Source organism: Ciconia boyciana, chromosome 11, assembly GCF_034638445.1.
Source record: "Ciconia boyciana chromosome 11, ASM3463844v1, whole genome shotgun sequence".
Classification (NCBI taxonomy): domain Eukaryota; kingdom Metazoa; phylum Chordata; class Aves; order Ciconiiformes; family Ciconiidae; genus Ciconia; species Ciconia boyciana.
The window spans coordinates 6,233,839-6,501,588 of NC_132944.1; the positions used below are offsets into that span (position 1 = coordinate 6,233,839).

The window sequence follows — 267,750 nt, forward strand, 5'->3', positions numbered from 1 at the left end:
AGTCTCGTTTTTAGAATTCTTGGCCTCTGCATACTAGATCTCAACTATTTTCTTCTGTATTTGAACCTTTTCATAGCATCAACTTTTTTTAATCATAAATGCTGGATTCACCCTTACATGGGACTATTTGATGCGGAATATAAAACAAAAGGTTCAGCTATCATCTTAAAGTGGACAGCCATAAGGAGTTCAAGTAACACGATCAAAGAAAGAGGCTGTGAGACAGATGAACTTAAGCTCCCTTGGCAGGAATTAGAGGCAAAATTCACTGCATGCCAACACAAACCAATGGGATGGATTGGTTTTGCCCCTTGTAGTGGAGTTGTGGCACATGCTTGCACATTAGTGGCATGTCTAAAGAAAGAGGTTTTATTTGCTTCCTTTCTTTTATCTCTTTAAAGATGGCAATCATGGCTGAGACTTGTAAAAAGGCCATATTCCCACCCTGGACCCTTTCTGTGCTTTGTGACATGGGGAGAACCTTTCCTCCCAGGCCCTGACTGTGCAGGATCCAGAAATGCTTCTCAGCGCTAATAAATTGTTACTGTATTTCTAAGTATTTCATGTTGCAGTTCTAAAGAAAACTCTTTAAAGTACGATGAAAGCAACACAAGTCAAGCTGATGCTTGCAGCTGGAATCCCTGACATAAGGCCATGAGCACATGCAGCAGTGAGGAGAGCCAAGCTTTCATTCTGCAGTTCCTTCTTTTGGGAGCAGAAGTAGTTGATACCCAGTGGTTTTAATAAAATTAATCTTTGGCTAGGACTCATTTCATCCAGCTTTTGCACCTAGAAATTAAGTGTTGTGTCTTAGCTACATTCAGTAGCCAGCTGAGAGAGACAGGAATCCCTGGAGACCCCTTCGTTCCACCTTGTTAGACACCTGTCATTAAGTGAGCTGAGAGGAGTCCCATTCATCATCATGTTTTCTGAAGAATTAAACTGTTGTTATCACAAGATTTGACTTAGTAAACAGGCTTGTTTGTAGATAACATTTGAGTGAAAACATTTCATTTAACTCAAGAAAAGTAGAAGAAAATAGTTTCTTTGGAAGGACTTAAAACCTGAGCTTTTGTATACCAACTTAATTGAAACACTCATTTTGCTCTGCTCCAAGGAGGTCTCAATTGTTTCTCATATGGCAGGTTCTGCTGAAGCTGGATGCAAAAAATTCCCATCTTCAGAAGCTGATGAAGAAGCTTCTGAATTTCCAAATTAATTGGGCTTGATTGGTTTTGTGCCTTTTTGTTTGTTTCTACAGTCAGTCTAGTGAGAATTATTGACGGGGCAACATGCTGTTGAAAAAGTAGTCAGAGCCCAGGGATCTGAAAGAGATATGTTTTATTCAGTGTCAGGCTTCTGCCTGCTTGGATGCATGTAACATGGGACTCTGAACAGTGCTGTTGACAGTAGTCAACAAAACATTACACTTTGGCCTTAAAATGTAGAGCGCTACTCTTCAGGAAAAGGATCTTGAATTATTTTCATAAGCACATACCAGTTGAGGTTTTGTTTTCCAAAGCTGGTAAAGTGGCTAAATTTGGGTGGATTTTCCTGGAGATGGCAGAAAATGTTCTTGCTCTAGTGCCACTAGTTGCCAAAGCTTTGAGTTGCCTTCTCAATTGCAGGGTGGGGAGAGCCAAACGAGGCAAAGGTTGAAAGCTTTTTATTGTGGGCAAAGCAGCATACCGTTTCTTCATTTTAATTCAGAAACAGCTGTATTGCTTTAGCTGAAATTAAAAAAAAAGATAAAAGAAATTGTTTGAGGCATACACCCAGCATGTAAACTTTCAGCCTAAAGCTTGGCAATGGCATATATAACTGACAAAGGGCCTTATACTGGAAAGTGTTGGGCAACTTGGATAATGACGAGTCTGATCCTTCAGATACATTTAAATGGAAATGTCCAATGTCCATTGTTTTATTAGGTTTCTTGCTTGCAGCTGGCATTCTTTCTTTTATACAGAAAGAAGTACTGAAGCATTTTGTTTGCTGGAAAAAAAAAATTCCTCTATGCTGAGAATTGTGCAACTTGGCAAATGTTGGCCAGAAATGCTAGAGCAACTAACTCTGTCAAGTACCCTTTTAAGTTAACTCTGGTTTCTGTATCTCAAACACAATTTATTTTTTTTTATTTTGAGCCATCACGGACTTTTTTTCCCTTTCCATACAGCTCCCATACCTTCCATATGACAATAGATCATCTGCAGCTACCAGCAGGTGTAGGTAGCTTTAGTGGCTGTCTCAGATTTTGCTTTCACTGGCTGTAGCTGAAACCCAAGTGCTAAAATTGGCCCTTTGATTTCAGTGGCAAAAATGATATGCTACACGTGAGGTCACCAGAGATATTTCCCCAGAGCAGCAAAGGATTCAACCGTTCTTCCCATTGTCATCTAGTCCTGCAGTGCTGAAAAGCTACGACACTGTCAGCCTGTTGGTACCGCTCCGACACAAAGCTATGGTTTCCCGTTTCACCTCTTGCTGCCTTCACACAATCTTCTGCATTGTGTGGTGCTTTGGCGATGCATCAGGCGAGATGTTCAAGCTAATGACCTTTGTCTCCAGTCCAGTGCCTGGTATTAGTCTGAACAGCAGTAATCTGACTGATTGAAGTGGAACTGTTGCCAGTTTTTGTGACAAAGGTGAGATCAGAATTTTAAACAGGTGGACGACTGATCAAAATGGGGCTGTTGGGGACCTTCAGCTCTGAATTGCCCTTTCCTACATTTGACTGTGCTCCAGGTAGCTGTCCCTTCTAATCTGGCTGCTGAGAATCCTTTTTTTTTCCCCATTCTTTAGAAAAAGTGTGAGATTGATAGTATGAAGGAAGGGTTAGCTTTTATATCTGAGAGATGAGGAAAGTAAAGAACAACTTGTACATCATTGGCCTATGCATAATTGGTAATTGTCTTTAACGGACAGCTATTTGCTGATATTTTTAAAAAGTGTTTGTTAAAAAAACTGGCATGCTATTGAAAACTAGAGCTATTTCTAATCATTAAGATTGCATGATCAGGTTTCTCATATTTAGTTGTATGTTCTTGCTTTTTCCTGCTTCATTTACAAAGCGAAGCTGTAGACAGCAAAATGGAAGAGCAAAATACTAATTAAATGTTTGTTTGGATGAGGCAGGGTTAAAAACCCAGCTCGCTGCCTGAACAAAAGCAACTGGGTTTTTGATTTAGCAATGTCTGATGCAGGGGATGTTCTTACTCCAAATTCAGTCACCATGGAAACAAAACTTGTCTTTAAGCATGCTGTATCTTTGAGGGAGCAAGAGGCTTCTTTTTGGCAGACATTTTTCCATCTTCTTTGTGAATGAATACTTCTGGAATGAGCCACTTTCTTCTGTCTCCTCTGAAACGCATTAGGTTTCTACTGTGCAATATACAGTGTTCCCCCTTGAAACAAAGGCACCACTTTTCAATAGGATTCTGAAATCTCAGGAAATTTAGGATGTCTCTTTTCCTCCAAAAACATTCAAAAATCAGAAAGTTAACATGGTGTGTTGGTAAGAATTTCCATAAAAAGGTGCTCTGACTCTCAGAGGTAGCACAAGTATCAAGTGATGTGGAAATTGCTATGGTAACTACTTTTATTGTATTCTTAAGTAAAAAGTCACATAAAACCTGTGCAGACATTAGTGAGTAAGTGAAAACTTGCCTAGGGCAGAGCTCACATAGCCGTTTTCCATGTTGTCTGTCTTATTCCTGGAGTGGGTGCTGTGTGTGCCTGGTGCATGGTGCTGTGCATGTTGGGTGGTGATCCAGCTGCTCTTGAGCAGCTCTTGATGCTCCTGCTGAAAGGGATGGTCATGAACCACAGACTGCATAACTGGCATGAAGAACGCAAATGTGTGATGCTAAGCACTACACAGCTGATAATGTGTGATATTAAATATATCAGACCCTGCCTTTTCCCTCTCCAGAGTTATGAACCACTGCTCTGCATCTGATGTGAAGAGAATGTCTTAATTCTTTTAATCTGAAGAACCACTGATAAATACAACCATGTCCTTCCAGCAGTAGCTGTGATGCCTGTAAGGGTGGCATTGAAATGGGGACAGAGAGTAATCGGACTGTCCACCTATGGAGGGGTTCCCATCACTTGGGGTCAACTTCAAATGGAGAGAAGAGCATCCAAAAAAACCCCAAACCCTTGAGAAGGACAAGTGCCTACCTTAAAGTATTCTTTCATTGTATGAGGCTCACACTGCAGTGGTTTTAGTTCAACTGAGTATCACTGCTCTGTGGAGAGGAATGTCTCTGACGTTCAAGACATCAAAAGACGGGTGTTTTTCTAGGATTTGTTTTACTGTTCCTGAGGTTTGTTAATGGTCACAGGCAGACTCATGAAGACTTTAGAGCTGATTGTAGTAAATCAGTAGTAAAAAGACTGAAGGAAGTCATGGCAGGATTTTAATTGCTTTATGGCGATCGGTAGAATCAGCATTCCTGGACCTCATTATACTAAGTACTATGTGAAAGTTAAAAGGAAAAGAACCAGCTCTTGCTCAAAGCTTTATAAGCCAAACACAGGTTATGCATCCCAGAGTGCATGGGAGGAGGATTGGTGCTGGTTGCTGCAACGTGCATTTGGCTTCTCAGATGGTTTTGTGTTGGTGGTAACACAGGAAACAGAACTGGTAAATTCCAGTGGGTCCTTTATAGCAGGATCTGGATGGACGTGTTAGCTTTGAAGTGTCATTTGTGTTTGAAGAATCCAGTCAGGAATTTTTTGTATATGGTTAGTACACTGTTTAAAAATAGTAAAAGCCTCGTTTTGAACATACTTGTAAGCCACCACATGTTTGCATGTTTTACCTCGTCCAGAAAATTATTCATGCCTGTTACCTGCTTAAAACTTTGTGAACAACCTCTGTTAACAAGCTACAACTACACATTTTTAATGTGTGACATTCTGGCTTTTTGTACCAGATTTTTTCAGATAATTCTGCAAGCTGGAGAGGACTTGATGTTTCATAAAGGATTATAGGTTTTGGTTCACTGACATCATCACCCACTGCGCACATTTGATATCAGCCTTGAGCAAGATGCTTGAGGACTTCAGATTTAGGCTGGAAGGTCAGTGTCTGTTAAGGTTAAGGATAATACCAGTTGTGACAGGGCCTTGCTCTGAACAAAAATCTCCAGGTCTGCCCTAGCAGAGACCGTCAGAAAGAAGCAGATGTGTATCAGTGCTGTTTGGACCGCTGCAGGTATAAATCCTGTTACACAGCAAAAAGGGTATCTCCGTACCTATTTCCAGCACAGTCACATAATACAGTGTTAGGGTAGTTTCAGAAATTTCATTTATAGGGAGCTCTTTTTTTGTGTCTCTAAAGTTATATCACCTAAAGCTTTGACATCTTGCTGCTGTATTATTGATACAAACCATGAACTTATTGTACTTAATGTGTGGTATTGTCCCATGTGTTCCCTGAGGGGGAAACTACTCATTGTCAGCTGAAGTCTTATGCCCGTATTGGAGGTTCTTCCTACTCAGGTTTTGCTCTGTGGAAGAGTTTTGCCTACCAGAAACTTCACAATGCAAAGAAAGTTCAAGGTTGGATGATGTCAGCAAGAGGTCTGTGCCACATTGCTGTTTGGCTTTGCCAAATAATACGTTTGCCAAAGAAAGCTTTCTATGTTACAAAGAATTTGGGGATAATCTGTGACTTTTAGATAAAGAAGTATGTTGCTGTGTTGGGTGGATGGACTAGTTCAGAACAGCCTGTTATTCCTGGAAAATAAAGAGATGTGACAGCCCTGAAGAAAATACTTCAGGGACTGTGAGAACAGTCAGTAGATGAATGGATATAATTGCCAGTCTGGCAGAATTAAGGAAATGGGCTCAAAAGTATCTGGTTTATGAAAAAGACCTTACCTAGAAATAAAGGTGACATAAGCAGAAATGAGCAGCAGTCCTTGGAGATATCACTGGAGAAACTTGAGAAACAGGAGAGGCTTTCAGAAGCTGAAATGTGTCAGGTAAGGAAGAAAAAGGGGCTGTGTAAAAACACAGTAAGTACTCCTTTTGTGAATTTTTTGTATGATTTACTCTTTTCTATAACTAACTAAAAACCTGGTGCTCAGTGAGCTGGTTGGTCTTGTGGAGGGTGGTCTCCAAAGGCTCCCTATCAGAGTGACTGAAAGAAGCTGCAGGTGCTGCAGTGATGCTGGAGGTGTCCGGGAAGGCTGAGCAGGTGGCTGAAATCCCGATGCTTGAGTTTATTCAAAAAAGCTTCATAGGAAAAAAAATAGGAGATAGGTGAAATGCAGCTCACCAATAACTGCTGTGTATATGTAGGTCTGAACCAAGCTTTCCCTGTGTGTTTGATTTCCAGCCTGACGTTCCTGTCGCTGAACACTTCCAGTTACCTTCACAGTGGTGGGACTGACAGTACTAAACACCAGGGAAGCACCCAGTACTCTGCAGGATCCTTACCCTGTAAATGGCTTTAAATTGCACTGGAATTTGTGTGCAATTCTTACATTTCAGTGTGCTACCTTGGCTCAGGATAGCTGCACAGTCCCTTCTGTATGCTCCCTGCAAAATGTTGGTACTTATTTGTCCTGTGTTCCTTTAGGAAACAGATGCTTAAAAGGAGAGACCAAAGAACAGAAATCCTGAATTTTTTCTTTCAGCTCCTTCCATGAGTGGTGTTTGGGTATATTAGCGGTAGTAGTGGGTTTGGAGATTTTTCTCTTTCTAGAACTGAGCAACTTGGACTTACAACATTAAATCCAAAGTATAAACTGTTGTGTTTGCCAGCTTGTAGTAATGATCAGAAACTGAAAAACGTAGAGTAACTGTGAGAGGCGTCAGAGCACATAATGCTGTGACCTTGAAAGGCAGTGGAAAGGCTCATGGCACTAAAAATTCATAGAAAGCATCACCCAGAGACAGAGTCAGGGAGTGCTGCAATGGAAAAAACATGACATTTCTGTATTCAGCCAAGTCGTCTATGAAATGCCATAATGGCGTAGCTTGGTATCGTTGACCCCTGCTTTTACAGAGTGTTTTGATTTAATTATCCCAGGTAGCTAGAGATGTCTTCAAGATGTTTGACTTGATTTGTTTGAAAAATGGGTCTGTCTGAACATCTGTCCCTTGTTACAGTAAATAATCAAATGTGTAAAGATGCTAAAATCAAATTAGAGGCAGACAGACTTCAGCTCAGCCTTCTTGGCTGCAGGCCGGAAGAACAGTGCTATATGCCTTAAATCTGAAAGCCAAAGGGGCTTCCAAGAAAGTTACTGGTAGAATAATGTAAGAAAAAAGGCCTGTGCTCAGCAGCCTAGCTATTTGTGTATTGAAAATCCCATTCAATATTTAACCCAACTTTTCGTTGTTGTATTGGTAAGAAATGCTCATTGGGAAATGTTACAGTCTACAGGACAAAATGTTACAGTCTACAGGACAGTCTACAGTAGTTTTGTACTACAGGACAAAAACAGGCTGTACAGGACAGATGCCAAGGCACTGTGACTTTTCTAAATTACTGTGCAAACATAGCAAATAAAGTGATTTTTTAGTTTGCATGATACCTTACAATCAGTATTCAGTGCATTCACCCCCTGAATTAACCAAGCTGGCTTGCATCCCTGGCCACACGTTGTCCTCTTCAGTGAGAGAGGGGGTGTCATGATGGTCAGCTTGCTCTCGCTGATGTGCCAGAGGGTTATATAGTTTGTATGCAACTATTTACTTGTATTCCTCAGTAGTCTGTGGTTGTCATTTCTTCATATCAGCCGGTTATCAGCCTTATGTTTCGTGGGTGAAGCGTTATACGCGAAATAAAGTGTAAGCATTTTTTCTGATGCACATGGCGGAGAGTTAGTGTTTGCAATATACTTGCACAATACTGTGTTTGGCAATGTGGGGTAACGGGCTGCCACGTGGAATTAATTTCCTGAAACAATGGAAGCACCTACTTTCTCCAGAGTGTTTTTACCACTATTGCAATGTTAAATCACTTTGTACAACAGTTGCTGTTTGCTGTAGCTGGTAATTCTCTAGTCAACAGGCGTGCAGTCAGCATGGGCCTGATACCAAGTGGGTGTGCTCAGATCTGCAGCCACAGGCTTTGGCATCAAAAAAGATAAAGAAACATTCAGGAGCTGCCTGCATCAGTTAGACACTGCTGCCTGATGTATTGTACAGGGCACAGAAAACCAGAAATAAAAAGCAGAGTGAGCCTACAGTCTGGCTTGTGTTGAAGTTAGTGATTTGGGCACGTTCATGAGAGTGGGAGCAAGGAAGGGTGGAAGGAAATGGCATGGTGGGATTTAGGATGCTTGGAAAGTGTTGTGGTTTAACCCGGCAGGCACCTAAACGTTACACAGTCGTTCGCTCACTCCCCCCGCTCCCAGTGGGATGGGGGAGAGAATCGGGGAAAAAAAAGTGAAATTCATTGGTTGAGATAAAGACAGTTTAATAGGACAGAAAAGGAAGGGAAAATAATAATAATGATGATGATGACGATGATAACAGAATATACAAAATCAGTGATGCACAATGGAATTGCTTACCACCCACCAACTGATGCCCAGCCAGTTCCCAAGTAGTGGTCTGCCCCCTGGACAACTTCCCCCAGTTTCTATACTGAGCATGACATCATATGGTATGGAATAGCCCTTTAGCCAGTTTGGGTCAGCTGTCCTGGCTGTGCCTCCTCCCAGCTTGCAGGCTAGCAGGGCATGAGAAGCTGAAAAGTCCTTGACTAGTGTAAGCACTACTTAGCAACAACTAAAACATCAGTGTGTTATCAACATTATTCTCATACTAAATCCAGCTAAAATCCATACTAAAACACAGCACCATACCAGCTACTAGGAAAAAAAAATTAACTTTAACCCAGGCGAAACCAGGACAGTATCGAACCCCTTATTCTATACCATCTACATCATGCCCAGGTCCCACACTTTCCAATACATTCCAGTTAATCACCACCACATTTCCTGTCTTTTGATAGATACACACAGGTATTATCCCCTTAGTCTATGGGCCATCCCTCTTAAACGTTTGCTGAAAATTCATTTAGTCCATGACTTTGGGCTTCATCTGTCATAACAGTCTTTCAGGGCAGGAGAGGTGGCGTGTGGTGTTGGATTGTTGCATGCTGAAGCCAGTTCTGGTTCCATTATCGTTGTGCTTGTCTGGTTCTATCATTGCTGCACTTTGCTCGGTTTCATTGAAGTTCATTCTTCATTCATCTGGGTGATTCTTACTGTAATACCATTGATACGGCATATAGCCACCATAGAAGTGATGATATACAGTATTATATAGCAATTAACATCATACAATTTAATTAATCGGCTATTCTCACCCAAAATCAAATCCCCTTGAGGTACACACCGGACTTCCCCATCCTCCCGCATCACCCACCAAGTACACCCAGGTCCTTGAGCAAAAGCAATCCCACAAATGGCTTTGCCTTTGCCTGAGGCAAGAATAGCCCAGACCGTCTTCCCCAGCATATTGTTTTATGTGCACTACAGGGACTTTATCCCCTTCTACAGTACGTAAAAGTTTTGACTGGGCAGGGCCAGCCTGATTGGCAGATCCCCTAGTGTTGACTAACCAGGTGGCCTTTGCTAAATGCGTATCCCAATGTTTGAACATCCCAGCACCCATTGCTCTCAGTGTAGTCTTTAACAGTCCATTGTATCATTCGATTTTCCCAGAGGCTGGTGCATGACAGGGGATGTGATATACCCACTCAATGCCGTGCTCTTTGGTCCAGGTGTCTATGAGGTTGTTTCGGAAATTAGTCCCGTTGTCTGACTCGGTTCTCTCTGGGGTGCCAAGTTGCCATAAGACTTGCTTTTCAAGGCCCAGGATAGTGTTCCAGGTGGTGGCATGGGGCACAGGATATGTTTCCAGCCATCTAGTGGTTGCTTCTACCATGGTGAGCACATAACGCTTGCCTTGGTGGGTTTGTGGGAATGTGATATAATCGATCTGCCAGGCCCATATTTATATTTCAGCCATCGCCCTCCATACCACAGAGGCTTTAACTGCTTGGCTTGCTTGATTGCAGCATATGTCTCACATTCATGGATAACCTGTGCAATAGTGTCCATGGTCAAGTCCACCCCTCAATCACGAGCCCATCTATATGTTGCATCTCTTCCTTGATGGCTTGAGGTATCATGGGCCCATGGAGCTATAAATAATTCACCCTTATGTTGCCAGTCCCGATCCACCTGAGTCACTTCAATCTTAGCAGCCTGATCCACCTGCTGGTTGTTTTGATGTTCCTCAGTGGCCCAACTCTTGGGTACATGAGCATCTACGTGACGTACTTTTACAACCAGGTTCTCTACCCGGGCAGCAATATCTTGCCACAGTGCGGCAGCCCAGATGGGTTTGCCTCTGCGCTGCCAATTGTTCTGCTTCCATTGCTGTAACCACCCCCACAGGGCATTTGCCACCCTCCATGAGTCAGTATAGAGACAGAGCACTGGCCGCTTTCCTCATTCAGCAATGTCTAAAGCCAGCTGGATGGCTTTCAGCTCTGCAAACTGACTCAATTCACCATCTCCTTCAGCAGTTTCTGTGACTTGTCATATAGGACTCCATACAGCAGCCTTCCACCTCCGATGCTTTCCCACAAGACAACAGGACCCATCAGTGAACAGGGCATATTGCTTCTCATTTTCTGGCAGTTTATTATACAGCAGGGCCTCTTCAGCACGCATCACTTTTTCCTCTGGTGATATTTCAAAATCTTTGCCTTCTGCCAGTCCATGATCACTTCCAAGATTCCTGGGCGATTGGGGTTTCCTATCCAAGCCGGTTGTGTGATCAGTGCAACCCACTTACTCCACGTAGCATCAGTTGCATGATGTGCAGAGGGGACCCTCCCTTTGAACATCCAGCCCAGCACCGGCAGTCGGGGTGCCAGGAGGAGCTGTGCTTCAGTACCAACCATTTCCGAAGCAGCTCGAACCCCTTCATATGCTGCCAGTATCTCTTTCTCAGTTGGAGTACAGTGGGCCTCAAATCCTCTGTATCCCCGACTCCAAAACCCAAGGGGTCGACCTCGAGTCTCCCCTGGTGCTTTCCGCCAGAGGCTCCAGGTAGGGCCGTTCTCCCCGGCTGCGGTGTAGAGTGCATTTTTTACATCTTGTCCTGCCCGGACTGGCCCAAGGGCTACTGCATGAACTATCTCCTGGTTAATTTGTTCAAAGGCTTGTCGTTGCTCAGGGCCCCATTTGAAATCGTTCTTCTTCCGGGTCACTTGATAGAGAGGGCTTATGATCAGACTGTAATTTGGAATATGCATTCTCCAAAACCCCATAACGCCTAAGAAAGCTTGTGTTTCCTTTTTGCTAGTGGGTGGAGACATGGCTGTTACTTTGTTGATCAGATCCATTGGGATCTGATGAGGTCCATCTTGCCATTTTATTCTTAAAAACTGGATCTCCTGTGCAGGTCCCTTGACCTAACTTTGTTTTATGGCAAAGCCGGCTTTCAGGAGGATCTGGACTATTTTCTTCCCTTTCTCAAAAATTTCCTCTGCTGTGTTGCCCCATACGATGAAATCATCGATGTATTGCAGGTGTTCTGTCCTGGCCATGTACCCTCCCAGCTTCTCTCTGGCAGGGCATGAGAAGCTGAAAAGTCCTTGACTAGTGTAAGCACTACTTAGCAACTACTAAAACATCAGTGTGTTATCAACACTATTGTCATACTAAATCCAAAACACAGCACTATACCAGCTACTAGGACAAAAAAAAATTATCTCAGCGGAAACCAGGACAGAACGCTTTGTGTGAATGCCAAAGAGTGAGTCCACACAACAGAATAGAATTCCTTGCTACTGGAAAGGACTAAATCACTTCAGATTGGAGTAAAAATGTGCAAATCTTTTTCTAACTTGAATCATAATATAATATTTTGAGATTAAAAAACATTCATTTGGCTTCTAGGCTCCTGAGGTAAGCTGCAGAGGCTGTGGGTCTCTCCCCTTCTACATTCAAATCCTGAGGTGCAGAGGAATGAGCAGCAAAGCAGATGTGTCTGTTGGTTCAGTAGCTGCTTGCTGTTCTCTTGAGTCAGTACTAAACCAACTCATCAGTGTGGCAGGAAGGAAACCTATGGGCTGAAGTTGCCATCTCTCCTGTAACCTTTTAAACCAAAGCCCCTGCCCTCTCGTGAGCTTTGAGTCCATGGTGAACGTGAGCAGGCTTCAGTGGGCCCTAAAGGGGCTTCCAGATTGAGGAAAAATACCAACTTTTCCCTGATTTCCAGAGGGAATTCAGAGTCTTTGCTGGCCTGAAGCATTGCTAGAGGCTGTTGAACACGTGCTGTTTGTTACTTGAACTTGGACACTGTGATTTATGTGAAAAGGGTACAGCTTATCGCTGGGGTGGTCTGGCTTTCAGAAATGGATGGTGTGGTTGGTCCTGTGATGGTCAGTGTTCAGAACGTGTCTGTTGGTGGTTGCTGAGGTCCTCTCCACCCTCTCTGCAGGAAGAGCAACTCCAGTTCTGTCTGTTTGTCTAGTAAATATGCATGTGGGAGTTCAGTTAATTCAGGCACTGTTTGGAGGCCTTAACTAGTTTGGATGAGGCCACTGCTGAGAAGTAGGGCTGAAATTGTGGTCCATCAGATCCTCCGATTGCAGGTCTGAGTGCGTTAGACTCTTGCTGCTTCTTCTGCTGAAGGCCAGTCTGCCCAAGCAGGGAAGGCCACTTTTCTGGGTAAGTTTGGCCCAAAGTTTTTTTAATGTCTCCAGCTTCTCTCTAATCCCCAAGCCAAGAAACTAACTGAACTTTCAGCCTCTTAATATGAGTGGAGAACATCCTGAAAATAATTGCTGCAAACAAAATTAATCTCACACTGCCTGCAGAACCCCCCTGAAGGATTGCCTTCTAAGTGCCTGGAGTTAGATAAGAAATAAGCTCTCTTTAGTGATGCGTGTGCTTTCTAAATAAACTCCTTTTAAACAGACTTGCTGCTTAAATCTGTTTATTTACTGTGGCACATTGTGCAGATTATGTTTTAAGGAGCTCAGCAACCAACATCAGAGCTTTTACATAAGTGAGATCTGAGGAAAAATGGGAGTGAGATTTCAAATATCCCATTAATCTTTTCACTTGAGGTCTGAGCCAGCTTCAAATTGCACCAAACTGCTGCCAAGTGTGAGAGAGTTTCAGTCCAAATAAAGGAGACTTGGCAGGTCTGAGCCATGAGGCTTTGTTTCAGGAGTGTTTCAAGGAGAGGAGGGATGGCGTTTTGGTTGAGACTCTGCCGAAGTGGTGCAGTGCTTCACGACAGCCGTGTGCCAGCTGGCCCCAGCTGCGCAAGCTGAAGATGCACTTCTGGTTTTTACATTTCTTTGCTTATGTTTTTAATCTGCATGTACAGAGGTAGCTGTTAAAATGTTTGTACATGGGAAGCCTGGAGTTAGATGTGACTTAATCCCATGCACACGTGCAATTCAGCCTGTGGCAATCGCTGTGATTTAAGACTTTACGCTAAGTCTTCAACTCGATGACAGCTGCAGGATTTTGCTCCTTTTGGATCAAGTTCTCCTGCTCCCGTCCACCTACAGTGAACCTGGTTCTTTATACTGGTCTTCTGTAACATGAAGCCAGAGGGGTTAAAAGGGAATAACTAGAAACACGTGCTGTGAGCATGCTGCTGGCAGAGCTGGGGCCATGAGGCATGTTGTGAGAAGCTGAGGAGTGATCTCTGTGTAAGGAGGATGCAGCTGGTCTGCAATCTCACAGCCTACCCGTGATGATAAAAAGGCATTTTTGTTTTTGCCTTTCCCTTCTGGCGCTGTGGATGAAGAGAGCTGTTCCTCTGAGGCTGACTGAGAGTCAAGCCTCCCGCTTTGCAGAGGGGCAAGCAGAGCTGTCTGGAGGGACAAGCTCTCGACTTTCTGCTGAGGGAAAGCGAGCTCCCTCAATCCAATGTGTTACCAGCTTGGGATCTGTGCATGCAATAACCCTGGAAATCCCTCCTGCAGTCTGCCTGCTTTGTGTCCTGCGTGATCAGCTATTTGGGAAGTCTTCCCAAACACCCATTCCTTGAATTTTCCTTGAAATACGGGATGTTATGACCACAGTAGTGAGGAGGCCATGGCTTCTCTTGTCTCGTGCAGGCATAAATCAGGTTATCTGCTGCACAGTGTGAGCATTGGCTAATCTTGCCAGGATTTCAGGTATTAGTCTGGAAGTATTTGGCTGTGATCTGAGTGATGATATCCACCTAAGAGTGCTCGTTTGCTGCAAAGCACTTACTGCTTCTGTGGGGTTCCGGGTGACGTGTGTCCAGATCTCTTGCACAACCCAAGGACGAAACATGGAAACTTTTGGACTTTCACCAGTCCTCATTCTTCCTCCCCTGTGTCATGCCCTTCCCACTCCAGTGAATGTTTTCCCTGTGGATATAGGCACTGTTAGTAAAAAAAGTGATTGAAGAATTATCTAGAAGACACTTGTATTTTTGGCAGACACAATTTTTTGTTAACATTTTGAAGCTTTGTACTGACTGGAAAACAGGTTTTGGTGCCTCAACTTTGCCTTGACTCTATGACTGTAGAGTCTCTGCTGCTCTCAGCTGGGCTGCTAACTTTGCTAAGCTAAAGCACTAAAAAAAGCTAAATAGTTTGGCACCTGCAGGCCTTTTTCTTTCAGTAGCCTCTGCTTGATTTTAAGATGACCCAAACTTCTTCAAAACACAGCAAAATTATGTAGCTGGATAAAACCTTTTCCAGGAAAGTTTTTGTCTATTTCTCCAGCCCAGTGACTTGCGCTTCTTTGTGGGGATGTAGTGCTAGGTTCCTACTGTTTGTACCTCTGTGCCTGGTAATGCTCCTGGATGTCTCTGGACGCCGTTTTCTCCCCTTTTTTCCCCTAAAACTTGAGGGAGAGGAGTTGCTATGTTTGGCTTTTCCTGCATCCTGAGTGTGCAGAGAGTGAATGTGGCAACAGATTGTGGAGACAGAGCGGTACATTCTCCCACCCAGAGCTTTCCCATTTTTTATGGATCTCTGGGGTGCCTAAGGCCTATTTCTGACATTCCTTCTTTTCCCTTTCTGCTGACCTTAGCACTCCTCACACAGACTCAGTTATTCCCTGAAGGCAAGCAAGACAACATCTCTGGTGCCTGTGGTACATATAGAAATCTGAAGTGCACAGCTTTTCCACACCTACAAAATTAGGTGTTAGCCCTTTTGCATCCCTGTGAAGAGCCAACAGTGAAAGGAGGATGGAGACTTTGCCATGTTATCACCTGTCTGGCCACTTAGCTGAAATCCAGTCCAAGTTTTGCCGAGGCAGAAACTTGGCCATTGCAGCAGCAGATGTCATTCTGCTGAATTTCTGAATAAAATGTCATTGTGTTTTGGCACAGCAAAAGGCATGTTGAGTCTTGTAGACCAGCCAGCAAGGACAATATTTCTGGCTGGGTACTGTGCAATTAAAAAGCAAGCCCATGTTTTATGTTCGTGGTACCTGGGTCACTTGTCTGCCTCCTCTCACGCCAATCTGTCCGTCTGGCAGGACTGCCTCTGAGGTTAATCTGCTCTCAGAGAAATTCAGAGCCAAGCAGTGACTTAAATGGACAGCCTATGGAGGGCTTTTTCCACAAGATTGTCTTCCATTGATGCTACACACTAACATCTGCTGAGGCTTGTATTCCTGAGCTGCCACCTCCTCCTTTCCAGTGTTTCTCCATATTTAACATGACAGAAAGGACACTCATTTTCTCATCTGAGGGGGTTTTGTGGGGATCTGTACCTTCTTAGGTGCCAGCACAGACAGGTCCCCCCATGCCAGGTAAGAGGCTCTGCTTCCCAGAGCATCCCTGTTGGGAAGGGGACTCTCCTGTAGAGGAATTTCACCTTGAGTGAAATGCAGAGAAGCTACAGGCATCTCTTCCATCACTCAACTCTCTCTTGCAGTAGAGGTTTTTTCTACTAAATGCTTTTTTGTTCTCAGAGCAACCTTGGATATGGTAGATTTAAAAAAAAAAAAAAAAAAAAAGAAAAATTCTGGATCTTTCCCAAAGTGCAAAGGTTTCTGCCTCACACACCTCGTAATCCCTGGAAATCCAGCTGTCTGTGCTGAGCAACGTTGCAGCAGCAAAACACAGGCGAGTCAGGAGGTCTGGTCTCTTAGCTTTCAATGTTGTATCAGTGCCACTCATAGCACCTGCCCTTCACCTCCCTGGCCATCTCCAGCCCTTCAGGATGGCAATCTGCACCCATGAGTGTGTGTGTTGCTTTATTGCTCATTGCTGTATTAGATCCTGAAAAGAAACCCAAAAGTAGAGTGTAAAGTTGCTGGGGGAAGGAGTGAAAATTGCATCCATTTTCAGGGCAAAAGAATGTCAACAACCCCTTCTTGAGCAGCTAGTGTCCAATGAGGCTGAACTGGTCCTCTCATTCTTTCTTTTTATGTTTTGGATGCTTAAATGTATACTGATAAGCCTTGTTTCTTTTTCCTTGTCAAAAAAACCCAGCCTCTACTGAATGCCTGTTGGGAAGTTGTCCCTTAGCAGTGTCTCTTGGTTCAGACTTGTTTTTTTGGCATTTTCAGATGAATGCATGCAATCCTATCCTCTCTGGCTGCCGCACTTGGTGGAGTCATGATTGCTTCTGGGCCTGCGACAGGTGAGATTCAGCCAAGTGAAAACACGCTGCAGCCAGTGAGAAGCGTTACAAGAAGTCATCTTCCGTATGTTGATTTATTTTTTTTCTCTCACAGTGCAACATGTACGTTTCCTTTCTGCTGCTTCCTAAAGAAAACAGATGCATATTTTTTTCTTTTTTAAAGTTGGAAACTTTATGAAATGTGTTTGTGTTTTGCTTGGAGGTAACTAAAAATTGCTACATTAATTTTAAGTCCATTGTTGAATAATAACTGCCTGGAGGTTTGTTACTTGTGTAGCAGGTTGGTGCCTGATGTGATTTTAAAAATGACCAAGACATAAAACCCTGAGAGCAAGAATTTATAGAAAAGAGATAAGAAAATTTTTATTAAGGAGAGAATGAGCTTGCCTTTCAATTTATTTTTTTTTCTCTTTAATGTTATCTGGGGCCAAAAATGACCCAGCATTTGGATTGTCCTGAACATTGGCGTTCTCTCAACAGCAGTTTCAAGGGCAAATATCTCCCAAAGTGCTGAATAACAGATCTTGTCCCCTTCCTTCAGAGGAAATCCTGTGCAGTGCCATGAAATGCTCTCTTGTTCCACCATCTACTAACCTGGACTATAATTTTCCAAATGAAGTATCATGGAGTCTACAGTCAGGACACAAACCACTACAAAACGTGCATCCCTCATGGTGGGATTTGGACCCTTTTCTTCAAGTTGGGGCTCAGGGGACCTTTCAGGGACATTTGGTTGGCCAGGCATACCTTAGTGCTAGTTAGTATCTTAGGTACTGGGAGTGCCAAAACCAATCTCCTGGCCAAGCCTGTATGAAATTGTGCTGTGTTATGCTTCAATCCACCAGGCTTTGGGGGGTGCCCAAAGAGCCTTTTCCATAGCAACTTTCATGTTTCTGTAATGTTACCTGTTATAAAATGATTTCTCTGGATGACGCATGAGGCTGAAGTTTGGAAAGAAATATATAGGAGTAGCTGCTGGGAAGTTTCAAACTTAGAATAGCATTCCTTTAGATTAAAAAAAGGTTTTTTTTTTTAATTCTAGTTGTTCTAAAGTGGATCTGATCTTATGCGATAAGGGAGAGTTGCTTTTGAAGCAGAAAGGGAAACAAATATGCAAATAACTAATGAATGGAGAAGCACACACTTAAAAAACGCCACAACTCCAGCAGAACGTTCATGAGAACATTGTGCATATTCATATAAACACTGTTAAAACTAATGGTTTGTTTTGGGGGAAAAACACAAGTCAACTGAAGTGCTATGAGACAGGGGCCTCAAGTAGTTGCTATATTTTGAAATCTAGGCCTGTGGCTCTTTTGGTTACCCATCAATGCGTATTCCATACATACTGGGGTTTGAAGGGAAGGCTCTGCTGAGCAAAATGTTCTCTCATGCTTCATCTCTGCAGCCGTTGTTAGCTGGGACTGTGGATCTAGACGGTCTCTGAGGACTCTGACAAACATTCTGCAATTGTTCCCAATTAAGTGGGCTGATACTTACTTAAGTATCTTTGATCCTTTAAGAATATATCAACAGGAATTTAGATGCTTATGGCACATTTGATACACTTAAACTGTTATACTACTTCTATATCATGTCTGGAAATGACATGCACTGTCTTGTAAAGTGCAATTCATGGTATTGGCATTTTGTTTTAACTCTTGTGATAGTCTCTTGCAAGTCTGACAGTAATGAATGGCTCCATGGTATCCTTGCTATTTACAATAAAGTGCTATAAGTGTAACTGAGAGCCACAGCCTTTCCAAATAAAACTTGTGGGAATAATGTGTAATAAGAGCATGAGAAGTAGAAACAAGCACCATATCTTGGGAGTAGCACAGTCTATACTCTCTGTGATTGAAAGGATCCCTGCAGCTGCTGTAGATCTGATGAAATGGGATTTGGCTTTTAAAGATTTGGGGGAGGGAATTTTTGTTTGCTTGTTTGCTGCTGTGGTGCTGCTGTTGGTCCCCAAAGGAGGTGATGGCTGTGCATCGTTCAGGGGGCTGCACAAGGGCATCTGCAAACATGGGAATTTGTTGGGAAGTGACCGGCAGAGGTGACTGCCCTGCACCCTCTGCAGTGCTGCTTGCAGAGCTTTGGCTGCTCAGGCAGTGCTCATGAACCCTTTTGCAGTTGCTTGCAGGAAGCCCTGCTCGAGGGGACGGTTGCCAAGGGCTGTGCAGCTCCAGGGGTGTGACATCTCACCAGGGATTCACTCTCCAAGGCCTTGATAGTGTTTGGATGAGAAAACACCTAAAGAAGTTGGCAGTAAAGGATAGAGATGCAAGGGTGTAGGTGACTTCTGTCCTTCAGCCCAAATGAAAGCAGTGCCTTGGACTACTGCCTTGCCCTGCTGCCAAATGTAACTTGGATAAGAATTAAAATGAGGTTCTTGATGGTTTTTAATCACATAAGATCTCATGACGGTTTCTGAAAGTGTGTAGCTGCTAACCCCAGTGTCCTGGCCACTTTCCAGCTCATATAATTACCGTCTGTCTTTCTTGCCCCTTCCCTCTACACCCCCGTAGTTTCAATTAGATAAGTCATTCTTCACTTCTCTCCAGAATAATGCATGCGCCTGTGTTCTCCCCACAGAGAAAACCTCCAACACCCACTATATGTTTTTTATCTAGACATCATTTGTTTTACATTGTACCTTTGTTATCTAATTAGTATTATCATGTCAGTGTACCTGATGCAACCTGTCTAGTTCTGGGGCCTGAAGATTTGTAGGTAGTGCAGCATACATTTAATTTATTAACTTCCTAAACTCTGGACCCAATCAATTATTTAGACTTGTACCAGACTTCTCAGTAGCAATTTTTGTCAGGAGGATGTTGGTTAACTCATTTGTACATGGTAATACAAACATCAGAAGTTAGAATCCTTAATGACTCATTTCTGGCCACTGTGTGGTTTTTGCGCAGCTTTTTAAAGAGCGCTGTGGGGATGCTGAATCGGCCTTTTCTTAACTTAAGCTAAGGGCAAGTAAAAGTGCGTGGCATTGGCTGAACCAGTTTTTTGAAGGTGGTTTGGGAGATGGCGAATATTTCAGAGTGGCTGTGGCAGTGCCTGGCGCGGTGACATGAGGCTAAAAGAAGCTGACCTTTGCTAGGCTCCAGCTGTGCACGTAGCAGCCTCAGCCCAGGCTCTGGAGCGGGAGATTTTGAAGTCTTTAAATGGCTTTGCTAATTTTTCCTGATATGCTGTGTCAGTGCCCCTGTAAAACAGTCTGAGCTCGGCAGCTCTCTGGGTGTGACTGGCTGGGTGTGATAGCAGAGGCATTTCTAGTGCTTTTTAAACTCAAACGACTTTTTTTCACTTCAGCAGTGAAAGCAAGTCCTTTACCCTTGACTGTGAGCTGGGAGCAGATGGACAATGATTTTTCACAAGTCATTCTGTTGTTGGAGCAGTGATTCTCATTGACAGAGAAGTTAATAAACATTAGGAGGATATTCCACAATTGACATCTCCAGTCCACTGCCTTAATACTGGTTGTAATTCAGCCTAGGACCTTACAAAATCTTGCATTTCCTGACCTGTCATTGGAATGTGTTGGATGGAATTAAATCCAGTCTAGTTCAGATGTGGCAAAATTGATCTTTACTTTCTGTACTTAGCTGGGCTTAGCCTGGGACTGTAAATTTTTGGAAGGATCTTGTGCAGCTACAGTATGCTAACGGTGTGGTACTTAGGTTTGCTGTATGGAATACACAAAAGGGGTGATATAAATAAGAGATAACGACATACAATAATGGAAGAAAATAAACTGAGAAGAATAAATTGTCCTCAGAATCTCTTAAGAATACACTGTTTACTTAAGGAAGAGAGTTTAATTAAACTCTAGGGGTGAAATACATCCCTGGGGAGAGGGACAGCACATGGCGTATGAATCAGAGTTGCACATTAACCTGTTTCTTCTAGTTTGTACGCAGATGTATGGGATGAGTGTTTGCTTCTCTGGTCATTGGCAAACAAATCATGACCCCTTGATGTGGGCAGGGGGAAGATGGTCTTTAGGACTTTGGGTGGTTTTCTCCCCTTCACCCTCTCTGTCTGCCTTTTCAGCACCCAAACCGCAGAAGATCAGTTCATTACCCACTTGCTGTTGATCATCTTTCTCCTTTCAGTTGCTCAGGAGAGCTGGTGAGCTCCACTCCTGCCTTCTGGAAGTTTGTGGGTCGCTAACAGCCCCATGGGGACACTGAGCACTGTGCGGTTGGAAGGAGGAGATGCAAAGGCAACACACAGAAGTCTTTGAGATTCGCAGAGGATTGGAGCAAGCGACCTACCTGCCCCAAGACAGCTGTACAGAGCATGTGTCAGTCTGGGGTTCAGTCTCCACCTCGAAAGAAGGTAGGAGAAAACACAGTATTTACCCTCTAGAGAGCAGCATCTGCTGTGTGTTGCAAAGTAGTCTTTGTTTTGATGAGACCCCATGGAAACACTGGAATAAAACCATTAGGAGGTTGTGTCTGCTTCCTGCCTTGCTTTCTGCACAGTCTGTTGCAGGTGTAATGAAAGCAAATGTGGCCCATTGGGCATCTTTCTGCTCATGGGGGTACTGTGCAGGCTGTGATACCCATTAATTTGATAAAAATTAGTATGGAGCAAGTCTTGATCTATTCCAAAGCCAGCTATGGAAAATGATATATTCTAAGTCAGATCTGCTTCCTGTGGTTTTTCAGAGAAGCGTCTTACCAAACCTGATGAACACAACTATTGTATGTTTAGTGCAGGTGGAAGAACACTACTCTGCTTCAGAAGTGGTTAAATAAGTAAAGTACTTAGGAAAAGTAACTTCTTTATTAGCTCTGAGCAGTCTTGCTGGTAAGACAGACAGTACCAGGGAACTGGTAGACAGTACCAGTAGAACTGTGTTGGCAAAAAATTCACACTTGGAGATCAAAGTAATATCAGTAAGAACTTTATTTGAGCGTGAAGAGAACAGGCATGTGCCAGAGAACAAAATCTTTCTGACTAGCAATTACTTCAGTGTAAAGACCAAAACAAGACCTTGAAATCCTACTGATCAGCAGCAGCATTAGTTACAATAAGCTTCGTGTGGTGTTAAAGTAGCTTGAAAGCACCCTTAAAGTGAATGATAAGGTTTTTGTGGCAACTGAGTGTTTTCCTGACTCCTATTACCCTGGGCTTTTGTAGGAAAAGTGGCTTTTATGTAAGTTCAAATAAACTCTGTGTGTATGTATGCAAGTACAGTGACTGTACACTGCAGATCTGGGAACACCAGACTCACTTATTCCTGTACATCCTGTATGGACAGACTCTGCAGGTGAAGGGAGAGCTCTGGAGCCTGGACAGACAAACCGATCAATAAACCACACGGAGTCCAACATTCTTAAGACAGGTCTGAACAAGTTTATTAAACCTATGCTAGTCTTGAGCTGAAAAATCACTGCATTGTACAAACCCACATTTATTTCTCTCTGAGTAAAACTGCACTGTAAACGTGAGCAAAAATCCATGTGTATTACTTACAGCTGATTTAATTTGTCATACAGAATGTTTCAGTAAAAAGGAAAAAATTGGGTAGGTCATTTTCTATGCGTGGGGGCTTTGCAGTTCAGCATGTGTGTAAACAAGTGCAGACTTTTGCATTTCAGAGAATCAATAAGGCACATTATAGAAACTCGGAGTCAGGAGTGTTTCCCATCCTTTGTGTACTGGTAAGTCTGGGAACAGATCAATGAGTTTATATCAGCATTCAACAATAGCACTAGATCTTTCTGAAGTAATTGGGCAATTCACAGAATGAAAGATGCCGTCCGAGGGTGCTAATGTTCATTTCTGTAAGAGGAACATTTATCTGGTATTGAGGTGTTCTATGGAGGCCAGGCAGTCATCCTTTTTTTTTTCTTTTTTTCTTTTTTTTCTTTTCTTTTTTTTCTTTTTTTTTGAGGTAATTCACTTCCTTTTAAGGTTGCAAGTAAGCAGACTTCAAAATGACAGGAGAAAGGAAAATGTTGTCTTTTCATTGCTTCGTCACTGTTGAATAGAGCAGTCTTAGGTTGGGTCACTTCTTTTTGCCAGAGGACTTTTTCAAAGGAGGCCTGAAGTTTTCATACTCCAGCGCTTGCAATACAGATCGAACAGGGAATGTCTTTATGCTTATTATTCATGTCTTTCAGTGCTTGGAAGGAAGATGAGTTTGGTCACTAGCGACTTGTGGTGATTGTATCATGAGCTCTACACCAGCCTCCTTTTCCCCTGCCTTTGCTGCCGAACTGCAAATAACTACTAATAAGGGGAGGAGGAAGAAGGGGAAGTGTTTGTGCTCAAGGCTTCCCAAAAGGTAACACACAAGCCCCATCTCTGTGCTGTATTGGTCAAAACACTCAGTACTGCACCTCTGAGCATGACGTGGGGAGCAGAGCATCCCTGTGCGAATGAAAGCTGCTGGGTTATGCCAAGGTTGTGATGAGAGGAGGGTCTACATTATTTTCCTGCTCCGTTGGAAGTTATGTGTGATTGGAAAGTGTCAGAGCTGCTTTTGGCTGAGAATTGCCAGTGATGTCTGGAGGGAAGAGTGCGGAATAGCAAACATGAAGAGTCCTGAGACTTGTCACCGTCTCACCTTGGTCAGGGGCCTCAGGGGTTTTGTGGCGTGGCCAACAGAGAATTGAAAAAATTTTGTGCAACATCTCCGTGTTGCTTCAGTCATGGTCAGTATTGTAATAGCACAGGAGTAATCTCAGGATAATTATGGGCATCTCTATAGCATTCAATGACTCTTCATTGCGCTGTCACCCTGTATAAACTGGATGTGAAGTCTGGGCCTGAGGAAAATTATTGTGCCGAAGGCCACATGTTAGAGGTCTGTTTAAAAAAAGGTGTAGTTCTCGGACTGAGTGTGAAGGGTAAGGCTCCAGAAGATTTGTTTCCTTTCTTTTGGAAAATAGTGCCCATGCAAGTCCAAAAGATAGATGTGAGTTTATGAAATGGTGTTGAAAGGGCAGCAAGGCTCGTGCTGTGCTTTAGCACAGTGACCTCTGGTCCTGCTCAGAACAAGAGCATATGGAAACGGCTCTTTCGTCCTGATTTCATGTCTGGGAGATGGATTAAAACATATCACACTGGGAGCAAACTTGAATTCTTAAAAGCAAAACCAAATTTGAAACCCCACAGACCTGAAATGATTAGGCAGGCTTAAGATATGGAAAGTCAGTGTTTAAAAAGCAAAACCAAGTGCAAGCAGTGATGAGCGCATGCAGTGGCATTTGCTAAATGTTGTTTGTCCCCAGAGAAGGGCTACCCAGAGGGTGGATAAAGGGTGTTTGTGGTGCTGTGTGAAAATTAAAATCAGAAACTGAGTTAATCTCTGCAATAAATTCCCATTGTGGAGCTGCCCCAGGAACTGCTCTGGCCTGGTGTGTTTAATCCCTTTGGTGGGTCTAGTGGTCCTTTCCTTCCTCACTGGATGGAAACTGCTGGTTTAGTCCTTTCTTTATTATTTCCACTTGGAAAGGAGCATGTGCCCACCATTGCTCTTTAGTGTGCTCAGGCATCACTTTTAGGAAGTATATGGCACAGAAAGGAGATTACCTTCTCTCTCCTTCCTCCTCCAACCCTTGGACCATCCTTCCTCTCTTATCTTTATCTTGATACATACCCTGTATCAAATGATATTTCCCCCAGTTCAGTGCTTGGATGGGCAAGTCTGGGAAGTACAGTAGCAGCATGGTGACATCTTTGATTCCTCTAAGCTCTTCCCTTATAGCATCCAATGCAAAATGTCTGCAACATGAGTGTGTCGAGCACAGCAATAGCACAATCACTGTCAGTGGAAACACAGATCCAGAAAGAATATTATTCATTGCACCATTGGGGAAATTAAGTCAAATTAAACCCTGCTTCATTTGTTGAGGTAGGAGATTATTCCTCATTGTGCCAGCAAATTCTTTATTTGCCTCAATAAGGAATTCATCCAAAGTCTAAATTCTGAATGGCTCCAAAATAAAATTCATTTAAGCTGTGCCAAATACTTTCTGTCATTTCTTACTTATTCAGAAGTTAATCCCTTTTTTTTTTTTTTCTCATAACTTAGTTACAGCTCTCACAGTTCATAAATTGAGGGGGGTTTGCTGCTTTGTTATAACATGAATTTTACCTTGTATTTAAGGTGTTTGTTTTGACATCTGCTCCAAAAAAGTTGGTCATGAGCTCAGGAGAATGAAGTGTTATTTCTTTCAACCTGATTTAGTCCAAGTGGAAGAAATTGTCTCTCTTGTGCTACATGAAATGTAGAACCAAAGAGCACGCTGGGTCTTGGCTAATTTCGCTGAGGTTGCAAAAGGGTCTTGCTTATAGTGCAGAGCTGATATTTATGGTTCAGCATTTTCCAGAGTGCTTAATACATGGGTACATATTAAAATAGAGATAAAAGAGGATACTGTCTGTGACAGGCAAGATAGATTTGACAGAGAAAATCCCTTATCTTGGCCATAGGCAAAGCAACACTGGTAGAAACGATGCAAACCTGTCTGATGTACATCAGCCCCAGGTGAAGGGAAGGGTGGACGCACCAGGCAGTGTCTACCCATGTTTCATAGGGGTGGCACTGCAGTGGGAAGCTCAAGTTAGACAGTGCTAACAGTGATGCACAGTAGGGAAGGATGCGATGCAGTCTCTCCCAAGATGGCCTGGGCCTTTGTATTTTGGCTCAGGGGTTGTTGATACTTGTATTAACTTTCAGGTAACAGAGGGAGTGATGAAAGCCGGTCTCCCCATGCAACATGGTGATCGGCGTGATGGGGAAGCATTCTGCTCCACTGTTCACTGACCTGCCTAGAGCGTGCAGCACTGCAAGGGCACTGGGACTGCTCCGTGCGGCTGGAAGAATTTATTGGTTTGGGCTCTGGTGTTTGCAGGGGAAGGAAGGAAGTCAGTGGAGGTGAGTGTTCACAGCGGCTGAGCTTGCCTGGCAGCAGAACACACAACCCTGCGTGTGAGACCTCAGCCTGTGATACCAACACACCCTTTCAGTCCTTTAGCACAGCAGTACCTGCACCATGTGGGGGTGCACATATGGCAGCTCAGGCTGGGCTCGTCTCATGGATGCTCCCACTCACACTGCAAGCAATATTCAAGAAAGTATCTTTGAAGTGTCTATGGGCTGGTTTTGTCTAGCGGAGAGCAGCCTGCACACACAGGTGTGGGGCACAAAGGATGGTCAGGTAATCATTTCTGAAGTTACATTCCCTCCAGTGCAGAGCAGAAAAGCTGGGAGAGAAGCATCATGGGGCTGTCGTCCTGCTCCAGCCTTCAGTAGCTTTTCACACCAAAGAAGCAGCAGTGTTACTGGTAAAACCGTATTTTGGTTTGATTTTTCTATCTAATCATTCATCTTCAGGCTCAAGGGCAAAAGAGTAGACCATGGAGAGAAGGCATCATTTAGCAGTCACATTTTTAAAAAATTATTATTATTTTAATTTTATTTTATTTAGCTAAAATTAGCCTTCTGCTTCCTTGCCTCCAGTTCCCCTGCTCCTTGGCTATGGGGCAGTTGTGGGTTGGTTTTTTGTTGGTCTTTTTTTTTTACCTTCCTCACTAACTGGGACATAAATTCTTTGAGCGAGAAGGAATTAGAGTGGGACAGATGGCACCACCTGCTGCTAGTGCTTTGCTTCTTGCAAGGCTTCCTAGCCACTGAGTCTGTTTTGGGCAAGATGAGGAGGAGACAGTCAGGTTTATCGACTTTCCTGAAGTCCACAGAGAGTAACTGTATTATTCTGGTTCTCCTTCCCACTCTCTCCCGTAAGCAGCACCTCATCCCATCCACCACTGGCAGGCAGGATAAGATCCTTTTTTCTTTAAGGCTCCATGGCCTTCAGGTTCTTCTGTCATTTCTGCTTCTGCTTTCTAGCTCATGCTGCCAGCTTTGTGCCTTATTGTCTATCCTTTCCCCCCCTTGTGGGAGTAAGGCTCAGTACTGGACTATACTGGCCAGTTAGGGGAGGATGCCAGCATGGGGAGGAGAAGAGGACGGAAAGAGTGTATTAAAGGAAGGGGTTGGAAATCGCTGTGGCCCCTCAGTCCTGTGAGTGTGACCTATGTCCGGCAGAGCTGCTGGTCCTGGAAAGGAGGTCAGGCTCTTGATGTGATGTTCATGGGGCTCCCTCCCACGGCTTACAGGTATTCCTTAAGAAAAACTATACCCACAAATTAAACGTGAAGAGTAGAGCATACTAAAATTTTTCCAAACCAGCCCATGTATCTAAAGCCTTAGTGAACCTGATTATGATCAAACCACAATAAAAAAACCCAATAGCTCTTCAGAGAAATTAATTCAAATGGAATTGAATGAAAATGGGAAAGTCTTGCATGGGAAGCTCAGGAGAGCCTCAGCAGGTGGCAATTTGCTTAGCTGAGTTGTACTCAGCAGAGTGACTCTGGCTTAAATCTAAGTGAGGATCTAGCTATTGTATCCAGTTACATGCAAAATACTCGACCAATTGTGTGTGCATCTCATCAAGAGCCCTGTCAAAGACCCCAGGCAGACTGGAAGTCTGGAAGCAGCTATGGTTAGTCAGGAAATGAATGGCAATATCTCCCAAATTTACGTGGGAGCAATAAGCAGTCAGAAACAAATGAATTTTTAATAATTACAAGTGGTGGCTGACTTTGTGTGTTTTTTTTTTCTTACTTAAAAATTGCATCTGAAGCTTCTAAAATGTAGAGAGGCATCTGTTGTTGGGGGAAATGTGTTTAAAAATATGGTGTTTTCTTTGCAATGAGCCAGAGTAATGGGTCTTAATGTAGCAGTGCTGAGTCTTTATGTTTCTTGCTTATGGAGCATTGAAGAGAAGAGTAATTTATCAGGATTATTATGTTAAGAGAACAGCAGCAGCACTTTGAAGGGAGGTCTTACTCAAATAAATAACCATGTAAAGAAATATTATTTCTAATGGATTTCCTGTACGTGCCATATGGATGCAGGAATACTCATGAAGTGACTCACCTGATCATCCTTATCCTAAGTGCGTGCAGAAGAAGAACAAGTTATTGGAGAAATGTAACTTTGTTTTTAAACAAAACAAAACAAAACAAAAAACCCCCCGAAGAAACAAAAACATCTGAGGCTATGGTAGGCAATTTAAATATTTTTTTATTTGGCTTAAAAGCATGTACCCATCTTATTCCTGGTGGGCTTTGCTTTAGATGTTTTCCCTAGAACTTTTCCTAATTAGCATAATGACTGCCATTTCCCACTCTTTGAATTGCAGAAATCACCCACCTTGTGATTTCTGTCAATAACTTAGTGGAGAGATGTTCCTGGTAATTCCAGCTTCTTGTCGCTAGAACTACTTCAAAAACATTATATATGTATATTAAAAAAATAAACATATGTGCGTGTGTGTTTGTATATATATCCTGCAGCCTTTATAAGCTAACCCCTCACTTTCTTCTATGCCAGTATCTCTCAGATGGAGAGCAGGGACCTGAAAGGGCAGGCTGATGATGTCTGGAGTTGTATGTTATTGTTGCTAATCTGTCCCCCAGCTACAGGTCCTTTGCTTCAAGTCTGGTGTCATAAAAACATGTAACAATGAAAGCTCTTTTTGTTTTCAATGAGCTCAAGTTTTCACTGTGTTTTGGGTTATAGCTGCAGGCTGATTTACTTTCCCTCGTCACTCATAGACCTGGGACCCTTTTTCTTTCTAGTAAATTAACGGGAGATTTGGAAAAATCCTAAGTGCAAACAAGCTTCTGCTATGTACAGTACCAGTTACCTGTTCAGGATGTGTTATGTCAGTCTTATTAAACTCCTCTGTAAGCTCTTGTTCTGACACAGCATTCACTTAATCTTTGCCCTATTGATTTAATCTAAAAATACATGTAGGTTCCTATCTGTGTAAACCTGTGAAGAAATAGATGCAAAAAGGCCTATTTCTGAAGACTGTGGAAGAAATGCTGTTTAAGTTGAATCCAAAACACAAGGTCCAATTTTAGTGAAACTGTAAATTGAAAAGCTGGGCAGTCCATCTGGAGGAGGCTGCCTGATGCATTCATTTCCCATTTCAACAGCTTTCTCCACCTGCTAATGATGCATTGGACTGTTAGAGGCTGTCCTGCTGATTGCACTGCTCCCAGGAGAGGGCAGTTCAGCTCTTTTTGATTGTGAGCTGCATCATGCTGCCGGCGCAGTAATTGTCAGCAAGTTTCAGGGTAATTATGACCAAGCCAGTAAGCGAATCATGGGTTTGCATCCAGATGGCTGTTCAGAAGTGAGGGGTAGACAGAAAGGGGCTGTTATTTTGGAGGGAAAGAAGGTATGTTCCCAACTGGAGCACAGCATTCATAATTTCTGCCAGGTTGCTAGTTTTGTGATCTTTTGTGCTGTAGCTAAGCTGCATGACTTACGCCTTCCCTCTGTCTTTAAAAAAATTATCTCAGGCTCTGTCCTCTGTAGGTCTTTGTGATGTCTGTCCTGCCAGGACCAAGGAAACCATTCATCACACTAAAGCAGTTACTTAAGGAAGAACATCTGGATGAGTAATGGGTCTCTGGGAGAAGGTGAAGGCCATTGTTGGAGGCAACTGTTGAGGTAGATGTGATTATTGTAGCTGCTGCAGATATCACAGGGAAAAGACGCTACCTGTGATTTTTTCCCCATTCAAAATAATTTTTAAAAAGTGAAAAATGGAGCCTTTGTAACACCAAGGCCCAATCTTTCAGTAGACTATCCAACCTCAATTTTTAGATGACTAGAGGAACGGTAAGTGCCATTAGAAAATGCTGAATGCTAAAATAGCCCAGAACAGACAAAAGTTTGGCAAGATCTTGCTGCAGTTCTTGAAAACTCTTCATCTTCATTTTGCACTTGGTATTTCATTGAGTGCAAGCTGGAGTTTTCTTTAGACTAAAACTGTGATTTAACACATGGTTCTGAGGAAAAGTTACTTTGTCATAGAAAAAATGGGGTTTTTCACTCTGTAAACTGTCAAAAGAGTGATGATAGTATCTTATGAAATGTAGTTTGTGCTTCAACTCGTATTTGACTACGAAAAATTCTTTGAGCACTGACAAATGGTGTTAAGGGCAGCATGATCTACAGTGTCTGACTCATGGTTGTCTTCTGCTGTGGACTTCCGTTTGAGTTAGTGAATGGTGCACCAGTTTCACTCTCTGAGACAAAACACGACTAACACTGAGATGGAAAAGTTGTTTTAAACTGTAAATATTGTTACTATTATTAAAGCATTTTTCTTTTTCTCCTTGTTCTCCATAGTTTCAGGAAGTATGAGTTATTGTTGTGTGAACCTTTTTTATTGCTGGAAAGAAAAAGTCAGTTTTGTCTGAATTTTAACAAATACTTCTTTTCATTAAGATAAAAAACAAAGCAGAAATTAATTTGGATCAAATCCATGACTTATTCTGGAAAAAAGTCGTACCCATTTTTAAACATATCTTTAACATCAGAGGAGCAAAGGAAATGAAGAGCTGGATTTATACAGAGCTGTGAGGGAGAGAGGTGGGAGGTAGTGCAGATATCCCTCTTCCTCAGACACCGTACTTCGGGGTGATGGCCTTTGTTGAAGATGTGACAAACTCCTACCTAAAAGGACCTCAGCAGCCAATGTTCAAGCCACCATGGTAGAGGCTGTAGGGCTGTTCTCAGTCTTTTATTAGTACTCTTCCAGTTTGTCTAAAGAACTTAAATATTTATGAGAGCAGAACTGATACCTTGGTGTCCCGCCTGTTACGTAGATGCTCTAATCAGGCCAGGGAGACTTTCTTTCCATTGCCAGCTCAGCAGCTATTAGTCTCTGTTACAAACTGGATGAGCTCCAGGCAGAGAGGCTGAGCCTTTCGTGCCACCTTGGAAGAGAGGCCCTGCAGCTTTGTTTTCCTGCTTCCCTGGGCTGTGGAGCAGCAGCCCAAAAAAGATTCACTTCTTGGGGCTTTTCTACAGACATTTCATGCTCACCAGGAGGATGTGCTCAGTGGCTTGCACAGCACAGCCTTGGCACACACTCTTGTTCCTTAGAGAAAGCACTTTCCCAAAAAGGGAAGACTTGTTTCAAATCCCTGTTGTGAATCAGGCAGAGAATGAATGTCTGGGTTTTCCATATTCTGTGTAAATGTCCTTATTATATTGGGAAGAAGGTGTTTATTGTCCTCTTCCATTTTGTGAGTCTACCCTGAAAAGAAAATCATTCAGCTGAAAACTATGGGAGAACTTAGGCCATTTACATAACCAACAGCACATAAGCTCCTTCCCTGGGATGGATTTTCTCAACGTTAGGAAGAAACCTCTCTCCCTGGCTTGGCTAGCTGACATTTTGGGTATGAGTTGAGTCATTGTATTCCCAAGCTTCTGTTTCTGCCTTTCCTAATTCTAGATAACCCTCTAAAACCATGTTAGCAGGACTGAACATTTAGCTTTTCTGTGCATAGCCTTCAAACATTGTCAGTATGTGATACTGGGCTAACTTCCTAACTGGTTGTTTTCAGTAATGATATTTGCATCTCTCATCTTATTTTTTTTCCCCAAACATTAATTTAACGGCAAAAAATAGAGCAAGTCCTGGATAATCTTAGATAGCTGAGCTCTTTTAGAAACTGATATAAGCTGGTTTTCATTATGTTGCAGAATGAGAGTAGAGGACCACACATGTTCATCTGACATGCCTGATGTAAGGACCAATAATCTGGATAGCACATGGAGAATTAGCAAAGTTCAAGGCATCTGAGCACAACAGAGATTTTTGCTTCCCATTTGAGATTTGAAAAAGCAATGATATCTTGTTTAAGGTAATGAACTTAGGTATTGCTTCATCAAGTTCTTATCCTGGATTTTATAGTAAAGTGTATTTCAATCAGAAGTTGTAGTTGTAGTAGTTGTATATCGTAGCAAAATAGTAATGGGAGGGGCCAAGGTATGATTAAAATTAGGAAACAAATTCTTGATCATTTGGGTAATAATATCTTCTGATCTGTCCAGACCTTAACTATTGAAGAAGTCAGGTAAAAATCTGGTTGCATGTGTTTCCTAATGCACCTAGAATTATTTGGGAGTAGAAGGAAAGGGGGAGAAATGAGGAAGCTAGGTCTTGGGAAAGGTTTGTAGTGAGGGACTTTTTTTTGTTAAAAATCAAAGGCATTTGGAAAAAAACACTTTAACAAAAATGAATTAATGAAATTAACAGTTGAGATTACCCAAGCTCTCATCTCAGCCTACAGATTTATAGATGCTACTGTTCAGGTCCACTATAGCATGGGTAATTCACCATCTGTGTTGAGTATATCACCTCCATGGGATGAAACAGGACCTCAGGAGCCCTCAGGCAGGTAGGAGGCCTCCACCAGGCTAACGCTTGTGCTGGGGACCGGCAGCACTTTTCTACGGTGACTGCAAAACCCAACATGTTCAGGTGCTGCCATGCACAGGGAGCTCCTTGGAAAGATGTGGGATTGTGAGATATGGGCACAATGAGCTGCTGAGGAGGGATCACTCGGGGGACTATGTTACCACATCAAGGATGCCTCTTTGGTTTATGTGAGTTGTTATGACAGTAACACTCCTGTGAGTTGTTCATCTTTGCATTGCATGTCACTGTCTTCATATGGCTTATTTTTATGGAGGAGAAAGTAAATGTGGCATTCTGAAACATCCATCCTGGTTCTAGGAGCATCTACTTGAGGACTGCTTGCCACTGGCAGCATGATGTGGTCAGAAGTGTTTGCGGCAGACACTTCCCTGCAAAGGCAACTTTGTGCCAGGCTCCTTGGGACTTTGACTGGAGGGGAGTGGGGGCTGCACAGGGCAGGGTCATGCTTGGACCCGGCTCTGAGCTCTGCTTGAGCTGCCTTATCCTGAACATTCTGGAAGCACAAGTCAGTTTTGAAACTTGCTTGTGCTGTTGCTCATGAGCTGCATGTGCAAGTGGGACATGCAGGTGGCAGGAGGCCATCGTAGGAGCTCCTGCTTGTTGAAACAAGTCTTAGATTACAAAGGGAAAGTGAGGAATCTATTCAAATATTTCGGCATACTTCATCTAGCCATCTGAGGACCTGAGTTCTTCATGAACCTTAATGGATGCTGCTGTGCAGCCCCAGCATAAACTCAATTACAGTTACACCCATGAGGATTATAGTGGAGTCCCAGTGCTGTCTCTGTGATCACAAAGATGATCTGTATTAGAGCTGACAACATAACCCTGGCAGCCTGGTGCAGTGTTGTGGTATAGGTATCAAGTGACAGACGAAGTGGGCAATAAACTTTATTAACAAATTTAAATTGTTCCAGTCCCATCCAGGTAAAACCCCAGAAATTTACGATGATAATTTTGTTCTTAAAATAGTAAACCCCATCAAGTGCTGAAACATCTGCAGCAACTAAGACTTCAGACTCTTCCCCAAGGCCATGTAACTCTGTTACTTTACACTTGACTTAAATTACTCCAGTTAATATATCTTTGTCCTCTAACCTTTGCCAGAAAGGTCAAAATCATTTGCTAGCAAATGATAAACTCGTTTCCTACCCAAGGACTCTCAGGAGTATAATGATTTCTTCAACTTACAAATATATTTCTGACCAGCATGGGCAAACCTTGTAAAGGATTTTATTTTCTACCACCTGCTGTGCCCCATGTACTAATCCACTTCTACAGGGACTGCTCACGAGCTGAAGAGAGTAACTTCTGCCACTATTTAAAAATAAATAAGTAAATAAATTCAATACAGTTAGATGCATTTCCATCTCCTTCCCTTTAGATGTGCTACGGGCCCTGTCAAATTACACCATGTGAAAGGCCAAGATAAGCAGGTTTCAGTCCTGCACCAGTGACAGGTTTTCCATGCATAAACCCCACAGCTTTGAAGTCCATTATCTTGCAGTTCTGGGTTAGAAACTTCTTTTCTGTTGGAGAGAGGACTCCCTGCATACCACATCAACTGGGCTTTCACTCAGCCGTAGGAAGTCTAATCGGCACCAAAACCAACATAGTTTTCAGATCATTTGTGAGTGTACAATGTGGTTTGTAAGTTGGACTCACGATCACTAAAGTATTGGATTCATTTATGAAAAATTATGAAGTAGCAATGACAAAACAGAGTAGCACTGCCGGAGCGCTTTGATGCGGTGCTGGTGTGAGCAACAGGTTGAGGTCGTGAGAGGTGGGAATCTCTCCCTGGCACTGGCCCAGTGGACCCTGCAGAACACTGGAAGTTGTTCTCCTTTCAGTCTCTCCTCTTCTAACCCACAGAGCCTGTCTGTCATTTCAGAGGTTGGGGTTAGGATCTTACGCACATGGCTCATCTTTGGGTGTTAGACTTGCAGTTCCCCAGGGCAGGTTTTCTGTGTAAGGAGGAGGTTCAGCACTTGCTGACAATCTGGACTTTGAGATGCCAAGTTTGCTGGTTTCTGTTGGAAATCCTCCTCATTTGTGGAAATATTGCTATGCCCTTAGGTGTGAGAAGCGTATGATTCTAGCTGTAGGACTGCTGTGAACTCATTGCTATAAGCACAACTTTAAGTTGCTTTTCCCTGTGCAGGACACATTTATTTTGTTTTATTTGTTTTTCAGCTTTTGCTGCAGTGACTTTCTGAAGTCAGGCACATTCTCTACACAAAGCAAGGAAGAAAACGTATTTAATTTGTTTTCCTTTAGAAGTTACACCCCTTTGGCATGGCTTTCATTTACAACTGCAGTGATAACTAAGTAATTCATCTTCAGTGCAAATCAATAAGAGAATCTTATTTCATCTCCGTTTCCTTTCATTTTGTTTTTCTTTGCTGTGCCACTTTTCTCCTGACTGTCTAATCCCTCTGTTTGATTGGAGGCTCAACCCTGCCAAGTACTGCCTTTGGGTAATTGAGTCACTCACTCTTCGAGCAGCTTTTTTCTGCAACCTCTGTCCTACTTGAGAAAGGTTGGAGCACTCATCTGTTTTTCATATGTGCTTTAGTTTAGCTGAATGTAGTTGTGTGTATGAACAGTTATGTGAATAACTGTGTCTTTTTATTTCCTAAATTGCATATTCCTCACTGAGCTGGCACATGATGATTATCTTCTGATAGCCTTGTTCTATAATCACTGCTGTTTCCTCCATGGGATCTCTGCTCCTTTGCTGCACGTGTTGGATGAATCAGGGAGCAAATCCTGGTTGGGCAGTGAGTGGAGCTTGTCTCTGCGAGATCTCTGCCTCCACGTTCAGACCCTGGGGCTTTTGCAGCAAATGGGAAACATGTAGGAAGAAATCCTGGATTCGTGGTTAGCGATCACCCTAGTGTGGTAGAGCCCTGGCCACGCTGAAATTTGGCCTTAGGCATTGCCCGTCAGCATAAGCTCTATGTAGTTATGAAGACAAATGAGGAGGATTTTTTTCTATGTTCTAATTTACAGCAGAATGCACAGTAGCTTTTAGGGGTTTTGGGGGTAGGTGGAGGGAGCTGGAGCATCACATTTTGAACGAAGGTACTGTATAAGCAGCACTCTTGTTTGATAGGATATAATATAGACAGTATCACAGGTGGAAAAGAAGTTACAGGCTTGCCTCTCTTTTGCCTGTCCAGAAAAGAGAGGAAATAATAGCTCCTCAAATCAGTGGTTTGCTACATCATGTTAAACATGTAACTTGGTAGATACTGTTGTTTTGAAATCTTGTGGTCAAAAAATGTCCTTTGCTGCATGTTTTTGGTGGTCTTAACTAGCTTCCATGGGATTTCATTAGGGTTTTTTCCCTCTCCTTTTTCTAAGTGAGGTTTTCATCAAAAACTTGAAAACTTTCTATTTGGATATGCTGCCAAAGCAAAAGCAGAGCATCTCTGAGACATCAGTGGGGTTTCTCTCTGCCTTCCGTCTCTTCTCTGAGCAAGTGTCCATGCCCGAATTGTACATCCTCCAGTAAACTGTTATGTGGAGCTCTGTAAATACTCTGCAATGGCCAACAGAGGGGAACTATTACCTGCTTTATTACCTAAAATATATAGCTTGGTCATAAAGGAGAATACTGACATGAAGTAAAGAACTACATTGCCTGTAAAGCACCAGGATGGCATAGTGAGCTAGAAGAGTTGTGAACAAAATTTCAAATGATTTGTCCAAGATGTTCTGCTTTTGCTTAAAATTTTCTTGGGAGTTTAAAGTATTCTTGCCAGTCTTTTCCTAATGGAATCCAGTTGCGGCACCAGCTATAAACAGGGTCTTCTTTGCATTTCCTTGTGTTAATTTTCTCCTGTGCATCATTCAAATGATCTTTTGAGTGGATGAGCAGAACTGCTGCTTCTCCCCTTTTGTGGGGAGCTCTTCTGATGGGCAGCCAAAAGAATAGATTCTCCTTCCAGGTTAAATTAACAGCTGTTTTAATGAAGTAACTGAGCTGTAATTGAACCTGCCACTTATTAGGCCCACGTCATTTCAGTTGCTGCTGACATGAAGCAGAGGTATAAATTTTATTACTGTGAGCTTCTAGCTGGAGAAACTGTCCAGTTCAGAAAACATCTCTACATGTCAATCACATCAGCACTGAGCATTAATTGTTTATTATCTGTATGTAAAGAATTCATTAAAGTTTCCAGAGACAAACTTTTAGACCTAAAATACATCTTAGAGTACTTCACAGCTTTCCAATCAGTGCAGGCAACACTGTAAGTATCTATTGAGCCTTTTGTCCATGGTTTTGGGGTGTACTGTACTAAATACAGAGAAGGGCCACCTGTGTAGTAAAACACTGGCATGCTTTAGTGGTTGGTTTGCAATAAAAGAGAATTTTTTTTTCAGTTTGCTATTTTTAACTCATGGATGTATGTCAAATTGTTAAGGAAACAATAAAAAACCCATGCTGAACCAAAGAGCATAACCAAGAGGGGATAAACAACTTCAAACTTTTGAAGTTACCTGATGCTGTGACTAGCAAAAATCTAAAGGTATTGGGCTGCTTCTGGTAAGAGCTGCTTCAGCTTATCCAGCCTCTAGGTAATTTACAGGGACCTTTTAAGGGGAGTGGAGGGAGTGATTAGAAATCTCCTTAGCTTACTTTATGGACACCTAGGCAAATTTACTCATCTTTAAACACTTCTAAAACAATATCAGTGAGAAAAGGAAGATGACACTGAATGACATGCACAGGTATCTGAAAGTGAGTTCTGTAGTAGGAGAAAATCTGCCTGCCAGTGCCCACCAGCCGAAACGAAGACTGTCTAGCATCGCTCCCTATCCTGCAGTAATTGCTGTAATACCCATACTGCTCCATTTGGTATGGGAGTGCCGTGGTTTGTCTGTCCCAGTTTTGAATTTTCAAAGAACAGACTTTATTTAGCTTCAGAATGGCAGCTTCTTCTTAGCTTTGGATTGCTTTGCAGCCAGACTCTTGGAATAGCAGCATCATGGATAGTCGATGCTGATGCTGTAGGTGACGGATACAGCATGTGAATCTCAGCATTGCTCTTCCGGGTCCTCCCCCCTTTCAGTGCTAACATCAGGCTGAATGCCAAAGCACAGAGCAGGAGAACTGTGCTTGTGAGTGGGGCACGTGGAGGAGTTGAAATCGGCATTCCTCTGCAGCAAGAAGCTGGTGGGGCCCTTTAATCAGCCTTTGGGCGTTGAGCATTGGCAATGCAGTTTTTATTGTGTTACGCTTTAGAGTTTTACACCACAACTCTGAGCCTTAATAAGAGTTTTAAAATACCCTCCTGGTGATTCTTACATAAATGCAGGACCTCTGGAAAAAAATACAGGTGTGAAACTTGAGACAAACGATTGAAAATGGGCACTGCTGTTCTTCGTGAGAATACCTATCACCTGGTGTGGAGGTCTTGCATTGTCACTGTTCCCCATTTGAGGCCAATTATTGATGGGCAGGGAAGAAAGAATATGCAAGAATTCTGTGTAATAATGATTTTTAAGATGCTTTTGTAGCGATTTTTTGTAGCTAGCAGTCTGCTAAAATGTTTACCTCCTAGAGACCGTTTCTGATGAGAAGCCCAAGGCAGTTTTGGCTGTAGCTTTTTGCAGAAGGGTCCCTCAAAAAGACCCTCCTCCTTTCTTGTTGTCACCCCTTTTGTTACCTATTTCTCACTCATTTTTATGGACATAACCTGAATTTTTATTGGAGCAAGTGAGGTCAAATTCAACCTTACTATCTCTGCTGTGATTTGGAAACTGCTTTCATGTTCAGGGAGCCATTGTTCTCCAACCTCAGCTTGGAGAGCTCTCATAAGGATAACGCTATCTCATAAAATTAAAATCCATGCAGTCAATTACTGGGATTTTTTGGTTAGTAATTAACTATTTTGATTGACATTCTGTCTGGGTTTTTGGGGAGGGATTTTGCTCTAAGGAAATCAGTCTACACATTTAATAGCTTGGCACTGAGAAAACCTTGAAATATTAAAAAGATATTTTAATATAGGCTGTAGCATGGCTTGAGGCATCAGAGCTTTTAAAAAAGTTTAGTGTTTGGTTTTGTGGTCAGAAACTCAGAAGTACTCAGCCCATATACATGGAGCTCTTTTAAAATCTGTTCACAATTATGAATACCAGCTCTTTTGCAATCTGACCTTCAGTCCTTTGTTTTAGACTTAAAATGTAATTTTCCTTAGGATGAGAGAGCCATGATAGAAATCTCTTTTGCTGTCAAGCACATCCTTTGCTGGACTCGGTTGCCAGCAACAGCAACGGGAACTCTTGTTCACCCTGTGTCTCTGTACAGGAAGCGTATCCTTGTGAAAAATCCTATAAAACCTGGGATTTTTCTAGCATGCCAAATGCCACATAGTTCAGGCTATTTTGGATTAAAGTAGAGATCAGGCCCAGACTGCAAGACCTCTCAGAGGGCACTCTGCTTGTCTTGCCCACTGTCTGTAAAGAAGTATATCTCCTGGTAGCCTGGCCACAGTGCTCATCTTGGCTTGGTTTTGTGTAAGTGAAAGACAGTAATAGCGGGTTACTGCTATTGGATTTGACTTTTTTGCTGTTTGCCTGGCTGTTGCCATTTCCTCTCTCTTGACAACCTGTAGCTACAGGCATCAAAAGTAATACAGAGCATATCACGTCATTTGGTAACTGCAAACAAGGGGTTATGCAATGCTCACACACTCACATATGCAAAATTCAAACTGTCCAATATAGCTCTCCTTTTCTTAAAAATTCTGAAAGGTTTGTGTCAGGGAAATTGCCCTCTTTTTTTTCTTCTAAGTACTTTTTAAGTGCTAAGTGATTCCAGAACCTCAAAAAACCCCCCAAAAGCCCCAAATCATTAAAAGAAGGTCTTGTACATTCATCCATATTTTCCAAGAAGCAGCCTAAAATTTTGACAGTGGTTTCATCTAGAGATGTTGAAAAGTGCTGTTGTGGGGGCAAGTCATTGTTTAATGCAGGTATGTTTGTAACTCAGCTCTCAATAAGGTGCTCTCCAGATCTAACAGTTACCTTAACCATTGTTTCTAATCATAATTACTGTTTGTTCACCATAACACTGTCCATCACAACTGCATTGTTTTATCTTTCACTATTTTTAAGAGGATGTAGGAGTTATCACTGGGCTGTGATAAGAACCCCTTAAGGAGCAGAGAGTGATCAGAACTTACCTAGAGCACATATTATGAGATTATGAGAAAAAGTTCAATTTACTTATTCCCTTGAGAAAGATTTCTGAATATTATAGAAAGTTTAGAAAATTGAATATAAAGGAATTAACAATCTTAAACTGACTTGATGTTTATCCCCAGAAAATGGCACTTTTTAAGGTGTGTCAAGATGGGCATCAGGAGCAGAAGCACCTGCTCCTTCTTTAAAATGTTGGCTTTTTTTAAAGAATGCATGTGATGTTGGTGCTTTCCCAGCGGTGGATGATTGAACTCAGCAGCCAAGATGAATCTGGTCTTCAGATGTGCATACCCTTTATGTTGTATAAAGAGTCAGGATAGCTTTAACCATTCAGAGAATGACTGGGCTGGGATGACTGGAGTGTAGAAAGAAAGACTATCTCAAAAGCTTTACTTAGATACAAAGCTCAAGGAAGGAACATCAGTCACTAACAGAAAACCCATCATCCAAAAGTCTGGGTGTAATGCTTTAACATATCAGACCAACTTTACAAAGCAGAGAACACAGTCAACCCCAGCAATCAAAATGTCAGTGCTTTATACATTCCCAGTTTTCTGCAGAGAATTGAAACATCAGATCAAACAAATGCACTATGTTCAGTCTATGAATGCTGATTTTCTTTTAAGATGCAATTACCTGCAGGTGATTTGCAATGCCTCCTGGTTTGCCTGCTTGAATCCCAGCAAAAATACATGCTGTCCTGGTTTCAGCTGGGATAGAGTTAATTTTTTCCATAGCAGCTAGTATGGGGCTGTGTTTTGGATTTGTGCTGGAAACAGTGTGGATAACACAGGGATGTTTTTGTTATGGTTGAGCAGTGCTCACACAGAGCCAAGGCCTTTTCTGCTCCTCACCCCACCCCACCAGCGAGTGGGCTGGGGGTGCACAAGGAGTTGGGAGGGGACACGGCTGGGACAGCTGACCCCAACCGACCAAAGGGCTATTCCATACCATATGGCGTCATGCTCAGTGTATAAAGCTGGGGAAGAAGAAGGAAGAGGGGGACGTTCGGAGTGATGGCGTTTGTCTTCCCAGGTAACCGTTACGTGTGGTGGAGCCCTGCTGTCCTGGAGATGGCTGAACACCTGCCTGCCCATGGGGAGTGGTGAATGAATCCCTTGTTTTGCTTTGCTTGCGTGTGCAGCTTTTGCTTTCCCTATGAAACTGTCTTTATCTCAGCTCACGAGTTTTCTCCCTTTTACTCTTCTGATTCTCTCCCCCATCCCACTGAGGGGGAGTGAGCGAGCGGCTGGGTGGGGCTGAGCTGCCTGCTGGGTTAAAGCACAACACGTGCCTTAAGCTTGATGGGTTCTTTAGCTGAGGAAGGAAAGCATGTCTTTCCAGCTAGGTCTGCCAGTGAATTTCAGAGGCATCGAGGATGAAGGTGGGCACTTACGTTACTGGGACTTTGGCAAGCAGTTGAGTACAGATTTCTGATGGGTGCTCAGGGATCCTTAGTGACTGCATGTGCTCACTGAAGATTTTGGCTTTATATATATAAAAGGCACAAAATTCAGTTATATATATATAATGTAAATATATGCAATATATTTGTTTGCAATATACAGTATACATATAAAAGACAGCATGATGTCATTCTCCAAGGGGAAGCAATTACCTTAAACAATGAAGAAATATTTTAGATTATTTTTAAGCTAAAGAAAGAAAGTTTTCCTGAGCAATTTCAGCATGCCAAACCCATAGCAAGCGTACATTTAATGCTAAGGAAGGTGTGTATTGAAAAGACTGAGTGACTGAATGTCAGAATCAAATGGAAAACAGCGGCTGACAGTGAGCGAGTGGGAGATTGGGCTGTCACATCAAGAGGGAAATCAATGCATGGAAACAAAAATGAAGTAACATTTTATCAGCTAGTTGGATAACTTATAATGATGTTCAGCTTTTGGACACAATGCCTTAGGCAGACTGCTGAGGTGTGAGGAGCCCCAGCGTAGATCTGTCAAGGCATACATATTTTTAGGTGTTCACACAGATTTCAGTGGGTGCAGAGAGAAAGAAGAGGTGAAAAAAAAAGAGATTACAGTAAAAAGTGCTAGTGCTCTGACACCGTGATCTCTGGGAAACGATGCCCATTAGAGAGGAATAGGACCCAAGAAATACGGATGGTTGCTTGGCAGGTCAACCGCAATTGCATCTGTACTCAGTCACTGCTCTTATATAAAATGATTGCTGGCAAAAAGTGAGTGGCTTAAAACAAAATCTGAATTTTAGAGATTTTCTTCATCTTTTTAGTTTGCTTCCCAAGGACCCAATTATCTGGCGCATGAAAACAGATGCTTATATATTCACCATGATCAGTTAGTATCTTGCAGGTGCTAAGCCCCCTTCTCTTGGCATGATTTTCACCTGCTGGAAAGGAAAGCAGTTTGTGACCTCTCCAAAGGAGAGCTGTGCCAGCATGTTGCTCTTATTTTCTTTTTGTAACAGTTACATGTGCACCTGCATGAAAGTTGGATCATGACTTCTTAGCAGAACACAGAAGTGGTTTCCTCTACGCCCCAGCACTGCTTCTGTCCAGTCATTCTTTTTAATTGTACAGGAGGACTGAGGAAGGGAGAAGAGGCTGCTTGGAAGGGCAGGGGCAGCCTGAGCAGCACACCTTCACTTACAAGCATTTGAGTTTTATAAGAGAATTCCATGTCTTAGTTTGGGCCTTAACATAGATATAGGTCAGCTGTCAAACAGAGGTCTGTATTTAGGTTTGAATTAATTTCCACAATTTCTTAAGAATTCACATAATTATGGCTGGTCCTTTCTCTTAATCTTGCAGACTTTGGAGGGAGCTGTAAGCCCTGCAGCTCGGTGGCGTTGCTGTTTGCTGCTTTGGTACCTCCCTGCACTTCCAGGTTGGGCGCGAGCCTGCAGCCCCAATTTCCTTCATCCATTCAAATAACACAGTTTCACTGTTGGGCAGGTTCACTGCAAAATTTGTAAATCTTTAAAGGAAACTGGGCCTATTAAAAGTCTTAATTTAAAATACCTTTCTCTGTGCTCCATGTGGGTCCTAAACTGGAAGTAAAGCACCATGTGGGCTTGCTTGCCCTCATCCTCACAAATGTCTGTATGTTTTTCCCAAATTTTAAAAACTGTTGTTGTGTCTAAAAGCCTCATATCTAACGTGTGTTCAGATTTTATAGGCTAACAAGTCACTTTGGTCAATGATGCCTATAGGACTGTGACGTTACTTAAATAAAATATTTTGACGTTCTGACGAAATGATTCAAGTAATAATGTTACCCACCTGAGATCACTTCATTTTTGCTGATTCTTTGTGCTTGAAAGGTATCACTACAGACAGGAAGAAAAGTGCAAACCAGCTGCTTAGGCTGATGTCTTCATACTGTTGTCCTTGGATGTTAGAAATAAATGCATGTGAGCATCAAGCTGTATAAAATGGAGCTATATTTTATCATTTGAGTCCATAGTTCACTTCCAATTAGTTTCCTGTGGGTGCTTATTTTGACTGACCTCTTCTTATTTGCATTAAAAGCTCATGGAGCAATTTCCATTTCTGAGGACCTTTGCTCATATGAGTTTTGCTGTGATCTTGCCAGGGCTAATGCACTAACCAGGCTCAAGGCGGGAGCGGTGCCTCTATCAGGAGCTTCCAAATGAAACAGAGGAACTGCTGATGAAATAATGATGTTACTCAGCAGATAATACTCATTTGCTTCAGTGCTGACTGAAGTGGAAGATGCATTTGGTATTAAAGATTACCATCCTGATGACAGATAAAATAGGGGAGGAATAAGAAGTGTTGTTTCTTCTAATCTTTCCCTTTGAAGTATCTGCATGCATAAAAATGATCGTTTTGGAAAAACACATGTTTGAAAGGCAGAATGTACTGATGTGGTGCTTTTCAAACCAAATGACTCTGTGTGCTTTTACAAAATGTTGATGAAATGGCTCTGACAGGAGAGAGAATGCAATGGCTTTAAAAAAAGAGATCGTTTCCATTTTATCTTCCAGAAATATTCTGGATTGGTTTTCTTTGCTTTTGGCTACTTGTGAAGTAGCAGCTGAGGCTGAGAGAACATTTATTCCTGTGGTGCTGGAGCCTTTGGTCAGTGCAGGTGGGAAATGATTGTTGTCCAAATGAGCTACTTCAGCAACTGGGTATCCTCCTGGGTGTGCCCTCAACTGACAGACATGGCCAGGTCTGTTTAGCTTGTGAAACCTAACTGCTTTCTCTGATTTCAGGTAGCAGGTCTCTGTAGCTCCTAGTATGTTTTATACTCAGACCCATGAAGCAAAAGGCTTTTGTGTCATGTTTAGAAAGTTTGAATCATTTCCACAGAAAACACTTCAAGAGTCTGTGAAGCAAAAATTCTGGGTATGTGTTCTTTGCAGGATGAGATATTGCCTTAATACCACAAAGAGAAATACCTCAAAAGAAGTTCATTTTATGATACATTACGTCCATCCCAAAAGCTGACATGAGGGAGTGGAACCATAACTCCATAAGACCTGCATGGGGATGTTGTAACCCAGATCTTGTCTATAAGTCTCAGCTGGGAGAAAGTACCTGAGAGGCAGTGAAATTTAAGTTCCTTCTAATGAATAGAGTATTCAGTGGAAGGAAAACATACTTTCAGCTGTAGTGATTTCAGTGTATTGTTCATCATTAACTGCATTGTTTCATTTGGGGCGGTTTCCATCATTATTTCTCTTCCTCGTTCCTTGGCTCCCATGTTGTAGGGCCAACAGGCACTCGTCTGTAAGTGAAGGATGATACAGTGAAATGATTTAATTCTTGAACAACACAGACTGCAAAAGGAGTCAAAGACTGATGACTGTCCATCTTCACCTGCTAAACATCTGGGTAGGGAACAAGCAAAGGTGGAGCAACCCCAAGACCTGTTCTGCTATGCTCCATGCACTGTAGGCTGTCCAGAGAGACAGAAGTGACCCATTCAGTCCAAGGGGCTGGATCCACCCAGTCTGCAGTGTGCACCAGGTCTGGGTCTGTCCTCATCTAGAGTGTCACGTCCATCAGTGACCCTGGTTTCTTTACCCTCAGCATCTCAGCTGCCCCAGGAGGATTTCTGACCACCAGTGGGGTTGTAGGACAATGTCACCAGTTTGGTCACAGCATGGGCAGGTGGCGGAGCTAAACTGTGGTGGGAGTTGCTGTGAAACTTCACCAGTTGAGCTGTCTGATAGAGGCTGAACAGTGGCTGACACAGGCGGAAGCCGAAGAAGCCAAGAGAGTTAGGGATCAGCTAACTGACAGTGAGCTTTTGGTTTGGTTAGTCTTGGTCTGCAAAGGGTTTCATTACTTTACTGACTAATTAGTGCAGTTTGTGAAAAGGCTCCTCCTTAACAACCTGAAAAGTGGTGTGGGACAAAATGCAGAACAGAAAGTTTCTTTTTCAGAAAAGATCAAAAAGTGCATTTTTCTTATGAAACTCATTATTTTTTCTTCTGTTTTATTATTTTTATAGGATTTCATGGCCTGCTAATACCAGCAAAGTGGGCTGTTACATGTCAAATCACGCCAGCATTTCCAATCATCTCATATGGTGTAATCCCAATAGTGTATTTCATTTTTATTTACTTTAAATATTGTAGGCAGATGAACATTACATTTTATTTTTGGCTTAGAAAAACTGTTATGTATTACCAAGAAATATTTTTGTACTGTGATTAGAAAGTAATACTGTTACTGGTGTGTCATACAGTCAGGTCAAATAAGAAACATAAACAATTAAATAAAAAACAGTGTTTCAAGTTACCTCAGTATTAATCTGGGGGGAAGAATTTTTTACCATTTTTATTTCAGTGTCTTCTCCTTTACAGGGAATTTTGAAAATGAACTGGCTTGTAATTCCAACTTGCGATGCACAATTGGCTGAAATCACATCTAGGAATAGTGATCTGTCAGGAGAAGCTGAAACCTCACGCTCTGGGTGCGATCATAAAACTTTCTGCTGCAGCTTCTGATCAGGTGAGAACTCCAACTAAAATTGATAGAAACCCTGCCTGTGGAGTTTTGGCCTTGAGAAGAGAGCTGTGAACAACAACAAAAAAATAATCAGGGAATCAATGCCAGAAAAAACAAGATAGTCCAAAGAACTGTTTCTAAAGAAAAAACTGCACTGAAAATATCAATGATGGAGTACAACCGATGTCTCAAAAGAGGTAATACAGTATTGCATGAAAGAAAAACTTAGATAGCATAATTTTACAGAAATACATGAAAGAAAAGAATGTGAGTGTTGAAATTCCGGTAAGTTTAAGGGCATTAAGAAACAGTAACACCATGGCAATTAAGAATCCAACCTGCAAGGACAAGTCTTGTTCAAGGGTAAGTTGCTGAGTTTCAAGGAAGTAGAGGTCTTGCTCTCCACAGGTGGGGACCCCAGTATGAACAAGGGTCATTACCAGATAAAGCTGCTCTGGGCTGACCCTTTCTGTTATTATCCAATCCATGCATTACTGAAAATATGGCAAGTGAAGGCACTTAACGGAGCAATGTCCTTCTAGGAAGACTAGATGTAATCCTTAGCCTTGGTTGCATAGTCAGTGGTTGCCTAAACCACACTGGTGGTGTTCTGTGGTCAACTGTAGCTGTGCAAGTGAAAAGTTCATGCTTCCTACTCTCTCCTCTATAACTATTTCTTCCTTGTCACCTAGCTAGGGTTGTAAGGCTATGAAGCAATCCACACAAAGTTGTATGCAAGTCTGTTGGCATTAGGACACCCCCTTTGGCATTTCTGTGATGCCCAGTCCCTACTTGCCCACAGTATTAGGAATTGTCTCTACTCGCATTACACAGTCCCAGGCTAGCAGAGTTTTTATCTGTGGCTTGGGGTCTGTGCACCACTAAGTCTGCAGAATTAGTGTCCGATCCATGTTATTTTGTATGTTTATGCTATCCTCAGGTGGCAAACTCATTCTCAGTAGAAGCTTAATTTTCCAGTGTCCTTTTAGGAAGGATTTCATGATCAGGTGGAAACGTTTTGGAAACTGATGCTAGCTGAGCTGTATTCCAGTATAAATTACAATTGGCAGTAATTATATGCTTAGGAAATATTATCTAATATTATGTCCTGCAACCTGCTATTCTCTTCTGTGCAAAAAACCACTATTCACCTGATTAAGGAGATCTTTGTCTCTTTTGAATCTTCTGAAGAAAGTTGTAAGTCTCTGGAATGTTTTGAAATGTAATCATCTTATAGAGATGAGCTGCATGTCCAATCACTTGGTTTTAACTACAGCTAAAAAAAAAGGGTTAAAAACCCTTCCCTGCTCTGGGACAGAAATGCTCTTCTAAAGTAGTTAATTCAATCAATTGTCAACAAACAAATGACCTCATAAATCAAAGGAACCTATGGAGAGATCAGCGTGGAAATTGCAAGAAGATATATCAGTGATAAAAGTCTTCTTACTGTGAGGTTCAGTGTTCCCTCTGGCTGTTTGGGAGGAGTTAATGATGTGTGGACTTAAACCCTCTGCTCTTCCCCCCCCCCCCGGGACTAGCAACAAGACCCAGGTTTCTCTCTCAAATGTAGGACTGGCCCAAAACTCCTGCACCGTGAGCTGACTTGAGATAAAAGGAGTCCAATGAACTCTATTTTCAAAGCAACTGAGGGAAATTGGTCAATGCAGTCTGTGTGCTCAATGATTGCTTGTGTAATTGAAGTCTGAATTAAGACAATCATAAGTAAAGGTAAGTTATTAAAACACAAGGAGGATAAAACAAGAGGCAAAATATGCATCCGCAAAAGCTATTCCACTTGTGTGTATAAATCAGGAGACTGTGTGCTCAAGTAGAGAATTAGGCTGAGTTGCCTGCTGTTATGCATTTAAATTAAGCAGGAGCCTAATAGCTTTTTAAAAATCTGGCCCTAAGTGGTTGTTGTTTTTTTTTTTCTCAGGGAAGAGATCATCTAATCAAAATAGTGCTTGAGAAGAAAGAACACTTTAATACCAAACATGAGCGAGGAGCTCTAACAACTGATAAAAACTCCACTGCTCGGGTAAGATTTGTTACTGTTGGTAAAAGGCTAAAGTGGCTCTTTGTAGCCAAGTTGCCGGTGGAGATGGGAGCAGGGAGAAACGATGCCGTAATGTTAACAAAATGAATGGTGTTTCTGTCCTTGGGGTGGGCGCTGATGGAAGGGTTGTTTTAAGTTTACTCACTTTCTTCGCCTTACATTCTGCTGCTGCAGAGCTGTACTGAGGTTTTTAAAAAGGTAAGCCCCTGGATGTCAGCTCAGCAGTATTCAGTCACAAGATTTCTTCCTGTTAATGTTTCATTTCCACATGAGATTGCATAGAGGTTTCTATAGAATTTCTCTCCTTTGATCTTTTGAACTGTGTTCTAAAATAGGCGGCAGAAATTTCCTAGAAAGTTTTGACCTAATTTCTTGTCCTTATGAAAAGATACGGTGGTGTTCAAATCAGCTGCTTTGAGGTGGTGTAAGGAAAGCAACCTTTCCCCAGTCCGTTTAGCAAAGAGGTCGTGCTTCAAGCACAGCACTACGGCGCTGGAGACTTGGCTCTATCGTATCCCTGGGTTTGCAGCAGTTTGTTTCTCTACCTACGACAGATCACTTTGCCTCTTTATCAAAACATCTCCATCTAAACGTGGAATTTCTGTGTGAGCGGAACACAATAGCGCATGTGCAAAGTATTTTTGGTACAAAGCAACTGTGTCTTTCACCTCCTATTGTTGTACTCTACAAATACCTGAAAATTGGAGTGAAATACAAGTACTTTTCCTGCAGAGATCAGTTGCTAGCAGGGACTTTAAAAGTGAGTTCAGCCTAATTGCTGCATTTTGGAACTTTACAGAGTAGCTAATTTCACCTTGACTATCGGGAGGTGAGATTAGGTTTTTTTAGGTCTGCAATTAGAAGACCTGAAGGTGCCTGCACTGTCTCTGGGAAGGACATGGCTAAAAAGCCAGTCCAAAATTCAAACTGCATTCACTTTGCCTGCCCCTTTTTGGGCCTAGCGTTTACTGTCTGTGTCTGCTGCAGCTGGAAATCCCCTGACAGATGGAGAGGCAAAGGATAAAGGAGAAGCAGAGGTGCTGAGCCCCTGCTGCCTGCAGCAAAGGTCCCCCTCTTCTGCTTCTGTGTGCACTTAGGAGAGAAGCAGGAAGCTGGAAGGGACAGCTGTCACTCCTGTCCTTACACACAGGCACTTCTGATGCCAACTGGGAGTGCTGGGCCATGCAGGAAAGAAGATGGTTGCGACACCCAGTGGGTGGGAGGCAGTCCTGGGAGTCAGAACGTGTGCAGGAGGAAGGACTGAGCCTCCCAACAGGCAGACGTGCAGCCAAACCTGGAAGGAGGTTCTGAGCTTGTTCTTGCAGCACACCGGACACGTTTTCATTTTTATTGTTTTACTTTTTGGTTTGTTTTTGTAAAATGCACAAACTGATGCATTTTACAAAATGATGGGAAGTTAAAACTTCCCATGTAAATGTCTATATCTGCTTCAGTGTAGATGGGATTTCTGCTGTGCTGCATGCTTTCCACACGCATTGTCTGGGAGCTCACTGGGAATAGGCAAGAGAGATTGAATCTGCTTGAATTATTACTGGGCTAGCGCTAGCTTTCTGACTCTCCTAGAGGCCATTGGTATTTTACAAAGGGATGCAATGTGTCCAGATATTCCTGGCTTCTTGCTGAATACTTGAAACCAATCAGCCTCCGAACAATAGTTGCTTCTGCGACTTCCACTGCGTTTTATGCCCTAGGCTAAACTAATCTACGGCACAACTGTATTATCTACAGCACAGAACAACACCTGGTAAATCAACCCACTGATTCAACCTTCCCTTTATTCTATTTCCTCTTTTTTCCTGCTGCCCTTTCTTATTTCCCCTGTATGTTTATCTGCTGCTTTGTATTTTCTTAGCATTTTTAAGGCTCTTACCTGCTACCCACCTTCTCTCCTATCATCTGTTAACCTTTGTGATGCTCTCTTCTCTCTTCCCATCCTGTCTTCTCCAGCAATTCTCTTTTGTCTCCTCCAGGACATCCTCTGCTGATACTGTTGGCCTGTTTGATCCGTCAGCAGGCAGAAGGATGACTTCAACAAAAGATAAACCTTTAGAATGGCAGCCCAGCTTGGCGTTCGCACTGATTAAACTGTTTCCATTAATTTAGTTAAAACTAAAGCAAAGGTTTTGTGTAGACAACCACAGAAACATCATGTCTTTTCTTACAAGTAACTTGCAGCTACTTCGGAAAGAAATTAAATGTGCTATTCGTTCTCATTCTTCAATGACTTCAGCACACCTTGCTTCCCTGAAACCTAAATACCCAGCGCTATGATGTGTGGGGGGCAGGCAGGGACTGTTGGGTTTATGTCCTTGTGAAATAGGACATAGAGCTATTTAGGACCCTCCAGTTTCTTCTGCATTAAGGAACTATATCATGCTTACAGCAACAGCTTTACCACTGCTCTCTGCTCATCTTTCCCTGAGCTTACAACATGCTACAAAGAGATGTGTGTGTTTGGGATGGATGACGATAAAACAGAGTAAGGACTCAAAGATCTTTTGTAGCAGTTTAAATTTTAATGACAACTTTATTGAGTTGGGGGTAAGATGTGCAAAGCCCTGCTCTCTGGGAAGAAGATTAACCGCAGCAGATTATTTTTTTTTAGAGGTAGGAGAAATGTTTGGGGTTTATATTTAAGTCCAGATCAGTTTCTGATAATTTTAGTTTGCAACATCTACTCCAGCTTCTTCCTGTAGGAGCTGCTGGAAGGTCAGCAGAGCACTAGGGTGTGGGAATGATGGGGCCAGTGAGTCCTCGGACAGGGAGGTGTCTAAATCTGCATTGTTAGGTTGCAGTAAGAGGATGCTTTCCTGATGTTATTAATTCCTGAGCATCTTTCAGGGTGTTCTGTTGGTGAACTGTGCTGGCTTTTAATAACCAAAATAGGTTTTAGTCTCTAAAGAGTGAAGAAGTCTGTGGCTGGGCTCTGTGAGCTGTGCCCTTGCTGCTCTGCACTGTCAGAGGCAGTGTCACCATGACCCCCAGCCCCGTGGTGCAGCCTTGGCCTTACCGCCGGCCGTGGGGAAGAGTTTTATTCCATCTCCTGGTACGGTGCTCTGTTCCTGGTGCAGAGCTGGGAACCCCTGGCCAGGTAAGGGGAGCCCTCTGCACCCTGCTGCCATGGCACGATGACTCCTGGAGCCTGGATGGGTGCTGCTGCTCCTTGCTCAGTATCTCCAGGCTTTCTTAGCTTCCTGTGTTGCTACACCTATTTATACCGTGTTAGCAGCTTATCCTTTATATGATGAGTTAGAGGCCTGCTAATCTTGCATCATTTGTAGTCCTGTCTAAATTCTGATCTTTACAACCATTGCTCTAGAAGTGAAAGGATTAATCAAATACCAGAAGATTACTAGAGCTTCAAACCAGTCAAAATCTGACTGGGAAAACACATTAATCGCTTCTCACTTAACCTGAGCACAGAACTGCACTTTATATTTCTCCTCCTGCTCTTGTCGCTGGTGTTCTGTGTAGTGTGGAGCTCTGGTTTTGAGAGATGCAGAAGAAATTACAGTGTTTTTTGCCATCTTGTTTGGCAGATATATCTGTGTCGTGGCTCTAGACGTTCTTTAGACATCCTGCTCAAGCCCATATACAGAAAAGGCAAGATCTGGACACCAAAATTTGCGTATAGAAGTATGATTGCAGAGAGTTACAGAATTATTTGTAAGGTTTACTAAGTACTGCAGAAAAGCAGTAAATAAGTCAAAGCAGAAGGATAAGCTACAGTATTCAACAACCCATGTCTTGTATTTTACTAATTTGAACATAAAGCTATTTCAGCAGTAAGCAGAATTTGTTTCAAGTCTTTTAGCATAAATGCATTTACTTTAACAGAACAAAATAAAAATCCTGGATCTTTATTGCCATTTTGAGCATGTGAATAAAAAGAAAAAAAAAAAGAACCACCACTTTCCAAAGACTTTAGCTTTTCATCAGCACCTGGTGAATTAGTCTTGCTGATATAGCTGCTGTGGACAGGATTGCTGCAAAACTTGGAGAAAATCCTCATATACCCTTTTGGCAGCATCACCATACCAGGGAAGAAAATAAAGAAACAGAAGTTGGGTTTTTTTGTTCTTTAGGAATCTGAATATGTCCCACAGCACCACAGACCAGTCCGTGCACACTACCTGACAATTTTATCGGTATCCCAAGGTATATACAGTGTACAGATAGATCCTGTCTTTTGAATGTCCACTACTTAAAGACACAATTGGCAGGAGATAAAAGAAGAAAATATATTAATTTATTTTGCTGTTGTTTCCATCAAGTTAGCTACTGATACCCTCTATGTTGTTTTCTATCTTCTTTGTTTGATTTTAAATTTACAGAATGACTCCATTCCCCAGCACAATTGTTGATTTGTTTTAGAAAGAGAGAAGTTTCCCTCACCCAGCTGGCACACAGCTCAGGTAAGTTTCATGGGCTTAATTTTCTTCCTAATTTTTTGAGTGATTTTTATACTGGGAGATGTTCTCTCCTGTGGTTCTCTAAAACTAGTGATATTTAACATTCGGGGACCAGAGGAGAGTATATGACCATCTGGCTGCAGCTCCTGTGTATTGGTTTGTACTATATGGTGATTAGATCTCGGAAAATCCTTATTTTGGGATGAGAGCATGTCTAACACCTCTGGTCCTGGGCCAGGACGACATCCTAGATACAATGGTACTGCCAAAAACTCTCAAAAAATACTTTGAATAATCATTATTATAAATGCTATCATGGGGATTTATCTGATTGTTATATAAATAACTCCAAGGAGAGGCATTAGTAGGTAAAAGAGAAAAAAGTGACAAACAAAAAAGCCATATAACAAATATAGTTTCTCATGCTGCTTCTGTCTGCTGCAAGAAGGGCATGGCTGTACATGTATAAATCACAGCCTCATAAGTATAAAGGAAGACTGTGAAGAAAGCCTAAGCTCATCCAGACTTTCTCCACATGGAAAAGAGTCTGTAGGATGGGGAAAATATTCATTGACTTACAGGAAACAATAAAATATCCTGGAGAAAATATAGAAGCCAATTGATTTAATGTGTCACCATTTGCAATCTATAAATATCCCTGTGGCAAACTCAAAAGATCTCAGTTTATTTGTGACTGGGAAATGGAGACCAAAAGCAGCCTCATATCTAAATACAATGGATTTCACAGCCTCATGATTTATTGTCTCTCCTTCAGCAATGCGGGTTACACCACTGAAACAATACTGCAGCCATAATAGGAAAACTGTCCTACTTGGGATTTATGAATTTATAAAGGATATAGTCAGTTTTGTTGTGTGATTCAACAGTAAATCACTACTTAGAGATGCCAGAGCATGCATCAGGTGGGAAGGTGCTCACGGAAGGACGCGATGTGTTTTCCAATGCAGCCGTTAGGCACCGACCGGTAATAAAGGAAACAACGGCTGAGCACACGACCTGCCCCAGACCCCGACAAAGTGCTTATTGAAGCACGCCAGTAGCCAGCACTAGAAAGATAAAGCTTCAGAGCAAATATTTGGAGGATTTTTTAATTAGGAAATATATTCTGTAAGGCTTGGGTTTAACTTTCTGATTGCCTCACCCTTTCCTTACCTCTTGGCTTACTTTCTGCCTGTGAGTAGCTTAGGACTAGGCCACAGTTATATGCACATCATGGCTTTTAATTTCCTGCAAATTTAAGTTTCCATTACCTTATCTCTGCATTATATAACATACAGTGTTTGCTAATGTGCTGCAGCATCTATAAAAGGGTTTTTCCTGTTTCATAACTGAAGCTAGTATATTCAAATTTAAAAGGGGAGGGGTGGGAATAGAGGTTTCTGTCCCCAGTCTGATTGTTACAGGGAGGGTTCCTCTTTCATCGTCGCAGAGGATGCGCATGTTGTGAGACATGTTTCCGAACAGCAGGCACATTGCTGTGCATGGAGGCTCAGACTTCAAATGGGGCATAATCAGGCATTTCAGGCCCCTACTTAGGCTCCTGAAGAGTTGGCCTGATTTTCAAAAGTAGCGAGCAATCCACATCTATTGATTTCACTGGGAACTAGTCAGCCCTCAACACATCAGAAAAATCGGGCTGGTTACTTAGAAACTTGCATACGGTTTTCAAATCTACACTCTGGTTTTTTCCATTGCTGGAACTAGCCTCTGTTTCACTCTGCTGCATGTGCTCTTCATATGCTAAGTAGCGCTTTTGCTTATTCTGCAAACAGTGGCTTTTCTGGTGCACTTGGCCCTTGAAATCCTGTAGATTAATACATTTTGTGTTCTCTAGAACTACCTTGGGGAAGAGGAGTTGAGGAGTGTGGTTTTGGTAATCATACAGCCATTCACCCTCTCCTGCGTTTCTCAGAAGTTCTCCAATTACTTTGGCTGAGCTGGAAGTATTTTTTTTAACTCGGCTGACAGACACCCTCTGCCATTGACATGATTTATAATCACTAATGTCTACAGGTGACAATTCCCTTTCCCATTTTGGTACAGTAGGTCCTCTACTTGTTGTCTATCATCCAACAATCAGCCAAATGTCTGCTCTCCGCTGTCATCCCTGAGGACAGACTTTTTAGTAAGGCCTGTTGTGATAGAACAATGGGTAATGGTTTTAAACTAAAAGAGTACCCTCTCTAGGGACTAGCTATAAGGAAGAAATTTTTTACGATGAGCATGATGAAACACTGGCACAGGTTGCCCAGAGAGGTTCTGGATGCCTCATCCCTGGAAACATTCAAGGTCAGGTTGGACAGTGCTCTGAGCAACCTGATCTAGTTGAAAATGTCCCTGCTCATTGCAGAGGGGTTGGACTAGATCACCTTTAGAGGTCCCTTCCAACCCAAACTATTCTATGATGCTATGTTCCCAGGCCAAATAACCTGGGTGCGCACGTTAGCCAGAGCACCCACCAAGGAGAGGAGTGTGTGGGTCACTGCTCTTCTGCCGTGGGGATGCTGATGGGATGTGAATGGGGTATAGGAACCTTGAACTGGGCCATATCTTGGAGCTTGTCCTCACCATTGGCATCCCTTCTCTCATGGTGGAGTGCACCAATGCTGTCCATGGGGTGCTGAGGTTGACTGTCTGGAGAGATAAAAGTGATATATCAGCCCCCAAGCAGAAAATGGAGAAATGCTGCTAGACATAAAAATGACAGAAGACCTGTAGCTCCAGTTGACAAACTAAATATAGACCAACAATGTGGTGCGTTGTGGCATGTCGTCCTGGGATGTGCTGTTGGATGTATCATATCTATGTCACGAAATGTTATTATTTTGTTTCAGTTAAAACTAGTAAGGTCTATGTCTGACTTTGCCTCCAGTTCTGAGCAATGTGGGATGAGAAAGATATGGATGAGTCTGAGATATTCTGAAAGATGGCAGTAAGAAAGAGGAGAGATCAGTAAAAATGATCTGTGAGCAAAAGCAGAGTTTCTGCACAGGAAAGAAAAGTCTCAGCTATGACAGTCGACATCCCATAGGTGAAGGGACTGTTTCCCTGTTGTCTCCTGTGTCTCTCTTCTTAACAGCAAGACAAAACAATGTAAATTTTGCAGCAAAGAAAATGCAAGGTGGATATTAGCAAGTGTTTCTTGACTGTTGGGCATTGAGAGAGTGCAATGTGTCGCATAGGCAGGTTGTGAAGATTTTGGAGAACCAGTTAAACAAACAGGTTTTGGGATCGTGGGGCATTGTTTGAGTCCTTACAGACTGAGGAAAGTGGCTGTCTCCGTCCGGGGAATGGCAGATGCTGGAGATCCACTGAGGGCTGCAGCTCCAGTGGGTGGACATGCGGACGGTCCTGAGTAGAAAACAGCCTGAGGAATGCAGCTCTGGAAGAAGGTCACTAGAGGAAGAAGGGCAAAAGGGGATGACCCTTCCCTTACTGGTGTGACTGGAGTTGTCGGTGGCTGTTACAGCTGGGTGCTGGTTTCCTTCCATCTGACGGCTGGGAACATCCTGCTCTTTTGACTTATGTGTGTGAAATAATTCACAGGCTGGAAGAAAGAGGGAGCATCTGGGGATGCTTGTCTTGCCTCTGCACCGAGGCAGTTCTTAGGTGATCTCGCAAGGCCTTTCCCAGCTCTCCGTTTTTATTTACTCAGCATAGGAGCACTGCTCCTCAAGGCAGTAAAGTGCCACTGAAACTACACTTGGAAAAGACAGCCAGAGCCTTGTAGAAAGCTGTGCAGGTATTCTTTCAAACCAAAGAGCCAAACAGAGCCTTTATTCCCACATTAACTCGGTACATGTTTTTGTAAGCATAACAGTGGAACAAGCTCACAAGCAGCCTTCCTAAGGGCTTGTGGGGGTGTTAGAGGTCCTGTCCCTCTGGCTCCAGTCTTACAGCTTCCCACACCTTTTGTCAGAGACGGGGGGAAAGAGTATCTTTTTGGATAAAGCTCTTTATTCTTTAGCAGCTTCCCATGCGGCCAGGCAGCAGCATGGGGCATGCCCAGGAGCAGAGCAGGAGAGGAAGCATTTCCAGGTCCTGATTTCTCCTGGGCACCTCAGCTGCTTACAATCCTCTATGCAAAGCACTAAGCAAAGGTTTTGTGTAGCCATCATGAGACTAACTTTATGAAAGATGCTACTGATATCGTTCAGACACAGGAAGCATGTAAAGAATTAGAAACAGACTCCCCTGAAAGAAGTAAGGCAATGGGATATATTACAGCATCAAAATGTACTTGACAGGTGGAATGTATATATCACATACTGAAAGAAACTGTTTGGTGAGTGATACATTTCATATTAAAATATATAAATCATCCACTTGGAGAAGAATTGGACTCTCTGGGCAAGTAGCTTAGCTACTACATCTGAAATGCTGCCTGTTAAAACAGATATATTCACTTCTGAACCTGATAATCATTGCCTATTTTTTCTATTTGTTCCAGGGTAAAATTCAGAATTAGATCTATCACTCACAGCATCTGGCAATACTCTGTGTCTGTTACTGGCTTGATTGTGTTATTCCAGTGTTGCAGTGTAGTGAACAGTCCCTAGTTAATCAGTGTATCTATTGATTAATATATATTCCCATTACAGTAAATATATATCATAATAAATTAGATAATATAACCATAATAAACCTGCTATATCCACTATGTAACATACTAAATCAAAATTAGCAATTACTAATTGAAATTATATCCCCTAGTATAGCGTTATATAAATCAAAGGCATTTTCTCTAAAATCCATGCATCATTCAGAAGATTAATCCTCTGGCAACTGTAAATGTTTTTCTACTACATGCATTTGGCTAAGCTGGATAATGGTAATAGCCTTGAGGTTAAATACACAATACAGTATGTTCGAGCTGATATAGTAGTTATTGCCACATGTGTCCTTACTGCTGATCACACTGCACCAGTCACGGAGCCGTGGGGATGGCCACTGCACTGCACCCACTGTGCCCTGTGAGTTGGGCTTCCTTGGCTCTCCGGGTTGAGGGAAGGTTGTCTGTACAACACTCTTGGAAGACTTTTACCCTGTGCGCTCGGACACAAAAAATTGGGACACAAAAAATCCATGCTAATTTGAAAGAAACATTGGTGGCTTGGATGCTCCCAAACCCACTGGTGCTTTTCTCTTCCTTGCTTCCCACTTGAAACTTGGAAGACTTGAGAGGGGTGTTTTGTTTTCACTCTCCAACATCCCAGAGCACAGATGGGAACATCAACGGGAACTGCTCCCATGGGAGAGCAGGACAGCGACTGAACAACGCTGCATTGACCCAACAACCTTGCATGGACGACATCAGGCTGAGTGAGGGGATCCTGCCAGGGGAACTGATGGAATGTATCTTGAGAGAAATGCCTTTTATGAATGATTTTAAAGTGTGTTTCTGTAGGGATCGTCACTGGCCCACCAACAAGGGTCTTGGAGGAGCTCCACTTTGCAGAGTGTGCAATGGGGAGAAATACTGATTGCTCTGGGGTGAGGAGAGGATGAGAAGAAGCAGGTGAGGCAGCCTGAGCTACCTTCACTTGCAGCAGCTTCACAAAATGTCCTAACCATGCACAGAAAACCAATTGGAGGTTATACAAACCTCTCGTGCTTACTTTGCATTTTCAAAGTAGAAGACTGGGCATCAGTCCAAACTCATAATCTGCACGAGGGCATGTCACAACAAATAGGAAAGGGATAATTAGAATTTTATGAAGAGTGGCTCTCTATAATGCTACCTACTGTTTACTTACCAAGAATTTTAAATCTAGCAACTGATGCATTTTAAGTAATACAAATTAAAACAAAATTTCTAAGAAGCTCATATTTGTTCTTAGTTATGTGGGGTTTTTTTAAATAACCCTGTTTCCCCAGTGGGACCAATGTGTGTGCACGTGTGTGTGTCTGCTCGTAAAACAGTACTGAAATGTATGAGAGCATAGGAATGCGGCTTTAGCAGATAATAACTCTTGATTTCATTGTTTCAGGTGTTTTTTTCCCTAAAAGTCAAGGGAAGTCCAGTTCACTCAAGACAATAGCAGTGTGAGAACCATTCCTGTGCTTTCTGGCAGTGTGTGAGAAGACACATGTAAGAGGTAAGTCTAAAAGCAACATAAGATGTAACATTTTCTTCATTGTCTATCATTACAGTTCTGTAACTTAGCTAGCTAGAGTGGCTGTTGGCTTTTTCCCCAGATAGGACTCTATTTCAGTGGTATCTAACACTTCTACGTTGTGTCCAGCGACATAGTAATTTGACATTATATTTTAGAAAAAAAAGGTGCTTTAGCAAGATATTACATTTTACATTATTGATTTGTTGTAACTAATGTAGCTGCATGGATATTCTTATCCATGGGAAAATCTGAGAGTATTAATCTACCCACAGCCTAAATTACACCCACACAAAGATTTATTTTAAAAGTGAACACACAGAATGTAGCTCAGCATTAAGTATTTTTATCATCTTAATAAACCCCCTGAAATCAGCAAAAAAAAAGACCAACATGTACAAGCAAATAGTCATCTGATCATTTTTCTCCATAAAATCAGAAATGCAAGAATTTTCAAATTCTTTATTGTTTAGTTACTTTTAACCCAATTCACATAATTCAAGCATCATCTTTTCTGCATAAGTAGTCAAAACCAACCATACGGCTAATTGCTTTCCCAAGTTGTGGTCCTTTTTGAGCAACTGTATCAGTGGCTGTGTCTCCATCAGCCAGCACTGGGGTGCCATGGATGTGGAGGTAAGACCACAGGTGCTGGGGACCCACATCCACACCATGGGTGTTCCTGTGGGGCGGCATATGAGGGGCACAGTTCACATGCATTTTCAGGTTTAGCTTAACCCCAAGGGGATGCAGCTGTCACGCTCCAAAACTGCTCTGCAGTGAACTGAAGCACGATAAGTGGAGGGTGATGGGAGGTTTGCTCTCTCCTAACAACAACCAAAAGGCTGGCATGGATGCACCCACTGGATACCACCCACTTATGGGCCTGCCCATCGCAGCTTGAAGGATATCCAAGAAACATCACTTTTGATCAATTTTTGGTATCTGATCACCATTGAGGCTGTAAGTGCCTAAACAGAGAACCACAAGGCAGGGGCAGGTCAGGCTGTGCTGGGTCCTGCAAGGAAATCACCCCCCTCCTCCTGCCTTAACACAGCTGGACCTGGGCACTGCTCTTCACTTCTTAGAACACTTGCAGGGCCATGGTTTGAGGGGGAAGACAGGAAAACCCGGTGTCACAGATGACAGGACTGTAAATCATGGGGTAAATTATCCCTGAGCACAACTTGACAGGTATATGAGACAACTCAGCCTCACCCCCTGCCTGATTTAGCTTCAGGTATTTAAATCCAGGTCTCCCACCTATGAGAACACTGCTCTGAAAAATGTTTGCCCTGCTCTCAGAAAGACTTTCTCTGTGCTTTCTCCCCGCTGTGGTAGCATTATGCTGCCCAGCTCTGGATCATCTCTTAGGTGTGCATGCATCTCTTAGGTACCTTGTCGTGCCACTGTTAAGGCTGGGTGGTTTAAGGAGTTGACTTATGCATACAATGCTAATCCCATTAGACATCATCAAGGTTCAGTCTGTGCGTGTGAAAAAATACACGTTGAAATGCTGAGCTACAAGATGCTGCAAAATCTGAAAGGATTGCTTTGTGGTGCTAATGATTAATATTAATATGTGTAATAGGTTTTCATGTTGTGGACAGGGTGAATGGCGAAATGGATTCAGGTCTTTTTATTTTCTTTTCAGCTTGTTATTATCTAGAGAAAAAAACACTAATTACTAGAAGTGAATACCTAGTGTGTTACTTACCCTCTTAATTAGTATCCTAATTATTAAGTGTAGTGATAACCACTAGTTAGAACATATTTGCTTTTTAAGACTTTGTTTATCTGTCTTCCCACTCCCTCTTTTTAATGACACTGACACCAGCAGAGATGCTGAAGAGAGAATAGCAATAATTTCCCCTTGGGAAATGAGTCATTTTGAGCCTCCGGAACACTGTTATGATTTTCATTCTGTGGTAAAATGCTTTTCACCTTTGAACTGTTGGCTTGTGTTAGGTTCTGACATTAAAGAGCTAACATTTGAAACTGGGAGGATGAACTCAGGGGAGCAGAAAAGGTCACCTCAGCGGCACAAGATCTTGCTCAGTGTCTGCCATCTGGGAGGCAGGAAGACGTCTGCACAACACGGTCTTTGGCTGCCCGTCTCTAAAGTCTGAAGCGTTCAGTGAAATAGTCATCATGTCTATCTAAAGTCATGATGTCATTTTGGGATGTACTTCATGTAGCCCCACTGATAACCTCCTGCTCTCCACCCTTTGGAGTAGGAGGCTGTGGTATCTGGGTGCTGGAGGCTGTGGTCCCATGGTCTGCCCTGAGCCCAGGAGTGCAGCACCCACTGCAAGAGGAGGAGGTGTCTGCTCAGAGTTCATCCATGCTGAAGTGCAATGTCAAGCAACTACATGTGGTTTCTTAATAAAATAGCCATTTAAATATAAAATTAAGCATAAATACCTGCCAAAAATCCTGTATTGAGGTGATTGGTATACATGGGCCACTGCCAGAATTTGTAATAATACAGCCTTTTTATGGAGTCTTACTAACTCTTTCCAGGGAGTGGCACGCTGTAAGTGACTGAAGCCAGTGATTTAAGATGCGTGGCAGAGGGGAAGAAAGATCTCTTGATTACAGAGCACAGTGTATGGCCATGCTTGAGTTGGAGACGCTGTAGCACACCAGAAAAAGTACTTTGTTAGCTGTAAAATCTAATGGAAGGAGCAAGACATCCCTGCTCTTTCTGCCCTTGAGTCTTGGCAGTGGATTACAAAATGCTTAAAGGGTGTGGATTAGAAAAGATGTGTTAACGATATGTACAGTTACTGTTTCTATAGCCTTATTAGTATGCACAGTGCCTCACACTGATTTGACATTGTCTCTGCCCTGAGGAGCTTGAAATCTAAAGGCAAAACCCTGTGACCATCTGAAATCTGAACATTTCAAGGAAGGCTCTGAAAAAAGGATTCATGAGACTGTGAACAAATACGTTTTAGTTGACATGTCAAAAGCAGGGAGCAGGCAGGGAGGCAGAGGTAAACAACTGGAGCGGAGGAGAAAAATAGTGAGAGAGTCCTAATTGTTGTCAGCTTGATTCCAGCCTTGTTCACCCAGACAGACTTCGCTGCCTCTCTGTCAATGGAGGTATTTCTGATTTACACTGATCTAAGTGAGAACATCTTCCATGCTTTTATCCAACACAGCTGCTGCTGGAGTGGTTTTAACCCCTTAGTCCTTTGTCCTTGTTCAATATTTATGGGTGTGCAGGGTCCCTGAAGGAGCAGGCAACAGCGCAACCGGAGGTGGGATGGGCAGGCAGCTGGTAGTGCTTCTCCATGCAGGGACCCACGTGGAAGAGCCGCGGGGGGTGATCTGTACTCCTGCACACGAGGCAGCTTCCTGTACTTGAAGCTGGTCCCGGTTTTTCCAGCAAAGTGGTGACCTTCCGTAGGCATTTTCTCCATTGTGCCTTTCTGGTCGCAGTCCTTTTCGTCCATCAGATACAAGCAGCTGCAGCCCCAGTGTGGCCATTTTACAAGAAGGTGCTGCACGCAGTGTCTGTCTCTCCTCTGATCTGTGTAAGTGCTCCAAACGGCTTTTCTGTCCTCCTCCTTATAATTATGCCTTTCCCCAGGGGGAAATGTCAGCACCCCGCTCTCCCCACACCACCACTGGCTTAGTGACCTGCTGCTGTGGGTGCCCATTCGGTTACACACGCTGAATCCTTCCTGTGGTGCAAGTTGCAGAGGCCTCAACAGCAGCGTGCAGGGCATTAAGAGCCAGCACAGGTTTCTTTACATGCATGAGCTGGAGTTGCAAAACAGGGTTTCATAAAACAAGATGCTCACCAGCTTCAGGGTACGTGCACGCAGAAAAAACCCCAGTGTGCTTGCACTATTGCTTTGAGTGTGCCAGCCCATGCAGCAGCTGTGTGCGGACCCGAGCCTCCGCACAAGCTGTAGCATTCTGCAAGCCCCTGTGTGTGTCCCGTCCCCATGCACAGGCCATGTCGCATAGGCTGCTTGGGTGTTTGTGCCGCGCGTCACACGTTCGCATGTTGTGTAGACATACCATCCACTCAGCCAGAGAAAACAGCTACCTCAGGGTAAAGCCAGTGTGCACTGGGGGATAAATAAACCTTTGAGGATGATTATAACGTGCCCGATGCTTTGCTGAGAATAGCAGCGATCACAGAAATTGAGTCCGGGTGAGAAGTAAAGGAAGCTTTTTTGGTCTGTGACCCGGTGGTCTGGAAAACAAAGAAACCCCCCACCTAGCTCGTTAATTAGGCAGAAAATTCTCCAAGGCAGCAAATAAATGCCCAGGCTGGGACGGAGGCACCCCGTCGAGCCGGCACACGCTTCTCCAGCTCTGAGCTCAGCCGCCTGCCCTCTGCAGCGCTGTGTGCCCGGCTGAGCTGGCAGCCCTGTCCCGCTTCCCTGGCACAGCCCATGCTCTGCTGTGCCCCAGCGCAGCTCTGCGCCTGCGGCTGCTGCATGTTTGCAGGGTGTTTCTGAGCTACGAAGAGCACTCAGTTTGGGCCGTGGCAGGAGTGCAGGTTATCTATCCCATGACTGAAAAGCCTTTTCTCTTGTTCCCTTCTGATTAGGCATAAACTTCATTATCGGCAGTAGAAAATGTTTGGTTTCCTTGAAGGACGCTCAGCTCAGAGGGCAGGGGGAGGTGTTTTTCTTTGTGGAAGACCAAATATGATCATTCCTTTCCGATTCCCCCCTCTTGGTAGTACTGCAAGAGACAACATGCTTCAAAAGAAGCTCCCCTTTCTGTGCTGGCTTTATAAATGTCTCTATAGCTACACTAATAGCATAGCTTCCCCCCCCCGCGATCTGTTCTGCCAGAGAGGTGCTGCAGCAAGAGATGGAGAGGAAAGAAAACTCTGGTTGTTGAGGCTTTGGCGCATGCCGTCGAGGCCCCATCCATTAGATGGGGCCCAGCTCCCTGAGCGCTGGTCACTTGAGGCTCACAAGGACTCAGCAGAGTGTTTTTAAGGTCACTGAGTGTCCCACTGCCAGGTAAATGCCACCTTGTCTGGGAGGCTGGGGTATCATGGTGTCTCCCACATCATTTTGATACATCTTCATATTACGTACTCTTACAGGCTTTTCCAGTCCTGCCTACAGCAGTTGAGCTTCGGCTTTAAAGTCTGTCTTTTTGTATCCGTGCAACTGTTTCCGTGCAGTGATCAGAGGACCTTTCAGCCCAATTTATTTATTATCATGCTCTAATACAAGACTTTCTTAAAACATTATGTACATTGGTATGAAAATCTGTGATCACTTAAAATTGAAAAATGCCTGTTGGCGTTAGAGCATTTTAAAGAAGCTAATGATTACTGGGATGGGGGCTAATAGCACAGTGCTTTCTAGCTTTGTGTTAGTTTTATGCTTTCTAGCACAAAAATTGTATGTAATTGCAAGATGTTTGCATGCACAGAAGTCCATGTGCTGAAGCTGCCACCCTATGTTTCCTTGGGGCCTCTGTACTGATTCTTTTAGTCACTGTACTGATAAATGGTATGCATGAACAGTGGGGACAGAGAGTTCTTCCAGGCCTGATCTGCTCTCAGTGGCCTGAAATTTTGTAATTATTCACAATAATGGCCCATGGAAAGGAGAAAGTTTCTTTATGGGAAGTGCCAGGAAACTCATTTCTGAAAGTTGTGCTGCCCTGTGCATGCAGCGTTCCCTGGGAAGGAGCCTGTATTGGTGCGATTTCCGTGCACAGGTCTCTTGTCCTTACTGGTAACTGGCAGAACTGAATTCATAGGTGTTCCCTACGTTGCACTGGGCTTCTTTCCCTCCGAGCCTTAGAAGTGCAAGGAAATAACAACATTGTTACAGCAGCAGGAGTCCAGTTGAATGGGTAATTGTCACACAATGTAAAGGTATTTGAAAAGGTGGAGGAAAAAATAATCTAAATGTCCTCCTTTTACTGGGAAAATGTATTATTATTTATGAATAAATTTCGTTGTTGAAGGAAAGTGTAAGATACAATCAGAGAGACTGTAAAAAATGATATGTGTAAGGAGTTATTTACATTATATTGGAGAAGAGGGAATCACCGGCCAGGGAGAATGTTAGTTTATTTAAATACAAAATCAAGTCATTCAGAATTGCATACTTAGATTGACTTCTGTACAAAAAGTAGTCCATAACTCTTCTTGCAAGAGAAATATGAATTCTGGTGAGCACTGCTAGTGTCCTAGCTTGTATTTGTATCTCCAGACCACCCAGTATCAGATACCAGCGTTGCTGGTATCGGAGCATTAACAGACCGACAGTCTCCTATGACTGATGCCTTGACCAAATTACCAACATGTGTGCTTGGGCTGTGAAGCTGAAAGCGTTGGGTTTAAGAGGTATGTGTATATGTGTACATATAAATACGCACCGTTAATAGGTAGTGAATAATTTTTACTACCTCTTGCCACTAAGGACTGTGAATTCTAATTAGTGAAAGTGTTTATCCTCAGAAAGCCCCTGGCCCTTCTCGGCTGCTAGCCTCACACAGTGCGGCTCTGTTGAAACAACCCTCCCCTTCCTTTCTGCCAGCCCTTTGCAATGCCCCACGGTTTCAAGTCACCAACTTTGTAGCCCAGGACTGCTTTATCAATACAGAAATATGCTCTCACTTCACAAACAAAACACTTTCAGTGCTATGGATGCTGCTATAGAGACGAAGCGGAGCCATGTGCCTTTTTCCTGAAGCCCTCCCCACAGCCGAATAAAGCTGCTTGCATCCACGCTGGCAGAGGAAGGAGCCCCAGAGCCTCACAGTCACTGAATTGCCCTATGCCTTGGGTTGGTCCAGAGGCAGAAGCAGTCACTGTCCTTCTTTCTGTTCTTAAAGAATGACCCATTTTTAACGAGGTTTGCTAGTCATTGTCAACATTCAAAGGTTCATCACTAGATCAAGGTATTAAATTATTCCTGTAGATCCCCTTTGGACTGTCAAGCCTATGTAACTGGGGTTACATTTGGGGTGCTTTCTGCTCTCTTCATCCATTGCTTTCGCTACAGTGCTAGAAACAAGACCTGGAAAATTCTTTCGCCTGTTCCCAGAAGACAAAGTTAGCACAGAAAGGAGAAAAATACAATGTTTACTTAGTTCTTAAGATGCATTTGGAGACTGGTGCTGCTGGAATAGTGTAGTTGTTGCACCTGATTTGTAGAACTGGTGATCAGCAAGGAAAGTTTTTTGCTTTTACTGTTTCAGTCTGCCAGTAATGGAGCGTGAACAGGCATGAAATGTCATAATCTCAGATTTTTACACTCCTATATTTTACCATAAAATTGATTGCTTTCTCAGATTTGAGAAATTGGACTGTGCTGAACAGATAGGGTCTGTTAGTATTGGGCAGCCCTGCACATCCTTTAAACAGATAAGCACTCAAAAGGGGTTTGTACTATTGGAAATTCTACCCAGAAAAAGATGACTATGTCCACGAAGACCATTTTTTCATCTCTTCCTGTTGACAGAAAAACAGCCCAAGTACAAGGGCCCAAGCCCATGTATATGGGCCCAAGCTCAAGTATATACTTGATATGCTACAAGGGTTTGTAGCGTATCAGATCACTGCCAAGGGAAAACCGGTGCTTAAGTTCAGCTTGAACCTGCTCTTTCCACTGGGAAAGGGAGTTCTTACTGAAATGCGAACTTTTGTGGGTGCTTTCTGCTTTTCACGAGAAATGACAGTGCCTGAGAAAAGGAAAAAGCCTTTGACTTGGGGGTTTGGGTTTTAATAAAGACTCAAAGGTTTTGGTGACAGCTGAAGGAAGCTTATGTTCTGACCCAGCAGGGCAGAAGTGCAAGGAGTAAACAAGGACCACGCCTCATGAAATACTGCTTTAGAAACTTCCAAAAGATTTGTTTCCCCTGACAATATGTTCCATTCGCTATCGTGATTAGCTACTTCCTCAGTCACTGCTTTTATGCATTCAAGGGGAAATTCCAACTGCTGCTCTTGGTTACCTGCACCACTCTGCGTGTGTGTAACCATGCTTGGTAAAAGATACTTGGAAAAGAACAAGAAAAGAAAAAGCATTTTTACTGTCCATTTTAAGAAAAATTTATCAGCATTCAGATGAATGCTGAAATAAAGCTCAGCATAACATACAGATGAAAGACAATTTCATGTCACAACCCTCCTGAGCCATATGGCTGGCGGTTCTTGACGCTCGGACCCCCTGGATGCCCGATTGCTACATCTGCACGCGAGGCTGTGTAACGTGCTCCAAATGCCACAGTCCGTGCCCAGCTTAAAGGAAGGTCTGGAAAGATGAGTAATTGCTCAGAATTACCTGCAGGAAGCTCCGCTGCTTCCCTCCAATTGATGCAAACCATTCGGAAGGTGTTTGCTACACAGGGATGCAGCCAGACTGACAGTGGAGTCAGGGCTTGGGGCCAGACTGCAAACACCTGCACTGGTGCAGCGGGATGGTGCTGTCCTGAGCTGAGCTGGCTCAACCTCGGAAAGGAAAGAGCCCGAAACAGGTTGCACCTACAGCAAGGCAGTGAGCATTACAGTACATCTCCCTGCTGCGGGCTGCGGAAAGCCTGTATTTTATTCACACAAGAAACTAGACTCTAAGTGGCCCGTGTGTAAGGCTGTGGATAGATTAAATGTCTGCACGAGGCAAATATGATAGTACAAGCTACTCTTTTTTACCATTACAATACCCTATGCATAATGCATAGCTCATGAATAATGTGCGGAACGATCTATTCCCAAACTTTCGATATTACACAAATTTTTTCACTCTGAAAGTAAACAAAGGGGAAGTGTTATCCGTCAGAAATAAAAGGCAGGCTCAGCAGCTGCTGGCAGCTGCGGGAGCTGGAGAGCTGAAACAGTCCCTCAAGGAAGCAGCTCTCGCGGACACGTGAGCAATGTCCGCTAGTGCTCCGCTAGCAGTCCAGGAAGAAATGAAAGTCTGCCAAATGCTTAAAAATCATTCATTTTATTACAACATTACTCAGTGCCTGTAACTTCGTGAAATATTGTTTGGAAAGCTGATTGTTTAAATGGGTGTGGATATAAAATCAAAGAAAATGCTGCCCTTGGAGGCAAGGCCATAGTCCTTAATTTCAGTCAGAAGCGAATAAATAGTAACTATTACTCTTCAGACATTTGAGTGCTTTTTGTGCTCCTAAATCTGTGAATGACTGTATAGGGGAAGAAGCAGGGAAAAAGCAATCTGCTTAAGATAAAAATAAGTTCTATGCCTTTTCTCTGTTAATTTTGGCCCAAGACTCCTGCTGAGCCTGAAGTAAACACTCTGTGATACTGGAAGAAGCTGAATAGTTTCATTTTACACTCATTATTTTTATTTTTCCTTTTGGCCCTTCTGGATTTTCCTGCGAGCACCTCCTAGTCCCTGCTCTATGACCTGTGAGCTAGAGGATTTCTCTTCCTTTTTTAAAGCTCTTTCTTTCCAGATTTAAAAGATTCTGGTTACTTCAGAGACACAAGTCAGACTTTGCCGTGCATTGTTCATAGAATACAGCTAGAACTCCTTAGGCTCAAAAGTTAAGTTTTACAAAGTCTAAAATTAATAAAATTCTTTGGGTGACCTAAATAAAAATAGGAGTTGGAAAGCTCAGTAGCTGTGGGGTTTCACGGGGGTTAGACAGGCTGTGCTGGTGCAGAAGAAGCAGAAAGTCAGAAGGAACAAATGGTTTGTTAGCCAAGCCGACAAATTCCAGCCAAGCCATCCACATCAAAGGCGTTTGAAAGAAGGAAACTCAGTCATTGTTTTTTTATTTTTAAGTATTATTTCATTTCCATCAACTCAGTTTTCATAGACTAACATCTGCCCTCTTTCAAGGTTAGGCTTTCGCGGAGGTGTAAATGCCATCTACTGACTGCAGCACCGACGGTCTCATCAGCTCCCTTATATTACACGCTTCAGTGGCTCTTAAAGGAAGGAGGAGCCCGTATGGGAATGCCTGTACGCGCACTGCCTCGGGAGAGAAGGACGAGGTTATTCAGCAGACTGTGCCTGTGGTTTACACGGATTTAACTCAGCAGATCCGCAACTGTGTAAAACGAGCCTGAATGGCTGCATTTAGTTTCCCGGCGTTTCGTCTGTCTTTCTCAGAATACCAGTCTTTGGTGAACTGAATTCCCAGTGATACTGGAAAAAAAACAAGGAGGGTGTTGTGGTGCTTCACAAGTTAGTGCTGAGCCTTTTGAATAGCTGTGAAGGTAAGAGTAGCTGACTTGACAGGGGGACAAGATGGTCTGGTTTTGAGGCTACCCCATGGAGTAGACTGGCTCACAAGGTGCCCGTGCATTGCAATGCTCTCTGCAGCCAGCACAGTCCTCTGTCAGGGCCAGAGAGCTCTAACAGGCATTAGTGACCCTTACCAGCATCACCCGAGGTCTCCCCTGCGCTACACTAGAGGAGGGCTGGTCCCAGCCCACCTCAGCCGTGCCCCTGCCTGGCCATTGATCCCTGCTGATCCAGACCTGACTGGTGACCCAGCTCCACCTCAGACCTGCCTTGTCCCCAGGGATCGCTGGGTTGGGTCAGGCTCTGGTCACCATCACTGGACCTGACCCCAAGCTGCAGTTTGACTTCTTGGCTTCACTTTAGACCTTTGTCACCACGAATTTTCCTGCTGGTCTGAACTCTTGGTTGGACCCGCCTGCTGGCCCCCTGCTAGCTTCACTCAGGTGTGCTGAGCCATCCTGACCCTATAAACTGGAAATAATCAGTTATGTTGGTTGGTTTGGTGAACCTACACAAAGTACTTGCTTCTTCCCAAGTGTTACAACTTAACTGAGCAACCACTGCTCGCACAACTCCTCCCTCGTGAGAGAAACAACCCACACAAACTCCTATTAAAATACCCAAATGGATTCAAATTATTTTGGTGCCAACTTCCACATGGCACTTTCATATTTCATATTAACTGTCCTACTTCAATTCAGCCCACTTTTCTTCCTCCCTTTGATGCCATTGTTTTCATGTTTGCTGTAACTTAAGCAAAGTCAGAATGGAACACTATAAACCCTTAGAGGAGGTTGCTGTGATGGTAGGATGCACAGGAATTATGGGAGAAAAGGTCTGACTGATTTGTATGGTTTAAAAAATGGTGTTGGTTTACAACCTTGGACTTATTCCTGAAAAAAATCCTTTGAAAATAAAAACAGAACTCGGGGATTTCAATTTAAATCAACCTGAGAAATCATCAGTTCAGTCATCACTACTGAAATATGACTCGCTTGTTTGCCAAAGCATGCAAAAAGGTCTGTTCTGTGTGAAACCATAAATTAACCAACGTTAGCTTTGAAAAACTGGCAGGTCTCATCAAGCCTTCCAGATAGCACAAGTGGAGATTCATAGTTATAACGAAACCTGAAAGGAGCAAGTTGAGGCTGCTCTCCATTTTTCCCAACAGACCATTGCTTCACTTGCTCTCAAGTATAATACTTTTCAGCATAATCAAACTTTTTCAAGTTTTCATGGTTAACATTCGATCCACTTTTTGAAATTTTTCAAGATGTATTTCAAATTAAATTCATTTTTGGTATTCTGAGCACAGCATGAAGACAGCTCGTATAATAATACTATTTAATATGATTACCAACTTTTTTACTTTGGAGGCTTTTACGAAAATTCCAAATCACTACTTAAAAGTACAAGTATTTACATATATAGATGAAAATCTGGCTGTAATTTTTATTTTGCAGACTACATTTCAGAACCAAGATGTGATGGTAATATCTGTAAGAGACGTATTCCTGGGTTGCAGAGTCAGGTTGGTGTATTTCTTCCTAATAAATTTCTAACTGTGTGCATATTTACTCAGATCTTCAAAAATATCTATTTTTTGGAAGGTTTTGAACATCAGTTGTCAGGCTGTATTTTAGAAATACAGTTCCTGTACTACATTTACCCTCAGCCAAAACAGATGCTGTAATTTGAGCTCACAAAACAGCAAATCTTAATCTTTATGAATTTTTGGGGGCGTATAGTTAATTTATCATTATTCCCATCCAGTTAAGGACAAACTTACATATGAAGAATGGAATCATAGGAAGGTTCCTTTGTCTTTATTTTTCGGTACCAATGGGGTGTGTGTGTATACATATAGTTGAGAAAGCAAATCTGTCTGTCCTCTTCCATTTTATAAAATTTCCACCCATCTGGATGTTTTTATCTTGGAGAAAATGGGAAGAAATATAAACTTTCCCCACTGAGCTTTAAAGACTGCTAGTGAAATAAACAGTCCCGCTCACCGGAAAGTTAGCCTAAGTATATGGGTACATTTGAAAGGTTATGAACTAAAGAAAAAAATGCAAAGTCCTAAATTGGATTGCTGGCAGCAGCTTCTCATGTTTCACTTAAGCCAGTTTAGTTAAAATTATTTTCCTTTTTGTTTGCCAGGAAAAACAAGATGCTTTGTTTAAGTTCATTACCTCTAATATTCTATAAGTAAGTGGGTACCAAGCTATGTTCTGTTTTCTATGTACTGAGCTCTCAGATGAAAGCATCTTTGTCTGAGAAGTTGCCACTTTGGTCCTATTTGGATGCAGAGCATCCACCATTGTGCACAGACTCTCACGGAGATTTCATTTGTACCCTCTCATTAAGCTCTACGCTTGGGTTTGCAGCCTCAGAAGCTGTGTTGCTTAAATATGGGTAAAATGCTTTTTTCTCCCCCTTGCTTTTATTCTTTGCTTCTCAACATTAGGCACAACTGAGATGTTTCTCTCTTAGGTCGTGAATAAGGGCAGACTTAACGCACAAACACGTTGTCTGTGCTTACCGGTCTGGATTCCCTAATGCCTATAGGGATGTAGGAGGTGGCGTTAGGTGTGAGCCACCTTTCCTGTTGGCTATGATGGACAAAATGCCCAGTGTTGCTCACCCGCGTGGACTAATGTGTCCACACAAATATGTCCACAACACATAAATATTCCTCATCAGGCTCTGCCCCATTTGTCTTCTGCCTGAGGCTGGCTGGCTGCTCTGTGCCATGGTGGACAACATACACTTTGGGATGCTCTTTCACGGGGATTTATTTCACACAAGAACAAGGTGCTTTCCTGTAAGCAGGTTGAACTCAGACGTTACTAAAGATCTGTAACTTGTCCCAAATCGTCACTAAGTCATGGCTCTTCTGAGGAATAAAAGCATTTTGAACTCTGCTCCTGGTTTCCTCAGCCACTTCGGATTTAGCATGGGTGCAGCCGCACTGAAGGCTTTGCTGTTGTGGGTCCCTGCAGCACTGTTCCTGGGTAAAACAGTGTCAGGTGCACCTCACCGGGTGTGTGCCAAGGAACGTTTAGGACACAAAGGGGTCTTGCTATTTTGGACTAATCTCATTTTAAAGCAAAAGAATTGAGAAGACAGAATATCATGAGGAATGATGGAGGGTTAAAGAACAACCTCCGCTAAAAGACTATGAATAACTTGAGGAAGGCACTTCAAAGCGCTCTCTTGGGCTAAGAAGCAGTCCAGCCTCATCTAGGGTCTGTAAATAAGATTGCCCCAGGGTTATGCTGCTCATGGAACAGTACAACTAAATTCTTTCTGCAAACCACGGGCTCGGTTTGGATGCTGGTATTATTATAATTTCCAAAAAGTCTTTATAAGTACTGCAAAGTACTATAAGTACTGCAAAGATGGAAACCCAGCAGCTTGGCTTCTTCCTGGCGCCTGCCCCAAGCCCCACACAAACACAGTAATTGCTGCTGCACAGTACTGCGACTGTAGGCCAAAACAGCCATAAGTGCTCCCCAGTTTACATAATGGCCTGTTTCTTTATTTAAAAAAACCCCAAAATTAAATCTGCTGCTTTAAGGGCTCTTTCTTCAGTTTTAGCACCCTCTAAAATACTCAAACGGATTTCTAAAGCAGATGCATGTAGCGCACTGTGGGTTAGGATTAAGCAAGCCCAGATTAATCATACAAGGAGTAATCAAATGTGGCAACACCCTGCCTTTTCCCCTTGGGGGACTTCAAAAGAGTGGCAGTGTTCAGAGCAAGCTTTGTTGTTGGTTAGAGCCACCTCCGAGCTGGTTTCCTAACAGCAGTGCAATAGTTGATGCAATCTTGCCTATTAACCTTTTATTTTATATTCTGTATATTTTTATTACGGAAGGCATTAGGGAGACCAGTGTGCTCAGCTAATCAGGTTTATTTATATCCAGCCACGGTGTTGCCATCATGACTGGAACACACAGAGTAAAGAACTGGGATCTTTTGCTTTTCTAGAGGGAAAATACCAGGCGTTTTAGGCAGGCTGTTAGGGGACACCGTGAGCAAGTTTGATTTTAGAAATGGTCACTCCATGCTGCCTGGAAATTGAAAACATCCCTTCCAAGCATCTGTTTCAGCATTTGGAAACCTGTGGTCACTTTGACCCAAGTTTCACACAGAAGGCAAAATGGGTAACTAAGTGGAGGTGTGAAAAATGAATTGTCTTTTTCTCCCTGGAGAAGAGATCCATTCTGCTGGAGCTGGATAACACTTGGAAGCTCACAAAGCTCCTTTTCATTAGAGAAATGAAAGCCTCGTCATCCCTAGAGCTCTTAATTAAGCACCTTTTGCCATTCACACAAATCTGTGTCTCTGCTGTCAAGTCCTATTTGTTTTAAAAATTGATTCATTCATTTCAGTTCTTTTGTTGGGCAGCAAAAATGGATAGACCAAATGAATCCAAACACTTTATAAATTGTAAGGGTTTTAATATAATCAGTGTGGCCACGCCAAGCTCAGAGAACAAGTGTACGCCAGTGCTTTGGTGCAAAATGCTCACAGAGCAATAACAAAAAAACATGTTCAAAGCAGAGAGGGCTACAGAGGAGAGAAAAAAAGCACATCCGGAGTATTAGCTACCTGCAGACCTATATGGTACTCTTGCATTTATGGTGGATATTAATCTGCAGGCATTACTCATCAGTTAGATAGGAAGGGTCAAAATGAAAGTGCTAGGTTTTAACAATACTTAGGCTGAATGTCTTTTAGTGCAGGTTTTCTGATGAGGAATGGTTTAAATGTTTTATTTAAAGGAGTTGACATTTCTTTTTCACCATTTCCTGAAAAATAACGTCTTTTAGGTATTGAATATAAATTTATAGTGAGATCAACTCTGTTTGTAAGCCTTCCTTTGAACCATTATGATAATATTAAATGTCTGTTTACAAGGAGGTTTTTAATTCATACAGGAAACAACTCCTCTTGTACAAACATATATGTATATATGAATGCAAGCATTTGCATATAAATGTTTTCTCTTAATTATTTTCTTGTTTTAAAAATCTCAACTAATCTTGAAACAGGAACAAAACAATAACCATCACTAGTGGGACCTGCGTGAAGTGTCAGGGATGCACGACTGGAGCTCATCAGTGAAGCCAAGCAAAGATGATGTGAGTCTCACCATCCAGGAAGCTGAGCCTTCCATGTGTGTGGTTGCTGCTTTCCAGGCTGAGAAGAATCTCCAGTTATCTGCATTTTCAGGTTTGGCTGGTCTTTTCAAGAGGTGGCACTAAATATACGGAAGGTCTTTTTGCACAATTTTGTGTAAACACTCTAGGTTTTTGCAAAACTTGTATTTTAGGTTTAAAGCTACTATAAAGTTGTTCTTTACATAGATAGAGGGCTGGATGGCCCATTATTAATCAGCGTGCTGCATTTTGGAAGGCGAGAGGGGATACAGGCAAAGGTAAGTATTTAGCTTACGTGGACACTGAGCGTTCTGGGGAGAAAGGGTTTTAAATAATGGCCTACATGACTAGCGGAAAAGAGTAAAGGTCATTGTTTGGAAGTCTTATAGGAGTCGTTTTCATATTGATTGTCTGATTGTCTTTTCAGTATATGCATCTTTCTCTTTAAAAGTGGTATCAGTTTGGATCGTTGATCAGCGTTTTGTGGCTGCACAGATGAGCTGTGCTGTGAGAAAGCCTGAAAGCCTTTCCTCACATGCACGCAGAGGAATATAGAGCATGCGTTAGATGCATGATGTATCCTTGCAAACTTCCATCAGCCAAATTGTACTAACAGTGGTGTCTCAGCTGTCAGTGTTGAGTTTTATTCATCTTTTTGCTCAGCCTGTTAACGAAGTTGCCAACAAAAGTATCAGTGCATTAGAAATAGCTTAAGAAATTATAAAAATCCCCACCTCTTGTATTTCTCTGCCCGTTTGTTGTTGCTGGTGGTATTACATGAGATCCAACACAAATACCTTTAGTTAGTTGAATACAGTATTATTTGCTTTTGAGTTCCTTATTTTTCAAAGATAAGCAAGTCTTACTCTTATTTTATTGATTGAAAGTTGAAATTTCCATAACCACACTGAGAGTCTTGCTGACAAAGCAGTGTAAGCAAATTGTCTTAGAGGTAGTCACTTCCTAGAGGACTGAATCAAAAAGGATTTATCAAAGGGGTTCACACAAGAAGGAGCTTTGCTCTTTCTTTCTCATGAGTAGACAGTGCTTGCAACGCTCAGCTCAGATTGCTGGTTTCTATATGAGGCAGATCAGATCATGGACATTGCCAGTGAGGCCTCTTCAATGGCGGGTGCTCTTCACTGCAGCATTTCATACACACTTTTTTACCAAGGCTATAAAAGTCCCTGCAGTCTGTATTTTGCTTATAAAGGTGAGAGATGGTTCATGCATATACTCTGCATTTGCATTGGATTAGCTGGAATTTGCAGCACAAGTTCTTTTGAATAATCACAGTGAAAGCGTTAAATATCAAGGCACACTGGAGCTGTGTAAAACCCAGCAGACTCACCTTTAAGACTCTAACTTATTTAGTTTCCACTGTGTAAAAATATCCTTGGGTCTCCACCTGCAAAAATTCAGAGTGAAACTCCACTCAGAAAAGCAGTTTCATCTTGTAGTGTATCAGGGTCAGGCATCTGGTGGTGTCAAAATGAAAATGTGACACATTGTGTTTAGCTAGACCTGAGATGAATTTTGAATATTGCTCAAGCTTGGAAACTTTTACATGGTTTAGGAGGAGGATGAGCTGCTGAAATGCTCAGCTTAGCTATAGCAGCCACTGCAGATCTCACATATGTGTTGAGCAACACAAGATTAACAAATCTCAGGCCTGACAGATAAAAGTCATTAGGGGAGAATATGATGAACCCTGCAAAGCCTAAACTGTTTCTCTCTTGTTTGTATCTGAGCACTGGACTGCTCCAGTAAACCACTGAGTAGCTGGCAAAACAGTATGAAAATCTGCAGCTATTTGCTTTGCCAGCAGGTTTGTTTAACCACTAACAGAATCACTCCGTTAAAGGTGCAGAGTCTGGCCAGGGCTTCAGTTTTGAAACTTTAATCAAATTTTGAGTATTCAGCTCAAAGCTGTGTTTCAGACCTCAGTAAATCACAATTTGGACCTGTGTTTTTACCCCTCCATCTGAAACTAGGACGTTCAGGTTGACCATTCTGGGAACTTCCCTCTCCATGGTGGGAGGACACATGAGAAGAGTCTGAGTTCTGTTTTTCCATTTTCCATTGTTTGACTCTGACTCAAGACATGCCCTCAAAATCCAGAGCTGTATTGTCCTGTTCATCTAAGCTTTTGAAGAACAGCAGAGCACCTTAGCCCCTGAAAGCAGTGCAGCCATACACAACCTCTTTACCCATCATCACCTCCTCCAGCCTCCCAGCAGGTCTGGGACAATGACACTGTGGCCAGCTGCTGTCATCACACACAACAGTGCAGTTTGTCGTGCTCAGCTACCCCATGCCTGCAGCTGCACAGAGGCTCCCGTGCTCCTGATTCCCACCTGTGTGCAGGCCGTTATATAGCTCCGATATTTGCAAACAGCTGTGTTACAGCTGGCGTAACTGTTCCCTTGAGGATCCATCATGCTGGGGAGTCCTCCAAAGCTGTGAAGCTACAGCAGCGTCTCCTCAGTGTGCCAAAGCGTCCTTACAGGCTTTTTTTTTTTAAATGATTGTAGTATCACCATGATTAGAGGTAGAAGGCTGGGGGTCTCGGGCACTGCAGAGGCACTGCAGACACTGCACAGCATAGCTCTGGGAGCAGACCCTGTGAGTCAGCCAGGCATTGAACCGAGTTAAACAGCTAATTCTTGACAGGAGGGTACTGCCGCTCACGTGCCTCTGTGGCACCAATATAGCTACATGTTACTTTGCTGTGACAAATAGAGGAGGCGTTTACAAGCCTCTGTTTACATCTTCCCAGTTCACTCAGCTCCAGTAATTATTGACAGGTCTAATTACCACCAGATGGCTGTATTTTAGCGTGGGACAATATCAAAGACCCCAAAAGCTTCTGTAAATGTGTAGCTTTTACCTGGAACCTTAGCAAGGCAGAGAAGTTGAAGATGTCACTGATAACATCTCACAGAAATAGTGATTTGTGAGAAGAGTCAGAGTTTTGCTGACAGATATCAGCTATTTTGTTGACTTTCTAAAAACAGCCACAAATAAAATTGGTAACATTCAATTAACCAAATTGGAGCAGGAAGGAAAATGTGTTAGGGAAGGGGAAACAAATGCTTCCTTTACATAACAATAAAACTTTATAGAAAAAAAGCAACCTGACAGTATCAAATATCTCTCAATACTGTCTGCTCAGGACAGCATAATAATGCAAGACCAAGTAATCCCAGGAGAATGCTGTTGCACAAACATGCAAACCTCCTACAGCATTTCAGTTAAACTGAAAGTCTGACGTAATTTTCAGTCCAGGCTATGACGTGGGGTCTAGAAATAATACTTCAGGTATATCTGTTCAGTGCCTTCTTCATTAATCATCGATGTGAATTATTTTGTTTTCCAGTAGCACTAACAATCCTATAATAGCTCTGGCAGCCCCTTCATGTTAGTAACAAACTGCACACACTCAAGACACTCCCAGGCTGAAGATGTCAAAAGAAAGAATGGTGGAAAGTGCTGTATGGCCAAGGGAGAATGTACAGACAAACCGTTGCATCCCGTCTGCTTTGCTGTCCTCTGTCGCATGGGCTGAATTGTGTAGGACACCATGGGAATCCCTCCTCTCCTTCAGGCAAGTAAAGGTGAAATGCTAAGAGAAGGAATTTTTCTGCTTCTTTCAATTTGCTATCAGTAAAATAAAAAACCAGCAAATGCGTATCTGGGGTAGCACTTCCAGGGATAGTCCATTCTGTCATGTTTGTGGAGGCTGCAGCTAGCTTGGTATGTAAAGCCAGATGCTGTTGAACAAAGGTGTCAGCAGTGCTCTCAACTCAAGCCCAACATGCGTGAGAAAGGAGCTGACAGCTTGTCCATGGAAAACTCTTCAGCTTAGACCAGAACAAGTTCTGTAACTGCAGGCAGCAATGGACAGGAGTCCTTAGATACTTGGTCTCTTGGCTGATAAGGAACTGTTTTTCTCCTATTTTTCAGTGGCTGCTGCCTTAAGCTTTTGGGAGTCCTAACTGATTAGGCTGAGAGATGTGATGTGGTGGAAGACTCAAAGGATACATTAGTCACCATGTTCTTTGCTAAGTGAGTCAAATAAGAGACTATGTAAGAACCATAGTCAGAGGAAGGAAGTTATTGTCAGTCCTGGGTACTGAAACTGAGTGCATTTACGTTTTTTAAAGTTTCATACATTTCATACATTACAGAAAGATTAATTGATTCAGGGGTCCTAAAACAACAGACAAATAACCCAACATTAGAGGACAGCCTTGGTGAGGGACAGGTACAGTCTGAGATGCTGCAGCTGTGGGAAGGTGGCCACAAGATGTTGATTCTGGGGGGCTCCTGAAATGATTTGGACCCACTACCATCTCCATTACTGCTTTAAAACAGATTATCTGAAAATGCCTGTGTTTGGAAGAAGCAATTCTGTGCTTTAAGAGAGCAGAATTTCCCTGGCAAACCCCATCACTGTTTCTAAGAGAGAAGTTGCTGAACTCGCACGTGTAGGGAAAGACAGTGAATTACAGAGGTTTGCAGCCTCACGTGGAGAGAAAATTGCAGGATTCATAAAGCAATAGCTGGAGGAAGTGTGTACAGATGCTTCAGAGACCTCTTGTGCAAACAGGCAACACCTTAACTCATAGACTTAGAAGCAGAATTAACTTTGTCCTTCAGCACTGGTTCACTTAACTACTTCACTGCCATCACGAATGCTACTGAAACACCCTCTGGGATGACTTTTTTGTAGAACTGGGCCAATGATATCTACTACCTTCCCCCAAATGAATCATCTCTTTCAGCAACTCCCACTGGATTTAGTGGCTGCGCCCTGTGACTGTGTTCACCTTTTAATTTCCAGTATCTGACAATTTATTGTTTTCTTAACATTGCACCCTAGACATATAGGGTAGTACCTAACAGACCTGACCGTATGCACTTGATTTTACCCCTTTGTTTTTCAATTTAGAAACAGCTGACTCTAGATGGGATTTATTACAGCATGAAATACCTGATTCAGCAGGTGTAGCATCACATGCTGCCTTCCTCAATGGCTGATGTTTCCTGAATTCATTTCGAACTTTATAAAAGGTGCTAAGCAAATTAGGAGACATGATCAATCACAGGCTTATCCATCCTAAAGCATCACAGCACTGCTCGGTATCACAATGTGTGTCAGAAGTTGTGATCACCATCACATCAAATATCAATATGGTCAGTTTTACAAACCATGAAGCATTCAGATTCACTCAGGGAGCTTATAACATGTTTGCTTTTCATTTAGTTCATGCAGAATTCATTATATTTCATATGAGAACTTGATTTTATACTAGTTAAATAAATATGACTCCATAGATGATAACTCCCATATCTTTTTTTTTAGAAGTTCCTTTCTGTATTAGCAATGTTCACATATCTACCACAGCGTTGCCAAACTATCACAGTCTTATTTCCCTGTCACCTAGGTGTTGTTGGCTATTAATGTATAAATGGATACTTTCTTTCTTTCTTTCTTTCTTTCTTTCTTTCATTTTTGTAATCATCTGATCATTTTTCCTGGAGGAGAAGGCATGCCTCTGCACTTCCCTTGCAGAAAATGGACTTCATTAAGTATGCACTGTGTATACCTATGGAAGCCGCTGGAACAGACCACCCTTATGAGGCAATCCCTCATCAAGAAAGTGCTGTCAGCAGGATCTCCCGATCAGATTAGAATACCTCTATGGAGTAGGGCATTTAAATAACCAGCTCTGTTGGTCCCTTAGGATGTGCCTGTCTGTGAAAACTTTTGTGGCACAGTCCTTTGAAAGCATTTCTCCGCTCTGCACAGGAAGCTGCTCTAACTAGGACTATGTTATAAAATGTCCTGTGTAAGCTTGGCAGAAGGGGATTTTGAGGAGAATGGTTTCTAAACTGCTGATTTTTGAAGTTTGCTTAGAGGCCTACTCAAGCTGCATTGACTCGTTACTCTCCTGGAGCTATCACACTGCAAATGCAAGGAATGACTGGACAAAGCCCCTGAGGCTGCTGATCACCCCAGATCCATACTCTGCGTGGAAGCTGGGCTTGTTCACAGGGGTTTCTCATGCCATACCTCAGCCATGCAGGATCTTGGGGCTGCCTCCGCTGTGGTTCTTTCCCCAACTCACCCACCGCCTCCTCCAAGTCCCGCATCAGTCTGTCCTCACACAAAGAGCTGCCCTGAGGTAGCTTTTCTGTATGTACAGGGCCTTCTAACGCTCAGCAATGGCAACAGAGTACCAGACTTCTTCCAAGGAGAATGGTGGATGATGAGAGCACACAAAATAGAGGCTGCTACAAGCAAATATCTGAAGAATGGGATGAGGAGGTAGAAGAGATGAGTCAAGTGTGTAGCAGGCTGAGTACGCACTTTGCTTTTCTTGGTAAGAAAACTTGTGGCACTCTGAATGCATCTTCTAACTTTCTGGAGCCAGTGAACATGCTTTTAATTTGTCCAAACTAAATCAAGGAGCTGGGCGAGCTGGGCTAGGTGGTTGTTGTCAGAAGGAAGAAGCAGTCGTGTTCAAGCTCTTCCCCTGACCCGAATTACTGGTCGAAAAGCAAAACAGTTTCTTAGCTGAAAAGTAAATGTCAAAAGATATTAGAATTCAATTATTTCTTATTTCCACCTATCAAAGAGAATTAAGTGAGAGGGATTAAGTGGATAAATGCATCAAGTAAACCAGCAGTGAAAACAATATACTCCCTTTCTACAACTGTAAACAATTACTACTGTGTGATTTGGAAACTGTCAATTAGCCCTAACCACAGTGAATCAGAGCTGCTTTCTGGTGTAATGAAAATAGAGCATCTTACTGTCACATCAGTATAGATTGCATTAACCTTAATGTCTCCTGTAAGGCTAAACCTTGCCTTGGCAGGCAGATTGAATGCTGTGCGTTGTAAGCTTTGCCTTTAACTTATCTTTGTAAAACTTCCATTGATTCTACTCTAATTTAAACTAGAAATACAGAAATTGTCAGGTTTGAACAGACCACTGGTGCAACTAATTTGATTTTTTGTTGCTAACTGTAACCAGTGATGGATGGACTCAGGGAAAAAAAGAGTAATTCATTCCCTGTCCCCTCCCCCTTTCTCTTCCCCCTTGTATCCTTCCCCTAATTTGTTTAATTAAGTGTGATGCAATGCCATGGAGGAACAGATTTCTTTACCCCCAGTTGATGACAAGTTTATGTACTGAAATGGAAATATTAACAGCTCTTGTGTCTTCAAACTCCCTAGTATTACTAGAGATATTATTCTTGCTAGTGTAAATGTCAAATCCCAGTTTGGAAATAATTCTTCTGTATCTCCTGTATTAAATAGATTATTTTAAGAAGTTTCCAAATTCATTGCCAGGAGCCTTCCTTTTTTTATAGTTGAATGCTTCCTTTCAGTGGGAGAAAATGTAAATAGGACCACGTTACTCCATGAGAACCACCATCTGCCACATCTCCTCTTGCATTATTAATCCCTGGCTAAAGTTTATTTGGTGAATTTGATAGGAGTTCCTCTTAGACTTATCCCAGTGTAACAAAAACTAACCTCCTTTCCTTCAGTGGCAGGGAATCTGTCTCTTCATGTTGCACTTAGATAAAATTGCTAACTCTTCATGGGAAGAAAGATATAAGTTGATCTCTCAGCTAGAATAATTTCTTCTTGGTCTAAAGGTTGGTATAGCCTTATTGATTAGCTTCCCCAAAATATTTGTTGAAGTTCCCAACCTATGACATATTAAAGTGATTTTGCTATGGGCAGTTGCTTTGCACTTTAAAATTGAGCCCATTGGGGTTTCAAACTCAGGATTTGAAAATGAAGGTACCAGAAGTTAATTACTTTTTGTATAAAAATATGTTTTCAATTTCTGAGATATATTAGTTTTACTTAGCTCATACCACGTCATGCTTTGTTTTAACTGAATCTCTACCACACTTCAGAACAGTTCAGCTATTAATACAGCAAAGCCACTGTTCTTATCAACCTTATTGCTGCACAAATTTTTTCCAAAGCTCTGTTGCTGGTGTTCAGAGAATATATATTATCAGCTTATTTGTTCCGCCCATGAGCAAAAAAATCTGCTTATGAATTAGGAAAAAAGCTCAGAAATATTTTATTCCTGATGACTACAAATACCACAACCTGCTATAGTGCAGATTAGAAGGTTGCAGCTGTACTTGAATTAAAGAGGGAAAAGAGTCCTTCAAGCTGTGAAGTTAACTGGGAATCTCTGAGTAAAGCATTTTCCTACTCAGGTGTGAAGCTGGAGCATGCTGCTGGCATCTTGCCGCACAGCTTTGCAAACCTAGCTATGTTTGAATAGTAGCTCCACTGCAGGCAATGTACTACAGTATTTTTTTAAATTCAAGTTTAACTACTTTTCCTATCTTTATTCCTTGCATTGGTATGTGCAAAAGCTTCTCATTCAAGTGGGAAACTAAAAGATAAGCGAGTGAGAATGAAGCAGTCAGGAGGTTAACCTGACAATTCCCAGACCAAACAGGGAAAATGTTTAAAAGTTGAGCATCTTTAATATCAGGATAGAAGAGAGAAAAACATCACAAAGACCACATTTGTGGGAACCTGTGCAAGATTTTATGGACTTTCAGAGTGCGCAGTAACTGCAGGGCTGAGTGAATCTGAAAAATAAGCAGATTTAGGGAAAACGGATAAAAGACTAAAGGCCCAAATTGTTGCTAAAGCTTCCCTCACTGAGAACTATTAAAAAATAATTACAGTAAATCAGGAGGTAAGGGCAGAGGTAAGGACAGAAGATTTCACTAACTATAGAACCTTTTATTTGAAACTCAACCTGTACTGACAGCACAGCTGTGTGTGTGCACGTGCACAGGATTGTATGGTCTAGTGTTTCCTAATCTAGTTCTCAAACAGTGTCAGAATGCGTTTTTCTGCAGAAATCTCCTTTGCAGCTCTGTTTGCTGTCAGGACTTGCATGTCCCTAGCCTCCAGATCAAGTGCAGTGAGCACTTCTGAGCTGGTGTCTCATTCACAATGGAGCAGCCGGTCCCATAAACTTGTTTTGCTTAATCACTACAGAGGCCAGGGTTCAGAAACTGGGATGTAGCATTAAATGCACATGGATTATTTTGTACAGTAAAGAAGCTGCTTAGTTTTTGCATATATATGAGGGTGTGGTGAGCAGTGATGTCCTGTGTAGTTTGGACACGAAAACTCCTAGTAGGATCACACAGGAACTCCTAGTAGGTAGGAGATGCTAATGGATACAAAATTTATATTAATCTAATTTATCACAGAGCCACTGCCAGCATTCATACTGCTCAGACACGGTGTTAATGGCAGGGTTTTGCAGTTCTCAAGTTTGAACCATGTATTTGTTTCCAATCTCCCATATTGTTTCAGTCCTGTTCCCCTTCCCTTCATACAGTAAATCAAATAGGACATATCTCAACTTCTAAAGGTTTCCAGATGTTTCTTTTATTAGGTTATTGGGAGGCAATAACTTTCAAAGGGCAGAAGAGTTTTGGCTATCTGGTGAATTTAATCAAAACAGATGCGAGTGAAATTGCGGGGCTTGTACAAGGACAGGCCAACATCAGCTGCACACTGGGAAGCAGGAGAGCAACACATCAGAACTGAATCAAGATTCCCCTTCTGCAGGGACTGTCTTGGGCTCGGACATGTGCACTACCTAAATGAAGCCAAAAAACCGTGACAGAGAAGCTGTGATACACAGCTGACTGAAACATGCTGCCAAGGGATTTTTTGGCAGGCCAAAGAACATGGACCTTGGGAAGAAATAAAGTATGAGTTGAAAGTAAGAAATAAGGAAGTAAGAAATAAGAAATAAAGTATAAGTGGCTTTTTTTTCATGTTACTTCTCTGCAGAGACAGGTTTTCTTCTGAGAGAATGCAAGAAGACCATAACACTTATGCTGTATGTTGCCTCCTTGAAAGTGTTTTAAAGGGAGAGTTCAGAGTCTGTCAGAGCCTGAGATTCTCCTGAGTTTAATAAAAGCAGCAAGGGTTCAACTGGAAGCAGAGGGAGTCCAGGTTTGCTCCGAGGAAGTGCTGCTCAGCTGTTTCGTTGTATGCTCATGGCAGGAGTATTGCTGAGATTACTGAGATCGTCCTACCTAAGCAAGTCCTGCCCAATCCTGATTATAACTTAAAATACGAAGGAAATGCCAAGAAGTCTGCTCGTTGCAGTGCTTTAAAGGACTGGTGACCTTGGTGGGTGCAAACGCTGAATGCCACAAAGATTATGTGACAATAAGGGTGGAAGCTTTAAAGTCAGGGAATGTGGAAGGAAACACAAGGCGAAGTTACAGCGTATCTGGATTACCTCCTGCATGATATGTATCACAAGTGACTGTATCTTTTAATTGTACTTTAAGTCTGTTGCCTTTACATAACTTGAAATTTCTGGAGAAGGGAAGGAAAGCCAAACCAAATGCATTTCTACGTAAAGCAGAAAGAACTTTTGTGCCAGGGGTTTGTGTGGTCTCAGAGCAGCGCAAATAAAGTTGCTGTGATGTTTGTGCCTCCTATGATGTCTGCACCTTGGTTATGTCAGATGCAGACCCTAATAGTCCCCAGCTCAGCTGGATTAGAGAAATAGTGTCATGGGTTTACTTGGTTTCTGTTTATTTATTTCTTTCACAACTTTTTACACTGGCCTCTGTGTTTCAGACTGTGGGACAGGAAGAGTTTACTAGTTCGTTAGCTGTTTTGATAATCATAGGTTAAGCCAGCTAACTGTAGAGTGCGGTTAGTGCAGCCACATCATGTATCTTGTGTGCATCACTGGGATTCCTTCTTGCTTTGCCTTCCTGGTAAGTCGTGTCTCATTGCTCTTACATTTCACTGTTGTCAAAATCAAGTGCACGATGACTAAACTGCCACTTGGACAAGCAAAAAACCCTATTGCTTAAAGAGATTTCTTTTTTTCCTAATGCACCTCCAGACCTGTTTGCATCTTCCATTTACCATTTAGTGAAGGAATCTAAGTAAAGAATTAAAATACAAGCACTTCACACTCTCCCAACTTCATTTCTTTGTCCAAAACTCAATGTCTCTCCTGCTCAAAATCCCATTTTTAAGCTTATAAACAGTCTGCATTAAGTAGCCTTTCCATGTGGCAAATTTCTGAGGCCACTAGAAAGCCAAGGACAGAAACAGCTGCATTCAGTAACTCGAAAACTCTTAATTCTGAATAAATGAGGTGGGGTTTGCAAAGACTGACATTTTTGGTTAGAGAAAAGGTTTCAAAATTAGGAGGCTTAGGTTGAAGAAAAGGTTAGCCAAAACTTACTACAGCTGAAATTAAGCACTGCCTTTACCATGTCAGCCAGGTGAAGTGGATCAGTTTGGATTTGGAGTCTGATGGCACAGGGAATGGCAATAGTCTAAACGTGGTTTCTCTCTGGGCAGTGGAAGTATAGGGTACAACAAAGAAAACACGCCAAGGGTCTAGACCTTACATTCCCATTGTACATAATACCATTTGCAGAATTTGGCTCCAAATGCAGAAATTTCCAGCCTGAGAAACACCACAGTCCTGGTAAAACAGGAGTGACAGCATGGCACGCTGTGGTGCTCATGGCTCCTGGCTGCGTCAGCATCTGTACCCTGCAATAGTGTGCCTTGTCCCCAGAGGGGGACCCTCCTTCCAGAAAATCCAGGAGGGACACTGCAAGCCTTCTGTCTTCAACTGAGATAGCATGTCCAAGAGATGTAACAAGAGCTGTGTCTTAGTCTCTGCAGCAATAAATCACTGCTGAGCTGCTCACCTGAACTTGTACCAGCTCCATGCTTTTCCAAGATGCTGCATGTCCAACCTGCTGGCTACAAGCCCCTGGGATCTCCTAATGCTGCAGCCAGGTACCGCTAATACCGCATGTGCCGTTTTCCTATTTTCATTAGTTAATCTGCTTCTCACTTTTGTAGCCTCACTACAAAAGTACTCGCTGATATCACAAACACCCAATTTGGTCAGCTGCAGTTCATTTGAGCTCATATTTTCTATTTAAAATGCCTAATTGGTTACCTGAAATAACAAAATATTGTTCTCATTTCTGAGAGCTGAGACTACTTAAGCTTGAACTACTGTTGAACACTGTGTAACAGACTTCTGTGAAGAGAGCTTGTCCTGTGTTGTAATTTATTAGTCTCCTGAGGTATGCAAAATCTTTCTGTGACTATTCAGTAGCCATAAAAATATGTGAAGAAATGCAACTACCCCAAATTTCTGAAACTTCTTTTGGGTATAAATGTATTTCCATTTCTGAAATGTTTATGCAGCTCTAGGAGATTTATTTGCAAGATACAGACTGCTTCAGTAGTACCTAGAGTACCTTAACTTTGGCTGGACTTAACTCTAGGCGCTTGTGTAATACAAAAATAAAATCACATTAAGCCCTAACTTAAGTAATTGAATTTTAGTAGACAAAATTTATGAAGGAAACAAATTTCAGTTACACCTGTGTACTTAAAGAAGATGAATTTTCAGTTGTTAAATATAAGTGTCCATAGACAAGCTTGTGCACTCAACCAGGGAGAGAAGAGAATCAATATCACCCCTGAGCAGCAGCTCAAATTTCAAATATTCACAGCTTATAAAGTTGAACTTGTGAAGTTTAATTGCCCAGGAATAATTTGAGGACAGAGTGATCTGTATGTGTTTCATAGGCAGAATGCAACTGAGTTATTCACTGGAAATTATTTATTCTACTGTAGAAATTATGGGACACTTGCAATGGGGCTGTGCATTTGTTAAAATCTTAACTTTAATTTGCTCATGAACACTGCATGATCCTCAACCAGAAAAGGAACAGCAATTAGGAACTTGTTTTCATGTTCCCTCCCAGCATTGCTCTTCCAAGTAGTTCTTAAAATGTCTAACCTGGATATCGATAAGCACATACCTCCTGCTACAGCCACAAAACATTTTAGCTGTAAAGGAGATTAACAAGGGATCCGTGACCCCTCTTGTTTCTGCGACTTTCAAGTTCAGAGCAGAATTAACCTGTGATTCTTGCCTCTGCTTCTCTGCTTAGACCAGTGAACTAAATGCCCATTTTTCTTCCTCAACTGCCAGTGAATATTTACTGTAGTTTTTCCTGTAGAGCCTTGTCCCTTTGGCAGGGCTGAGAGTTTGGCTCATACAATTTCAGCGTCATTTTTTGTAACCTGTGGCAAAGCCTTGCTCCTCTGTGTGGTTGTTTAATATTACACGTCTCTGGAAATGCCAGGCAGGAATCGGGATCTGGTGGGGAAACTCCTTCTGGGGAAATGGGACAATCTTCAACCCCCCAAATATTGTGAGTATTGTACTCGAGGATGTAAAAGCTCAGCTAAATGAGAGTCGAGAGGAAGAAAGGTAGAAGTAAAGTGAACAGAATTTAGAAGATAAGTGACATTTCAGTTCTGCTTATAAACTTAAACCTTGGCTTCATTCTAAAATTGCATATTGTTTATGAATATTTCTGTTGGCGGAAATAAAGTCATTTGGAGGAGTCTGTGGTGACTTAGAGATCCCATATGAAATACTTTGTTGTCATGCATGTAATCTATCCTTCTCTCTTGGTGTCCAGATTTATCACTTCTGTAAACCTGTTAAATTAATCTCCAGTCAGGGTCCCTTCACTAGCCAACACGCCAGGCTACCTCTGGCTAGGTTTGGTAAGGCAGCTGGGTTGGAGAGGCCAGCCAGTCACAGAGCTGTCATGTTTGCAAACTTGGCATCCTAAATTAGACAATGTCTTTACTCTCAAGCTGCAGTTATCAGGCACCTGGTAAGGCATCTGTGAACTAGCTAGTGAGCCCGCAGTACAAAAAAAGCATGAAATGGAACCAATTCTGACAGGTCTTCACCTCATGCCCAGGTATAGGTACAGTTAATATATAAATATATATTGGCTAGAGAACAGATACAGAGTGCAGTGACACTGCTTGAAAAAATGTCACATCCAGACTCCAGGACTTAGATTTCACAGGAGGGCATCTGTGGCAGAAATCTTCCCTTTTAAAAGATAAAAATGAAAACTGAGCATATCGCAGTTTCTTTCTACAGGTCTACCTTAGTGCTAAGTTTTGATCTTTAGGATTTAAGTAGGTAACAACGCTTGTGCCCATTAAAAATGTGAACTCAAGAGTCCCTAATTAGGAGACACAGTTATGATGCATGGGTTCCCCTGCCAAGGACCTGGCATCCCTTACACAGCATTCAGCTCTTACTTCAATCTGATGAATGTTAAGAACCTCTCAATATTAGAAATCTTAATTGTTCCATTTCAGAGAAGGTGCTACAAGGCTGTGGACTGTGGGGCTGGGCGTGCTGAGCACAGCTGTCTGCTCTTGGCCAGTCTGACCCTCGAGCTGGCTCACTGCTGGTGCCTGCTCCCCGCCCTTCTCAAACAGTCCGGTCTCAGCATTTTAGTCTGCATCACCTCTCTGTTAGACATCTTTTTGTGTCAGCTTTCCTATAGGTGCAAGCCAAGTGACTGCTGCAAATTATAAGGAATCTTTTCTGCTTTGCCCTATTTCAAAGCCCCTTTGTCACTTAACTGTACAGAGTCTCTTTCAGTATTTAAGCAATACAGTTTGGGGGATTTTTTGCTTTAGTCCAACTTGTTTGAAGGGTTATCAGTGTTTGTTCCCTGTTGAAATTCTTATCCAGCTTTTACAGCTCAAGTTCCTTGGTGTAAACCATCCTGAGAGGCTAACATCTCCATTTTCAGGTCAGCCGCAAATCCTAAGGGAGGGCATACTTTGGCCAGACTCTGACCTGATTTATACAATTTAAAAATCTTATGCAGCACAGCCTGCTCAAAAAACAACACACCTGATGTGTCTGGGCAGAAGCATAACACTAGCCTGAATAGCAATGGTTAAACAAAAGCTAGTCATCTACAGAGAACTCGTCTGAGGGAAATAATGGGGTTTTTTCAATATTTTGCAGGATGAGCCTCCTAGTTTGCAGTTCTTTACAGCTTTATACTGTACATTGAATGAGAGTCCTTCACCAGCTTCTAGACATTTCTTTCACAAGAAAATTGACTGGCAGGAACACATTTTTTGCCTGTCACTCCAGGTGAGATGACTCCATTGACTTCTGTAGTTCACTGACTGAAAAACCATAAGAAAGCAAACTTTTATGGGCATCAAGATTACTAGCAATGTGAAGGGAAACAAAAATGAGGCAGATTTCTATCTTTTTCGTACAGCTCACTGGGGAACATTTCTTCCCATCCATTCCTTGTTTTTCCTTCTGGAATGGACAAGGTTGTCTTCCTTGACACTGGCCTTGCATCCCAGCAACCATCCTACTCCCTGGTCAGAGCAGAAGAGCTGCTGTGGTCTGATATCTGATTCAGCCCGATCTAGACTTCAGTGGCCACAGCTGAACTGTGATTACACAGATATTCTTCTTTTTGCCCTTGCTGTCGAGAAATGCTGAGTGATGTACTCACAGTGGTGGCAACGGCATTCATACATGTGTTTCATTGTACTCCAGTACCTTAGTTTCCATGGCTACCACAGAAATTGCAGGTTTGCTATACAAATTGGTAGGAGAGATTCAGAACACCAGCCCATATGCTACAGCCTCCTGAACCTCTTTCTCCTCTCCTGGGCTCAAATGTGCTTCTCTCTGTCAGGGGCTATAATGTTGGTCTCCATTGGGTACAGCAGGTCTTTGCCACTGCTGGGCTGCTTTTGGGGAAACTCAGTGCACACAGCAGATAGGCCCCTTGTGCTATTCTCGGTTGTCAAGTTTTTGAGCAGGGAAGATGATCTGCATTTTGATGTGCAGCTGAAGTGCCTGGGGGGATGTTTCCTCTCCAGTGGATGGTTATTCTGCCACTCCCCAGGTGTAAAGCAAGTGAGTAAAGGCATATTTTAGCATGTGATCGTGGAGCTTTATGCAGAAAAGCTGCAGGTAGAACATAAAACCAGCCAGAATAGGTAAAACAAAGCCTATCCAGGCCAGTACCTGTCGTGACTGGAGACTGACAGCAGGGTCTGTTAAAGAAGATTACAGGAATGCAGAAGCATCGGAAATACTCTCCCTGTGCCCAAGTAGCTGCAGCTCTGCTTTCCTGAGTCAAAGATGGTATCTGTGTGTTTATTTGCTTAGTGAATTTTTTTCTATTAATTTGTCTAGTTGTGTTTGAACTCATATCCAATTTAGCCTCTGCAACAGCCCAGCAATAGGCTTCACAGCTTAACTATGCACTGGGTGAAGAAATCCCCTTCAGTCGTATCTTTCTCAGCGTTAGCAGTCCTAGTTCATTTAGTCATTCAATAACCAGAAGCCATTCCATAACTGTGATTATTGCCCATCTTCATGTCCTTTCCACTTCTAGTAAATCTTTTCTGAGAGGGATGGTGACCAGAACAGCTCATGGCTGTCAAGATGCAGACACATTGTGGATGTCCCTATTCCTTTCCTAGTAAATCCCAATATTTGGATTGTTCCTGAGCACTGAGCTGGCACTATCCGTCAGAATACCAAGATTTCATTCTTCACTGGTAGTTACAAAGGCAAAGCATCAAAAACATCACTCTGTGTGCTGACACGGCTGCCTGTTTCAAGGACTCTGCCAAACTCCTTCCTGGGGACCAGCCCATCCCTTGGCATGCCTTGTTCAATGGGGTTAAGAATACGGCTGCTTTTGGAGCTGAGGAGACTTCCTCAGCCATGAGACTGGACCAGCCATTGGACTTGTGAGGCAGAAGTGTTGATTCACACTCAGTTTGAGGTCCCTTTCCACGAAGTGACTTGTATCAACATGATCTTTCTTGAAGGCCTTGTCTTTCACCAACTGTCTAGGGACAGGGCAGGACTCTGGGCTCCTATTGTGTAGCAGTAATGACTTAACTGCCTGTCAAGGTATGTTTCAGGTGGGCATTTCTGCACTGTGGTCTACTTTGGTGGTCCTCCAACTCTGCCATCCCGCAATACTTTGCCTACTTGAGTACTGCATGTCTTCTGCACGGAATCCCAATCCACAAGTGAGGATGGGAGATCCTCAAACCAGAAATGCCATCCTCTACCCTGATTTAAGCCCAGCTTGAATTTTAGGCAATCTGTTGACCATAATTTATTTGAAGCAAAAGATATACTGAACTAGGCAGTTCTGGTGCTCTTATAAAATTGTCCTGTTGTAGCTAGTCATCAAAAATTGCACGAGGTGGTAATTACAGAAGTAGACTTGTCCCGTTACAGCCTCTAATACTGAAGTAATGTGGTCACAAAGCACACAGACACCATACCCTGAAATCACCGAGTTCCTTGCAGTGCGTGCATTATGCCTGGCACATTCAGCCAACCAAGGAGTGTGTTTATCTGGTGATAATCAAATCAATAGAGTGTGTTATTACATTGGAGTGTGTTATTGCAGTTATTAAATAGCTTTCCCAAGGTTTATAAAATAGCTATTTTTCAATAATATTTTGCATCATACCACCATGAAAAAGAGTTCATGAGGATTTTTTAAAGGTCTGTTAGCAACGTACCAATTTAGTTAAGCATTGTAAGTTTGTAAATGAACTCAAAAAATCATGAATAAAACATGAAATAGATTAAGCAAGATGAATGGAGTGTTGAGAGAAGATCCAAAATCTGTTTTGGCTAATGCTCATAGCATTAATTCTCTAGAACTGCCTTCACACACTACTAACTGAAACTGCTTCATCCATTCAAATATCTACACTGCCATGGAAAAGTTTCTTCTACATTTTCATCTTTTACCAACTTGAAGTTGAAAGGGAGTGACCATGTAGGATGGCTTCTAAGGCACATAATTCTAGTATCTAAAGAAATTTAGCTCTGCCCCGTGAAGTCACACAGCATGTGTTTAAGATGGTTGAAGATTTTGTTGCCAGATTAGAATAAATTACATTAGGGATGTGGGAGTTTTAATGTTTTCTTCTTTTCATGGTAGATCTAAGTGTAAGTTTCTTTGCAATATTTAATACTTAAACATTTCTTTTAAGAGAAATTTTAATTCTGACTTGGATCACTTGCAGTATCCTGTCAGTAACATAATTTCAGTTTTAGTTGTCTAGAATATTTTCTTGTGGCTCTTATGATATTGTTCTTTGGGTTTTTACTTAATTTTGTGTATTCTGACTAAATCTGTTGAAATGGAACAATACCATGGACTATTTCTAGCAATTTGACAACATATAACATCGACCTTGCTAAGAAGCAAGGATATCCGTTCTCTGTTTCCCAAGATTAAGAGCATCACCAGATTTACTCACTAGCATTACTGCTCCCTCCCCTAATAATGTATTTTGTGAATTTGTCCTCCAAGTTTAATGGAGGACAGTGCTAGCAATCTGGAAAATTTGGCAACATTACTCATTGTAAAAAGCCTATTTACATATATTAAATATGCCTTGCTAAAGTCTAATAACTAGACATCCCTGAACATCCTGGCAGCACTGAACCTCTCAGGTACCCCCACAGCACTCAGCATGCCTTTGCAGTTTGGCTAGGTTAATTTATGCAGCTGAGTCAGCTAATAGTCACTGCGAAGAAAACAGATCCAGATGTTTACTGTAAAGCACTGAGTTCTTTGGACAGGGACATTTACCATCACTGCAGAAAATAATAAAGCATCGAGTCAGGCAAAAAACCCATCTACTATAATAATCTGTCTCTGGCCTGTAGCAAATGTCAGGTGAACAGCATAAAGACAGGACAAGCATATGGTGATACTACTCAAAATACTCTCCCAGTCTTCAGTCATCTGCAGCATAAATATTTCCTAAACCAGTGATGGTGCCTGTTTTGAACAGCCTTGACTGAGTTTTCTTCCATTAATCTGTCCAGTAAGTTTTGAATTCCTATGCATCCTATGTTCCTTTTGAAACACTTGCATTTACAACCTCCTGTGCCAAGGAGGTCCAATGATGTGGCAAGGATCTTCTTCCAGTTTATCCCAGTTGTCTTCCTGAAGCATTAGTTCTAGGAGAGGGATTACATGGTAGAAGGTGTAGAGCAACTCCTATTGAACTCTTTGAGCTGCTCTCAGAGGCACATAAAGGAGATGTCCACACAGCAAGCGTTGAAAGCAGAAGTAACTCATGTTCAGTGAGCACACTGTTGTTGGGAAGCAAAAAACAAGGGTTTGGATGAGCTCTGGTCTCCTCACTACATTTTCTCTCTTCCGTGTGTTTGCAGCTTAGTCTACTTCAAAAATAAGCGCACTTGTAGTTTGAAACAACTAAGCCTCCTTTAAAAAATGATGTGAATGTTCAGGTAGGGCTGGACAGAGTACAATACATAAGAAAATTCAGAGCAGTTTTAAAATCCAGGTGTGTTTCAATTTGTTACGCTGTGGGACTGACCCACTGCTGCATGCAAAATCCTTTTTGGACACGTAGTTTCTCCAGCAGTTGCCACTCTCCACAGCAACTCCTGCCTGCACTACTCTTGCATGTTGATCCCTGTTATAATTTATCAATGTTACATCTGCCCCATTCTGTACTCTGATTAAATTAGAATCCCATTAACCACAGTTGGCTGTCAGACAAAGGAAATGTCTGATCTTTTTTTCAATATAAGACATGCCCTCTGCTCTGCTGCACGTCAGAAAATTTCCAAGGAGTGATAAAGCTGCAGTTTTGATAGGATTCCCACATTTCTCCGAGGATTTGTTGAAAATGTGGCAGCTTGGCAGTTGAATATTAGATTATTAAATGGCACAGTGCAGTGTTGATGTATTGTCTACGACATACAAAGTACTTCCTGAAGAGCTGTCCACTCCCTTGCGCTCCTTGAGAGCAATCCTTTCCCAGCAGCAGGCAGCAGCCACCCTCCAGTGACGCCACAGCAGCAGGAGGACCTGAAGCAAGCCACCCCTTCGATCCGTTAGAACAATCGCGCCAATGGAAACTGTGTCCTATTTCAGGATAATTGACAAACCAAGTTTGGCAGTCCTTTGAGAAGTACTGACAAAACCTGAATTTAATGCGCTCTGTGGTTTTTTTCTTTTAGTTGAAAGAGCAGGATATCAGTAGAGCATTTGTCTCGAGGACCATATGCTGAATATTCCCTTCGGCATTTCTAGTAAAGCCCACAGGCCTTGCCACAGTGTTCACGCTATTCCTTACGCGTGTCACCCTTACCTATATATCTGGTCATGTTCCTATAGGGATTACAAGTCCTTACTCATCAAATGTTATTTTAAATGCAATGTGATTTGCTGTTTCATGTTGAGGATATTGGGCGAATCATCAAAATCTCTGCTTACTTGCTATTGTGTTAATATTTTCCTTTAAAAGGCAGTCTGTCTTCTGCAATCTTCCCTTGAAATCAGGTTGCTTAACAGCTTAAAGTCTTTAAAACAGTGTGAGCCCATTTTGTTCTCTTGGACCATTTTATGCTTTCTACTAAGCAGTAATAAAACAAAACTGAAATACAAGATATATGTTTTTTTAATTTTCACTCCGTAACTGTGCATCCTTCAGGTTGGGCTCAGCTAACCTCTGGATTTCAGCATCAAATATTATGGTATTTATCTGTAAAACTCGTTTGTACTACACAACACTCTCACTTGAGGAAATCCCCAAACCAAAAACTTTTTGTACTAGGTACATTCATTTTCTGCTGTCAAAGGAAAAAAAATAGCTTCAGACCACTAAGCAGCTGCAACCTTTTCTATAGACCTTATTTATCTGATATTAGCTGAATTGTGTATTGCACTTTATAGAAACAGAAAGAAATCCCTGCTCTGAACCAGGTGTCTGCAATGCCTGTAAATGTCAGTCAGCCCTCTCCAGATAAAAAATTAATTGTGCACCCACCATGAGAAAGTGAGCAGGTTGAAGCACTTCTAATATTGTGCTCTGTCAGGTTATTAGGTTTTCACCTCAGGAAATTCAGCTTCAAATGCCATGTAACCTACCTTAGCTGGTCACTCTGGAGCATGTATGCAATATACACAAAAAGTTAATAAAAATACATCAGGCACCCCCCACTGACAGCTATTTAATTACCAACCATTTGCTGCTCACATCGAGGAACAGCGCATTGTCCTCTTGGGTGCTTCATTAGTACCATCCAATTTTGGCTATGTCAAGCTTTATTTTGTGGTCAGTCCTTTGAAAACAGAAAAATCAAATATAATAAAAATATAACTTGTAGTGTTATAACTGTCAGGGTAGCAAATATTGCTCTACTGAAATCAGACTTTCCAGCCTCATTTTCACATGCTTACAGTTTCTTTTGTTGTTTCAAACTATTTTGAGGATAAGGAGGACATTTCAAAAAAATTTCAGTTTATTTTGTTCTTCAACAGAGAGTAATGCCCAGGGCTTTCACCTGCTCTGTCATGACAGACCTGCAGGGGATTCTAGGCATGCTCAAAGGATTAATCCCTCTCCTTTCATCCACAGCACAGCTCACCAATTTATTTGGTCCCTCAGTCAACCCAAAGGCTAGTGAGCACCAATGAGCATTACAGAAATGCAGTATTTGCAGCTGATTTAAGATGGGAGAGCATCAGCTGTGATGCAGTGCTTCCTCCTCCTCCCTTAATTTAGGGCTCTGTTCTGGCCAGTGGTGCTTAAATAACCAGATCCCATCCTATGTTCAGAAAGAATGAGATTAAAGTGAGGGACCTCTTAAAAAATGTCGCTGGAGCATCTAATAGATTCTTGGGCCTCTTCTGCTGTCACATTTTTTGGTTTTCCTTGCTCAGCATGATAATCACAACAGCTCCTGGATTTATATACTGGAAGGGGATTAACACATGCACAACACTATCCTTCAGAAGGTGCAATTTATGTTTATCTTCCTCCTGCTGCTAGTCCCATCTATTGATTTCCAGCTGCTGCCTTTTTACCTAAGCCTTGCTGCAGAGGGAGATTTAGTCAAGTAAAAGGTCCACACCTTTTCCTTATGAATGACTCAAGATTCTTTAAATCTTTTCCAGAAAACGGACTGTGGCTCTGTGCTGGATCATCTCACCATTCATTCTACCTGGTCAGCCTTGTTTTTCATGTCAAGGTCACTTAATGAGGATGGCAGCCCTGAGCAATTCGGCGCTTTGTCTCTGGGTTGGATCTGTTCTGAGCTGCCTGTTTAGACTAAGTTTTGCTGGGAAGGAATTAGGTGGAGAGTAATGGATTTGTTTTCCAGGACACGTCTGTATGCCACTGCAATATCTGCTAACCACTGTGACCTCCAGCTCCAGGTGTTTTTCTGCTTTTTCTTGAAGAGTTGACCCTTCATTTCTGTTGCATCCAATTGTTTACTAGGTAGAAGCTATGTGCTGTCAGCCAGTCCAGGTTACTAACAGCTTCAGTTCATTTTGCTAACTCTTTTATCTTGCCATATTTCCATCCAAGCCCTGTGAACAGTCATGGCATTCTGTTGTAGTCAAAGCACAGTAAGCTCAGGCTTTGCAACTATATCCAGGGGATTTGCTGTCAGTGACTAATTCTTTTAGGACTTTCTTTCTAGAGGCTCTATGACAAGTTTCAGTGCTCTTCTGAAAGCTGCAGCCATCCGAGCTGGAGAAGGCTCAGGTTGGTATTCCTCTCCACAGCTGTGTCCCCTTCCCAGGCTTGGTGAAGGACTGAGTCCAACACCGATGCTCAAACTGTGAAGGAAAAGCTATCTGCTGAGCTAGCTCCAGCACACAGAAAATGTCCTTTGGAAAATAATCACGTTTGGGATCACTGCTGTTCTGTACGGCTGTTGCTGTGCACTAGCAGTAACTTTTTGTGTCTTGTTGAGCTATTTCACGGTTCAGAAACGCACGGTACAGACAGTGCTGTAGCACTGTTGGTTCCATGCTTTTCTATTGCTTGGTTTTACTCAAGATCGCTTAACAGAAGTGATTCTTTGGCTGGCTTATTCCCTCCTCTAGTTTAGATTCTGGACATACCAAATGCCAAGTATTCACTTTTTTTTCTTTTAATTCTGTTTGGTGAGTTTTCTGGACCCAGTGCTGATATGCATATATAGCAGTAATTAAGTAGGGATCATGAAGTAAATTTATTTGTATAATACAGACAAAAGTTATTAAGAAGCATTTTTATACCCTGTTTTTTCATTAAGAATGTGGACTCATCAAAGCAAAGTGTTTGTGGGAAGGTACAGATTTTTAAGAATAATTTCTTGGATCCAATTCTGATTAAATCTAGAGAGCTGGATCAACCTCCTGAGTAACCAGCTGCTGGTATTTAAGGTAAAAGTCTTGGGTTCAATTTCCTCTTTAAGATCAGTGGACCAGGAACTTGACTCCAGATTCTTTGCACACAAAATATGTTCTAATCATGTTGTGGCTGCTAGGGAGACACCAGCCTTTTATGATCTTATTTTGCACAGACTATTTTAGAAGAATGTGTGCTATTCCTAATGCAGATGGGGGCAAAAATGTTCTCAAATCTCAAATATTTGTACAGAGGGAAGCATTTTCCTGCCCTGCTGTAGTGCAGACTTTACAGTGGATAAATGTACAGATATTGCAATGGTATTTGCAAACTCTAAAATACAAATCCTTATCTTTCCTTAGTTAATACTTTCACAACCCAAACCTCATCTTTCCCACAGCTTTTAAAGAAAAGTTTTGCTTGTTACTGCAGCAGGAACAACTAAATCTTGTAATATGGTCTAAAAATCACCCATACAGAGCTCCAGGAACCAGGTTGAAATGTTAATTGCACCTTCTATGCTCAAATGTAGCATTGTTGATTAGGAACATTTCTTTAAAAGGAGGATTTTTTTCATACTTCCACGCTTTATTGCCCAGATAGTCAGATCTACTTTCAAAAATCAGTGGCTTTGAACTCCACTCATCAGTATGAATTCATTCCCTGAGTTAATCTTGGTTTGTAGCAAATAAGAAAGGTATATCCAGTATTATGTTCCTAGAAATATTTCCAATCTTACTTTGGCAAAACACTGTGTTTTTAGTGGCTTGAAATCTTGTTTTAATCTTGTTGCAATTGAGATGGGAAGAATATGTTCTATAATACTTTTCTTTTGCTGTATCTACTGAAGTGCCAACACTGTACTTTAAAAATATTCCTATACCTGAGGTTTTTACTGGCATCTAAATACTAATGGAATAGAATATGTATAACTTATAGATGTAATTAGTCACCTACCCTTTTTTTTCCATCTTTCATGATGAAAGCAAATTCTTACTTTCTTTTCTGCCTCTTTTCCCAAATTCAACCTGGCAGGCAAAGATTCACCACAGGAAATAATGCCAAGTGCTTTCTCTGGGGATCCCTTTGCCTTGGCTGCTGATTTACAATTTTTTTTTTCTCTAGTTTAAGGTCTGATTGAAAAAAGCCATTCATTTGTAGTTTGCTAAATTTAAGAAGGAGAAAAATGCAAGGTGAGAAGGAAAAGCACTATCCAAATCAAGTCATTAAATTTCACTGATTTAAGAAGTCACAGCATCTTTTTGAGATATTTGCTCTGTTATAGTCCTCGCAGAGGAGACAAACTCTTTAGTTAAGCCAGCTGTCAGGTTTAGTGGAGCTGAGCAGTATATTACCCTCCCTGCCCAGCGGCACGCTAGTAACTTCAGAGCTCTGCCGCAGATCATGTATAAATGGTACCTTGTTAAAGTATTACCTTCACATCTAGAGATATTAGCATCTCTCAGTGCCTGGCATATTTCCTAAAAGTTTACAACAGCCAGTTCAACTACTAGAATAAAAATTAGCACAAGGATGTTGGCACAGCCGCTAATATAGTCAGTTTGAAACTCTAGGAAACAGTGAGATGTAGTTACACTCTGCGTCCTAGTTACTCTTCTTCCTTCCCATGAACTAGTCTAACTATAGAGACAAAAATCTTCATCTGAGCTTTTTAATCAGGGAGGTCATGAAAGCAGCCACAATGACGTAATCTTGACTGTGAAGGGGAACAAACACCTGTGCTTTCCAGACATCCATGTATTTGGTGACTGTGACAGAGCCTCCAAAGACGGACAGCATCATGTTCACCACAGCCTTTTGCCACAAGAAATACACCATCCCTTGAAGGACCTTTCCTAAGCAAGCACAGGCCAGTGAACTCTGTAGCACCATTCAAAATTGCCACCTTTAGGACAGTCATTAATATTAAATCACACTCTAAAATGATTATATGGAATTTGCCCCGCCTTGCTAAGTAAATGAGCTTTTCCTCTGTATTCAGTCTCTTTGGGTGAAATAGATTAGTAGCAGTGTTTTGGTTTTGTTAGTACCGAAGAGTCAACACAGGTCAGTGAGCAAACTGAATTGTCATTTGCCTGCGTGAAACAGAATTGCTGGCTACGTCTTAATCGGCAGCGAGCCTGGGGAGTCAGAAAAACCCTTCTCAGCCCAGCCCGTCTTCTCTGCTGCCAGGGCAAAGGGACTTTCTGGGCACTGGTATGAAGCATGCTCACAGCAAACGGCTCCTCAGGAATAGCCGCTGCTCCTTGGCTTGTCCAACCCTTGTAGAACCACTTTGCACAGTGAAAGGAAATAATTTTTTTTTCATTTTTATGTTCTCTAACAGACATCAAAAGTGATTTCTTGAGATTAGTGCAGTATAAAATTTTAACTTGCTTTGTATAGCTTCCCTCTTTTTAGACAGGAATTTTTTTCCTCCTCTATAGTATGATGTGCTTTGGCAAAAGCAATTTTATTCTTTTATCAGCGGCAGCTTGGGATGGGCATAATATTTACAAATGATGCCATGAACAAGTTACGCAAATCACCCAAATGAGAACCAGTAAGCTTTTATATCCTGCCAAACAATCGTGTATTGTAGAAATGCCACATTTTACAGTCAATTTGAGAAATGTTTTAGAGACTTTAAAACATTAGTGCCCTATTTTTCATATTGCTCAACATATACAACAGGATTCGTTAGTACCATGAGGCCAACAATACAACCCTTGGAATACAGAGGAAAAAATAACCGTAATAGATTTTAGAAACCTAAGTGACTTTGAAAAGCTTCTTGGAACTTCATAATACTGTCAACTTTTTAAAGATCTTGTCTAAAATTGAAAACCTGTATGACTGCAAAGAGGCAATCTGTGCCTTTCTACTAGTATAAAAATACCATTTCTTAGTACATGTAAATGAGCCATTATAAAATAAATCAGCAAAAAGTAATGGATTCTCTTAACGTATTAAGCTCTCCAAAGGGCTCATCTACACTGCAGAATTTACTAGTGCCTGAACTGAGCTAAGGATCAGTGACTGCATGGCCACATTAACCGTGATTTTTAGTGTTGTTCCATGTTCCCTTTGGCGGTGCCCTGAAGAGCATCGGTTTTAGGAGGTTCTGGCTACCCAAAGTAGGGTTTCTGGGACCTAGCCAAGGGAGATTTGCGAGCCGCCCCCTTTCCTAATTCACTGTGGGGCTATTAGTGAAAGACCAGCAGAGCCAACTCAGCTTGTCAGCTTCTACACTATCACTAGCTCATTTTTGAGTGGCTTACCTAAATTTGAAGACACTATTGAATTATTTGTAAGCTTTTCTTTTTCCAGCTCACAAGGGGCATGTGGATTCTCGGATTAAAGAATAGCGCAAGTTTTCCCTTGGAAAGAAAATTGCTAATCACAGTAGTAATCCACAAAACTGTCCTCTCCAAGTCAAAGGAAGAAACAAAGGAACACCTTGGGGGAAAAATAAGCAGCAGCAAATATTTAATTGATAGGTAATGGAGAGTTTGTGGGAACTAGAAAATAATAACTTTTAAAAATATATTTACATGTTTTTTTCCAAGCAAAAATGTTTTCATGCCATAGTACATCTGAAATCCTTACAACAGCTTTCCACCTTCCCTGTAAAGAGCTAGTAGAAAGGGCTTATTTTTTGAAGCTCTTCTAAGACTCCATCTTCCAGCCAGACTTTACTTAAAAGGTTACTGAGTGATGATACTTCTTTTCTGGTGTTTCACTCAAGTTTGTGTACTGAGCCCAATGCCCTTGCTTTGCATAAGGCTGGCGGGGTGCGTCTTTTTTTTAGCAGTGTGTCCTGGTTTCAGCTGAGATAGAGTCAATTTTCTTTATAGTAGCTGGTATGGGGCTATGTTTTGGATTTGTGCTGAAAACAGTGTTGATAATACAGAGATGTTTTAGTTGTTGCTGCACTGGTCAAGGACTTTTCAGCTTCCCATGCTCTGCCAGGTGCCCAAGAAGCTGGGAGGGGACACAGCCAGGACAGTTGATCCAAACTGACCAAAGGGCTATTCCATACCACATGATGTCATGCTCAGTATATAAAGCTGGGGAAGAAGAAGGAAGGGGGGGACATTTGGAGTGATGGTGTTTGTCTTCCCAAGTAACCACTACGCGTGATGGAGCCCTGCTTTCCTGGAGATGGCTGAACACCTGCCTGCCCATGGGAAGTAGTGAAGGAATTCCTTGCTTTGCTTTGCTTGCGTGCGCGGCTTTTGCTTTCCCTATTAAACTGTCTTTATCTCAACCCTCGAGTTTTCTTACTTTTGCTCTTCCGATTCTCTCCCCCATCCCACCGGGGGGAGTGAGCGAGCGGCTGCGTGGTGCTTAGTTGCCAGCTGGGGCTAAACCACGACACAGTGAAGTATGTACTACTGGAGGAGGGCAGAGTTGGTGATTTTCTAACCTTGGTTTTCCAGTAAGTTTTTTTTGTTAAGGCACACAGTTTTGATTAAAACCGTGACAGAAGCACCTGTGCTGAGTTTCCGGGCTGGACGAAGCTGCGTGCAGTTTCTGGCCGTGCCAACAACAGGGATGAGGGGAGGGCAAGGGGGGACATTTGAGAGGTAAGAAGAAATGCATAGGGTTAAGTATGCGGTAGAGAAGGGGGGGGGAGGGACGCCCATCCACGTGGTAAAACCAGTATGAAGAAAAACATGGCGGGGGGGGATCGGCACAGTTAGCAGGTGAGGTGACAGAGGCGGCCATCTTGGCTGTGGAGGCCTGCAGTGCACCTGCCGCTGCCTGCTGGAAGCAGAGCCCGTCCCCTTCCAGAACCTTCTCCTCAGCACGGCCTCCGGCGGGGCGGTGCAGGCTGCGGCTCCTCCGCACTGCCTGCCTGTCTCTGGCGGCCTCCTCTGCTCGGCAGAGCTGCGGGGGGTAACTGGGTCCAGCGAGAGGCTGCCAGGCACCCAGAGGAGACATCAGCAGGGAGAAGCCACTGCTGGGGCCACACAGTTGGGGCGAACTTCACATTTCGGTCCAAGCGCTTCCCTTCAGCTTGGGGCACCAACGGGATTAGTGAGGCTTGGAAAGGTGAGATGGTGCCGGTGTTTCAGTTCTCTCAATTTAATTGAGATGTAAAAGTTACTGAGTTGTGCTCCCCTGAGGGCAGTACAGCCCTGAGTACTGCTGGCTACAGGCCGAGGGCATCATACTGCCTGTACAGCAAGCAATTACAGGTCATTTTTGTGATAACATGCCTTTGGAATGATTACTTTCTACACAAATTGAGTTCAGTATCATGTGCTACCACACAAAGATATTAAAAATTGTACCTCCTTGTACCCTGAGGGACTGCGGGGCCTCTCTAGCGGCATCATCTTCCCTGCACTTTTCCCCGTACAGAAAACGTCCTCCCCTCTTACTGCACAGGGGAGTGGGGCATTCCCGGTCCAGCCTGAAGCTCATCACACCACCTCCTGTCCTAACTGCCAGCAGCAGCGACGTATTTGCAATGACTTAATTTGTTAGGCCTAAGCGTTGGGACTGAATGAAAACGTTACCACTTCTGTGAAGCACCCTACAAGTTTTTGGCATTGAGAAAGTAACTATTATACTTAGTTCTGCTGGCAATGTTATATTATAAGCTATTTCACCAGTGCTGTGGCATGTGCAATATATATTTCACGTGTTCCAGAGACAAGAAGGGATGATGAATGAGTAATATGTGGCCTGCTTTCTGCTTCTGTTGATAAGTGACTGATAAAGCTGACAAATAGCTAGATTAAGTAAACAGAGCCTACATAACTCATTCAAAGTGAATAACTGTTTACAAATTATCAATTGTTATCTGCAAAATTTTCAATTAGGAATGATGGATCCCATTCCTGTGTAGAAATAATGGGCCAGCGATTACGTGTATCAGGTATGTGAACAGTAAAATTGGCCATCTGACAATGCTCATCCTCAGGATAGGAACCGGCAAGAAATAGAAGAGAAACAAATGCTCTTTGGACCAAGGGCAGCGATTCTGACTCCAGCAAAGAACAAGAATCTGAATACAATGGAGGCTTCAGGATTTGGCTCCTAAATACAATCAGAATAATTTGTAGGCTCTTTTAGAAGCTATTGTAACTATTCACTACTCGAGGACCAAATTCCATCTCATTCCCATGAGTAGTGTTTGCAGAAAATGTAGAATGTGTATCTTTTTATTAGAACAGGAAGAAATGCCTGCTAATATAATACCGCTTCATTTCATAATTCACTGTAGGATGAGAATGGGATTTCAGAGCTGCTGATGTTTTAATCTCATGTTTCTTTGTCCAAAGTAAAAAGCTGCATGCAAACGATGTTAAGTTAAACAGATTTAGTTCATCATCGGCTGTGTCGTATTTGTACCACATGTTAAAAGTGGGGGAGGGTTTATGCTCGGCTCGGTATGATCAAGTGCTTGCTTTTAATTTAGTGAGTCGTCTCTGCAACATCCTGATAACAAAACACGGCTTCAGATTCCTGAGATAACATTGAGTGCCAATTGCACATCAGAGAGAAAATAACTTGGCTTGCAATAGCCTAGATTGATCCACAAAGTAAGAGGTTATAAACTGTAATGGAAGTGCTGACACAACCAAATGAGATAATACACTCCAGTACAGCTATCAGCAGATGGAACATGCGGCTCTGAAGTGTCTCGATGTGGCCTGACCACTCCTGCTGGAGTAGAGCTATCAACGCGGGGGAATTAAGGTGATGCATGAGAGCGCAGTGGGCCTGGGTGCTCTCCCTCTTGGGGGTTTGGCACCCTCTGCTGTCCAGTTTCTGAACCAAAACACAGAAATCTGTCTATATAGGGGACATAAAAGAGCAAAGAAAACTCTTAAATCGGCAGTTTTGGTAGTCAAACCCCCACACTCTTTCTTGCTGCTGCAAACTGTGAATGTTTAAAAAAAAAGCATTTTCCTTGCTTCACAGTAGTAATTGCACTGACCCTGTTTCTCATAAATAACGTGACCAAGTCTTGGCTTCTAGTCCCACCATAAGGCTTCCTGCCCATTCATGTTGGATGCAAACAAAGCACAAAGGCTCTGGTCCTGGAAGGGTCTCAGATACGCTGGGACATAGGGAGGCTTTTACTGCCTCAGCAAGGTCTCCGCACAATTGTCACAGAGTTAAAACAACCCTACCGCAGTGGAAATGCAGTGGAAACAAGCGGGTTCATACCTAACATCTGGCATGACTGTTCTCGCTACGCGAGCATCTTGTGCTGCAGCTGATAGCACTGAAAATTGTGTAGGGCACCTTATGCATGTTTTAGCTATTTAGCTAAATGTTTATTCACTCTAGGTTTTTTTGGAAACAATTAACAAATGCTCTCCTTGACAGTGAGACGCAGAGCTTCACTTCTGTAACAGGAACACGAAGGGGCACCTGGCTCCGCAGTAAGGGGAATTTAAACCTGAGAACTCTGGAAAACAGGATGCCTTTTTCTATTGTGTAACTACCTCCATTGAATACCTCCTATATTTGATTGACAAGGTGAAAAATATTCCATAGAGTAGGCATAGCAGCCTGTAGGAAACAGCCTTTTGTGTCTTCCTTATGTACTTCGCTTTTTGGATATGCACTTGCACACTGTATTCAAGATAAAAACAGAAATTTATCAACCAGATCTACAACACACACACAGTGCCAGTCTTCCCTTAATAGGATACCAGGAAACCAAGGCTGCGCTTCCCAGGAGATGTCCTTCAATGGCTTCAATTACTAAATGGTTTCAGTTATGGCTTTAGCAGTTTTGAGTTATCAGTGGCTTCAAGTATGAAATCAATGTTGGCTTGACAGGAGTAGGACAAAGCACCCTCCTTCTGAGGGCACAGAGATAGCTAGATCCTGACAGACATTGCTTCATTCCTTCTCGGGTTAGCTCAAGTTCCGAGTAATGTTCCTCTGGTAGTTAGTCCAGAAGATACACGTAACCCAAGGCAATATATACATATGTCTGTGTAAGGCATGTTGCACGGTTTTCGTACATGGTGGGGAATGCCTCCCCCCATACAAGCCGGGGGGCAGCAATAACTTGCCCTGCGTGTCCTGGAGCTGTGTGGTTCTCAGGGCACCAAGTTCAACTAGAGGCTGTTGGCTGCAGCAGCTGGCTGACTGTGCCTGTGCCTGCTCATGTCCACCGTGTTCCTAGGGAAAAATAATTTGGAGAATGCAGCTATATAAATTGCCACTTGTTTCTCTTATGTTTCACTTCACTCCAGCGGTCTCCACTCTGCTTCCTTAACAGAGCATAAATAAATGGATTTACTAATCAACTGCTTTTCTTTCCGTACCCATTCTGCTTCTCCTCGCATCTTCTCAGAGCTGGGAGGATAACTAAAGACTCAGAATGCTCATATTTGTTTCTATTATAAGCAGAAGAAAATACATTCATTCTAAGAAATTTCACTTTTGGAAATAGCTTTGGTTTTCTGCTGCAACAACGATGATCTTCTAAATAGACTGCAGCTCTTCACATTCAGTCTCAATAGAAAATGGAGGAAGTGCAGAAGGCAGCACTGGCACGATTTGCATACAGTCTTTGAAAACAAACATCGGATAGTGGCAACTGAAAACCAGCTTTATATTAGGCTCTTGCTGCAAATGTTGTGTTCAAGTCAAAGAAAGAAAACATGACCTTGTGGAAAAATAACCCTCACTCTAGCGTATATCTGAAAACAAAAAAGATAAGAAACTGTTATTTTAAAAAGGACACAGAATTAGATGGAAACCTGAGTGGTGGGAAAACGCTAATTAAAAAACAGACTCCTTATTTGAGATCTCCAGTGAGTGGAAGCCATGGTACCTAGTGCTGTCTGCACACGGGGCAGTCTGTTGCAGAGCTATATATTCAACCACAGATTGGTTTCCCCAAGCATCAACCAAGACATTGTTTTCATTGATTTATTTTGCTATCTTCCCACTGCAGTGATAGGATGACAAAAGAACCACCTGTGGGTATCCTAATATATCTAATGCCAGCAGATTTTCAGGTTGAATAAAAACAATAAATCTTTCTAGCCACAAAGGGGAAACCATGAAGTAAGTTAATTTGGGAAACTAAAGAGCATGATTTAGGAATATTGGGTTTGTTAGAACGGATCAGACTGGTCCTCCTGGTTTACTATCCTCTCTCCAGACATAGTTCCTAATGGATGACATGCAAGAAGACAAAATAAGCCCCAAAATAGTTAACTGTTCAGTGACACTTCAAGGGAAGTGTCTTTCTGACAGTGTAGCAATAATTGTGTTACACCAGTAAGCATGAGGTCTGATTCTCACTGTATTATGCACATTATGCACAAATTCTCCAAAAATTAGGTGGCATTTCTTAAAGAACTCAGATATAATGCAGATGCTCGTGGCTGTGCTGATCACTGCATCTACTGTGGGACGCAGCCTGTATTTTTCCCTATGGCAGTACAGTTAGATTTGTTGTACAACTTCCTGTAAAATTAAGGGAGAAAATTAATAAACATGTAAACCTGTTCAATTGCTTAATATATTCACAAATCAATTCACAAAGAAGGTGTAGAGTCTAGCACATTAGAAAACAAAGTTCTCTTTCTCTGCGGTTCTTCCAATGGGTTTTCCTGTCTCCTCACTTCCATGAACAGGCTGAACTTGTCTTGTGAGGTGCTCCTAAAAATGCATACTAAGCCATCATGCTAACATAAGGCTCCTCAGTTCTAATCTACTTCAAACCAGTAATTTTACACTCTTTTGAGCTTCCTGCTAGTAAAAGCTTCCGGAGTAACACACCTTTGAGACTGTATTGCTCTGCTTTCCCCTGAACAGGTACAGAATGGGCTGCAATGGATGTAGCTCCATTCAACCACTGCTTTGCTAATGTATCTCAGCCCTGACCCATCCTTGGAGGTGCATCTGGAAAGGTTAGTTTTTGCTTTATAGGAATTTCAACTCCTGGTTTCCACATCATATTTCTGTGTCTAAATTTTGATTCTGACCTCAGGAATCCAGGCATTTTTCTTAATCCTGATCTTAGATTTTTGATAATTTGGCTACAAGATGATATATATATGAGCACTGCTATTTATGTAGCTCAAGAATGCAGTTTTGCATGATCTTGCAAATTGTCTAATATACTTAAGCTTCTTTAGATTGCTTAAAGGAACATGAATAAAAGCTCAGTATATCTGCTTTAATCTATGCCCCTGAAATCCCAAATAATACTGGTACTGGTTGCCTCTGTAGAGTCAAGGCAGTAATACACACCTGCCAACTTCAGACGGGCATCCTTCTCAGAAACAGGAAAAAAAATCAAATGGAAGTGAAGATATAAGAGCTCAGGAGATATTTCAAAGGAAGCCAATACAAGAGAAAAACTAGAAACTGACACCAATAACAGGATTCTTAAAGCCTCAAATTCGATAAACCCACAAACCAAAAGAAATTAAGCAGGCTTTGCCGCTTCAGGACGGCATGCTATGGGATTTTAACAAGATTCATAGGTATTAAAAAGTAATGGCATAAATTGGTTATTTAAAGTCAATATTGATTTGTTGCCAGATTCTGCATATCAACAATTGCACTTGAGTGTCCATTTACTTTGCTCAGAAATAAATATTCCTGCCCAGCTGCATGTGTTAGTTGGAAGAGAATCAGTTTTCACTACTGGCAAAGGGACAGGTTGTTATCTCAAGCCACATGGTTCATTGATTTATCAGTGGTGGTGTAAATACAGAAACTTATAGGGATGCTGTCAAGATAATTTATTTAAAAGCTTTTTTTGGAAGAAGGATGATAGCATGTTCCCAGGTAAGAATGTGAGAGGCTTTCTGAGTATTTGGACTTATTAGTTGGTTGAGGTAAATTATCTCCATTTGATGTTTCTGGCTGGCAGAGTTAATTTATTTGTACAAAAGTATTTAATGATGCAGGGAGGTTGTTATTGGTGGTTTAATTATTGTTTTGATCAGAGCTTCTGTATGGGTGGTAGTATTCTTAATAAGATAATCATACTTTTTCATCTGTTAATGAGTCTTTGGAGTATTCCCAACACAGTTTTAAGTCTTAGTTGTTTTCCCGCTCTTAGTTTAATTTCTGTGTTTCATTTGGCTTGCATAATGAAACGAGATGGGCTGCTTTACTGCTGTTTATAATCTGTCTTCCTAATCTTGTTTTCTGTGCTTGGGCTGATCAGGATTTTCAAAAACTACATAAATATTTCTAATCTGGGGGGAAAAATCACTTTGCCCATACATTGAAACAAATAAATTGGGTATTTGTTCTTAGGTAAATTGCAGTATTGTTTTTGTACAATCTCATTGTGGTATCTAAACTCTATCATTAAAAAGTATGTTGTGGGCCTCTCTTTTCCATCTGTATCTCTTAAAAAAACCCAAAACATTCCCTGTATCTCTTCCTGCCAATACTTGCTAATCAGTATTGGCAAGATCACAGTCAAATACAGCAAAATACTGACAGTACGGGAAGCGTTTGGAAGTTAATCTTAGCAAGGGTATGCCCTTACTGAAGTCAAGGGTACTTCAATATTGGGTGTTGATGGTCACTATCTTGTACAGATGTTAAGTTGAATTCTGTGAGAAGCTGGAAAGTGGATAGAAATGTTAAGAGGAGAACCACAAAAGAGCAAAGTTAATATCATATAAATAGAGGGGCTTTGCTCTTCTATAGAGATGAATATTCTAGTTCTTATAGTATCTTCTATATAGAGTATTTATATACTCAGCTTTTCAGTTTTGTGACCGTACTTGCTTTCCCTCTATTTCATTTTTTATTCTGAGTTTATTGGGCCTGGATCTTACTTGCTTTGAAGTCAATATTGGTTCTGTTACAGCAGTGTGTGCATATAGAGATGGCCCACGCTGCAGAAATATAAGAGCCATGGGGGACCTGAAGAAGCAAGTGGTGTCTGAATGTTCATGTGTGCTCCCTGCCACAAGCACAAATAGTATTTCAGTCCTCTACTATATTCATACAGGTGCCTACTACAAAAATTGTACTGGGAGAAGGCGACAGTTAGGAAATTCGTCCTTCTCCTCTGGAATGTTCTCATCCTCTTGATGCCATGGAAAAAGAAATGTAAACACCGACACATATACTAGAATATGATCCTTCCCCTTCATTTGCCTGTTGTGCTAACATCACTTGTTGACTGAACATCTCCCAGAAACTGGAGGAATTATAAACCCTGCAGAAGTCCAAAGTGAACACCACTCAGTGAAATCCGACCCTGTTTAATCAGTCTGTAATTAAAAATAAATCAAGAAAGCAAACTCAAGGAGTTAATGAGAAGTGCAATCTGATTGTAATACTGGAATCCAAATCTATCCAGCCACTTCAGGAAGCCTGACCTTATGGTGAAATGAAACAAATCTTTTCTATAACGTACTATTCTTACAGCAAAAAACAATTTAATATTTTCTTCATTAACTAATGAACTTTAGTTTCATGTGAGTAGGTTTCTTCTAACGTGAGAGCAACACAGCCTTAAACATACCTTGTGAATGGCTACCAGAGGGGTTGAATAAATCTTCTTGATACCAATGGCTATTCTTGGGCAGTTTTTAATGTTTCGGATTAGCTTACTCTACAGCACAGCCACCAACCCTACTCTGCACATGGAGTTTGTGCTGTGGTGACCAAGAGCATCTTTATATGTCTTACTGCAGTCAGTAAGCATTTTGTAGCAGTTCACACATGCATTAGATAACTAGCAGCACTCTCATAGCTGTTAAACACAGGCGATACTTGTGCAGTACTTGGGTGATGTGACCATCTTCTTACCTGCACGACTTCAAAAGCATCAGCAGGAATTGCTGAAGAATATTTTGCCTTTGACCAGAAACAAATCCTACTGCATGTCAGCATGCAGTCAATGTATGAAGCAAACAACTTCCGGTTGTGCTGTAATGTGCTGAAAACATTACATGGGCTTGGAGTTTAGAACAACCTGTGCTAGCAGAGTACTTAAGTACTAAAGGAAGTGCTCCCAATCCAGCTTTACCTTCAGAGCTGGGCGATGGCTTTTCATTAGGTCATTGTTAAGATCTCTTCGGGACTGCTTCACTGTTTCTTATGTGATTAAGTGTTTCACTTGCGCCATCTCAGAGAGCTTCCAGAGGCAGCAGGAAACAGAAGGAGGCCCGGTAACATTCTGGAGATTAGTTACCAAAAAAAACCAAAAAAAAGAGAAAAAGAAAAAGAAAAAGAAAAAGAAAAAGAAAAAGAAAAAGAAAAAGAAAAAGAAAAAGAAAAAGAAAAAGAAAAAGAAAAAGAAAAAGAAAAAGAAAAAGAAAAAGAAAAAGAAAAAGAAAAAGAAAGAAAGGACTGGAAGGAACTAGAGTGGAGGAACAGGGCTTGCTGTATCTTCTTGTATTTTATCAGGTATCACAGATCTGCAGAGTTAGCAATAATTTTCTATTTGGTACACACAGTGAACTGGGGAAAGGGCATCCACCACATATGCCTATAAGTAACTTGGGAAAACTGCAAGGTTACTTACAGTTTCTTCCCCCAGCTCTCCCAGGCTTTAGCCTGAGAAGTTTTTCCCTCTCTGTTGTGACCTGTATAATGTGCCTTACATGTGCAAAGTCTTCAACTGTTTAACTATGAAAAAACTATGAAAAGCTGGCAAGTATCCTAACATCCAGTCACAGGAAGGATGAGGAGAGACCATGCCCTGGGGAAGGTGTAGGATGGCATGGCACTGCTTTCTGTGGCCAGTATCTCTGAATAGGGGCAACATTATAATAAAACTTCCGAAAAGAGCTTCAAAGTGCCCTCTTCTGCTGGTAGCCTGGGAGGAGAAAATATTTATACATGCCCCTTTGCAGAATAGCATTTGAGCCATGTGAAAGATTGTGTGCTTTGATCTCCACCTGTGTGCAGGGGGACTTAGAATAAGGAGCAGGATTCCAGATCTGAAATAGCGGACTCTTGCAAGGCTCAGCTTGAGGCTTGTATCACTTCATCAGTGACTCGTTTCCTTTATGGGTGAAGGGTTCAACTTTCTGCCATTATTCAAGAAAAGTTGTGAAGGAGTCTACTTTGTGTCAGTTATCTCCATTAATTATTACTGTATGAAGCTGGGGAACCCAGCTAACGCTGGACCTCATATATGGGGAGCTGTTGCACAAGTGCAGATTAAAGCAAAACCTCTCTGAAAAGCTGTCTAAATAGACTAAACAAAGGGCAGGGGAAAACTACACATATGTAAAGTGAACAGCATCATGACTGGTAAATGCCAGGTTTCTTTCATGAACTTGTTTTTCTTACAATGTTGGGAATTAATCTGTAGTGTAAAATAAACCAAACAACCCAAGTGAGGTACAATAGATATTAATAAGAAATAATAAAAATTGGGTGTACATTAGTCAGGTGAAATGAGAAAGAAGCAAAAATGCAGGTGGAAAAGCAGTCAAGCATAAAAGAGCATGCCTAGAAGCTGAACTGGAGAGAAGGTGGAAGGTGGGTGTCCCATGCTGTGGGAACCAGTCTACAGATGCTTTCTTCTGCTGCTGCCAGCTGAGCATCTAACTAAAGGCCCTGTAGCCTTTTTTCATCACTTACTTAAAATGACTGATAAGGCAGCTATGTGGGCCCTGAAGCCTTCTTGTGCCAAGTCTGGAGTCTCGAAACCAGAAAGCAGGGAAGTGGGGAAGGGACGGTATGGAGCAAGCCACCTGGATCTCAGTTTCTTCCTTCCATCCTATGATCAAGTATATCTGCATGCCAATGAAATGCCTTTTAAAGAGCGCTGTCTTGAATATTTGAAACAAAGGAGAGTATTGCCTCAATAACTATTAACATCCCCAATGTCTACACCATAAGCTACCGGCACATCTGGCACCTGCTGCTAACAGCGGGAGCATCTTTAACAAGGCCGCTGAAGGAGATGGATGATCTGAATTGCACTTACCTTGTGTGCCACCAGCATGCCTCTGCAACAGTGAAGGGAGGAATCCGAGTGGCTCTTCCCTTGTGTCTGTATTATGGTTCCTTTGGGGGTGAACAGTTTGTCTTTCACCGGGCTGTCAGCTGAGCCTTTCACCAACTGTAAAACCGACATAATTTTCAGACTAAATGAAGTCTGAAAACAGGAAGAGCAAAGCAGAAGTCCAGGGATGTCACTCAGTCACTCACAGGAGGTCATGTTCTGGGTTAGAGTTAGTCTGATTCATTGACCACAGAAATGGCAACTGCAAATACTTCAACATATGTCTCTGGTTATTATCCCAAAAGTACGAGTGTACATTGATGCCCATGGGAACAGTGGAGAGCACTGAATGTTAAAAAGTCTTTGGCAATTTTTGTTCTTTAGCACTGTAGTAAAATACTGTATATTTTGGAGTAAGACATGCAGTTCTAAGCTAACAGCTACAGCATTTCTAAGCTAAACATCAACAGCATTTGCTGAGAAAGTCCCTATAGGTAGGGAAAACTTAATGAGTTCAAACAACTGTGTCGAGTTCCCTGTGGAGTAGAGAGACTAACTCGGCTTGGTCTCAGCTCCCCTTTGGGCATCCTGGGCCATGTTGGTTTGCCCTGCAGCTCTTCTAACATCCCTGTTTCCTTCACAAACACCAACGTTTGCCTCATTAAGGGGTCGGGTTGCAGATAAGGGTTGCATGGGGCCCCAGGACTTCAGAAGCACTCTTGGATTCCCCACGTAAGATACAAATAGTAATTTTCCAGTAAGACCAGTATATGGTACTCACGTGTATACATTATGTCCAATCTCACAATCTTTACTCAAGCAAATCTTCTACTCTAGAAGTACGGACAAAAAGTTTTAACCAGTTTGTATCTAATTTGAATGAATATATCTGTAACTTAAAGCAATCGCCTCTGCGTTTTGCTCCCGCAGACACTTGCGATGTTCCTGTAACTGAATTATGCCCACTTCACTGAAAGGCAATGCTCTGCTCCATGAGTTACATCCAAGTACAAGCACAGGATTGCAAACCCACACCAGTCCCGCTCTCAGCACAAGGATGTATGCTTGAGCCTGCTGTCTGTGCACGCAAAAGTTCAGTGCAGTCAGAGGGACTTCTTGGCACTTGCAGTCTATAGGAGTGTGGTCCTAATTAACGTAGCAAAACAAAGCCAAGCTGAATGTTTCACTGAAAGGAGCAGAAAATCCTGCTTAGGGAACAACTGGCTGACACTTACGCCTGGGTACTGATTATCTAATGCTGTTCACACAGCTTGAAAACTTAGCTTCAAAAAAGGTTTTCCTTAATATGAACGACAGAAGGAAAAGGCGGTATGATGCTAACAATATATATGACTTACTGATTCCAGTACTGAGGATTTAGAGAAATTTTAGAATCTGTCTTTAATCACTTAACATAAACAAGAAAAATAAGTTTTTAATGATTATGAGGCTGATGATCCTAAAAGACACATGGCTTATTTTGCATGAAGCATTCAGGTTTAATTTTGTAGAAGAAATGGCCTACCACCGTCTGCATCAAAACAAAAACAAGTGCCAAAACATAGTAAGAGGTTGTAGGGAAACAGGTGAACCATTGTGGTTCTTGGAGATTAGCATGTTGCCAACAGTAGCTTTGGTTGAAGAAATGGAGCATACTGAGAAATTTGTGGGTAGCCTCATGCCGGGAAGTTTCACAGAGGCTGAGGAGCAGACTGCTTTACAGGAACAGCGTGTTTGCCACCTTTTTGACATGGCCAAGGGTGTGGACAGGTTGCACACAGAATGAGCTGCCATGGAAGAGGGGAAACTTCTGAGCAGGCTGGATGGTAAATAATCTTAAAAATAGGACAAGACACATTTTTTAAGGCATAGTATCTTCTTAAACTGCACTAGCACAATTGCTGAAGATGATCTATTGCCCAGAGTACCAGAAATGGGATGGAATATAATAGCAAGAAGTCACGCACTTAGAGATTAATTAGAATAACTGTGAGTAAGCTTGAAGGTTCATCAAATGTGAGATTATGAGGAGAGGAATCCAGGTATGTTATTGGTTGTAGGATAACTACGATGCCACTGTAATGTGGTCTTAAAAATGCTAATGTATTCTGGGATGCATCGAGTGAGGTATTTTCAGTAGATGGCAAGGTATTAATATCATTGTACAAGGCAGTTGTTAAGACCTTGTTTAGAACAGCGCACACAGGGTAGAAGGTATAGAGGATGCTGGAAGAATGGAAAACCTATTTAGAGAGAAGATTAAAACACAGCAGAAAGACTGAGAGATGATGATCTAATCGCTATTTATAGCGACATTTTAGGTAAATATCAGAGAGGCAAAATTATTTAATTTGAAGGGTAATAATGGTAAAGAACAAATGGCTATAAATTGGTAGTGAATATATTTAGATTGGAAATGAGAAAGTTTCTAGTTTCAGAAAAGTGGATGCTAGAAAAGCCTTGAAGATAGAAGCAAGGCACCTAGGCTGTCTGAAGGCAGGGTGCCCATATGGCAGCGTAGTTACCCTGCTCATCCTCCCAACCAGATAATAAAATGGTGTCCTGTGTATTAGCATTCCCACAAAAGGGATATAAAGAGGTTTAATCCCCGTACGATGAAATGTGTATGTGCGGTGTGTTAGCCCCGTGTTTCAGGAGGTTTGCTAACACACTAGAAGGGCCAGAAAGGAAGATTCCGCTTCCTTTTGGTGCCTTTCTAACCTCCTCCAAATCACCTCAGATGACACAAAGCTAACGTGTCATGAAGCTGGCCAGCTGAAGATTTTGTAAACAGCTACCCTTCTGTGACTGACAATTAATAGGACATGGAAGTCAGTGTGCAGTGGCAAATCAGGCCTTTTAGGTGTTTCACGGATCAGACTGGTGCGGATCATGTTTCTTTTTCTACGCTGTTTGTCTTCCCCTGTTGTGCGCACCGCGGGCTCACGTCCAGGATCATCTGAGCCTTTCGAAGGGGCACGCTTCTTGCTCTTGCCTGTCTGAGAACTTTGCGATACTTCGGACACTTGCGGTTTTCTTCCTGTAGTTTGGGCTCTTGCAGGAAAAGCCCTCAGTTTCTTAGAGGCTGTGCTTCGGGAAGGGGGCGGCTTCTGTGACTCGCGGTGGATGCGGAGACGTTCTTCGGTACCCACGGAAGCTGGCCGGGGTGGCCCGGCGCTGCCAGGAGCTGCACCCGATTACCCAGCTGCTGCCTGCCGGGACTCGATTCGGCGGTGCCGAAGCAGTTCAATTGCAATAGTTAATTCCACCTCGCCACTCCGACGCCGGGGCTCAGCCCGAGCAGCGCCGGCCGGGGCTCAGCCCGAGGCGCGGCGGGCCGGCAGCGGCGGGGCCGGCGGGGCTCCCCGGATCGGCATGGCGAGACCCCCCTCTAGCGGATGGCCCGGGCCTCGCCGCGCCCCTCGGCGGGAAGGGGAGCGGGCGGGCCGCCGCGGGCCTTGCTCGCCTTACCGGGAAACGGAACCGCGGGGAAGAAGCCCTGCGGCGCCGAGGGGACCTTCCTCGGGCAGCGCCGCGGCGGCTGCCGAGCCCCGGGGCGGCTCCCTGCCCGGGCCTGGGCCCCGCCGTCCCGGGCGGCGCGGGGCGGCCGAGCGCGCCGCGCTCCCTCCCGAGTGCGAGGGGAAACGTCTCCGCTTTTTGACTTTAAGCCAGTGGGAAGCGGAGGTTTCTTATCTGCGTGGAGAGCAAAATCTCTCCCGTGAGGGTGCGTGGCTGCGTGCATCCCGCTTGGTATCGGGCTGCATCGCTCGGGACTAATTCGGGCTCGGCGTGTCTCCCCGATGCCACCGGCTACAGACCAGTCTCTGTAATTTGCCCGCTGGATGCGTAATTAGCAAGTTCACGGTTACATTTGCTCTTCCTGCCTGCTGTTCCGGCACTGTTAGGTCTATTTATTTCTCGGCACTTCTCCACTTCAGAGACAAACGATTACAGCGTATTCTATTCCGCCCGCTCTTTCCCTCTAAACACTTATTTCTAGTTGCTAGCAACTAGTGTCCACCACAACGCGAGGGGCACGTACGCACGAGTAATCCCCGCCGTAGACGTTCAGACAACGGCAAGGCGGGTGCCTGCCCCGCTGCGAGCGGGCTGGGCGAGCCGGCCGAGCGCCCGCGGCCCGGCAGCGCGTCCCTCCCGGCGGCGAGCGGAGCGCGGCCGCAGCGCTCCCGCCGCCGTCTCGGCCCGCCGCAGCCGCAGCGGGCGGGTGGATGCGCTCCCGGGGAGCGCAAGAGCTTTTCGCGCTTAGCTCCCGCTGTGCCCCGCCGCCGTTCGCCACGGCCGACCGGCGGGCTCGTTGCCGGCCACCGCCTCGATCGGAACCGGCTGCGCGGATCGGGGCGGGGGGACGGCTCCCTTTCCACCCCTCCGTCTCCGTCGCACGGGCAGGAGGAGCGCGGTGTTGCACAACCCGCTTCCTTTTTCTTTCGCTTCGCTGCGCCGCGGGCAGCGGCGGCGAGTGCGCGGGGCGCCGGTCTCCACCCTGGGGGGGGACGGGACCAGTGCCGCCCGCCCGCTCTCGGCAAACTGCGGCGGCGGCGTGGCCCGCTGGCTGCGCGGCCCCGCGGGGAGGGTCGCGGTCGCGGCCGCGCGCGGGGGGCACCGCCAGGCCCCGCGCCCCGACCGACGGGGCCGACTTAGTCTCCGAGGGGAAAGGGGGCTGAATCCTCGCCGGGGCACGGGGGGGCACGGAGACGGGACCGCGCATCCCGCGGGAGGCACCGGCCGCCGGCCGGGCTGTGTCCCTGCCCGCGGCGGCGGAGCGAAGGCGGCCGGGCAGGGCGGGGACGCCCGCCCCGCCCCGCCCCGCCTCGCCTCGGTCCGGCAGAGTCGCGGCGGCGGCGCGTCCCGTTACCGGCGGCTGAGCCCGCGCTGCCCCCGGCGCGGCGGGAGCAGGTGTCCGGGGGCAGGAGCCCGGGGCAGCGCGGCGGGGGCGGGGCCGGCGGCGGGCCCCGCGGGGCGGGGCGGGCGGGCGGGCGGCCCGGGGGCGCGGCCCGGGCGGCCGGCGGCGCGGCGGCGTACTCGGCGCGCCCGCGGCAGGAGGGAGCCGGAGCGCCCGAAAAGCCGTGAGGGGAGGGGAGGGCGGAGGGGCGGGAGGGGGGAGGCAGGCGGGCGGGCGGCGGGCGCATGCGCTCTGGCGGGCCGTGCCATATTGGAATGAGGCAGTGAGCGGAGCGCCGGGGAGCCCGAGCCCCGGCAGCGGCGCAGGGCTGGAAAAACTCCCCGCAGGTGAGGCGGGCGGCGGCGGCGCCCGCGCGCGGGCGGGGCGGCCTCGGGCGCAGCTGCTGGGGGCGTTTTGCCGGCGGGGCGCGGGGCCCGGAGGGTTTTTCCGGGCTCCCGAAGTTTGGATGCGAGAGAAAAAGGCGGCGAGGGAGGAGGAGGAGGAGGAGGAGGAGGGAAGAGGCAAGAGGCAGGCGGAGCGCGGCGGGGAGGCGGCGGCGGCAGCAGCGCGGGGGGAGCGCGCCTTCGCGCTGCGGAGCGATGCGCGGGGCTGGCCAGCCGCCGCCGCGCAACTGCCCGCGCGCAACTCTGCGCGCGCCCGCTAGGGGCCCGCGGCGTCCCGCGGCGCGCTCGGGCCGAAGTTGCCCTCCTGGCCGGCCCCGCGCCCGCCGGGGGGGCGCCCGCCGGGGGACGCGCCCGGCCCGCGCCGCCCGCCCGGCCCCCGCGGGAACTTTGTGCGCGCCGCGCCCCCGCCCCGGCGCGGCCGGTCCTTGCCCACGCCCGCGGGGGGCCGAGCCCACCGAGCGCCTCTCGCTCGCCCCCCTCCTCCTCAAAATGGCGGTGGAAGGGGACCTTTAAACCCCGCTCCGCTCCGCACCCCCGCCGGGCGCGGCCGTGCCCCGCTCGGCGCGGCGCGCGTCCCGCCCGGGGCAGCGGCTGGCGTCGCTCCCCGTCAAGTGGCCCGTCAGCGGGCGGCTCTTCGCCTCCCGTTCTGGGTGGGTGGGTGGGTGTGGGGGGAGAGGGGCGGGCGCCGCCTCCGCGGCCGCGCCGCCGGCTCTCCCGCAAGCGCCGCCGCCCGCGCTGCGGGGCCTGCGCTGCCGCGGGGCCGGGCATTGTGTGCGCGCCGCGCCCGCCGCCGCCGCTCCGCACCTCCGGCGTCTCCGCGCCCGGCGGCGCTCCGGCGAGCGAGAGCCTTTGTCTCTCGGGGAGTCGGTCTGCGCTGCCCGCCGCTTCTGCACCTGAAGTCGTAAATCCGCCGCTGGTGACACTGCCGGGGCGGCCGCCGAGGTGCCGGGGATGCCCCGGGACGCCAACTTCGGGCTGGGGAGGAATCGGCGCTGGGGCAGGGGCAGGGGCAGCGGCTGCGGGAGGGCTCCCGCCCGGGCAGCGGCGGGTGGAAACGGGAAGGCGGAATGCCCGCATGGGAAGGACTGTGCAAGTTTTCCGTCTGTGGCTTTTGCAAACTTGTTACCAGGGCTCCCCCCCCCCCCCCCCGCCCCCCTCCACAGTGGAAATAATGAAAGGAGAAGAAAAACAACGCGGGCAGTTAATTGTGAATTTTTAACTACATTCGCTATTGCAGTTCCACAAGGCCCTTATTTATTCGGAAATAGGCCAGTGATGCCTGTTTCACAGTCACATGTGTGCTTTAGGGGAACAATTATATCTACTTTGGAGAAACTTGTTGCCCTTATAACGTGGTTTTACATGGTAACCTTTATGTCTGACAGTTTTACCCACTCTGACAGCAGAATTCTGGTGGGAGAGGTTTTACAGCAAAAGAAAAGGCCTACCTTGCTATTTCTTTGCTGTTCCTTCCTTCATGGGAGCTGGCTGCTGTCAGTAGCCCAGGAGGTTACCATAGCGAACATTTCCATAAGGCAGAATATAAGGTGCACTGTGCAAAAGTCATGCGGCAGAAAGTGATAACCCATCTTGTAACTTCAGAAATACCGTTGTTTTGCAACTTACTTAAGGTTTACGATGTATGTGAACTGGTCAGAAACATCTGATTTGTAAGAGAAAAAGTTGTTAATGGGAAATAGTCGTGTTCTTACTGGAGCAGGGGCTGTAACTTGTAGCGTCTGCAGCACCCGGCAGGATGGAATCCTGATCTGGCTAAGGTCTGCAATTGCTGTTTCAAAATAGCCAGCTTTTTGGGCAAAGTAAATCAATATAAAGATGAAAATATATCAATTAACTGTGGAAAACATAAGTTTCCTGTGTGGTACGTACTACTGACATGGATTTTACAATTAAGAGTAAAAAAGCATCTACCTATCTAAAAGGTCATCTCTGGGAAGAAGACTTAGTGGGCTTCCTGCCTTCAGTTCAGCCATTTCCTCTTTTACTTTTGGTTTGTGAATTGTTGCTGTGATTGAAGGATGAGAATGAAATCTAGTTCTTCCCAGAATCTGTGTTAGTGGAAAAACAGGAAGATACTTCTGGACAAGACAGACAACCAAATAAAACTGATAGATCTCACTCTACCTTTTTTTGTGAATCATACCTAAGAGTTAGCATGGAAGTGTTGGGAGAATGGCTTTGCTCGTGTTTGGTGCATGTCTCTGCTGGGCAGTTACACTGGAAGACTTAGGTATCCTTTATGTTAAAGCCAGTATGCACGTTCTCCACAGGAGACAGCGATGCAAGACAGATAGCTGAGAAACAGTGGCAGATCTTAGTAATTATTGATCTGTATGGTTTTTTCTTTGCGTTTTTTTTCCCCCCTCTACTATTAATTTGCTGGTATTGAATTATCTTGTCTGATTCTTAAACCTGGCAAATCTCCTAAGCAATCGCTGTGTGGAAAAGAAAGTTGGGTTAAGTGTAAGATGACATGTTGATGACTGACATAGTTTGCATGGTGTAATCTTCATATTCTGGGAACCCTTTCACTGCCTCGTGGGGAAGATGTTAAACAGTATTGCAAAAATAGGTTTATCATGGTATGTTTTGATAACACATTATAGTGGGTTTTTGTTGTTGTTTCATGGCAGACCAGCGACAGCTCTAGACCTTAGCCTTTCTGTCACGCTTACTTTTTGAATCCACTCTATTTATTGTTGGAAACCACTTTAACATCATTACTGTGCTTCCACTTGTGAAGTTTGGCCATGGCACGATCATCATGTGGTGACGCAGACATCAATACAGTCACTTTGCGCTGGCTTGACTTAAATAATTGTCCTACAAGTGATGCACTTTAGACACATGGCAACTTAATTACGTGAACACGTTGACAGTGAAATGGCTCATGTTAAATCCACTAAAGTGTCCTTTAAGTGCAGGAGAAATTGAAACCTGGGAGATGTTTAGTAAGGGGCATTTTGGGGAGAGAGCTTTCGATACCTAAAAACACAGGGCTTGCATTACATCCATTGTTCCTATATTAACATGGCAGTCTTAGTGTTACAGAATAGTCTTCCGATTTGGTTTCTTGACCTTTTAAGTGTGCGTTTCTGTATCTTGCAGGCTGATCATTGACTTAAAGCTGTGTAGCCTGTGTAAGTTACAAATGTTTTCTGGAGCTATAAGGTCTTTCTTTTGTGCTGTCCATCTGACTCATCTTGCTTGATGATTAGCAGATTTCATGTGTCGTCTTCGTTTCGGTAGCTTTGAGCATCAGTGATGCTGCTGGTAGTGGACTTGTCTTTGTGCCCATTTCCTTCTGCTTTTGGGAAATGGCTATCAGTTTTTAGGTCATTTCTAAAGCTTTTGGTTTTTTTTTTCCCCCCTCTCAAGATTACTTTCTTACTTGAAAAGTCAAGGGGTAAAGTTAGGGGGTGGGAGTTGATTTTTTTGTTTTGTTTTGTTTTGATTCAAACGCTTGCTGAAATTGTCCTGAAGGCAAATGCTGTGTTAGTATGCAAGATCCTGGAAGGGAGATTTAGCAGTTCACGTTCTCCAAGTTTAGCAAAAGTTGAAAGTAAATTTTTATGTTTATTATATATTAAATTGTTATTATTTTAAAAGCCATGTCATCAGTGTAATGGTATTTTTAATGTAATTATATATTTTTACTAACTTTAATCTATAATTCTTTCCACTGCTCAGTTTTCTTTATATTGATAAAGCCTATGAAAGAAGCATCGAGATGTTACTTATTGCTAATTTGATTTTAAAATGTTTTTCATTCTAAGGGTACAGAATATGGTTTTTTTTAAAAAAGTAAGACTGTACTTCTAAGACACACACACACATTTTGTGTTCACTCTGTATCCGTGTTGATTTTTTCCTCCCTTTTCCTGGACTTTGCTGACAGCCTTTGCGGTTTGGTGGTGATTATGGGAGAAGTATTATTATTATTATTATGCTCCTATCTTATGGACGAGATTGTATTTTTTTAAGTGTACTTAGCGAAGGCTAGTCTGTGGAATTCAAGTATTACAACATGAATTCTACTCTGCGTTCTTAATAGGGCATCTCTTAGGGGAATCACTTGTTTGAATATTTTAAATGTTCCCCTATGAGAAAGGAGGGTGTGAGCTTAGGCTGGAACACAATATTCTGCATATTAGTTGGGACTCTCCAGGTAACTCTCCACGTCTCTGGGAAATTAGTGTATTTTAACTAATGCAAAGCTGCATAGTAGTTATAGAGTCCTCGATGAATGCTTTAAAAACACTGTGAAGATGGAAAGCAGTCTTAGGAGTAGCTTTCTGCTTTGTTTGTTTTAGTAGTATTGGATTATCACCCGCAGACACCACTGAGGAGCCTTTCGCTACGAACTGTGCAAATAAACAAGGCCTGGGAGCCACAGGACTAAGGAAGCCCTGGTCCCAAGGTCTCTTTCTTCCTCTGTCTCCCCCTCCTCTTTTTCCTTTCTTACCTCTTCCGGATCCTCTGTGATATCTGCATTAGTCTTTCTTCCAATGGAGACAAAGATGTTTAGATTTCTTTTCCTTGTGAAAATAAGCGTCCTAGTACAACCTTTGTAGGATCTTCATATCATTGAGACCCCTGCCCCTCTGTCACGTTTTGCTGACTGGGTTTGATGAAGAGTCATGAGAGGATAAGCAGAAAACTGTGTACATGCAGACATTTCAAATTAATCAAATGAGCCTTGTTTCCTAAGAAAACCAGGTAAGCAATAATGTTAAAACCTGAAGTAAAAGGACTTTATCAAGGTTTGTAGTAGAATAGCCATCTCTTCTGTAGATGCCTGGACTCGAATGCTAGGATTTCTGCTCTTTCAAGCTCTCTTTTTTTAATAAGGCAGAGCGGTCTTAAATGACACTACCTTTTTGCTGCACAGATTACTTCTTGTAAACAATGCTCCAACAGGAGTTTTACCTTCACTTAAAGTAGGTGGGTGCCATGTGTGTTTGTTTTGGCTTTTTTCACCCATTCAGATTTGGCAGGTGAACTGATTGACGATGCTTACCTACAGTTCAAGTGAGTTGCTAGTTACAGAGGTAGTCTTAACGATTTGTTCAGATTATGTGGACATTTAAAATGTGATTATTGTCCCTAGAGTCACCCTGAGCAGCAGCTTGCTGGTTTTCAAGGTCATTGTTTATATTGCTGTGGCACTTCATTTATGCTGGTTTATTTGCTGTTACACTTGAGGACACTCTTGTTCACTACAGAAATGATCTCTTTCTTCAAACAGATGAGTTGGGAAGGAGACTAGTGGAATTTGATGTTATCTAAAAATGATGCAGCTATTAAACCAGCTTTGAGATTCTCTGAGAGTGCTGATGAGAGAGAGAAGAGATGCATCTTGGATTTTTTTTTTCTTTGAGAGTAAACTATGCAGGACTGAGCGACCTCCTCTCCCATTTTGGCTGATTGGAGTCAAGGGCTCTCAGCACATCTCAAGAGGTGCTCTGTCTTGCAGAATTGGGTCACTGGTTGAAAGTAATGGTGGTGGTGGGGAACCCTGCAAGGTTTTGCTGTTTGTCACTTAATCTTTTTCAAGGATATAAGGGACTGGAGCAGTGATACTGAAGTAGATATCAAGTGGATTGGAGAAGATGAACTCCATCCTGATGTATTTAGAGGCTGTAGACTCTATTTCTTCTGGGGATGTGTGAGAGAAAGCCATAAATAGCACCTTCAGATTTGTCATTGTTTCCAGAAGAAACCGATCAAGTCAGGAAGTGAAGGCACTTCCCCTCTGATGCTGGGTGCACATTTATTATAAATGGCTCCTAAGTTCTGTGGGTGTCTCGCCTCTCTGTACTGGAGTAGGCGATGCCTTGGCATTTCTTATCTAGTTCTTGGTCTCTTGACCTGTGAAAATATGTATAAATATAAGATTTTCCTTTTTTTAGGAAATATCCTGGGATATTTTTTTCTTTTTGTAGCTTGGCTGAAGTAAATACGTTTAGGAATATCGAGCTCCTTGGGAATTGTGGTAATGTGCACACTTGCTGCTTGAGCGTGCTCTTTGCTCTGTGCATGGGGAGCCTCTGATTTAAAAAAAGAAATTTATTTGTCTTGAAATCATAAAACTTAGAAAGTATTTTAAATCTAAGGACTGTGAAACTCCATTGTACTTGTAAAGCTTTGTCTGAAACTAGGGTGGGTTTTTTTGTAAGTATCTTTCTCTCTTGTCAAAGCATCTCGTCTTGAAAGGAGGCCACTGTTGGCCTCAGTGCCCATTAACTTTGCTCCGAGAATGAGGATGTGGTGCTGAAAAAGCTGTGGTGTTTCTAAGCAGTACTGGGAAATGCCATTGAAGCCTGACAGACGTGTGTATTATATACATAGGCTTTCTCTCTCATAGATACATATTAGTATTTATTTTTTCCTAATGTCAAGTTCCAAATACGCCACCATTCATGTGTAAGTACTAAACTGTTCAAGTGGTGTTTTAATACAAATGACAAGATCTGTACAACAAAATTCTTAAAGAAATGTCTGGGTAGGAAATGCCTAGCAGACAGGCAGGGTGAAAACACGGGATGCTTTCTTGCAGTTGGGCCAGCAGAACTCACGTAATGCACATCCTACAAGAGAAGTTACTGAAGAAGGCAGTGGTTCCTTCCAGGATTAACTCTGCTCATTGCTCTTTAAAGTGTTACCATGAGGGTTAAACTAATGGCCCTAAGAAATAATGAAAGTGCAGGATCAGTCAGAAGTGTTACATACATAGCACTAATTGGCCAATTGAACGGAACTAATCAACTCCTTTTAAACGAATGTAGCCATGGGCACAGGCATATGAAAATCTTCCCCCCTTTCAGGGAATTTTTTTCTCCTTTATTTGCAAAACAAGACTTAATCAAGTGAGCAGCGAGGCTTTTCAATCCAGCAGCAAAGAGCAAAAGTCTGCTTTTTAAGGTGATTATTTTATGTCTTAAGTTATTCGTTAAACTTCTTTAATAGGTTTGGGTGAGGGAGGAGGAAATGAATTTTGAATTCCCATTGCTGTTGTGGCCAAATCTTACTTTTTGAACTTACTCTCTAGCAAATTTAAGTATGTATTTTGTCCCTCTTAATGAAAAGCAGTGTGTTTGGGTAAGTGACTTGGCTAAGTAATCCAGAGTTTATTGTGATAATAAGCCAGTTCTAGATAATTCTAGCCGCGCTGTGAGTGTAGAAGGGAGTGTGTCCAACAGCTGGTTCGTTTGGGTTTGTTTTCTCAACTAGTTCAGCTTATGTAAGTAAGAGACTATGATTGAAAACTGAAAAATCGGGGAAGAGTGTGTCTTATTCTTCCCATCTGGGTACAAAAATAAGACAGCAGCATAATAGCTGGAAGGACGAGGTGACAAGAAGAAAATCAACTTTATTAATTGCAGTTAATGTTGCTTGGTTTCACTCTTTGTCCTTATTAAATTGAAAACCAAAATACTGTTTTCTTTGTATCTACTTTCTCCGTATATGCTTTTAAGGTAAGAATATTACTTAGCTAAGTAAAATGAAAGTGCAGTTTTTCTTTCTAATTGGAGTCCAATTTCCATCTAAATGCAACTTGACATAAATTATAATTCTTATGATTATCCAGTAAGAAATACAGAAATTATCTTTTTATAGTAAAGCTAAGATTTTTATTTAAATATTCAGGTTTAATCTTTTGCATTTATACTTTGTTTCCAAACAGCGGTTGACTCTTATTGGGAACTATTTTTAGGTTATTGAGGAATTGCAGTATTATGTAGTTTAATATGCTTTTATTTACAGCAATTTATTTAAATGACCTTCTTTGCTGCTGTTACGTAGATAGTGACATCAAAATATGCTTTGTCAGTCTTGATCATTCTTACATGCAAATGTGAGTGATATGTAATATAAAAAACCAATATAACAACTGTCTATCAACTGGCGGAGGCACCTTCATAGAAAAATAGCAGCATTGATGTTTCTAAATAGGTATCTTTTCAGAAAGTGGGGTTACGGTGGTTACGATGGTCAGGCTGGGAGAGTCTCTGAAACAAGTGGGGTATTTTGGATTTCAAAGACTAATAGTGTATGAATTCTTTACTATCTGCTCAAAAGGGAGAAATCTGTCTTACTGCAATGCAAAAACTTGATTTCTGACAAACAGCATGGCAAAATCCACTTTAATGTATAAAGTTAACTCTTTTGAGATCCTACCTTAGTAGTGGGATTTGAAAGAAAAATACCAGTGTGATAGCTGTTGGAGGTGGCCGAGAAGTTCCTCTGCGTTGCTGGAAGAAGAGCGGCTTCAAGTCTAGCTTAAGTTGTGATGAGTATAAAAATTGCTGTGATGTGTCAGACCAGTAGGACACCTAGTCCCGTGTCTCACCTCAAAAACCTTTTGAAATGAGGGTAAGAAACAGTGAAGTAGAGCACAACCCTTCCTGCAGTCGGTGACGCGGCTCTGTAGGCTGCGTAGGAACCAGTGATTTGACCTGTTCTCTGTGAGTTCGTCTAATCCTTTCTGAATCCACAACTTCCTGTGGTTATGAGTCTGCAGTTTAATTATGTGCGATGTGAAAAGGTGCTTCAGTTTGTGTTTTCTGGTTCTTGTGGTAGGAGAAATAGTGAATAACCTTTCCTTAGTCTTCTTTTTCATGCTAGTTTTAATTTTACACATCTCTCTTGTACTCTTCCATAGTTGCACTGTTCAGCTCGAAGAAGGAACCAGTTTTATTGTACAGAAGATGCTGAAGCTTATCCACAGCTTGTGTGGGTGCGCAGTGCTGGACTGGGCAGGACTGCTCTTTCTGGCTGTGGGTATTTCTTAACTTTCCTGTAAAACTGAATTATACATCCGTCTCTGTTAGTACAGAAGTATTCCAAGCCTCTGATCTTCTTTGATACCTTTCTCGTGCATCTTCTAGTCTCACCATGGCTGTTTGACACCAGCACTACATGTTGTCTCAAGGTGCTCTGGATTTCTAGAATTGCAGCACAGTGTTTTCTGTTTTCTTCTTCATTCCTTGGGGCTCTTAATGAGTATGGAATTGGTGCTCTGAGAGAATTAGTCATAATAATTTCAAAATCCTGAGTTGCAGTAGCTAATTTAGATCTCATTGTATAGGTAAGGTTATTTCTTTCTCTATGTCTTATTATCCTGCCTTTAATTTCATCTTCTATTATCCTTCTGTAGTTCTTAGCAAACATTTATTTTTCATCTCTTAAATAGTTTTGTATTGTCTTAAAACTTTGCACTTAGTTCATGTTTGTGTGCTTCTCTTGGAAAGCAGGACTCAGTACAGACTCATTAGTCCTCCTTGTATTGTGAAAAATTACTTTTTATTTCTGTCATTACTTCCTGTCTTTATAATCAACCTTTAAAGTATGAGGTCATCTTCCAGAAAATGCTCCAAAATGATTCAAGTCTCTGTGGACGATAGTAGGTCCTGGAAAGATGGTGCTGTGTTTGTGGACACCCAGCTTGCAAGATGTTTGCTTTCCTTAGCTTGTGTTGAAGACACTGAATGGGAATTAAAGGTGCTCAGAGCTTCCCACAGTGGAAACCTGAACAGTGTGCACCGGTCTGATGGATTTTCTTTTTTCTGTTGCAAGTAGTATTTCTGTACTCAGCTCACAGCAGAGGGCATGGGAAGCAGTATGCCAGGAGCTCGGGAGATCCGTGTGAGGTGCTGGCCTTTGGGTTTATGTGGCCGCAGCTTCTGTTGTTGTTGGCCTTTGGACATTCATGCAGGTATTTTGCAGGGGAGGGGGAGAAGGAATTAGGTTGGATAAAACTAAGTTGTATCCTTACAGCAACATTAATACTGAAAAAATATTTCCATATGCAAAAGACTCTTAAACTAGCAATTCTTAGCAGTTACCATGCACAATTCTTTTTTTTTTATTTAAGAGTTTTCATTGTGATGGTGGAGGATGTATAAACCAGAAATGCTGATACGACTTCTTATGTGTTTCTTTTATGTTTTTGACCACCCTCTCAGCTGAGGTGACCATTAAACTTGGTTTTGGCCTTAATGACCAGGTTGTGTCATATCCTTAGTAAAAGTCTTACTTCTTGAAGTCATTAAATGAAGTTATCTTTCACTGAATCTGCTGTGCAGCATGTGGTAATGAATTTAACACTGATATTTTCAACATTTAAAAAAATCTTATTCTGAATTTCCCAGGTCGAGAAGTTTTTTAAATGCTGTTAATTCAGATATGTATTCCAGGCTTCCACACCGCCACCAAGCCTACATGCTACGGTGTGAATAGATCACTGGTTAGTTCAGTTTGGAAAATGGCAAAACGAACGTCCCTAGTCTAGATGTAAGAGGTCAGATCAGTCTCCTTGTACAGTGCCTTGTGGAGTTCCCTGTGTCTGACACCTGTGTGACGTGAACAGGAGAACATGAATTTTGCATTTAATCCATATTATATGGGAATATACCACAATCCAAAGGATTTATATTCCACATGAATTACTTCTGTATGATGTAGTAAAGTACGTCGGAGATTGTTGAGTCGAGAAGCCAGAAAAGTGATTTCATTTTGCTGTTAATGAGTGTTTTTCTGTCGGCCCTTTGAAAAATCCATTCATTATTTCTCTGTACCTCAGCAGTTTTCTGTTCATTTTGTGGCCATTCACTTCTTCTGGGTGTGCCCAGCCCTGGTATAGAAGAACAAGCTTTTAATCTTGTGTGTTACAGAAGACTGTTTCTGTAACCGTAAGGGCTAACAAAGTACCTTACAAGAATTAAAGTTTAGATATTGCAGAGGTGTTGACCTCCGCTTTGGAAAGCTTTTAGGGAGTACTTTTTTCTAGGCCAGTTCTTCACTCAGTTTATGTGCTTGCTTTGCACAGAGATCTGATAACTCATTTTTTTACATTCTTGTTACTCCTAGAAGTGATCATGGCAATGCTTGTCTGTGCAATTTCCGGTTGCAGCTGAGGGCAGCACTTAAGTGTGAGATGGTATAATTTACATCCAACGCTGCACTTTCTGCTTAATGTTTTGCTAGCAACTCCATATCTGTAGGGAGCAAATCAAAACAGACTTGGGCTGTCAGCAGAGATGTTTCTTAAACACAACCAGGCATACGGTTTTCTTTTCCGTTTAATCAAGAGTACGTTTAAAATTGAATCTCACAGCAGAAGCACACGATTATGATACATACAGGTATTTCTAGTGGTTTCAGCTCTTAAGAACTTCTATGGGCCTACAGTTAGATGCAGAATATTGGCATGGGGGAAGAAAATATAGGAGACTTCATAAAAGAACTTTTCAAGGTAGTGTTTTCAGGATGAGGGTATCCTTTGATTTTTCTGAGGCACTGTGTTTATTGCATCCTGCTCTAAAATTAAAATTCTGATTTAATAATCACAACTATTGATTCCAAAGTTGAAATGGAACTTGAATAGAAAGTCTTATCTCTCTCTTGTATTTATATGTTAAAGCAGAAATAAGGTTGCATGTGCCAGCAGAGTAAAGCCTGAAAAAATATCCACTGAACTTTGCAAGGATGGGGCTGCAAAAGTAATTCAATGAAAAAAAATGTTTGGATTTGAAAACACTTTACGATAGTGTAAATATTCCAGTATTGTCAGGATCAATCTTGAAATTGTACTCCTAAAAATAGAGGAATCTTTTTCAGTTGCTCTCTCTCTTTTGAGCCCTTAGGCTCAAGTCTTGTTTTTCTCTCTGTATGAACAGAAGTGCAAAAAAAGTCTTAAAATGAGAACAGATTTTCATGCAATTTTACCACTCCTGATGCTGGGGTAATAAGAACATCATCACTTACTGTGAGCTCTTCACTAAAACCCTGTGCTGTCACTATTCTTAGGCCTTTAGGCCTGTTAATGTTCTTGTGATTTGAAATGTGTATCGCTGAAAGCTGTTGTCTCTTTTTAATTTTTTTCTCTGTTTTTTAGCTTTGAGTACTTTTTAAAGGGAGGAATGGGAAAGAAGCATGTCAGTTAATGAGCAATAACAAAAGGCAAGGCCATATTTTTGTGGCGTTGCCTGGAGAGAGAGAATTCCATGATTTAGCACAGCTCGTAATGCTGTAATTCCATTTAGGAGGAAAAGATACGGGGGGAAAGCCGTGTTTTGCCATCACAGTTTGTACATGCAAAGAGTGGTAGAGTGACTCAAACGGAGTGACTCAAATGGAGCTTTAGTAGTGACTCAAATGGAGCTTTAGCAAGTTAAAACAGCATTTCACTGGATAACGCAGAAACAGTTCACGAGCTACAGTGAAAATCGGTGGCCATTTGGCTCCCAGTCAGAAGGTTTGAAAATCATGGTTGGTTGAAGATGTTCCAAGATCAAATGCAGAGACTTTTGAGGATTATTTATGTTGACGCCTGAAGTCTCTCAGAATTAATCAATCCACTAAAACCTATACTGGCTTCCTAGCCAGCCCAGTGTGTATGTTTTTCTCAGTTTTCTAGACTTAAAATGCCACATGTAAAGCCTTGCTGTTCTGAAATGTTTTTTCAGCCTGTTATGAAACTTAACTTACGCACTTCATAGAAAAGGCTCGAGTGCTGCTTTAACACCCAAAGTGTATTAAGTAATCCAGTCTGTAAGGTGCGAAGTAACTGTAGTTCTGTGCTTTTAGCCTCTTTATTATTGCTGCTTGGACTTGATGTTAAGAGATGTGCTGGCAGTGGAACTGAAATAGTGGCCAACTTCAGCACGGTAAGTAATGATAGCAGGAAAAGGATTTTCTTTTCCCATATGAAAACTTAAGTGTTGGGTCATCAGACAGTCAGGAGAGTGCGTTAGTGATACAATGGCAGTGTATTGAAGCCAGCTTGTCTTTATGAGATTTGTTGGATCTTACAGGTAGAACGAAGAACATGTCATGGTACCCAAATCTGCAATTTCAAATGGACTGTAAATAAGTGTGTCCTGTAAATATCTACTGGTCGAATAGAATTTTTCTAAGCCTCGTGATGGAGCTCAGGACATTGATATTTCTGGGATCCCTTCAGATACAAAAGGGAAATTTTTTTGGTTATCGTTAGAATGTCCCTCCTTTAGATACGCATTTATTTCCATTAAAAACATATTTGCTAATCTGAACTGGAACCTTTTAAAACAAAATGCGAATGAAATCTTGGAAAGCAGTGGGAGACCTCAGGACTCTGCAGTGAAAGGATTGAACTCTGCCATCCACAGCCTCTTATGAATAAAGTTAGCCTTCTAAAGATAAAAGGAAATTCAATTACAAAGCAAGAAGGAGGGTGAAGGGGTGTAATTAAAACACATAATCCTAAAAACAACATGAACAGTGCTTTTTCATGTTATACTTAAAGCAGTCTGCTTTGTGTGTGCAGTTGCTATTGCTTAAGATTGTTGATTTAGTTTCCTAGGGGAAACGCTTTTTGAGAGGATGCGAAAAGGATGACGTCTGGTGGTGTAACTGGCAGCGTAATTTCACTCAAGCATTGTACTTACGGGCAGCTTGGTGGAGAGTTTTCCTTTACAGCTTGCTAATCTTTCTTTAAAAAAAAAAGGGCAGAAAATGAAGTGCTGCTTCTGCTTTTTTCTCACGCTAACAGCAGTTGTCCTGCCAGACAGAGGATGAGTGCTTTAGGCAGCAGGAGAAACCAAAGGCAGCACGGGGGCTGGTTGTTCTCTCCTGTTACAGCTACACCAGCGGTTGGTTCCCAAAGTTTAGTAGTTTGGACCCTGATTCTCAAAGCATTTGGAGTCCAGCTCCCATTGACACGACCAATGTTGGTGCCTAAAACCTTTGATAGGGTATATGGCCTGAGGTCTACACCTGAAAAATCTCTTTTAGAGTTTTGTGATGCTAATGCTGTGTTGTAGTAAATACACATCTGCTCTTCGTCACTGTTTCTCTGCTAATTAGCTGCTTAGTCTTATACTAATGGCAGGGGTTGTGTTAGAGTACCTATCTTCTTGGTAGTGAAGCATTCCCTGGCTGGAGCTAGAAGCCTTTCATTCTGGTTTTTATGATAAAAATATTCTGATTCCATCTAGTGGGGTGAAGTTGTACGTACACACGCTGACCTGCTCACCGCAGCTCTGTGTTGGAAATGAGTCCGTGTAGGCATACGCGAGTAATTGAAGTTGGCAGGCTGTCCCTCTTTCGGACCTCATTCCTTCAGGAGCTGTAGCTGTTTTGATTTTACAAACATGGATGATGTCTGATTTGATGGAGAGGAAGAAGCTGTGGGGAAGGAAAGGTGGGAGGGAGCTGGCAAAAGAAAAATGAGGATGAGTATAGAGATCAGGACTGAACATGGACTTCACAGTCAAGATGTTTCAGAATGTCTTTTGAATGCTCTTCTCTTATGCTCTTAATACCATTCAAACCCCCATTTCTTTATTTATACTATATTAATATGCAAGTATTACAATTTCCTTGGGGTATTTAATACTTCAGACTGATAGCTTGATCAAATACTAGTACCATTATTTCATGAGTTACTTTGTGCGAAAAAAATTCCTCTGTGAAGGAAATATTTTGAATTACTGTAAAGAAAGAGTGCCAATTTCTTGCAGTAGTTGATGTGTGTATCTCGTTCTCTGCTCACATATTGTGTGCAAGTTTATAGAAAAATTGCTGCTTATATTGAGTGAACTTAGTAAAAAAAGAAGTAATGCAAGTTTTGTAGTGAGTTTTATTACTCAATAAACATTCTTCCCTCATTGAATCTTTTACCTGGTATACCTGATGCCCTGTTTGTCTGCTTTTGTAAAAATAGCTTGTGCTGTCAGTTTAGTTCCTTTGATAAAACTAATAATTAAAAAATACGCAATTAGAAATTAAAAGCAGCTATGCTTTTCAGCTGGAGGAGGCAAGTGTGTAATCACACTGCTCAGATGAACAGGATCCTGGAATCAGGTTGCAACCAGTGCCTTTGCATTTTGAATCTATGAAAAAGGCATGGTCCTTTCAGAAAAAGTCTCTGAAAAACCTGTTTCTGCAAGAGATGAGCATGCTTATTTTCCCCTAATCTGGTAGGGAGTACAGGTGAATGAACCTGAACTTGTTAATAGTATTTTCCATTAATGAAATACTTGTATGTGACTCAGGTCCTTCCCTGAGCACATGTTTCCTGGCGGCTCGCATCAGATAGAGAAGTCCCGGGATTCAGTTTGGAACTTGTATTTCCCGAACATATGTCTTGCAGTTAAAACTTCGAAAGTGTCACATTGGCTTTTAAATGACTTGTGACTCCTTTGAGGAGTTTAATCTGTGATGGGTTTGGTAATTGGCTGTTGGCAGTGTGATGGTGTTGCTGGGGAATGGAGCTGGGAGTGGGGGCAAGATCTTTATGGTGGCTAAACCAGCTTTGGGGGTGCGTTGAACTAATGGTGGAACTGCAGCGCAAATATTTGGGTCTTGAAGACTGTAAGAGTGACTTCCATGTATTTCATTGAACATCTTAGGGAGAAATTTGAGTATTGGCAGAGAACCACAGCAAGGGGAAGGTAGACACTTCTAAAAATCAAATATAGAACTTTCCTGAGTTTTTAGCAAGTCTCATGTGTAATGCTGAACGTTGAAAATCTTTGTGGATCATCATAATAGCTTGGGACATTGCTATAGTGCACTATCTTATTGTACAAATGTGTTCTAGATGTTTCTGATGTTTCCTCATACAAAAAGTTACAGGGCTCAACAGTTTCCATGTGCTGTAGGTGCTGAAGAAGTGTAGAAAATGACCTACAGAACAGATTAAATACAAGGCAGTTGTACATAGTCACAGGTGACTCTCAGTTCCAGCACAACAGAAATTTGCCAGTTTTACCATTGCCACTTTTATAAGAGTTAGGTATTTTTATAAGAAAACCTAAGGCACCAACACTCTGTCTTACCTTTTGTGCATGTTTGTATCTTCCCACTTTTGACACTGGGTTGTTATCTCTGAAGCCTAATTATTATTGCCACTGCAATTCTGGGATATACTTCTGCCAACACTTGCTTTCAGCAGTTGTTTTGTTTTCTTAGTCATTAGGGTTGTTCTGTAACGAGGCATGCATGTATGTGTTCGCAGGCTGTAGATGTACATTTGAGATGGCTCCCTTAATTGACTTGGTCATAAAATATCTTCTCTGCCAACAGGCTGAATTATTTCATACAGTACTAATATGAAGTTACACAGAGTCCCCAAATGTGCATGAAATTTCTCTTTATCTGTTGTCTAAAGTTTGCTTCAGAGAAGCAAGTGGAAGTTACTTAATGAAAAGTGAGCCTAGTTTTAGTTCATCCACCTGAAAAACGTGAGGAGGGGTGGCCTGTGATTTGGAAAATTTTTTTAAAAAATTATAAACTGCAAAGGCATTGTCTTAATTCTGCTGCAAATATGCTAATATGGAGTTAATCCTTATGACTTGTTATCCTGTTCCCTTCAATAACCAATCAACTGTAAACCAATAAATTTTAGCAAGATTATTTTAACTTGAACTTTATTTAAACTTCTCTCTATTGTTATTGCCTTACATCAGTCAGTAAGGCTTCATGTGTGGCTGTTCCTTAACCTGATTTTATCAAAATAATCCAGTTTTATAAATTGTTTTAGGCCTACAAAGGTAGTTTTCACAGTCCTCTATAAGAAGCTGCAGTGATAACTTTCTCTGATAATTTTTCAGTATATATTTGTTAACCTTTTATTTAAAATGCAGAGTGAGCTTAGGCTAAAACTCCTCCCGTCAACGTAGACACTATAATCTTGCTAGATAGATAAAATTTAACATTGGCAAACCAAGCCTTTGCTGGTTTACCTCTTTACCCTCTTACCACCCTCTCCCCTGCAAAATGACAAAGCCTTTGCCGACTTTATATAAATTAAAAAAGGCTGAAACCATTTTGTTCTGTCATGAAAATAACACAAAGTTTGCAGTAACATTAGTTCAAAGTTGCAGCAGATAAGAGGTGTAATGTGCCTTTTGGGTTTTTGTGGGTTGCCTATCAGGTTTTAAAAACTGAAATGGAGTATTGTGTTAGAATAGAAACAAGATCGTATCTACCTGAATACAAGAACCCCTTTAAAGTTGTACGGAGTGACATAAGGAAAATCAGAGAGTTTGTTTGCTCATTCATGCTATCAGTATGCTTTTGGGCAAAAGATGAAGAGTATTACAGTGAATACAGTGGCTGAAAGAAAGATTTTGAATCTTGATCAGAGGAAGGGGAAGTACTAGTGCATGGAAGGACCCCGGCTGTATCTCCGCTTGTCAGGGTTGCGCTGGGGAGTCTTGTGTCCCAGAAATAACAGTATGCCGGAGTGAGAAGACCTGGAATGGAGTGGCTGTGGTTTAATGTGCACGTAATGCACAAAATGTAATGATCCATATTCATTACCTGCCAGCTCTTTGTTGCTTGAAGACCTTCCATATAACAGTCTTCTCCTTGTGAGGACAAAAAAAGAAAAACGTTAAGAAAAATTCTTGGGTTTGCCTGTTGCAGCTTTTCAGTTATTGTTATATGTATATAATTGCAGCGAACATATTTGCCTCTTCTAGTTAAAGCAGAAAGGAAGCATGTTTAATTTTTATTCATGCCAGTTAAGCCTGGTTTCTGGCCAATATGAAGAATGCAAGGAGCACATGCGGGCTGTTGTTACTGCCTCCTGGTACCTGCCTTACTTCATATTAGGCCATTTTGCAGACATCACATCAATGGTTTTTGACCTTCCAGCTTGAGCTGCCGTCATGCTGGCAGCCTGGAGCTTCTTCACATGCAATGATTTCTCTCTGTTTCAAAACTGGTTTAGTAACAGGTTTCCTCTTACACCTTATCTCTGCTCACCCTTGCTTACAGTGCAGTTCAGCTACAACAGCAGGGGGTATTCTTAACCTGCATTAAGCTTACGTGCAAGATACTTATGCTGATCAAACTGTGGACCAGTTCCTAGGTGAGCTTTAATGTCTTGCAAATCCCTTGAGCCATCCAGCTTTCTCAACATAAATGTGTCAGGTGGCCTTTTCAGCTACTTGACCGTGACTGATTATTATTGTGCAGAAACTTGTATGCTGTGCAAAATTTCTATCTTCCTTTTACTTGATTACAGTTTCTCCCTAACCATGAGGTTTCCTGTTCTTCTGATGGTGTCTGCTTCTTCTCCTAAATTTATATAATCTATTTCTCTGATGTTGTCATTTTATATATATATATATTATATATATATATATAAATGACATATAAATATATATATTTATATATATATAAAAAGCTAAAAGATATTTCACTGAGCAGGTGAAAAGCTACATATTAGGTCTTGTTTAATTTGATATCTAAGGAAAAACTGTTGATAAATGTTTTAATAATTTAATAAACATTTTAAGGTTTATCATTGAATACATTTTCATATCTGAGATGGCAATCAGAACTTGCTGTTGGAGTAAGTGCTCCCTGGAGGTCATGTAGAAAAAATGGGTAGAAGTTTTGAATAAGGAAGGTGTGGTATGAATTACTATAGTGGGATTTCTAAGAAGTGCTGACATGTTCCACATGCTTTAAGCTGCGCTGAAATCTGATTGTTTTGACCAACCCGAGATCTGTAATTCCTCCAATTTTTTATTAAATTTTGATTTCCTGTGTGACATTCCATCATCATGACGTCATGCTGCTGGGCTTCTCTTGCAAGGTCTCATTCACTCTGTGGCACAAGTGGCCTGTATGGATTAGCTTTGGTCATGGGAGTCTGCACTGTAGATGGAGATGCTTTTAAAATGAATTTACTCTCTCTTAGCTTTCCCTTTTAAAAAATGACCCTTATTATTGTCTCTTTGCAAGAATACTCTTTTTTATTAAAAAGCTGGTACTGCAAATTACAATAGTGTTATACAGCAGCATCACTTCAAGTATTATCACAGAAGTCCCACATAACCTGAGCTGAATTCTCCGTTTTCTGTTTGTCTTAGAAGGAGAAGGCTGTTGCGAAGTAAAAGTACAATACAAACCAGCGGTAGGCACCTGTTCTCTCTTGGGACATCTGATACAGTTGTTCAGCAATTTACAATAATAGTCTGAGTCTCTAGTAAGTAGAAATTTGATGTGAAGACTCCAGTTGTACCTGGGGCGTTACCCAGCTCTGCCACCAGATCATTTGACTCCTTTCGCAGTTTGCCAATACGTGGTGTAAAGAGTCACTTCAAATGGGATGCTCGGAAAGCTGCCAGATGTTGTTTTGCTGTCTGCAGACAACGCTCCCATATTAAGTCTTTAGCTTGGTGCATCAGAGAAGAAAAAGTACATGCTGTTAAAGTAGGAGGTTATTTTCAGCTTTACTGTTTAAAACAGAAGATCTGGAGTGAGAGCCTGGAATCCCATATTGCTAAAACAGTGAAGTGGCAGTGAAGAGTAAACCCAGTTTCTCATTTCCTCCTAACAACTCCCCGAGAGCATTTGATTTCAGTAATTTTTCTTGAGATACTGATAGTGGATTAATTCAGTTATATTATAAATTAATAAGCCCTCATGGCATTTAACTAACTCCTACTTTATTTATTCCTATTGCATTTATTGTCTTTAACGTCAGTGCTGCCATAAATTGTGGAAACTAATTTTGTGTGTCCTCTGCCCACAATCTCTTGATAGCAAAGTACTACAGGCTGTGCTATAGTGATGACTAAAAATCACTGTAACAGAACTGGGATTTTTTTTTTTTGGTAGGCATCTGTTTAAGATCAAGAAGATGTTTCTAAAAGACACTGTCATTGATGTGCCTTTTGGGTAGTTAGGAATTCTTGGTAATAGATGTTTATTATGTGATCTCTCTGTCTTAACTGACTGTAAATGCACCAGCTATGAAAAAATTAACTTGGGGTTTTGCATTATAAGAAAACATACTGAGAGCAGAGGCAGTCAGCCAGTGTGTGGTTTACTGAAATCGAGGGCATGTCCAATATCATGCAGTATTGCTAAGCTAGTCTAAGTTGTTTGTGTTCAGTGACAACTAAAACCAGAACTCATTACACTTTTAGTAAATGGGATTAAAAGAATGAGAAAATTTTATGTCCACTGAGCAGTTCTGTGGCAGTGCTGGATGTAACCACCTGACTGCTCTTCATCATACTCTGGCTTGAGGATCAGTTAAATGAAAGCCGGTCATATGCGCTCTGCTCAGGCATCAATGGTGTTAGACACGTGGCACTGCCACTACTTAGTTTTGTTTGTGTTTGTGGTAACAATAATGAACATGACTGTGGAGCAGAGAGGTCAGGCAACTTAAAGAGTGGCTCTTAATTTTAACTTAAAGTCCTGAGCAGCATTTGGCTCAAACTTCTTTAATCCCCAGCTGCCTCCTAGGAAGGCAGTGGCCTTTTGGGAAAGCTTTTCTGATCAGCCTTACCTACATATCTGCAGGCAGCGGAACTACCTGGAAACAGCCAGCCTGAGAAAAAAGCCATCAGTAAATTCCACATTTCCTCATTTTTCTCACCATGTTGTCCCCCACTTGGGAGGGAGGATTGCATCCTTCTCTCTGTATTTAGATGCAGCACTTTCGCTCAGACCTTTCTAATTTCTATTATTTTTGTCTTTTCTCCTGGGTAAGAAAGAAGCCAAGACAAAGTAGACAAACTGTCTGATACACACTGTGGTTTAATTTCCTTTCTTTTAGAGGAGAATAGTGCTAGGAAAGCAGCACACTGCAGGAGAGATGGACTATCACACTCCCATCTCTAGGGCTTGGCTGCAGCTAGCAGGCAGCCATTGTCTTGCTGCTCTCTAGAGGCAGCAGTCTGTCTTGATATGCTGGGCAATAGGACACCTTTGAACTCAGCTCTTCAGATCTGTTCTACTTGTGTTCCTCTAAGCCCAAGAGAAATAGTCCATGTTCACCAGTCCAAAGCAGATCTAGCATCATAAACCAAAGGCAAATGGAGGCAAAATAGGCAAAAAGCCTCAATTAAAATAAAAGAGCGCTTTCCCAAGAAGAAATGTTGAGTAAAACCCCCAAAACAACTTCATCTTGTATCCTGAGCAGTGAGTGAAACGGCCAGGCTGAAGAACCATCGACTTTCTCAGGTTGAACAACTGGTGCTGTTTGTGCCAGGAGCCGGGAGACAGCCTGGCTGCGGCTGCTGCGTGGCTTCACAAATTCAGAGCACTGATCGCTGCGTCCGTGGCAGTGCTGTGGTTTACCAAATGGCTTTTCTGCTTAGCCGCAGCAGAAGGCTCAGAGATGATGCTTAAAGGCTGATGGCATTCCCCAGTTGGGGGTTTACTGCTGTGGTGGTACTGTTGTGACGGATCTGGCATCTTCAACATAACATATACTGTGGTTTTCAGGTAAAAGCAAGTAGATTTTTCCTTTTCCGAGTAATCACCTCCACGGTTCTGGTCCAGCTGACTGCATTGTGCAGAATAGATGTACGAAGCTTTTGATAGTTCTACATAAAGTGTTATTTCCCATTCTGTTCGGTGAGTGCTAAGAGGAGAAAGGAAGATATCCACCCCCTGAGCCTAAATCAATAAAAAGTAACACTGAATTATCTTGACAATGGACTTTTTTTTTTTTTTCATCTGAAGAAAACTTTAGAGGACAGGCGCTCTCTTCCTGACAGTGACTGATGGATGCAGTTCAGAGTCTAAACTGTAAACTGGCTCTCATATTGATTAAAATGTATTTGTGTACCTTGCTGGGGGAGAAGGGAAAAGTTTGATCTGGTGAGCACAGATGAATTTTCATATGATACTACTCTATGAATGGAGCAACTGTTTTCAATATATTTTGGTTTCAGTTTGTATTCCTGGTCCATGGTAAATGAAGTTGTGGTACCTTTAAAAGCAGTTGAAGTAAAGATTTTCATTTAACACAAGACACTGAAGTATGTTTCTCCTCCTAACAGGTTTTTTTTCCCTTGGAACCAGCGTAGTTACTATCGGATATAAGTTCACTTGAGTTTTGGAGGTACCAGACTGTGCTATAGTGTAAACACAGCTGCTATCGAGTAAAATAGCTTCAGTTTTCTCTAAAGTATACAAGTTCAGTGTTAGTGCAATAATAGATGCTTATTTTATTAACTGTTAGTCTGCCTGTCGGCTTTCTTGGCAAACTAAAATGATGAAGTACACCATATGCCTGGCCTTCCATTAATTGGTAAAGGATGCACATGGAGAGTACTGCTGTAGCTTAATTGAGAAAACCTACATCTTCTGGTCGCCCAAAGGAATGAATAGAGGGGTTCCTTCCTCAGATTGTAATATGGAAAGAGTACATGTAATGATGTGCAAGCCCTGTTATTTATGCTGGCTAAGTTAGTTTATATAACATGTCTGAATGTTGGGTACAGTTGCATGTACTTTAAATACCAGCGTAGATAAGGTCATCTTGTGTTCAGCACTGCGTGGGAAACTAGTCAGGGGCAATTATCAAGTACTAGTGAATGCCGATAGACATAACTGCTCCAAGTGCTTGTCAGTACTGCTGTCATCAGGGAAGCAGAGGTAACTATCATTATATAAGACTTCTAATTATTTATTTTTATTGCTGTATGAACGCTTCTATTTCCAGTGGATCTTTTCCTAATTGATATGTTTTCTTTATTTTTTAGCTTATCAAGGACAACTTACCTAATACGCAAGTTAAATGGCATGATGATACAACTTAGCTGATAAATGCAAACCCCTGCATAGCTGTGCTTATTTCATATAATCTGGGCATAATGGTTCTCTCATCAGAACCAGCTTTAAGGAGACTCCTTCCATAAATGGATGTCTCTCAGTTCCACAAGTTCTTGGATTAAAAAAGTAAAAGTGCACAGTGGAATTTTATCCTTATAATAACTTAAATATAATTTAACTAAAACAGCTCAACTTTGTGTGTGTGACAGTACAATGGTTGAATATGTAGAGCTTGTCAAATATCAATATCAACATTTAACATACTTAACAAGACTGACCTCCCTTGTGCTGGTTGTGAATTGTTTTTTTGATTTTGAAGACTGTGGTGTTTAAGTCTCCTAAAGCTATCTGTAACAGCACTGGTGTTCTCTTCAGTCCACAACATATTATATGCATATGTAGAGCTAGTGAGTGGAAAGGAAGAGGGGGAAGACGGCTGCTAGGTGGCAGTGAGAAGTTGCTCAGCACACGCTCTGCCGGGCGGGAAGCATTGCTGCTGAGAGCAAACAGTTAGAAGGGGGGGGAAAAAAAGATTTCAAGGCTTCCTGAACATTCTTTGAGACTGGTGCTTAAAGAAATCGGTTATTACTGAAAATGCAGTTAACCTGAAAGTATGATTCAAGCTATTGTTTTGCACTCTGAAACTTACTGAAAGCAACTGTGTAGCTTGTAAGTCAGATTGCATTGGTTGGCAAAGTCAGTCTGACAAAGTCTATACTGTCTTCCCATGGCTTCTCTTGCCATGATGCAGGGGGAGATTTACAGCAGAACACTGCCAGTCTGCTGTAATGCTCAGTGGCAACCACCTGAACCTCTGCTCAGCGGCTGCAGAACAAGCTCGTGTTTATGCCTCTGCTGCACATCCCTTCTCAGCAAAAACTGCGTTGCTGAGCTGTGTGCCATGCTGCTTCAGGTGCTGGTGTTGCAAGTTAATTCCTGCTTGAGAAGTTTTGGGAGTTCATGTAAATGAGGAATGTAAACATTTTTTACTCCAAGCTCTGTAGTTTCTGGTCTGTGCTTAAATATTTCTTACGACTCCATCAGAATGGAGCCTTTGCTCCATCGTACTGTACCATGCAAAATGGGCATTATTGCCCCAACAGATCGCAGAATGTACACGTTGTATGATAGCCAGGATGATGTGACACTAATGGGTTTATAAATAACTGAAGTTATGAAATCTCCTTCATCTTTGCTGCTAGAATTGAGTGCTGTACCTGACTAGAAAGACAGAGGGGGTAGTAGTTGCTTATAAATCTTATAAATGGGGGGAGTTTTAGCCTGGAGACAGTCTCCTGTTTGGTTTTGCTGTGTGAGTTTGCTCCAGTAGAAAGTTTAGTGTGGAGTAGGGATGAATGAGTGGGTGTGGAACTGCCTTTCTGGGGGTAGTGCAGCCTTATTCTGGTTTAGTTATGTGTGAAACTATAGCCAAGTTGTAAAGAACACTCACAAGTCTCTTAAAAACAGCTAAGGGGTACAGTCTAGAAGCAAACATCTTTTTGAGGTATGTTTCCTTGTTCCATATTGAGGCTGAGCCCTGAGGAGCTGTCATTCTCAAGGAAAGCCTGACCTTTTCTTCCAGGTTCCTCCTCTTTCTGTAACATCAAAGGTTCTCGTAGCACATGTTGAGGCAAGAACTTACTCGGACATTAACTGTTAGCGCTTTGATGTCTGCTCTCTTCATTGTTACTTGTTTGTGGAGGCATGGTGCAGGTGGAAGATTTTTCATGATGTGGACCCAGGGTCAGCATGATGTCCACTGTTTCTTCACTGAATCCAGGTATGGAGGTGAACAAAGCAATTCCACGAGTCTCCCTGTGCGTGCTGGGGTATTTTGAATCGGAAGCATGAGACAGCTCTGCATTTTCACTTCCCTTCACACACCAAAAATCTAAACTCTGTTTTTCATCTTCATCTGAAAGTGAGTGGTAGACTGAAATAAAATTTAGGAGGGGAAGAGGACAGCTCTGAAAATTTTACATTTATTCTGGTTTTCTCCCTCATGCTGATTTCTAAGAGGCAAACTCCCTCTCCTGCCCTCTTCCCCTTTTCTCCTCTTCAGAAGCTGTCCTTTTTGAGTTCTGGTGCTTGAGAGCTGAAAGTGTGAATCACATTGCGCACGTCCCCAGCCTCGTGGGTTGCCCTAAGCCAGCATAAAGCCACGATGCGTACAACCAATTTGGACCAGAAACAGCCAGTAGATTTTTTTTTTTCTTCTTCTCAGTAACTGAATTTTGTCACAGTAACTGACATACTAATGAACCAACTTGTAATTAACGTCAATGAAAACTTAACTCAGTTGTTGTTTAAATAATGCAGTAATCTCCGTAGCAGCATGTGTGGGGTTTTGTACCATCATGCAGTGAAGACAGTGTGGAAAGTTAAAGATAAAATGGTAAAAATTGTTGAAAGCTGACAATTTAGGAGGCTGTGAGAAATATTTGCAGTGTTTATTGTAGTAAGGAATGCTGTAGAGTTCATGGATGCAGGAAATGAATAAGCTCTTTGGGACATTGGTCTCAGCCTTTTCTCACATCACAGAGGTCCAGTGCAATGGATTTGTTTGGTGAAGTGAAGAAAAGCTTCGAGTCCTGAAAGAAACTGGGTATGTGGACCTGGGGTGGCTATTGCCTGGAGAAGAGCAAGAGGTTTTGTTTGCTCTTTGTTTTTACTAAGAGTTTGACAGAATGAGACCTGTATAGGCAACCTGATTTGATTTGATTTGATTTTACTTTTTCCCTACATTCTTTAGATCTAGGAAGTGCTCACTTTCACTCTGAAGTGCCAGTAAGCGGGCCTTGTAGGGCAGGAATTTCATGTGGAGAAGAGATTTGCTACAACAGTGTGTTGTAGGTTAGTAAAATAAATTACCAAGTCTTCTGCTAAAGCATTTGATTTGCTTGGTCCCCAGCTCCTTCGTGGAAATCTCTGGACCAACTAGTTAATGTTTGTAAGAGAAAATTTTGTTTCTGAAGCAGCTGAATATTTTCTAGGTGCTTATTCTTTCTTTCACCTTTTGTTTCTCTGATCCTTAGGACAACATTGCAGTGATTGCTTTTACTGTCACACACGCACACCCCCCCACACCCCCCCTCCTGTTTTCCCTCTCCCTCCTCTGGCTCCCCTGCTCCCCAGTTCTGTGTGTTCCCTGGGAAAGAGCCTAACACCCTTTCCTTCTTGAGGCTTTTCTTATCAAATTTAAGCTTATCAGGCAATGATACTTCTTTAAATATGTATGATAGAATGCTTCTGTGCTCAGGGAATTGAGTGGCGCTGAAAATGATCTTTTTCTTGTTTGAGAAATATTCTGGTATTCTCACTTTTGAATCCAAACAAAACTAAGGATGAAACAGTGCTATTTCCAAAGCAACAGTCAATCTCCACAATAAAAAAATGTTGAAAAAGTAACTAGTACCACTAAATGAGCACATGCAGAAGATAACGTTTAAAATCCCATGGTCTGGAAAGAAAGACTGCTTGGAATCTGCTTTGCTCAAGATTTCAGAGTAAGGTTTGAACAAGAAAAGCTCCTGATCTCCCTTACCCGTTGTGTTTGCAGCATATAAAGTGCAAACGTATGTTTTTGTATGTTCTGGCCTTCAGCACTGCATTGCTCTGCAAGGCTGCAAGAGCATTGGGTTTTTTAACTAGAGTGCTTTATTAGTAATAGCAGGTCCAAAGCTGCCATGTGGGCAGGCTTTAGCCTTCCGGTTTCTGAACACATCTTTTTGACCTGCTTGGTACAAGCCCGTTCTTTGTGGGGTCCTCCACAAATTGGTCCTCTTTCTCCTTTGGAAATCCTTGCTCGAATGTAAAGGCTGGTTCACTGTGATGTCTGATCTCCCTTACCTCCACAGCACTGTTTTCCTCTCCTTCCCATTTTCCTAGCTTGCCTTCTAGGGAGCTACAAGTTACGATCTTGTTTTGCTTGGCAGGTGAGGAGCCTCAGTGCACTTCACTGCCACTATAACCTTACTGTGGCTTATCAGTGTCTTTACCTTTGCCTTCTTGCCTTGAGCACTTGGACTTTGAAAAAATAACCTGTCCTCCTACGGCAAAGCCTCCTTTACCTTCAGTCCAAGAATTAAAATTAATAGGACTCTGGGAATTGGTGGACACTTCTTAAAGTGCAAGATGCCATTTTTCTGTGGAAAAGAAATAGCTTGCACAGATAATCTACAGCATAAAGCTATGAAATAAGTTCTGCAAAATTAAAATTCAGGTGGGGGTTATGCAGATTGCCTTATTTGAATATTTAAATCTTCTGTAGCTTTTTGATGACTGCTTTATCATTGTTTTCCATATATATGCAATGATGCTCATTTACAGCCTTCCCCAATCAGTTATACAGCAAATACCACTGCTATAAATAAAATGTCATTTGCAGGAGACAGAGTTTTGTAAGTTAAATGAGGAAGAAATGTTCCCTTTGAAGAAATGTTAGCCGTGATCAGTTGGTCAGGATTTTCTCTACAGGATTATTCAAAGGAGTGGTTGAAATGTACATTTTTCTATTCCCCTTTTCCCTGACACTAGCCAAGGAGTACTTTTTTTTTTTTGGTAGTGTTTCAGAAAGATTGTGTAAAAGCAAAAAAAGTCTCTGAATGTTGTTTCATGTTGCAGCTCTGTCAACGTAGTGGTTGGCTCTCAGAAAGGAGCAGTGCTGCTTGTCACCGTCCTTGGCCGTGCAGTTGCACTCTCCTCTCTGCCATGGCTGCTGTCCTAATCCTGCGGTCAGCTGTTTCTTCTCTTCAACAGAAAACTAATCGCACTCTTGTTGTTTTTTCTTCTTTTTGTTTTCTTGATCAGATCATGCTTTGTCTACTAAATAATTCCAATCTTTCTGTCTAGTTATTCAGTATCACTGGCTTTGCTGTTAGCATTTGAACAGCGTCAGTAAACTCGTGTTTGCCGCCATTGGGGAAAAATACACTTATTTTTGCTGTTACAATCTGAAGCACCATTAGTATCTGACATACATCACTTCATCCGCTCATACAGCCACACATCGGACTGCTGAGCTGCTTCTGATCCTGGTTTCACCATGGGCTTTCCTGCACCTGCAAGGAAATCACGTAACCTTGTCTGCAGTTTTATCATTTCTCATGGGGGTGATAGATCCTGCACTGGGCTGGTGAATCTTGTTGAATCAGTTTTAAAGTAACTTAGATTAGATTAGTTTGAGGTGATTGTACTCAAGACTTCCTACTTCTACAGGGACCATGACGTTTCATCAGCGACACTATCTTTGGAAGATACGGAGCGGCTCAGGTCAGAATGCATCTCATGGTAACAGCACTGTAGTTGTTTGAGTGCACAGGAAACCTATAGAACAGGTCGGGGATCAAAGGAAAGATCTGGCTGCCAAACTCAAACTGCAGAGGGCTTTTTTTGAACAGTTGGAGGAGGTTAGGATGTAGGATAACCTGCCCCAACACTCTTTTTGTTAAGGGATCTTTAAATATGCATTGTAGGAAGTTGAATCTTGCCTCATCTAGGATTTCCGACTTGAGGTGGCAATTTTTACTCAAATAGTTGAGACGGAAGGTGAGTATATTTAATAAAAACAGCATTAGGAGTTCTTATATTTGCATTTGGAGACTGGAGCAAAGGGACATACATAGCCTTTGACATACATTCCCCGTTGGCTCCCATGCATGTAGAATCATGGTTTTGTTTTTGGCTTCCCCCCCATTTTAAGATGGTAATTCACAGTCATGTTTTTGCTTTTAAATTAAGGAATGCTTGTGAGTAGGAAGTAGTCCTCTCAAGGTCTAACATTTGGATGGTATACAGGTAGCATGCTCTGAATTGATGCTTGAGCTGGTCTGCTAGAGGAAAGAGAAGAGAACGGGTCCTTATGGAAGAAGTGAAACCTGCTACTGTTTAATGTTCTGTGCTGCTGGTGTTTCTATACTGTGCTAGTAGTGGACTTAGTGAAGAGTGGGTCAGTCGCAGGTTGCAGGAGCTGCGAGGGGGAGAAGGGGGTGTCCTCGCTGCTCCTTGGCCCTAAGCTGACGTAGTGCAAGACACCGAGAGCTCTCCTCGCGGTGAACTGTTAGCAGGGGAAGATACCTTCGTGTTCAGCTGCTACAAACGTCTGCTCCATCCTGAGATGTTGATCCAACCCTTCCTCCTTGTGTAGTGCCATCATGAAATCGGTGACGCTGCATGTGAGGCAGCGTGTGCTTTGCTGGGCCCCAGGGAGGAAGAGCAGTGGCTGGAAGGAGGAGTGGAGGTGCAGCCCCTGCTCGGAGCCTGTCCTGTGCTGTGGAGCAGGAGGGGTACGTGCATGCTGCCGGTTCCGAGGAGTGGGTGGGGAGAGGGGAGTGCGGAGCAGGGCTGTTGCAGATGCTGCGATAGTGCCGGCACCTGCCGTCTGCAGTGCTGTTTGGTAGAGTTCCAGTACTTCTGTGGTAATGAGACACTGCCTTTCACGGTAATGAAACAGTGAGATTAAGCTATGAAAATAAAAACCTGAGGCACAGAAGTCCTGATGCAATGCTGAACTCTGAAATGTGGTTTTGTGAAGACAATGACACAAACAGGCCTGGAGTCCTGACTCTTGAAAGTTTGTAGTCTCATTTTCTCTTGGGTTTCATCTGAAATGAAAAACTGCTTATTAGCATTTCTGAAAGCAAGGCCTGAGCACTGATGGTCTTGATGATGAGGTGGTTTTGTAGAGTGTGTTAAATGAGTGTTGGGTGTGGTTGTTGCTTTGTAAAATCCTCCTTCCATTTATCACTTCCAAAATGTATTAAATCCAGCACTTGAATTCACTTGGTAGGTTGAGGCTTCTTGATAGTAGGTAGCACAGAGCCCTTGCTAGGGAAGATGGTACTCGGTTTCACTTGCCAAAGACAGCTTCTGCAGCCACAGGCTTTCCCCGTTTTATTTCCCTGTTCTGTGACCTATGCTGGCTACCCAGGAGTAAGTTAGTTTCTTCATAAGGAAAACTGTGAGTTCCGAGTCTGTTTTGATCCAACTTGATGTGTTGTGATGAGTGCTTTTGATAAAACTGTGTCCTATTTGCTTCTGCAGCTTTTATTTGCAATCATGGGGTTTTTTTAGTGCCGCTGCTTGTTAAAATAGGTTTTCCGTCTGTTGGACAGCAGTTTGATTCGCAGTTGCAGCTGTCTATATAGACTGTATGTTCAAGTATCATTAGCGTGCATAAAAACAAATACAAATTCTTCGTTAAGTTTTTTTTTAATTGAAATTATTCAAACTTGAATTATTTAAATTGAAATTATATAGTACCAAGACTACAAACTTTGAAACCAGGTATTTTCCATCTTAATTTTTACTCTAGCCTACCACTGACAATTTGACTAATAGGGGTTAGCTGTTTGCTCAGGGAAGAAAACCTGACACGCCATGTCTGTAGGAAGTATGAATGAGATGCCACTCCCTTTGTTGACCCCTAATACCAGTGCCAATATTTTAAAAATAGGAACGTAAGGTTAGACCAGCAAGTCTATTTTTAAACCTGAATCTAGGAGGTTGGCTATAATTTCACAAGTGATGTGCACCAAAGAGCGCTGGTTGAGTTGGAGACCTGTTGGAGGTCTATATAACTAGGCGTCGATGTGTTGTATAAAATGGGATCTATATAACTAGGCGTCGATGTGTTGATAAATAGGTTTAGCTCCTGCCTATTGGTGTGGTGGAGAGTGACCTTGGGAATAAATATCCTTGGTGTGAAGCTGGGCTTTATTGTGGATCTCAAATATCTGGAGGTGATGTGAGCCCACGCTGGCTGATGGGGTCTGTTTGTCCTGTGGTTGTGTTGGCATTTGAGGGAGAGTTGCCCTTTCTGTGCGTAGCTTGTGGTTTAGGAGCTCTTCTGAGAAATGAGTGTAATATATTACCTTTTTCTGTATCGCGTACTATTTCAGTGATGTGACAAAGGAAGGAAACAAGTAGGAGTACGCTTTTACATATTAAAAGCATTTTATACGATTGACTGTTTTTTAAATGTCATATTTGCAAAGTACCTTCCTTCCCCCTCCAGTTCTTCTCCTTTAATTGTTGTATTGTCTGCAGTGGTGACATCTGTTAGGTGGTTCTCTGGAATAGGAGTTCAGTTTCAAAAAAGGATTTGGAAGATAGTGCGGGGTTATTTCCCTTTACCTAACTTGAGTGCTCAGCGAAGTTGAGTGTCCCGCTCAGATTTTATTCAAAGACTTTCCTGTAACTTATGCACAGAATATGAGTTGGCAAAGAGGACTTGTTTGTATAAATTGAGCCTCTTAGCAGTATTATGGAGGTATTTATTGTAACTTTGTTAAGACTGCATTGACCTTCATACTTTATCTGCAGGACTGACATCTTTCATGCATTGAAATTAGTTTATAAATCTGGTGTTCTAACAGATGGATTTTTGCAGATTTCTCCAGTAATTTTCATGTTTGAGGCACTTACAGGTGAATTTTTATCTTTGTTAATTGCCTAAAATATATGTGCAGTGAATGTACTTTTTGGTTTAAAACACCTTTCTCTCCCATAGTGGATAGCTGAGTATCCTTAATTATGTTCATCTGTCGGTGCTTTGTCTTCTGCCACTTAGCAATGGAAGTGCTCTTCCTTGAGACTGTGGAAATGGCGTGATTTTCTTTTTTCTTTTGGAACTAATAGTAGTTAAGTGCTTATGCGGTCCGCTTTGCCACCTGTAGCTCGCCACAGGTTGCTCTCTGGGGCTCTGTACTGCAGATCTCAAATCTTGGCATTGGCTCAGAGGTGTCTCCTGAACAGCATCTGAGTGAGTTCTGTGCATTTTTATTTCAAGCCAGAAGAATGAGACTGGTGGTGACTCTGACAAAAAGTTTAGTCATTTCACTTAAAAAGCCTAAACCCTGGTTTAGGTACCCATTTATGTAATGTAGTGACTGGGGGGAAGCTGAGAAACCAGATATTTCATAGTGCTGTTTGTGGTGGTGTACATTTCAACTTAAAGGCTACTCAAACTAAGGTTAAAGGGTCCCTTAATCTGATGGCTGGTACATTGCTGCTGGCACTTTAACTCTTGCGTATGTATTACGTTCTGTCGAGCAGCCATCCGTATCACATCATTATGTCATGTGGGATTCAATATTTAAATACCCTAGGGATTCAGAAGAAGTAGAGGTAGGAGTCATTTTCTTTCTGTTTGAGCACTCTATTTTACCTCACCATGAATTATACTACATGTTAGGGGCAGAATATTTACTCGTTCATGCTGCCTGTCTTTATGCAGAGGAGAAGAAGTTACCGAGCTGTTGTCTGGGACTTGGGAGCAACAGGAACTTCACATCCTTTCTTCACCTTCTTAGCCAACTTGTAACTTTAAGCAATTGTATTCGTGCTATAGGATACGTAATAAAAAGTCGACAATGAAAACACAGCAGTGTGTTCTGCTGGTTTCTTTATTTGGCTGATAACCCCCAATATTCTTGTAGTCTGTATGCTGTAGGAAATAGATGGAGAAAGCAGAATAATGCTGCAGAAATGCAGAATAATTGCATTTAAAAAACAAAGCTAAACCTGAATGACTTGGCAAAAACCCACTATCTTAAACGTTGAAGAATTAAACTAAGCAATTCTTAACAGCTTTTATTTGCAACCAGTTATAAATCACAAAGGAACTTTTTGGAACACCCTGTTGTGTGTTGTTCCCCTGTCAAGTGAATGCTCTGGCTGCCCAGTGGCATCTGAATTAGCTGGGAAGGGAGCTGTGACTTTTACATTCTCACCTGGACTTAAGGTGTAGTCTCATGGAAATTGCTTTACCAGCTGGGTAGTGCAGCACAGGTTGTAAAGACAGATCTTGTAATTTGTTGAGCTAGACCCGAGTGTTTCAACATTTATTAACCAGGCTTTCCAGGTTTAAGTGTGTTACGTGTATAGTCAGGCATATCCAGGCGGTAAGTCAGATCCTGGAAGCAACTGGACTTCAGGCAGGGGTTGGAATTGGAAAAATTGCATAAATTGACATAACCTAAATGAAAGAAGAAAAAGGCCACGTATTGTATCAGCAGAATTGTGTTAAATAGATTATTGATTGTTTTTTCTCTGTTGTACCAATAGCTTTAATAAAAGGTTGAGTTAAAGGTATGAGCATTGGTCCCTTTTTGTGACAAAAGGGACTCTCCTTTTCTCTGGTAAATGGTAATTTTTATGCTAATAAAAATGCACATTCACAGACAACATTTCCACGTTTTCAAGGCATAAAGGATGGCCAGGCTGTAACCTTTCAGTCTGCTGCGAGGTTCTTGTTTCTGTGTCTGCGTAATGCCAGCAACTTGCTGTATTTAACTTGATGTGAGGGGCTCTGACATAAGTTCGCTAGCGAGGCAAGCTGTGTCTGCGTCGGCTGTGTCCTGGGCAGGTGGTGACGGGACCCTGCGCCTGTCCCGCAGCTGGCTGCGGTGACCCAACCGCCGCTGTCGTGGTGCAGGCCAGGTGCTGCAGATGGGTTTGCTTTGCTGCGGGCAGGGTTAGGGCTCTGCTGGAGGGACGGGGAGCACAGCTGGGGTGCTGCTGGGTAAGTGCATTATACGGATACCTGTCTGAGTCCTGAAGGTGTGTGAAGCAGCAATGCTTTAAAAGTTGTAAATAACTTCGGGGTTGCTGGTTCAGTGCAGCCAGAGCAGCGTGTGCCGGTGTTCTGCCCGCTTTGTTTGTGGGCACTGGGCAAACCCCGGGAAGCTGTCATAAACAGAGGCTTTTTTTTTTTTTTTAAACAAACTATTAGAATTAAAAAAAAAAAGTATGTTTATTATTGCAGTGGACTGCAGACTGGCTAACCTCCCCTGCAGGGGTGCTTGCAGTCCTGCAGTTACTTTCATTTGGAAGGCGTGGAGCATGCTCTGGAGCCGCGCGACTCACTGTAAGCCTGGGTTGCTATTGATGGTGATGTTCTGGATTCTCCACAGCAGATCCTTTGCCCCTTTTATATTTTCTGAGAATTTCTTTGGAAAATGTAAGAACATAAGGTGTCTTCTTTAAATGCAGTTCTCTGGAGGAGTCTCAGTGTTGCTGTTGCAATGGGAGGGATGAACAACTTGGAGTTCTGTTCTGCTAGAAGAGATTTAATGGAGCTGGCAGGGAAATGGAAGGGTGGAACTGTTATGAGTACCGGTCAGTGAGCGGAAATTGCAGTGCAGCTGTGATAGAGGAATATAGTAAGTTTTAATAATGAATCTAACTCTGGTGATAGTAGTCTTATTTGCATATATATACATACATATTCTTCATGTTCAATGGGTTTTGTTCTCAGAGGCCATACAGAAGCTGTTCAGATAAGAATACTCGAGCATGCTCTTCGCAGGCAAAAAGATGAAAGGGATTGCAGGAATCCTGTGCCATGTCTCCAGGAAAGCTTCCTTGGCAGAGAGCGGGAGTCGAGTGTTAAGATGAACACAATTTTTGCAAGGACAAAGCCCAAATAAGTTGACAAGAGCAGAGACTTGCTAGAGAGAGATTAGAGGGGATGAAACTTCAGAAATTTTGAATGCTTTTGATGAAATAACAATTTCTCATGAAGGATAGCTGGTTATTCGTTACTACTGTGGTCCTTGGACAGAATGTAACTACGTAAGGCCAAGTCTGCAGCCAGAGCTGCTGAAGAATGGTTGATCACCAGGACAGTGCACCTGTGGCCTCTTACAAAAGAACTAAATTGTACAATTTGACTGTAAGAGACAGGTTAGAGGGGTGATAGCAGAAGGTGGTAAACTCAGACTAGGTTTGGTTACAGTTGGTCTAGCAACTGCAAAAAATGTGGAAACATAGCTGCCCCTCTTACTTATTTTTTAAATATAGAAATAATATAGGAAGGTTTTGCTTTTGTTTTGGAGCACCCGATATGCTATCAAGATGGCCTAAAGAAAATGTTGATGATCATACCTACAATAAAGGGTGACTCAGTGATCTGTTACTTTTTGATAAATCCTTACAGAAGCAAGTAAATAAGCTCCTGCTTACAGACCCCCTGTTCCATATGTGTGTGTAAAAATAATGCTTTAAAGAACTGCCTGTCAGCCAAAGGTTTCTGTTCTCCACATTGGACAGGATAATTTCTTCAGCAGCTGTGACTTTAATGAAATCAGTAGTATTTTTATTACTTTGTTCTAGAAGCATCAAACTTTATTTTGCCTATCAGTAGTCTACTTCCTGGGCTTTGCAGGGCTGTCTTGGAAAGATTTGGAGTGTGCTAACAGTGCTGAGCCAAGGCCTTTGTGGCAGGTAGTTTTCTTTCCTGCAGAAGCCACTGAAATTGATTTTTGCTCGTCACAGAACAGCAGTTAATATGGCTTGAAAAACTGGAATTCCAGCATAAATTGGAGATTGTGAGGTGTCTCCCACTTTGTCTTTCGTTTGCGCAGGGTCAGATACTAAGAAGGCATACGCTTGTGAAATACTTTGTTTATACAACTGAAAGTTAGAAAATACCTAGGTGTTATCCAGGCTTCCAACTGTTAGTGACTAAATAAGAGAAGACAAAATTACAAGAAAGGTCTTAAACCTTATTTTGACTCTAAAAGGCTTAGAGAACTAGGAGCTGGCATGAAGTATAGAACTCTGGAGAACCTTTCTTGGAGAAGACAGACCTCTGTCGAGGGTTCCAGCAGGGAGAATGATTGGAGGATGGGGTAAGAGGGAAGGGCGTAGAAGTAGGTATGTATAATACTTTGCTTCCCAAGAAAATAATTTTAATATCTTGTCTGACAGCTGTGTACTGTCCTTCTGGTGCTGTGGGTATGGAAGAACAGTTAATGGGCGCTTAGAGAAGCAGTGATGTGGTTGTTGAATCACAAAACACGAGAAGTGAGAATCGTACTCCCATGTGGCAGGTTAGACAGAGGCTGGGTTTGTGCCTGCCCTGCTCTTGCACAGTGTGAATGGAGTTAAAAAATCCTCGAGTGGGGGAGAGGAGAGTGAGCAAAGCATTGGCGGCTTGCACGCTCCTGCGGCAGTGCGGCTTTGTGGGGTTTTGGTGAGTTGCTTATCCGAGTGTAGCAGAAGTGATCATGCAGACGTTTGCTGATCTGTGAATTTTAAACAGTTCCTTACCATCACAGGTATTAAAGATTTCTTACACTGAATGCTGTTCTGAATATTTGTTTCCTTTTGCCTCTCTCAGTCCTGATTTCAAGGGTGAGATTTTTTCAAGGGAGGCAAATATCTGCCGTTGCGCCCTGATGGAGATGGTTGCTGATTTGCTATGGCAGGTAATCAGCTGTATCCTTCCACTGAGCTGGCAGCGGTGTCTAGCCAGAATCTCTGACATTTTCCCCCAAAAGGATATGGCTGTTTTAAGGAAGTGTGCTGGCCCTAATGTGGGGGATTTGGGCGCTTCTGTACTGCGAGTGCATTGCTACAAAAGAGTGAATGAAACTTGTACTGAATAGCTTGAAAGTTAATTTTCTCCAGTGCTGTTGATTCTGGTTCTGGTTGGGAAATTTGCTTACTAGGTGTCTTACTTTTTTGTGCTGAAAATGCTACGTAATTATACCCCAAACTACTGTGATATGAAATTCACCAGTGTACCTGTAATGAATTTCGTAAAAATGTTTATGAGGAATCAAGTACCACACATTGTAAGTGGAGCTAAAATAAAGTTGCCTTCTGCCTGAATAGTTTATTATGCTGGGTTCTGTTTGTGCTATAGATTTTTTTTTTTTTCCCCCCAAATAAATTCTACTGGAATTTAAAACACTTCAACTTAAGTTGTTATCCTATATGGTCCTTTCCATTTTTTTAACTTTCTCCTATCAGTAAGGGGTTGGCAGAGACTCAACGCAGGCTGGGTGGAGTCTCTTTGTCCTTGGAGAGGGTGCAAATGTGTTTTCCAAAAGCCTGATGTTCTCCGCCTGGCTTATCTCCTAGGGTTAAGGACCCCACGCAACTGCATTTGGGCTAGCTTAGATCTGCTTATATGTTGATAAGGTGTGTGGCCTGCAAGTACCCAGACGCATACTTGATTCGAACGTGCCCCCCTTCTCCCCTGGAGCCACTATCTCATCTCCTTGTAGCAAAAGGGGCAGCTGATGCCTGTGCTCATGATTGACTGTAGCGGTGTTAGATTAGGAAAAAGGTTAAAAAAAAGCTTGAAGTTGTATTTCACAGGCTGTGAAAATTGCTTATTTCTGCAGTAATAATAAAAGCAGAGGACAAGCGAGCATCTGGAACTGGCCGCGGGTTGTAACTGCAACTGTGTGCAGCAGTGTCAGGAACAAGGCTTGAGAGGGTCTGTGCCCCTGCGTTTTGGAGATCCGTCCACTGCAGCGGCAGGATTGGGCCCACTGGCGTGTAGTGTTGATGCAGTCTTCTGTCTGTGAAGGAAAAGTCTCTCCTTCCAGGTAGTTTTGTCATAAGGGTTCTAGATGATAACTACAGAAGAGCTTTTATGATGATCTTGTGCGTTAGTAAGATGAATTGGGAATATTCACTGAAAGGGTCACTGAGTTAAAATGTACGAGGAAGCACAGGCACGACTGGTTGTTTCCTATTTATAACTGTACACTGGGAAAGGGTTGCTGCTGCTGCTGGGCGCTCCTCTGTACCTGTTTTGTGCTTCGCGTTGTTCTTTTTGAATGTTTTTCAGACACAAGTTTGTAGTAGAGGGGTGCTTTTGCCCTGAATAGTTTTTCTTTCTGAAATGCCAACAAGAATCTCCACTGCAAACATGGGACCTAATTAGAAGATCTGCTGAACAGGGCACTGTTTATGCCATAGCTGTGAGTCCTACAATAAATAATTTGCTACAAAAAGTCTTTAGATGAAGAGCATGTACCATCTCCCCTCACAGGGAACACATAATTAGTATTTCCTTGAAGTGAAAAAGCACAGGTATACGTGTGAATGGGGACCAGGGACCAGGAGGACATTTCCCCCCTCTCCTCCCACCTCCTGGGTATGGTCCAAGACTAAGAAAAAAGGACCTTTACCTTTCCTTGTTGCGTTAGCAGGAGATTTGTCTCAGTATTCAGTGGCAGAGTTGTAGGTTTCAGGCACTGAAGAACCCCTTCCCTGCTCTGGCAGACCTCTGCAACAGGTTTTCTGCCTGCCTGTGCAGGGTGAAGCTCTACATGGTAGACACAGGGTTTCGAAATAGATTTTACTGGATGCCTTTGCATGAAGGAATTTGCTGAAACCTGATCCTTTCTGTAGCTTCTTCCCCAGTCTGTAGGGGTGTCTCATGTCCCCATTGTCTCATGCGGCTTTGTTTTAAAATAATATTAAGCCTCAGACACCAGCTGATTTACTTTAATTCAACATCCAACTTATGTTTGATTTCTTTTCATATTCAAGTGAGCCATCTGGCTTTAATGAACTGTAACTGTTTTTAATGCTGCCTCCAGTTGCTAACATCTGAATATTTCATGTGTTGAAAGGAGGTTTGAAATGCAGAAGCGAGACTGAAGAGTCCAAAGTATTTCCAAATCAGCTCTGTTCCAGCAGCACTTGTGCTCCCCTCCCCTCGAGATTTATCAAAAGATAATCGTTGGGGTGCCAGACTGTAAGCATCAGCCATGGCGGGTGCTAATTACAAGTACTCTCAATTTTGTGTACATAAAACATCAGAGCTGCTTATGAAATCCTGAATAACTACCCAACTTGACTTGGGCAGAATATCAATCAACTTCAACAGGAGCTGCCAGTATTTGGCATCTTTTAAATAAACAGCCTCTTTGGTGTTTGGGGTTGGGGGGGGGGGGTGTCTTAAATATTTCCATGTTGCAAAAAACCATGAAGTTAGTTTTACATCACCTAGTTTGTCATAGAAGTTAATTGAGAGCTGGATCCCATAAACTGAAAATATCTTAGTTGCAATTAAATTCTGAGGGTACTTTGCCAGGGCTACACTATTAGACACCAGTGGCATATCCCCAGATTTGTTGGACTACATGCTTCACACAGCGTTTTTCACAGCATTGCCTTTGTTTTGGCTTAGCAGTGTGACGGCTGATAGACTTAGGATAGGCCATTACCAAGAAATATTTTGATTAATGATTAAAAAGTATTTTATTGGTTAGTTCTTCACTGTATGCCAAGCATCGTGCAGGTTGCCAGTGACATCATCTTCCGCCATTACTTCATAAAGGATAGAATAAATGGAAGCTTAGGCTGTCAGCCTGTCTACAGGAGGAAGGTCTTCAGAAAGGGTAGGCTGGGGTTGTACGGTTGCATTAGCTTACCCTGCGCTGCTTTGTCCTGAGAGCATGGAAGAAGTATGTGAGGAACCAAATGGAGATTGATAGAAATTGGTACCTGTACTTAATTTCTCAGTAACTTTCTCATAGAGACAGAGCTGAATTGGGAGTTAACTTGTGACCTTGTGGGTATATGCTGAGCACAGTCTTCTTGAGCTGGAGGGGAGTAGGTTAGAAACAGTATAGCAGAAATTGGCAGCCAAGTTCCCTTCCAGATGCATTCCTGAAGCTATAATGAATAAAACCGTATTAATATCTTCTACACAGTCGATTTTTGTGGCATTAAGCTACCAGTCAATAGGAGCTCTTAATGATATCTCTTGCTACTCTTAAAAAATTTTTATTCTCACGTGTAATGAAAATTTTTAAAGTTGGCTGTATCTTTGATTGTCCTTGAGAACTTCCTACACCGCTGAGTACTGCTGGTGGATATTTCTTTAATTCTATTCAAGTTTGTTGTTTTATTTGTGTGTGAATGAAGCTACCAGTGTTGTGTACAGGAGATTTCAGCCAGGCTTTTCTGTGCTTTGCACTGCAGTTCCCTAAAATTCATGCCAAAAACTGTAGCTCCGTCTACACTACAACTTTGGCATCTCACTTTCAGTTGAATTGTGACTTGAGTTTGGTTTGACTTGTGTGATCCTGCCAGCTAGCAAGCCTGGACACTCCACAGACATGCTCAAGACATTTGCAGCCTGCTACACAGCATTTTACAAATAAGCCATGGAAATCCTCCACAGAAAGGAATTCTGGTACTTTGGGAAGGTTTGGGGTTTTTTTTTTTTCCCTTTTTTTTCTTTCCAAGGTTTCTGTGTCTAAATGGTGGAGGCATGTCTTGATAAACTTGCTTTGCACGGGGACCATGGGAGCCTAAAGATACTGCTATCAGCAGGGACAGTGACACTGCCCCTTCGGTCCCAGCCACGGGCGTCTGCCCAGGCCTCTGGGACTACGGGAGCTGCCTTCTCTGTCCGCTCTAAGAGACCGCTGATGAGCTGGGCAGGCAAGCTGGCGGAAGCAATTGCTCTCCCACCTAAACATCCCCGTAACAGAACTACTTCTTCAAAATACTTCAATTTTTAACAAATAGACAGATTTTCAAAGGAAAAAACATTTGGTTAGAATTCTTCAGACCAGCTGTAGTTCACAAGCCGCTTATTTGAATGACAATACAAATGCAACTGCAGCCTGCATAAAGCTGCTTAAGGTCTGCTTGCAGTTGTGGTGGGATGGAAGATGCGCTTTCAGAGAGAGAAGGGCTGGATAGTGTCTTCATATTTGTAGTTACTGTGTGCCCAGTCCAGTTATACCTTCAGAAGTGAAACCATGGTTGCCCCTAGAGAAGCAGTATCGTATTGGAAAATCTCTTATTTGTGATGCTCATTTTGAAGTAAGATTTTTGCGTTTCCATCTGCTAGGCAGCTTGCATTTCTTATGGACTTGTCCACGCTGTAGTAGAAAAAAACCCACTTAAAATAGGTTGGTTTCTTTAACCTTAAAAAAAAAAGGGACCGTCCCGCAAAACCTCTCTGAGGATTATCAGATAGTCTCCATAGACGTGACAGGTACACAAAACTCAAAAAAATTTAAGACTTTTCAAATGTGTAGGGCTTCCCTTTTTAAACCATAGTTATTTAAAATGTATTTAGGTGAGAAGTGCAGCCTATGTTTTTTAAAACTTGATTTTTAGTCCTCTACATGATTTCTGGTATCTTGCTTAAAAAGAAAAAACAAGTGCTTCCCAGATGTTCAGCAAGAATGCAAAGGGTATTTGAAGATTATCTTTTTTTTTTTTTTACAAGAATTTTTAGGCCAATAATCTGGTTCTCAGGGCCCCCTCATGCCCCATCTCATTGATTTATATAAAGTTGTCAGTCAAAGTGTGATATTAATAAAGAAACATGTAACCTAGGCTTTTATTTACTATACAACTTTGCTTTAGTGGAGAATTTTGTAAGGGAAAAATAACTCACAGTGCATTGCTAGTGCAGTGAACTAGTGTGGGCTTGCTTTAGACCTATCCTTCCTTGGTTTCTACCATTAATAATGAAATAATGATCTAATTGCTCATAGGAATAGGTTTGAAAATTATGTCTTCTCATCACAAAATGTTTAGGAGTGTATTCTGCTCCCTTCTTTTTTCTTTCTTTTCTTTTTTTTTTAACCTGATAGGTTTTTTCTCTTTTTTTTTTTTTTTAACCTCGTAGGTTAAAAAAAAAGGTTATTTTCCCCTGATACACATTGAGGCAGGAATACCTTCAGCTTGCACAACTATAAAACACTCTCTGTGTGCACGCACATCGGTGTAATAAAACAAAGGTGTGAAAAACAGCCAGTTTCAGGGCATTTTTTTTACATGTGCCATTCTCAGATGTCCTGCAGGGCAATAGTTTCTGGTTTGGAGTAACAGAATAAGACGTTAAACAGTCCAGCCATCTACATTTGTACAGCCTCTGTATTTTTAGGGTGGGTTTGTCAAAACAGACTGCAAAATTTTCTTGTTGTGCTGTCTCCAAAACAATTTGGGGCTCTATTGGCAGAGATGAGTATTAAGAGAGTAGAGAGGGGCTGCGTCTTGGCAATGAAAGTGATGCTTAAGAAATTTGGTGAGTGGAAGGACCATGTGTTACGGGTAGGCTGGCGTTCTATCACTTGCTTGTTTTTTCTCCTACCGCAGGATCATAATTTTACTGCAGTGTAGTTAGGAGCAGTCCTCTGCTGTTGTACAGGACTGCTTCTCCTTGAAGAACCATTGGCACGGGTGAAGTCAGTGCAGACGTCTTTTAAGTATACAGAATGACAGGTGACTGTACCTGTATTGAATATCTTAAAATATGTTTTACCAGCTAACACCCAGTAAAATGAACTGCCATAAAAAAACAAAGAAAATTTTAAGACTGGTAAAATATTATAAAATGAAATTAAAATACATATTTTGATTGTATCTTGGTATTGTTTTTTCCACTTATATGAGACAACATTTTGATAATAAATGAGCTACTGTGCCATAGCAGAACAGTTTCACTGGTGTCTTCAAGTCCTGTTAAAGTGATGAAGTGATGGCTCCTTGGTTGAACTGTTAAGAATCTAGTATGTTTGAAATGTATGCGTATATTTAAACTTGTCTTATAGCCGTTCAAGACCAGAGTTGCAAATTGCCTGAAAGCTTGTGGAAAGCAAATGGCTAAAGTATTAGAAATCCGCAGCCTGAGCAGACATTTTGTAAAGCCCTATTGTGCTCTTTGTTTGCCAGCATCAGTTTGGCTTTCTTGACTTCAGACATTTTCGTTGGTCCAGGTGACAAAGGAGCTGGATTCTTGTTTTGTCTTGTTCCTAAGCCATGACTTGGTTAGTTCCCTGCTTCTTTAGCCTTGTGAAGGGTTGAAGGAGCTTTTGAATGGGGTGGATTTGTTGGGGGGCTGAAGAGATGTTGAAAGTCAGCTTTATAATTGACTGATTTAGGAATTTATTTTTTTTCTGGAATCAGTTTGGTCTGCAGATGAAGGGTGTGGAATAGCTAAACATACATAAATGCAGTGAGATGCCCTTGTTTGCTTTAAGGTTTCTGGCTTATTGCCAGAGTAATGTTTTTAATGTATCTTAAAAGTAGTTAAAATCCGATAAAGGTTTTCTTATCAGTTCTTCCTTTCAGGTTTTTTTCAGGATCTCTTATTGAATGTCCTGGTTGCCACTAGAATCGAAGGCAGGAGGCAACTCATGACCACCGAACCGTGACAGCCTCAGATTCCCCTGCTTCTGGCTGCTCGAAATAACCACTGGGCTACTGTGGAGATGAATGGAGAACAGCAGTATGATGCAGGTAATAGTCTGGCTGAGCTCCCTGACTAACGATTCTCAAAAAACTTGGCAAGCAAGATGGAACAAAGATGAGCATAGTGAATGTTTCATAGTGCATGTGTCTGATGCTGTGTACTGTATGCAGGGAGAAACTCAAATTTCAATGACTGTGGCATAGATTCTGGCTACGGGGCTGATGTTTGTTATTGCTCTATTTCAAAAGCAGGGTGTATCCTTGGCTTGAAGGAGAACAAAATCTGACCCACCTTAGTAATTGTGTTTTTAAGAAGCTGTGTCTTTCCTCTTCACGGTACCATTATGAGGTGGGCTTATGAAAAGCTCAGTGGCTTTAACGCTACTGTTTTAAGGCATTTGTCTGTCAAAGTGGTTAATATTATCTCGTTCTGTCCTTGTGTTCATCTTGTTCTTAATATTTTGACAAGATTGTGCTGCTGGTTTAAAAAAATCAGATAACTGAAGTTGTTATACTGCCATTGTAATCTGTTCTGTTTTTCTGATGTGCCTTGTGTGCCCACTTTGATAGGCTTGGGATATCAAGTCCTAACCTGCTGCAGAGTGGTGTATTATGATAAATTAGCTCAGGGTTTGGTTAACCTTGAAACACCAGGCTGGGAAGAGTGTCGGTCTGGGATGGCTGGGGATACTAACAGCTTTCCGAAACAGTTCTGGGATTGTACACTCTTATGGGGGCAGGGACCATCCATTTTTCTGACTTGCCTGCCATAGTTTGTTAATTTTCCTTGAGAAGATCCCTACCTATAGTGTTGGTACAGTTAATATAAAGTAAATTTTAATTTGTAGTTACCAGCGTAAACAATTGGATTAGAATTTTATCTGAGTATAACTTTCTGTTGCTACTTGTCCAACAAGCAGCTCTTCTTGTAGGACAATTCGCTATTGGTAGTTTTTGTACCTTTACTTTATGGAAGTCTAATTGCTGTCAGTGTTGCTGGAGAAATGTTAAACATGATTTTAATCTACAGTGCTTTTAGCAGAATGCTGTCATCTGCTTTATGATGCTGAAATATGCTTTTTGATTATTAATTACAGCCAATCAGTCAAGTTGTTGTCAACGTTATATCCTCAAATAAGCAGGAAAAAGCAGCACGCACAAGTATGCAGAATGTCTCCAGGCACATACAAATACTGTTTCCCCTGCTAGTGGAAACTGCTAACTTCTGTCATGTAGTGTAAGAAAGAGAAAAGGCTTTGAGCAGCTGAGAAGAATGGTAAGGAGATGTATACACGGTCAGTGATGGGGTGTTCACAGGCTGATAGCACATCCCTCTAAAACCTTTATTGACATTTTTCCATCTTCTCAAAAAGTATCAGAGGTCACACAGTCCTCTCTATGTGCTTTTGGAATAGCTAGGAAGGGTTTGATACTGTCTTGAAATTACTCAACAGTCACTTTCCTGAGCATCCTTTTTGTGCCTGGTTTGAGTACAGGTGGCTGTGAAAAGCAAACAATAACTGAAGAGAGCTTTACTTGCTGAGTTGAAAGCGAGTTTCCAGCAAATGCTACCCATGTAAGCATAAGCACATTGGTTTTGTTGTGCCCTCTGATATTGTTTCCTGAAGTGCTTTTGAGTTAGACCAGTTCCAACCACTGCTGGAACATTCCCTTCATATTCTTTGACTGGTGTAATTTTTTCCACTTGATTTTTTTTTAGCAGTTTTTTGAGATTCCCCTCTGTCTTTTTGGTTTTTACATACAGGCTCTCTGCCTACAAGAAGCCAGACAGTGGTCAAGGTTGTTGGTTGTGATGCCCTCCTGCACTACGAGGGGAAAAGACAACTTTCATTCTTGTCACAGTCTTTCTCAGCTGCTGAAATTCCAACCTGTCTTTATTTATTCATGGCCTTGCAGCTGGTATAGATGGAAAAGATTAACTGTTAATAAAATCAAATTGAAATGTATCTAAGTTTCAGGGTGAGAAACCTTTAGGTTAGCCTTAATTGAAGGTCTTGCAGACTTCAGTGTGATGTACTTAAATGTCCGATATGACAGTCTTCAACTAAATCACATTAAAGATGCATGAAAATTATTTGCAGTGTGAATTTAACTCGAATCCAAAGATCAAAACAGTCTGGTGTAGACTGTTTCCATTGCAGGTATTTTTAAGGGCTAATGTCCTTAATATTTCACTACCTGCTTGTGTCCAAATGGTATGATTCAGTATTCTTTCTCTTCCTGTATGTATCAGAGAGCAGCAGGACATAATTCATGGTAAAATTCAGAAAGGGAGAGTTAGTGTTCACAATAATGCTAGTAGGAATAGTGATAAATGGGAAGCGATATACCTACCTAGGAAACTTCTAATATTCTTACAAACAATTTTCTCACCTCCAGAGTAAATAAGCATTCTCCGCAGAATCTCTGTAGGACAATTCTCAGATTTTACTTGAGAAAGTATTAGCTTGATTTGAAAGCTTTAGTGACAAAAACTAGCTGTATGGCAAGGCGACAGAGATGAGAATCACACCTGGTTTCTTTCCCCGCCTTTGCCAAAGTTCTGCTTTGCCACTGAGCTAATGTGTGGCTCAGTCATCCTGTCTGATACAGAAAAATACATCTCCATGTAGTAGAAAGCTGAATTCATTTAGGACTTGTAGGAATTAAGGATATGGGGAGGAAGAGAGAACATACATATATGTATGCCCATGCAGCATTAGATTAATAATTTACGCTTTAGGATTAAATGGATTAAATATGGTTTTGCTTGTTGTCATCTGTCATATTAATTTGCAGGTTTTCTCACAGTAGTGAGAATTTCTGGTGTAAATATCAGTGGTTTTATTGAGTAGTTTGAACTCGGACTGATCAGGACATTTAATACAGACATATGGCCCCTGAGGAATGTAGCTTCATTAAAGTGCTCCTCTGTGTATCCCAGGATCTGCTAACCCGCGAGGACAGTGCTGTGCAATAGGGTCTTGCAAAAATACCAGCAGACTAGATCAAAGGCTTGATTTAAACAGGGCCTGCTCTGCTGCAACTGTCCTGCCAATAAACCAGAAAAGCGATTGGATTCTGACTCTCAAAAGATTTCCAGCTAGCGTGAGCCTTAGCAGAGAGATGGTCCTTCGCCACACGCCTGGAGTGCTTCTGCATTCAGATGTCAAAAAGTAGATACTTGATTTCTGAGATTTTTCATGGTTTATGTAGCCCTACTGCATGCCACAATTAAAAAACTAAGTTACTGCTCTCACTATGAAACCTCATAGAGTATTTTTGCTTGGAGCTTTATTCAGTGAGCTTTTCATGTTCCACATTGATTCGGTAAGTGCTGTGCTAAATAACCTGGAATGCTGTGGCAGGGCTGTGTATGGAAGCAGCAGACAGATTTGTTAAATCCTATAGCTAAGCACAGCCCTTGGCTGTGTCAGCCTCCTAAAGGAAGGAAAGCACCTGAACTCCCCAGCTCTGCGTGCTCAGGGGCTGAAGTGCGAGGCTGATTGCCTAGCCTCATTTAACTGTAAAACCTTAGTAAAGGGTAAACCTAAGCTGAGTTGAACTCTTATGAATGAACGGAACAGCAAAAGTTCTGGGTGCTTTTTTAAAAAGTTTTAAAAAAAAAAATCCCTCTGACTCAATGAAACTCCCTAAAATAAAACAGAAAGAGTATTAAATTTGCAATGAATGTTGGACAGGAATTTGTTTGGGTGGGTGGTTTTTTTTGTTTTGTTTGGTTTGGGTTTTTTTCCCCTATGAAAAATGAGTTGCAAGAGAGTTTCTGGGTGTGCTGGGGAGGTTTGGGCGCTGTACGGTACAAAGCAATCTGAGTCCTTCTCACCGCAGCGCAGACCTGGAAGGAAACGGCTCTTCTGGATATGAAAATACACAGGCTGCAGAGGCCTGGAGTGACAAAAGTGGAGTGACAAAGGACCTGTGGTGACTCTGATCCAGTTGGGAACTGGTTTTAACCGTAGTTAGAGGCAAAAGGGTAGCTGGAGCAGCATGCAAGCTGGCTTTCTCAGGAGCTCCTTGTAGCAATTAAGTGGCAACATAAGTTACTAATTGACCCTTTCAGTGTGTTAAGTGACCTGTGCCTCATTTAAGGAGCTTAACTGCCCCTTAGACAGTTATCTGATGATAACACGTTATTGAAGACTTGGTGCTGCAAGCAGCTTGGTATAGAACACGGCTGGAAAGCCTCAAGAGCCGTGCAGTATTCCCAGGTCGAGGTACTTGGCTTTCAAACTTCTTAAAAAGCACGGAGCAGTCACATTGCTTTATGTTTCTCTTCAAACAGGAATGCATTAGACATTGCAAGTAGAGTTTTTTACATACAAAGTGCTTTTTGGAGTTGGATGAAAGTGGGGTTGTTGCTGCTGTTTAGCAGCTGGGTGCTTTTCAGTGGGAAAGGGTGAGGGCTTTCTCTAGGTGGGAGAAAAACCAAAGTTCGCTCTTGGTTTTGACTGACCATAGAAGTTGTGTTCGAGCTGATGTTTCTTCCCACTCTGGTTCTGCAGCTGTGAACTTAAGCATTTTTATGGTTATATTAAAGTAAAATGCTGTTTTAATGACTTAAGAAATCTTAATCTGTTTTAACATCATTTTGGAATGAAATCATATTTTTCGTAGAATGACTTGCAGCCAAAGCTTTGATCAGCTCCACCCTAATTTGCAAACAGCTGTAGTCTGTGCCTTATCCTCCTTACTCCCTCAAAAATTTTTAAATAAAATTACTTACTTTTGTCCTTCTCTAGGTCTGTTTCTTCAGTAAGTTAAAAATTATCCCCTAAAAGTGATGGTTATATTCAAGCTCTGAATTTTTTGAGCTCTGAGGCTTATGAAAGGCCAATATAACCAACTGTGGTTGTTTAAAAATAGCAAAATGAAATTGGGTTTGGGAGAGATATGAGCTGCCTTTAAAACAGATACTGTCATCCGCAAACAAAAGGTAACTGAATATACATTTCTAAATTTGGGGAAATGATAATTCCTAGAATTACAATGAAAAGTCAAAGATGAGCTTAACCATCAGTTTGAAGATAAAATGAACCTACTTTACACTCAAGACTTGTACATTTTTTAGATGATTTAACATAGCTCAGACTTTTGGGCAAATATTTACCCCTCTCTGTTGGAGGACTAAGAACTGTTGTGGAGCATACTTAGCAGGTTGTCAGCATGTCCACTGCTCTGATAAGGGCATGTAATAGTACTTCATTCATTTTTTTGGACATGTAATGTTTCCTACTCAAGCTACTACTCCTTGAAAGAACAGTTACCACCTGTCCTGAGAAAAGGCTGAGTGTGTAGGAAATGGTGGTGTCCTATATAACCTTTGCTGAGCTCTCCCCGTGCTTGTGATACACAGAGATTTCTGTTTTCAGATATAAACAAGGTGTCAGGTTTCCTGGTACTGAGAGTTGGAAATCTCTCGTGTTCATTCATAAAGACAGCTATGGTACAGGTGGTAGAATCGGTCTAAAAGTGAAAATGAAAAGCTTTACTTTTATGTCATGTTACTGCCATCCCATTTTGCTGCTGAACCTGAAGCTGTAGTTCGTGTGTTGAGGTTAAAAATGCTGCTTGCATGAGGTGGGACCCTCCCTGGTCATCCCACACTGTGCCTGCAGGAAAAATATAATGTGGCTGCGTGCTGAACTAAATAGGGGACCTGAAATCCAACCTGTGTTGGTTGTGGCGTCTTTCCAGCAGAGCGGGTTACACGTTGGAGAAAACGGGAATAGGAGGGGAGCAGGGAAGTGAGCCAAGCACTGAAGGGGAGACGGGGGCTGGGGGACAGGCTTGACAACAATAATAGAAAATCTGACTAACTGGTAGTGTGGCTCACTACAGCTGCTTGCTTCCCTAATGGCCCGAGTGAGTTTTGAACTCTGGCTTGAGTGGTTTTAGCACATTTTTGCTTTAAATGCATCCAGAAATGAGATTTTCTTGGTCTGAAGAAGCTGTTACACCTTAAGAGCTGGGTTTTTTTTAAGTGACTAATTTGAGTGTTCTTGATTTCAGTTGTGTCTCAAGCTGTTTTATTTAGAACTACCCCGAATCCCTCTCTGTGCTTTTGGTGTTTTATAACATCTAAATAAATACTGTCTAACTTAAAAAAGAGGAGGGTCATATTTCAGGGGGATTTTTGTCTTCTTTTCAAACCTCTTACTATTGGTATTGCTGTTTCCTGGATGGTTTGTGTTTTAAGACACTGATCAGTGTGTGCCCAGAGTTTTGAGTCTCTCGCATTTGTTGATACAAATACAGAACTCTTCTGCCTATGTTCCCCTCTCACAAATTGTAAACAATTTGTGCTTAACCAAAATCATCAGGTTCTCACTATTTTTCAGACCATTCCCAACTTAAAGTGCCCTTCACATACAAAGAAAGGCTAGATAGTGGTGTCTGTATGTGATGCTGAAATGTATAATGAAGCACTGCGCACTTGTGTACTCAGTCATTTGGCATTGAAGTGGGTTTTGCTGTAGTTCTCAGTAGCCTAAAACTTAAGCCAACAGGTTGCTAAATAGGAAGGGTTTGGCTTCTCTTCCAGATGCTGGTTCCAGTGTGGAAGAAATGGAATTCAATTGGGATGAGTATCTAGAAGACACAGGAGCAACTGCAGCCCCCCATGGATCTTTTAAACATGTGAGTAAGGGAGTGTGTGTTTACTTACTATCTCCTACATTGTTTTTTTGATATACTGAATGTTTAGGGTTTCTTTGAATGAGTTGATGCTCTCAAATCTGGAAGACTAACTAGAATCATGTTTCTTAGAGTAATGTGAAATGAGGAATTTCACCTTTTTATTATTGTTTCTTGTCTTCCTCTCTGTACATAGCACAGGGTTATCCTATCCACAAGTGCTGGAAGTTAAGGGGCTCCTAGTCTTTTCTGCACCAGAAGATAAGCTTAATTTTTCTCATAAAGCCCAAACTGGCCAGTCTTTCTCTTCTTTTGGTGATTGCTACTGGACAACTGCTATGGAGGAGCTAGCTTTAGAAAGTTGGTGACATAGCTCTTGACCAGCAGAATTCAAATGTGCTTTCAAAGAAGGTTTTAATGGTGGCTCTCAAGGAGGCCAAGGAGAAAATAATAGCTTTGCCAAACACTTGACTGTAGTAGTCAGAAAACTGATTAGGATAATTGTTGATCACAGGCTTAATGGATAGGGTGAAGTCTTGATAAGCCCTTGTCTTTGCCCTTGGATATCTTTAGTCAAATGTTTGTTGGTAAAATCCTGGAGCGCACTCTCCCATTGGGTGAGATCTGAATGTGAAGTCTGCCTTCTTGTACAGGGTCATCACTGAAGGTGAGCTGTATAGAGCTGGTTTCCAAACCTCTTGGATCTCTTCCAACAATTGAAACACCTTCCAGGCTGCCAGCCTGCATCCTTATACAACTCTTTATTAAAGTTACTATTTAATAGTCTTTCAAAGGCTGGCTGTGGGTCTTTTACTATGGCAGTGAGGGCAGTGGCACATTGCTTGGAAAGCACTCTGTGGTGCTCAGGCTTTTGGGTCCAGTATCACCACTTTCAGTACAGGAGACTTAAATCAGCAGGAAAACGAACTGAGGTCTGTTTGTGAAGGATCACAAAGCATTTTGAGTCCAATGGTAACCTGCAGAAGTGCAGAACATTAAAGAATCTATTAAAATATGGCAGTTGTGGTAGTAGTGAAGATGCACAGTAAATGTAGGCTTCGCGGAGGCTCTCCCATACACTGGGATGTAATTGTAAGCTTTTTGTTCAAAATAAACATTCAGGTATCTCATTTCTGAAGGGGAGAGGTCTGTGCTTGCTTTGTTTTTCCTTAGTGTACTAGGGCTCTAGGAAGAGCAAGCTTACTCGAGAGTGGTGGTGTCCGTGCAGCCCACATTGAGGGAGCAGTATGGAATCAGAGCAATGGCTTTGCAGTGGTGCGAGGAGAGGTCTGTCTGCTCCTCTGGTGTGGTTTACCTTACGTGATCTCTGTTAAAGCAGCTTGCTATCGTAGCTCAGACATTATACAAACTAATTGTAATGCCAGCTTTACAGTGGTGGCCAACCGAATTAACATCGCAGCTCTATTTTGTTAATTGGCAGGAGACACGCTTTGCATGACACTGTTTCCCCTGCACTCTTTGCCAACTCAGCTGTGTCAAACAAGAGGTCTGATTGCTGTGGCCATCGTCAGGAAAAATACAATTAGGTTTAAAAAAAAAAAAATCCCCATTTTTTTAATTGTTGTTATTCCCTCCGTGTGTAGAACACGGTGCGGTTTTGCTGGTGCCAGTAACGTTGTCGCGGAGAGAGCTTAGCGAGCAGGGTGGGCACAGCCCAGCCGCGCCGCCCAGCCCTTCCCTGCTGCACCGGGTGCCCTCTTGCGGGCAGCGGCACGGAGGAGCCGCGCCTGGGCAGCCCGGCGGGCCGCGCTCCGCACCCCGGCCCGGGGGAGCTGGCCGGGCGGCCCGGGGGAGCTGGCCGTGCGGCCCGGGGTGCCGGCGGCGCTGCGCAGGGGGCCGTGGCGGGGCGGGAGGAGAGATGCCTGCGTGTGCAGGAGGGGAGCCGCCAGGCGTTTGCTAGTGGAGTTCCCTCACAGTTTGTCTGGAGGCCAGTTTTGATGTTCTCTGTAATAAGCTTGGCATAAAATAGTGGAAAGGTAATGCTGACACCGAATTGACAAGCAGAGAGAGGAGCATGTTTACAGCAACGTCACATCACCTAGATCTTGCTGTTAATAGAAATTCAATAGTGTTAATAGAAATTCACATGCGCAGGATTTCTGCTGTCCGTTGGAAGGTAATGGTTTGGAAAAGGGAGGGGAGGAGAACCTCAGTGCCTCCCAGTGGATAGTGACAGCCCGTCTATGTGACAAAGCCCTAAAAAAATGTTAATGTGATTCCAGGATGCATCAGGTGAGAGATTTTCAGTGGAGAGCATAAAGGCACTGATGCCTCTGTGCTAGCAACTGGTGGTCCCTCTGGCTGGAATCTGTGCGGTTGCTAGTTGCTTGACTTGAAGAATGACATATTTTTATAATTACCATCAGGAGAGCTAACAGGAAACTACTTTTGTACTCTCGAAAAAACTGAGTGGAAAAAACTAAGCTGAAAAATAATACTGGCACAAGAGCAAATGGGCATGTATAGATAACTAAAATAATACATATAAATAAATTTTAGATGGAAGCTTAAGGTTTTTGTTTCGTTCTTTTAAAATATTGGAGTAGTGAGACTGTGACCAGCCTCCTGTTATGAGTGGTGGGTGAGAAATACCTAACCCACATTGTGGGAGAGTACCTGATGAGGTTAAGAAAATGTAATCCGTGATTCAACAGCCTGTGTTAGCAAAGAACTAGACTTGCGGATGGGGGAGAGGACTTTTTTATATTTGTATGCTTATATTAATTCTGAAAGTTTTGTTCTTACTATGAGCAAGACGCATTGGAAAATGCACACTACCTCCTCAAATTAAGTGTATTCTAATGTTTAATTTATTTGCATTTTTAAAATTAAGCAATATTGAGATCAAAGTGACTGTTTTGCCTACAATCTAGCAGGAAAAAGAGGTTACCAAAACCTGGAGTTGCACTGGATGCCAGTGCTGTCATCCCACCCTAAGTCTAAATACACTTTCTGTAGAACTGTTGAATGCTCTTTTTTAATTCCTTTCTGCAACTTGTATATGTGTGTAAAGATATACTAAAAATAAGTTAGTGTTCAACGTCATCTGAACACAGGAATTTGCTATGTGTTCTTGCATGCTCTTAATACTTTTTGTCTGTTCTTTATCATTATCTCCTTCTGAGCTGAGTCAGATCCCCAGGTCTGACCTGTGACATGGCACAAGACGGGGGGGACAGTACTCGATGGGAAGGAGGGACCGGGGTTGGAGCTGCCTAAGCAGTGCTGTCACTAGCTGCTCATGGCCGTCTCCGCTTGCCATATGTGCAGCAGGAAGCTGCCGCTCTCAGACCCACTGCTCCAAAGAAAATACTCTCGGAGCTTCCACAGCACCTCCTGCAAGCCAGTCTTGCTCAGTGAGCCAGCCTAAAGAAACGAAGTTTTGTGCTTTAAGCCGCTTAGTGGTGTCGTCTTGCCCAGCTGCCAGGAGAGGGTGCTAACTTCTTGCTCTCTGCTGTATCCACCGGGGGACGTAAATGACAGTGTTTGAAAAATGCACCTGACTTCAGGGAAAGCTCCATCTGTTGCTGTTGGTTTCGTTGAATGCAGCTCTCTCCACCAGCAGGCTTTGCTGAAAGTTTGGGCACAGAGTGCTGCACAGATTTCCCAATTCCTCAGACTTTGTGTTGAGCTCGTGGCTTTTCTTTCAGGAATCAGAATATGAAGTCTTTAGTAATATCTCTTCAGCAAGGCAACTATCTTTTTGAAGAGATGACCTCTGTAGTATCACTTCAAAACATCTGCAGGTATTGGGTCCTGCTGATTTTGTTCTTAAGAAGGGTTTTCTCCAAGTGAAGGGTATTAGCCTAAAGGATACAAACAGTTAACAGAGGCATATGCTTTTCTTTCTGATGTGGTTCTCTTAGTTTTATTTTTAGCAAACCAGTATGTGCTGGCTGATGAGACTATAATAGCTATGGCAGTTACTGAACCGTCAGTGCAGAACTGGTAATAAATAACCCAGAAAATATCTACTGCATCTGCATCATACTGAAAGCCTTTCTTGCAGTTGATTCAAAGAGGAAATGGAACTTGGGACCACTTAAGAAAGAAAACACCAGTTACATTCAGCTGAGAACAGGGGACTGACATGTTAGATTTTTAATTAAGACTGAGGCCGTGGAACTAAGCATAGCTTAGAAACATACTGTAGTGAGAGCAGAACGAGGTTCCTCTGCTCTTTCAGGAGTGTTTCAGCTGGGAGAAGTTAGGGATACGAGAAATGTAATGTTTGCTTTCTCTTTTTATGTTTACTCTTCAGTATCTGAGTATTGTGCAGTCAGATTCCTCATCTGCACACAACACACACATACCCACAGAGCACACAGTATTGGGTGCTTTATTGTTGTCAAAGCATGAGTTCACTGGAGAACACATACTGGTTATGTTCTATGCAATTTATGTAACAATGCTACATACAGAATTACTTAGGTTCTTGGATAGAGACATTAAAATTCCTTATTCTGCAATTTGTTCAGATTCATGCCTTCTTAAGTGAGCATGGCAGAAGAGACATCTTCTGTGGTATCGTTATCTAAAGCACTTGTATGTACTTTAAACAGGCTTTTTGTCCAAAGAGGTTGAAAGACGTAGTTTAACAGAAAAAGCCAAAGTTGTGTTCCTGAGTTTGACCTTTAGTTTTGCCTAGCTTGACAGCCCAGCTGTGAGTTGGAAAGCTTTTCAGTGATGGGTGTGGTATTGTCCAGGGCAGGAAGATGAATTGCAGGATATTGATTTAAGGTTGAAAAGATACTCTGAAATGCAAAGGAGATTTCATTAATGATGATTCTGTGTACATTCCAATTTGGGTCACATAATGTGACGTAGTTGTTTCTCTGAAGAGACTGGGTAGCATTTGGCTTGAGGTTTTTCACTAATGAACATGTCTAAATGGTTCCCCCTGTTGTTCCGTGAAGTTTCTGGGAGGTGCTCAAATGTGATGATCTTCTTCCTTTTCAGGTGGATACAAGTTTGCAGAATGGTTTTGCCCCTGGTATGAAGCTGGAAGTTGCTGTCAAGTCTGACCAAAACACCTACTGGGTAGCCACCATCATTACTACCTGTGGGCAGCTGCTCCTGTTGCGCTACGATGGTTACGGGGAAGACCGCAAAGCTGACTTTTGGTGTGATATCATGACAGCTGATTTACACCCCATTGGCTGGTGTGAGCAGAACAAGAAGATTCTCAAAGTGCCTGAAGGTATTGGCTCCATATGGAGAAGTAGGGAGTACATACAAAAGTATGCTTTTGTCCTTTGTAAGCCTGGCAGGTAGTCTTCATAATTGCTGTTATGTGCAGGTGGTGTTGCTGTGATGACAAGTTGAGGTTGTCTGCCATGTTCTTCTGAAATCCTGTGACTTACAGTAGGAGGTTGCTCTTTCACCAGAGAGGAATTAGCTTAATTTCCGAATTGGACTTATTTTTAGAGGCTTGTGGTTATCTTAATCCTCACCCACCAAATTCTACTGCTTTGTCATTTCCTTTAAAGATTTTGTTGTTGTTTTGTTTCTTCTTTTAAGGTGTTAATGGTGAGTGCGTGGAAGATTCTTGTGAATTAGGCAGTGCAAGAGTGTGGTAGTGCCTTGTTGTCTGAATGATCTTTAATTGGCAGGAAGAGTCACAGTCTTTCTTCTTCACTTTTCACTTAGGTATCAAGGACAAGATACCTGACCAGGAGGAATTCCTTCAGCGGGTGCTGAAAGGAGCATGCAGTGCTCCTGCTAACCTGCTGGAGGGGGTAAGTGCTGCAGTGTGCTGCATCTTGGGTTTTGTCTTGGTTTTCCCCTTTGTCATTAAGGGAACCACTGTTCAGATAGTCAGTTCAATTCCTTTTTTAAGTTTAGGGAGCATTGTAGTGTGGTGCTGACCTTAAAGTTCCACTCTCTAGTGTTTCCTATATACGGTAGTTAATTTTGATAGTGTTGCCCTGAAACATATCTGTCACTGCAGGTTTGGGCTGTTCATTAATGCTATCAAAAGAAAGACCTTTTTTAAACTCCCTTAGGTTTCAGTGTTCCTCCTGTTCTGCTCCTCCTTCATACAGCTCTAAGGATAATCCTTTATTTGTCTAGCTTTCATGTTATCCCCTTTCTCAGTTGACTCCTTTCACTAATTTTTTTTTTTATTTTTTTTTTTTGCTAATGGGCAGGTTATTGTTTCACTTAAATCTTGCATCTTTGCTAATGAAGAACCAAATTTTTATCCCCTCCTCTGCACTTAAAACAATATTTGCACCTCATATTAGTGTCTGGTTGTAAAGTACAGAACATAATTTTTTTGAAAAATGCCATTGACATCTTCTTTACAATTAACATTTTTATCTTTGTATCTTTTCTGTCTAGTCATCTTTGTATGCTAGATGACTCAGTTTTAGGAAGAGATTATTCATGTTTCCTTCAAACCTTGAGTATATAAGTGATAATGCTTCTGAAAATGATGATGAGTACTTAAGTGAAATGTGACTGTACCTACAGGCAGTACAGAAGCTCTGATGCAAGCACCAGCAATTCTAAACTTTGTAATTTCTGTTGTCCTGTGTTTAGTAAGGGACCTGTATTTCTTTACTTCTGTATTCATACTTTATTTATGCAAAAAGAATGTGTATAAAGAAGTGGAAGTATGGGATTTGTTTTGGTCTGTTGTACAGAATAATTTGTGTTCTTTTTTGTAGCTTCACAGAGGGAAAAATCCATTAGATCTCATTGCACCAGGCTCCCGACTAGAACTGCAAAACATCCGGGATTCCCTGGAAGCCTGGGTAGTCAACGTGGTAGAAAATGTTGGTGGGAGACTTAAATTGAGATACGAAGGGCTGGAGGATTCTGACAAATTTGACCAGTGGATATTCTACTTGGACCCTTTCCTTCATCAAGTGGGGTGGGCAGCTCAACATGGATATAGCCTGCAACCACCTTTAGGTACTTCAAAACGTGTATCTTCTATATGGTGATCAGAGGCTAGAGAATACTGCTGCTGCTTTGGTGCTCTAAATATGCCTTGTGGGTGCATATAGTCAGTGTGTGATCTGACAAATATTGTACCTAATGAAATGCAAGTGAAAACACTGGTAAATAGTCCTTACAAGACTTTTCACCTACTCATTCAAAAGTTGCTAAATGGTTTTGGCTGTCAAAACTTTCCCCCTGTTTGTGGAAGGGGAAGAGCTGAGGAAGGGATTGCCTTCGTGGCTATTTTTGGTAGGTTTGTAGCCTGGGCGAGAGGAAAGTCATCTGTTTTTGAAGTACTGCTCAACAGAAGCTTTTGCAGTTGGGACTCCAAGCCCACTGGGCTAATTAAGGCCTTGTCTAAAGAGGTATTATGTGGATATGAAGATGTCCTTAAAAATGGGTGCCCAGGGAATGAGTGTGTGGAAGCGGAGGCAGAGGGTGGGACAGATTACCATGTTTACCAGGCATGTGCATGTCAGGGTGGGTCATCAATGAAATGGGGCATAAAATGACTGAGACACAAATGGATTGCTTATGAGCTGAGCAGTGATGTAACACGTTTCCTGATGAGGGGAAACCTTGAGGTAAAGCTGGAAAATGTCGAGCATTCACCCTAAAGCCTTTCTGCAAAGGCAAGTGTACATCTAAGGTTCTGGCACACTCTGTGCTATTAGTTGGGGAAATTTGGGTTGTTTAGAACAGTTGTTTTTCTTGTGGGGTTTTTAAAATGTTTTCCCCTTATGGCAAGAAGAAATCATGCTGAGGAAAACAAAACAATTTCCACTGAAATGACTGAGCATACTACCTTTGCTAGCGCTTGAGCAATCTCTGCTGAAATCAGGATTGTGAACAGGGAGACGCCAGATCACTGAGAGAAAGGAGATGGGTGGATTCCACAGCACTATTTAGGTGAATAATGGCTTTAAAAAATATTAGTTAGCTACTAGACTAATTTCCTTTTTATGTCTACGTAAGAGCCTTTGATACTCTCACAGGCTTGACGTCAGGGATCCTTTGTGCATGATGGCACTGGTACAAGTAGTTCCTCTTCTATCAGAGAGGTGTGTGGTCTTCGATTACAGATGCTAAAAGAGTAACTTAGGCAACTGGGACAGAATTGTGGAACATTTATTGAGGTTTTTGCTTGCTTAGCATAAAACAGACTAGTGTTATCCAGGTAGGATTTGTTTTCTGGTCATACGTTTCTCCAGAAGTTTTCCTCGGTGTTGATGTGACCTGCATTTCCTCAGAAAAACTAGACTGGGCAGCATATGGGTGATACTGCTGCTTGACTTCAGTCCCTTTTTGTAACACATCCAAATGGCTAAGAAAACAGTAAGTTTAAGGAAGGTATTTGCACAGATTCTGAACAGATTGTGAACTTAGCACTTGGAGGAGCACAAATCAAACTGTGTTTTTTGAGGGAAAAGAAGAAGAAAGAAGATTACTTCATTCACTGTTTTCCTTTCTTTTTACTCAAGCCATTAGGTCCTTGAAGGGCGAAGCAGATTGGCAAGAGATCCTGAAGAAGGTGAAAGAGGAGGAAGAGGAGTCGTCAGTTCCTACAGATCTCTTTAAGGTAAAGACGCAATATGTGTAATTTAATTCTGTGGATGATATCATGAAAATGCTGTATTCCTAATAAATTATTCAGGGAAGTCAGTCACTGTTACTGAAACTTCTTAGGCTGTTCTGGTTTGGTTTTTAAATTTTTTTCCTTTCTCTCTCCATTTTAAAAAATCATACTATAATACAATTCTTGTTAAGTTAGACAATGCATCCATCACAGATATGTGAGCAAGTAGTTGTCACACTGGGAAAAATCCCTGGTTCTGATCCCTTATAATGGCATCTCCAGTTGTTCACCAGCTGGTCTTGTGTAGATTACTGTCCTTCTAGAGGAGTGCAGGGTTACTGGAGTCTCTCTAATTGTGTGAGTACATTGAAAAGTTTAATGTGTAACACCTAATCCGTAACCTGATACAGTCACACATGCTGTATAAGGTGTCCTCTTATAACCTGAGTGTCAGTAAATGTTACTAGTGAGTCTGAATTTAAATACACATGAATTAAAATAAAAATTTAAAAAAAAAAAAAAACAACAAAAAAAAACCCAAAACCCCCAACAACTTGACACGTTTTGAGAAGGAGGAATGTAAATTTAGTCCTTCAAGTTCTTAGTTCATTTTTCTCAGCTTCATTTGGACGTGTAAGCAGAACAGAACAGGAGATGCTGTTGCTCTTGAATGTATTGGGTCATATACAGAGCAGGATATACATAATTCTGGAGCAGGAACCCTGTTTTGCAGGTTTTTGTTAGGCTGAAAATGTAGACTTTTATAGTTCTCTTTTAGATTAGCTCATGATGAGTGCTAAAGGTTAGGGGGAAAAAAATTTTGTCTTGACTTTCCAGACCACGCTGTATTATGAAATCTTGCTTTTGCGTGGAGAATATCAGAGGAGGAAATCTTTGGGACTCAATTTCCTAAAACTCATAGAAAACTGTGAGTCTCAGAAGGCATAGTTGGCCTTTGCATTATAGAGAGGTTGCTGGTACTCCGACATGTTTGTTTCTTAGAATGAACTAATAAAAACTCAAATTATCCTCTTCAGTTGAATTACATAAGGTACATATTTTTGATGGAGAAAGGCAGGTAATCACTCTGATACTTCATTTTTCAGGATAAACCTGTGATTGGAGTGCATTCGTTCTCTGAAGGCATGAAGTTAGAAGCTGTGGACCCAATGGCTCCTTTTGTAATCTCTCCTGCTACAGTTCTCAAGGTACTAGGGTTCTTTAATTTGTCCTGTTAAGATTCAATTCCATTGCTACTTCTCTTCTTAAATGCTCAGGAAATTCTCATTAATTGATTATCTTAAAATCTTGACTTAGTTTTCAAATTCAGTATTTTATATGCCTCCCTTAGGGGACAGGTTGCCAGGAAAAAAAAGAACTTAACTGCTGATGGTGAAGACATTGGATTTGAAAGTAGGGGAAAAGTTCCATAAAGATACAAGCTCAAAAGGTCAAATGGCTGAAATTGTCAAACCCAGATTTTTAAAATTAGATATAATCCCTCATAATCTGAGTATCCACTTGAAGATAGATTTGGGGGTTTTGTTTTTGCAAAAGTTAACAGCATTACTATGTACAAGCGCTGATGTTTAAGTAGCCTGGTTTTCAAACAAGGGCCCATACATGGGTTTAAAAGTTAAAATGAAAACTCCTGAACATAATCAGGTTTTGAGCAACTTCTGTCTTCCTATTTTAGTAAACAGGTGAAAGGTTCTAAAGAGACCTGCTTTGATATAGTAAACCAAAATGTTGCCATACAACATAAATCTAGGACATATTTTAATATCTTTTTTTCTATATTTTCTATAAACTGTTGCTTTTTCTTTAGGACAGATAGTCTGTCAATATGATATCTTACACTTTGGTGATCTCTCTTTTTTTAAACTAAACTCCAGTATAGAGTTTCTTCAAATAAGATGCTCGCTTATTACTAAAAAGGTACAACTAGTTCCAAACAAAGCAAAATCATTTATTTTCTCTATATTTTCTTGTCCTGTTCCTAGTTACTTCAGGAGCGTAGTGGTTTTACTTGTGACAGTCCATCCTAGGACACAGTTCAGCCTTGTTGAAATAAGCAATTTTGTTATTACAGAACAGTAATAAGACCGCAAACTCTAATTTCTCTGCATTTTTCATAAGAAAATTTCATATAGCACTTGATCACCTTATTTTTCAAGTGCTTGTACATTGTCTTTTATTATTACTTATTTATTATTACTTATCTGGAAACTTTTATTAAGTTTCCAGATAATGCAGAGGAGTCTGCTGGTTTATGAATCCCATAGAGTCTTTTTTAATTTTTATTTTTTTTTCCCCTCACAGTATTGCAAGGTAAAGGGTTTCCATTGTGCAGTGTTGCTGTTTAATAAAGTTATCAAAATGGGGGAGAGGGAGCAGTAGATCAGAATCTGCTACTTACAAGACCACACGGTTCTCTTTTGGCTAACTACAGGTATACAATGAAAAATATTTCATGATAGAAATTGATGACTTGAGACCAGAGCGTACAACCAGCCAGTCTTACATTTGTCATGTCAACAGTGCTGGTATTTTCCCTGTGCAGTGGAGTCTGAAGAATGGCTTGCATCTCAGTCCCCCACCAGGTATGTTTGTGCAAGCTTGTCATGCTCACTCCTCTTTGAAGGAAGTAGATTGGCAGTCCCCAGAGTGCTATGTTTAGGACAACACTTCTGCAGAAGTATTACATGTAGTAGCACAAGCAAAGAACAAGAAAGATCAAATTCTGAGAAACAGGAGCTTTGAGTTAGTGAAACTGAAGTTTTCTGTGTACGTGCCTGGATTTGAGAAGATGACAGTGGCTGGGGATGTTGGTCATGCATAAAAACCTGAACACTTGGAACGAATGGAGTATGTGTTCCAGGGCTGAAGGCAATGTTGATTTCAGCATTAATTAACATGATATCAGAAGCCTATAGTCTTCGCATTGGATTTTTCCTTCTGATCAAAATGAGACATTGTTATCCAATGTCTTATAATATTTTTAGAATATCTTATCACTTAAAAGTTAATGAAGTATTTTTTTTCCAAGGACCTATCAGGCAAGGTAGCAGATTGCTGAAACATTGCTTCGGGACATAAGGGAATTGGGGAGTGATCCTCAGCTACTGAAATATTTATGCATTTTCTCAAAATGGAAATGTCAATGGTATTGTAAAACCAGGGACTCGGTACTCTTATTCACTGTCACAGAATTCAGAATGCTTTGTTTTAGCTGCGCGTGACATCAGAGGAGCAAAGAGCATAGGATGTTTGTCTCTTGCCTTTCCTTGGGTAAGGTACAAAAAGTGGCTTTGCTTGACCCACCTTTACCTAGAATTTTGCATGTGAAAGATGAAATCTCACTTTCTAGGCACGTGACTGGAGCTGACGAAGATTTTAAGCTTCTCTTCTCATAGGCCCCCTGGAAATGGTGGGCATTCTGAATTGTCTCAAGAGTCCTACTGGCACTGATAAAACTGAGAAAAATAAATAGGTCCTTCTGTGGTTAGGCCCTCTCTGAGGAGTAGTTGAACTTAATGTTTTTAGATTTTCATGTTAATCCTATATTCTTAGACTAGTTTTAAAATTTTGTTTGATATCTTAAACCCTTGTCACAGGTGTCTCTTGTAGGGGAGTGCTTCCAAGGTACTGCTGGAATAACTGCTACAGTTGTCTCCTTGCTAATATACTGCCAGCCTCGAACTATCACGGCAGCACACTTCTGCACACAGTTCCTTCCAGTTGTTTGCTTTTTATTAGATCACAGGGAAGCGAAGTATTTCCTCTAAGTAGAGTTTAATTTGTCTTGCTCTTGGAGAGATGCTCTGTCTCCTGATGGACTCTATTAAGACTCTTCCCTTCAAACATGTATGCAGATTTACAGCTATTAGCAAACTTGACGAACTTAAGACGACTAACTGCTCTGTTTAATGGCTTGGTATTTAACATGTGTTTGAGAGGGTAATATGTTGGTATTGGGCACGTTTTAGGTGCTCTATTCTAAAAAAATTTTTAAAAAGTTTCAGAGTTGACATGACATTAATGAAGTAATCTTGCAGAAACTTTGCCAGAATTTCATCTGTACCCTGTGTAAAGGATGCAAACGCTTCCCCATGTTTCAATTGTTGCCCTTATCTGCTTAGCAGATGTGCTCGATTCGTGCTTCAGGTTGCTCTCTGTGAAGTCACTTTTAGTTTGACACCATTTCAAGTCAAAAACGGGAGTCAAGGTAGACCAGTGCCCAAAAGCCACTCTGCAATGAAAATAAAGAGGGTATCTCAAATATGTGAGAACCATGCTATGGGCTGACCTCAGATGGCTCAGTGAAGCCCTAGTCAGCTGACAAACTTGAGTAACCCAAACAGATTTCAGTAACCTATACTTCATGTCAGCTTGAAATTAGTCATTTGTTCTCATGCTGTTAAACTAATTCCTTTGCTTTTTCTTCACCTAGGTTATCCTGGGCAGGACTTCGATTGGGCAGACTACCTCAAACAATGTGGTGCTGAGGCAGCTCCCCAGAGCTGCTTCCCTTCGGTAAGGTTCTCTTGCAGAAAAATCTCTCTTCTGTTACGTGAATGACTCTTGATTCCAGGGAGAAGAACCTTTTGCATGTTTTTTACTTAAAGTACCTGTGATAACTGAGGAAATGAAAGAGTTAAGAAAGTGCAAATGGATGTGAACAGTAGTAGGTGCATGCCCACTTCCTAGATAAGTACGTGGTGGACCAAATGCTTCAGTTGTGATAAAGCAGATTGAAAAGAAATTAGCGTTTTGTAAAAATGAGATGTGTCGGAGTTCATGGAATAGTCATAAAATAGTATCAATCCTTGGCACTCCTGTAATTGTGGAAACAGGGCCTTTTAATAGACCTTGTTTTCATTTACTTAGTGTACTCTTTCAGTCTTCCTTCCTTTCAGCTTGAAAAATTCATTCCATTGTATTAATCAATACCAAGTCATCTTAAATTAGTACCGGATAATAATTTTACATTAATCAGTGCCTGAAGTACTTGCTAGATTTTGGGCTTTTGTTGGTTCAGTGACAGTATTGCTGTCTCCCAAAGCAGAATACCTTGTCAAGCAGAAAAGGGTACTATTAACACTGCCTTCCAATTCCATTTACAATACTTGGGCTATTGCAGTGCTTAGGGGAAGAAATTAAAATGAATAATTACCATTTTTTGAAGAGGGTGTTGCTGGCTATGAATTCTTGTTGCCCTTGTTCTGTCTTGTAAGCTGTGGCATCCTAGAACTGGTCATTGAATTTATTATCCCTTTTCTGAGAAGAGTTGATCACTGTAGGCTAGTTCCAGAATTCATAATGTATTGATCCTGTAATTATGTTGCAGAGTGGCTCTGGGAGGAAGAGTCCTCTGTCTGGCTGTTACTTCTTATCTTTAATTCAGGTGCTTCAGAGCCGGATAAATACCCATTCTTACATTTTAGGAATTTTTTGATAAATGGGGACTAAATTGGTGAACAAAGTGAAATCCTACTTATCCAAAAAATGTAAAATGAAAAGAAAACTTCCTTTGCTGTCTGCCAGAACTCACTTGGATGAGGCAGGAATGTTATTTGCATACGTAAAATGGATTTCCAAGCTAACAGAATAGAATAGAGAGCCTGGTCAGACTGTTTGTCAGACTTATCACTTACGTAGCAAGCAGCAGAGAATTCCTGGTTGCTCCGAATGCACTCAGTCCTTTCAGAGAGTCTCAGCATCCTTATTTTTGAGTACAAACAGGTTCTTTTTAGGTCTGTCTATAGAGCCTTTTTTAACTTAAATTCTTTGTAGTTCATAATATATCTATCTTGTATTTAATGTGCTAATTATCTGAAATTTCCTCTGACTGCATGAGTATCTTTCTATGTTACTCTAACACTGAGGCTTTTTTGTGTTGCTCCTGTTCATGGCTATTCATATCATATACTAGATATACAGATGGTATTTTACTGAAGTATTCTGTCTTTTTCCTAGTTAACTTCTGACCATGGATTTAAAGAGAATATGAAACTTGAGGCTGTGAACCCAGTTGATCCTGAAGAAGTTTGCATTGCTACAGTCACCAAGTTGAAAGATTCCTACCTGTGGCTTCAGCTGGAGGGTAAGCCTGATGTGGGAGAAGAGAGTAGCACTTGTATTGGTTCTTCTGTAGTACCACCATCAAACCTGAAGAGTATCTGGAGCAAACTCACTGCCTGCTGAATATGGGCAGGAAATCACCATTTCCTCAAGGAAAACACAGCAAAAACCCATTTGCATTGTCTGTTTCCCAGTTAGCCTTGGATGGCAAGGCTTATTTAAGCCAGACAAAAATGGCATTTGTGCATTGCAGTGTGTTGGTGCTAGGCTAGTGCACTGTGCGAAGTGCTGATCAGTGCCTTTTAGAAAGCAAGGGCCTTGTAACATTTTTACAAATGGGTGACTTGCATTCTGAGCGAGCTTTGGCCAGACCTAGGAAGAAAACTTTTAGAGAGGTTCTTCATTAAGGTAGAATAGGCCTATGTCAGCCATTCTCCATTATAATCCCATTTCTTGATTGGAAGTACACCAGCGTGCACTTAACTATGCACTGTGCATCTCTGCTAAACTGTGGATGGCAAATTCCCATCTCCAGCCTTTAGGAGGAAGCAAATGAGGTCAGGAAAGAATCTGGTCAATAAAAGGGGATGAATAAACAATTGATATTGTATTCCAGATATGCCATAAGTAAAATCAGCTTCACTGGCAAACATATAGCAAGCATTAACCAAATGAGGTTTTTCATTTTTATGAGTTGTTTCAATTTTTGCTTCTCTAAACTAAACAGGCTCCAAGAAGCCCGTCCCTGACTGTATAGTGAGCGTGGAATCAATGAATATATTTCCAGTGGGCTGGTGCGAGACGAATGGATATCAGCTCAGACCTCCTCGCAAAGCAATAGGTATCAGTTCTGTTCTATTTGCAGCGGTCAGCTGGGTTGATAGAGATGGCGAGACCTTCAAAGGCAGGCTACTGCAGAATTATTGCAGGCATCACTGAATTCGGAAACACTCACATGTACAGAGAATCCATGCCTTGTGCAACTGTTCCCCTGGCTGTTAGGTCCAGTTGGAATCCATACAACAACTCCAAAACAGGCAGTGTTGGCTTGAGACCCTTGCATGCTGTACGAGCACGTGGAAACCATCCATTAGTCACAATAAAGAAATCCGTATGTGTGTGTATGCACACACACCCATGCTATGCATATACTTTTGTCTGAGCTGTTCTTGCCATGTGTCTGACCCTGATACTGATTTTACACTTGCACTTGTGCAAGTAAAATTAATGCCATAACAAAACAGTGTTGAGTGTGTATACGTTTTACAGTTGAAATAAAGGGGACCAGCTTTCTAAATGGGCCAGAGGGTTATGATCCCTTAATGACAAAATGTGGAAAAGTAAATCCTACCTGTTTTAACTACACTAGTGTCTTCTCTCAACTGATTAGTGAGCTCTGTTTATTAAAGTTTAATGGGAGTTGGAGAAACTGAATAACTTCCTGAATGTTTATTAAGTAAGATATTAAAATTGTAAGATTGGAATGAGCTGTCATTTATTGCAAGTCAAAGCAAGAGAAACTAATCTGAGACATGTCTGCACTGCCAAGGACAGAAGTAGGGGGTGGGGGGGACCTAATTAGAGAAAAGATGCTTTAGAAAGAAAAAATCCAGGAGTTTGGGGACAAAGCCTGAAATTGCTGAAGAGGCACATATTGCATTACCTTGTTTAATAATAATACTTGATTGTGAAAGCCAGAATTAGCAAGTGGACCCATCACCTAGTTGACTTTCTTAGTTGCAACAGTGTTTTCCTCCATAGTAATCAGCTTAAGTCATATATGTTTCTGACCAGCTGATTTCATTCCGTTTCAACATTAAATGGTGTTGAAGTTCCCTGTGCCAGTAAAGTGGTGAGTTAGGCCTATGAACCTAATCTTTGGTTAGGTTTCAGCACCTTTGGATGCTGAAAAAGAAAGCAGATAGTTCCTTTTTGGCTGGTATTACAGGTAGTTTAGGGGCTATGATGCAAAGAAAGATGCACAAAAGGTGAGATTTCCTAGAAGACTGGGGATATGCATGCCTGATTTAATGAATTTTTAGTGAAAGTTGAAGTAAACCTTTTGGGTTACTTCAAATTACATGGGCCAGCATGTCTCTAGTGCAGATGGGTCAGCTATCTAACCTTGCGGTGACTTTGAACATGGATTCTTTTTGGCATATAACTTAGAGGAAATGAGTCTATTATATATATTGTACTAGAATTTTCATTCGTTTGCCTCCCATACTTTGCTGTTTATGTTTTCTTCTTCTTCCTTTCAGTAAACAAGCAGAAAAAAATTGCAGTAGTTCAACCAGAGAAACAGTAAGTGACAGGTTTTTTGCTTTTATTTTTTGTTGGGGTTTGGGGTTTTTTTCTTTTTCTAATTGGTAAATCATGTTGTCTTAGGGGAGATTTAGCTTTACAGAAGTGCTACACTGAGGGTTGAGAGATTCCACAATCCATTTATCTTAATGGTGGTAGTTCTGCTGATGTTGAAAAAGACCTCTTGCACTGCTATAGTAGGAGATAGAAAGCATGGAATTTGTTTTTTAACAATGCTAGTGCAACTCAGCTGAATTATTGAAGAAGTCAAGTCATTGAAGTTCTGGGGTTGAAATTGTTAAATTTCATTTTTCATTTTTAAAAGATTGCATTATCTGTGAGTACTGGAGTGCATTTAGGAAAAACTAGCCTGACCTTAAGACGGTGTTCGTAAGTTTGTGCTTGAGCCTTTTTTTTAATGGTGATTAATAGGGAAAATTACTGGATTCCCTTTTGGTTGTATTCCCTTCTTCAATAATACAGTTTCTGTAATGTAAACATGCTTAGAAGATGTGGCTGCCTTAACATGTAGCTGTGATTTTGCACAGCTGATCGGAAAATTTGGCTTTAGTGTGAGCACTGTCATTTAGTAGATTAACTTCTAATAGTTCCTTCCCAGATTAAATTTGGCCCAGACTAACCAAAAAGGAGAGTTCTGCTAATATCTACAATTTGTCTATAAACTCTGTGTCATGCATATGAAAATCCTTCATATGAGCCTGCTCAAAAATGCTCAGTAGAATGCCTGACAGTTGGTTTTATTGACTCTTACAGCTTTACAAACACCAGATCTGTCAGTAGTCCTGCCAATGTTTTCATTGCTCCTAAAATACTGAGCAGACTGTTCTTCCACGTTTTGTAATTGAAATTCTTACCAGAGTACTTGAGTCATTTTGGTTGTATTTTGTTTAAAATCCATCTTTTTCAAAATGCATAAGGTAAGACTGTACGCTTGCCTTGTGCCATGAAATGTGAAATGAAGTTAAAGGGAGGCAGAAAATGTAGACTGTTGTCAGTAGCTTTGTGTAGTGTGTTTATCAGCATGGTAGCCCATACACCTCAAGCAAGGACGGATTGCTGCTAGCTGTAGCAGTACAGTAGTCCTTTCCAAATTGAATTTGATAGTTCTTGCATGTTGTTATTGTGAAACAGGGGAGGTATAAAAAGCAGATTAATAAGGCTGGACCTGGAGAAAAAAAAATTAAATGGTTGGTTTTAGTAACTGAGAGGTGACTATCCTTACCATCTGTCCCTTTTCCCAATCTTCTTCTTTTCATTTCAGAATTTTGTCTTCAAGGACAGTTCATGATGGACTAAAGAACCAGGAACTGAACTCTTCTGACTCAGGTATTGATCAGAGAGGGCGGGCTAACAAAGACAAAATCCTGTAACAGTTCAGCTGCCTCATCATTCAGCTGCTCAACACTCTTCTGTTCGGAGAGGGGAGAGGAGGAAAGGGTTTGAAGATTTTCATCCCTTGATGATTTGTTGAACTTTAAAAAAAGAATGAAACAAACAAAAACCTACAGTTACTTGTGCCCTGCAATTGACATGTGCATTAAACCTGGAAATTAGATTTTTACACCAGAACATCCCCCCCGAGCAGAGGATATGTGGAGCCAAATGTGTACTGTGACCTATGCAAATGATTTTTTTATTGTCACCTGTTATGTTTAATAATGTTGGGAGAAACATAACAGGCACGCTGCATCTGTGCTCGTGAGTTGTTAGATTCTAGCTTTGGGAAGCAGGTTTGTCTGTTTTTTATGATAACTTCATCATCATGATAAACAAAAGCAATTCAAACAGTAAACTGCTTTGTGTGCCAGATGGCGAAATCTAATAATTTTCTAAACTGTTGCAAGAATGAATATGATGAATAAGTACATCTGCTGGTGAAACAGTCATATGGATCTATCTGTTTGGCAACAAAATGCCTCTTCTGCTGTTTCCTGTACAGTGAAATGCACATCTGAAGCTGCACCAAATGCAAGCTTTATAGAAATGATTCGTGCTTACTTAGCATTTTAATTAGCTTTTAATAGAATCATAAGGTAAATTGGACTTCATTTATTTATCTGCCAGTTACCAACTACTGAATTTAAGATCTTTAAGTGATAGTGTTGCTCAATCAAGAAAAACTACTACACTGCTAGGGTAAAACAATTTTGTATTTATACATAAGTATCTTGCAATACATATTTTACATAACTTTAATTTTGAGCAGCGTTGAACTGTTTAATAGGTTTAGAAAACTTGATGTCACTTCATCAAAGGTCGCTTCATCAGTTGCTGCATCTTTTGTTTGCTGAATGAGGGAAAAGAGTCTAAAAATGCAAAGCAATGTGATATTGCAGTTTAGGATAAACAGGGGAGAATAACTTTGCCAGCTTCTCTGGTGGCAGAAGTTTGAGGGAGAGATAGTTACTTGACTGGAAAATTTATCCATAATTGCTGTGTAGGAAGTGCTTTTCCTACCAAAAAGTTGGGATTGTCGTCTTCTTGCCTGTTCTCACTGGTGCAATACCATGAAGCATCAGACTAGGCAGGAAGAAATGCTGCTTTTCTGATAAATGACCAACTTTATTTCCTATAGTTTGACAATTTGCAAGCATGTGTGTGAAGTATGAAAAATATTTTGGCAACATCAAATAACTAGTGCTGTCATTGCAAATGTGACACTGAAATTCATGTCATTCAAGACTTTTTTTCCCCTTGTTTTTTACAGCAGGCAAAATATTATGTATTGCAAGAAATCATTCTTTGCTGGGGAGGTTGTAGCATGTGATTGAAATCTTTGCTTTCTCGTTTCTCAGTGGTAATTAATGGAAAGTACTGCTGCCCAAAGATCTACTTCAACCACCGGTGCTTCTCAGGGCCTTACCTTAACAAAGGCAGGATTGCAGAGCTTCCTCAGTCTGTGGGACCTGGGAACTGTGTTCTTGTTCTGAAAGAGGTGAGGTGGTTGTACATAGTGAACCTGTATATAGCAGTGTATCATAAATGCTAGAGTGTCTCTCTAATTAGAGATGGATAATCAATAAATTGAATTGATAATGAGTAAAGAGTGGGTTTTGTATAAAACCAATTGTAAATCATGGACTGTTTTATGAATGGCTGGAAAGAGTAAAAGCATCTTATTTATCTGAGTTACAGGCAGCCTTCTACTGCTAAACTTTATTTTAGGTTAAAACAGAGTAACATGTAATTACCACAATTGAAGGAGTTAGTATCTTTTTATAGCTGTAGTAAATGCTTAAATTTTAATTAACAGAATTTAGCTTCAGGTAATCCCAAAATTCCTTTACAGTTTGCACAGTTGATGTTAAAACAGGAAATACAGATTTTCTTAGTAGAAATGGCAAACTATTTTTGGAAATTGGAAAATTAAAAGAATTCTCTGTGTTTTATAAGTCAGATATGATTTGCAAAGATCAGATGAAATTGTGGTTTTGCTTTCTAACGTAACTGAGGGAAGGGAAGAGGGAGGAAGAGGCCATTCTTTAATGCCAGAGAGCCTCTTCTCCAGAACATGTTTCACAGCAAATTTATAGATACTTTAGTGCAATAATTATTTTTCTGAAATCTTCAAAAAGGTCATGTTGGGTGGTTATTATCTGACCTGAGAGGCTGCAAGTTTCCCAAGGCATAACGATATGTGCACACTTGAGTTCTCATGAAGCAATCACTTTAAATGCAGGAATTGGCTCAATGTCTCTGGAATTTTTACCTTGCCTACCACATATCATAACTGGGAGAGACCTTAAGAAAGACTTTCTGGCAGACATGCTGTAAAACAAGAGTCCAGTGGACAAGAGTCAAGCTGATTATTGAAAAAGTTCCATTTTTGCATACAGAAAAGTACCCCATCCTTTCTGCAAGTTTCAGTACTCTGATGTAAGCACTCCGAAAGAGCAAGTGTGAAATTCTGTGGCAGCTTCATTTAACCTTGAAGGTTTAACCTGCTTCACTGCCTGAAAGCATAAAGTATGCACAAATCCTGCTGAGGTACCGATGCTGAGTGTTGCTAAAAGTTCAACCAATATGCTTAGTTGTATTCATTTCAATTATGACTCTTGCTCAATGTATGAATCCTAGAGTGAGTTTGGTACTTGCATTATATTTAATACTCTTCTTTTGAACTATAGACCTCTGGACTGCTGCATTAGTAGGACTAAAGCTGTGAATTTGTTACGTCAAGGTTCTCATGCACCCAATTTGGGAATAATTTGGAATAAGCACATACTGAAAATAAGAAATACAGTTTGAATGCACACTTTGTACTATCCCCCACTAACTTCAGGCTATTCACAACTTTGAGTTACTTTACAGCACCAGAGAAATTCTCATTGTATTATAGTACAGGCCTTATCATGGTTCATGAAAGCAAAACAGAGGAGAGCTTAAGATTCTGCAGGATGATTTTGTAGCAAGTAGTGGGTTGGCAGGCAGCAAAATCCTGCAGCATTTTTTGGCACATCTTCACATGTCAAACAATCTCTAAGATAATCACTCAGATTTACCCAAGGTTATGCAAGTTTTGTGGTATTCAGCCCCGGGCTTTAATTTAGTGACGTGTAATTCAAGGGCAATGACTTGGAAATTGCTAGATACACTCGTGACTCTGCAGACAAATTATGAAGGTTTGGCAAGGCCCAAAGTGTCGACTGCTCTCAGTTTTCATTTTGGCAGTATCGGGAGGTATCTGTCATCCTGCTGTGAATGAGTGCTTTGATGCTAGAAAATTTGGATGAATAGAAGTAATTTCCTATTCTACCCTGGCACTTTAAAACAGATGTATTGTACAAATAACTTAAACATGTTTTCTCCTCTTCCCTCCCTCACTGTAGGTTCTCACTTTATTGATCAATGCAGCTTACAAACCTAGTCGTGTCCTGCGAGAACTGCAGTTGGATGAAGAGGCTGCATGGCATGGGCATGGAGAGACCCTAAAAGCCAAGTAAATTCTTGTCGTGTTCCCTGTTTAGTTGATCCCAATAGCAACGTTCTCTGCAGTCTATGCTTTAACTTCTCACATTTCAGACAAGGAAAAATTGCTTATAGCATATCAAGATGCTGACAGCCATTAAACTTCCAAATCTTTATAAACTTCTTTATGAATGTCTGGTGAAGTGCATCTGATTTCAGTGCTCCTTTATGCCAGGTGTGCTCTGCTATGGGCATGTAAGCAGCTAGTGGTGAAGAATGGTGTGGTACTAGTACAACACAGCATATGCACTGGTACAACATAGCATATACACTGCAGGTGAGGTTTAAGGTAATTTAATTCACCTGAAGATAACTGTCAGTATTTTAAAGCAGAAGCACATCTGCTTAGGAATCTTCTCAGATTTCCATGGCACTTCCACACAAATTTCTCAGTGGAAGAAGATTCCTCTGAATTTATGTTATAGCAGTGCTCTGAAATGGCCTGGCATGGAAGTCTTTCTACAACAGCCTACCCTAAAGCGCTCCATACTTTTCCTGCTGAGCTATTTGGGTTGAAGCTTCTTTGCAAGATTATTTTGTGGCTAGGAAAAAAGCAGTGATCATATTTACATATATTTGATAAATCCAGATACTCCTTTATAGTCTAGTGATGGTCTTGTAATTAGGTCGCTGTGTGTACTAGAGATTAGATTTTCCCAATGTGCCATAGCACACTTTCCCACATAGTTTTGAACATGTCAGTAATTCTTTTGTTGGATCAGTTTCATATGTAAAAAGACACCTTTCTATGTATTGAGGGATTGCTCTGGATTTGGACAATAGGAAGATCAAGTGAAAGGTTAATGTAAATAGAAGATGTAGCTGAAGAATAGAGAAAAAAAAATTGTTTGGTTTCACTGAAGTTGCTGTGTGCTTTCTTTTATCACAGTAGTGACACCAGGCATATCTGGACTATGATGATATAGCTCTTTCTTTCAGTGCATTAACTAGATACTTGCAGGCCTGAGACATCCCTAATAGATATCAGCACGTGCCAGTAGCTGTGCTGCGAGAACAGAGCAGAAATGATGAATGACTCTGGCAGATATTTCACCGTGTGGCTCTGTCAGTGTCATGGCAAGGCTGATGAACAAAAAGAAATCTTTTCTTAATTTAAATCAAACAGGAGCAATATGTGGAGTCATGGCAAGTGACTGTCCTGATGAATTGTTTAGCAATTAGATGAGAGCTGATTGGAAATGTGACAGCAGTTCATTTGTTTGCCATAGTATGTGCATAGACTGGCTCACTAGAAGCTGACTGCTGTTACCTTTATTAGCTGAATTGGTGCACTCTGTCTTGGGTTTAGGGACCAGCTGTCTACATCACAGCGGACACTTCTGCAGTGCCATAAAAACAAAGAACAAACCATCTGTGAACAAAGAAAACAAAACATCTAAACTCTGGGATGGTCCTCTCAGATGGTATTTTATAGTCGCTGTCAGGGCAGCGTTGCTGTGTTTGGTACTGCAGGCATCTCTCTGGTGCTGGCTTTGTTTCTTTGCTTGAGGATCTGTCATGAGAGGCAGGACTACCTGTTTCCTGGGCTCGTCCATTCTTAAAGTTCCTCATTGCTCAGGCTTTCCCTGAGTTTGATCTCAAAGCAATATTCTTGTACACCTCTCAATGAAGTACTTTTATGCTGGTAATTAGAGGATTCCTGAATTATGATGATATTTTCAATGCTAGGTACAAAGGGAAGAGCTACCGTGCAACTGTGGAAGTTGTGAGGACGGCAGATCGGGTGGCAGATTTCTGTAGAAAAACATGCATCAAGCTGGAATGTTGTCCAAACCTCTTTGGCCCTCAGATGGTTCTGGATAAGTGTTCAGAGAACTGCTCTGTCCTGACAAAGACTAAATACAGTGAGTAGGCCGCTGATCTCAAACCGAGGTGGGGCTTGGGGTGTTATATTTTGGTTTTCTTCTGGCTTTGGCTCCAGCAGGAATCCAAAATGCATTGCTTTGTTTACACAAGGAGCAGCTCAAGCACTACATACACAGGCCTACAAAATATCCATGTGCCAGTGTGTAGGGGAGAAAAAATTAATTCTATATTAAGTGGTAGAAGCATGGCTTAACTTTTTGTTGTGTGCTTAAAGCTTTATCATCTTAAGACAACTTTTGGGACAAGAACTGACTCTAATACTGTAATTTAAGTGGCATTGTAATTGCTTTTACCAATTTGTTGTGGAACAAAATAAACACCTTCAAGCTCTTTTCTTAGCTTTTTGGGGTTTTAGGTTTTTAGGGTTTTTTAAACTAACTTTAACCATCTGACACTGTGAGACCAAACAGTGCATTGAGGCCATGTTTAAAAACTACAAAACATGACAAAAAGCGCCATTAAATTGGACGAGTCTGTGGCTGATGATTTTGGTATAAAATCTGATCATTCGGGGCTTCTCAGAGATAGAGGAAGGAAATCTTCATAGGGCAAATAAAATTGATGAGTAACTCTTCTTCCTTAAACCAAATTGAAGAGGAAAATATAGACATAATAATTTTGAAGTTTTGCAGAATTGGGATTTCTATTGGGAAATGTCCTTCTACTGATTTTCCAGTCCTGATGATGGACAAACTTAACTAGTGACATTGAAGGTGCATTTCAACATGGTGCTCCTTTCTTCTGTCCTGGTAGCACACTATTATGGAAAGCGGAAAAACAAGCGGATAGGTAGGCCTCCGGGTGGCCACAGTAATCTGGAAGTAGCCATGAAGAAACCAAATAAAAGACGGAAGAGACGAAAACATTTTTTTGTTCATAAGAAAAAACGTTCTTCTACTTCAGTGGATAACACTCCAGCTGGATCTCCCCAGGTATGAGACTGCCAACAACTTTAATAAATACGGTATGTGATCTTCAACTAGCTACATTTGAAGCACCAGACTGTTAGTTTCTTGTAACCTCAGGTTACAGCTGAAAAAAGGGTGGCAAATGTAGCTTTTGTCCCAAACTTCCCATTTTTTTTATTTCATCACTTGTGGTTTTTTTTTTCCCCCTACCTCTTCAGGGCAGTGGGGGAGAAGAGGAGGATGACCAGGATGAGATAGATGAAGAATCTCTGACTGAGGATAGTACCTCAGAGCACCAAGACGAATTGCTTGAGGAATCAGAGGTATCAGAGAAGAAATCGCTGTCCTCCTCTCCTACACAGAGTGAACTGTCTCATTCCCTGGCTCAGGACAGAGACAAGCGGAAGAGGAAGCTCAGGACCTTTTCCTTTTCTGATGATGAAAATAAACCTCCTTCGCCAAAGGTAACTTCGAATGTAGATTTGCGTTCTAGCTTGCTCGCTGTTGGGCAAGCACAAATATCTCGGGAGTATTAAGCATCATACATGTGTTCTCATAAAATACTCTGTTACCCCATAAAGGGCATTGTGAATACACTACAGAATAATTAAAAATCATTATTTTTATTACAGTTGTATTACAGGACTGTAATAAAGATTAAACAGAAAGCTGTAGACAGAACGGTGAACTTTCCATTTCCCAGCTTTTAGCGCTCCTCTTGGTTCAACCTGAGCAGTGATGTTGTGTTGACCAAATCCTGGTTTTATATCCCTGCTTACTGGCTATAGCATCGTTATAGCCACTCTCAGCTCAGTGCTATTCTGCACATCTCTGCTAACCAAGAAACCTCTACAGTTTGAGCTCTCATTAGAGCTTTATTTGGCAGCTGAATGTTTGAGTGTGGGGGAGTAGAGGGGAGTGTTGGTCCATTGCATATATAACATTTTGGGAATTCTTTTTGTGCTGGGTGGCTTGTCTAGGACATAAAGATGGAAGTTGCTGAAAAGCTGCAGCTGGACAGTAACCCTCTGGAATGGAGCGTGGCTGATGTTGTACGATTCCTCAAATCCACTGACTGTGCACCACTGGCAAGAATTTTCCTTGATCAGGTATGATTTTCTGTCTGTTAAAATGTTGAATCTGTTACTTTGCTTCTTATCCTCTAATGAATCACAAAAAGAAGCTAGTTTAAATTTTATAACAGGATTTTGAGGAAACAAATGCATGCACAACCTTCTGCAGTTTGGGAGGGGTCGGTTAAGGGAATGGCCAGAATTTTTCAGGTTTCTTAGTACTCAGTGGAGGATGTTTTGGTCTGTGGGGCATCTGAATCCCAAAACTATAGAGAATGCCTACAACCAAGCAGCATGAAGGCAAGAGCTGTTCTAGGAGATACAGTTTTGCCACTTGTGTTGACTTTTCCAAATGATAAATGTTTTCCATTCTGCAGACTAACTGCAGGTATCAGAGTGGTGTACAGCTGCACAACAGGTGAACGTATTTGTCCTACTTCAACACAACTAGAGTGCAAACATGGGTCACATTAACATTGTTCTTGCATCTTGGTTAAAATTTGCCATAAAAAACATCATCTATCAAAACTGTAGTAGTGGAACTGGTGATGAGTATGATTTATGATAGGTGTTCCAGAAGATGTACTTTTCCTTGTAGAACCTCTGTTTCTTTAGAAGAATGCAGAGGTTAGGTAAAGTGCACTGCACTTTCTTGGTTTCTGTTATTAGATTTATTTTTTAAAAATAGCATCTCATGAGGTTCTGTCCCTTAGCCAGTGAATTTGAGCTGACATTTTAAGAAAGGAGTTAATTTGTTGAGAGAGAGAGAGGTTTTTTGTTTGGGTTTTTGGGTTTTTTTTAAGCTGCCTGGAGTAGCATGAAAGAAATGTCTAATTCACAAACGGTCGTGAGTCTGAAATTACAGCAAGTCAAAGCCGAAGGAGCAGGGAAAATAAAAATGCAAAGTCACTATGGAGTTTTTGTCTTCTGACAGGAAATCGATGGCCAGGCACTGCTGCTGCTGACCCTGCCCACCGTTCAGGAGTGTATGGACTTGAAGCTTGGGCCAGCTATTAAACTTTGCCATCACATTGAGAGGGTCAAACTTGCCTTTTACCAGCAGTTTGCTAACTGAGGAGCAGCCAAGTTGAAGTGGACCTTTGAAGCACAACTACAAAAACATGCTCCTCCTCTCTAGCAAGGAAAGCCAAATGAAGTTAAACTGGGGCCCTGGTGACCTAAGAGCATCTGTCAGCCTCAGTTTTTCACTTTGAAAAAAGGAAGACAACATCTGGAGCAAAATGCCAATGCAAACACAGGGGCTACTCTACCAGCTGCCAGCTCGGGAACACAATAGTCTCTTGCTCTATGGTTCCCTTTTTTTAATGTATTTTTTAATGATTACAGAAAAGTCTCCTCTGGTGGGAAATGACATTTCAATAGTTCTGTTGGCACGGAACTTTAAAAGGAGAAACGGATCCTGTTTACGTTAGCATGTAGGCTGCCAGAAATAACCTTTCTCTGTTCCTGATGATTCACAGAATCCCCTTCCCTCCCTGTGGACGAACACTTGCTTTACCACAGCACTGGCTTTGGAATGTGCTCTTTGCACATTCACGTGTTAATGTTGAGTTTTTTAATGAATTTGTTCATCGTTAGGACAACAACGTGGCCACAGGGTTCTGAATGTGTAGTATAGCGAGACTGTGGTTCCTTTGGGGTTTTTTTGTTTATTTTGGGCTTTTGTTTCATTATTGTTGGGTTTTTGTTTTGTTTTGTTTTTACTACCTCTGTAGCCTGAACAGTAGAAGTGATGAACTGAAAAGGGAGGGAACTACTTCTGGACAAATCATCTGTAGCTGCACAGCAGCCTCTCTTCTGTAGGCATGCCAGGAGTACAAACTAGTATCAGCAGACAGAGCTTCTGTTCCAAAGCTTTAGCTGAAACCTGTGTAGGCTTAACCTGGATGTTACCTTTTTCTCGGATGTCAGAAAACTTAATTATTTTGCACTTCTCTTAGAGACAGGCTGTAGGAAAAAAAGAAGGAAAGAGGAAGTGCCTCTGCATTTTCTATATTTCAGTTGTCAGATTTTTTTGTGTGTGTGTGTGAAGTTATTTCCTTTTTCTTATAGCAAACAATGGGGTCATGTACACAGAGCCTGTCAGCAGACTTTTGCTTTGCTACCTGAACATCTTTTTAGAGAATAAACTAAGAAAACTGCAATCAATAGAGGACTGCAACTTAGCTCTGCCAGTGTTTGCATACTGGAAACTGGTATGAGCATGACTTTGTATTTTTAACTATTTACAGCTGCTCAGGATCTGACTTGGTGAAAATGTGGGGGGTTGGGAAGGGGTTTGTGTGCTTTTTTTAGAGAAAAGGAAAAGGACAAGAGGGACATCTAGTTCCATCAGTAGAACCACAGTAGGACAAACTGCTGATTTTAATTTTCCAGGGTAATAAAACCCAATCAGCCACTTGCTGTAGACCTGTGCTTTACACTTCAAGTAACAGGGCTTACCTTACTTTCCATTCAAGATGCGGGAAACTTGCATCAGGCTCAAGATCTGCATCAAATAAGCATTAGGTTTCAGACGGCCTGCATTCATTCACTCTGCCTGTTCTCAGAGCATTTGGAGGAGCGCAGGCAGGAGCTTTATGTGTACAGCCCTAGTTCTTTATCTGCTATTCAAATACATTTTTGCAGAAAGCCCCTGGCATACTAAGGCATTTGAGGTAGGAAGGTGCTCACTGCAGGAATTTGTTTAGGAAAGATGCATTTGCTGGTTTCTGATAAACACTGGTTACTCTGGTCAAATGGATTGATTCAAGTGTCTCTTAGGCCTAACGTGATCGGTTATTCTGATGCTGTGAGCTGTAGGATTCGGTGAGGAGGTCGTCTGTAAACTAAGAGCTGAGTTTGCACAATCTTTGTGTCTATATCTGCCACATAGGTGTTGGGCTGAAGGATTCAGCGAGGAGGTCGTCCATAAACTGAGCTGAGTTTGCACAATCTGTGTGTCTGTACCTGCCACATAGGTGTTGAGGGGGAGCAACCTCCAATGAAAACTGTTTAGAGTAAGCAAAGCTAAATAACTGGGGTTTATTTCTTTTGCCTCTTAGAATAACTGCCTAGTCAAGGCAGAACTATTTACAGAAGTGCTAAAATCAGATATTTTTTTTTTCCATTCCAGAATCAAAATGTAAATGTCAGACAGACTGTTTACTAGCTGAGTATTCTTAAGGAAGGGAGGGCAGTGTGTAGCTAGGACAATTTTTTCTCCCAAGTTGTAAGCAAAGTCTGAAAACATAATTAAACTGAAATCAAAGTGCCCCTTCTTCCTCACACCAGATACGTGGCCAATAAATGGACGTTTTGGCTCTTCATGTTGTGCTTAGGTCATCTGCCTGTACTCCAGTCCCTTAGGACAAGCTCAGTGATAAGCCATTAGGCCTGAAAAAAATTTTTAAAAGAAACATTGCTGCTTTGCTGTCAGCATCTTGTCTTGAGAAATTTGACCAGCAGAGAACTTCCAGGCTGGAAGATGATGCTTTTGGATCATATTTGTCATTCTTCAGGGTTTCCAGAATTCTGTTGCACTGATGCCCAGCAGAATTGACCTGCATAGCCAAGAGATGTTGCTTCCACTTGTCCCCATGGACAGATAGATGTCTTTTTAAGTAGTTGTCAGGAGAGAACAGAGCTTAAAGGGTAATTTAGTGAACCTGTTAACACTGCGCCTAGGGTTTTAAATACAAATGTCATACTTCTTTTTCTCAGTAAATAAAGCAGTCAGCAGTTTCAGAGGTTAGTGGGATACTTACTGGTCACCTTTGGCATGTTTTATAGGCTGGGTTTTTCTGCCTTGTTTTGGGAGGCACTGACAGTCTGGTCCCAATGGGATCTATTTTTGTTGAGATTTTCAAAAGGGATGTTTTCATTATTTGTGAAATGTTTTTATGCTGCACACGGGTACTGTACACTCTGTTTCCTGGAAAAAATGCACTCTGTTTTATTGCTGGATTTAAAAGGGATAATTGGGGCTTTATCTTGATGGATGGTGTTTCTACTTGACTCTGTTTCAAGTTCCTCTTTCTCTATGCGTGGCAGAGAGTGCAACTGCACTTGTATTTGTTCATCTTATTCCAACATGACTTGAAATCAGCTGACATGCTGCTTTAGTTGCTCTGTGTCTTCAGAACTGGATTTTGGGTAGCCGATGGCTGAATCTTGGCTTTGGGTGATACCAATGTTTCACCAGCAGGAGTTGCTGGGACTGCAGTGATCTAGGCTTCAGGGATTTGTGCTGTCCTCTACCACATCCATTCACCATAAGATAAGACAAAGCTGGAGTCCAGGAGAAAGGCGGTGGTGTCTTGCACAAATGTCTTCAGTACAAGAAAACGAGCCCTCCATTGGGCCTCGTGTTCTGTTTGTGTGGATGGTAAAAGGAGATTTCCCTTGGCTGACCCACTGAGGATTTGTATTCTTCCTTGTCTTATTTTCATATGCATTGTACAGTCTTGGTTTTGCACATCATAGCTTTAGAAACCTGGTGGTGCCTCCGTATGGCACTCGTACTGTGCTAAGTTTAGCCTTGTCAGGCAGAAAGATTTTGTTGAGTTACTACAGTGTGCTTTCTGCACCAACACAAGGAGTCCATAATAAAGAAGTATTTGACCTCCAAAAATGTCATGGAAGGTTAATGTGGTAGAATTATCCCCCAAAGCATGAGCAGCTTGCAGTCCATCCTAAACTGAAAGCAATCCTTCCAGAAGAAGAGAGGTACAGCACTGATTTTGGTGAATGAAGACTACTTTTTTCTAACGCTAAACATTTCTGAAAGTTGCTCTTTGAGGAATGAAATAAAAGGCAGATTCATTTGTGTGTTGTATAGAACTCCAGGAGTGTTTGCAGTCTCTCCTGGGATTAATGGAAACAGTACATACAGAGTTCGGGAGTGGTTGTTAAGATTACTTTCTCTTGTCACAACTTTCAGCAGTATTTTGTTGTTGTTTTAGGATTTGCTAGTGTTTATTCTTGATTCCAATGATGCTTTAAAGGAGGGAAGGAGTATTTAGCTGCTAGGTCCACAGAAGTGTAAATATATTTACAGTTGATTGGACTGAGCACTCCATTCTTCTGTATAAAGTACAAAGACTTGGTACGTTATTAGCAAAAGGCAAAGTGGCTTGCGAGATTTTTTGAGTGTAATGGAATAGGCTTCAAAACTGTCAAGCTCAAATTGGAAACTGGATACCTTTGGACCAAATCTGTTGTTAGAGGAGAAGTTACTGGATGAAGTAGCCTTACCAGAAAGCCAAAAATACGATGATCCTATACAAAGTTACTCCTTAACCTGTCCTGCACATAGTGGCAGACTGGTTACTGCCTACTGTGAGCTCAAATTACCTAAAAGTAACAAAGCACAAAGACATAGGCTCTGTCAGGAGACTTCAAATGTTGGCTGAAGGCTCCATTTTAAAGGGATTGTGTGCTGAACCCACATTTCAGAGTGCTGCCAACCTTCCCCAAACATGCATGTAGCCTTGTTTTCAAAGGCAGCCTTTTGGGTGAAGGATTAGAATGGGACTTGGGAACACCAGATACAACAAGCCTCTTTTATTGTTATGTGTTTTTCTAAAAAAAAAAAAAAAAAATAATAATCTGTATGAAATATAGCAAAAATGAGTTAAGGTTATTGACACTTTGTCTCCATGGTCATTTCTAGCTTCCTCAACGTCGCATCTGTTGTTCTGAAATGCACCAGACATATAAATGGACTTTTTGATGAGAAGACAAAGTTATTCTGTAAGGTGCAAAGCCAGCAGTGTTTGGCTTAGCTTTAAGCCGTGGAAGCGAGCAGGTCTTGCGCTGACAAAATTCAGAGGCAGTAGGTCTAACTGACTTAGCACAAACATGGGCACAGAGCCTGTGGAAGTCCTCTGGCCTTGCACAGTTCAAGAGGAACAGGCCTTCTGCTTGAGACACGGGGACGGCTCGCTCAAGTTGTGTGAATGAACAATGAAGTCTGGGCACAAATGAATTCTTGCCCACTCTGGAAGTTGTTGAGCACCAGTTTCCAAGAAACCTCGTGGAAAAAAAAAATTCTGGAGGTGTCATGTTTCTCCTCTCCTCTTTCATTTCTTTCTTGGTTTTTATTTCTGTTTAAAATAAATTTTAAATAATCTTTGTAGACAATCAGAGGTCTTCTAGGAGACTCTACCCTAAAGGGTACCAGCTCTCCACCTGTGGGCCTCTTTCTTATACTAACTCATTGGAACTGATGCACTTTTCCTGTATTTTGCCTTTTTTAATTAGCTGCTTGTTCTTAAACAAAGATTTAAATGCATATTGTGTTGTGTCCCTTCTGCTTGTTGTTTTATCTTTCTTTTAACTTTTAAATATATATATATATATATATATATGCAGTGAGACTGAAGTACTACATGGAAGAGAAACATGCACAAGAAAATATGCCTATTAAGTCCCACCATTGTTTGAGCAGGTGTAACAATTTAATCAGAGGATTTTTTTAATAATATTTTGGATGGATATTTTGCTTTTTTTGTCTGTAAATAGTGTACATAAGTTTGTGGTATATGACAGTTTTAAGTGGTTGTAAGAAAATTAAAAAAGATACTTAAAATGTTACTGATGGCGTTGGTGTTAATATAATGACAAATACTGCTGCTTACCATGAGCGATTTTTCCATCTTAAAAAAGTGTGGGGAAAACTGTATAGCATGTTCCATTACTTGCATAAAAAGTAAATGCAGACCATGTAAATACCACTTGCACGAGCTTCATGTTAAGAGCTTGATTGGGTTGTATACTGTTCCCTCAAATGCAGGAATCCTATTTGTCTAAGCCTTCTTCTAAGGTAACAGATTCTGTGTTTCACAGGATGCTGAGGCTAATATACAGGAGCTGAGGATGGAACCTACAAATCGGGGTAATTTTCTTTTATTGCTTTGAGCATAAGGAGCTGCTTGGTACAATCCGAAGGAAACCCTGCAGATGCTGCTGCTCCTTCTGGATGGTTTTGTAAAAGTTTACACTATCCCATCAAGTCAAAATTTTAAAAAGAGCTGGCTTTGCTTTCTCTGAATAACATGAAGGTCCACAGGATGTTTCAGAAGCGGGTCAGCCTTGCAAAGTTCTTGTTTCCTTACTTGGCATTCCAACAGACTGTAGTCGTGTGCTCCTTGGCACTTGTTTCTTGGCTGTGCTTCAGTTGTCTTGAGCTGATTTTCTACTGGGTGCAGAAAATGCATAGGAGTGGGATGAAACTGATTTGCTTAACAGTGTCTTTAAACATCTATAAATATGTAGGATTTAAGGTAAATCTTTTACTTGCCTTTACAGACCACTGTCTGAAGGCTTGTGAATAGCACATATCAGGAGGCAGTGTCTTGTTGTCTGCCACAGGTTTCAGAAGGGCTTATAGGAGTCATGAGGAGCTGAAAACCCTTGAAGAGGTATTTTTGGGGAACGATCTATTTTAAAGCATGGAATATGGAGTAACAGAAGGCATAAGCCCTTCAAGTTATGTTTCCAGATTCATGTCTGAAACATAAATTTTGTGTGTAAAAGCATTCGGTAGATCTTCAACCAGTATAAGTGTTCAGGTCAGGTATGTGTGGAATGTCTAACGTTTAGCAGCAGCTGTGAAAGCTTAAAAACCACTCCTGGGCCACAAGTAAATAGGTCAGGCCCATGTTGGAGGTACGATGCTTGATGGCTGTGATCTCTGCATGCAAGGGGGAGAACAAGTAACCTACTTTGGTCCTTGCCCTTTCTTTTAGATAACTCTGTTTGCATTCCTGAACTCTTGTTTTTGATGCAGCTCAAAACAGAGGAGTGTTGACTTGGGGTGCAGAGGCACTGGACAGTGCATTGTGCTCTCTAAGTCAGAGAATTGAGGGCATTTCTTTTTCTAGCCGCAACTTCCAGGAGTCTATGGCACAGCCTAAATACCAGAGAAATCACTGCTGTGTGCCAGTACTGTTTGGCATCGCCTGCCAGGAAGGACAGGTGGGTGGTTTGTAAGATAGATGCAACAAATGTCATTATTTGAACAACTATTGCTTCATGTGCTCTGCTTAGCTTTCCAATAGACTTAAACATGTTGTACTTTCTGGGTCGTACTTACAAGTGAATTCATATTTAGACTGGGATTTTAATTATTTAAGGCAATTCGAGAAACAGTGTAAGAAAAATCTACAATGCAATGTGACCTAGGCTGATCCCACCCTCAAAATGAGAACCTAAACTTGCGTGCGGTTCTGCCTTGCGGCTAAGGGGGTATGGTACGATGGGATCAGTCAGACTCGCTGGTCAACAGGTACATTTTCTAAATGGGATGTTTTGTCCATTGTGCCATTGGTTGCTCTTTTCAAAGAACAAACATCTTTGCTGAAGAACACAGGTCATGATTTTTTCTTCCTAGTTTGATGTCAAACTTGCCTGACCTGTGGGTGTGAGCTGTAGCTGTTGGGTAGGCCAAACCGCGGCTGGGGGCGGTTCTGACCCAGGGTTTCGTCTGTCAGGGCTACAGCGCAGCTTGGGAATCCGCGCGGGTGCTGCGAGTATTAGACGCCGGTGAGCGAAGCCCAGGCGTGTTAGGAGCTGCCCGCCTGGCTGCCGGCTCTTGCCCAACAGCAGCGGGAAGCCTCGGGGAGCGCTAATGCGACTGAAGCCAGCCAGCGTTCTGGCTGAAGCCCGCGACGCCTCTCCTCTCCCTCCTCTCCCTCCTCCCACACCGCCGCGCGGGGGGAAGGAGCCCTCCTCTGGCGGCGCTGCCGGCCGCAGTGGGCGGGCTAGGACCTGTGTTTCTTTCCCTTGAGGGGCAGCCGGCCAGCCGCCTCCCGCCCTCCGCCGGCCGAGGCCAGCCCCCTGCCCCTGGTGCGGGCTGGCCCGGCCCGCCGGCCGCGACCCCGCTGCTGCGGCGCAGGCAGAGCCGGCGGCGCCGAGGGGGCGGGCGGAGCGGGCGGCCCCGCCGGCGCCGGGCCCGGCCAATGGGGGAGCGGCGCGGCCGGTGACGCGGCGGGGCGGGCGGCTCGGCGCAGGAAGCGGGGCGGGGGGCGCGGCCTCGCCCGCCGGTCGCGTCGTCGCCGCCGCCATGCGCCGCTGAGGCGGGCGCTGGCCGGGCCTGGCCTCGCCATGGGGGCGCCGCCGCCCAACGGCAGCCTCGGCCTCACCGACAGCCCCCCGCAGCCGGGCGGGGGGGCGGCGGCGGGGCCGGGAGACCGCGGCTGCGAGAACGGGGCCCTCATGGACAGCTTCGGCATCTTCCTGCAGGGGCTCCTGGGCGTCGTGGCCTTCAGCACCCTCATGCGTGAGTAGCGGCGGGGGCGGCCCGCGGCCTCCGGGCCTCGCCGGCTCCGCGCGGCCTGGCAGCGGCGGGCGGGGGCGTCACCCGCTGCGGCCGGACGGGTCCCTTCCTCCTCGGGGGAGGCTCGGGCTTGGTTAATGGTGCCGCGACCTCGCTGCTGTGTCCCGAGGCCGTCCCAGGAGGAGCGCCGTGCTGTCCCGGCTCCCGGCCGAGCCGGGCCGTGAAGGGCCGCGGCGGCCGCAGGGAGCGTAGCCGCGGCCGGGGCTCTGTTGGAGCCAGGTGAGCGGGAGCGGGGCCGTGAGGTGAGGCTGCGGGACGCGGTCCGGCAGCCCGGGAGGCCTTGCCGCTGTTCCCCACGCCCCCCGGGGGTCTGTGTCCCGCGGGGCTGGAGTGGGGCGTTAGCACCAGCCGTGCTGCCCCAGGGAACGGCTGAGGGGCTCCGAAGGCAGATGATGAACAACAATGAACAGCGTTGTTTCTGAGAGGCTGTTTCAAGTACTTCAAGCAGATGCACTTTCTGAAGTTTGCTTTCCTGATATTTGCACCCGTGCTTGATACAGTTTATCGCTTTGGGGGTGGTCACGTATTCTGCTTTGAGTACAACCGGGAAGATGTGGTGGTGCGTGCAGGATTGCTCAGGTTTAGAATATACAAAATAAAAGGGTTAGGCTGTATCCGTTTTACTCAAGTGTACCTTGTCATATAATCAGCAGCAAAGTAAGACACGCTTTTTAAATCACAACACGCTACGCTGCGCTTGCTTAGAGTATGTGCCGTACCTTGGAGTTGGAGCAGGCGGTGAGCTGGTGTGGCTGTTTACAGCAGCTCAGCTGAGGAGCAGTAACTTGTTACGCTGCTCATTTGAGCCTGGTGGAAAGGCAAGAAAGGCTGGAGGCCATAGTGACTCCAACCTGCCTGCTCTGAGGAAATTACAACAATGTGGAACAGTTCAGGGAGATTTTTCTCTCTGTCCCATGCTGTAGTTAGCGTCCTTTCGGATGAGGAGTGAGAAACAAGCCCAGTGCCATTACTCAGCTGACCATCAAGTCACTGTTCACAAAATGTGGGGGAGGGAAAAGGGAACATCAGCTACAAGTATTGTACAGTTTGACTGATCTAAAGACCAAGATCCTGTTTACGTTAGAATTGAACTGATACCCTTTCATGCTAGTGTCATACTATTATGGTCAAGTCAAAAGTTTGCTAACACACTATATTTGCATACTTTAGTGTTTTGGTCACGGTTAACAATTGCATTGCTCTTATAAAAGCTATGCGTGTAGCAGTCATCATTATGTTACTGAATGACAACAGTAGTCACTGGTGTAGCATTGGTCAGTCAGAGCATCCTCATAATTAGGAGTTTTAGCAGTACCAAACAAAAATACCTCTCTTTAAGATAATGATGTGTGCACATTGTTGTTTTTGGAATTAAGAGCTACAAATAGATCATTCTTATGGATTGTGCATCAAAAGATGAAGAACTACATGTCATTTGTCAGGATAGTATCTTTTTTCTGGAAATGGTATCACTTATCTTTATGCATTTTACAGTAACTCTGTAATACTCAGTGAAGATAAGAAAAAGTGAATACAGAAAGTATGGACTAGGAAAATGAAAGCCTAGTGGTTAGCTGCACTTCCTAACTTTGGTTAGGTATTTTTAAACCATGTACTATTAGAAGGAGATTATCAATGAAGTACTTGCAATTATGGAAGAAGGGGGTGAAAGGAAGGTAGCCAGTCCTTGCAATGGTACTGGTGAGAAAAGGAGTCTGTTTCCAAAGGTGCAAAAGAGCAAAAAAGTAGCAACTTGTCATGCTTACAAGTGCTTACAACTAAAAACGAGAAGGATAGGTCTGTTTGTCCCAGTTTTGACAGCTACTTTCTCTTCCAGTTTATTTTGGGCCTCCTGCCTAGCAGGAGGGGAAGCTGGCCCTGCCGCGTGGACCAGTTACACTGTTAAAAGGGCAGTTGTCTCTCAGTTAAGTGCTGGGCTATGCTGGAGGGGATGGTTCTGTTCCGTCTGCTAGTTTTGTCTGATTGTTTCTATCCTTTTTCTACCATATGCAAAACATCGGGTATGTTGTTCCAAAACCTCTAAAAGTTACCTCAACAAGTAGGACTTTTTGTGATCCACGTGACAGATGTGATGTGACAGAGAAGCAGGAACTTGAGGCTGAGAACAGGAGGGAGAGCGTGACCTCTCCTCAGCAGTCACCTCGGCACATACAGAGTTGTTCCTGTCCCTGAGCTGCTGTGGCAGAAGGGATGGAGCTGGATCACAGAACTGATACAGCAAGAAGAATACACAGGGAGACGTGGTTATTTTTAAGCTGGAGTATTTCCTTGCTGTGGTCCTCTAGCTGTCCAGCACAACAGAGGGGGTAGCGCTGAGGAAGAAAGAAGCGGCTGTAGGCAGGGACTGCTTGAGAAGTGGCACCGCTGTCAGGGCAGAGGTAGGCCGCCCTTTTGAACAGCATTAATTCTCTGTATGTGGCTGTATGACTTCTCCAGCTCTCCTCCATAAAAAGTCAGAGAACTGAAGACACATGACTGGCTAGTATTTAAATTTACCTTATAAAGGGCAAGTCGCTTGCTTTTTTGTTGTTGTTGTTGAAAGGGTACCCTAGAAGGAGATACTCTAATACTTTGGTTTCAATTAATGGTGCAGAACCCTCTATAGAAAAAGAAATGAAAGTAACAGCAACGGACATACGTTGTACAATTGCTCTTTATGCACAGAAGTGGTTTTCCTTTGAAAAATATTTGATTTGACATGTAAAGAATAAGAATTTTTGGTAAGTGGCTAAATCAAAGGATGACCCAGACTTGCCCTTTTCTAGATATATCTTACCATGCTTGCATTCAGTGGAACAAAGAAATTTATATTTTTTTTCCTGGTCATAGTAACTAGCTGGAGGAGGAGGACCTTTTCTGTGCCTCATTAGTAGATGTTCATCTACAAATGTGTGAAGGAGTATTGTTAAAGCAAAATTGTTTAAGATCTGACGCTGCAGTTTGCCACCTTCTTGTGTGTGTGCACCTATCCAATTGCTGTCAAGTTACGCTATCAACTGACCTGCCAACGACATCAATTAAACTTCATCTTTTAAGGGCTAAAACATAGTTAAGCATCAGGTTTGTGATTTGTTGAAGACATGGTGACTCTCTCACAGAGGGAGCATGGAAACTGTATTGCTGCAACTATTTTCTAATTCTTCAAAGAAAGGTTTTTACCCCAATCATATTATCAGCCTACCTTGTGTGTCCCCTCACTACTAAATTCGCACAACCAAGAAATGACAGGCAGAGAATTTCTCTCACTTTGAGCTGACAAAATGATCAATTAAATCTGAAATTTCCTTTTCGTTGTAGCTCTTGCCTCTTTGTTCTGTCACACAAAGAATAAAGAACAGTTTAAGTTACTGTCTTACCTCACAGCAGCCTTTTAAAGGATTGACTTTGTTCTATTATCTTCAGATTCAAATATACAACCTGTTGTAAACCCCTAATCTTTTTCTTGTAGAAGATAGTTTAGCTAGTTATAATCTATCCTGGGTTTATACAGGAGACTCCCTAACCCCCTTAACCACAGAGCAGAAGTTTGCATTTGTTTTTATTGCTGTAAGTTGTTCAAGGCCCCCCAAATCCTACCCTCCTGCTCTCCGTGTAAAGCGTTGTTCACAAACTAGAGAAGTGAGGTCCTCTTCTGTTGTCTGAATCAGTAGTGAATATACTTAATACTGTCAGAACCCACTAGTGTGTTGTCTTTAGTCACTGTGAGTTAATCTTAACTGCTCTGAGTTCAGCTCTCTGCTGCAAGAGGCACACTGAAACAGTTTCACCCAGACGCTTCAAATGTTCTAGTACATCAAAAGTTGTACTGAAGTCGGGCTAGATGACTTCTGTTGCATCTCTCCTAACCGCAGGCTCTAACTCCCTATTAAAGCAAACTAATTGATTAAAAACTACCTCATTGGCAAATCCGCTTGGACTGGCAGCTCTTTTGGATTCTGACTGCTAATTCTCAAGTCTGTTAGCCTGCTCTTTTTGAAGTCTGTTGCTTAATTTTGCTCTTGCTCCTCCTGCTTAAGTATGCATTATTTTCCACCCTAGTTTGTTTAAGCCAAGCCACTTCATAACAGGAAGTCTTAATGGCTTTCTCTTGATGGAAGAGATGTATGTTTATGCTTCAGGTCAGTAAGCCAAAGATAAAGTTTTTTTAAAGTTTGCCATTATAATGCTTGTATCTTATTTCATGGGGATCTTGATTTAAAATGACAGGTTTGCTTCTTAGTTGTTTTGGGGTTTTTGGTGCCGTAGTTGTGTTTTATTACTGATTCCACAAAGCTGGTTTTAAATATTTTTGTGTAATATGGTGTGTTTTGTCAGTAGCCCCAAGCACTTTCTGAGCATTCTCTGGTTAGGCTTTTATTGGTAATGAATTATTAGAGAGTGGTGTTAGCACAGTATTCCCACCCGTGTATGATGTAGGCATAGTTGTAAATAATACAGTTTTTATTAGCCAAACCTGCAGAAAGGTATGAGGAAAAACCCATTGCCCATTCCTTTACCCTGTCTGACACAAACTGTTTCAAGTACTTAATCCTGAATATGTGCTTTACTTACTAAGCTTGTTTGAAAGTTGATACCTTATCAGAGCGTGGCTATGTTTGTTTCAGGATACTTAGGAATGGCTGAGAAATCAGGTGTGAGTCGTATTGATGAATTATTGAAATAGAAGAGTCGTTTGGTCCTCCGCAGGTAAAAGGTGTGTGTTTGTTTGTGGGGAAAATATAAATATGTTGTTAAGGAGACCAAAGTATGTGGGAGTGTTACTTTTTACAGCTTTATTACAGTTTGTGTCTGTACTCAAGAGTAAAAGCTTCTGTGTTAACAAAAGTGAAGTGATTGGGTACAGGTGCAGTGAATAAGTGAGTAGGTGGGTTTGCTGTTGAGGGTCACAGCTAAAAAAAAAATATAGTAACTTTTATAAGAATTGTTTCTTTTTTTTAAGGTCCTCTCTTTGCTTGCAGTCCCTTGAAGGAAGTACCTTAAAAACTACATCCTTAACATCAGTTTACTTTACAGCAAGGTTTTCCCACCTGATAAGCCATGCAAGGAAAATGAATGCTTCTTCGTATAATAAGCTATCTTAGTAGGTAGTTTAGTAGAATTAAAAATGCTTTCACAAAAACACACTTTTCAGATGAATAATTCCATGTTTTCATCAAGGTAGGGGAGTATTATTATGGGGAATAATGTTCTGGGGAGCATGGACTTGGGAAGGAATTAAAAGTAATTCCAATGTCCTTTCCAAAAAAAAAAAAAAATCAAAGAGAACTATTAGATACAAAAGAACTAAAGTATATGATTTTCCGTTGTTTTCCATAGCAATTTTCTTTCTGCTTGAGCAGATCTAAAAAATGAGAAAATGGCGGGGAGTTGACTTTGATACTCCCTAACATCAGCAGTGAAGTACAGGCTTCTCAGTAACATAACAAGTTTATTCTACATGGCAGTTTCCTGCGGTGTAGGGCAGTGGCCTGCTAGCAAGGTGGTGCTTTATTAATCAAGGCATTACTTAAAAAGACTCGATATTATCCCAACTTGATAATAATCCCATCCTTGTATGTATTTGCTGTGAGTGACACAGTACGTGTTCACATGAATTGCTGAGGACCACCTTGGAAAATGTTCTTTGTGTGACTGATTTTAAAACTCGTCTCGTACAGCAGTTTCAAATCACAAATAGTGTATTTCCTGTTTATGAAAATATGAACAGTATTGTGCTTACACGTTGGATCACGCTTTGTTGAATACACTTTATGCTTTTTGCTAGAACTCTTCACAGGTGCGAGTTCCTGGTGGATTGCCAGGTACATGCAGAGCTTGCATTCCAGCGTGTGTTCGGCCATTACCTTGTGTTAGGCAGTCTAAAGTGGCTTTAAGGACCACTTTCGGGTATGACAGCAAGGGGATGAATGCCTCTTAGGGTAAGGGACGACTGGTAAGGTATGCCCTTGAACGGCGTTAAAAGGCGAGGTCTGGGGAGGGAGCGAAGAGAGAGCACGCTTTTGAAAAGGAGGAGGCGGAAAAAAGATCCGGAACGCGGCAGGAGCAGGACTTCTCCGTGGGACCGCGGGCGGCCCGCTGGGCTGCGCGGTCCCTGCGGGGCGGGGCCCGGCGCGGTCCGGCCCCGGCCCCGGCCCCGGGGTGCGGGCGGCCCCGGGGAGGACCCTGGACAGCTCCGCCGGGGGCCGGGAGCGCCTCCGGCTGCGGGCGGAGCCGGCGGCAAACCTCAGCCGGCCTCCCCTCGCCCGGGGAGCTTTCCCTTGGATCCGGAGCCGGGTCTTAGCTCAGTGCTGCCTGTGTAAAGTGAATAATACTCTTACTCGAGTCGGCCTGCAGGTTTGGCTGCCTCGCTGGCGGCCGTGAAGGGCTGGTGCGATCCCCTCCCATCTGGCTGGAGGCTAAGGAGGAAACAGGGTGGGGTGATGAAGCAGAAAGAAGGTGTTCGAACCTCTTGCCCCTTTGGGCCCAATCCGTGGTAATTAGTAATGATCGATGTCTTCGTGGGGTATACTGGAGAACAGCTATTATTCTGCAGATTAAGTGGCTGCAGGACTCCAAAAAGCCCTGCGAGGTCACTTTGGTCACGGCCAAGTAAATTAAGCCTTACAATGATCAGGCGTTTTGTTATCCCCAGATGGCGAGGTATCGCTTGCATCTGTGTTATGTGGCTGTTTCTTGTTTGTTGTAAATAAATCATCAGACCTTTCGGTATCTCTGTGACATCCTTACCCACGTTTGAGACAAAAATGAGAGGTGCACTAGGAGCCGTAGCAGAAGAAAAAATGCAGCCACGTGGGTGAATTAGCTAAGTAAATTACTTTATTTTACTGTGCTAATATTGTAGTACTCTTTAATATATAAAATACGTAGTTGGGATAAATTCTGTCCATTGCGAGCTCTGTAGAAAAAGACAAATCTTGCTGACAAACTTCATGTTGTATAAAAGCAAGTAATAATAGTGTTGGGAACGGCTCAACTGATCCTTTAAGTGAAGCAAATGACCTGAAATGAATTTAGGAATAACAATTTTGGAGTTGTTTCCTATTTTGAAAACAGAAGACCAGTCTTGTTTTGTAGCATGGTTAGGTATGTATCTCTGCATTTACTGACCATAAGAGAAACATGTTTTCATAATGTTTAGTCCTGCTTAAACTACATTTCCTTGGTTTTTTGATTAAAACTGCTTGCAAGATGTCTGATTCTTTGTTGGATGTAGATTGTAATAGCACTTTATTGGGTGGCTTAATGTCCTGATATTAATATTTTAGTGTCACTAAATGCGGCAACTGTTCTTGAAATGCCATGCCAATAAAAGTTAAGAAAAAAAAAATAAGGTATCAGTTTAGACAAATAATCTGTAATGTGTAAGTAAATTGCACTTTTCATTAACAGTTGTCTGATGCCCTTCTTTGTCTTTTTTGGCTCAGAACGTATTACATTTTCTTATTACTCAGCTGATTGCTGGATATAATTGTGCTCCAGATAATAAGATTGTTCTAAGTATAATTACGCATGTCATTCACATTATGAAATGTTTAGGAAAAAGGATAAGTTATGTTGACATTTGGAAACTATTAAAATGATAAATTATCCAGAAACTCCAAAGCTGTGTTTAATTAGAACTAACGTCTGGACTGTTAGCTAGACTGTTGTTTAACTGTAAACTGCATAATGAATGTGTTCTTGACTAGTGTTTTATAATTAAATTTGTAAGGAGCCGATTTGTACAAATACACAGTGCACACTTTTGCGTTCTGCAGCGATATTAATTTCATGGTTAATGAAGTTTGCGTTCTTAAACTGGTATTTAACAAGGTCTTATCTGTGTGGATTTTGTTGACGAAATGAAAAATCAGGTCTGCTTTCTCATGCCTGCTGGTAGGAAATGCTTTGCATTCTCAAAGATTTCTTGATTGCAGCAAAATGTATTCCCTATGAACCCTAATATGTTAAATCTCACTGGCAGACTGAATATAAGCTTGGAGCTTGCATGAGACTGCCTTTGCAGGTGGTGTGGTATAGGGATGAGGTTTTAGGGTTTAGTCAGGAATAATTGAACTTGTTCGCACTGTGGCTCAGGATACTGAAGACCTGTTTTTCTACCACTGACTCTCAAACACACATTTTATACGTATTTGTTGTCATAACCTCGTACATATGTTGTCATATGTAATGAATGTTGAGGATGAAAACGTGCTAAAATGGATTCACAGTTCAGATTCCTCATAGTTCACATTCATGGTTCAGGTTCATAGTTCCGGATGTAAGTAGCTCAACACTTCTGTGAAGTAAGAGTAGGGAAAAGTCATCCCAAGGAAGGTGCTAAACTGTTGGGTTTTTTTCTATTGTTCGTGATGTTTTTTTCTCTAGAGGTTGCTATTTTTTTTTAATAATCAAGTGTTTTTGTAATTTGAAATGTTTTGACTTTGGTCATCTTAATTTCTGTCACATTTTTGGCTACCCCGGATTCTAAGACCAACCATTCTTCCTCTTCTAGTGATTAATATGTGTTGGCTCACCTGGGAGAAGAGGAACACAGTACTATATTTCCTTGTTTTACCTGGTTGCCAGGCATTAAATAGAGCTCAGGAGGACTTGGGAAGCAACTGGCCTGTAAGCTGCAAGGTGCTCAGGACATGAAGATTTGTGGCAAGTTTTTTTTTATACTTCTTCTGTTTGAGAGGTGTCTCCGTTGTGGTGATCCACTGACACTGTTGAAAGAGATGAACCAATGGAAGTAACTAGAAACTGTCAGTGAGAGGTGAACTAGAGAGAGGAGTTCCTGAATTTTTAAGCATTTCAAATGTAACAGTAGGTATTATAGGACTGATGTCAGTTTGGCAACTGGTAAAACTTAAGAAATCATTGTCTTGGGCTTGAATGCTGAGAACTTGGCCAAACATTGTTTTATAGGGTTCATCTTACCAATTTTGGACAGGCTAGCCAGTCACCTTGAATGAGTACTTACAGAAACAAACTTTGCTTGCTTTTTGTTGTTCCACTCTAGTTATTTTTTTTTTCATTTGTCAAAAATACAGGGTTTTTTTTTTCCCCATGGAACAAAAATAACTGTAAAACTACAAACAACTATTCAAAACTGACAGCATATATCCTCTGTCTCTAATAGTTTTTGGAAGATGTTATGCTCTAACATTTTAATTCCTTTTTAGAACAATTGCTCTTAATTTCTTACTTGTGCTGGAAAATACCAGCTACTATGCCACTTCTTCCAGCATACCTTTCTTGTTTTGATGCTGATGGTGTGACTAGCAGCATATGCTAGTTTATACGCATAGGGTTTTAATGCTTTCATTGCAAGGTAACTGTAATGTTAGAAGAGGAAGTAGTAGTCTAAGGAGCTTTAATTTTAAAGGGGGGGGGGGGGAGAAACCACCCTCCTCCATCTGATCTTAAAAACTTGAGCTTTCTTATGGCAGTATGTTTTTAGTGCTGGCATTAGGTTTTTGTGTTGTGAAGCTTTTATGAAACTTACACAAACGTTAAGAGGTATGAAGCTTTGTCATTAAGAAGAATGTTCGTGCACGCGGAAATTATTACATGTTTTCATCTTGATTTCAGAAATTTAATTTACGCAGTAAATACCTAGTTGTTAGATACGTTATATCAAAGAAGTCTACATAATTGGCCGTTGACTCTCCTTTCATGATATTTGATCATGTGTAAAGAGAATGTATGAAAGTAGGCTGTGTATCTTTTGTTCTTTTTAAAGCAGTTGGTGTTAGATGAAATGTGTCTTGCTTGCAGTTTAATGCTTCGATAGTTTCAGCAGCCTAGGAAGAATGAATCTGGTAAGCAAAGTTATTCAGAATTTAAATAGACTCTAAACATATAGCGTACATGTACCTTTGGCCTCCTTGATTTAATATATTTGCTGTTTATCATTTTCTACAAATGGAAACACAGTTTTCCTTTTACATTCTTTTTGGGTATATCTGAACTTATATTTTTGGTTTGCTTTCTGCTTTTAAAAGTGCTACAGTTACTGGCTTAATTAATATTTTAATCAATGATGAGTGAGTTTGTAGCTGTGCTTTGGCAGTTCTGTCAGTTCCCAAGAGCTGGTTTAAAACAACCGGCTTGAATGACTTAAAGTTCATTGATATCTGTTGTCATACTACTAACGTTAGGAAAGCTTCATGTATTATTGAGTGATCTTGTGAATGCTGTATGTGAAAATGGTGTTGTGAATTGTAAATTGCTGCTTAGTGCACATTAATATGGATTGATTCTGTTTGTTTTGTGCTAAATAATTCATGTTTCCCAAATGGTTCTTATTTTTAATAGAAAAAAAAAAAAATCCACTTGAATGCAGCAGACTGTGTTTTTCAGCTCTCACCAGATGTATGTATTGTGTGGTAGGAATGGGCTGTCTGTTTTTCTAGCAACCTACCTTTTTTTTGGTAGTTGTTTAGTAACACCTGGTTCAGAGTATAAAAGTGTTTGCAAGAAGGCTATGTATTAAACTTCTAACGCCAGTCTTACAGGCACTTCAAGTACTGGAGGCTTAGATTTGCTTTGCTTCAGCTACCTCATACCTGTGGAGGAAACAATAGCATATGCTTCCGTCTCTGAAAGTGCTGGGAAACTGTAATTTATTATGACCTTTCAAACAGAGCACACCTTGACCAACAAGGTGCTGTGTATGCTAAATGCAAAGATAACAAATGCCTGTCTCTAAGATCAAATCTTGTCTTATAACTTTAATATTTGGATAAATATTTCCTAAGCTACTTGTGCTGTTTACCTTAGAGTTCTTAAAGCAGTTACTTGCAACCCTTTATTTTTAGTATTGCTGTAGCATTGGCTTGTCTTTCAGGAAGTGAAGGGCTGAATACTTTTGTTTACATAGTGCGTATTACATGCATTTTCTGACTTCGAAAGTGCTGCTCTCGCTGGGGAGATAGCAAATAGGTTAGCAATTGAGAGTGAGAACTTGTGTCTAATTCTTTGTCTGCTAAGTTAGTTTAGCTATTTTAAAAGTAAGGTTTACATTTAAAAATAAAAAGGAAAAAAGCTCAATTACAATGGCCATTGATGTGGTATGTCTGGGCTGCGTGCTCTACTAAGACACATTTGTTTCCTTTATTGACAGCCAAGTTAATGCTTCTGTCAGAACCACACTGTCATGTGCTACCAGGATGCATGAGATCAGCCTTGGTGAAGTTGTCTTAGACTGAGTTGTATGCGACAGGTAATGTGACTTATTTGTGTGTTCCCTGAGCCAATCTTTACAAGCTAAGCATTTGGAAAATTTTTTTTGAGCTTAAAATATGTACGTGTTAGGAATAAAAAGCTCACCAACCTCAGGTAATGCATTTGGCTGCCCTTCCTGAAGGAGCAACATTTTTTTATTCCAAAGCTTAGGTAGCAGGGGTTTTGTTTTGTTTTTCTGATAATGATTTGTCCTCTCCTCCCCTGCACTGTGAAGGAGAGCTTCACTTTGCGATAGCCATTCCCTTAGCTATCACAAAACCTTTGTCGGGACAAAATGTACAGATAAGCTTTTAGCTGGGTGTGGAAACAGGTGGGAAGTAAATGTTTTTACAGAGGTAACTTCCAGTAGCTGTAATTCCCTGGTGTTTATCCAGCAAGCCCTGCTGCCCATTTGATAAATTATGTGAAATCCAGTGTTGGCACATCATTTTCCATCATCTTCTGTCACCTGTGTTGTGACAAAAGAGCCCTGGTCGTGACATAGCTGGGCTTGGCTGATGCTCAGCCAAGCGTATTTAACTTTTAGCGTATTTAACTTCGCACTAAAACAAAGTCCTTTGTTCTCTGCTCTAATAAGAGTGCCAGTCAGACCCATTTAACTATCGCTAAGTTTTTGCTGCCTAAAAACTGTAGGAACAAAATTATTCTAACTGCTGCCATTGGAATGAAGAGACTGGGATAAGATCTGCAGTTTTGCAGGTACCACATGGCTGTCCAGACAGTGAATCATTAGTCTTACGATGTCCCTGAATAACTAACCAGCTGGGTCATTAAACTTTGTGTCCAGCGTTTCTGTAAAGTTTCTCCCTAGGTGACCGTCTTTAATGGACAAGTTCTTAATTACACATGTATCTCTATAGAACCATTGAGGCCAAGGACACACTGGCATTAAGAAAATAGGTTGAGTACTTGCATGGCTAATACTGTTTTCTGTCTTACCAAAGTTTTAAAAAATCCTTTTTGCAGGGGAGCAAAGCTGGTGAGCTCATGCACTTCATAGTATGTCAGTCTTTAACATTGACTAGAACAAAATTTTCCTTTGAGTGAGTTATTCCATAACTTTCTTCTTCATTAAGAAACCATGGTCCCTGGTATCTTTCTCCAATACAGGTATATTACTGGATGTAGCTGGAAATCAGTTTTTCTAGTCCAGTATAATTTCTGCTTTAGTATAATTGGTGTCCAGGAGTGTTGACAAGTCTAGGTCATTAAGCAAAAATATAACAAAGAATTTTGAGGTTCTTATGTAGGGAAATAAGCAGCAGGCTTTCAGGGTATCCTATATTGAGCATCTCAGTTGTAGTTAATGGGGCATAGGAAGAAAAGGAAGCATTGCAGTAGGGCAAAAATTGAGTTACCGAGAACATAGTGCATTGTCTTTTTTTTTGTCTGGAGAAAAGAGCAGCAAGCCAAAAACACTGGTTCTTTTGGTCTTTTTTGCAATCACATTTATTACCTCTCTTTAAACACACACACCCTCCGTGTTCCTGGTTTTTTTGAACTATGAATATAGGGAGATGCTGAGCTCTTTAAGTTACAAAAGCTTTTGGCAATCAAGTGATACATGGTTTACACGCTTGTATACCTTTTTGTAAGGTATCGTTTTCGCCCGTTCTCATTAGGCACGTTGTTTCTTGCAAAGTTAATTTAAAAAAAAAAGTTCTGTGTTGGGGAAATCTGTAATTTCTTATTCCCTCTTCGCTGCTACCAAGAAAATAATGTGGGGGATAAAGTGAAACTGGAAGACAAGCCTCTTAAAAGCTTTGCTTTAGTGGGAAAGGGAAGTAAGTTCAAACGTCTGCTAAAGATCACAGGTAACATAAAATTCACCAATAGTTGTCATTCCATGGTGGTGTGAATTTTCAGGAATTATTAGTGTGCATGTGCTTATTCGTACCAGACATGGTTCCCATGTTGTGGGAAAAGTGTTGATACTAACAAGCAGAACAGTGTTTTTGACAGTCTTCCTAAATAGAATTCTTAAAAAATTGAAATCTGGCCTGCATATGTAGCTGATTTTACAAGTTTTTTAGAGGGTTAGAAATTGCAGGATCAAATTTATGATGCATATGTTCTCCTGATAATCAAATGTTCTGAAAATAGTTCAGTTGTCTGAGAGTAGCCGTATGAAACTCTGTATCCAGTTCTGAATTTGGATGCTAATGCTTGGTTTAACTCTTCAGCTGTTACTCCATACATAGTTAGCAAAATAGTGTTTTACTGGAAACTTTAATACTTGTCTTGAATGTTGGAAATTATGTGAATTAATATCAAAGTAACCCTGCAGATCACAACAGTCTTGCACTATGAGGGCTGCATTGGAGGATCTGTCTGGTTGCAACACGTTATTCAGGAAGCCCAGCAAAGCCAACCTGCTGGAGGAGATTTGACACTCTTGTGATATAACATTGTATGGATGCTCAAACTGCAGCAGATTTCTCACTGTTAAATTCTGTGCATACATATATGTGTGTCTGTGTATGGTTTTTAGTTAGCCATACTTTGGTCCCTTGGTAATTGGCTCAAATCTTGGAGCTTTTAAGCGTCCATCATTCCACAGAAGGATGATTTTTTAGACTTACAGACCAATTTTTGTTGGAAGGGATCCCAAATATCACCTGCTCCCACCTCCTGCTCAGAGCAGGGCCAGCCTATGTCCCCTTGCTCAGAGCATCATCCAGGTGAATTTTCAAGGTCTATGAGGCTGAAGTCACTACATCCTCTCTGGGCAACTTGTTGCAGAGTTTAATTGCTCTCATTGGAAATTTTTTACTTCTATCACGCTGGAATTTCCCTGGCTGCAACTTGTGGCTGTTTCCTCGTGCCCTGCGAGAAGGGTCTGATTCTATCCTCACTGAAACTGCCCACGCACATGAGCAGGTTTGCATGTGTGATGTGCGAATGTGACCTTATCCTCGCTAACCTTTCCTCCTTTTGGCTTTCTTCTTCTGTTTGGCTAGCTCAGCTGTCGCTTTGCTGAGGTCTGACAGAAATGTGCAGGAGGTTTATGAAATGAAACATTTTGTATCATGCTTTGTCTTCGACCTATTTTTGAAGGTTTTGAGAAGCACTGGAAATACAGGGGAAATTCCCAATTCTCTCATCAGAAGAGCAGTGTTATTGTAGTACAGCTGCAGAGGACATTGAACATGTTGAATATTCTTTAGCTTATTTTCCTTTTTTTGAATTTCAAATTAATGAGCTAGAGAAATCTTCTACATGATATGTAGAAACATTTCAAAAGTTCGAGTTGGGCCAGTTTTGTGCTGCTACAAGGGCAGCCATCCGGAAACTTGGAGTTCTTGAATCCATATTGAAGTTACTTCACATCAGCAAAATATTTCCTGTGGGACTTTTTGAGGAGGTAAAGGAGGGAGAGAAGGAAAGGCTGAATTCCAAGTACAGATTCGACTGTTGCTTTTCATATCGACAGTTTGGAGAGGTTTTACTTTATTTCTTGTCTCTGTTCTTATATATGGCCTTTATTCTTCCCTATGAGTCTTCAGTTTTCTGGAATACTGATTGCAAAACTCCTGTGTTAAAGTAACTGTTGGAAGCCCTTTCATGGTACTCTGGCATTAATTATTCCTAGAATTTCAATGAAACAAGAAGACAATTTAATGAACTTGAATTTTGCATTAGTGATACTCTGCCTTACACGCTTATCTATTATCTGTCCATCTGGCAGCTCACATGCTTGTTGGCAGAAGTGCTTTTATTTCCTTTCCTGAAAAATTCTGGCATTGAATGTATAAACAAGCAGCACTTCTTTCTTCATTTATAATTCAGCATGAAATTCTGAACATTATTAGTTAATTAATATTAAATATGGTGAATTCTTGCTAGGGCGAGTATAACGCTCCGAATTGAAGCATATGGAGTGGTACCACCTCCTCACAGTGAGAAGCTGGCAGATTGAGATCCATCTGTCAGCTGACACACGCACCAGTGCACGTCTCCGAGTTTACGCTGAGGCAATGCAGACTGCCAAGAGAAACTGTGAGTGGGGCTGAGAGCATCTACAATCATGACATATTTTGGGAGAGGGCAAGTGGAAGAATTGCTTTGCCCTCCCCAATTCGATAGATGCTTAAAAAATTTACAGAATCTTTATGTGAAAATGTGTGCTGGCTTTTGGTTGCAAAATTAGTTTATTAATAGCAAACACACTATGGACCCTGAGCTTACCAGTGTGGTTATCTACAGCCTGTTAGTTTTTTGCTCAGTTTACTTACTGGGAAGGCCCCAGCTGTATACAGCCATGCAGAAAATATGCTCCCTTGCTGGGGGACAAGTTAAATTGCTCTCAACTTGAACCACTCTGATGTGATAGTATATTGTGCTGGGTAGGCAGCGTAACGCAGATACTGCATCAGGGATATGTAGGAAAATACCTGGCAATATTTGCGTATGTCAGAAATACCTGATGTTTGCAGACATAGAGCTGCAAGAAACTAGGCTGAGAAAACCCTGTTTCATATGGATCTACTGGGCTTTCAAGTGTACAGGTACATATTCATCAAGTAGCAACTCCTAAAGCATTTAAACAGATTGTCTCCTTTCATTTGCAGGGCATAGAGGTTTGTGGTGTGATCAGCTATGTAGTAAATTCCCAAAAGACATCTGTAGAGGCTTTCAAAGTTAACTCTCCTGTTTAATGTTAACTCAAGTGAAATGTTATGTTTTCAGAATTGGCCAGAGAAACATGGACCTTCTGAAGTCTTTTTTCTCAGTATGGATAAAATTTGAAATGGTGTTAGTTGAATTGGTTTTGCATATCCTCTTCCAAAACGATTTTTTTGTGAATACTTTAGAGAAGGAAATGAATCCACAGGCTTATACAACTTCTTCATAGTAATAATAGACAAAAGCCTAAGCTTGAAATTTCCCACCCACCCCCCCACACACCCCCTGAAGTATGTAAATCCTTACCAGTTTAATTTGTTTTGTCTGCAGAAAAGCATCTTGCACAAACTCCACAGTAAGTTGAAACTTCTGTTTCTTGCGTTTATTTTGTGATGCTTTGTGGCTTCCTGTTGTTGTGCAAAAATGACACTGATTAAAGTAATCCGTAGTGTGACTGGGGAGGACTTGTCATAAATAGCAAACTGGTTAACTTAGCTGGGTGTTGCTCATTTTTAACGGAAGTTTTATATTTATGGCATGCTGTACACGGAGAAAACTGCTGGCAAATGTTGCTATTACAACTTTATCTTTCGTGTAAATGTACGACCTTTTCCTCTTGTCACTCTTTAATTTCTAATGGTTGTATTACATGGGGGTGAAACACAGTTTCTCCCTCTGGTGTCAGAAGCAGTAACAGGACAGACAGTAAAATGGCAAGTTGTTAGCCTGGTGCTCCCTGCAAATGCTGCCCCTCCACCTTGGAGATGAATTTTTTTCTTTTTTTTTTTTTCCCTAAGGCATTCGGGTAATTATATTAATGCCGTATCGTATGAAGACGGTTGGCTTTGGGGAAAATTGCCTTACTTGTGAAAAGGTTGATTGGTTCATAAACCAAAATGTTTTCTAAAGGCTTGTAAGCTAGGTAAGTGTAACTTATATACAGCATCCTATTTGAAACTTAAATTAATTGCTAGTACTTGGAGAAACAGGTTAAAATACCTATCTATATTTTGCCTGACCTATACATGCTATGGTTTGTGCCTTTTAAGACAGAATCTCTGCAAGTTGAAGGGGAGGAGGGGAATCAGGGCTTAAAATTTATTTCTTTTTTTTTAAGAGATAATTTCTGAAATAAGGGCCTAAATAATTATTTTTTTCAAGACTTATGTTGAAGGAACTGGTGAGTGACACTGAACCTTGGACAGAAGAAGGAAATAAAACCCATATATAAAAACCCATCCTTAGTGGAAAGGTTTTCCATTACCCTGTTATCTTTGGTCTGTCTTTGGGATATATAAAGAATTAGTATCTTGCAGCTGTAACAGAAAATAAATCTGTGTTACGGAATTAGGCCAGATCCAGCAGAGGCGAGGCTGCTGCGGCTCCCTCCCCCAGGTCTGACCTGTGGCAGGGCTGAGCGTGTGTTCCCAGAAAGGAAGAAGGTTTTCTTGACCAGAAGGAGTTAGAAATGGAATTTCCTAAGAAGACAGGACAAACTGCAGATCAGACAGTACAAGTATATGGACCAGCCGCTGTTTATGTATGAGTGTTTTTATCCCCTTATCCCTCTCTTTTCCCACACTTGTTCCTCCATGAGTCATCTAGACCCTTCCCTTTCCCTGCCTTTGGTTCCTCCCCTAAACAACCCGTAGTAAGTTTTGTGCAATCCCAAAATGCTCTTTCCCTGCATCCCGTACCTGTCCTGTACCCTGTTGCCCTGACCACCTCCCTCCCAGAGGTGCTTTGGAGCTGGCTCCCCCGGATGGGTGCCACCCCTGGCCGGTGGGGCTGAGGCTCTCCTGGGACAGCCGCCCCTTCCTCCGAGTCCATAATTTGTGTTCCCTCATCTGCCTTTGGGCTTCTGCTCCTCTGGGCTTGTGGGGGTGGACCTGGGATGGGCTGATGGCTCCTGGGATGAACTTGGGGGTAGCCAGGCAGGGTGTGATTCGGGCTCCCCCTCCTTTGTGGAGGTGCAGAGGAGCTTTCTATCATATCCAAACTAAATTGTTTTATAAACTCTATCAAGATTGAAATAGTCAAATTTGTCTAATTTTTGCATTTGTATAGTTGGCATTAATTTTAATACTGGATTTTTTTTGAGTTTTTAGTATGTTAACAAGTATCAACCTTTTTGTGGTGGGATTATCTGACTAAAAAAATCTGTCCTGCTTCCAATTCAGTTTGCCCACAAAAGTCTAATTTGTCATCGATAAAATAAATATACTTTGTCAGATAATATATTTGTCCTGTTACTAATTCACTTGATTTATTTCTGATATTATAGATTGCCCCTATACTGTGAGAATACTTTCCAATTTGACTTCTGGTCTCCACTGAGCAAAAGAAACGGCTTTTTCTAATACCTGCTTTACTATCGGAAATTAAATTTTCTGGATGGGCGGTCATAAAAGCTAGGGCCAATGAAATAGTGGTTGGTAATAGATTATTTTTTCATGTGAGGTATATTGGCAGTCAGATGATGGATCTGTAGAAACTCGAAGGTGATGGAAGGGAGCCAGTTTCTTTAAAAATGTATCCTTAGAGATTGATAAAGTGAAATGCAGTTGTGTAAGATCTAATTTATCAAGGAATGTAATGTTTCTACAGGATGATTTGCTTTCAATTTTCTATAATTTTGTTTGTTTGGGAGTTGCTGATTGTCTCCAATTATTACTATTTTTTTTTCTTCTTAGTAAAACGCTTCAGAGAACCAAAGCATGAAAGACGTCCCTGGAGGATATGGTATGTTTCTGCATGTTTTATTCTTAAATTTTTTTTCTTGCATGTTTTAGAAATTGAAGGAATGATTGTTTGCATATGATGATAAAAAAAAAGTGATGACAAGAAATTGGTGACTGACAGCAAGGAACAAGAAAAGTTATCAAAATACATGAGTCAACAAAAAAGTTACCTTCTGTGTGTTTCCCTGCTAGTTCTTTCTTACTAAAAGCTTCCACGAATCTCTACAAAGATGTGCATTTAGACATAAAGCTGAAAGTTTTGCTTCCTCCTGAAGACGGAAACTTACAGTTGCCCTAAAATGCATCTGAACATCTACAAATTTACATAAGCTTACAAGAAGCTCTCAGCTGGGCTTAAATAAAATTCCATGTTCCATAGCTATCCTACTATGTATAAGATAGAAGACAGTATGGTAAAAGATATAAATACATAAGCCATAAAACAATACAAGGTATAAAAAGTATATTTGTTTTTATTACCTTTTAAAAGTTGTTATATTATAGCAATGCCAACATAACCTGTACTAGTTTTGAGATTGGTGTAAATGTTAAGCTTTCATTCCAGTTGTTGAAGACTTCAGTGGTTTAAATTCATCTCGTACAATGCTGCTTTTCATAACTAATCCTGACCTTTATTTTATTGAAAAAATAAATACAAAATCTTTGTGTACTACAGTCTACCTCAGCCTGAAATTCTGAGTAGTGTGGCGATAGCCTTTCATTTTTAAGCAAAGAATCTTGCTCTGGGACCTGAGTATTGTTATTTGTAGTGTGGTGTACTGATTATATAAGTAACTCACTGGCTTCCTGCCTCATCTCCAACACTTTGCTTTCGATGTAGTCCAATGAATGCAAGAGAATAAAGTTTAAGACAAAATTGTCAGGGAGGGGAGATGAATTCAGGCATAAAATGTTGTTTGGATCTTTTTAGACATGGAAACAACAGGCAAAATGGGTGTTGGTCTGTATAAAGAACACACTCTTGCCTACAGAATACTTTTGACATGATTCCTATATTTAACATTTACCGAAACATCCATTGGAAGTTTTGGTTTTGTGCAAAAGTATGATGATAAAAGAATGGTAAGGGCTGGAGTCAATACTGAATCAGTACCTAAGTGGGTTTTTTTGTATTTTCCCTGTAAGTAGCAAACTGTTTTCTCTCTAACTCTGTCATCTGCTTTGGAGATAATGCTTTCGAGTTTGTAATTCTTTTGCAGTGTGGTCTAAGCTGTTGTACTTTAGATATAACTCAGTGAGAGGACTTCATGCTTTCAGGTGAAAAATATGTTGGCTTTTAAGCAAAATAAAGGAATCATTAGCAAGCTATTAAATTGTTCACCAACAAGCACATGATGAGGATTTTATTTTACTCTGTGCCATAAACTTGCTAAAAATGCATAAACAAAAGGACTGAAATATCTAGCGAGGCTGGGATACTCATTGTTTACAGGAGGTTATTAAAGACTTAGCTAGGTTTAGTGAGGATTAGCTCTTGGATAATGGATGTGATACCAAGAGGATATCCCTAGACTTTAAATTTACAGTGGTAAGGTTTCAAGTTAGTGTGATTTGGTTTGTTGTTAGCAATATTCAAGAAAAAAAGGGCAGAATTTAAAATGGAACATGGTTAAATAAGCTAAATACCATGACACTTTATCATTCTGGTGTTCTCATTTGAAGAAAAAATGAATAATTGAGATGGAATTGTAATTAAAATAAATTCGCAGTGTCTGACTGTTGTAAACAGTTTTGTGTGTCTTAAAAACTGTTTTTACTCTATACAGGTTTTTAGATACTTCCAAGCAAGCCATAGGGATGTTGTTCATCCACTTTGCAAATGTCTATTTATCAGGCCTTACAGAAGAAGACCCTTGTTCACTGTGAGTGTTTAATTTCAGAATAATTGGTCTTTATGGAAGTTCTGCTGTTGAGTTTGATGGTGTATGCAGATGATAATGCAAGATAGAGCTGAGAAACCAATTTTTCATGGTAAAAATCAATCACTTTCAAAAACCTGTAGTTTAAGCTTAGTTAATCAAGAATCAGAGTTCTGCTCTTTTAGTTCATGGCTGGCAGGACCTGGGAAAGCTTTTTCTGGGCTGTATATAGATATTTTAGACCAAGGGTAAACTCTTACTACTACTCCCTCTCCAGTTAATGAATGAGGACTTAGGATGCACATTGTAATATGAGGCTGTTTACTGAAGGAGGTGCTAGGGACCAAAGGAAATGAATATAAAGTTGTGTACACTGACTTCCAGCTGCACTGTTCACTGCAGCAAGGCTTTAATATAAAGTCAGGTTGCTTTCAGGGACGTTTAGCAAAAATCATTTACCCTTCTGTTTTCTTCTAAAACCTACATTAGCTACTGCAGTATTATTTTCATTTTGTTAAAAGCAAGAAATCTTGCTTGGTACCCAGGCAGTACAAAAATTAATTTTGCAATGTTATGCTTGGAGCAGTGTGACTAAGTAGATAAGCATTTCACTGTAGTATATTAAACCTGAAGATTTTATGACTAAGATCCCGTCAGGCTCTTTACAGGAGCTCCTGAAGTAAATGTTAATTGTTTGGGTTTGTTCTTGATAGAGCTCATGCTCAAAGAAGCTTACACATTCCTGGTAATAGAAGCTGTGAAATTACTTTTAAAAGCTTAGTAATCTGCCCTTTAAAACCAATCCAGTTCCTTCAATGGCATCTGCTCACTGTTGTCCTTTGGTAAACAAAGGAGCTACACAGCTCAAGGAATATGCTTGTGTTGCTTCACAAGCCTGTTTTATTTCCCTTATTCCTCCTCGGTTTCTTTTGTGTTCCTACATGCTGTAAATGTGCAAGTAAAACACTGCTTTTCTCTTCCCACCACAAAGCATTTTGGTAGGAAAATGCATTTATTTTAACACACTAACTGTAAAATTTAAGTCATAATTATGACAGTTTCAATAATACTAGGCATCATTGTAGGATTTTCCTTGCTTACTGATTTAAGAATTCCCTGATAGATTTAAAAACCGGCAGGTGCAAATTGCTTTCATTCAATTTTTATATATTAAAGTATATATTCAAGTAAGCTAACCAAAGCATGTCTAAAGTTGTCAGTGTTTAAAGCTAAAGCTCAATAGTTTATTACAATATTTTAAAATTAAGAATAACTTTGTGCTATGTACGGAGTTCTCAAAATAAAAGGTTTGCTGACATGTGCGTTCTCTTCTACATGTTGTAATATAGTCTAGATAACTTTCTTTTCAAATACCACTTTTCATGTAAGTGTAACCTGACACAAAACAAGTAAGAGGGTGAGGTAGAGAACTGTTACTCGCTGTTCCCAGGATAACAAAAATTTCAATGTGGAGCTGTATAATTTCTCAGACAAGGGTGCAGGTCCTCCTTGTTAGCAGAAAAAATAGCGTGTTGTATCAACCAAAGCCACTCGTCCTTTCTTGGGAAAAATATATCGTAAGTGTGCAAGTGGGCGCAAAATTAGTGAGTGAAAGCAACATTTCTGTCTGTGACTTTAATAATAATTTTACTCAGAAAATTCAAACAGGGATAGTTTTCTGTTCTTTCCTGTTTTGTAGTTTGTGGGTTATTTTCAGAACAAAACCATAAAATGTAGATTCAGAAAACATTGTGGTTCCAAGCTTGGAAGGAGCTACAATTGGAAGTTGCCATTTGTTAATTTGGGAATGTAGTGCTGTAATTCAGGCAGGTGTGTGATAATATCAAAGCTGATAAAGCATCTGTTAAAACACCTCAACAGATGGGTGGTTGTTCGAAGAATTTTAAATAGAAAAAGCAAACAGCGCTCTTCTTCTGTAGTGCAGGGTACTCAGCTGCCTGTATGCGGTACACCAGGAAGTTTGTATGAACCCCAGCCTTTTACTCACTGAACGCTCAGCCAAATGCAGTTATCTGATAGTGGCAGCAACTTGTTTTGTTGTTTGTGCTGGTGCACTGGTTACATGTGAGCAGGGTTAACGCAGTGCATCACAGAATGAGCATGTTGCCTACATGTAGTGAGCCTGATGTGCTTGGGAATATCAGGCATAATTGGCCTGTGCTGCGAGACGTAACTTGATGTGAAATAGGTGTTGGCACATCTCTTCTCCCTGCTCCTGATGGTTGCCTTCCTGCTATAGACTTACAGCAGCCCCTTGTGGCCTTAACGTGACTTGTGTAGACTTGTAATCGCCGAGTTTCCTTTGCCAAGCACTAAACCTTGATGTTAATGTTTGTCTAATACAAAGGTCATTAAAACTCTGATTTGACGCATAACTATTAGAAAATAACTATTTTTTAGAAAGTTTATGGGTAAGTCTTGTCTGAAGCAAGGCATGTCCGCTTCATTTTTATTTTTGAGCTGCTCTTGAATGGGATTTTGAGGGTCAGAACAGCTTCTCCTTTACTGTTTTGAATGCACGTATTCTGTCTTTTGTGTTACACTTTCTGATACTATTTTGTCCACATGGATTTGTCTCTGCAGCCAGCAGAAGCCCACAGGTCTCTGATTTGCTGTTTTTATCCCTGCAGAGAAGTTCCTATAGACTCTAGAGTTTACATTAAGTATTTGGAATTACCAAATAAGAATCTTGGTAACAGGGATTTACTATGTGTCTTATAGCTGGCTCTTAGCTGCTGTTTTGTTCAGCTAATCAGTAAATAAACCAAACTGACTTACAAAATGCTTTGAATTTCAGCTGCATCATTTAATGAACTTAAGAATTAATTTGAAACCCATGGTAATCTCTAGTTTATTGAAGCATAGGTAAGATCCCAGAAGCTGCTCTTGAAACGATGAAATTAGTAGTGCAGCAGTTGTGTGTCCATTGAGGGGTGGTTTTGGTTTTCTTTTTTTCTGGGAAGGCTTGTTCCTGATTATTACAAATGTTTATTAGACAAGAACTGAAGTACAAGAAAGTGAATCACTTTTCTTCCTAATACTAAGTTGAAATTTGGCCTAGATAGTGACTGTACTCTCTAGGCATGGGATTCCACTGCTCATTGCTCCTTGTTGAGGCTAGGAGGGGGCTCCCTTGAGCAAGAAAAACTAGTTGTGGTGTCTTTTCCCCCTCGGAATGAAAGTGTTTTGGGTTGGGTTTTTTACCTTCAAATTCCTTGAGGTGTCTTTAAGATAACTTCTCTTTTTATTCCTTTTCTCTTTATTCCTTTGGTTTTATTCAAATACAGGTTTTCCATGCAGAATGAACTGAGCAATGGTAAAAAGGAAATCTGATTTTGATTTAAAGGAGTAAAATTAATATTGGAATTTATATAGAGTATGCACATGCACACACCAGAGTTCACAAAAATAGAAGTTGGAGCTTAACTTTAAGGACAGAAACAAAATATTGAGACTCTTCTAAAACTATTTAAATTTTAGGCTAACTATGTAATTACAGAAGTGAGTAAATGATTATTCTCAATACTCTGTTTCTCAACATATATAGAGATCTTTTGTCAATTGTGGTGTTAAAATACACTGAACTTGTAGAAAGTGGACCCTTGCTCCATATTTTCTTTTACATTTTTCCTTTCAGGTACCTTATCAACTTCTTGTTAGATGCCACATTAGGAATGCTGTTAATCTACATTGGTATACGTGCAGTCAGCAGCATTGTGGAATGGCAGAAGTGGGAGTCCCTTCGCTTTGGTGAATATGGTAAAAGTTTCTGTTCTTGCACTGAAATGATTTTCATGATAGAATCTCAGAATATTTCAGCTAGTGGTTAACTCATCTTAAAATCATTATACAAGGATTATAGTCGTCACTTGTCACAAGGGTTCTTTTAAGTTCTGTATCTCAGCATGCACCTTCTGTGTTGGAAAGCTCAACAAGTCTAAGCATTTAGTGAGTTTGGAACAACTGCTTGAATATTTATTTTTTTAGGAGTGATTGAACAAATGACGATATTGGCTAATCTCGTGGAAAAAATAAGAGCATGATAAATTTACTCTGAAACACTTTTAAATAAATGATAGCTGGAAGGTCATTTCCTATTAAAGCTTTCACTGAACCACATGTCATTGTCTGAAGATACGGGCTAAGAGTTCTGCCAGCCCTCTTTAAAGTAAACGACCACATATCTTCAGTGCAGAGAATGGCAACATGGCCTGTGCTTGTCCTCAAGTAATGATCACTCGAACTCCTGCACGTAGGGCTTGTATCATTGATGAAAAATGCGTATGTCTTTTGTACAGGCTAAGGGATAGACTAGTGAATTCACTTTGACGTGAAGTTGTGGGTTTTATCTTTCATTACGTTAGCCACAGAAGTCCACTGATCTGCAGAAATTGTGGATTTGCAGATGCAGTTGAGTATCATACATACTCAACATGAGCATTTAATTCTGTTCAACCTGTTATTTTCAGATTGCTTAGTCTGGCTGGCTGGGAATGGAAGTTCTGTATAGATGCTAAAAATTACATTTGAAGCTCCTTGAGATAGGAATGGGGGGAGAGGTTGCCTTATAAGAGAGCTATGCCTCTTCATCAGAGAGAAAAACAAACAAAACCAATGGTTTGGAAAAAAAAAAAGTTAAAATAACGTTTGCCTAACAAAGTAAAAGCTTTCATAGCAGTTTCATAATTATCATTGGTACTTTTTTTGGTTTTGTATGTTTCTTTGTTTTTAATGATCCTAAGTGGCTGACAGAATTAAGAATAAATAAATAAAGACCTTGCCAAGTTGAAGTACTTTAAAAGCTCGGGAAGTTTACAATTAAATCAAATAGCATTAATTGCTACTTGTTTTAATGTCGGAGGTTTAAAATAGAGATTATGACAAGCATCTATCTTAGGAGAAATAATTGCCTACACCATTAGGGCATTTTTTGTGACTCATGTAGATTTAATGTGTATCTTTTAGGGTACAGTTTATGACCATTTAAGCTGTTTAAATCGGCACTGCCACAACCCTGTTTATCTGCTTTTTTCCCCACATGCCGCAGTCCAATATTACCACTTTTCCTTGGGCTGATGCACATCTGACTCTTCAGAAAACTGATTCAGAGAGCTAAACCATCAGAAAATTCACCATATGTAGAAAAGTAAATAGTTCCTCCAGATCAGTCCCCAGACTTGGGTCTCTAAGGCATTAGGTAAGCACCAATGCCCAGGGAAGGGAAAAGGGCAAGAAAAAGAGCTGAGACATTGCTGAGCCACACCTTCTGACTGAGCTTTGAGACCTATTGCCCAAAGTCCCTTTTTCTGATTGTTGATTTGGCTTGAAGCCATTTAAAGATGTTTGAACAGCCTTCAGCCCATATAAAATTGGCTTTCCACTCAGAGCAAAAAACTTGGTGTATCTGTTACAATTATCGGTAGGTACTTGTAATCATGTCAAATACCAGATTTTATTTCTTCCTAATAGCATTCCATTTTTTCTTGTGTAATCTGTTCCCCTCTCTCATTTTAATGTCCTTTTAAACAATAAGCGGTCTGTGTGGATGGGAAGATGTGGGGAGTATATTCACTCGCCTGAAATTTGTCTCTATCTCTTATTGACTTCCAAAATGAACCTGGTTTTATTTTAGTTAGTTATGAGGCATCTGTGACTGCAGTAACTAAGCTCTTAAAATCAGCAAATGAACTTGTTGCTTGTGTTCTGCTGTGGAGGTGGTCTGCGACTGATCCATTATTGTCATTTTGAGTTAGGAGATCTGAAATGCCTAAACTTGATACACACACACCTACAGAAGAAATACTTGTTTATAAGTGATGTATGAAGTTATATAATTCCTCTTTACTTAGTTGTTCTTTCCAATATCGGATCATTTTATTAGTGACTAACTTTCTTTTCTGTATCTTTGTTAATGTGCTGTCTTGACCTTAGCATGTTGGGTTTTTTTAATCAAGCTATCATAAGGACTATTAAAAAGCATATTGTAAATCTGTGTTTCCATTAATCATGTAGGAGAGGCTTCTGGTATAAAGAGAACTAGATAGCAGATGGAAAGTTATTAGTAATGCCTGTGCAGTAGGGTTAGACCCTATGTAAGAAATCTGTCTAAAAGTTTAGTTGCATTGGATTGTTTGCTGCCCTCTTCTGTTAAGTACTACTGTTGTTTCTGAAGTGAAAACCCTCATATGACCATTTTATTTCAAAATTTTCACCTTGGCCCCAAGAAAACTCTTGTCTTATTTTTCATAAGATTCTTTAAAATAATTTAATTAAGTAGGTAGAAGAGAGGACTAAAATGCAGTCCTGTGGGGTTGCAAGTGTGTTTAGACTTAGTATTTTGAAGTTAAATATGGATGTTTAGCATACATGGGTGGTGAGGCGTCTGCTCATTGAAAGGTATTTTTTGCATTTTATCTGTAGTAGTAAAATCAAGTCTTCAGCTTGGAAATCAGTGTGATTTCAGTTTGTTTGCAAGTGTGGGAAAACAAACAAGAGGCACCCCTCCCCACCCCCCAAAAAAAACCCCACAACCAAACCCAAGTCTCTTCTTGTGATTGAGTGATGTTGTTTGTGTTTCTAGAGCCTAAATAATCATTTGTCTCAAGTTAATTCTCACTGTGAGCTCATTTCCCTTCTTAGCTCTATTACTTGATCCCTGGTGATTCATTACTTGAAGCTGTCACAAAAATAGCAGTGTCCTGCTGGTTTTAAAAGCCTCTTCTTTATATGGAGGATAGTTTTTAAGCATAAGTGCCTCGAGGAAAGAATGGATACCAAAATATCAGCATTCATAAATGGTTGCTATTTGTACAGCAAAACAGCACTGCATGCTGATTTATGAACAGAGTAGCATGACGCTCCCTCAAGGGCGATTTTATATCAGAATTTTTAAGTTTATTAGATTTGTCTTCGTATTTCCAGTTTTGTATTTTCAGATTCATTACCTCAGCAGATGGATTTTAATAGAAGTGCAGAATCAGTTAATATATTTGAGTATGTAAAGAGGAGAAAAGTGGTCATGATCTGTACTGAAAAGAATGTTCCCTGCGTTCTCCTTCCCTTCTTGTCTTAGGCTACTTTAGCTGCTGTGAGTAGAAAACAGGTGACTAAATCCCTCTTGGTGACAATGAACTCTATTGGCAACTAAATCGTGCTGTGATCTCTTTGCTTGTCTTTGCTTCTCAGATGGCAAAGCTTAGAAATTGTATTTGATGCATCTTTTCCCTCTAGCTCCTTGTTTGCAACTTGCAGAGCAACTTACCGCCATATAGGGCAGATAGCACTTACTTTAAAACTTTTTAAAATTTATTTTGGAGTAGTTCTGCGAGTTGGCATTTTCTTAAGAAAATTTCTCAGGATTTGAAGAACGGAGAGAAGTTACAGGATAGAGGAATGACAGGTATTTTGTTCGAGAGCTGTCTATAAATGTTCTTCTACAAAGTGGCTGATGAAAGTAGTATACGTGAGTATAGACTCGTTTTTCATTGCCCAGCATTTTGAAAAAATGCTGCTACAGTTGTCACTGCTGAGGATTCAAAATCTTTCCGTTTCAGTCTTAATGCGCTTTTCTTGCAGTAACAAGATTTCTACTGATTTGCTAGTTTCTCTAGACATGTAACTTATATGTGACAGGTATAAAATCAGAATTCAAGAGACTGTCAGAGACTTTAGAAATGAAATTAGCACTTTATGGCTTCACCATTAACTTTAAAGTTCTAATTTGAGTTTGTGTACTGAATCTTTGAATGTACAAATGCCCCAGATATTCTTGGGAACACCTTCTGGATGTGGTGATGTTATTAACTTCTACTTTTTCCCTTGAATTGCATAGTTTATAAAATTGTAGAAAAACTTTGGTTGGAAGGGGTCTTCAGAGGTGATATAATCCAACCTCTTGCTCAAAGCAGGGTTAACTTCAAAGCTAAAGTGGGTTGTTCAGGGCATGGTCCAGACCAGTTTTTAATTTATCCATGGTCTGAGATTTAAGAACCCCTCTGAACAACCTACTCCAGTGCTTAACCACTCTCATTGTGAAAGTGTTTTTACTTTGTCAGAATTGTACGTCCACCCATCTAGTCTGTATCTCCCCAACTTTTCTACAAGGATGCTAGTAGGAGACTGTCAAAAGACTTGGTAAAGTCAAAGTAGACAGCATCCCTGTTCTCCCCGTAATTAGAGCTGAGAGATAATTTTGTAGATGCAGTAGGGCACACAAAAATCCTCAAGCAGAATTTAATATACACAACTTCTAATTTCAGTCATGTACCAAAAAAACCCCGAAAAAAACAGAACCCCTCCCCACAAAAACATCATGGAACAAAACGTTCATTGTATTAAGAGTGTTGTGCACTATCACCAGAGTTTCACAATTTTTGGACATACAGAATCTCATGTGACAGAGTTGGAATAGAAGCAAAATTGCTATAGCTGTCTTTGCTTTTAGGAATTACATACAGATTGGAAAAGAGCTTAGAATAAACTTCCCTTAAGTTTTTCCTTTTAAGAAACTTAATACTTCGTGATAGAGGGTCAAAAATGACAATTTGAGAAACAAATGTAATGCAACTATATCTGTGTTGCTTTCATCCGATCACGTAAAACAGTGAGTGTATAACCAGGTAGTGCTGAATCAGATAAAGTCCTGCTATATTCAGTTTCTAACTGATACTTTTTGAAAGTTGGGATGAGGCTGAGGGAGGGGAAGGAGCAGCACTAAGGAAATTGGAGAAGGCACTTTAAGAGGATATAGCTGCCCTGCCTCTTCTAATGCTGCTTTTCTAAAATGTTTACTGTGAAGTAAAACCAACCCTATTCACATATTGAACCTTTGTTCTTTCTTGCAGGTGACCCATTGCAGTGCAGTGCTTGGGTGCGCCAGTGTGCTCTCTACATAATGATTATGACATTTGAGAAAGCCGTCATCATTATAGTGCTTCTTATACCTCAGTGGAAAGAGGTTTGTATTTTTACAGCATTTTGCAGACAAATGGATTTCAGGTGGAAGCTGTAAAGCAATAGACTTCTAATAGTGTTTATTGGTTTGGCTCAAGCATCGTAACTGTCTACAGTCAATGCTGTTGAACTCTGTGGTAGTGATATGTTCTTTTAGCTCAATTAGGATACTGCTAATTAGGCTTTCTGGCATCCATTGCCAGGAATATCCTATCATATTTTGGAGGTGTTTTTATATAACGCAATATATAAAATTTTATTCTATTTCCTTGTCTGAGTGCTCTTGAAGCTACTAAGTGATTCTTCCTTTTCTTAATTCTTTAACACTTACTTAAAGCTATTTTGTATTGCTGCTTGTAGTATTTTAAAGAATTTTCTTTGCCTGACCTTGTTGATAGATCTAAACTGTAGAATTTTAGTAATTTGCAATGGATTAGTGAAGCCATTGCTGATGACTGGATAAATATTTATTTTGATAGAATCTGCGCAATGTAATATTCAATGTGACGGTGCATGGGGTTATAGCCCATTAAACCAGTTAGTCCCTGTTTTATGCTCTGGACTACTTTGGGAACTCTGTCTTCTCCTTGAAGTATTTTGTGAAACGCTGGTCTGTTTAAATTTCCTAAAGATGGAACTTAAAACATGTTCCCGGGGAGCATGGAGCTCTAAAATGTTCAAGATGATTCTAACACAGCTCTTCAGACTTCTGTAAACAAAAATGACAGAGATAAGTTTCTTGCTAGCCCCACTTACTTATCTGTGGTAATTTATAAGCTGTCCTAAGTATTTTCCTTTTCTACAAAGCTGTCCTTTTTTGGTTCAGATGAATTATTTCTGTAGTGTTAGCTAGTACATGAACAATTGCACTTACTAATCCAGTTATGTGCACTTGCTGCCATGATCTGAACTTAATCCTTTTCTTTTCACAGGTAGCTTTATTGAACCCTATAGAGAACCCCCAGCTGGAGCTGGCTATCGTCATGCTGATAGTTCCCTTCTTTGTTAATGTTAGTACAACTTGCATGCTTCTGTGAGATGTTTACTTGGATATCTTTCTGCCATGTCTTAATTAATTAACGTTAGTTCTTAAAGCACGGTGTACCTTGGCACTTAAGTTAATTTTTAAAGAGGAAGGGTGTTAAAGAATGGATAAAATGTCTGGATATGTAGATTTTACAAAGCTGAAATCTATATTGAGCTAAGTAACCAGGAGAGGTGCAGAAATGCCTCATAGATCTCTTTGGGCTGATGACTTCAGTAGATTGAAAGTAATACTGAAATACTGACATAGAGATTTTAAAATTACAATGAAATTTGCTTTAGGAAACAGTTGGTCTAAGGACAGCTGTACTGTGAAGTATCCTGTGTCTGACCATAGCTAATAGGGGCTGGCCTGTGGTGGAGCAGAGGAAAAGGGCAAGTGTGCAATCATCCTTCCCAAAGTATACTCTTCCAGTAATCTGGGATTTAGGGACTAGAGCCAGAGATGGTAGGTGTCCTTGCATTTAATAACTGCTGGTGATTTTTTTTTTCATTCATTCATTTGTTCAAGCATGGATTTTATCCTTTGAGAAACTAAAGTCTATTGCACTAAGATGTCTGCCTAAACCATTCACATTTCTACATGAAGAGTTAATATATGATCACTCTGAATAGCAGCTGCTTTTCTTATTTTCTTCTCTTCTACAAAGGAATAAAGTAGCTATGTTCTAGAGCATTTATGCAACATATAGTAAGCCATGTGACTGTATGCCTATACAAGATTTTACCTGTTTGGCCAATTCATAATTATTGTCAAGTCTTCCTAATTCTGTCCAAATACTGACCAAATTAATATATGCTACTCTGATGAAAACTGAACTGTCACTTCCCCCTTCTCTTTAACAGGCATTAATGTTCTGGGTAGTAGATAATTTTCTTATGAAGAAAGGGAAGACAAAAGCTAAACTTGAAGAAAAGGAAGCAGGACAAGATTCAAGAAATGGAAGTAAAGTCCGATACAGGAGAGCAGCATCACATGAAGAGTCAGAGTCAGAAGTATGTAGAGTTAATGATTGCAATTAATGCAATATCAATCCAGTTCATCACTCATGCCATTGATTTAACTGTAACACTGTCAACTTAGTTTAATTTTCTTTGCATGTACCTCTAACAGTAGTTCCTAGCATTTGCAGTTAAGAAAAACGGCATTGTTGCAGAACTTATGGTAGTTAATTTCCTTCCAGATGGGCAGGAAGACATAATATATTTAAATATCACAGGTGAACTGTGTTACAAATGCTTCTGAAAAAAAAACCATACAGAATACCAAACTAATAGTTCTAATTCAAAGAGAGGTTAATAGCTTAAAGTGAGAGGAAGCTGGTGGAGGCAACTGGCCTCATTTTGGAGAAGTATTTACATCCTTGCCTTACCAGAATTTTATACTAAATTATATTAAGTGGACAGTTTTCAGTTCACCAGAGGGATGGGTGGTATCTTTGAAGGTTAAGTTGTTTTAGCTTTAGTTGGTTAATGTAACTTTTCTGCATTATGGACAGTACTATTTATATGGGGTTTTCTTTAATAAAATAACTGCCATATTACCGGTGTGGATAGACAGCTTATAAATTCTGTCTCATTTTAACAGCAAGCTGCCCCCACTGTTCTGGAGGTGCTGGAATAATTTCTTTGGGTTTAGAGTCAGTGATTGTAGTAGAGACTAATACACATGCATCCTTCTTCGAAATTTACTGGAGGTTCCAGATAGGATGTGTGACATTGTTTGATAATACTGGCAGTAAATCTAAATTATGTTCTGTAAGCTCTTTCTTGTGTAAATAATAAGGTGCTTTGCAAGCATAAAAAAAGGAAAAGGTTAGAAGTAGAATGAAGAAAGAGTGTGACTTTGACCCATGTTACTCAGAAGCCGTAATTTGTTTTTAGATCCTTATTTCAGCAGATGATGAGATGGAGGAATCAGATGCTGAAGAGGACCTGCGTAGACTGACCAACTTAAAGCCCATTAAGAAAAAGAAGCATCGTTTTGGTCTGCCTGTATGACACATTCCCTGACCTGTGTGTTTGCAGGTTTCATGGCAAAAACTTCAGTCAGTGGGTTTTAATGTTGCAATTGCATCTCCCTTGTCATACAAACTGACTTAAAAGCAAGGTCTCCCAACAGAATGCAAACGGTTGGAAGACTTCCAGTTCAGTTGCACTACAGACACACTGACCAATTATGCAAGAATGTCTTTTCATCATGTGTGAAAACCACAGTGTTGTTAAGGACTAGTCCCTGAAGGGATTTGTATCTGACGTTTCAGAGAAGATCATAGAAAACAGATACAGCAATGTTTCACTTATGGTTACTGATGATACAGTTGTAAGAAGTTCTCAAAAAGGCATCAGAATCAACTAAGTTGAAGGAGTGTGTTTTATTACTAAAACTGGCTTTTGCAGCATAATTCCTAAAGCAGAATAGTTTATGGTTACAAGCTGTAACTTAACGTTATTTTTTTAAGTACAGAAGTTTACTTGCTACCGGGTACCTATGGAACTAATAGGTGGAACAAAGATTTTTTTCCAAGTCTCCTCGAATCTATTTGACTATTTTATATTTAAGTTATATTTTCATACAGTTGTATTTAAAGATTCTCTTTGTCAGAGAAAAGGGTGCAGTTCCCTTTTTTTGTGCAGAAAAGGTCAAAAGATTTGTAGTGAAAATCTTATTTATCCTTGTGTCCTGGTTTAAGACAAAGGGATTGCAAAGGGAAAAGCTCTCTGTCACTGCTGAAGTCACCAAATATCACTAAAAATGCAGTCCTAAGTGTGCTTTTGACCATATAATTTGAAAATACCTTTTTTAATAGGAGGTGGTGTTTGCATATTTGACAAACGTGCACTTTAGTGTATAACAAAAATCTGTTGTGATAGGTTATTTGTGAAATGAATATCTATGGATGACTCTATTTCTGTTTCTGCAAGTCTCTTGTGCATACCTCTCCAATGACCCAAAAGAGATGGAATATTTCTTATACTTTTCCTTATATAGGGCCTGCAGTACAGGACCGTGATCTGATTGAAGCAGTTGTGCTACAATATTGCAAATAATTCTGTCCCCTGTTTTTTGTTGGAAAAGCAATCTTCTATTTAATGTGCTTTAAAAAAAGATGATTTCTCCTGTTTCTCTCCCCTTTCCATAAAGTCTGGTTATCCTTTAGTATTTAAAAAAAAAACAACAAACCCAAGAGGTATAATACAGTTGTTACTACAGAAATTTTTTTGTGGTTTTCAGTGTCTTGTCTTCTGATAATTGACAACATGTGCTGATCTGAAACCTAGCAGACATGTTTTCGGTGACATCCTTTCGCTTTGCTTATTTTCTAAATGATTGTTTCCGACAGCTTTCCTTGCTTAGTTAAACCTTGTGCAGGACAAGGCGATGTGTCAAAGAGGTGACAACAGACCTTAATTGCAAATCTGTTGTAGTATCTGGACATCAGAAATGTTCCAAGCCTTAAACCAAACAGTTTCATCGGAAAACTGCTCAGAACTTTTTAAGATTTTTTACATTTTTTATAGATTTACTAGGTCTTAATGTGATTTATTATCCAGACCACTTAAATGGGGTTCTTGGGCCTTAGTAAATACTGAACTGTGCGCTCCCGTACTTATTTTCACTATTCCAGCATTCCTTTTCACTGCTTGGCTGCCGAGGTGAACACAATGTTCTGAGACTTCAGGTACACCTCAGCGTGTCCAGCCGGCTAGAAGGGACATTTTACCAAACCTAACGTTTGCGAGTTTAGTTGAGCCACTGACCTCTGTTACTGTGCACTGAAATGTAATAACTGCAATAAGTTTAAGTACTAGTGTTTCTTTTAGACTAAATCTAGAAACTAATGACAATGGAAGCTTAATTGAGTTATTCTGAAATGGGGGGTGGGGGGATGGGGAAATGTCCCTAATCAGTGTTGCCTCTGTTTTAGGTTTTTTGGTTTTCTTCATTGATTGTGTGACTTGCATCTTCTCTTGACTATTTGCCACTGGGCGGGCGCATATCTCCAAAAGCACAGTACTTCAAGGAATTCGTTTTCATCAGCAGAATAGTCCCATACAGCTCACTTTTCCAAAGGGATTTAAGAGCTAGGACTGGCTCTTGTCACAAATGTCAGCATTTATTTTTTTAGCGTAGGATTTGTTCTATTTCAAATAGTGAAATAAAGTTATTCAACATATGCTACATACCACTGCACAGCCATCACTGTCCTCGTCAACCATCAGAGATAACTGAGCAGCGCACACAAATTTAACTGTACGAGCTTTCATTTTATCTTCCTTTTCCCTCCTTTTCTCCAGTTAATTAAATTATCAAAATTATTTCTATTTCTAGTCTCATGTTTAGTCTGTGAAGTGTCAGTAGAAAATTATGGCCTTAATCATGTGAAACATTTGTTTTGAGCAGACCTCAAACTTATTGACCAAGTACAAAACAGTATAAAGCACTATGGAGCAGTTTCTTGAAGATGGTTATAGCAAAGGTGTACGAATGCCTAATTTTCCTTGTCTTAAGTGCTTAAATGTCACTTGGTTTGAGATTTCAATATGCCTAGCAAGATGATGTAGTAAAGCACTATGAGCCAAAGAGACAGAAGTATTTTAAATACCACAGTACTAACAGGAGGAGCATATCTTCAGAGGGGAAAAAACAGCTCTAACTTTCTCTACTAAGGTAAAAATTTTATTCACAACCTTAGCCAAATAACAGAAATTTTTTCTATTCATTCTTTGTTATCATGTGAAAGGGATGGAAAATTGGCAGTTTTCCTCTTTGTAAGATAAAAATTTGAATTCTTGCAGTAGGTACAAGTAGGACAAGTGCTTTTGCCTGAAGAGCTTGTATGTGTGAGAAGGAAGTATGTGCCTAGTGCTTCACTATGTCTTACTGTTCGTTGAAATGTCTTGGCAGTACAGTCTGAAATAAATTTTTCATAAAGAGTTGATCCAATAATAATATTACGACATGACAACGTTTGCATTATCCTTGAATTGACGCTCTAAATTTATGCCTGGTAAACGTACTTCAGGACAACTCATAGCAAAGGTTTAATTCAGGCTATGCTTAAAAAAATGTGATTGTGTGTAATGAAAATAAGCTATGTAGTATATGCCAAAGTAAGAGAAAGGGATTGTAACTTACAGAAGAGACACAGAAGTATTGGTGGAGATGGAATTTACCACAAATGGTCAACCTAAATGTATTAACTGTTTCTAGTATCTGACCTGTGACACATCTGCATAAATTTAAAACACTGCTGTTGTCTAATATGTGGTTTTCAAGTTCTGGCTTTAATATGTTCAGGTCCCCTTGTCTTACTTTAAGTAGGTAAATGCTGTATGTTAATGTTGCTAACTAAAATGTACTATAGCTTTTCTTCAGGGAAAACTCAGAAATTGAGTTGCAAATTAGAGCAATGCAAAGTGATCCCCTCCGGCAGGTCTGCTCTGATTCCAGCTGTGCCTGGGGAGGGAGGCGTGGGCTCTCCCGCTCTGCTGAGAGCTGAGCATCACAAGGAATTTCTGCCACTGTGCTTGACTAACCCATGTTTGCAACTTTGCTGTGCTTTTTACAGGAGAAACCAGTAATGAAAGCAAATAAATTCAGCCACATCAAGTCAGAGTAGATCTACAGCATAGGCGTGCAAACTTTTTTAGGTAAAGTTTCCAGTTCAATTACTGAAAATGACTACTATGGTTTTACAAAGTAAAACTGCAGTATCTTTAAAAAAGGGACTCTTTTGTAGGTGTTTGTCTCACGTGGGTATCCGTCTCAAACTGAATGTTGGGTTTGTTTGTAAGTAAATTCAGAGTATAGCCTATGTGAGCAAAACCAACAGCTGTATTCTGCTGCCCTCTGTTTGGACCATATTGTTTAATCAGTGGTGTTACCTTAAACTTTTAAGGGTATCTGATGTAATTACATTGTATAATGGTTTACAATAAAGTTTGACTTATTACGGATTTGTACACTTGTTTTATACTTGTTCTGTTTAAAAGTGCGCATGTTTCAGTGTTTATAATGTGCTGTTGTGGGAAGCAGGTTTTGCTACTGGAGTGTAACTTCATAACTGCAGATCTAATTTTTTGCACTCTCATGTTGGTATTAATTTCAATATATTAATTTACCTTAATAGCAAGTCCCATTTTGGTTGGAGGGACCACTATTCTTCAGCAGCAGATTTTGTTTACAGCTGTAAGAATCGTTGCAAGTTCCTCTCAGATCTGTTCCCTGAGGAGGGTTTTTGCCCTCTGCGTGTGCACACATGGAGAATAACCATCTGTATTTTCATATTGAAAATAAAACCTTCAATGTGCAACCTGAGAACTCCTGAGATTGCAGAACATTGACCTGAGGCCTTCTGGAGTGTAGGATGTTGTTAAAATGCTTTAATCACACAGCTGACCATCACAGCCTGCTTTCGGCTTTTCAGGCAAAGCCACACCTTTTGGTTGTTCGCAACATGAATGTGTAAACTTAGAAAATTTTTACTTTCCCTTGAATGTGCTGCCCCTTGGCAGAGGCATGGCCTAATTCAATAACTTGTTAATCTGTTTTATCTTCTGTTCCCCTTCTGATTTGTTTGCGGCAGATAGTAGAAATGCAAGCTGAGGGAAGATGTCTGAGGATCCTGTTGAGAAATTTGCTTCTGCAGTGCCTTGTATCGCAGAACTCATGTAGTACCTCCTCGGAGACAGAAAAGGGCCACGTTGGGGATGCGTAGTTCTAGGACCAAGTAGCCTTTCTGTCCCCTGTCTCCAGAGGCCAACACGCTGGAGATGACCGATGTCTTCCTTGCTTACTTTAATCTCTGCTACCCAAAACCATGCAAAAGGGGAAGGGGGAAAGCAGTGCCAATTCTTTTCTGTCTGAGGAAGACATCACTCCTGTATGCTATTTATGTAGTGCAGAGTTGTCTCTTAAGCTCCAGGGAAGCAGCCTCCTTGATTACCAAAGTGTCTGCAGCAAGCGCTGGGACTTCCCTGATTATACCCAACAAAATGAGTGCAGCCTAGCTTGGTTTTTTTCTGTTTTGTTGGGCAGAAAGATGCCATCTTAACGCTCCAGGTTCCCTGGAGGTATGGCAAGGTATCTACCATCAATTTTCCAGAGTGCTGGAGGAATGAGAAGGACCATGTAGGATGAGAGCTGGCTCACTGTGAAGCTGTAACATGACCATGTGCAGGTGATCTACTTTTTTCTTTTTTTTTTTTTTTGGGGGGGGGGGCTGCAAATGGTGAGAGGTTGATACCTTTATGCCAGAACAGAGCAGAAATCCTGTTCTGAGTGAGCTGCTGTTGCTATCAGCCCTTCCTATCTTGGTGGGAGCAGTTTAGTGTGTTCTGCTGGGATGGACCTGCACAGTTTTGATCCACTACTACGTCTGTAACTCCTCTATAACGTTTGCACATTGCTTTCATGACTTTCCACCTACTACACACAAGCAGCCCCATACCCACTGCATCCTTAAAGGGAATTCAGAGAATAATTTTCAACCTGTCAACCCTGTCATACTGAGGGGTCTTAGCAGTTTGCTGGAGGAGAAGTCAAATCTTCTGTAAGATCTGTGTCTCCTGGAGATCACAGTGGCCAGACGTGTGTACATTCACCAAATTCTCTGTGGTCATAGCCTTATTTTAGCTGCAACCATTCCTCAGCAAAGGAGTTTTCCACGCTTCATGTTGCAGTGGAAGATGAAAGAGGGTTAACTTGTGTTTTTAATAGCCACTATTAAATAAATGGCCTATCTTGTTTCACTGTCATTCATGTCCCATTTAACAGATCTCAGGACCTCAACCAGGTGAACAGGAACATTTTTACTCTGAAATGTAAGTAACTGGATTTAGGTTGGTTTTTTGTAAGGAAAAATTAGCCCACGATCGGTAAGAGGAAATGGTTGTGTTTCTTGTTCAGTCTTGGTTTAGGAAACGTATAATCAAAGAGAACAGAATTGTCCAGGCTACGGGGGATGTCTTAGAAACTTCAGGATACGCTGCCTAGCTCTGAAGCGCCTCATCTCCTACCCCCGAATGGCATGCAAGCTGAAGGTGGTTTGGTTTTGTTTGTATAACAATTTTGTTTGTATAAATTAAATTGCCATAAAAGCATAACTCTGTTGTTTTTGAGTGAGGAATATGTAGTACCAATTAAATGAAGCCATTTTGAAAGCTGAAGGGAAAAAGTAGTTCCGTGTCTTGAATTCTAAATATTTGCTTTAAACATGCAGAATATTATTTTCCCGTTGTAATAGATAGCGTCAGAATGGTGACGCTTATAGGGCTGTATACAAACATCCTAGTAGAGAAGGAGAGGTGTTACTTTGTACAATAGAAAAAGATTGCTGTTTTTCCTAAAGTTGGTATTTTTTTGCCTCTGCTTTGTTAACCTACTAAAAGGTACCACTGTTCTGCAGAAACATTTCCTCTGGTTTACTAAGCCATGGGTTTAAAATAGAAATTTAACATGAGGAATGGCTAAGTATGTAACATCCAAACTGCTTCTTAACCTACAGATGATTCCCCCAGTAGTCACGTAAATTTTCTCAGGCCTGGAAAGAGTTCAACGTAAAGGCAAAATGGGTACCCGGAGGCCTGGGGATAATTCACAACATAGTCCTGATCGTATGGTACTAGTGCTGTGGTATTGATGTAATGTTTCCATAATGAAAAATATTAATTTTATTTTACCTTCTGTGGTTCTCTGTAGCCTAAACAAAACAGGCAGAGCTTGAGAAAAGGCCAGGACAGATTTCTATCACTACAACAGTTGATGTTTCTGGTAAAAGATGTTTGGAGGTCTGCCACATCTGCCTTTCTCATATTAACATACCCTGCTGGAGTTTTGGCTCTTTGTAGCATCAAGTGCAGTCACGGAAGCTGATTTTTTTGCACGATACAAAGAATTAATGTAAAAAAAAAAAAAAAAAAATAAAAAGGCAACAGCCCCCCACCCAACCCTCTCCTGGTAATAAAAATTACAATTCATGCTTAGAGTTTATTCTTTTCTGTTTAATTAAAAAATTGTTTAGAGAACAAATCTTAAAAGTTTTGGAAAAGATTTTACTACTGTCAGCAGGTACAGTGGGGAACACTGAATTTACTCAAGTCTGAGTAAGCTCTTCCTATACAGATGACAGGTGAAATGATTAAACTTACTAATACTGCTGTAAGTAGTATTTTACTCTATCAGTTGTGTAAGAGCCAGCATCAGAGCAAGCTCGGCAATAGAACTGAGAGGGTAAAACCATATCCTGTTTTACTAACTCCAAAACACACAAAATACTCTTCTGTTAAAGATCCCTGTGCAAAAGCGATTTAGGGCACAACATTATGCTTTGGATGTTAGGTTTATCTAGTCGTTAGAGAACGCATATTTTATTACACTGGGACAGACAGACACTCGCTGTCTGTCTGTGTATCGTGTCCCCCCCCAAAGAGAATTCACAGTCAATTTTGTGTCTAACAAAGTTTTGCCTTTTAAAGTTATAAATATAGAGCCCCAGCGGACTTCCCGGGAAGTCGTTTTGTAGCGGATCGGGCTTCCCCGTGGTCCCGCTGCCACAGCTGTCTGCTCTTGTCAGTCCCCAGCTCTGTCCGTCCCAGGCACAGGGCGCAGTGAATACTGCAAGCCCTAGTCATCGCTAAGAATAAACCTCTGAACAACAACAGCCTCTGTCGACCTGGATCATCCTGGGTTCTGCTTTGGGAAAATGACCCAGCTAATGACTTCATGTTAGATGCTCTATATAAGTCGAGGAAAAAAACAGGCATTCGCAGAGTGCACAGGCTGGATTTAATCAAAGCCGGGGAACGACCTCAGAAGGGATTACGGTCGAGTGAGTACCGCAGTTATGTCACAGGTACGGGGAGATCTGTATGAGGCTGGCTCTCCTTGGAGCAGGGTGCCCGACAAATGTGTTACTGTTTTAGACGGTTTGCTTGGAATAGCTTATTAGCAAGTCACTCTCATTAACTGGTGAATTCAGCTTTTCTGCTCTGTGTGACTTGTTTGATTATGTTGAAGTATTTACACACTCTGTTTATATATTTTAACAAGTTGTTAGGAGGGATTATTTGATGAAGGCGGCAAGCAGCTGCCCTCTATGTGGTTAATTAATTTAGTTTCAAAATGTTTTGTTTTACCATAAGTATTTTTATGTCTGTAGGAAGGGAAAAACCATTTCCACTACGTGGTTCGGGATGTTTCACAGAAGGCGTGATTTCTGCTTTTCCAAGATGCTTTCTCAGACAATGATTGGAAATTTTGGCAGTAGTTTTGAAAGGACATGGCTATACTGAAGTGTGCTGCTGTGTAAAGCTTAATGTATTAACATACAGGAAAAGATAGAGCGTGACTGAAAATCATAACTGTTAGGATATGATATTTGAGACTGAAATTTTGTACTACACATTTATGTTCATTTTGTAACTAATGGTTTGTCTCTACTGTGTTCCCCAATAATCAGTGTTTCAAAGTGATCTTAAAATTAGCTCAGAAATTTTGAGGTTTTCACATAAGTGTTACGTTTTCAACAGAAGCTACGCATCCCTGGCAGAGTTCTCCCCATCGTGAGTTTTATGTGGTGGGTGGGATGGAGAGTAAGGACGCGGGGAGGGTAGAAGAGCACAATCCTTCGACCACATAGAGTAACTCAGTTCGGCTTATTTTCTTTACTCCAAAGAAAAAGAGACTTTAAAAAACCCAGTCATAGTCTTGTAAACCAGCACTTTTTGACTTGTGACAGGAGGAGATAAAGCCCAGGCTGCACTGCTGTGCCAGCTGGGAGTGGCTCCTGGCAAAACCTGCTTACAAATGCACTTGCGTTGGAAGCAATTAACTGGGCGGCTGCGACACTGGCAGCTCCAGGGCTCACCTCTGTGGCTCATAGTAACCCTCCTGTGCAGCATTTTTGCTTTTTAGCGGGGGGCCAGCTAATCCACAGCAGCTGTCCTGCTGGAAAATCCACCTGTAATCAAAGCATGAGAGGTTTTATTTTAAAATAACTGGGTGAAATTCAACAGTTCTGCTCAGCCTGGCTGCGTCTCGGTGCATCTCAAGTGCCTCCTTTCCTTACCCCATCCCCAAGAAGTCCTTTGTCCCACTGGAAGGAAGCCGCACAATTATTTTCTCTTGCCAATAGTGGGTGAAGGACCTTAGCAGGTTTCGTATTCCTGTTAACAAAATGAAGGGGGTTTTTTCCCTTTCTGTGTTGGAGCCAACACAGGTCTGTGTTGGTTGCCTGTGGACCATGCCGTGGGCATGGGCGACCGCTCCCATCATGTGCCAATTTTCGTTACAGATGGACAAACGAAACCCTGGCTGTAGGGATGTTTGGTTAACCAGCTAACTGAACGAAAGCTGTTGTGAATTTGAAGGGTTTGCTACCACCCTTTCCCCTTGCTTGCTTTGGCTACTCATAGAGTGTTTTCCCCAGAGGTCTTGCGAATGTTTTGTTTCCCACAACACATGCGAATGGGATTGACAGCGAGCTATTCTGAGCGTTCCCGGGAATTTACAGCCAGCAGGAAACACGCCGAAGGCTCCAGTGCAGCCAGCCTGCCCCTGCCAAGAGCCAGGCATGCACGCCCTATCTCTGCAAGCTCCCCGGGACTCGCTACTCCAGCCATCCACAGGCCTTAAGGGATTTGTTTCCCTCCGCAACTGTTTTTAGCTTTACAGGCAGTGGCCTAGAAACGTACAAGTGGGCTCCACTGCTGTCAAAACCCAAATATCAGAAGCCCTACATATGTAGCGATGGTCAGAGAAGTTTCTCATTGCTGGTTCAGTGTGCAAATCTGTTAAAGTTGGAGTATGTGGGTCTTTTATTCTTTTTAATCGCATCTCCTGTGCCCCTGTACCCTGCCGCGAGGTCTGCCCGGTGGGACCTTGGCAATCAGTCCTTGAAACAGTAAACTGAAGAGGGAATGTTAATGGTGCCGACTGCTGCTGATTGACGTTGTGTCTGACTTTGAAGTGCTGATTTAAAGGTAGGGATAGGCTGATACGATCCCATGTTATCCTGATTTTCGTCTAGCAAGAACTGTAAACAGATTAGTACTTGGACGTTCCAGTGCACCACCTGATGATGCATCTGTTTCTGTATTAGATTTCCTTCTCCTTCTTTGGGTTCTGGGTCCAGTGGTTCAGGTATGTTCAGTACATGCTTGTAGATGACCCTGCTGAGTGCTCAGATACTTTTGTTCCCTGTAACTATGTATCAAGTGTTAAGTTTATTGCAACTAAATCAAGCCAGATTTCAGAATCTCTCTGAACAATTGCCTAAAGAAGTAGTGAGTAGACTGAGGCACAAGCACAATTTAGTAATGAAGTTTTTTTATCCTTCCCAAACATTGGACAGATTCTTGAATTACCAGTCTGTACTTGCAGAAAGGGCCAGGCAGGACTGGACAGAGAAAATTGAAAACTAAACTAAAAAAAAAAAATAAAAAAATTAAGCAATTCACTATCTCTTTCAAAGGCTGTACAATCAGAAGACAATTTCAGAACAGAACAGTAATAGTGGCAACAGATTTTGGGAAGGGCAGTGAAATCATGGTTGTGTAAAGATCTGGAGTAGCTGAGTGTGTAGTCTCAGAATTGAAATAGGTGGAATATTGTATTAGCAACCTCTGTATGTTAAGGCAGCTTTGTTCCCTATGCTTCTAAACATGAAATACTGATGCGTGGGCAATACATCTGTTTCTTAGCCAGCCCCTGTGAAGAAGAAGCGTCCTCCAGTGAAGGAAGAAGACCTCAAAGGAGCCAGAGGAAACCTCTCCAAAAACCAGGAAATTAAATCCAAAACCTACCAAGTGATGAAGCAGTGTGGTAAGTCTCCTTGATGGAAACAAGCTAAGCAGTCTTCCAACATAGAACATCGACTTAATTGCTCTTTTCAAGTGAAAGGGTACGCCGGTGAAACAGCAGCCAGCAGCGTGCTCACCGACCCTGGCCTGGCTGTGCAGGGACTTTGCATCCATCATCTCGACGGCACCAAGAGGTGCCAAGAGGGCTCTGCTTGGAGTGATCGTTCTCCCTGTGTGGAGAAAGCGGGAGGGAGAGCCCTGACTTTGCCTTCTGAACCAGGGTTCAAACCAAGCCCTGGGCCCATAGTCAACGTCAATGACTGCACAAGTTGAAGATTGGAGGCTTGGTCATAGATTAGGGGATTTCTGGCCTCTCAATTGGATAAATTTGATGTGTTTTGAGATGAGGCAGAAACTGGGGGGGATAAGGGGCAGAAGGTGAGACAGAAGAGAGTGGCTGCTTGCTCTGAACACCCCAGTGCTCTGGTTTTGTGCTGCTTTTCCACCACCAGTGAAAGAGTATAAGGAAAAATGATGAATTTTAACCCCTTTTCAGCATAATAGCCTAGACTTCAGTAGTTACCAAGTTTCCAAAGCACCTGCAGGGATTTGGGGCCAGTCAATGGCAGCAACCACCTACAGGTGCTGTCAGCTGCCCTGTTCTTGGGATGGGAGCACTGTGCTTTAAGGTTTGGGAAGATGACGGACAGATGAAATATTTAGCAAATGTATATATATGTATTTCAGCAGCACTAGTTTTACTCCCCGAATTTGGTGTGCTACTTCCCTGATTGCCTCTCCTGGTTTTCTTTTCCAAGAACAAATGGGCTCTGCTGCACCCTCCATATTCAGCCAGGATCGGACAGGGGGTGAAACCGTCTTTGAGAAACCGAAAGAAAAGCCGGCCAAGAGCGTCTTTGGCTGACGGCGGAGCTGGATGTGTCTCACCCAGATGATTGTTATAACGTTTTCCCAAATCTCTGCCCCTTGCACTAAAGTCACTGTAGCCCTAAGTAGCTAATTTCTACTGTAAGTCATTAAGTAGGGAATAGACTCACATCAAAGGGTACAACTTCCATGTTAATTTTTATTATGTGCTTTCTTTCTATATGTTGAACTGTGTTTGCTATAATGGTTTAATAAAAAAAGGTTGTTGGACACAGCTTGGCACACTGTGGTGACTAATTTCTATTTAGGCTTAGATTAATTCTGTGGACACTTTGGCATTACAAGCTATGATCTAGTCTGTCAGACACAAAGAATAAACATCCAGATGACACAGTTTTAGCATCAGTGCCATTTCTTCACCCTGTCCCCTTGCCAAGAGAGAGCTGAGGAGGAGCTGGTCGAAGAGAGGAGAGGAGAGCTGAGGAGAGCTGGTCGTCACAGAAACCTGGAGACTTCACCCAAATCTGCGCTCACTGCCGCGGTGCCCCGGCGAGGCTCCTCAGGCCTGGGGCGTGCTGGGGGTGGCAGCTGCCCCTCACAGCCTTCCCCTCACGGCCTTCCCCTCACACCCCCAGGGCAGCAGCGTCATGGTTTCCCCACAAACGGCTCTGCCAGGAGGAAAGATGCCGGGCTGCCAGTGTGCCCCAGCTCTGATGGAGGGCTTCCAGCACATTCCAGAGTGGCTTTTTCCTCGCATCCCGTTGGATCAAGTGAGAAGTGGGGTGACAGACCAGCAGCACAGGTGCCGGCTGGTGCCATGTCCCCCCTGACTGAGGAGCCAAACGACCCACTGGGCGTCTCTGTACCACAGCAAACCCACTCTGAGTGGAAGTTGGTTTTTTGCAACTCTGTTTACATCTTGATTTGCTGCATTAAACATCAAACCTGTTTTCCCCCAAGGTTATAAACTGGAGTATTTCCCCTCAGTTGGATCGTTGCGCTCAAACACAGCTAGTCCTCTGCTTTGTTGGCACCTGCCACGCTTTTCACAAACCCCGAGTCCCAGGACAGTAAAGTAGGTGCCACCTTTATTTAAAGAATAACTTTAATTTTGCACAAGCTAGACTTGATTAAGAGGTGAAAGTGGTATCAAAGGTCTCTGTGCACCGTGAAGAATATCATCTTTGTCTTTTGTGCCAAACACTTGAAGGATAAAATGTGCCAACGTCCACGAAGCTCCCAGAGAGGCTGTGGAGTGGGGCACACATAAGGCAGCAGCAAATCCTTTGAGTTTAAGGGAGAGGTTTCCTTAAAAAAATTGTTCACTTTCAAAGCTTGTTATTGGCAGCCAGGACGCTGCCTCTCCGCTGGACGCTGTTTCTCCATGGGGCCTGGGCTCCTCACAGGTAACTGCACAGACTTTTCCTCTGAGAAGGACTCCTTCCAGAGCTTCAAAGATAAAAACAAAACAAAACACAGTGGAAAAAAGTTCTCGCCCTGGTAACACTGGAGCTGTCCCTGTACCAGGTTTAACAAACCCTCCTTAATGTGTGATGAGAAGTTGGCAGGAGGTTAGTTGTTAGCTAGAAAATGGAGAGGAACAAGTGGGCAAAATGATGTTACTGCTTGCTTTTGTACAGTACAAGTGACTGAATATTGCAAATTTCCTAGACTGGGTAGCAGGAGAGGGGGGTGCTGTATTTCAGAGCCGGCTTTGGGTATGTTGGTGCCGATTTAACAAAGCACAGAAAACTGTGTCCCACAGACTTGCAGCGTGGATGCAGCAGGGGACCAAGGTAAGTTATCTGCCAGAAACTTGAGATTTTGCTAACAGCTTTATTTCCAGGATGTCCTCAGGTTCAATTATTTGTGATGCTTCCCAATGTTGACAGTAAGTGCTCAGAACTAGGGATATTTTTTTCTTTTTCTGTCTTTTACGATGGACCTCATCTAAAAAATATGCATTGGAGGTAAAAGCATATCCCTGGGACAAAGTCGCTCCCCATTTGTGACAGCAAGGTCTGTGCTCTCCTGTTTGAATTGCAGGAATCCTCCCCTGTCCCCAGCCTCGCTGCTGTGCTGGAAAAGACGCTGGCTGCTGCTGCAGGACAGGAGATACTTGTAGGTGAGAGGAACAAATATAAAGCTGCCTGGAGAAATTTTTGTCATCTTTTTCTTCATCCTTGCAAATCTAATAAGTCAAATCATGGAAAACGTGTTTTCTTCCTTTTTTTCCTCCTTTTCATAACAAGAAATAGTGACAGAGAAGTGTCTGAACAAAGCCCCAGGATTTGAGGTTTCAGGTCATTTTGCACACAAAAGTATCTCCTGTTGCGATGGCGGATTTGGATCCTTCCTCCAAGGTGATCTGAAGTAATTTCACAGCACGTTCATTCCTCACAGTGAGAAGCTCTGGGTGCTGCAGGACTGGTGCCCAGTGCACCAGCAGCAAGGGGCACTGGCCATCAGCAGGGATGGCTGTCGGCGGCTTGTACAGAAACAGGGCAAGATGCTCGAGTCTGGGGACAAGGCTGAGCGTGAGATTTTCCTGTAGCTGCTTCAGCAAGCCACAAAGGGATGCGGGAGGGATTTCACAGCTTCCCTGGGTGCTGGCCGGCTCCGTGCAGCCAGGAGCGGGGCAGAGCCAACTACGCAGCCTACATCTGTGCAGTTAAAGCAGCTCTTTAACATCCATGTGATTTTACATGTAGGTATTAGAAAACTGATGACAGATCCACTTAATTAAGGCTAAAGCTTTGGCTCTTGGGGATCTTAGGCCACTAAGTGTATAATCCTGTGTATTTTAAGGGATTAAAGTGTTACACGAGTTGTAGAAGTTAATCAGATGTATAGCAGTTTTCATTTTTCTCTGTTAAAATATACATATTTACATGTCCTGCTATAAACAATACAGTATTTGCAAGTAGTATAAACAGTCTGCCTGGAAGAAGAGAAGTTTATTTTTAAAAGAAGTTACTTAAAGCACAAGCCTTGTAAGACCAGGCTGTGCTCAACAGACTCTTTATGGTGAACTTGTAATGTCTGTGAAAGTAATAAATTATTGAGCCCTGCATTAGCATCTCCTCGCAAATCTGAGGCCACTGGAAGCATGCTTTCCACCTGGATGCTTTGTCTGTAAAATAGCAATGAAGCAAACACAGATGCATCTATTTCCACAGCATCTTTGTGTTAATTTAGGATAATTAATGCCATCACCTACCATGGAGTTATGAAGGGAAAAATACTGTCAAAAAGCAATATGAAAAAGTGTTTTTGTGTGGACAGACTGCAGGTCTAGTTGAGAAAGGGCTGTTCCCTGATTTCCCTGCAGGGCAGATGGGCAGGGAAATCATGGTGGGAGGCAGGATTCAGCCTTCGCCTGCGCAGGGGAGAGGGGGGCTTTCCAGATTGCATCTCTCCACAGCGCCGGCTGGTTGCACGTTAACGTACCTGTATACATGTGTTCATATACATGTGTTCACCAACCTGATCTCCTTCTACAACAAGGTGACCTGCTTAGTGGATGAGGAGAAGGCTGTGGATGTTCTCTATCTAGACTTCAGTAAAGCCTTTGACACGGTTTCCCACAGCATTCTCCTGGAGAAACTGGCTGCTCATGGCTTGGACGGGTGTACTCTTTGCTGGGTAAAGAACTGGCTCGAGAGCCAGGCCCAAAGAGTGGTGGTGAACAGAGTTAAATCCAGTTGGCAGCCGGTCACGAGTGGTGTTCCCCAGGGCTCGGTGTTGGGACCAGTTCTGTTTAATATCTTTATCAATGATCTGGGAGAGGGGATCGAGTACACCCTCAGTAAGTTTGCAGATGACACCAAGTTGTGTGGGAGTGTTGATCTGCTTGAGGGGAGGAAGGCTCTGCAGAGGGACCTGGACAGGCTGGATCGATGGGCTGGGACCAATTCTATGAGGTTCAACAAGGCTCAGTGCAAGGTCCTGCACTTGGGTCACAGCAACCCCATGCAACGCTACAGGCTTGGGGAAGAGTGGCTGGAAAGCTGCCAGGCAGAGAAGGACCTGGGGGTGCTCATTGACAGCCGCCTGAATATGAGCCAGCAGTGTGCCCAGGTGGCCAAGAAAGCCAGTGGCATCCTGGCTTGTACCAGAAATAGTGTGGCCAGCAGGACTGGGGCAGCGATCGTGGCCCTGTACTCGGCACTGGTGAGGCCGCACCTCGAATACTGTGTTCAGCGTTGGGCCCCTCACTACAAGAGAGACATTGAGGGGCTGGAGCGTGTCCAGAGAAGGGCAACGGAGCTGGGGAAGGGTCTGGAGCACAAGGCTGATGGGGAGCGGCTGAGGGAACTGGGGTTGTGTAGCCTGGAGAAAAGGAGGCTGAGGGGAGACCTTATCGCTCTCTACAACTGCCTGAAAGGAGGGTGTAGAGAGGTGGGGTCGGTCTCTTCTCCCAGGTAACAAGTGATAGGATGAGAGGAAACAGCCTCAAGTTGCGCCAGGGGAGGTTTAGATTGGATATTAGGAAATTTTACTTCACCGAAAGGGTTGTCAAGCACTGGAACAGGCTGCCCAGGGAAGTGGTTGAGTCGCCATCCCTGGAGGTATTTAAAAGCCATTTGGATGAGGTGCTTAGGGACATGGTGTAGTGGTGGTCTTGGCAGTGTTAGGTTTACGGTTGGACTCGATGATCTTAAAGGTCTTTTCCAACCTATACGATTCTGTGATATAAATACATACAGGAACCAGGGCCTGATGCAGCAGCTGCATATGTCTAAGAGATCCTCTGAACTACAGCCCCGGGGGATGTTATTTTTCCCGTCCTGTTGATATTTTCAAGATTTCAGATATTTTATTTTCTTGTGCTGGGAATGAATGAACAAATGAAGTCTGCTGAAAGCTTTCCACTAAAACAAGAAGCCCCAGACATGTGGCGTAGAAATGGCTCGTGACAGTTTGCTCCCTGACCCCCATTTCTCACCTTGATTTCCCCAGTTGTAGAGCTGAGGAGACGAACTTTTGAAACAGGTTCTGCCCAGGGTCTGTTTACCCCACTACCTAAAAAACCCCTTTTTTTTTTGCTGACAATGTGTTTAACATGCTTTGTAGAAGAGGTAGACATTACAACTACTCGGATGGAGAAATATCTTTTAAATAGTCATGCGAGCCGTCTTGTGTTAGGAGACTACCTAAACACCACATGAGTGAGCATTTATTTTGGGAATTGTGTTAGTATAACACTGTCCATAATTATTTGTGTATAAAATTGGACTTTTAAGAGAATTTCTTTTTCCAGGGCTACAAGCCAACGTTGACCAACAAAAACTTCACAGGAACTGCTCGAAGTCCCTGTTGGATGAAGATTTTTATTAGAAAATAGAAGGCGAAAAGAGTCATCCCACTCAGTTTCCAGGTAAATTCAGATGCAGAGCTCTTCCAGCACTAACCTTTTGTGCAAACAGCCCCGCTGAGTGTGCACATTAAAGGCAGCTTTGCAGAATCCCTGGCTGGATGCGTCGCAGCTGTGGTAAGGCTGGATGTGGCCAGATGTGCTCCCGTGCACGGCTGTTGTTGCACTCATTTTTGGGTGGTTTGTGTCTTCTTTGTACACTTACATATGTGTAGGTACAGGCACTGACTTAGTGCCTCTCTCCCTAGAGAGTCTTACTACTGTGTTTTTACTGTTTAGCTAAAGACAAGCCACAACTGACTTTGCTATTTGACAAACAAGGATTATGGCTTGTTAGAGGAAGCAAAAAGGGATGTTTCAAGAGGGCCACTCCGTACCTCGCATGGGCCAGTTGGGCAGGGAGACACAAGGTTTGAAGAAGTCACCAGCTGTAAAATCTCACGTGAATGTTTCATGTCTTGGCAATCTCCAAATCTCTGAAGTGCTTGAGATAATGTTAAGGATGTGCCCTTTCAAATCATTACTGTTGGATATGGTAGAGATTAATGCATCCAAAAATGCAGCTTGTTGCACAGACCAGTTCATCTGCCTGTGGGACTTCACGTGCCACAGTGAGATCTAAGATTAAAAAGAAAACATAAGGATTTCTTAACTTTATGCATTATGAAACATTAAAATTCTAATGTTTAACAGCAAAGATCTGTTGGAAAAATAAACGTTAACCAAGTCCAAGTTTTCCCTATGTTTAACATGTAAATATTAAGTTTCTGGGTCTCTTCAAAGTCTACATAATATCCCCAAGTACAAGTTACTCATTAACTGATTAAGATAAACCGAGTTTTCATTTGAAAATCTGGTCTTTCCAAAATGGAGGAGAGAACGTTGCTCGCATTGATGGTCTTTTCCTCACTTGTAGTATTAGCAGAAACTATTGCTCAAAAGGTATTTGCTCTTTTTTTTTTTTTTTTAACAGTATCTTGTTTGCTCATTTGATGATCCAGTGGTATTACGGTAGCCGGCCAGGTAACGCAGGTAACTCCTCTGGTAACCACCACCTGTGGAGCCGCAGGTGTACTCTGTCGTGATTTCAGAGCTTTGGGTCCTTTTAAGGCCTTTTTGGTTGTTTGTTTGGGCTGTTATAGTACAAATGTGGCAGGAGAGCATTTGCAGATGTGTCTGATCAAGCTCTTCCCCAGCGATGTAAAATATCAAATTTGAAAGATCAACAGGTCTCCCTCAGCCACCAGATGAGGTTTGGATCTTGACACAGTACTGTTACAGCAGGACTAAACAAGGACCGTTGCAGTGCCAGGAGGTTTCTGACAGGTGTTTAATAACTTATATGGAACAGAAAAGAGGGGAGTAGACAGCTATTTGTACTGTCTGGAGGAGCAAACTGTGTTTTGTATCATCTCAGGGTACGTGTGACTGGTCTTATTTTAAAAATACTAATATTAGAGAAACGGAGGAAGCCTTATGTTGGCAGGTTTTTACTTCCATCGTGCCTATTCAGAAAAGTGTGAAATACAACCGAAATGCAGGGGGGGTTCTGGGAGGCAGGGACAGGTCTTGTGGCTGCCGCAGGGGCAGCCGAGCACTCTGCAAGAAGCTGTGGATGTGGTCTATGGGCCTGCAGTGCCTCGGGGAGCGGCCACAAGTCGCTCCCCACTGCTTTCGGGTACACATGGGGGCTGGTCCGCTCCTGCCCCCTTCACTAAGGGCACAGCGATGGCCCTCACCATGCTGCACCCCGCTGCGTGCTCGTGTGTGCTGGTCACAGCCTAAAATGCTGCTGGGGCTGGGCAAGCAGAGGGGATGCAGGTCCCCATCCCCTTGTCCCTGCAGCATTCCTTCGGCACGTGGCAGCGGGCTGGATTTTGCACAGGGTAAGTTTTGCACAGGGCGAGCTCCTCCTGTGCCGGAAGGATGCTCCATGGGCAGTGATGGCCACCATGTGCCTGTGCTGCCCCAGTGAGCCACGACTCGGGGCTCGGGGCTCCTCAGTCATGGCAAAACCTCCCCTCCGAACATGCCACGGGCAGGTTTGAGCGTGGCAGAGCAGTGAACGTGAACAGAGATGCTCAGGGATACTCGGAAAGCCTTTGGGAAGAGACACTCCTGGGAGAGACAGCCCCAGCCTGGGCAGGGAGGGCTCCAGCTGGGCGTGGGCAGCAGGGAGGCACGGGCAGGGAGAGGCACCCGAACTGCCAGGATCAGGAAATTGTTCTCTCGATGAATATTTTTGGGTTGTATCCCATTGTTCTGGATTGTCAGTAGGCATCAGGAGATGGAGCAGGCTCTGGCAACGTTATAATGAAAAAAGAAACAGCCATCCATTACTCACATGTCGTTGGCTGTGGCACCTCCTGCCCTGATGCCCAAGCACAAAGCTGCGGTCACAGCTTTGTATTGAATGGCCATGTTTAGCTTGATTAAACTTTTGAATTTCGGCCAGTGCCCTGACTAAGAAGAGTGGATGCTATTAATTGGTGAGCAAAGTACAGGAGATGAATTATCAAAATAACTAAAGATGAATGAGCCATTCAAAAGATTTGTGAGGCTGAAAAATTGAAAATAGAAGTGCGATGATCTGCTTCGATGCTGAGCTTTTTTATTTTACTAAACTATTGGACTACTGTGAGGCTGGTGATGTCCAGATCAACCCTTCTTAGTGTCACTGCTGAAACACGGTAGGGCCTTTAAAACAGACATCCCAAATGCAAAAGGAGGGTGTTTACAGAGGCAGGTGCTCCAGTGATTCCCAGTCCAGCCAGCCTGTGGGGTGTTCCTGGGCAGCTCCAGGACAGTGCCCTCCTCCCTTGAGTGTTGGGGGCCCTGGAAGCACCAGACCAGGAGAAACACAAGCGCTCAAAGGGCATCCCTGCTTGTGCAACCAGCGAGGGGCTGGAGGCCCATGCGGGGTTTCAAACCTGCTAAACATCGTACGTGACACAAGGCACTGAGCTGAAAAACATGTGGCAAAGTCAACAGCTGGGAGACCAAATAAATAGTCATGCAAAAACCTAGCAGGTCTCTTTCCATGGGTTGAGCGCTTAAAGAGACATCTGATTTTTCTGAGGTTAATCTTAGGCAATGTATTGGGGTGACACAGCAGCTGCTTCAGAGCACCCCGAGGAGAGAAGACCACAGAAAAAGGCTTGACAGAAGCCTTCTGTGGAATGACAACACGCAGATGTAGCTGCAGATTTTGCATGGGGCTGTGGTTGCAGCGGCAGAGGTGTGAATGAGCAGATGGCCAGTCTGGTCGTGAACAATTCCCCCTCCCCAGTTCGGGCCGGACCTTCTAACAGTTCGTCCCTTCATCAGACTTTTCCAGTAACATCACCCAGGTAAGGACTGCTTAGGAGCAAAACCTGAGTGTTTCTGTTTCAGCCTGTTTATATTTTTTTTTTCCAGCATGCTATTGAAATCTACAGCCTCCACGTGGACTGCAAGGTCACATCGCGATTTGCTCACACCATCATCACCAGCAAAATTGTCAACCGAGCTAATGAGTCCAGAGAGGCAACCTTTGAAGTGGAGTTACCCAAGACGGCCTTCATCACCAACTTCTCCATGTAGGACCAGTCCTTACCTGTGGTGTGGAGGCAGCAGCTCTGGGGGCTGGGGGCAGGTTCATCTTTCTTCTCAGGAGGTGCTGAGCAAAAAGCACAAAGAGCTGAGCTCTGGAGGGTCCTGCACAAAATGCTCTGAGGGGCAAAGCAGTAGGTAGCCAAATAGAAAGAAGGTGGCTAGGGCCAGGGCGAGGCTGCCTGCTGCAGAGAGTGGGTGACAAACATGCTCGGTGGTGGTGTTTCTCCTGCTCCAGCCACCTGAGACCCTGCAAGGAGGAGGGCTGTGTTGTGGTGGTGGCTCCTGGCATCCTCCTGGACAGGGAGGGATGTGAGCCAAGCAGTGTTCCCTGCTCATGCCCCAGGGGCCACAAAGTGCAGCGTTCCTCTAGTTTCTTTCCCCAGCGCTTTCCTTCTAATATTAATTAATTTTTATGGAAACCAAACAGGTCCATTGATGGTAAAGTGTACCCGGGAATAATAAAGGAGAAAGCTTCTGCTCAAAAGGAATATGAAACTGCGGTCTCGCACGGGCAGAGTGCCGGCCTTGTCAAGTACGTTGCTGTCCTGAGTAAGGCTGCTCCAACGCTTCTCGTTTGGCTGGGGGTGGGTTAAACCCTGAAGCCAGCCACCTCTCAGGGGAGATACATGTGAAAAGCAGCCTTGGGTTCTTGTTGGGAGGGATGGGGTATGTGTGTATATGTATATATATTCACATATATATATGATTTATATCTGGTCCTGCAATGGGCTTCAGTGGGAGGTGTCACTACTTAGTGTTGCCCTGGGACTCGCTGTCCCCCGGGAGCGCCTTGCCGGGCTGGGATGATGCTCAGCTGTTGAGTCTGCTTCCCCGCAAGTGCAGAGGACCATGGCACTTGAGCAGACATCACGCCTTCTGGGTATATTTAATCTGTGCTTCCCACGTATTCAGTCCCAGTCCTGCTTGATCCCAGTCTGAGGCATGCAGAGTTTTCTGCTCCATTTCTCAGCTTGCACATGCAGCACCCATGACACGCTAATGTAATATATGTGATGTATGTAATACCGCTTGCAATGTAAAAAATATTCTCTATGATGAATAAGATTTACTGCTACTCTTTTTTTACTTATTCCATGCAGCCCCTTGGCCATTATTTAGCACACTTCATAAACTTTGGCTACTGCACACAAACCTTCCCCGCAGGACATAAATCTCTGTTCTCCCCCCCCAGAATCACAGGCAGAAAACTGGAGCAGTTTCACGTGTCCGTCAGTGTTGCGGCCGCCAGCAAAGTCACTTTTGAGCTGGCATATGAGGAGCTGTTGAAGCGGCAGCTGGGGAAGTTTGAGCTGCTGATCAAGGTCCGACCGAAGCAGCTTGTCAAGCACTTCCAGGTGAGCTGCCCCGGCGAGGGCTGGGCAGGGAGCACTGCCGCATCTTTCAGGCACAGCTGTGTTTCCTCCAAGATGCTGACACTGACTTCTTCTCCGCTGTCAGATTGATGTGCACATCTTCGAGCCCCAAGGTATACGCTTCTTGGAGACAGACAGCACCTTTATGACAAATGAGTTAACTGAGGCGCTCACGAAAGTGCAGAATGAAACCAAGGTAAAGCAGCAGCTGCCAGACGGTACTGCCGGTGGCAGCTTTAAGTTATGTTGCTTTAAATCTTTTCTTCTGATTGCTTTGCAGGCTCATATTTTATTTAAGCCAACTGTAGATCAACAGAAGATAAATCCTGAACTCAATGAAACCCTCCTCAACGGTGACTTTGTTGTGCGTTATGATGTTAAGAGAGGTGCCACTGCAGGTGATATACAGGTAAAAAAGAAATAGAAATAAAAATGCTTTCAGATCATAGATACATCTGAATGTGAAGTGCAATCAGCAAAACAGCAACATTTACTTTGAAACACAAAGAGTGACAGGAAAAACTATTTACATTAATCCGAGGTCAGCAGGAACTGATGGCGACGTTCAGTAAATCCTCAGAGACACCAAACACGTTGCAAAAATGGATGATCCATGGAAAAAAAAATATCAATCTTTCAAATTTTGTTTCAATACCAAATCTATATTGCCACTTTATAGATGTCTCTTTACATTCTTTTTTTTATTATTTTGGCTGATCTAAGGTGTATTTGTAGCATCTTGTAAATGAAGTTTAGAGAAATGTGATTCATATAACTATCAAAATGACTGCTCGGTTTTCTTTTACTTCTTGTGACAACTGAGGCATAACTAAAGAGAGCAGGAACTTAAAAATATTTATGGACCAATGCATATCCTAGGGAATAAAGTACATTATTTTCCATACCATTTCACTAATGAAGTATACATGGATGTGCTAAAAGATGGCAGTCACAGTCAATGAGCAGAGAAGTGCTCATAAGTGATAATAAAAAGGTAACATAATATACAGTGATAACACAGATATATCATACATATGGCACTGAGGCGTATAAAATATATATATATATATTTTAATATATATATATGCTGTTCTCTTGCAATTTGTTCTCTACAGATAGTCTCGCTTCCAGCTAGGAAATACATTTTAATAGTGCTTTGATTTGGGCTTATCTAGAAGAACAGAATGCTGAGCACGCACCTCCCTTCTTGCTATGCCAGAATGTTAAGATGCAATTTTTATTTATTTAGATGTAATTTTATACATGATTTCACATTCTGTATTTCAGATTGTCAATGGGTATTTTGTGCATTACTTTGCACCCCGTGAAATGCCAGTGTTTCCCAAAAATGTCATCTTTGTTATAGATCGAAGTGGCTCCATGGCAGGCAGAAAAATTGAACAGGTAACTTACCTCAAAGTCCTGACCTCTGCTTGCATCAGTCATGCACACCAGCCTTCCGAGGAAGTGACTGTGAATGTCACTTTTGAAACACATGCTGGTTTTGTACACAGCAACATTTTCAGACATATAGAAATGCTTGAAAATACGTATGCACAGATTTAAGCTATTAAAGAGCACCACTTTTCGATACAGCTATTCTCATGGGTATCAAACATCAAGGCAGAGAGTACTTTTTCTGTCTCTATCTTTGCAGCATATTTTGCTTCTAATTTTTTTCTTTAATGAAGTTTAAAGAATTAATTTGTCTGTTTTACCTTTATTGATTACTGTGTATGTAGCTTTGCTAGAGAGCAGACAAGCCGGCTACAGCCCCCATAGGTGGTGTTTTGTGTCTGTAAGTTAAGTGAATCGGCCATTTTTGATGGTCTCAACCTGAAAAATACCATTAGGACTAAATAAGGGCATTGGGCTGCATCTTGAATAGTGCTTTAGAGAAACCCCCTTATTGCACTGCAATTCCAATCCCAGTTCTGGCAGAGAAGTAGAAATATTCAAAGTGATTGTTTTCTCCTTGGAACAGACGAGGCACGCTCTGTTGAAGATTTTGCAAGACCTCCGCCCAGAAGATCATTTCAGCTTTATCACCTTTAGCAGCAAAGTGGTGGAGTGGAAAAGCTCTTTGCTGCAAGCCACTGCAGAGAACGTGGCGAGTGCTGCAGGATTTGTGCAAACTCTTTCTGCTAGTGGAGGTACAAGGCACCGCCTAGATGCTTGTAACCACAAACACGCCCCCAATATAATATATTGCTTAGAAAAACATTATTATTTTTATTAGTCATGTACTGCCACAGAACTACCATCAGTGCTCACAAAGCAAGTAAGTTTTTAATACTTCTGAGTGATGAGTGGGATAGAAAGGCTGGTTATGGGAGTGGATGGATTGGTGACTACATTATGATATGGATATAGAGAGCGATGATTACGTCACATCTATGAACCACACAAGCCACAAAGTTTTGTTTCAGATTTTTTATAACAGAGATGGCTGGAAGATTTCCCAATAGTACATTTTTTTTCTACAGAAAAATGGCAATTCACTCAACATTTGACAGCAATTTGCTCATTTTTTTAATATCAAGGGTCCCCTTGTAAAATAAAATGCATCCAAAGTTATTCTCCCATGTAAGCCACACTACAGAAACAAAATAGTCAAAATAGGCATGAAGCATTTCAATTGCTGCATCACTCAGTGCGCTTTGTTTTATTATTTAGTTTTATGCACAACTAAAAGGCTATATCTTCCGTTACTGTTACGCGGTTAGTATTAATGTAGGTTTTCTTATCCCAGGCACTAACACCAATAAAGCCCACCTGTGCCCAGCTCTTTTCTTTGACTTCTCAAATAAGGCTAGGAGACTTTTCTTAAATGTAGGTTAACAGATGACAGTGTGTTTATTTAAGCACCTTTTAATGGCTCTAGACATGTTTGTATTTCCCATGACATACATGTGGAAAATGCTCCCAAAAGAATACTCCAGCATTGCCATTGCAATATAATACACCGTAATTAAGCCCAGTAGGCTAAACCCCTAAATCCTCATCTCTCTGAAGGATTACTTCCTGCAGAAAACTTCAAACAACTCTGCAGGGCCTCTGCAGATGAAGTGCACCGATTTCTTCAGATGATTATCCTTTTTAGGTGAGTGATGCCTGCTTTCTCATTATAGGCACAGATATCAATCGTGCCCTGCTGACTGCCGTGAGCGTGCTGGATAAAGCCGAGAGGCTGCCAGAACGGAGCGTCTCCATGATTATTTTGCTGACAGACGGCCAGCCCACTTCTGGTGAGTAAATTCTAGCCTCAGTCCTCTCTCTCCTGGATTTTTTTTTATCTTTTACACTTGCATCCCAGATGTTGATAGACATAGTCTGTGTTTCAGAAGAGCTTTGATATAAGCAGGCTGGGCTATCGCTGGATCTGTGTCAGAGAGAGGATGATTATGAGAGGGCTCTGGCAAGGGCTGTGAGAAGTGATGGCAGAGCCTGCCTGCCCATGACTACACGTCCTTTAGCTGGGAACTGTTTTGCTAAATACCATTGGCTTCCCAGTTTATAAACTCAAGGGAATTGTTGGAGATACTCCAGGCACAGCTGAAACGTGGAAGTAAAATACTTAGAGCTGAAACATGGACATTTGGCATACTTTATGTACGGTCCCATTTGAGAGGTATTGCTTATATTTCTCCACCCTCTTTGCCCCAAACTTGTGATATTTTCAAGCTGCCTCTTGTTTTGTATTCTTTTCCGTGTCTAGGTCTTAACTAGTGATCAGCTGTGATAGCACAAACCAGACGGTTGAGATAGAAATATTGGGTTAAATAAACAGTGGCCCCCAATGCAATGGCACAAACATCACTTGTTCTGAACAGGAGTTTGTCTAAGTTTTGTGCGGCACCAGCATCTCTCTGAGGCCAGCAATATTAATTCAGCTGTAAGCCTTCCAGTAAGATCGGTCTGCCTTTCAGATAGTGTGATCTGTACTGCTTTGAGGTTGGTTTACTTATTTGGGTTTTTTAATAAAATTCAGCTTACGTTGCTGCCTGCTCGGCACAGCCACAGTGAGTCTCAAATACCCCCGAGCACACTGCACATCCACAGGTTGGCTAGAAATGAGGCTGGGGTGGAGTGCCAGGCAAATACATGCAGCATTACTGCATACACTGCCTTCCTTGGCAAAGCAGGCTGAAAGGGAAAAATCTGAGCTGCTCCCATCATATCGCTACAGGCAGCGACAGTTCCTGCCTGGAAATGCTGATAGAGAAGCTCTCCATACAGGGCCATCAGCTCTTCAAATGGGATAAGATGACGGTGTTAAAATATTTTCCCTTTGTCACGCAAAGGGGCTGGGAGAGCAGCATGGCTGAGTTAATTTGCAGTTTGTCTGAATTACACCATTAACTGATCCATTCTTCTCTGAATTCACACAGATAATTTTTATGGATGGTGCTTGTCTTCCCAACACTTGATCAAGCGTTTTCATCCCTTGCGCTGTTAACTTGTAGCGTGTGTTCCTTTTGTCCTAAAAACCTCCTCTGGCCCCTGTAATCTTGTAAAATATTTTTCACTTAGCCACGATGACATGAGTAGAAGTTAGTAAAAGTCATTAAGGGGGAGAATCAGGTTCTGGCACTCCAGATGCAGAGTGGTGCTTTCATCTCCAATTCTTTTAATGGAATTCTGTCCCATATATTTTTAATATTTTATTCTGAATTATTTTTAAAAGACTTTAGGCAGAATTTTCCATTAAACCCACTGCTGTGTTTTTGTACTTTCAAAAAACAAATGACCAAGGGTATGTTTTTGTTTCAATTACAGGTGAGAGTAATGTGGAAGTAATTCAAGAAAACATTCAGAAAGCAGTCAATGGGAAATACGCTCTTTTCTGCCTTGGCTTTGGGTTTGATGTCAGTTATAAGTTCCTGGAGAAAATGGCCCTAAGCAACAGGGGAATAGCACGTCGTATATATGAAAATGCTGATGCAGCTTTGCAGCTCCAGGTCAGGATTAAGGAATATGCCAGAAAAGCCATGTATCAGCTACAGCTTATATCTAATCTTAGCAGCAAACCCACAGATTTTCTGAGCTGAAGAGTTGGTTTTGAGTTTATCTCTTAGTTTTGGGGAGGGAGGAAGGCAATTTTGGGGTATCGGAGGGTTTGTTCCCTAACCATGACTCAAAGTTGAAGTCCTCAAATGAGCTGCATTTGGACAAACCTGGAAACTCACACGTTTCTGTACGTCTACAAAGACAAATTGTCCAGGGGAGGTGATGGTGGAAAAATTTCTGTTAATGGATCTGATTTCAAACTGCTTGAAGTACTACCACTGGAAGCTGTTTGTTATGGTTTCCCTAAAAACCAGCGGGTAGTTTGAGGCACCTGCAGGCACCTGCAGGCTCTGTAGTACCACCAGCCTGGGTCTCTCCTGCCTGTCTGGAGAGGGGTTATAACTTTTGGGACATTCTTTTTTTTTGGGAAGCCACTTCTACCTGTTTTGGCTGGATGTGCAGAGGCTGGATTTACTTAACACCAGCCCCAGTCCAGAAAGAGAAAGATTAATCCTCAGGATTAGTCAAGTTTAAAAAATCAGATGTGAAAAGTGGCTAAAGCAAAACACCTAACTGGGTGGGACAGTGATAATGGAATGCTGCTTGGGTACTTGAATTACCATGGGAAATACAGTTTAAGGGGCATCGCCAGCCTGGCTGGAGAAGGTGTGCCAAAACCAGGGAGGAAACATTTAATTTTTTTTCTAGGTTTGCAGCAGTCTTACACTGCTGAAGAAAAAGCTTTGCTCCCTTCTTGTTAAGGGGGTTTTAGGCATTCAACATATTGCTTTGCATAATTTTGCAGTCATTTGTGTGCGTGCTCTCTCTCTCTCTGCTTCTCTTTAGGGCTTTTATCAGGAGGTGGCTACCCCAATATTAATGAAAATTGAAATGCAGTATCCAGAAAATGCCGTTGAAGGATTAACCAAGAACAATTTCGAGCTGTTTTTTGAAGGATCTGAAATTATAGTATCTGGAAAAATTAGCAATGAGCTTGATCTTTTGCCAGTAGAAATTAAAGCTCAGTCAGTAAGTGTTTAGTTTACTAACTGTGAAAAACATATCTCCCTTCTGTCTTTTATGGTGCAATAGGAGACTTCAAGAAGTCTTTTGTGTGCAATAAATGTTCTCTACATTTGGGCATTCAGCTGTTTTCCCATTTTACGAAAATATTTGAGAATTCTAACAATTTTCCCCTCCTGAATTTGCTAAAAAAGAAAAACCTTGAAGTATATCCACAAATAATCAAACAGCTTTTTTTAAAAAGAAAAAGTTTATTTTTCGAAAGGATTTTAATCCTTTCAAACCCATAAAATTTTGGCCTTTCAAGCATTTTTAGGAAACTGGTTTGTATTTTTAGAATGAAGAAGGAAATCGGAATTATTTATCTCAAAAATGTTGAAATAAAACAATTTCATTACCTCCTTTTTTCAACATTGTTTCGAGTCCAGAAATATATATCCAAAATACATGCTTCTTTGGGAGTTTGCAGTTGCATTTTCCAATGGGAAAGGACAAAATTGAAGGACAAAAAGGGCACTTTGGTACTGAAAGATGTTCTTTTAAGTCTAATAATGTGACTATAAAAGAAGTCTTGAAATTTTCTTTGATGGTCAGTTTTCTCCCACTTCAGCATGCTAGTGACTTGACTCTTAAAGAAGAAGCAAATGTCAAAGAGAAGGAGCAAGTATTTCAAAATCAAAGTTACATCTTTGGAAATTTCATAGAGAGACTGTGGGCTTACTTAACCATTCAACAGCTTCTGGAAAAATCGTAAGCTATTTTAATGTTTCTTATTACAAATTCTAACTTCTTAAAACACAAATTCCTTATTCACAAATTATATGTTGAGAAAACACAAAGAAGCAGAAATATTTCTGCAGATAGTATTAAATACATAGTATACTGGAAGAATACTACATTACTGTATGAGGAACATGAGGTCCCTTTCCGTTTATGATAGCGCTGTATCATTAAATGTGTATATATATGTATACACATATGAAAATATAATATAAAACATTCTTCATGACTTTACTATGAAATAGATTTTAATTGCATGGATTATGTTGAGCTGTTGTTACACATCCAGAAATATTGTCTGTAGATAAGTGAATGGCCACAGCTAGTAAAAAGAACAATAAGTATGTCCATAAGACATTTCATAGATCATCTATCTATTATTTTTATGTCTTTGAACCATACATAGGCTCCAGCGTTGCAAACATCTCCATAATTTCATAAGCATCTCCATAATTTCAAGCACATGAACAGCTGAGTTATCCCAATAAGACTACTCACCCTTCAATAATGAAAAATATCTGTTAAGACACAGCTAATATGAAAAGGAATCTGAAGATGACCTGCTCATAGTCTCTATATGTTATTTCTTCATCATTAACACAGACTTTAGTATTTCAGCTCCAGAGGAGGATAAGAAAACCCTGGAGGCGCAAGCCTTAGAGCTCTCTCTGCGGTACAGCTTTGTTACACCCCTCACTTCCATGGTGGTCACCAAACCCGCTGGCCAGCAGCAGACGGAGCTGGCGAACAAGCCCAGCGAAGCCGGTAAAAGAGGGATCAAACAGCCCCCCTGAAATATGCTGTTGTTATTGATGAGTTGTTGTTGACCTCCAGTATAGGTTCATTTTATAGTGATGTGACACGGTAATAAGCCACATCGGAGGCAGGAGTTCAGGGATTAGCTTCCTTTCAAAATAAAACATACAGGATTTTTTTTAAAGGTGAAGTGGTGAAATGGGCACTACTATTGAAATGGAAAATAATTTGTTTAAATATTAAAAGTAATTTAACAGTTGTTACTCAGCACTGCTGCCACTGCAAAGGGATTCTGCACTTTGTAGCATTAAAGTGGAAAAATGAATGCAGGGGAGGAAAGCATGCCATTGCTAGGAGTCTTGCATGTGCTCCGTCTACCTACTCTTTAACACAAAAAAAAGCTCATCACCTGAAGCCCAGCACCACTTGTCCCAGTTTTCTGGTTTGCACATGGGTAAAGTTATTTAGTGTTGACTGTATGACACTAATCTGTCCCTCTTCCTTGTGTTAGATAATGAGAAGCGCAGCAGTTTTCCAGGAGGTAAATGTTCTCTTCTTTTCCAGTAGCATATTTCCATAATAGTCTCTAATGGCGGGGAGAAGAGCTTGTGGTGGTTGTTCTATAGAAGGAAGTATCTGAGATTTGGAAAAAATATGTGAAGCAAAACGTAAGCAATGACTTACATTTTTGGGTGGATAACATGGTCAAAGGGAGAAAATATTCCATTCAGAAAGTCTTGAAGGCCAAAATTGACTTTATTCATGAGGAAAAGTAGTTCTTCAAGTGAATGGTGCTAATGATGTTTTCTGCTTCTTCCTACCATGTGCGAAGCATCTGTCAAAAAATTAAGCTCAAGATATTTTGGAATTACTTCTGAGGAGGGTTTAGGTAATTTTTTTCTCTCTTTCTGGAAATAATAGATATGTTTAAAAATTAATTTTAAACTTCCAGCATTATTAATCTGATAATCTCAGCTATGATAATACATCATAATAGCAATGCTTTTATAGGTGAAAAGCCCTGGTTTTGCTCTAGTTCTTTCACAGAAGTGTATTGAGGGAATTATAATGCTGCCCCGTTCTCTGAAGGTTACCTGTTTCAAAGTGGCGCGGGGGAGTTTAATGGCAGAAAACTCCCTGGCCAGAAGCACGGCCCAGCGACTGTCCTGCCCTGCTCAGGGGGCACGCAGGGCTTGGCGCTGCCCTTCCCTCAAAGGTGCCAAGGTGTGGTGTGATGGTTGGCAGGCATGGCTGCTCGAGGGCACAGGGATGTCCCCGCTGGATCTGGCGTTGGTGCCTGCCAGAGCATCGCTGAGCTCCGTTGCTCTCCATCGTCACGGACCAGCGCAGCTGGAGCAGCCAGGGAGGAGAAGGGGCAAACAGGATGCTGGGCTACTGGGACCAAGGGAGGTTTTGATGTGCTCTTCTGCATATTGTTGCAATTTCTCATGTTGAGCTCATCTGATTTTTAACTGCCAGTAACAGCTCTTGTCTGTGGCTGCAGCGCTCCAGAGGGACGGTGTTGTGAGCCTGTGCTGGTGCTGTAGCTCCGCATGGAGCCAGTCCCTTTGCGTGCCAGGTGCCCACTCCCACCAGAAGCACCGGCCCTCGCACTGGGGACAGGCAGCTCTGCTGCACAGGCACTGCCACTCCCCTGCCTCGTCCCCATGCACAAGGCGGGTGAGGCCCCAGGCATCTAGCAGACAATCAAATCCCTTTTTGCAAATCCCTTCCTCACAAAGTTCTTAGTAGTTTTTGTCCATTTCCATCCTTTGGCTGGAAATATTTTCCAGGGATCAGTGCTCGTGCTCTGTGGACTTCATTACTGCAGATAGTTTACTTTGGGAAAGGAAGACAGATGCAGCTGGAGAATTACAGAGTTGATGTTTGAAACACTCCTGTAAGGTCTGTAATACAATCTTGAATAAAATACAGATACTCTCTTCTCTTTCTCCAGGTGTTTATAGACTGAGTGGATCACTTCCTGGTAAGTGCTCCTCCTTTGTTTTTATTCAGAATAATTTTATAAAGTTCATTTCATATGTAGGTTCATAGCAACATTAATAAATACATTTTGATTGCGGATGCCCACTTGATATACAATTTAGTTTTTATTATATGTATTTCAGTCCACAGGTATTTTATAATGAACTACAAGCTTCTGAAAACAATCTTCGTCCCTTTTCAGAAATAAAAAATTAGTATACCTCCTGAAAAGAAATGTGAAAGATCTGGAAAAGCATATATTAATAAGCTGAAGGAAATGGGTGTAAAAAAATAATTTACCAGTCCTGGGGTTTGCTGTGTGAAGCCAGTGTGGGGCACAGCCGTCTGCACGATGACAGTGCCTGTCCTGCAAGGAGGAAATCCCAGGGCGCTGCAGGGACAGAGCTCAGCATTGCCACGAGCTCCCATGGGGCAAAGGGTGGGGAGGGAGATGCAAGGCATGACCCCAAACCAGCGAAACATTGGAAAAACCTTTTATTTCAGGTCGATGGCACTCTGAGCCCCAATCTGGCAGGAACAAGAAGCTGTCGTCAGTAGGTAGTTATTCACAGTTGCGTGCGAGAGGATCTGGGGTGGGCGTGCTGGTTCAATGCTGTGTAGCAGCCGTTGAAAACGCAGCTCAAAACACTCCGGCAGCTCAGGCTGACCATGCCCCAGTGGCTCGCTCGATCCTAAGAGAAATAGGCACTGGATGTTGTACTTTTTTTCTCCATTGGGACAACTTGTTTTAAGCAAAGCTCTCTGTAGAAGTCAATGAAGAGCTCTGCTAAAAAGGCTTCTGTCACAGTATTCTTCCTGTGTTTTCGTTAGTGTTCTTCCTAAGTTCATTAGCCAACTTAGAGAAAAGTGTGTCATTAAACTCTTCTTACTAATTTTAAGTATTTTAGTTGTCAGGCTAAGAGACAAAATGAGAGCACAACCTCTTGGTAAGTAATACATATACTAGTCCTATTTTAATAATTAATATAACTGTAATGTACTGTAACAGTTTTTCATACACTAATGTTTCTTCTGACTGCATCAACTCTGTGTAAACCCTTTATCTCTCCTTGAAATCCTTGGCTGTTTTTTTCCACATAAGTGAAAAATATCCCCGTGTCCCATGAGAGAGCCTCTCTGGCTCGAGGATATACCCACCAACAGAAATGTAGTACCAGAGGTCTTCAGCCTCAGCTTTTTTAAGGGCTCGTTGTCCTTAATAAACTCTAAGTTTAAAAAATCTGTTGTTTTCATTTGTATCACAATGCTGTGTCTGGGTGTGCTTTTCAATAATTATTACTGTGTTGATTTTAATCATTCTATTCTAGAAAAGCTATAAGTAATATTTTAGGTATAAAATTATTAAGTAATTTTGCTGTGCCTATCCAAAGGGCACAGGCTAGATTTTTCTTTGCATGCTAACATTGTTCTTCTCACTTTTCAGCCAACGAATATCCACAGCTTCTCTTGCAATTACCCAAACAAAATGAAATAATCTGTTTAAATACTGATGGAAAAGCACAGCCCTCTGTCCACCTGCTGTCTGATCCGGAGCAAGGTGAGTGAGCCAGATTACCCCTGATAGCAAGGACAAGGAGGGTCACTTTGGTCTATGAGAGCAGTTGGTGTCTTTGGGAATAACCCCCTTCCGTGAAGGGCCATATCATACCTGCCACCTTGCAGCGACTGGAGAGGCTCTGGTTAAATTTGTCTTTTCTATTGGGCAATGTTAACTTTCACTGTGCAACAGCTGAGGGCACTTCTCACAGGTCTGGCTGTGGGTCACCACCACCTCCTCCTGGTGTCACATCCATGGCCTTGAGGTTTTTCCCCTGCCCAGCCCTTGGGGGCTTCTGAGGATGCAGAGATCTTAAAACCCATGGTCCCTACGTGCTAATGGGAAGATGCATGCTCTTAAAGCACTGCACTTTTGCTGTGGTCCTCTACTCAGAGGAGTTGTGGCCCCAAGCGCTGGTTGTCAGCTGCTCTGATTATGGAGCAGAGCCACCTCTGTGAGAGGAGGTGGCAATGTGGGGGTAAATAGACTCTGGTGACCACACTGCAGCCTTGGGGGCATGTGGATCTGAAATCCGGGGCTGCTGTGCTTCCCAAAACTAGATTTGAGACCCTTAAGTTGCCTTAGCAACAAAGCTGAAGTAGTTTTATTAAGATGACTCGTACCTTATAAACACGGTCACTCGACAAATTTGTCAATGTTATTAAAGGACTCACTGTGACGGGGAAACTTGGGGACAGAATAAATCACTTTGTGCAGTTTGAAATTACCTATGTGAATCCCTCCGCACGAATCCACATCTCCACGGATGAGATCATCCTAAGCCACAATAACGAGAGCACTCGGCTGCCATGGACGGAGTCAGCCACCTCCACCGCCCAGGGGTAAGGAACGTCGCCCCGTCCTTTCCCAGACTTGAAAATGTGAGTCAGATCTTTTTTCATTCAGGCCTCCACTTTCACATTTACTTCAAGTAAGTGCTTCCAAATGTGAAATCTGGTGAGTAACTCAACATGAGCGGAAGCAGGGTACCTTCACAATCCCCCATTTCAAATACAGAGATCAAAAAAGGTTTGATTTTAATTCTCCATGCCTGTGTAAGAGAATCAAAACAACTGCACCACCAGCCTGCCTTTCTGCTTCGACGTCAGAGGCAGAACGTTTATTTTCCAAAGAAAAGGACCCGC

The 267,750-nt window shown here is 41.9% G+C and overlaps 3 protein-coding genes and 1 long non-coding RNA gene across 5 annotated transcripts in view; all 4 read left to right on the forward strand.

Annotated features, from left to right (window-relative positions):
- The first annotated feature begins 116,445 nt into the window (after positions 1 to 116,445).
- SFMBT1 (Scm like with four mbt domains 1) lies at positions 116,446 to 198,151 on the forward strand. 2 transcript variants are annotated; one of them, XM_072876265.1, is made up of 21 exons: positions 116,446 to 116,528; positions 159,036 to 159,203; positions 165,718 to 165,812; positions 170,790 to 171,030; positions 171,480 to 171,568; positions 172,502 to 172,748; positions 174,260 to 174,357; positions 175,461 to 175,562; positions 176,807 to 176,957; positions 178,808 to 178,890; positions 180,334 to 180,460; positions 181,166 to 181,279; positions 182,700 to 182,742; positions 184,025 to 184,089; positions 185,559 to 185,698; positions 187,593 to 187,702; positions 189,421 to 189,596; positions 190,372 to 190,550; positions 190,745 to 190,990; positions 191,507 to 191,635; positions 192,534 to 198,151. In XM_072876265.1, exons 2-21 carry the CDS (start codon positions 159,176 to 159,178, stop codon positions 192,672 to 192,674), a joined length of 2,604 nt encoding a protein of 867 aa, XP_072732366.1. In that variant the 5' UTR covers positions 116,446 to 116,528; positions 159,036 to 159,175; the 3' UTR covers positions 192,675 to 198,151. The 2 variants fall into 2 exon arrangements, with proteins under 2 accessions (XP_072732366.1, XP_072732367.1); XM_072876266.1 differs by having other exon boundaries at positions 190,889 to 190,990.
- A 2,462-nt stretch (positions 198,152 to 200,613) lies between these two features.
- On the forward strand, positions 200,614 to 237,423 carry STIMATE (STIM activating enhancer). The gene is made up of 8 exons (XM_072876033.1): positions 200,614 to 200,882; positions 219,512 to 219,560; positions 221,347 to 221,442; positions 225,098 to 225,219; positions 230,304 to 230,416; positions 231,345 to 231,422; positions 232,303 to 232,452; positions 233,341 to 237,423. The coding sequence occupies exons 1-8, from the start codon at positions 200,708 to 200,710 to the stop codon at positions 233,455 to 233,457; spliced, it is 900 nt and encodes a 299-aa protein (XP_072732134.1). The 5' UTR covers positions 200,614 to 200,707; the 3' UTR covers positions 233,458 to 237,423.
- Positions 237,424 to 238,625: 1,202 nt separating this feature from the next.
- On the forward strand, positions 238,626 to 239,641 carry LOC140658081 (uncharacterized). The gene is made up of 3 exons (XR_012044591.1): positions 238,626 to 238,640; positions 239,237 to 239,283; positions 239,369 to 239,641. It is a non-coding gene; the product is annotated as an uncharacterized lncRNA (long non-coding RNA).
- An 11,751-nt stretch (positions 239,642 to 251,392) lies between these two features.
- The window catches only part of LOC140658011 (inter-alpha-trypsin inhibitor heavy chain H4-like), a 19,324-nt gene continuing 2,966 nt past the window's right edge, over positions 251,393 to 267,750 (forward strand). The window contains exons 1-19 of the mRNA XM_072875874.1: positions 251,393 to 251,467; positions 253,943 to 254,103; positions 254,547 to 254,651; positions 255,312 to 255,474; positions 255,578 to 255,688; positions 255,773 to 255,901; positions 256,780 to 256,896; positions 257,477 to 257,645; positions 258,624 to 258,740; positions 260,272 to 260,453; positions 261,349 to 261,531; positions 262,136 to 262,275; positions 262,916 to 263,070; positions 263,573 to 263,602; positions 265,019 to 265,048; positions 265,552 to 265,605; positions 265,956 to 265,994; positions 266,492 to 266,605; positions 267,273 to 267,447. Coding sequence (XP_072731975.1) covers positions 251,393 to 251,467; positions 253,943 to 254,103; positions 254,547 to 254,651; positions 255,312 to 255,474; positions 255,578 to 255,688; positions 255,773 to 255,901; positions 256,780 to 256,896; positions 257,477 to 257,645; positions 258,624 to 258,740; positions 260,272 to 260,453; positions 261,349 to 261,531; positions 262,136 to 262,275; positions 262,916 to 263,070; positions 263,573 to 263,602; positions 265,019 to 265,048; positions 265,552 to 265,605; positions 265,956 to 265,994; positions 266,492 to 266,605; positions 267,273 to 267,447 — 2,249 coding nt within the window. The remainder of the gene's footprint in view (positions 251,468 to 253,942; positions 254,104 to 254,546; positions 254,652 to 255,311; positions 255,475 to 255,577; positions 255,689 to 255,772; positions 255,902 to 256,779; positions 256,897 to 257,476; positions 257,646 to 258,623; positions 258,741 to 260,271; positions 260,454 to 261,348; positions 261,532 to 262,135; positions 262,276 to 262,915; positions 263,071 to 263,572; positions 263,603 to 265,018; positions 265,049 to 265,551; positions 265,606 to 265,955; positions 265,995 to 266,491; positions 266,606 to 267,272; positions 267,448 to 267,750) is intronic.

Bases quoted from the DNA above. Each gene is read 5' to 3' on its own strand.
- SFMBT1 (XM_072876265.1), top strand. From the start codon at position 159,176: ATGAATGGAGAACAGCAGTATGATGCAG. The intron at 176,958-178,807 runs GTATGTTTGTGC...TTCTTCACCTAG, and splicing joins GCATCTCAGTCCCCCACCAG to GTTATCCTGGGCAGGACTTC. The intron at 178,891-180,333 runs GTAAGGTTCTCT...TCTTTTTCCTAG, and splicing joins CCCAGAGCTGCTTCCCTTCG to TTAACTTCTGACCATGGATT.
- STIMATE (XM_072876033.1), top strand. From the start codon at position 200,708: ATGGGGGCGCCGCCGCCCAACGGCAGCCTCGGCCTCACCGACAGCCCC. The intron at 221,443-225,097 runs GTGAGTGTTTAA...TTTTCCTTTCAG, and splicing joins GAAGAAGACCCTTGTTCACT to GTACCTTATCAACTTCTTGT. The intron at 230,417-231,344 runs GTTTGTATTTTT...TTCTTTTCACAG, and splicing joins TTATACCTCAGTGGAAAGAG to GTAGCTTTATTGAACCCTAT.